General features: G+C 37.0%; 11 protein-coding genes and 1 pseudogene across 17 annotated transcripts; 5 read left to right on the top strand and 7 right to left on the bottom strand.

Moving 5' to 3' along the window:
• The first annotated feature begins 19510 nt into the window (after positions 1–19510).
• On the top strand, positions 19511–36465 carry LOC132098067 (uncharacterized). Its single transcript, XM_059504182.1, has 3 exons — positions 19511–19667; positions 32921–33429; positions 34549–36465. The coding sequence occupies exons 1-3, from the start codon at positions 19590–19592 to the stop codon at positions 34940–34942; spliced, it is 981 nt and encodes a 326-aa protein (XP_059360165.1). The 5' UTR covers positions 19511–19589; the 3' UTR covers positions 34943–36465.
• A 2429-nt stretch (positions 36466–38894) lies between these two features.
• On the bottom strand, positions 38895–51863 carry LOC132098072 (histone deacetylase 6-like). Its single transcript, XM_059504190.1, has 28 exons — positions 51852–51863; positions 51299–51394; positions 50026–50136; positions 49574–49659; positions 49165–49249; positions 49044–49084; positions 48860–48956; positions 48525–48622; positions 48336–48440; positions 47903–47971; positions 47676–47802; positions 47365–47430; positions 47218–47277; positions 47044–47133; positions 46849–46955; positions 46707–46774; positions 45200–45326; positions 44978–45106; positions 44148–44316; positions 43800–44002; positions 42876–43068; positions 42648–42797; positions 42039–42213; positions 41572–41927; positions 41334–41474; positions 40090–40236; positions 39685–39813; positions 38895–39570 (listed from the first exon to the last, which is right to left on the bottom strand). Exons 2-28 carry the CDS (start codon positions 51359–51361, stop codon positions 39502–39504), a joined length of 3261 nt encoding a protein of 1086 aa, XP_059360173.1. The 5' UTR covers positions 51362–51394; positions 51852–51863; the 3' UTR covers positions 38895–39501.
• Positions 51864–57597: 5734 nt separating this feature from the next.
• On the bottom strand, positions 57598–65380 carry LOC132097308 (transcription factor GATA-3-like). The gene is made up of 5 exons (XM_059502934.1): positions 65170–65380; positions 60961–61314; positions 58828–58973; positions 58247–58372; positions 57598–57895 (listed from the first exon to the last, which is right to left on the bottom strand). The coding sequence occupies exons 1-5, from the start codon at positions 65378–65380 to the stop codon at positions 57608–57610; spliced, it is 1125 nt and encodes a 374-aa protein (XP_059358917.1). The 3' UTR covers positions 57598–57607.
• Positions 65381–69501: 4121 nt separating this feature from the next.
• On the bottom strand, positions 69502–74951 carry LOC132097307 (cyclin-dependent kinase 20-like; annotated as a pseudogene).
• LOC132098066 (host cell factor 1-like) lies at positions 74655–100087 on the bottom strand. Its single transcript, XM_059504181.1, has 28 exons — positions 99935–100087; positions 98248–98432; positions 96469–96617; positions 96223–96383; positions 95931–96139; positions 95643–95730; positions 94860–94966; positions 94560–94739; positions 93791–94114; positions 93527–93678; positions 91838–92023; positions 91348–91572; positions 90929–91030; positions 86874–87087; positions 86542–86681; positions 86291–86429; positions 85988–86184; positions 83883–85347; positions 82744–82886; positions 82187–82438; positions 81146–81395; positions 80781–81065; positions 80085–80203; positions 79848–79985; positions 78410–78595; positions 78031–78328; positions 76395–76458; positions 74655–76313 (listed from the first exon to the last, which is right to left on the bottom strand). Exons 2-28 carry the CDS (start codon positions 98420–98422, stop codon positions 76274–76276), a joined length of 5988 nt encoding a protein of 1995 aa, XP_059360164.1. The 5' UTR covers positions 98423–98432; positions 99935–100087; the 3' UTR covers positions 74655–76273.
• A 3300-nt stretch (positions 100088–103387) lies between these two features.
• LOC132098065 (interleukin-1 receptor-associated kinase 1-like) lies at positions 103388–115056 on the bottom strand. Its single transcript, XM_059504180.1, has 14 exons — positions 114763–115056; positions 113889–114056; positions 112115–112228; positions 111922–111998; positions 111588–111773; positions 111398–111462; positions 110107–110221; positions 108592–108704; positions 108186–108393; positions 107381–107449; positions 107072–107296; positions 105425–105869; positions 105198–105317; positions 103388–103618 (listed from the first exon to the last, which is right to left on the bottom strand). Exons 1-14 carry the CDS (start codon positions 114872–114874, stop codon positions 103521–103523), a joined length of 2115 nt encoding a protein of 704 aa, XP_059360163.1. The 5' UTR covers positions 114875–115056; the 3' UTR covers positions 103388–103520.
• A 5465-nt stretch (positions 115057–120521) lies between these two features.
• LOC132098064 (methyl-CpG-binding protein 2-like) lies at positions 120522–127783 on the bottom strand. Its single transcript, XM_059504179.1, has 3 exons — positions 127680–127783; positions 123624–123992; positions 120522–122271 (listed from the first exon to the last, which is right to left on the bottom strand). Exons 1-3 carry the CDS (start codon positions 127709–127711, stop codon positions 121044–121046), a joined length of 1629 nt encoding a protein of 542 aa, XP_059360162.1. The 5' UTR covers positions 127712–127783; the 3' UTR covers positions 120522–121043.
• An 8121-nt stretch (positions 127784–135904) lies between these two features.
• LOC132098063 (uncharacterized) lies at positions 135905–142631 on the top strand. The gene is made up of 9 exons (XM_059504178.1): positions 135905–136321; positions 136780–136953; positions 137044–137201; positions 138413–138611; positions 139324–139420; positions 139526–139697; positions 139790–139939; positions 140124–140245; positions 142311–142631. Exons 1-9 carry the CDS (start codon positions 136086–136088, stop codon positions 142374–142376), a joined length of 1374 nt encoding a protein of 457 aa, XP_059360161.1. The 5' UTR covers positions 135905–136085; the 3' UTR covers positions 142377–142631.
• An 881-nt stretch (positions 142632–143512) lies between these two features.
• On the top strand, positions 143513–190553 carry LOC132098061 (FYVE, RhoGEF and PH domain-containing protein 1-like). 5 transcript variants are annotated; one of them, XM_059504172.1, is made up of 17 exons: positions 143513–144764; positions 177032–177190; positions 178174–178360; positions 179264–179918; positions 181071–181309; positions 182114–182270; positions 184803–184941; positions 185146–185204; positions 186228–186374; positions 186486–186578; positions 186669–186748; positions 186942–186972; positions 187064–187165; positions 188332–188460; positions 188536–188694; positions 188787–188933; positions 189109–190553. In XM_059504172.1, the coding sequence occupies exons 1-17, from the start codon at positions 144617–144619 to the stop codon at positions 189376–189378; spliced, it is 2901 nt and encodes a 966-aa protein (XP_059360155.1). In that variant the 5' UTR covers positions 143513–144616; the 3' UTR covers positions 189379–190553. The 5 variants fall into 5 exon arrangements, with proteins under 5 accessions (XP_059360155.1, XP_059360154.1, XP_059360157.1 ...); XM_059504171.1 differs by having other exon boundaries at positions 176978–177190; XM_059504174.1 differs by lacking the exon at positions 143513–144764 and adding an exon at positions 164586–164950.
• Positions 162135–238571, top strand: cxxc1a (CXXC finger protein 1a). Of its 2 annotated transcripts, none has more exons than XM_059504176.1 (15): positions 162135–162145; positions 232407–232482; positions 232927–233039; positions 233159–233259; positions 233929–234062; positions 234186–234341; positions 234910–235053; positions 235401–235511; positions 235758–235945; positions 236034–236241; positions 236467–236574; positions 236684–236733; positions 237555–237651; positions 237738–237890; positions 238081–238571. In XM_059504176.1, exons 2-15 carry the CDS (start codon positions 232480–232482, stop codon positions 238225–238227), a joined length of 1713 nt encoding a protein of 570 aa, XP_059360159.1. In that variant the 5' UTR covers positions 162135–162145; positions 232407–232479; the 3' UTR covers positions 238228–238571. The 2 variants fall into 2 exon arrangements, with proteins under 2 accessions (XP_059360159.1, XP_059360160.1); XM_059504177.1 differs by lacking the exon at positions 162135–162145 and having other exon boundaries at positions 232321–232482; positions 238081–238228; positions 238326–238571.
• On the top strand, positions 196105–213270 carry LOC132098060 (transcription factor E3-like). 2 transcript variants are annotated; one of them, XM_059504169.1, is made up of 10 exons: positions 196105–196630; positions 199657–199770; positions 201687–201915; positions 201994–202218; positions 204533–204628; positions 206246–206363; positions 208945–209001; positions 209202–209277; positions 209592–209739; positions 210912–213270. In XM_059504169.1, exons 1-10 carry the CDS (start codon positions 196494–196496, stop codon positions 211338–211340), a joined length of 1629 nt encoding a protein of 542 aa, XP_059360152.1. In that variant the 5' UTR covers positions 196105–196493; the 3' UTR covers positions 211341–213270. The 2 variants fall into 2 exon arrangements, with proteins under 2 accessions (XP_059360152.1, XP_059360153.1); XM_059504170.1 differs by lacking the exon at positions 196105–196630 and adding an exon at positions 198531–198804.
• LOC132097246 (myoD family inhibitor-like) lies at positions 224545–230246 on the bottom strand. The gene is made up of 5 exons (XM_059502875.1): positions 230091–230246; positions 228877–229027; positions 227945–228076; positions 227645–227866; positions 224545–225881 (listed from the first exon to the last, which is right to left on the bottom strand). The coding sequence occupies exons 2-5, from the start codon at positions 229004–229006 to the stop codon at positions 225622–225624; spliced, it is 744 nt and encodes a 247-aa protein (XP_059358858.1). The 5' UTR covers positions 229007–229027; positions 230091–230246; the 3' UTR covers positions 224545–225621.
• Positions 238572–241133: the final 2562 nt, after the last annotated feature.

Genomic DNA, 241133 nt, shown 5'->3' with positions numbered 1-241133 from the left:
CTTCTGCTCCTCAGGGCGTTCAGATGACTCCACAGGTCAGCCATACAGTGCCTTCTGCTGCTCAGGGCGTTCAGATGACTCCACAGGTCAGCCATACAGTGCCTTCTGCTGCTCAGGGCGTTCAGATGTCTAAAAACAGCTTGAAAAGTGTTCGTAGAAAGCAAGAACAAAGGATAAATTGTCCCCACTGTCATCAGTGTGTTTTAAAAAAACATCTGAAAGAACATATACGAAGAGCACATACAGATATTGAGCATGACATCACTGCACAGTCCCACCTTCAAAGTCAATGCATTGACCCAAAGAATGGAGTTTTTGCTGTTGCAAAGTCTTCTAAAGGCCCTTGTATTCCCATTCATGTTATCAAAAAAACATGGGGCAGTTCACATAACTTGACTTGTGAACTAGATGTCTGTAGTGCTATTGTGAGTTTTAAAAGAAGAAGCGGCATGAGATCTTGTCAGTGTGCACACTTAAAATCTGTAGATTATAGCAGATTGGATGCAGAAAATGTTGTCCTGGATGAAGAAGTTTTAAAGGAAATGGTACAGCACAAATGGTTTTCAGAGGAACGCAAAAGACAGAGTTCAAATTTTCAGAAGAAAGCTGAAGAACAAGATGTGTGTTTTGCATCCTATGTGAGTCTTGGAGGTCCATCCTATATGCACTATGTGTCAGTTTTTTGAGCCAAATGTTTCATTTTATAACCGATTGGGTAGGATCATGGTGGTTTATAATGCCAAACACAACACATGGCATTGCCCTTGTACGCCTGGTAAGCGTTCCTGCATACACAAGGCAGTATGCAAATGGTTCCTATTTCAAACAAACAGAAATCTATCCCAAAGACTGAAGAGCACTGAGGAGGATTTTACCTGCAAGACTTCATTGCCAGTGGACACTGGTCTTTCTTTAGAAAAAGATGATGCTGAGAACACTGTGTACCCTCCAATAAATGAGGATCTGAAGAAAATGGTGAAATATATCTTTATGAATAAAACATTACCATCTTCCCTACTGCTCTCAACAACTGATTTAAATGAAAGGGAACTCCCAAAAGTTCTTGTTCCAAATGAGATGCATTGCTCGTCATGCTTGGAACATGCACCCCTTAGTGATCCTCTCCTCATCTCTAATAAAGCTAAAATTGCCACAACAGTTGGAATAATTGAAGGTTTGTATTTGTTTGTTAGTACTAAATTCTTATTTTAGAGTATTTACTTTAGAGTACAGATTAGAGTACTTTTGAACTATTTGGTCCCACTTTACATTAGGTGGCATATGTACTTGCATTTAAATTAATCATTTGGTACAATATACTTTTTGTGTGCATTTTTACATTGTACTTGTATATATTTTTAAAATCTATATGTATTTACATTTTTTAATTTAATTTCTGTAATTACCACTATTGACCCATCCTTTACACCCTAACCCACACTTAAACCTACCCATACTGCCAAACCTGTCCCTAAACTTACCAATCTCCCACCTTTGAAAAGAAGCAAAAGAGTTGGCAATTCAATATGACCACATTAAGTAAATTGTACTTTGTCTTATGTAAGTACATAATAAAGGCCACCTAATAGTGTGACCAAAGTATTTAATTTAGTATTTACTTGGAGGATTAACTGCCTATTTTGTTGTTTGTTTTAAGGTGTTGAAACCTATTGCAAGACATGTCCAGTGTGTGGACTTGCATACCGCTATCAAGAATGATATGCGATATAAGAAACTATGATGATCATGTTATACTCAGTTTGAAATTTTGTCTTCTGCTTCGAAGTTTTCTGCAGGTACTGTGGATTGCATTCTTCATTTTACTGACATCCAAACTTGGTCTGGGAGGGCCATTGTCCTGTAGACTTTTGCTCCAATCTGCCTCAACACAATTATCTAGAAGTTTCTACTATTATGCCCAGTAACACATTGATTATTTGGTTCAGATGTGTTTAATTCTGTTTGGAACTAAGCTCTGCAGGACAACTGCCCTCCAGGAGTGGGATTGAACAGCCTTGCTTTATCATGTTTAGTGAGATTGTCTCAATCTCTAATACCTCATTTTGTCTCTTTAGTCGCATACTGCTGTTTAAAGAGTCTGTAAAGCTCTTTCAGTATCCACTGGAATGGTTTACCCAAGCAGTAAAACGGTGCTTTCTGCTTATCTGCACTTTGAAGCATTAACTGATCACGATTATCAGTTTTCCTGCTTAAAGTGTGGATTCCATCCATCTGTTGTTGTCTTGGATGCTCATCGAAAGGGAGTTTTTAATATACAGATCTAATTACTTTGAAAATCCTTGACCTGCATATATTTTATTAGAATTCAAGATCAATTGAAGTTTTGAATGTATTTAAAACTAAGGTGCCGCAGCAAATTAGTCAAATTAATCTGTTAAGTGTATATATTTGTAACTTTATTGTTTAGTAAGTGAAATTGAAGAACCCCCAGAAAACTTTGATGGACAGGTGGATGTAGAGGCTTTTTGGAATTCCCTGAGATTGGAAATCATTGCTAGAGGTCTTGTACAGAGTAAGTTTGTATTCATTCACTCACCTCACTCATTCATTCACCTTATTTACCCGCCTCATGCAAATTTTTCCAAGAGTGACACAGACAAAAGAAAATAAAAAATACATATCCCCAGAAACACCTGCCGTGACTGTCTCTTTTCTTCTCACCTTACGACATCGTCTATTATTGCTTTTTAATTAAATTGAGTCCTCTGTCGTTATTATTGCTGTTGGGTTTTTGTTGTTGTTTTTTTGTAGCTGGAAACCACAATCCTTTTGCTGTCAAACCAAGTTACCATCTTTGGGCACCCTGGATTGGACAAAATACTAGGAAATCTGGCTCTGTCCTAAACACAGAATGGGAAAAAGTACATTCATCAAATCAAAATTCTGCATCTGAAATTCCAGTAACCGAGGTAAGGCTTATTGATGAGCTGATGACACTGAATGTGTAGAGTTGTCTTGTTTACTTTCTTCTCACAGTTTTTTTATTGTCTTTTTTTTTGTATGCATTCTAAGTGATTTCTTTTTCCTTTTTTTAATGTAGATGTCTGCTGTCCGTCAGTTATGTGGATCTTGCGGATTAAATACCAAGGGATCAAAGATGGACCACATAATGAGACTGAGGAGTGAGATGATAAACAGGTCATCATATGACAAAATTTTTCGGAAGGTTTGGGGTGCATCAGGTTTGTGTGGGCTGATATATATAATTTATGATTCACAACATGTGCAGTAGATTTCCCATTTAATATAAAAAAACTGAAATCATTAATGTTAAACATTTTGTTATTTGGCTTACTAGGTGGCTGGGCAGTTGTTATGTGTCCCTGCGGTGTTGTCTATAGCATAAAAGTCCTGGTGAGAGCGGAAAGTCCAAGAGACTTCACAGACCTATTGCTGTCCTGGAAACACCTACCAAATATAACCGTTTACGACTTTGCGAGAGGACTGGCGTCTCATGCCAATCTCCGTTTTCCAGAAGTAATTCCCTTCAGCCCACATGAGGGTCGGCTTTTAGAGCCAAATGAAGACAATATTGCAGCAGCAGTGGAGGTAAGACTTGCAGTTTCCTTGGAATGGCTTAAAGAGAAAAAAATGCCTGCTGATGTGAATGGGCATCCATTAACTGGCTCATCTGAACACTATGTACTTTACGATAGATTTCATGAAAATAACACAAAAGATCCCCGTGATAAACTGCGCAAAATAAAGCTTGTGCCTGAGTTGGCTGGAAGAGTTCATTCTCAATGTGCTGAGCAGTTGTTTTCTCAAATGAGAAAAAACAACTACTTTCTAAATGTTATGACGCCAACAAACCATGTGTTCCTCATGCGAAACCTGTTGCATCACTACAATGTTGCAAAAAACAATAGGTTTGCTGAACAACTTGCTAAGCATGTTGCTTGCACTCAAGTTGTCCTGGACAAGCATGGCCAAGCACTTTCAGGTAAATGTGTTTTGGCATAATGTTTGCATTCTTTTGCACAATTGAATGTTTATGGACTCTCCAAAACTTTTATTTGATAGTGGTATGGGATGCTGACATGCTTTATTTCTAGGGATTTCGTGTAAAAGCACTGTTAAAGTGGATGATGAGCCAAGTACACACAAGAAGGCTGTGAAAAGTCGTAAAGATGTAATGCCAAACAAGACCTGCTGGGAACAACCATTCAGTGAAGCCATGGAAGCAAAGGTGATTGCTCTTTGAAGGTAGAAGTGTTATAAGCTGTGAAAAATGAATAGCTCAAAATTTTGTAATGAATATTGATGTTTTTTTTGTTTTATTGTTTGTTTTATTACAGCTGACCCATGTGTTAGACACAATGTGGCACGTGTTTATTCAACCACCCTGATGTGAGAAGATTTTCAAACATTGGGATTGCAACGCAGTGTTGAGGCAACAATGAGGATCATCTTGACTTCTTTGGTCAAAATTAATTTAATTTATATTCCTGTTTTTAATTGAAGTTGTGGTATGTTAACAGATTCTGAATTGCTGTTTCAAGAAAATCGAAGACATCAGCAAATTGCAGGTTGAGTGAGCACTTGAGTGAATGGTTAAGGGAGTGTGAGGGAAGGGGTGTGTGTGTGTGTGTGTGTGTGTGTGTGTGTGTGTGTGTGTGTGTGTGTGTGTGTGTGTGTGTGTGTGTGTGTGTGTGTGTGTGTGTGTGTGTGTGTGTGTGTGTGTGTGTGTGTGCCCCCGTGTTTAACAAGCAAAAATGTCTTCTCTATTTTTATGTTAAAACTTCTGTACGTTTCTGTTATTAGGGTATCCAAGTGTGGACATCTAATAGCTATGTGAATAAGACTTTTATTCCCCCACTTTGTGCAGATCCCACCCTACATATCCCTGTAAGTATTTCTAATTAGTTTTAATGCTGTAATATTTTAGCTATTAGTTAGTCTGATTTATCATGCATGCTTCACAATTCATTGACTGATTTGATTTAGTATTGTTATATGTTATATAAAATTTGATACATAGCCGTAGGAAGCATTCTTTCAATGTTGCTAAGAAGATTTCATAGAGCAAAATATACCTTGTACACCATTTTACTGTAGTTTGTATTCTAATTATTTGTGACAGGTTGATGCTTCTGTAAAAGACTGCATTCTGTTTCCGTCATTCAGCAGGTCACACTGGATGTTTTGTGTAAGTCATCATTAAGACATTTTGATACGATTTGTCAAATGGATGTCAGTATTTTGTTTTTAACAACCTTTTTCAGATTTTGTGTCCAAAGCTGAGGCAGGTTTTTTTTCTTGATTCGCTCTGCAAGAGTGGTCTGAGTGATGGCAGATACATTCAAGTGTACAGGTCTTATACATAGTTCAGAAGTTCATGTTCAGAAGTTCCAACTTAACAGTTGTTTATCAAATGTTTTATGCTTTATGGTGGTTCTTTTTTAAACCATTAAGCTTTTTTTGTTTTTTTTTGTTTTTTTTGTCTCCGTATAGCTTTTTATGGGAGTGATATATGAAGTGTTTTAAAGGATATGCAGTCATTTCTTAAGTTGATTAAAGGTGTAGCAAGCAATTTTTGAGAAGTGGTGTTGAAAGTGATTTGTTCCATGCACTAAAACACTTGTAGCCAATCAGTAAGGAGCATATATACTGCATGAGGGAGGAGGTGGCTGGGTCACATAGTAAATTTGAGAGCAAAGATATCAAGATGTGATATTTTGAAGTGGGATACTTTTGGGATGGGGCGTGTTTTGTTTTGCTGATTTGAAATATAAACAGTTTCTCAGAATTTGCTTACTGCACATTTACATGTGCAATTACAGTATGTAAATGGCTATGTAAAATGTGTTAAGCATATTAATTATTTTTCATATTTAATGTTGCATATTTGGGTACATTAAATAGGAGAGTTGCTCAGGTCATTGTTGCTGGTCACTGGACTGAGATAACCTGTAAGGATCTTCCAGTAAGTTTTTTAATCCTCACTTATTTTCTACCATATAATTAAATTACTTTCTTGATTGCTTTCTTACTTACCTTTTCCTTGCGTTGTTCATTGCTTGCTTGCAAACATTAACCAGGGGATTCCAGTGCAGGGTTCTTCTAATAATTGTGGAGTCTTTGTGCTCATGGTGAGTTTAAATGACTAATCACAAAGGCATTTACATCATGTTCATTAACCAATTAAAAGGTTTAAACCATTAGTCTTTGGCTTTCAGTATTCCCTGTACATTGCACTGGGGGTGGATTTTGACTTCTCCGAGGTGAGTCTTAAGATCTTAAGTATAAAAACAATTTTATTTTTGATATTTAGTTCTTTTTTTGAAACAGGCTAATATGCCAAGCATAAGGAGATGGTGGTGTGCTCTCCTACTTGAAGACTCAGCGTAAGTTTAAATTCCTATATACATGATGACATTTATCATCTTGTAAATTTCTTGTTGTTTTTGTTTGTAAAGGACTCCTTCAGAACGGAAAAGGTGCCGCAAAGATGTAGGCTCAGTTCAGTTCAAGGCATGTCAAGGCATTGTTGAATGCTCGGGGTAGGTTTGGATTCTTTATTGCATTTAAAGTGGTGACGTTTAAAACTAGATCTTTTTATTTACTAATTTTTTTTTTTTTTAAGGTCTCCTTCAGAAAGGAAAAAGTGCCGAAAAGATGTAGGCTCAGCCCAGTTGTAGGCACATCAATATAACGTTGAAGACTCATTTAATGGCAAGTACAGTAGGTTAACACAATGTAACAAAAAGTGTGTGTGTATTTTTATATATATATATATATATATATATATATATATATATATATATATATATATATATATAATTACTAATTGTTATTTTAAATGTTATAAAGATAAATGTATGTTTTTCTTTTTCAACCATGGACCCAACAGGAGGCCTCGCTGATGTGAGAATTGAATATTATAAAGTTTAAGTTTTTCATTAACCTATTTGCTGTAATTTATTTAAATTATATATATATTTTATTTTTTGATTCAGCTACCAACAGAGCTGCTCAGACACATTCTCCTAGATGTTGTCTATGAAGAAGGAGATAGAGCCTTTCTCACTCTGTCACTAGTTTGCAAAAAGTTCCATGAGATGGTCAACCAACAGAGTTTTCTTAGAAAAGCCCACTTTGCCTGGCTGGACAGTATGTATATCTAACTATTTTATTAACTAAACAAGGTTTTAAAAATAAAGTTTATTGCATTGATTCAGAGGTTTTTATTTCTTTATTTAATTTTTTTTTTTTTACTTGTGTAGGTATCGTTGACTGGAAATCTGTCAGTCCAGAAGTGAGGAAAGAATACAGAGTGGAGTTTGAGCTCACCAGGTGCGCTTGCTGTGAATACATCTACAAAAACACCTTTGGATACAGTGGCAATGGAAAGAAGGGGGTCTTCACAGCATTCTATTCAGAGAAAGAGTTTGCTGGGTTCTGTTCAATGGACTGCTACTACAAAATGTGTGAATGAATGTTTTTGTTTATTTGAATTGGAAACAAAGCTGAATTTTTTTCGTGAATAAAGCTGTGTCTGTTTCCTAAATTGGTTGTCATTTAGCAGAAAGTTACTAGACACTTGACTAATTTTTCAATTCTGTGGTGTTTTTATTAACTAGTTTACTCTATGAAGCAAAACATTGTTTTCAGGGTAAGGTATGACAATAGGTTTTGTTTGTTAAAATTAATGTATTAACTAACGTTAACTATGAGCAATGCATTTGTTACAGTATTTGTTTTAAGCTTTGTTAGTAATAGTTAATAAAAATAAAGCTGTTCATTGTTTGTTCACTTCAAAGTGCTTGAATGTTAACGAATACAACTTTTAAATTACTTTTTTCTAAAAACAGTGCGACTGTTAAGAGGCTTTTGTACCCTAAAAATAGTTGTAATTATTTTTTGATTGCTATATTTACTATTTATTTATTACGTTTTGTAAACTTAGTTTTTAATCACAAAAGACTACAATATGTAAAAATTAGAATATACAAAGAAATGTTGAAACAAAATAATAGTAATGAAAGAGAGAAAAAAAAGAGAAAGGGAAATATATAATTTATATTTACCGTTTACAGGTTTTGCAAACTTTAACCTAAACTTGTCGTGGTGATGACGTCAGTGACCCGCGCCATGCTGGTAATTTTCGCAAAACCTTTTGGCACGCCCATACTTATCGGCGAGACCAATGAGAAACCTTTTGTCACGCCCATACCTTACGTCACACCCTCACCTTTTGGCACGCCCATACTTATCGGCGAGACCAATGAGAAACCTTTTGACACGCCCCATACCTTATGCCACACCTTCACCTTTTGGCACGCCCATTTCTCCAGGCTGCAGTTATCCCTACTTGGATGTGAGAGAGCAGAGCCGGGGGCGGGGCTTTGGTGCGAATGAAGACATTTTATTGGTCGATGGCCGACCAATGAACAACACCAATTGTTTTAACTGAATATCCTTAGCTTTGACAGGATGATGCATTATTTGTCTACTAGATAATACCTGAATGGCAAAATGAATGCAGTGTCTTAAAATCCTGTCAAAGCTAAGGATATTCAGTGGAAACAATTGGCGTTGTTCATTGGTCGGGCATCGACCAATAAAATGTCTTCATTCGCACCAAAGCCCCGCCCCCAGCTCTGCTCTCTCACATCTGCATATACAAGTGCACAAGTGAGTTTTGCATTTGCAACAGAATACCGCAAAAAGACAAGTCAGAGCGCTAGGATTTGAACTTGTACTTCCAGATCTGAGAGGTTGTAAGTGCCGACTTGACGTTGTGCAGCGAAACTGAAGTAAAGTGCAAAAGTAAATATGTCGTAAAAATGTATGTCATTTTCTTTGTGTGAATGTCATTCTACACATTTGTGACTATTAATCTACAACTTCCAATTCAAAACACGAGTGTTTTGATCATTGTCTGTGTGTGCAAATTGAAAGATTCAACTTTTCACATCAGAGCTGTGAGTGTAAATTTTAACTTACAAATACAAATATTAATATGACAAGTTCTCACAATCAGATCTTCAACCTCTCGAGTTTTGCTACTGATTTACCTTTATACTTTTGGAGTATATTTAAAGATCAGTACTATTACTCTTAAGTACATTTTGGGGGAAAAATCTGTACTTTTACTTCGTTATTCATTATTTGGGTCAATATCACTATAAAGTGCCTTTGGTGTCCTCATCAGAATCGCTCAGTCATCATGAACATAATGCAAAATAATGAAATTCTGAGCTTTTATAATAAATGACCAAACACTTACACACATACAAGTACAATGATACGTCTCTTGAAATGAGTTTTTCTGATTTTATACCACTTTCTTTGATTGGATGTATGTGATTTTGGCATGTCCCACACGCTGCTCAGCTAACTTCAGTGAGGATAAAAAGTGGTTAAATGACATAAAATTAAAATACTTTTTTAATGTACTTATTGTCCTCAGCAAGTAATTTAATAAAAGAAGTCATTTTGATTATTTATATTTTATTTTCATAATAATATTAAGCAGTTTGCACGTGTCCCTGAAATTGCTGTCCACCCTGTCATTATGGGGTAAACGCCCTTTTAAGAAACCAACTGATGTACTCAGTGACATCCCCTCCCCCATTTGGTCTTTCTTCAGTTGGAGGTTAAAACATCTGCAACACACACAGTAAGTGTCTACACTTATATTTCCTAATTTTCATCATATTGTGTTTGTAGTTGCGTGTTGTCAAGCTTAACATGTCCACCCTGTCATTGTGAAATATTAATTAATATAAAAACTTTTCAAAAATTCAAAATATGTATTTTAAACAGTGCACAGTCAGCTTCAACAGTGAATCACTTTGCTAGCTGCTGTACACCATGTGCTCATTAAATGATAACTTTAGCCAAAAATGTCCACCCTGTCACTGTCCACCCTGTCACCAAGCCTTCCATGACAGGGTGGACATGGTTCATCATGACAGGGAGGACATTTGCAGTTTTTTTCACATATTATAACAGTTATAATACAGTTATAACACATATATTATAACATTAGATTCTATACATGAGTGGACGTGAACTTTGTTGGCAATATCACTATCAGCAGGTGTTTTGATGATGATAATTTGATGATAGTTCACAAACCTTTTTTCCTATGTAATCAAAGATCAACATGGATTTCATCTGATAAGGCCAAAGCATGTGGAAAGGCACAAGATACCCAAATGAGACCAGAAACAATTGAGTCAAAGCACATCGGAGAGTGGTGTGTTGTCAATTATGACAATGAAGGCTACCCAGGTGTCATCGTGGATGTGGAAGGGCACAGTGTGAAAATTAAGTGTATGCACCGTAATGGCACCAACAAGTTCTTTTGGCCAGGTCCCAGGGAGGACATCAGTTGATACCATGTTTGGCAGATACTTTGCCTAATGGCAGAACCACAAGCTCTGAACAAGCGTTCTCTACAGATTGATCCGTCTGTTTGGAAGTATGTGGAAGATCAATTAGAGTAATGCAGAAAATTAATTCCTGAAATCCTTCTTTATATTGCTTAAGGGTTTCTTGTTGTTCCTGTTGTTTCTCTAACGTTCATGTTCTCTTCTAGTTCACCCATTAATGCATTTGTCCACCCTGTCATGCCAAGTTCCACCCTGTCACTTTGTTGTCCACCCTGTCATGTTCAACTTTTATGAAAATAAACAAATTATTTTAACAAGTTAACAAAACCTTGTGTGTGATTTCTTAATAAACAAAAAGGGGCCAGTTAGTATTGTTTTAAATTTTGACAAAATATCTTAATTGATAGATTTTATTTAGAATAGAATGTGCAACTATCGCACATTTTATTGGGCAATAGATATTTAAGCAGTAACTTCATTATTATAAAAATACTTTTACCATTAACTAAAATGTTTTGTAGGGAAAGGGACACATTATCTTTCCTCAGATCTACATTTTATAATCACTATGCAATGAAAATGTATTTATTCTACTATGAATTTGTCCATGACAGGGTGGACATATTTTATCGTTTGCTCATATATTGTCAGCTTGCAGTTAATTTATAAAAAGTGCTGGAGCTTGACCAATATGTATTTCTAACAGCCTAATGTCTCCTTAATACAACACATATAAAGTTAAATGGAAAATCTCAGATTTTTTTTAGGGAAATTGTGAAGTCTCAAAAGCACTTTATGGTGATTTTGACCCATTTATTTTTTTGAGTCAATTCTGTTCAAAGGCTTGATCAAACCAGTTGGCAAACCATTGTATTGGTTCGGGAATCAGTTTGAATGATTTTTCGGTTCCCTGCCGCGTGCACTGAGTCGTCTGAAGCGGTTCTCACTAGGGCTGCACGATTAATCACATGCGATTGTCATGCGTGTCTCTTTAGTAAAGCTGGTTCTGTTATTAGTACTAAATATCCATCACCTGCTTTCAAATGGAGCAGCACTTAATATACAGAGCCATAGTTCGCTGACAAGCTACGCAATATCGCGTTCATAATCGAATGCGATTCATCTGTGATTATGATCGCAATATTGCGTAGCTTGTCAGCGAACTACGGCTCTGTATATTAAGTGCTGCTCCATTTGAAAGCATGGATATTTAGTACTAATCACAAAACCAGCTTTACTATGACAATCGTATGCGATTTATCGTGCAGAAAATTTAAGAACTCAATTGAAAGAAAATCTGCAAATGCTATTGTTTGCTAGGAATGAAGATCTTAATTAGATTAACACAGTGTGTGCTGTCTACGGTTCAACAGGTATAGATAGGCTACATTCGATTACAGTACACAATACCCCTATGACATTACCAGTTTGTTGTTAATTAAATACAATGTATAGTTGTTACATTTACAATTTACAAGCTGTCACAGAGTATGAAATTAAAACCCTCCAAAACTGTGTTAGCTCTGTTCCAGGAGGAATGCCTTTGCCTAGACACAATTAATATTGATATTTCCACAATATTTACACTTGAATTTGTTTACATTTTGCAGAACAGACAGAAGAAGATCCGTCAGTGCATTTGGTTTGTTATGTTCAGATGTTCGGTAACTTAGCCGTCATGTGAGGAGTTTTTACTCTTCTCCATGTCAGGTTATTTATACATATATAATACATGATTAATATTCTTTAAAATATTATTTATTTCATTGATGCAAATCAGAATTTTCATCAGCTGTAACTCCAGTTTTCAGAGTCATAAGATCCTTCGGAAATCATACTAATATATTGATTTATTAGCAGTTGCTTAATATTTTTTGGAACCTGTGACATTAATGTATGTGTATTCCATTAATCCATTAAGGATTCCTTGATGAATAGAAAGTTATATATTGGAATGATTTCTGAAGGATTATGTGACACTGCAAGACCAGAGTAAAGGCTGAAAAAAAACAGATAAAATGTATGTAGGCTATATATATTTTTTTTTTCTTTTTTTTTTTTTAATCCAAATGATTAATCCAAATTTTGGGTTTTCATGAGCTGTATCCCAAAATCATCAGTATTAAAACAATAAAAGACCTGAAATATTTCAGTTGGTGTGCAATGAATCTAAAATATATGAAAGTTTAATTTTTATCATTACATTATGGAAAATAATGAACTTTATCACAATATGCTAATTTTTTGAGAAGGACCTGTATATTCATAAAGGATCAAATAAGTTAGCATTAACTTACATGAATTTATTGTTTTAACATTTAATTGTCATGCTTTAATAAATTAAATGAACGAATACTCAATTGTGTTATTTCATTGCCAAATTTTCATTAAGTTAAACTTAACATGAACCTAAAGTAAAAGTTAAACACAATGATAGGATATTCAGAGATTTAAGTTATTTAATAAGTTTTAATACATCAAGTTAACGGATACAAAACTTTGTGAATAAACAATTTAAAGTTAAGGTTAACAACTATGTTACATGACTAAGTAATATTATATTTCAAAAGGAAAGTCAGTAAAGCAAAAGAAAGAAAGATGTCAGGCAAGAACAAACAGTATTCAAAGGAGAAGTTAAACGAGGCAGTTGAGGAAGTAAAGGCAGGAGCAAGCTTAAGAGAAACAGCAAAAAAATTTGCCATTCCCCACACCACCCTACAGGACTATAAAAAAAACAAATATGTCCACAACCCTCATCCTAATTCGGCCCTGACACCTGGAGAGGAAGAGGCTCTCCTGTCCTTTATATTTTGGATGGCAGACCATGGCTTCCCAGTGACAAGATCCCTGGTCAAAGTTCTGGCTGTTGGGATTATTAAAGAGAGTGGCAGCAGCGAGACCACCACCGTAAACCTGGAGAAGGGGCCAAGTGATGTGTGGTGGTCCAGGTTTAAGGCCCGCCATCCAGAATTGGCCTCAAGGACGGCAGATTCCCTGGACAGAGCCAGAGTCCATGGTGCTACACCGGAGGCCATTGAGGCATTCTTCAGGCTGTACGAGGCCCTTTATGAAAAGCATAACCTTGAGAACAAGCCTCATCTCATTTATAATTGCGATGAGACTGGCTTTGGAGACAAGCCTCGGTCCAAGGAGAAGGTCCTGTGCCAGACTGGAAGGAAACATGTTTACCAACAGCAGCAGACAACCAGGGAGCACATCACTGTCCACTGCTGTGTGAATGCAGCCGGAGACAGCATCCCACCCTTCATAATTTACCCCGGCTGCCTCCCAAGTAATGCCTATAGGCTGGATGGGCCCCCCAACGCCCTCTATGGCATCCAGGAGAAGGGTTACATGGACTCCGAGCTCTTCCTGAAATGGCTCCACCATTTCCTTAGATATGCGCCTGAGGAGAGACCACTAATTTTAATCATGGACCAACTTGAGACACGTATCTAAAGAAGTAATCATGTTCTGCAGAGAAAAGAATATTGAAATTCTCTGCCTTCCTGCCCACACCACGCACATACTACAGCCCCTTGATATTGCGGTCTTCAACCCACTGAAGACTGCTTTCTCCACCATGGCTTCCAGGATGGATCTGATGCGAGGGGACATTGTTGTGGGGAAGAATCAGTTTCAGCTCTCCTCAAACATGTCTATCCCACTGCTGTCACAGCCCAAAACATTAAGGCCGGGTTTCGCAATGCTGGCATTTTTCCTCTGTCCAGGGCTGCTGTGGACACAACCCAGGTAATTTTGACATTAATACAATGATAATTCATCCTCTGAGCTACTTCCATTTCTTTTCAAGTGTGTTAATGAGTTTTACATACGTTTTATTTTCTTAGGAGTGCTCCCATCTGTAGATGGAAGTGATGCCACACAATCCAGCCCTGCCGCCACTCCCTCAATCACACCATCCATCGCTCCCAGTCCCACCACACCATCCATCACGTCACCTACTGACATATCAGTCATAACTCAAACACCTTGCCCCACCTGTAATATTAATAAAGTGGGTCACAAAAATTACCTGGTGGCAGCAGGTGTAATACCAGAGAGTCTGGCTAACGTCCTCATGAGCCCAGCCCTGGAGAGGAAGGAGAAGGTGAGGCGTCACATTCCACTGCCAGCCCGAGTCATCACCAGCAATGAGTATTTTGACCTGCTGGTAGAGAAAGAAACCGAGGAGAAAGACAAGGAAGAAAAGAAGCGAAAGCGTAAGGAAGAGATGGCAAAGAAGAAGGAGGAAAAAAGACAAGCCCAGGAGGCCAAAAGGCAAAAAAATCAGGAACCTCCTCCTACTGAAAATGGAGAACACTGCGCTCTCTGCCATAGAGTGGTCCCTCCTGGCTCAGGAGATGCGGCCATTGATGAATGGGTCCGGTGTGACCTATGCCATTTGTGGTTCCACCTGGAGTGTGCAGAAGTGGAGGAAGTGCCAGACACTGGCTTTGCCATAAATGTTGTCTGTCCACATAAAAACACACGTTACACACACACACAATGTAAATGGTGCACACAAAAAAAAATTAACATTCATTTCTAGTTATGGTATTTTTTTATCAGTTTAGTGTTAAATGTAAATAGTTGTAAACACACACACATAATGTAAATAGTGCACACAGAAACTGAACATGTTAATTTCCAGTTATGGTATTTTTTTAATCAGTTTAGTGTTAAATGTAAATAGTGGTAAACAAACACACATACACACACACACACACACACACACACACACACGTATCCTGATAATTTGTTTTGAAGTTTTCACATTGATTAATCATTAAATATTTTTAATCGGTTCAAATTGTTTGCCCTTCTTTGTCTTCAGAAAGATATGGTAACGTTATTCACTTGCTTAACTCACATGCCATAATCAATATCATGACACAATCAGGCCTAGCTCGCATGCTCCTCTAGCTTTTTAAAGCAGCAAATAACTTAAATTTTAAAAAATTTTAAAAAAGTTACTCACCTTTCTTATTCATTAAAATGATGTTTCTCCAGTTAAAATAAATAAATAGCTCAAAGTTGATCCGTTAAATGTCCATTTTCCTCGTGAAAATAAAAGAAGGCGCTCTGTACGGAACATCATAATAGCCTGTACGGAACACCGTTAACGATTATCATCTTCCGTACTTAAAGAAACCTGGTACTGTGACATTTTCATTGTTTTAGTAACAACTTGGTACCAAAGTACCGGGTCTTTTGACAACACTTTACTGAATCTAGTAGTAGTAATCAGTGGCGCCCCCAGAAAATGTTAACAGGGGTGGCCAAATGAGGCCACAGTAAATTTTGGGGTGGCACATTAAAATAAAGAAAAACAAAAATTAAGGGATTGCAATATAGACAAAAAGTTATATCTGTGAGTTCTAGGATTTTATCGATAACGATAATTACACTATTTTGCTGAGTGTTATTGTGCTGATATCTTATTTTTAATTGTGCTGACACCTGATTTTTTTTTTTTACCTTTACAACATTGTTTCTAAAAGTGTGCACCATATTTTAGGTCAAATACTTGCATTTGGGCTGTTACCTCACAAATGCAATCAGTATCAACAAAATTGATCTTTGCAATGCAGATAAAACAGAAGCTGCATCTGAAGTGTTATTCAGATGTTTTTACACACTGTTTAATGCAGCTCCGTGGAACATGGAATACTTTAACCTGCAGTTGAATAAATAATGTTTTGATATTTTAAAGATAAAACATTGAAAACTGATGTTTGAAATTATAAAAAAAATGAAAAGGTTCCATAAAATGTGAAATTAAAACGGCCAATAGGTGACAGCGAGTCACTGTTAATAAGTGAGTCATTGCGATTGAACCGAATCATTTAAACGGTTGATTCATTCAGGAACGAAACACTTTAATGTTGCTCAGAGACGCAAAACTGTGGCTGCAGCAGCTGCTGCACTTTTTTTCACTTCTTAAACTATTGTGAATTTACATTCTGCATTTAAATTAATAGTACCCACTGCAAATAATCCTAGGGGTGGCCACAGGGGTGGCCAGAGTTTATACAGGGGTGGCCGTGGCCACCCCTTGGGGGCGCCCCTGGTAGTAATAATAATAAAAGTAATAATAATAGTAATAGCTGAAATTACCAAAAAATCCTTTTTTATTTGTTTTTCCTAAATTCAGCAGTTGGGGGTTCAGTGCCTTGCTCAAGGGCACCTAAGTCGTGGTTTTGCTGGCCCGAGACTCAAACCCACAACCTTGGTGTTAAAAGTCATACTCTAACCACTAGGCCATGACTTCCGATTATGACATTCCTAGAGATGCACCGATCGATCGGCCGGGGATCAGAATCAGCCGATTTTACTCATGATCTGTCTGGATCAGTGACCGGCTGATCAGTCTCACTTCTTTCTGATTTCGAGCCGATACGTTTTGTTACCAGCGGCACAGGCAATGACGTCACGTCAGCCACTTCTCTCTCTCACACACGTCTTATCCGCTCCGGTTAAATGGTGCTTGTATTGAACATTATTAAAGTAATTCCAGAAAAACAAAAATTCACCAAAAAAACTGAGGCGCAACAGCGATCTGTCACTCCAGATTAAACAACGCCAAAACGGCATTTATTGTTTGAATACTGCAATACAATGGACATAAATTAAAACCTGAGACTTTGTTTCATATTAAAAGCACCAAAGCACAATGCTTATTGCAATTTATTGGATGAGAATTGCCCTTCAATGTTCCGTACATTAACTGAAAAAAGGCTAGACTAGGGCTGGGAGATATATCTAACGATATGATCATGCGCATCTAATCAGTAAATTCAGCCGTAGATCACTGACAAGCTACATAATATCGCATTCATTATCCCAGATGAATCGCCTTCGATAATGAACGCGATCTTGTGTAGCTTGTCAGTGACCTACGGCTCTGTCTATTAAATGCTGCTCCACTTAAAAGCAGGTGATGGTGATTTAGCGGTAATCACGGAACCAGATTTACTGATTAGATGCGCATGATCATATCATTAGATATATCGCCCAGCCCTAGGCTAGACTAATCGATTCTTGCGACATTCCATAAAAAAAGAGAATCGATTAATATTGAGATATTTTTTACCCAGCCCTAGTTTACATGTGGCGAGTGCGAGCGCGGCTGTGACGTCAATGTCGCGGCCGCGCTCGCGCTCACAGCCGCACGTACAGATTTGAATCATCAAAAATACATTTTGGTCCAAAAATAGCTAAAACTACGACTTTATTCAGCATGGTCTTCTCAAGTTCCGTGTCTGTTGTAAGACAGTTCAAAACAAAGCAGTTTGTCATATCCGGTTCGCGAACGAATCATTCGATGTAACCGGATCTTTTTGAAACAGTTCACCAAATCGAACTGAATCGTTTTAAACGGTTAGCGTCTCCAATATGCATTAATCCACAAATTACTTAAACTGTTAACTTTTTTTAATGTGGCTGACACTCCCTCTGAGTTAAAACAAACCAGAGCCGAGCCAGATAACCAGCCGAGCCAGATAATGACTCGCAGTCTGCAAGCTCTAGCCTGTTAACATGGGAGCCGAATTAAAAACGGACACGCCACGCAGCTGAGACGCTTGCGCCACGCATCCCGTTTGTCGCCGGCCTTATATTGTCATCGCATCTCGTGTGCCACTGATAAAGGCCAAAGTATAATTTTACCATCCGCATCCACGCACTGTCCGCATTATGTAATTTTCGTCATGAAGAGGGCTCTCGGACAGCAGCGCATCCATCCACGCGGTCTCAAAAAAGTGCCTGCACGTGGACACAGTGCGCGGCTGTCAACGCATGCACCCAAGTAGGGCGATTGTTTTTCATATCCGCGGTTTGAAGCAACCCCACTACCAATAACTGATATTAGCCCCTAAAATGCGAATTTTACCAAGGCAACCCTTCCAAAAAAAATTATTTTAACCCCTGGAAGCAATTTTTATCGGGGAACCTCCTGGAAACGCGATTGGGCTAGTTTTGGACTAGTTTTGAGAAGCAACTGGGAAGGATTTGTTGTGAAAACCTGGCAACCCTGATCTGAACGCACGTGCTTGAGATATATTTCTAATTACAGGAGCGTCTTTACTGATGAGATGTGCATGAAAATCGCATTCGATTTTTTTGCACAGCCCTAATTTATAGCATCATTGATATATCACAATATTTTCAAGTAGGCTATATTATCATTATCGCAATAAGTAAAACAGTTTAGATCCAATTTGCCCATCCCTAGTGTTTGTTTCACCCAAACAAATTTACATAGCTATATATAATTTACTGCTGTTTTTCACACAAGCTGTGTTTTGTCACTTTCAAGCTGTTATACTCCGTTAGCACTCTTAAATCGCTGCATCAAATGAGAGGAAAACTCAGCAGAATGCATTTGTTTCAACAGGTTAAAGGATTACTTCTACAGATAATGATTATTCTGACCTAAAAGAGGACGTCAGATTCTGAAGAGGAAAGAACAGCAATCAATTCAGACCGATCAATACATTTCCGCATGTTGAACTGTAATACTCTTTCAACTTCCAAGTAAAATTCCAATTATATAAATTTTATCTACATCGTATTTTATTCACAATGTACCTTATCTGCAATTATAATCCATAACCATGAACTGAGTGTCTATTCTCTACTGTTCTGCAATTATAATTTTTCACTAGCTCTTTACTATGCTGGTTTACTCTTGAATCTCTGTATTGCAAATATTTGTGGCTTATGCATTTTGATTTTTCTCATTTTTACACAATTAAGAAGTATGAATAAACATTTTCACTATAAATTTGATATGTATTTTATGTTCTTGTATGTGTATATATAGATAGATTAACTTTTTACTAGGTCTGTTATAATAGGTTTCATTACTACTACAAAACTCTGAAAAACCTATTGAAATTGTGAATTGTTATTAATATTTTGTACAGTCAGACATTATGTTGGCTACCCATTTCCATACATGTGCATTACTAAACTCTGATCAGATTTTTTTTATATTGCAGTGGAAATATTTCCATCAGCTTTACTAAAATCACAAGCACACTCTCTTTCGCTCTCTCTCTCTTTCTCTCTGTAATGCCTCTCTGTTCAAAGAAGCACTGAAGCGCCTCCTCCTCTGCTCTGCACTCTCTCTCTCTCTGCCTTGATCTGCCCGTCTCTGTGCTGGTGTACAGTGGCAGCATTTCTCTTCACTGCAGAGGCAGCTTCAATCTCTACTCCAGGATGTCGGGCCTTCTGACCAGCTCTCTTCTGCTCTTCCTCTCCCTGACGCTGTTCCAGACTTCCACACCAGAAGCAAAGGTAAAGCAAACACCACACCAGACCCTCATCATGTGTGTGTTTGTTCAGACTAAGTGCTTATTTCACTCTGATGATCTAATTTTTTTATCTGAATGTTTATCTTCCTTTTTATCTCTATGTTCCTACTTGCTAGGGTGCTAAATGGCAATTTCATTGCATTTAGGACGAGGAACTTATTTAATTTTAAGTGTTTGTATACAAATCATTGCACATGGCTTATATTGAATATGTGAAAGTACACAATGTACTATTTAGGTGCTTTTAATATGTAATGCTTGGCTGCGTGTTAATTTCTGCTACACTTATATGTAACAGAGAGCAATGAGATCAGTCAAGCCAGATGGGGTGAAACAGGGCGTACAAATCATTATTGCCTGGCAACAACAGACCACATATCAACAGGGCTTTACTGTCGAATACTATCCTGATTAAATTCTGGAAATTTCTCAGAAAGACAGTGCACAGAAATGGATGCAGAACAAGAGCTCTTGCAAACAAGCCAAGATCACATTAAACATTACATGCATTTTTCAACTGGAGAACTCCATTTTATAACAGATGATGAGTCTTGTGTCCTTGTTGACTCTGGTTTTTTAACTCAAAAATATTTAATAGAATTTTAGGGCTGTAGCTATCGAATATTTTAGTAATCGAGTATTCTACCAAAAATCAATTAATCGAGTAATCGGATAAAATGTGTTTTTGCTTAATTAAATTGCAATATTATGGAAGAGAAAATAAGACTCCTGGATCTCTTAAAATGAACAACTAAGTTTCCTTTTTTAGAATTTCTTTTTTTAAATGCATAGAATGCAATGCATACATCAAAAATAAAAATTTAATTATTACCCATTGTTTCTCTGTCTGTACTTGTACTGTGAACAATGACAATAAAGTTGACAGATAAATTAAGTGCATTTAAGTGCCATTCAGTTGGGGTTTTAAATAAAGCATTTTCTGAGATTAAACACATTAAACACATAAAACATTAATTTAATTTATCTTTTAATTATTGAAAATTTACTTAACTTTTTGGTAAACAAAGGGGATTTACTATAAAAAAAAATAAAACATGGAAGAAATGTAGTGTGATTAAAACATAAAAAAAAGTAGTAGTTTAGTAGTAGGCTATGTAGGCTACATTCTGCTGAACAACAGTCTTTAACCGAACTTTTATTTTGACGGGTTGGCGTAACTTTACAGTTCTGTGTATGTGATGTGACGCTAGTTTTACTCAAATCAAAGTCAGAGTCAGAGCAGTTCTGGAGATGTTGTTCATGTGTTTACGTCCTTATTTAGAGAGACAGCAGACGCTGAATTCACCGCGAGCTTCATGCGCGCTTCCGTGTGTTTAATGAATGAAGACGAGCTTCTGCTCCATTCATTAACAGAGACACGCAGAACATGCAGGATTCATATTTAAACGGACTATTCCTGCTTAATATTTACAGATATTAATCCATATCGTGATTTTATCTAAGTGCAATGACATATTTTTTATGAATTTATTCAAAATTTGGCAAATTCCTTGCCGTTCCGCCATAAAAATCGGTAAATTCCGTTTTTATGACTGGATTCCGCGATTCCCTCCGCGTTTTCTGCATCGCGCAAATCATAGGGCCCTAGTTGTGGTATGACAGCTATATCTTGCAATGGAAACACACCATGACGTTCTCTTTACGTTTGCCCGCGCCCTCAAATCAAAACACTGCTGACTCCTTGCAGTATGCGAAGCAGCGCTTGTGTCTCCTTCCGCTTTGTGGTTGACGTAAACGCGTTGTCACGTTAAAAAAATAATTGCCAAAGAACCTGACGTGAGATTTAAAATAAATTAAAAGAGGCTTCGATGCAGAGGAATTTTCCTCGATTATTTTTTGTAATCGAGTTACTCAAGGAATCGTTTCAGCCCTATAGAATTTAAAAAAAAATCTTATTTGCAACAAGCATTCAATAAAGGTTATTAATGTTTAGAATGTTTAGAATCAGTAATGATTCCAGGGCCTTGCTTTGATATTTGTAAAGCTTAGAGCATTGCTATCAATTTGCCAAGTCAACAGGGCCTGTGATATACTCGTCTCTAGATCCTTTTATCATGAAAATTCAGCAGTACTGATGCATTGGAGAGATCTGTGGACAGCTGATATAAAGAGCTGTGAATTCAAGTAACTAGTCTGTAAGACATGAAAGAGCATCTGTAGCAGTCATTAGTGTGCGCTAATGTTTTCAGCACCACGGACAGCAGCTGTCACTGAAACAATCATGTTGAGCTGAAGAAAAAACACTTCAGTGCTTTTGGGAAAGTGTGAAGAATTAAGGGCCGTATCTGAAGGACAACATGGGATAAAATCAATAGGAGAGGTAGAACAATCTCATTAGCAGAGCAAACAGCCGCTCTATAACTCCAAGCGGAGGAGGAACGCTGCCAAGGCAACAGCTTTCAGGGAGCACTCTCGGTTTTATTCCATCCACCCATTTATACAGTAAAAAAAAATGGTCAGTTAATCTAAAATGTGTTTCATGTGCTACCATCTAAATTAACAAATTATTCAAATTAAAGATTTTAAATGACTCTATATGTGAACATATTATTGGGTTCAGTGTAATTTTTGTATTATAATGACGTTATTTGTATTATATAATATTCTATATTTTTTAATTAGCTATTAATTACATATTTTCAGTTTGCATTTTAAATTTAGTTTAAATTGTAGCCATCTTGTTACAATGTTTTGTAATTCTATTAGTTATTTATAGGTTTTTTTTATCTATTTAGCTTTTTTTCAGCTTTAGTTTTAGTAATTATTATTCATATATTAGTATTATGGCAGTTAGCTTCCATGGCAACATCTCTAATTATGTTTTTTTTCTGATATTTATAATTTATTTTATTTGAGCCTGATTTAAATTACAAAAACGTTTTTAACAGTTTTAGTTAATCTTATCATTTAGATTGGATTTTTAAAAATGTTTTTAGGTTTAAGTTTTTCATCTAATATTTATATTATATTAATTTTATATCAATTACTAAATTATTTTTAACCAAAAAACAACAACAACAACACTGATTGGATTGAGTTTGTTTTAATTAGTGTTGGTTTTTAATGTTTTTATTTTTTTTTATTTCAGCTTTTTAAATTACCAAAAACGTTTAAAATAGTTTTAGTTATAACAACACTGATTGGATTACACTTAATCTATACACTGAAACTGTAAAAACGTTTTATTGTAAACTGTTTTTTACACTTGCCATGGATTTTTTTTTATATAGAAGTGGGTGCATGAAGCATCTTTTTCAGTATCTTTATTAATTAAGTCCAAACCCATTAAGTATATTGATAATCACTAATAAATTGTATAAAGACACACACAACTAGATACAACCTGATGACAGAGAAAGCACTTTGCCTGGAGTCTGCAGGAGTTTTCAAATGACTTTGCAGATAGTTGTTCACATTAAAAACATCTCCACTGACACAGTAATGCAGAGTGGAGCAGATGGTAAGGAACCAGAGGACATCGACACCACTTGAACTCATGATACGAACAGCAAGATCTCCCACACACGCAATGTGTACGTCTGAAGCGCTACAGACGGCATAATGCACCAGAGTGAGTCACTGATTCAACTAGCACTCAGAGGAATCCTGTCATTATATCTGCCTCATTTATTATTATTATCATGACAGCCCTAAAATACCACATAGAGCTTGAACTGAGAAACTGACTCCGCAAAAAAAGTTTTATTTAGACACAGAATATGCTTTACAAGAACACAAAACTTGTGCATGGTAGTTTTTGAGTACTGCTGCTAGTTGTCTCTCAGTGCTCGCTTTGCAATTTAGAATAATTATGTTGCACACAGAGGGTGAAGACAATGCCATGACTCAGCACTCCGTTTATAACCTCAGGCTTGAGCTCAAGCACTTTTCAGTGGCTAACATAAGTAGAGAAACTGATTCAAGGCTCAGACCATAAATCACTGCTTAAACGAGTCTCCTATTAGTAATGGTGGACGTAGATCATCAGTGCCAGTGACAGAACTAATATAAGCAGAAGAGGAGCTGGTTACTCATACTGTCAGAATGTGCTTGCTATGCACCCTACAGTGATTTCAGGCTCTAGAAAGCATCTTTCTTTTATTCTCAAAAGTGTGTGAGTGTAATTGAATGTCTGACTCAGTGGGGATGGAGAGTAGGCGTGAGGATGGGAGTGCAGATGAGAGGAGAGGAAAACATGCTTACTAATACTTCCTCTCGAATGCTTGAATGATTAGTATGTAAAGTGTCACTGAAGTGGGCGGTGTGTGTTTCTGTTCTCTCAAAGGCAAATGTACGTCAAATCATGAAATCTTCTGCCCTTACTGCTATTCATCAGAGTTGGTCCACTGTAAGCATTCATTAATTGCTAAGCAAGATTACATTATTAAATTGCATTAAATTATTAAACAATACATAACAATAACAAAACTTTAGTTGAAAATACCAAAAAAAAAAAAAATCTGTAATCAACTGCTGCATCTATAACAATTTTGAATTAATGTAATCTACCGATGTCTACACCAAAGCCCCGCCCACCACAAACACGTCACCTGTCAATATTATAAATCAACGGAACAAATCTTTCAGCACCGTGGTTTTTTAACAACAAAAAATCCATTCAAGTATATATAACAATTTTAAATAATTTCACAAAGACATGGCTTAACAAAACCAAAAAAACGCTCAAAGACACGTCACTTGTCAATGTCAACTGAACTAATTTTGCACTGTTTTAAATTAACAACAAATGTTTAGCTGAAGTAACCAAAATAACTGAACTCCATTAAAGCATCTACAACCATTTTTAATTAACTTAATTTCACAACTATACCGAGTCTGACGACAAAACGTTAACGTTACCTGTCAACATAGCAAGTGAACGGAACAAATCTATAAGCGCCATAAGTTATTTTGTACAAGAATGGAGGGCCCCAGGAGCGCAACTATCCAGTGTTAGAGGGGTATGCAGCAAAAATTTTGGCGCCCCCACCCCCACTTCTAAATAAATAATTGCGCCGGACATCATCATGTATGTTGATGTTCGGTATGTGCTATGTTAATAGAGAAACTATAACTAAAAAAAAAATCTAACTACGAGCAACCATAGACTGTATAAAAACATGGACGTAGTGTCCTTGACGTCACCAGTAGACTCCTGAAGTGTGTTTTTGAAGCCTAAAGTGTGTAGAGCGGGCCGTCGCCATCTTGGCAGCGGGTCACCGCGCGACTCTCCCGGACAATCAAAAATGGTCAAAAAGGCGGGAGCTAGTTGCTGAAGCCACGCCCACCTAGCGCGACGGCAGTGTCAACAGCTGCAATAGATACAGACGCCCCCTGGGAACGCTCCGGCACGTGATGTGAATTTAGCCCGTGAGGGAAAACATTGCCTTGGCGCCAATTGAAATACATGGGACAATCATGCCGAAGAGTTGCTGTGTCGTTTTCTGTACCTCCAATAAACTAACAAATTATTAATTAAAGTTCTACATCCTTCCTAATAAACATACAGAACCGGAAAGGAGGACAAAATGGCTACAAGCAATAAATTGTGAGGATGATCAAGGGAAGTTGTGGAATCCCAAGACTAAGCACGTGTGTGTGTGCAGTCTGCCTTTCATCACAGGCAGGCTACGTTAACATTGTGTTCATTATAACGTTATCAAAACTGTGTAAGGTTGTTTCAGAAAGTGGCATGGTTTAGCCTTATTATTCTACCTGAAGCAAAACTATGTAACGTTAGCCTAGTGTCGAACCTAACCTCGCATGAAAACACGTCTAATAAGAGGTGTAGTCTACGTGATACCACTAGAAAAGACCAAGGGTTTCCGTATACCCACTTAAAAAAAGCTGAGGATATGTAACAACTTGGTTTTGTGTCTGAACTTTTACACTTTCATTCATAAATTGACCCCGTCTGTTTTTGCGAAGCGATTGAATCGCGGAATCCAGTCACAAATGGAACTGGCTATATAAAACAGAACGTCATGGAATATGGCTATATTTGAATGAATACATCTACAGTATGGCTGTAAAATGAATCAAATATCGATATGGACTAGTGTATATGAATATTAAAGTTAAAAGAGACTAGAATTGTTCTACGCGTCTCTGGGAATGAGCGCTCAATATGTGCATTTTTGTCATTCAAATACACACGATGTTCGCTGTGTTTTCACCCACGCCGACTCCGCCCCCAACTATGACTAGATGCCGACTGTATGTATCCCCGTCACTCAAGTGGCTACGCCCTTAATTATGCAGAACTTTAAGTCTTAATATAATTTAAATGGATGAGTTATAAAAAAAATTCAACCCCCTCACAGTTGTCATGAAGGGCAAAATTAGCTATTTAGACCAAAATCATTTTTTGCACCAGGCTGTAAACATGTTTTTTCCTGCTGTAAAGTTGGGCATTTTAAAATGGGGAGTCTATGGGACTGACTCCCTTTTGCAGCCAGCCTCAAGCGGCCAGTCGATGAATTGCAGTTTTAGTCACTTCCTTATTGGTCTCACGAGAGAGAGCGGGAGGTTGGCGCTCGCGAGCAACAGCAAAAATAAATACAATAGAGTAAAGAGGTCTAGTATTAGTTTTTAGGTACAGAAATTTAATAAAGTAATCGAATGTAAAACAGCATCACATATTTGACTATAAATTAAAGATTGTTCTTTATTAAAGTTACAAAAGCTTTTTTTAATTTTTTTTAGATATTCTTTTTATTAAACATTTAAATTATTACAAACAAAAACATATTAAAACACAGCACAGGAAATGATTAACATATTCATGAACATGTGGACAATTTACATACAGCATTTCATCATATGATTGTACCTAAATTTTATCCAGTTTTTGTTTATGACCGTTTAATCTTTAGACACTTTAAACAGGAGCGATTTACCATTGCGACAATACCTCAATCTTTCTAGTTACAACTTCAGATATCATAGATTTCCACATCTGAGTAGAGGGAGCATCACTACCAACCCATTTGACCATTATAGCCTTTCAAACCAACATAAGGAGAAACTAAACAATCTGTTACAAAAGCTTTTTAATCAGGAGCAGTGAGTGATTTCTTTGTTGTTGCTGTTCGATTAATATAAAGACTGTCACTTTAAGAGAATGCACTGATACAGTGGCCTACGTTCAGCTGGCTATGTCTGCTATAGGATACTCATCAAGACCGGCATTTTGACATAATTTTTGTCAGAATTTGTCCATTTAAATAAAATACTTCAGAGAGAGCTTATATTTGCTCGCGTTCTGAGGCGCGGGTTTGTGCGCTTCGAATGAGCACATGCACAATTATTCTCACTGCGTGCGCGAGCTCGCGTCCTCTGTTTGAACTGACCGAGCGGCCACCTCGCGCTCTCTCTCGTGAAGCCAATAAGGAAGTGACTAAAACTGCAATTCATCGACTGGCCGCTTGAGGCTGGCTGCAGAAGAGAGTCAGTCCCATAGACTCCACATGTTAAAATGCCCAACTTTACAGCAGAAAAAAACATGTTTACAGCCTGGTTCAAAAAATTATTTTGGTCTATATTGCTAATTTTGCCCTTCATGATAACTGTGAGGGGGGTGAATTTTTTTATAACTCATCCGTTTAAATTATACTAAGCCTTAAAGTTCTGCATAAATAAGGGCGTGGCCACTTGAGTGACAGGTGGATTGCGGCTGCTGACAATGCCGTCGCGCTAGGTGGGCGTGGCTTCAGTAATCAGCTCCCGCCCTTTTGCCCATTTTCGATTATCCGGGAGAGTCGCGCGGTGACGCGCTGCCAAGATGGCGACGGCCCGCTCTGCACACTTTAGGCTTATGGGTGACATCACGGACACTACGTCCATATTTTGTTACAGTCTATGGTTTAAACACAGATATCAACGTGTGCTGTTTAGGTCTCATCTGTGCGCGTGCGCTATCAGCACCCGGGTGATGACGGAATAAATTACAGCTCATATTCCAGTTTTACATATTCTCCGAGCATAGACGTCACATTTTAAATCCTACCTGTTGCCTTTCAACAATCACTTATTTAGCTGCTGTCGCATCCCTTGACATGCCATCTCCATTTCCCTCTTTCTTTTTCTATTTTTAGCCCCCGAGAGCTTTTTTTTATCCATCTTTTTCGACTTTTAATATACATTTTTATTTTTTATTATTAAAAAAAAATTAACCATCGCTTTGGCGCATATGGCGCATACCCACTTTTTGTGATAATTACGATAATTATCGTACGTCTGGCAACACTGTATACTACGGTGGCCCAGTAATGCACAACACAACGACATTAAAAAAGCAAACAAAAGCTCACAACACAACGACATTAAGCCACAACACAACAAAATTCTCACAACACAACGAAATAAAGCCACAACACAAATACATTAAGCCACAACACAACAAAATTCTCACAACACAACGAAATTAAGCCAGAACACAAATACATTAAGCCACAACACAACAAAATTCTCACAACACAATGAAATTAAGCCACAACACAAATACATTAAGCCACAACACAACGAAATTCTCACAACACAACGACATTAAGCCACAACACAAATACATTAAGCCACAACACAACGAAATTCTCACAACAAAACGAAATTAAGCCACAACACAACGGAAGTGCTCCCGACCACTAGGGGGCAGTGTTGAAAGTTAAACACCGATATTTCATCGAGACGTATGTGTAACTTAATATGTGTAATCGATTTTTAAATGAAAAACGTGGTTTTTTTAAATGTTTTGATATCCTGATAATCTTAATGTATCGATTCATGAATCGAGCAAAAAATAAATTGATAATATTTTCAATTTGGACCGTTTAGCTCTGCTCTTGTACACAATGTTTTTCCTCAGGGGGGCTTATTTAAATCCGGTGCTGTGCGGGGAAACCATTGCTCTTTCCGTAGAGCTTTCAAATTGACAAGAGGAGAAGATTTTTCATCTTACAAGAACTTCTCCTGATGACTGTAAATGAATTTCATCGCGCGGAGAAGGGCATTAAACGTTAACGTTACATCAACAACTTTAGGGTGAGTATTGTTCTATCGTCTTCTAGCAAATCTAGCTAATAAGGCTGGATAACGCTGCTGCACTGACTTGATCAGCTCAAAAATAGCAGGGCTAAGTTAGAGTTTAGCTTTAAACTCCGTCAACCTCATCTTTTTATAACTCGTAAGAGATAGTAGAACTCCCGGTAATCCACGTTGATTTGCATCGGTGGTTCTGATAGGTGTTTGCTGTGATATAAACTTCTTCACTTGATATAAAGTATTTTAAATACTGTTGCCATTTTTAGATTGCCATGTATCGTAATAAATCTTAAAGGACCGTTCACACCAAACTATAAAGAAAACGATAAAGATATTTAGTTTTAAAAATCGTTCTCACTATTTAAAAAAAGAGTCCACACCACAGCTATAATGATAAAGAAGAGAAACAATATCATTGGAATCACTTTAAGAACTATTTTTTTCCAGCTGATGAACGATTAAAAACATTGACAGCCAATCAGAATCCTGCTATAACGAGCTCGAGAATGTAAAGCAGCAGACGAGCGTGTGCGCGCTTAGAATAAACAGATTATATCGTTCGCTGCTGTGGACTCTATCGTTATCTTAATAGCTATCATTCATTGTGTGAACGGGGCTTTAGTCTGACAGTTATTGTTATATTTTCAAATTATATTATCTGTAACCTGAAGCTTGAATTAATTGTTCACATGTATATAACGGTTTTCCAGGGATCCCCAACACAAGCATGATAAAGCTATTCAGTAAAAAGCAAAAAAGATCAGAAATGGTTAAGAGAGATAGGGACATCCTTTGAAATATTACTGATCTCTTTACAGTCTATTGGCATGTTTGTAACTATATAAAATATTAATTATTTGTCATAATTTATTTTAAATATAGAGTCAGTTGCATTTTAAATTATTACATTGTAAATTAAAGTAATTCCAAATGTATCTGAAATCAATTAAATATGTAAACCAATGTTATTATCTTCACAGATTGTTTTAACGGACTCCCATCCATACTGTTGCAGCACTGTAGCAGACAGCACACTATTCAGAAGTGAGAATCAGTGCAGTTCCTCCTGTACAGAGCTGCACTGAAGGGAGCAGAGCTGGCACAAACCTAGAACAATGGTAAGTAAGAGAATTATCAACTTCTTTAATGTATGACATAATTAATAAACTTTGATTAATAATATTAACACGCCCCATTGGTATGCCTAGAGAGTCAAGCCAGGTCCTGTCAGTGGGATGGTGGTCCTGTTTTCAAGAGAGGAAACTCGCTGAGTGGTTAAGGTAGGAGGAAAGTGTCTAATATTGATACATCATCTTTTCATATCTTGCTTTTATTCATAATGTATAACATGCCTATTTGATTAGCCCTAACAGAAAAAAGACAAAAACACAATCATAATGATTATGGCTCTATTCATTATGCATGCAACTTGTAATGATGGTAGAAATCTTTTATTTTTCTTAATGGTCAATTTACACTATACCTTTGTTTTTCATCTCAGGAGAATGTTTACAGTGATGTCACCAGTGATCTGCCTGACCTAGCAGTCCTCCAAGTGGCAGAAGTGTTATAAATATAGTAGTGTTATAAAAATATAGTAACACACATTACACTGTCATAGTTATTAGTATTTGTATTTAACATAACTATTAAAACTGTATCAAAGTTTAAAAATTTTAATTGTGGATATTTACATGTTTACACTACACTGGTGAGCAAGAAAACATATTAAAGTTACATATATTTGCACTTACATAATATTTAATTTACATTTTATATTGTAGTCTGTACAAATAAAACCAAATGAATCCGACCCAAGTTTTTTGTGTAAGGCCAGATCTCTCTGTGGAAGATCGACTGAAAGGTGAACCATGAAGAGGGGGAACTCATCGAAGGGCTGCAGAGACTGACACTGTCAAAATAAATGTTAAATAATTATGATACATGCATGTAATGTGTGCATCAACATTTTCTTTCTCTGTCACAAACAATACAATATCAATATTTACCATTGCATTGCTTGTTATTCCAACTTCTCTCCTCGCTTTAGCTGTCCTTGCTCTGGTCACACGAACCATGTGGAATGCAGGTTCAATAATGCTCCAAAAGGCCATTAAATGGATCTTCTTCTCAAATCTAGATTGGATGAGACATGTTTTCAGAAAATACACACCAAACAATGTAAAAAGTTTGTTTGCCTAAACTGAACCTGAAGTATACTTAAAAATGTATAATCTATTGACATACAAGTGGAAAAAAGGTAGGTCTGTAAAAAGATTTTAGCTGGGGTTTTAGCTTATTCTCCCTCGTGTCATTCTAAACTGTTCTGAATTTATTCTGTGGGGTCTATCTAGATAGCTGACTGACAGTAACATTATTTACAACATTTATGTATGCCAATGAACAAAGCAAGCCACATGGGTTTACAGCAACATAATGTTGAGTATATGATGACAGCTTTATTTTTTTATTTTTGGGTTAATCATCTATTAACATGTATTGCCTTGATCCATGGAAGAGGTTTTTAAACAAACAGGCAACCACAGCGACAAAAAATAAATGACAATTAAAAAATTCACAATAGGCCTACATTGTGCTCGTTAATATAGTAATAAAGGTTTAGATCTTACCTAGTGTAGATTCGCATGCTGTTGTCATTCTTGAAGAGGCGCCTGCAGACTGAAGTATCAGAAGTGATGTTGAAATCCTTAAATCTTACATTACTAATTTGAATCCACTTATTTCGAGTTTCTACATCCAGGGGAGAAGTGTGAAAAACCTTTGAGGAGCCTCACAAAACGGGTCACAGCAATAGCTGTGTAAACCACCCTCACAGATGTTTATGGAACTCTTCATTAAATAATTATATTGCTGTGGTATACTTAATTTGTCGTATTATAGCAAAATGTATAAATATTATTTAATATTCATCGTTTATGGATAAAAGTTTGCAGCTGGCAATGCACTCTTTTATTCGCCCTGAGATTTCACAGGAAATATGTAGTCTATTGCCCGTTTCTGCAGACCAACTGCCCCCTAGTGGTCGGGAGCATTTCCGTTGTGTTGTGGCTTAATGTATTTGTGTTGTGAGAATTTCGTTGTGTTGTGAGAATTTTTTGTGTTGTGAGAATTTCGTTGTGTTGTGAAAATTTCGTTGTGTTGTGGGTTAATGTCTTTGTGTTGTGGCTTAATGCCGTTGTGTTGTGAGCTTATGTTTGCTTTTTTAATGTCGTTGTGTTGTGCATTACTGGGCCACCGTAGTATACGATTAATGTGAATGGTTTGAATCAGAGCCGTTTGAATTGAATGGTTTGAATTTCAGCGGCTATGATTCAAACCAATAAAATTAATCGGTTAGCTTTTAGCGTCTTTTCAACAGCTCTGGTTTGAACGAAAATGCTATTGACCCTGCATCATTTAAATATTCATTCTGATTTATCAGTTTAATAACGAAATGCACTTTCACGAACGCACCAATTACGCATTAAAGAAATATATGTTCTACTTTATATGCATCTGAGTTATACACATTGTTAGATAAATTAATTGAAACAAAAAGTAAATTAATATATCACTTTCGTTGATATGTTTATTTTTGAGAGATTTTTGACTTCCGCTGCCTCCTCTACTGGGGGAAGAAACGCTCCCCGTCATTGTTTTAGTAGAACTATCACAGAAACAGATGTGATTTTTCAGGAATCTTATTTCAGTGATATCTAACAGGTAGTAGTGTTATTTTAAGTGCTGCATTTAAAAGTGTTTACAGCAACTTCAAACAATGTTTTATGAATTAGAAAAAGCTTTGTTGTTCAATATGAGTAGTTGACAAAAGAGAACATAAATGTTATAGTCATATATGTAATCCACCTTTTTTTGGACCATTTTTAATAAATAATCATTTTAGTGTTGTATATGAGGTCATAAAAGCTGCATACACAACTCAATGCATCGCATGTATGTTTGTTCTGAATGTTCAGAAAAGATTATGAAACAGTTTGAACTGCTCTCTGCACAATAAGCAACTCTGTCTTTGCACACTGCCATGTTTTAGTGTACAAATGAGTATAAATAAAACTTGTCAGTAACAAACTGTGCACAAAGTTGTTTGTCATAGAAACAATACATTTTCACCAATCATCTGTTTGATTTCTTTGTCCTCCTCTCTGTATTTGTCAGCCTCTCTCTGCCATGCGTGGAGTCCGTCTGCGAAGAGACCTGCGGGATTCAGTGCCCTACGAGGCCCAGATGATGTCTTACCCTGCTGCTGACTTCAGGAGTCGGAGCAATGATCTGTACTACCAGCCAGAGGTCTTGAGAGCTCAAGGTCTTGGACAAGCCTTCCAGCGACTAGTGGAGAACGATCAGAGGCGGGAACAGGAAGCAGCTTATCTGGCGTCGATGCTGCGGCTCCTGAACGAAGCACAGAATAACGGACAGGGCAAACCTGAGGAAGATGAGGAGGAGGAGAGTGATCTCCAGAGCCAATACCCTCCAGACTACGATGAGACCGAGCAGGCCGTGAGCATGGCCAAGCCCCAGGCTTCACGACAGGGCCTTCTGGACCCTCAGATTACTCAGGCTCTACTCAACCGCTACAAGCAGGAGAGACTGATGCAGACTGGACTTGCTCCGAACACCAACAGGATACCAGAGAGAGAGCAGGACAAAGACCAAGAGATGCTCAGGTAAAGAAAACATGTCATTCGCAAAGAGAACAGTAACTCAGATTCAGGGTTATAATAACAAAAAATGTTACAAACATTTGAATTGATTTATTTTTTACAGTCTAGGATTGAAATAAAGCTAACTGAAATAAGCTAAAACACTAAAGCCGGTTTCACAGACAGGGCTTAGACTAAACCAGGATTAGGCCATAGTTCAGTTAGGACATTTAAGTAATTTTTTTTAACTTGCCTTAGAAAAATCATTAACTGTGTGCATCATGAGACAAAACAAAGGCACTGATATATTTTAAGATCAATCAGTGCAAATTTCTTTCAGTTAAAACAGCTCAGATTTACACTTTAGTCTGGGACTAGGCTTAAACCTGGTCTGTGAAACCGGGGGTAAAAGTAATAACTGTAAATAAATGAAAACTACAACTGAGCTCACCCTAACTGAAACCCAAGCACAAAAAAATAAAAAATAAATACAATTTAAATGAAAACTTAAAATCATGTACAAAAGCTAATAAAAAAATCTCAATAAAAAATGACAAATGCATAACAAAATTACAACAAATACGAAAATTGAAAATGAAGAAACCAAAGCTCATTCAAAATATTAATAATAGCCTAATATAAATATTAGATGAAAGTGTAAAGTAAAATTTTAACTAAATAGTAATACAGTTAAAACAAACACCAAAAAAATGAAATTTCTTCTTTTCACAAAACAAAATTTGTATAACATTAAAAGGGAGTCAAAAAATATAGTTCAAAAGTAAATTCAGAAAGTTTATAATAATGTAAATAAATGTATTAGATGGAAAACATAAACTATTAAAAAAACACGAATAAAAAAAAGCACATAAAATTACTAAAAAGTAATAAAACTAGAAAAAAAATACTACCACAATAACACTGTTCCAAAAATGCAGTTAATTTAAAAAACAAAACAAAAAATAACGACAACCTTTTTTGGGGTAATAGCATGCGTCATGCTATCTGTGCCATGTTGATACACATTGCTATGGTGAATTTTAATTTCAAGTTGTCTTTAAGCAAACATACTACAATTTGTATGTACTATTCTTTGGATAAAAGTGTCTGTTAAATTAATAAATGTAAATAAATGTATTAAAGGTACTTTGTTGAGAAGATCCTCTCCAGCTTGGCGTCAGGTGGCAATCAGGTAGGCCCTTCAAACCAGCGTGCTAAACGAGATCTGAGCACTGTGGCCAACATGGAGCAATCTAGAGGACCCACCCTAAAACGCTCCCGCCGGTCCCTGGACTCCGGCCCCGGACCCTCCCCCCAAGTCGAGGCATCACTATTGAGGGTGAAACGGCTCGATGGCGACATGGATGACGACGAGGTCCCAGGGCAGAGGAATAGAACACCTCACGTCGGCCTGCAGAGGATGAAGCGCATAGACACTGACCTTCCACCCCCCAAAAAACACAGCCGCAAGCGCAGAGCCCTGACCTATGATCCCGCTCTGATCGCACAGCACATCCTCCAGTACCTGCCAGCCTAAAGAGTACAAGAAAGGGGGAATAACAAGGAAATGTTTGGGGGAAAATAGAGGGAAAACTAGACAGAGAGCGGGACTGCAACATTTCACTTGCTTACAGATACGCCAGTGTTCATTGTCATCTGCCTAAATCCAATCAAGGTCTGCTTCCTGAGGTACTCTGATATGATATTACTCTGTTTCAGTGTTATACTATAAAAAAATCCCACACACATTACAGCTTATGGAATATGCTTTTAGTTTTTCTTCTTTCTGGCTACATTATACAGTGTGGAAGGCCTTTTCTGCCAAAAAAAAATTGAGATCATATCTCACAATTATGACTTTTTTCTTCTTCTAAGATTTATGAGTTTATATAAAAAATTTGGCTTTTCTTCTCCGATTTCTGAGTTTACATTTTGCAGTTCTGACTTTTTTCTCTCGGAATTGGTATAAAGTCATAACTGTGAGTCTCAGTCTCAGTCACCTTTTTAATTTTTATTAATTTTTTTTACTCCATGGTGGAAACAGGCTTCCATAGTACAGGCATTAAATGACCTTACCGACATGGAAATTATCATCAGTTACTGGCTTTCACAAGCAGCTCATCGCTGTTTTTGTCAGAATCAACAGGATCAAGGTCACACTAATCTTTATTACAGACTGAGATGGTTTTAAAAGATGCTTCACTCTAAATAAGATCTGTTGAATTACTCAAAACCACAAACAAAACCACAGCTTGAACAGCATTTAGGTGATGTTTTGTCATGTGCATTCTCCCTAATGCACGTGACAAAATTACCCAGAATCCCTGAGTCTCTCAATAGCTACAAGCAGCATGACTGTGGTTCTACAGAGATCCAAATATATCAGAGCTTTGCTACAGCTGTCAGTGTGTTTGGAGACACGGTGTTTCATATTGTGTTATATTTACAGACTTATGAATCAGATCAGTTAAATATTTGACATTGCTATATCTACTCCTATACCTATTGTATATTGTTTCAGAAATTAAGCTAAATTTTTTCTTTTCTTTTCTGGAAACAAATGATTGAAAAACAAAAATGATTAAAATCTATTTATTGCATAAGATGTCTGGTACAGGTTTAAACAGCAGCACAACATCAGATCAGCTGCTTTATATAGCAGTAGGCAGCACTACAAGAGTTCAGTCTCAAAATGAGCCTATCTAAATGTCAAACCTGTTTCCTGTCCTCTCTTTCTCTGATTGGCTGTCTGAAGTGATGTACTATCTTATTAGTGTCATATGCATCCTATGCAAGCTTGATGAAGTGTATTTTGTCCCTTGACTTGGCTTCGAAACATTCTGTCTGATACTAATCACTGTCTCAACTTCTTGCCCTCTGGGTTTGTAATCTGACTATTATGAATTTGTGAGAGAAATCGTGGATCTTAGTATATTTAAATGCTTTTCGGTATATTTGTGCAGTCATAAAATCTTGTACAAAAATACGTATCTCTGCACTGCGAGTTTTGTCAAACAACAAAAATCACTGTAAGAGCTAATAAAGTGTATGTGAACAATATCTTGTTTAGAATTGTGCATTGCTTTTACAGTTTCAGTGTGTTAGAAATGACCACACATTTATCATTCAAAGCAACAGCTTGATAAGATCCTAGCCTATTAGCATTGCATCTAAACAGCAGCTCACTCAATGAAGACAATTACAAATACAAAAGTGGCTTGCAGATTTAATGTTGGCATCAACTTTATTACCATATTGTAAAGAATATCCAAAAAGGAAAAGAGGCAGATGCTAAATTTGTGGACAATGTGTTCATCCTCAAGATATCCAAGATGTAAATGATTTTGTTTCTTCAACAGAACAGATTTGGAGAAATGTAGCTTGACATCAGTTGCTCTGCAGTGAATGGGTGCCATCAGATTGAGTCCAAACAGCTGATAAAAACATCACAATAATCCACATGAATCCAGTCCATCAATTAACATTTTGTAAAGCAAAAAGCTGAATGTCTGTAGAAAACATTAAGGCATTTTCATTTCAAAATGTTGCTTTCGGACAAAAATAAAAAAACATAATCCATAATCCATCCATTCATAATCCATACTTATGCTTCCTTGTGTCAAAAAGTCCATCTCTAAAATCAAAATCCAACAAAATATTTGTTTAGAACTGTTTTCGCTTGTAAATGCTGCTTGATCTGTGCATATTTCTCTCCTGATTCAGATGAGATTACTTTTTTATTTTACTTAAATTTTAGCCATGGTTAAAAAAATGGATTTGTTTCTTGCAAACACTAAGCTTTTCACTTCACAAGATGTTAACTGATGGATTGGAGATGTCTGGGTTACTTGTGGATTATTGTGGACTCTCATTCTGACAGCACCCATTCACGGCAAAGGATCCATTTGTGAGCAAGTGATGTTGAAGAAACAAACTCATTCAGATCTTGGATAAGATAACAAAAAGGCAAATTTTGATTTTTATGCAACTATAAATTGTTTAAAAACAAGTATTTGCTACTTTTAGCCTAAAGATGACCAAATCATTAAATCCATGTTTAAGACAGAGAAAACAACAGATTCACAGTATTATAATGCTGAATATCTAACTACATTTCACTCCAGTCCTCATTTTAAATGCACAAAATCATCCAAAACAAGGAATCAAACATCACAGTTGCTCGTTTAAACATAATTTAACTGAAAACCACATAAATGTGATCTGTTTGTGCATCGCAGAAGGTCACAGAGACCTCGACTGAACCTCCACTTGGAAATGCACTACAGAAAATGGCCTTTCCGCCATTATAAGATCAAAGCAATTTTCCTCCGCCAGGGGAGAAAGGACTCGGATACTGTTGCCAAGTGACTGTTTCTATGCAGACAGGTTATGTAAGCAGAATTCACAGGATGATGACATCATGCTGAGGGGGAAGAGATACACGTCTCTTCACATGTTTTATGTCATCATTATTTGTCGAAAGAGCACAAACGACGTGATGAAACAGCTACTTGAGAGGGAGAGAAAGAACAGAGAGGTTTGTTACAGAAGAGAGCTACTGCCAGAAAAACAACCCCCCGGGATAAACCAGATGACTGTCTTACCACCAGCTCAGGCCTGTCTTACGCTGCCAGTAACAAGTCAGCCACTGAGAAGACAACATTACAGGATTCAAACATCTGTGTGTACAGAATAACATGAAAATGAGTGTAATTAATATTATACTAAATTAAGAAACATAATCAAGCAAGCAGTACAGCTTCACTCAGTACCACAATATCACAATCACAAGGAAAGTTGATTAATAAATTATATAAATATATATATAACTTATATATATATATATATAATAAAAGGCTATTAATTTGCCAACATGTTTTGTTGACAAAATATGGAATGTAAATCTCATTAAAAATAAATGTCTTGAGAGCAACATCACGTAAAAATTTAGGAGTGAGTAAAAGAGAGAAATTGACCTGAATGGAGGGATTCTTCTCCTCCTCCTCCTCTTCCTCTCTGTGGGAACAAGACAGCATGTGTGACATTAAAAACAGGCCCACGCCGCTTGCAACCATCTTCCTTACACATATGGAGGGAGAGGAGAGTGGGAGACGGGAGGGGGAGCGCAAGGCCATTCTGATTGGGAGGAGGGTCTCTGCACACACACACACACACACTGCAATGCAATCCAATGAATCACAATGAGAAAATGAAATTATCTGTCAATCACTTTTGAGGGGAAAGAGTTACAGCTCATCAATCCTAAAAGCGTTATTTCCATACAGAGTAAAGAGGACGTGAGAGACATCTCGATCTATATATTTATTAAATGTCTAAAATATGTAATATTATATTAATAAATATAATTTGGCACTAACTAGTATTGCAACCTTTATGCTTAAGTAAGGTACACCTTTTGAAAGGGTACCGTCCCAGTGACAGCTTATGTACCTTTTTTCTGAGAGTGTAATTATAGAACAGAAGAAGCATGAAACAGAAGAGTTTTTATTTAGAATGCAACATGCATCAAGAGTTACAAAGTGAGAATTTTCAAAGATTTGAGTCACTGTTTGTGCAAAATAAAAATAAACATAAAAAAAGAGAAAAGAAACACAAAGTAACTCATTACAGCCTGTCCTCAAATGCTGTTTAAGTAAATATTGCACTATTTATTGCTTTCAGTTTAAGGTGGTTTTGTCATTTCCACATTTGATCGTCTTGGCCCGGAGTCTTACAATGAAAACAGGAATGCTTCAACAGTGCGGAGCAAACGCTGTTGGTTGTGCACTGAGAACGTAATACATTTGAAACACTACATACTACAGATTTGGCTGGTGTGTTACCGTGTTACCATTCTTCTGAAAGAACTCTTCATAAAATCTAAGTATTGTTTGGAAAAAAACTACAATGAAAAATTGTAGAGAGAACACCTTTTAAAAACAATTCCATTAATAAAATCTATATTTTGGCAAACAACCTCACAATTGGCACAAGGAGTGAGCACACAAGTGAGGAAGGAAGACCGATAAATTGAAGAAGTTTGGTCTCTTCACTGCATCTACATGCATGCAAACACACCCTTCCTTCTCTGCTGGTTTAGTTGAAAGGAAGAATCTCCTCTCCAAACTTCATGAGGTGAGCGGCATTTTTGACTTCATGGAGCACCTGTGTGTGCGGAGACAGACAGTGACACAGTTGTTGTACATATGCACTGAAAATCTTGACAGTTACAACTGAATTCATTTCATAAAGTACACATTATAACTGGGCGGCACACACCTTGTTGTGGACGTATGACTCACAAGCGTAGCACCAGACAGAGAGGTCAGCGAAGCTCAGCACCATAGAGTGACCCAACTCCTGCCCGTGGGTCACCATGTGCTGGTTCACATAACGCCCACAGAGCACCTGAGGAACAAATTATTTTTTGTAATGATTGCTTTTACAAATAAATTATCTATTGCAAATGAAACATGAATTGAATCATTCACTATTTTCTGTCCTTTCTTAAAAACTAACAACTCGTATAGGGATAGAAGTGATGTACATTTCCTTACATCATACATTTCAAGCTGTGACTCTAAACCTCATTCAGTACTCTGTAAATCTGCTAAATGTATGAGTTTTGGCTCATGTATTCTATGTGCTATTTTTGCTGTGACTTTGAGCGTCATTAGCTGTCACCTTGTAGCAGAAGAGGCAGATCCAGTTTTCTGTATCACCTCCACACTCTTCACACGGCAGGAAGACATCGATGCCACCTGCAGGCACTGGTCGCACTGACTCCAAGTGTGGGCACCATGGCAATGGGTCCACCACATACATGGTGTCCTAGCAACAGAAGCCACATGACTGGATCACCACTCAAATTCAGTGAAGGCAACATTCTTAAATTCACCCACACACACATACACACACACACACATATATACAGTACAGACCAAAAGTTTGGACACACCTTCTCATTCAAAGAGTTTTCTTTATTTTCATGACTATGAAAATTGTAGAGTCACACTGAAGGCATCAAGGGCTATTTGACCAAGAAGGAGAGTGATGGGGTGCTGCGCCAGATGACCTAGACTCCACAGTTACCGGACCTGAACCCAATCGAGATGGTTTAGGGGTGAGCTGGACCGCAGACAGAAGGCAAAAGGGCCAACAAGTGCTAAGCATCTCTCGGGGAACTCCTTCAAGACTGTTGGAAGACCATTTCAGGTGACTACCTCTTGAAGCTCATCAAGAGAATGCCAAGAGTGTGCAAAGCAGGAATCAAAGCAAAAGGTGGCTACTTTGAAGAACCTACAATATGACATATTTTCAGTTGTTTCACACTTTTTTGTTATGTATATAATTCCATATTTAATTCCACATGTGTTAATTCATAGTTTTGATGCCTTCAGTGTGAATCTACAATTTTCATATTCATGAAAATAAAGAAAACTCTTTGAATGAGAAGGTGTGTCCAAACTTTTGGTCTGTACTGTATATACACATACATACAGAGCTGGATAGTAACTGATTGCTAAAACTGCATTTCATTGCCTTGTACCTTACACGTGTAATAAAAATAAAGTTCAATCTAACCTTGAATCATATTACATGTAATCTGGATTATGTAATCAGATTTAAAAAATTAAGTACTTGTAATTAGATTATGTCAGAATCAGACTAAAGACTACTTTTTTATTGATTGCATGATAACATATTATTCGCACAACAGCAATAAATAGCAGTAAACAAATAAAATATAAAACATTTTAGTATGTGTTTTATTTTGATACAATTTTAAAATGCCTTATTTTAATTTTACATTTTTATGACCCTGATAAGGTAATGTTTAATGCACTTCATTTTAGTAATAATACTAAATGTAAATAGGCCACATTTAACCACAATTTTATTATGCTAACATAACTTTATTACGTTACCAGATCTGTGGTTTGTGCTCCAAAGACTTCAAAGACTGACATCCTGGTGGCTTGACCGCCAGCAGCCTCCAGCACCGAGTTCTCCTGGTCATCCACGGCAGCTGGACTTCCAGTGACCACAGACTCTGGGATCGTCCGGTCCTGTTCAACAGACCATTTTTGATGATGAATACATCACTAGTCACCAAAACCATACTGCTAATGACATTAGAGAATGCTGCCAGATGTCTGTTTTTACCGTCGTAATCTCTGCATGTGTGCCATCTCCAGCGCTGGCTTTCTCTGACTTGAGTTTTAGGGGTGAATCTGACTCCCGGCCGGCTGAATCCCTCTGTGGGGTGGGTTTCACCTTCCGTCTGGCTCCTCCAATGGGGACTGAAGCTGGGCTGGGGTTAGATGAGGTACTCAAGTTGAGATTTAGGGAGAGCAGGTCCTTACTGAGCTCATCAAGGCCGGACTGCTCAAGATGCTGCGCTGTCTGTCCAGGACTTTGGGCAGGGGCGGACTGGCGAGGAGATTTCTTGCCCCTGCCTGCTGATGCCCGCTTGCCTTTCACTTTAGGAGATGGCAAAGCCAAACGAAGTGACTCTGGAACTGATACAAACACAAAAACAAAAGCAGGTTGCATTTAAATAATTATCCTGTTCTTACAATTTAATTTCTTTAGACTTAACAGGAAGCATACTTTTGGATAAACAAACTCACTCTGTATTCTCAGGGAGCTCCAGAAGGGGGCGAGAGCACGCAGGACATTGTTAATGGTGACAGTGGCATTGGTCTTAGGAGGTGGCAGATGGTTTAGAGGTGGAGGAGAGTCTCCCAGCAACATGCTGGTGCACATGGACATTGACTCAGAGATGGAGGTGAGGTTATATCCTCCCTATGGAGAAAAGGGTAAGATGACATCATAAATACTTTTAATAGAAGTCTCTTATGCTCACCAAGGCTTCATTATTTAATCAAAAAAAAAAAACAGTACTATTGTGAATAATTATTACGGTTTAAAATTAAATTTTCATATATGAATATATTATAACACGTAGCCTAATTTATTTCTGTGATGCAATGCTGAATTTCAGCATCATTACTCCAGTCTTTAGTGTCAGTCAAGTGAACCTTCAGTAATCATTCTAAGATTTTCCCAGCCAAAGTCAGTCGCAATGAGCACATTTCTGAAAATGAGTTACTCTAACATTGGAAACCATGATACATCTCATTTGACATCTTTAAATTTGTCTAGAGACATTCTCTAGGTGTTGATTTCAGCATGAGCCACTGAAACTCAACAGTACAAACATTGTGAATGCAACCCACCTCCAGTATGACAAGCACTCTTCCTGCAGCCAGGCTCATTAACTGATGGGTGAGGTGGGCGTAGCCCTCAGGGGTCACCTGATACTCTCCTAACGGATCGCCTCGTGCTGCATCAAACCCAGCAGACACGAGCACCAGTTCTGGGGCAAACTACAACACAGACGATACTCATTTAGTATTTAACTCCATAGCACATCAGTTAAATATGGTCATATGATGTGCTTTTACCTCTCTGGCTATCGGCATCACTATGTGATTGAAAGCCGCCAAGTATTCGGAGTCTCCCATCTTTCCTCCACCCCAGGGGATATTGACATTGTATCCTCTGCCTTTCCCTTTCCCCACCTTATCATAGTTAGCATCCTCCGAATAGGGGAAGAATGTCCCATCCTCGTAGCGATGCAGAGAGATGTACAGAACACTGGGAGAACAGAAAGACGTTTGATAGGTCAGCACTGCGACTGATCTCAAAAAACTATATTTATGCATTTGACAACATAAAGAGGACACATTAATAATACAAACCCTGCTTGTCTATCCACCCAGACAAAAAAGCAAAACTGCAAAAATTAGTCATTTAGATTCATGGTTATGATGCATCACATTTTAGCACTTACTGTTTTATGAATGCTACTTTGTAAACAAGCTGTTGCTGAATTATGGAAGTGAAATACTAGATTTTATCTGACCACAAATCCATACGGTAAGTCATTTAAACTGCAAATAGGTTAAGCAATCAAACAAAAAAGATAACTTGCATTCAGAAGTCTCAAATAGCAAAACAGCTGGTTTAATTTTAGCCAAACTAAAATATGGCTTTTTCAAATAGTAAATGAGGGACTTTTTAAGAATACCTGAATCCAGAATCCAGTTTTAATTATAAACTATTATATAATTTTTCTTTTATTTTTATGCTTTTTCTATTCTAGTTTTAGTTTTCATTTTTTCTTTAATTTGAGTTTTAGTAATTTTGTCATGTGCTTTTGTCATTTTTTACCAGTTTTATTACTTTATTTTATTAGTTTTAGTATTAAATTATTTATTTATTTTTATTATCTTTAATGTATCAATTTAGCTTTACAGTTAACAATAACAGCGCTGATCCAGGCCACTACTGTATTTGATTATGGTTGACTGTTGGACTGGACAAACCTGTCATCCTCCTCAAAGATGTGCTGTGTGCCGTTTCCATGATGAACATCCCAATCGAGGATGAGGACGCGCAGGGACTTGTGAGTGGTGCACTGGGCATAGCGTGCGGTCAAAGCAGCCGTATTAAAGAAACAGAAACCACAAGCTGTGTCTTTCTCTGCATGATGTCCAGGAGGACGGACTATGGCCACACCGTTTCTCACCTACAAGACCAAACAAACAACTGAGGAGATCTGGGAACAAAATCAAGCAGTACTTCTGTGGCATACACTATACTGAATACATTATACAGTATACTGAAACATGATCAAAAAGTGTAGTACTTATGAAGATCACAATATGACACACCTGGCCTGTGAGTATGGCCTGTACAGAGTTAAAACACGACCCAGCGGCCATCAGGGCGCAGGTGTAGCTCTCATTACAGATGTAGATTGAGCAGTAACTGTTTCCCAGTCGGTGCAGATCTCTGGGTTTCATGTGCTCTGTACTCTTCATAGTACTTATGTGTTCAGAACTAAAAAGATAAACGCGAATTGGAACAAATGCAATTTACAACAATCAGTTTTAGTAAGAAATCATCACTAAACAGGATTATTTTAGATTTAGTCTGAGAGCTCTCAGTCCCTCCATTAAAGCTGTGTGTACGGTCTACTGTCCATGTCCAGAAAGGTAAGAAAAACATCATCAGAGTAGTCCATGTGACATCAGAGGGTCGTTTGAATTTGTTGAAGCATCGAAAATACATTTTGGTCCAAAAATAACAAAATGACGACTTTATACAGCATTGTCTTCTCTTCCGGGTCTGTTGTGAGTGCGACGTGTTTTCTGGTGTGCTCAATAACAAAGATAACACGTCAACAGCATCAGAGTTGAGAACACACTCACAACAGACAAATTCTAACTGACTCTCTGATGTCACATGGACTACTCTGATGATGTTTTTCTTACCTTTCTGGACATGGACAGTGAGACCGTACACACAGTTTCAATGGAGGGACTAAGAGCTCTCGGACTAAATCTAAAATATCTTAAACTGTGTTCCAAAGATAAACGGAGGTCTCACGGGTTTGGAACAATTAATGACATAATTAGATTTTTTGGGTGAACTACCCCTTCAATTACGCAAATTAAATAGAGATTTGTGGTCGATGTTGATTTACTCATTTGAATGTCACCTGTGACAGAGTCCCAGCTCTTCTTCTGTTGCTAGGCGAGCTGGTATCCGAAGGCAACGGGACAGCAGACCCAACTCCTCATGTCGGCAAAAGATGCGTGATATTCTCTGAGGGAGCTCAGGATGATGACTGTGGGGATCAATACGTAATCAAACCACTCAAAAAAAGACAACTGTCACTTTTCACAGAGATACTGTGGTGTTCTGTAATTAAAGCTCTCACCCGTCCCACATGTTGTGATGAAGCATCATTCTCTGGTCATAAACTAGTCCAGTGATCAGAGAGGAGGCCTTCACTTCTGCACACACTGGAGAGGGCAGAGGAGGGACATCGGACAGAGGACCACCCTCTGAAGATCAAACACACATTCAAGAGCCGCAGAAAACAGAAATATTTGTGCCTGCTAGTCTTGCAATGGTACCAGATGTACCAAACATTTTCTGAACAAAAATGGTGGGTGATCCATGCTTTCTTTATATTATCTGAAGATGACAATATTGTAATGTCCCTTTAAAACAAAAATCCTTTTCACAAATCACTGGAAAAAACACCATGGAAATGAATTGGTCATTTATAAGGATCATTTTGTAGAGATTTTTATACAGGGCAATTTCTAGCCAATTAAATATTAGGAGATATTAAAATACATACTTTATTTTGTAAAGATAGAAATATAAATATATGAATTAATTAATAAATGTATTTAATAACTACATTTTCCATCATATCGAACTGCACTTTTTATTGAGTCTTAAAGGCAGTGTTGCAGGGTAAAATTTTCAACAAATTTGTGCAATTTGCTTGTTGGTAATAAACATTTAACCTGTTAACCATTGTATTTTATGTTGTTGGGTATCACAAAACGGAATATAATATGAAAAAGTAGGTACTATCTTACAGCGGTTTGCAACGATTCTCCTTTCCCCCACAATACATTGCATTACGTCACATTGGGGAGAGAATTTACCAAAGCCCGCCTTGAGAGCATTGAGAATGACTAGAGACGAGTATTAGATGAGAGTATTCAGATAGCGCAGATTATAGATAAATACATAGGTATAGATAGATAGATAGATAGATAGATTGATAGACAGACAGACAGACAGACAGATAGATAGATAGATAGATAGATAGATAGATAGATAGATAGATAGATAGATAGATAGATAGATAGATAGATAGATAGATAGATAGATAGATAGATAGATAGATAGATAGATAGATAGATAGATAGATAGATAGATAGATAGATAGATAGATTAGACTAGCTCCGGTGCTCATTGCTGCGTTGCTAAATGATAACAACTCAGCAGGACACTTCACCAACTCTCCACTCATTCTCCTCGGACCATGCATTTAATTTTCTTTGATGGCCTTTAGTTATGCGGGTCATCATACATGTTGGCTCTTGCCATCTCTTCCTCATTCCAGTCAGTCGCCATAGTTCTAATAAGGCTACCTTTCCTCCACTTCTCCCCAACGTGATGTCATCACCGAATTGCGTAAAAAAAACATTAATACCAAAAACGTAAAAAACTGGTCTTTAAGACCATTTTTGAGACATTTTAAAAATGATATACATATCTTGAGTGATTTATGTACCCATTAATCGACAGTGGTGGTTAACCTGCAACATGGCCTTTAATGTTTCTTATCTGCACCAATATAATGATGGTGATTTAATCAGTTTATTTGTAAATTATAATTCTTGCTTTTTGGCAATTCTTACCAAACGTCTGAAGGCTCTTCCAAAATGGATACAAGGCTGAGATGGTCTTTGAGATGGACTTCAGGGCACTGCAACAAAACCTCAAAAAAATCAAACAGAGCAAACAGGGAATAACCCTAAGAGAGTGTGTTCCTCAGTTGACCTTTCGCTTGGAGCACCAGGAGAGATCAGATGAGGGCAAGGGTCACCCAGCAGTGACCTCACACTAGCACAAACACCCTCTGCTGTGGACTGGAGGTTATATCCACCCTAACAGATGAAACACTAGTGAGTCTGAGATGTTAACCCCAAAGTAGAAGATTTTATTCTCTCATGGCATAATACGATCGCATCGCACCTCAAGAGCCAGCACAAGTCGTCCCTGAGCTACACCTTTCAGCATGTGGGTCAGGATGGAGAAGCACTGTGGACTCACTCGCATCTCACCCTAGACATAAAGAATGTTTTAAAGAATTCAAATGCAAGGAGTTTGTTAAAACTCTATTAAAGAGACTGAAGCTGAGCATCTCACCTTTGGGTCACCGATCACAGAGTCAAATCCGGCCGCCACTAACACCAGCTGAGGCTGGAACTGTGCAGCACATACACAAGAGATCAGTCAGTGATAAACAATAAAGCATTCGTTCAGATGTGCAGGTGACTGATCTGACAGCTGTACCTCATAGGCCACAGGCAGGAGCAGCTGCTGGAAAGCTGTGACGTAATCTCCATCCTCCATCCCTATCTGCAGTTCAATAAAGAGATCAGACCACATTCAGCACCAACTCACCACACCACCACAGCATTTCATTTTTTCACCTATAATCCAGTATAATATTAGTGAAACTTTAGTGATACTTTAGCATGACCATTTTTAACTTCAACTGTCATTTTTTTTATTTAAACAGATGTCTTATAGAAATGTATTTATTTCCTGAAATGAGTCACGTAAACACTGACAGGCAGTGTTAATTATCGTGGTGGGTGTACCTTGTTCCAGGGCAGGTTGATATTATAGCCCTGTCCTGCTCCTGAACCAACCGAACTGCAGTCAGAGTCCTTGAGGTGCGGCCAGAACGAGCCGTCTTCATATCTGTGCACTGAGAAATACAGCACACTGCCACACGGGAAGACAGAGAGAGAATATTTACAAATGACAGACATTCATACAGAATAAACGCAATATGACATAATATACAACATACAGAGAAATTTACCTGGGATCCTTCTCAAAAATATACTGGATTCCCTGTCCGTGATGCACATCCCAATCCACAATCAGAACTCTGGAGGAAAAAAAACTCATGCTATACATTTCCTTAAAAACTGTGTTTCCAACACATTCAGTTTCTCTAATGTTACATATTTTCGAACAATTCAGAGGAAATAAACGTAGGACCAGACTTTGAATTGGATTAGTTCTGCATATTAATTCATATCTTTTATTAATATTTTCTGTCACCTGTGCAGCCTTGGGCACATCAGTAAAAAAATACTTTTCTGAGATGAAGTCGCTATGTTTGTTGAAAAAAATAAAAAAACAAACATTTTTATATCTATAGTAGATGAACATCTATGAATCAAGAATTTAAGGTCAATTTCGAAATAAATAAAAAAAATGTGACAATACAGCAAAATGCAGACTCTCACCGCTTAACTCCATGCTGTTTCTGAGCGTAGCGCGCTGCTATGGCCAGATGATTAAACATACAGTAGCCATTCATCTTATCTGCATGAGCGTGGTGACCAGGAGGTCTGTAGGAACGGGAAAAAAAACAGTAACTCAAACAGATCAATGAGCTATATTAGAACTGCTAAGAATAACAGACACAACGAGACCTGTTTATGGAGAAGCCGTTACGCATCTGAGATGTCATCACCTTATCCACCAGCTGGAGAACTGATCCCACCGCCAGACACGCAGAGGTGAAAAATTCCTGGCGGAATTCCAGAAATTAACTAAAAACTACATTCTAATTATTGTGTTTAATAATTATGTATCATTTCTTTTTTAAAAAGGCCAAAAGAGACTTTGATTCATGTTCCATACAGAATGGTTAATACAGTCAATATTATCATGTTGACTTTAAGAAACATCAGGGAATGTACTGGATTAAGATGAACACTGAAACATTGGGGATGGAATAATAAGCACAGGACTGGTGAAGACTTACAGGATGCAGGAAGACGGAGTCATATTTATCAGCTAGAGTCTTCAGCTCATCCTCTGTCATTTTCTGAGTGGATTTCATCAGCTCTACATACTCCTTCCTATTGTACACAACACATTCCCCCATGTTGCGTAAGATAATCATAAACCAACTTGATTAATGGTGTCAATCTTGGATATAAACTTACGTATGAACGAGTAACAGCTCATCTTCCGACGCAGCTCTGGCCTTAAACACAAAACTGAAGCAATTAAAACTCAGGTACAAACCTGTTAAAAACAGCATCATCACTACAAGAGTATCTCTACCTCTACTCGTACGCAGCGTCCCAGGAGACCTTCCGTCTCCAGCATCTCCATCACTGTGCTCACTCTCGCTGGACACTCTGGGTGACTGAAAACAAAGACATCCAACCCACAGAATTACAGTGAATTACATGAATGCTCAATTCAAGTTGATACAAACTTAATGCATATGACTAAAATGTTTTATTTTTGAATGCTACATAGCTTCTACTGGAGAGTCTTAAAGGGACAGTTCACCCAAAAATGAATTTGTGTTCCGAAGACGAATGAACGTCGTCTTGAGGGTGAGTAATTAATGACAGAATTTTCATTTTTGGTGAACTTCCCTTTTAATTAAAAGAAAGAAATATAAAAGAGAGACAGAATACTTTTAGGCAAACTATTATTATTTTTAACCATCCTGAAGCATCACCTGGCATCCCAGAGGCAGTGAAAGCGAGTAAAGGCATCTACGTAGACAAGACCTGTTCCAGTTGCTTTAGTCTTACCACGAACATCCTAAAAAACATCCCAAAAGCATTCCATCACTTGCATTTTCACACTGATGAAAGAAAATACTGCATGTGCGTAACTGATCATGTGCAAAATAGTTTTGCCATGCTACAAGCTACTTGCAATCTAAAAAAAAGTAGTTAAGTACAGTAATGCCAGCTTTATGAAATAGTATGTAGGCTACTGGACGAGGCAAGAATTGAGAAAACTAGGGAGGAAAAGCAGCATAAATTGTAGGAAAAATAATGTTGAAAAAAACAGGCTGTTATTGTTTATGCAAAATGAATTTTGCTTTTAATTTTCTTCCAAATATAAAACAGGCGAATCTTGACAATATTCTTGAGAAAACAATGACTGTGATTAAGTGTTTACCAAGTTTTGGAGCTCATTGCTCATCTCCTCCTCGTCTTTGCGCCGATCCATTCTTCCCTTCCTCCGTGCCTCCTGTAGATTCTTCTTATGGTTTGGATTGTTGTTTTCTCTCTGGAGAGCACAAAGGTCTTTTAGGGAGATTTGCATGCAGCCTAAAACAGGAATCCAAATAAAGCACTGGCTCTCACATCTGACCCCGATCAAGTGGGCAAACTTCAAGAATATCTGTGGATTATTAACCCTTGAATGAAGTTACTCATGTACACACTGATCAAAACAGCAAATGATCAACATACAGTTGCTGAACACTGTCTAATAGGAATACTTCATCCAAAAGTGAAAATAATAACACATCTGGCTACAGGCTGTCCTACATGTAGATGAGTTTTTCTTTTTTTAGCGCTGTCAAATGATTAATTGCGATTAATCGCACCCAAAAATAAAAGTTTTTGTTTACATAATAGATGTGCATATACTGTGCATATTTATTATGCATATATAAATACAAACACATGCATGTATGTTTTAAAGAAAAATATGTTGTTTATATATATATATATATATATATAATATAAATATATAAATGTATATACATGTAAATATTTTCAAAATATATACTGTATGTGTGTATTTATATATACATAATAAATATATGCAGTACACATTATGTAAACAAAAACTTTTATTTTGGATAAGATTAATCGCGATTAATCGTTTGACATCACTATTTTTCTAAACATATTTGGAGAAATGTAGCATTAAATCACTTACATCACAATGGATGCTCTGCAGTGAATGGGTGCCGTCAGAATGAGAGAAACAGCTGATAAAAACATCACAATAATCCACACCACTCCAGTCCATCAATTTACATCTTGTGAAAAGATGCACGGTTTTAAGAAACAAAACCATCAATAAGGTGTTTTATCTTTAAACCTTCACTTTTGGAAAAAATATAAGGACATAATACTTGAATTTCCTTCCTCCTCCTTCCTGGTTCAGATGAGACCACCTTTTTTTCAGGGTGCATATTATGGATAGAGAGAAAAATATCTTGATAAAAAATGTCTCGATTTATTTGTTTATTACAAACATCCAAATATCCAACCATCACTCAGCTGTTTGGACACTCATTCTTACGGCACCCATTGACCGCAAAGGATCCAATGGTGAGCAATTGATGCAATGCTAAATTTCTCCAAATCTATTCAGATAAAAAATGTGAATGTCCTAAGGGAGAGTAATTTTTTATTTTATATAAACATTCTCTCACTTTGGTTTCTGGTGTTCCTCTTGGTGATCGAGTAGAACCTTTGGAATCTGGAACAGTATCCATCACTTAAGGATTTTACAGTTCCCCACCAAAAACCTTGAGAAAGTCAAACGTGCCACATTGCATGTATAAGAAAGATAATTTATATGGAATACTAATAATTAAATAACAAAACAGAGGTTACTGCAGATGCTACACTTAGTTTTATTGCATATTTAGAAAAAATAACTCAAGAATTTGCTGTTGTCGCTATGAAACAAATACATTGCAGTTGATAACATGATAGGAGTTTATATCATATTATTTATTTTTATGTAAAAAAAATTAAAAAACAATTAAAAGTTTCTAATTAATTAATAGATAATAACTGAGCGCATCTATTCAGTCATTGTTCTTTTCAACAATTTCGACATCAACAGCAAGATATTTGCATATTTAATGAGACGTACAAACCAGACCAATTCTTCTTTTTTCTTAAAAAAGAAAAAAAAAATGTCTGGGACAAATGAAAGTGACAGATGTCTGAAGAATGTACAGAACATGTTATACTTACTGCTTTCAGAAACGTTTGTGTATGAAAATATTTGAACAGATTTTCTCTCGGAATCTTATGCCGTTGGCAAAAACACACTTTGAAATTCAGATATTATATTAAAATACCAATCTGCCAGTCATTTCAGCCAAGCTGTCTGCTTTCCTAGGTTTCCGTGCTTGTTGTTATTCTCTGGACGGGACATAAAAGTGGAAAATGAACGTAACAAAATGAGGACAGCATTGCAAATACAACTGTAAAATCAACATTCACTAGAAAGGGTACGAATAAGCACAATAATGTTTTGTTTGGAAATGCTAACGGCTAACACGACCAGCTGTGCAGAGAAGTAGAAGTGAATATGTATGTTTCCTATTTCTTAAGAGACATAACGCAGTTTATCCTCTAGGGGGCGCGTGGAGGCTCAAGCGTATTTAAAAAAGTAAATTTTTATTTGACATCATGTGGTTTCTGACACAACCGACCGCGTTGATATGTTCACCGGATTAACTCAACTTCAAGTAAATGGTTAAAAAGTCGTACACAGCGTAAAAAAACAAACTAAACGGCGCTTTTTCGTCACTGCACCCCGCCCCCTTTACCACCCCGCTCTTTACGTTAACTACTATTCTTCACGTTTATTTTTCTACTAGGCGCGAGAGCAGGCGCACTGAAATTACGTCATTTACGCACAGCGCGCGCTCGCTGCTGTCTGCTGTAAACTGTAAACTGTCTATGGTAAAAACGCTGGAGGTCAGTGTTGCGTATTTACCTGTTTTTTTTTCAGTCTGGTATTTACCAAGCTTTGAGACTTCACTTGTATCGAAATTCTCAAAAACAGATTGAAAGATATAAATGTACACACAAGTACACCCTGGTTCTTTTATTTATTTATTTTAATAATTTAATTCTCCTTTTTTGTTCTTCTTAATTCATGTGAGGGACTGTCTGTGGCCCCAAGTGCGTCAAACTGAGGTATGCTAAAAATAAAAATAAGATTGCATAAAATACATTATTATTAAAATAATAAACAAAGACACAAACAAATACTAGACATAGCAGTGTATTACTATACGGAGTACAAAAAAAACATAATAATGTAATGTAACAAAAACTAAATATTTTCCAAATAATATTTATTGCATATTTATACAATTATAATTGTAATAATATACACATTTTTCACAGTATATATTATAAATGAAAATATATAGCTTTATTTTACGTTAAGGTGATGGTTCCTTGCTCAAGGAGTATCATATTTGGGGGTCTGGAAAAAAACTGGAATTTTTTATATATATTAAATGAAGTAACCATGATTTTTTTTTTTTAGCATTTTAATTTGCATAAGGATAAGATTATTTAAATGTATTAATAATAACTGATTAATTTGCTGTCATCCTCTGTCATCCTATTTAGCTCTATTAAAAAAGAAAACAGGCAACTACAATCAAATATTTCATCAGAATACATAACTACATTTGAATGGCTGTCAGTGGAGAAATGTGGGGTCAATGAGGTCAACCAGCAAAATTTTGAGCCTTGGTGGAGGCCATCAAATAAATCACCATTTTTGCTTACAGAAGCAGTTTATTCAGAATACTGACACATCACCTCTATAGATTTTAAACAGAAAAGCCTTCACAAGGAGGGCTCTGGCCCTGAAACCTGTGCAGATTAGAAGGAAAGATGTGATAATTTGACAAAAAAAATCACGCTTCTTGCGTTTGTCAGTCAGTTATGTGAATGGAAAAGAGGTCGTGAGCGCAAACGCTAACGTTCGGGCCTAAACGTGTCAGCTGGACCAGTCCTGTGGTTGCTAATCTCTCCCAGTCATTCAGTAGCATTTCCCCCTCACTATGGTGCCGACTCCACCAGATAACACGGCTTCACCCTGAATGGAGGAAGCCCATGACAGAAAAAAGCGAAAGATGTGCCTCGTGCACCAGGCTTTAAAAAAAAAACGCCCATGCCATTGCTTGCAGCCTCTCTCTGTGCATCTCCCTTTCCCTTTTGCACATTTTTTTTATAGATTCCGGAAAACCAGAAGCCGCCTGCGTTGCACAATGAGGCTCCACTAGAAGCCAGGGGAGCAGAGCTATGTGGTCAACCATGAGAGATGGAAACAGATGGAGGTGAGAGGAGGGGCGCTATCTGAGATATCATCGCCAACCAGAGCTTAGCTCACACAAAAACCCCTATTCCGCAGCGCTGAGGTCTTTTCCCAGATCGGCATGGAACAATGCACACAATAATGCCAATTTGTTGGCTCAGAGATGCTGGGATTGTAGTGCGCGTGTCTGTTTGGATAACCTTTCTGGACGCTAAATGTGATGTCTACCATAACAGGTTGGAGCAACCACTTAGCCACATCACAGCATCTTAATAACACTCAGCACATCTTAGAAACTGCATAGCAACACCCTGGCAACCGCACACAACAGTGAAACATTCCCATATAGCAAAAATCTAAATATAGCATGGAAATATAGCATGCATATATACATACACACACACACACACACACACACGCACACACACATATGTGACCCTGGACCACAAAACCAGTCTTAAGTGTCCATTTGTCGAAATTGAGATTTATACATCATCTGAAGTGTACACCATTGCTGTATTATTAGCTAGAATAGGAAAATACTGGTAATGGCTGAGATACAACTTTTCTGGAATTTGGGGAGCAAAAAAAAAATTTAAATGTTGAGAAAATCGCCTTTAAAGCTGTTCAAATGAAGTCCTTAGCAATGCATGTTACTAATCAAAAATTGAAGTTTTTATATATTTACATTAGGAAATTTACAAAATATCTTCATGGAACATGATCTTTACTAAATATTCTAATGATTTTTGGCATAAAATAAAAATCTATAATGATGATGATAGTTTTCTCAAAATAAGTAAAATGCACATTAAGTGACACAAAGCAGTTCTAGAAATTATGTTTATGTGCTCGTGTACTCCTATATTGAGATGGCAGAGGTTGAAAACACTGCGAGCTTCAGTAGGCCTAAATGAAACCATGTCTTTGCCATTCATTTACAGGAAGGGCAGACTGGGAAAAAATTCAGACTGGAAAATTCATACAAACAAATTCATGGACAAATATATTTTTTTGTATGGACCTGACATAAAAAAGGTTTAAATCTTTAATTTGGGGATATGCAAAATAATTAAAAGTTGTCTCCTGAACTGCACCTTCACTTCCATTTTTCTCTTCAGTTTCTTTATTTTGCCCTGTTATCCATCTCTCGTGACTTTAATACTCAAGATTGAACAAAACTATACTTTACAATACAATACTCTACAATACTACAATATCTTTATAGAAAAATCCTAATACTGTACACGAGTCATGTGTTTCCCTTACAAAAATTAACCTTGCTTTTATTAGCCTATATAAAAGTAAAATAACCTTGTTTTTTTTTGCAAATAGATTTGTATTTATTTTTAAATAAATACATTTGTAAAATACTTTTACATTTTTGGTTATCACATTTAAACAATAGTAACCATTTTCTCTGGATTTATAGTTAAATATTAAAATGTAAATTTAAATCGGAATTTTTTTCAGATAAATTCCTACTGTAACATTACAACAGATAATAATGATGTCCTTTAGTATTTTGAGTGATGGCTGGTGAGCAACGTGCTGCTGCTTGATTAAAAAAAAAAAAAAGACAAAAAAGCATCTTTACAGATGAATGATTATTCTCTCTCTCTCTCTCTCTCTCTCTCTCTCTCTCTCTCTCTCTCTCTCTCTCTCTCTCTCTCTCTCTCTCTCTCTCTCTCTCTCTCTCATTGATTACTCTGAGTCTGATCCAAACCGTTTGGCGGAGGCGCGGAGAGCGCGCGAATCATGACTAACACTTGACTTATTACAGATTTAATTATCAAATGGCGGATTCGCAAATGATCGCTTTAGTACATTCGGCAGGCAATTATACAATAATGATATTAAATAGTGGGGTAAAATCGGCTGCCAGGCCACCGGGAATTGTCCCGGTTCTCCCGGTGTCCAGTCCGCACCTGATTTCCACAGACAGGCAGATTTTTGCATTTTTGCATTTTTGGGGCTTAATATTCACAGACACTAGTCGATGTCATTCTACGAACCAGACTGTTTCCGCATCCCGGAAATTATCAGGGCGGTATGTCTCAGAATAGTCAGTGCAATTTGGGAAAGAAATCAGTTAAATCTGTATGTGGATGTGTGTAAATATTCAAATGTAATCCCCTTTGTAATTGTTAAAAATTTCATAAGTAACTGTAATTTAATTACTCATTTTTTCGTAGTAACTGTAACTAATTACAGTTACAATAATTTTGTAATTAAATTACGTAACGCCGTTACATGTAACTAGTTTACACCCCAACACTGCCTGTAAACAACCACTTGGAACCCCTTAGCAACCACAAAGCAATATCTTTGCAACACAAACCACAACTGTACTTTTAATGGAATTCAAGATACTACCCTGGTAACATATGACATAAAACAACAAAGTGGAACATCTATAAATTTGCAAAACTAAACTACAATGTGTTTCAGACTGTTGAAGATGATCGATCATAGACGATGTTTATCTCATGATAAGCAAATACTGTTGAAGAAAAGTTTTTCTTGTAACTAATTGGCAGTGAAACTTGAAATTAAATTTGACATCACTAATCCACTATGATTTTGTAGAAGTACTGGTCCGCTGTGCTATGGAAAGTGCTGGATTTGCATATTTGCTGTCATGGCACATCGTAACTGTCGAACTCCCACTTACAAGCTTATTCATGCAGGCTACAGAGCTCACAATGGAGTCATAGCAAAACCACAACCACAATAATAAACGTCTGTTATGATTCAGTGACGGTAAAGAGCCTTGATAATTTGATATGGAAACCGTTTCGAATTCAAACAGCATTCAAGCAAGTCTTCACTGCTCCTCTTGTATCTAAGATTTACAGCAAATGCAAAAAGAAAAAGATGCTTCCCGTAAATGTTTATTTGTAAACTGCATTCATTTTCTAGATAACACTTTAAAAACAGCTTACAAATCCCACAAAGAAAAGTGTTAAAGAATGTTAAAGAAAAGTGATTACAAACACACACAAAAGTAAAGACAGTCTATATATATACACTACCATTTAGAAGTTTGGGGTTCGTTTTTGAAATAAGTCTCTCATGCTCACCAAGGCTGCATTTATTTGATCAAAAATACAGTAAGACAGTAATAATGTGATATATTGTTACTATTTAAAATAACAGTTTTCCATTTGAATATACTGCAATTTATTTCTGTAATGCAAAGCTGAAGACTCCAGTCTTTCAGAAATCATTCTAATCCGCTGATTTGATTCAGGATTTCAGGATTCTTTGATAAATATTTAAAAAGATTAACATTACAACATTATAAACGTCTTTACTGTTGCTTTTGATCAATTCATTGCATCCTCGCTAGTTTTCATTTCTTTAAAAATACAAATCTTACTGACCTCAAACTATGGACATGCTACACTAATGCCTCAAAAAAAAAAGGGTTGTAATATTTGTCATCTTTCAAGCTTTTCAAATCAAACAAACTTGAAAAGTGTGTTTGTTCTTTCTTTAAAATAAATGCACGATTTGATGTTTTGTATACAATGCATTGATAGTCAGCTATTATGTGTGCCATGTTTTTTTTCATGCATCTGCGTTAGTTAAGCTTGTATGTATGTTTATATAGAGTATGTGAACACATGGCTGGGCAGTAGTGAGTTCTGTCCTGTTTCCGTCACACCATGCTGGGTAAGATGGCAGCTGGTGGGTGGTATGGGTAAGGCAGGCTGGCGTGGCTGTGGAAGGCAGCGGTGGGCGGCAGTGATTGGGAAGAGGGGCTGTAGATGCCCAGAGCTCCTGGACTCTGAGAATACAAGTCGAAATGCTGATCTGACACAGGATTCTTAGAAAAATACAGATTCTCCACTGTGGCGCTAAAACTTTTCGCTTTCCTGTTCTTGATGGACACTTTACGGTTCCGTGTCTGAATGCCTTCCTTCTTCATAGTCAGCGGTCTATTCACCTGATCAGAGGGACTGAAGTATTAGACAGAGAACACAGAAATTTTTGCCAAATGGAATTGCATGACTAATAAAAAACTGTTTGAAAACCGTCAGAAGCTGACATGTTGGGATATGTTGAAATGTTTTGAAAGAGTTTTCAAGATGGAATTTGTGTTTTTTTTTTGGCACGCAATTCAATCAACGAATCATGCAAATCAGGTAACAGCACAAATGCGGGTTAAAATGTAGTGTTGGACGAAGTTTGCGAGCTGCAAGTTTGTGAGTCTTGAGTGACACAACTTTTTATATTAAAATGACACTCGTTTTACGTTTTAGTAAAAAAGTCATGTGAAATGAGTGAAGTTGCTCACATTGTGAAGCTTGAAATAGAGTCCGCAAGCGTTACACACAGGCTCTCTGCTGGCGTTTCGTCTCCACAGCGTGGTGGTGCTGGTCTGACAGTTCGCACAGTTCGTTCCTGTTCGCTTACTGGTGACCTACAGAAAGAGAAATATCATATAGCAGAAAGTCTATAGATCAGATTTAGACTAGTGTTCAAAACATTCTGACAGTTTGCTGTCAGAATGATACTTTTATTCAGCAAGGACAGCAGTTATAATGCTACAAATCATTCATATATTTGAAATATATGCTGTTATTTTGAACTTTTTATTCATCAAATAATCCAAATGTATCACGTTTTCCACAAAAACATTAAGCAGCACAACAGTTTTCAAACTATAAATAGCAGCAAATCAGCATATTAGAATGATTTCTGCAGGATCATGTGACCGTAATGCTGAAAATTCAGCTTTGCCTCCCAGGAATAAATTACAATTTAAAATTATTTTCAGACAAATCAGAGTTGTATTCAATTGTAATTGTTTTATAGTATTTTTAAATGCCTTCTTTTAAAAGTTTGTTCTCTTTATCACTATAGTGAGTGGTGTACCAGTCTCTTTTTGGGTCGGATGAGGGGTCTGTTCTCTCCGTTCATCTTGTGGTACAGTCCGCAAGCATTGCAGAGGTAGTGTCCCGTTCCATCACGCCGCCACAGAGGGCTTGCAGTGGCCCCACAGTTCACACACTCATGCGGCTCTGCCACCACAAAAGATCAAAAATAATGTTTACACATCACTGTCCAGCTTGATCAGAAACACACTCATAAATATCTTTAAGATTCCAGTTTGAATGTATAATGAGAATGTATAATTATGTGCTGGTGATTTTTATACATTTCAGAAACCAAAGTGCTGATCTGAAGAATCTTCAGAGTGACATCAAAGAACCAAATAGCAGTTGTACCAAAAGAAACCTGAAGAATATTCAACTTTTGAATTTTGATTGTACTCTGTAATTTTGGCAGTAAGAATACTAGGGTAAAAACCTGTTAGTTGGTTAGCAGTAAGCTATACTGTGAAACCGTGCATACATCTTATGTTAATTAATATTTATTGCATTATTGTAGTGTTAGTATTTATCTATTTATTTAGCCTGTAGAAAATCTAGTTGTGATGAACTCTGATTTTGTAGCTTTCTAATTACCAACTGTATTGTTATGGTGGTTGACAGTATATTCTAAAGCTATAAAACTTGGGTCATTTTAAATTAACATGACTTCACATTTTTTAGTTTATTATTAATATTATTATATTATTAATATATATATATATATATATATTCATCAGCCTTTAGTCCAGTCTTCAGTATCACATAATCCTCAGAAATCATTCCAATATGTAGATTTACTATCAATGATGTTCTTTTTAGCTTTCTTTTCTTTAAATAATCCTAAACACAATGTCACAGGATCCAAAAATTATTAAGCAGCAAAACAGTTTCCAGCTCTTTTTTTTGAAGGATCATGACTCTGAAAACTGGAGTAACAGCTGAAGAAAATTCTGATCTGCATCACTGAAATAAGTTATATATTAATGTATATATTCTATATATAAATAAACTCTGACACGGAGAAGAGTGAAAACTCCTCATATTGAGGGGTCGTCATGTGACACACAGCAGCCACAAAAGCATATTGGCAAATTAAGCATTAATTATTTATTTTAATTTTTTTCATTTTTATTAGAAACATTCCCAGACACAGGAACTTTATCATGAAATATCTAGATTCTCACCTTTATAGATTATGTTAATATGCGATGGTCAAAGTAGCCTAACAATGTAATCTATTAACTATGGATAAAAACCTGTCTGTTTACTTAAATAACATATATGGGTGTCATGCCATAACATAATTTTAATAGGACTGACTTTATATTAAATGTAAATTTAACATTGAAAGTTAATGTGATATAAAAACTGCAACTAATCTTCCATTGTACATAAAGAGAGCAAATAACATTTACATTATCAAAGAATATTTTCACTCACAGTCTAGAGTTCAATCACTCTCAAAAACTGCAATTAAAATCACTGAATCCATTAACACTGTGAAATCAATATCTTATTTACAGATTTGAACACACATCTGCACTTTGTTGTTTCTGATGATAGAATTAGCCAGAAGGAGGTATTTAATGAGCGAGCGAGTGAAGTAAGCACCGGCATTTTAGCGATGACTCATCTGAACACCTCTGATTGGCCTTGCATTCATAAGCTCAACAGAATCTTGTGTGATTGGTTATAAAGCGCAGTGCTGTAAAAACGCTTCTGTCTCTGGATCAGCGCATGCGGCAGGGAACTGAATGAATCATTCAAACTGATTCATGAACCAATTCACTGGTTTGCCAACTGGTTTGATCAAGCCTTTGAACAGAATTGACTCAGAAGAAAGAATCATTCGCGAATGGGCATCACTCATTGCCCAGAGAAAAGTAGACGACGCTTTTGGAATAAACTGAAGCATTTAAAACTTTGATTGCATTAAGATAAAGTAACAAGAGGAGCGTCGCCCACAGTAACGAAGTAAAAAATACAGATTTTTCCCCAAAAATTTCTTAAGTAAGAGTAAAAGTACCCATTTTTAAATATACAGTAGTCCAAAAGTATTAGTTACCCAAAAAATGGTCTCAAGTAAATGTAACGAAGTAAATTTACTTGAGAACATTTACCCGTTACTACCCACCTCTGGTTTTTAAAGAGTCTGTCTGCGCATACACGTCACTCACTGTGGGGGGAAACACACCTCCAAAGAACGCCTCCCCATCTCCAGAAGGACTCAGCCTATCTCCTTTCACGCTCTCCTGCACACCGATGGTCACCTTTTGATGCTGGATAGGGAAGTGGAGGGCAGAACAAGGCGGTCTGGCAGAGGAGAGGCCCGTGGTGCTGTGGAAGGATGACGAGGACGTCCTACAAAATGCACTGCTGTGCCAGGATGATGAGGATGATGGGAAGAGGTTGGTTAGAGGTTGGAGGCTTTTAGAACTTTCCAGCCAGGACAGGTTTCCGAGGAATGGAGAGGAGTAAACGGGATATACTGAGGGAGAGAGGAAGGAAAGCTCAAGGAAAGGAACTGAAATCAAGTTTCTGGAGACAAATGAATCCCTAAACAGCCAACAACATTTTTTGGTGTAACTTGACACATTGAAAAGACAAAACACAGCCTTTAGCCATGCATTTGAAATATAACAATTGCTGAAGATGTCAAACAACTTTAAAACCAAGTTTTAAGATAATGATTTTTAGTTCTAGCTGCATAAATTTCCTTTTAAATACTGAAGTTAAATTAAATGTGTAATCATTGAGTTTCACTCACTGTCACGCTATATGTAGTGAGGAGTGAGGAAACCAGAGATACACAAGACAATAATACTTTAATCCAACCTTCAAGGGAATACACCGGGGCAACAGGCCACAATGAGTCAAGGGGCATGACATTGCTCCCCACACCCGGAAGGTGCGACATTGTACTGTTTAACAACAGAGGGGGGTGGACACCCGGGAGGTGGGCGTCATACAGAGACAACAGAGGAGACAACAGAGGGAGAAATCAGGAGGAGCTTGGAGCAGGAGGAGCCCAGCAGGACCCAGGAGCCATAACACAGCCATAACAGTGGCCCATTTTGGAGCCAACGGAGGGAGAAGCCATGGAGGAGGAGGGGCCGCAAAGCCATGGTGGAGCTGACGGGTCAACGGGCCGAGGCGGAGGCCAGGACTCAGAGGCTGGAGGCGGAGGTGAGGGAGACTCTGACCACGGCGACACTGGAGGATGGCAGTCCCGCAGGGCTCGCACCGCAATGATGATGTGCTGAGGGCGAGCAGAGGGGTTGCCAGATGACAGCGGTAGAGAGGGGTGGAGCAGGTGGGAGGGCAAGCAGCAGGCACTGGAGGACACTTTCTAGGAGCAGGCACTGAAGGACACTTTCTAGGAGCAGGCACTGGAGGACACTTTCTAGGAGCAGGCACTGGAGGACACTTTCTAGGAGCAGGCACTGGAGGACACTTTCTAGGAGCAGGCACTGAAGGACACTTTCTAGGAGCAGGCACTGGAGGACATTTTCTAGGAGCAGGCACTAGAGGACACTTTCTAGGAGCAGGCACTGAAGGACACTTTCTAGGAGCAGGCACTGGAGGACATTTTCTAGGAGCAGGCACTGAAGGACACTTTCTAGGAGCAGGCACTGGAGGACATTTTCTAGGAGCAGGCACTGGAGGACACTTTCTAGGAGCAGGCACTGAGGACACTTTCTAGGAGCAGGCACTGGAGGACACTTTCTAGGAGCAGGCACTGAAGGACACTTTCTAGGAGCAGGCACTGAAGGACACTTTCTAGGAGCAGGCACTGGAGGACACTTTCTAGGAGCAGGCACTGAAGGACACTTTCTAGGAGCAGGCACTGGAGGACATTTTCTAGGAGCAGGCACTAGAGGACACTTTCTAGGAGCAGGCACTGAAGGACACTTTCTAGGAGCAGGCACTGGAGGACATTTTCTAGGAGCAGGCACTGAAGGACACTTTCTAGGAGCAGGCACTGGAGGACATTTTCTAGGAGCAGGCACTGGAGGACACTTTCTAGGAGCAGGCACTGAGGACACTTTCTAGGAGCAGGCACTGGAGGACACTTTCTAGGAGCAGGCACTGGAGGACACTTTTTAGGAGCAGGCACTGAAGGACACTTTTTAGGAGCAGGCACTGAAGGACACTTTCTAGGAGCAGGCACTGGAGGACACTTTCTAGGAGCAGGCACTGAGGACACTTTCTAGGAGCAGGCACTGGAGGACACTTTTTAGGAGCAGGCACTGAAGGACACTTTCTAGGAGCAGGCACTGGATGACATTTTCTAGGAGCAGGCACTGGAGGACACTTTTTAGGAGCAGGCACTGAGGACACTTTCTAGGAGCAGGCACTGAGGACATTTTCTAGGAGCAGGCACTGGATGACATTTTCTAGGAGCAGGCACTGAGGACATTTTCTAGGAGCAGGCACTGAGGACACTTTCTAGGAGCAGGCACTGGAGAACACTTTCTAGGAGCAGGCACTGGATGACATTTTCTAGGAGCAGGCACTGAGGACACTTTCTAGGAGCAGGCTTTGGAGAACACTTTCTAGGAGCAGGCACTGGATGACATTTTCTAGGAGCAGGCGCTGAAGAATCGGAAGCCTCCTCAGGGCTGGACGAGGGAAGCATGGACGAAGGAGGGCTGAACGGGACCAACGGAGACAAGGAGAGAGGAGAGGGGGCAGTTCAACTGCCAGATCAGATTCCCAGTCAATGAGATCCTCCTCCTCGTTTTGGCCCTTTTGCCACACCATATTCAGCTCACCCTCAGCAGCTGTGCATGGAGCAGAGCCCCTCTCTGCACTCATACGATCCGTGGTTTTCTCCCTTGTGGCAGGCAGTGTTGCCGGCTCACACACCTGGACTGACGTCACGACCTCTGGCTCCGCGGCAATCCTCAGCTCTGTCACTTTCTCTAGTGTTGGCTCGTCGGTTGCGGCAGGTTCTGGCTCTCTGTCAGCGGTGGGCTCGGGCATGTTCTCCGCACATAGAGAAGAAGGTGGGCTGGGCTCTGGGTCGGGATTTGGATCCGGCGAGATCATCCATGGGGCAGATGGTAAATGGAGACCCGTTTTTAGACAGAGTTCACTCCATGAAGGCGACGAATTCCTTCCGAGGACTATCTTCGGACGACAGCGCTCTGCACACAGTGTTTAGGCTTGCATCATAGAAAGCGCAGAGCGCGTCGTCCGGGTAGCTGATGATGTGCGCTAACAACAGAAACTGTCTGATATGGTTCATAAGAGATCGGCCTCTCTGCTCCAGCAGGAGGAGAAGGAATTTGGGGCGAAGGAGTGGATCCACGGAACACAACAGAAACAAAACACTGAGAAAAATGGAGGGTAGACAAATGGAAGTAACTGTTTTGGTCGGAGATTCTGTCACGCTATGTGTAGCAAGAAGTGAGGAACTATGAAACCAGGGATACACGAGCCAATAATACTTTAATCCGACCTTCAAGGGAATACACAGGGCCACAGGACACACATGGGTAGATGTATAATCTCCAACAAACATGAACTGAATGGACTAGGGATTATAAATACAGGATGATTGGGAAAACACAGGTGCTAGGAATGACTCATTAAAAGGGTACACGGCACACATGGGGAGGAAAAACACAACACAGGGGCATGACACTCACCTTATGGCTTGAAACTTTGGCTTACATATATTTTATCTGTACTAGAGGGTCCTTACTATATTATTTATTGGCTTTTTACTTCATAGGACAGCACAGTACATTATGGACATGTTAATACTATGGCATTGTTCTTAAGGTATCATGTAAATGCATTTAGAGAAATTAATAATTATATCAATGAAGAATGCATTAAATTCATCAAGCATTACAGTAAAGACATTTATAATGTTACAACAGATTTCTATTTTAAATAAATGCTGGATTTTGTAACTTTCTATGTATCAAACAATCCTGAAAATCGTAAAATTCCACAAAAATATACAAGTACAACTGATTTCAACACTGATAATGATTAAAAAATTATTCTAAAACAGCAAATCAGCATATCAGTATGATTTCTGAAGGATCATGTGACACTGAAGACTGGAGTAATGATGCTGAAAATTCAGCTTGTCATCACAGGAATAAATTGCATTTTAAAATATATTAAAACAGAAAATTGTGATTTTTAAATTGAAATTATATTTCACAATATTACTGTTTTTACTGTATTTTTGATCAAATGTGGTGACAATATGAGGCGTCTTTTTTAAAAACATTTAAATATCTCACAGCGATTGGATGAATGGTAGGTAGTGTATATCAAAGTACCATGTGATACTGCCATAATAGTGTGCTGTGTCCTGTACCTGGGCTGTTTTGAAAAGCTCCAGATGAACAGCCATGGACCGGGCTGTTGAACAAAGAGGGCAGGCTGCTGTAATCGGCATCAGTGCAGGGGAACATCGAACCCTCTTCAGTGTGGACCATATAGCTGGAGTCAGTTGGGTAATAGGGCATCACCTCTGATGATACCATGAAGGAGGAAACCCAGCGAGCCTGTTCAATGGAGGTCTCCATGTCTGTCTGGAACCTTTTACACACACACACGTATATATATTTTCCACAGTAGCAATGTAAAGTATAGTGCAAAGAGGATTTAAAAAAAAATATTACTTATTTCGATAACTGCAATAGAATATCTTCAGTTAAAAGTTGTAATTCATATCAGGAAAACATCCTATATGTCTTTGCAAATCAATCGCAATAACATTTATTATATGTGCACAAGACCATATTTACATTTCAAATCATATTTTCCCAAAACCCATACTTTCACTTAGCAAGTTGCATGACAAATCACAACACCAATGACAGTCTCGCCTACCCATTTAACAAAAATGACATTTAGAATGAAATTACATGATAAGCATCACTGGCATTGTTTGCTTTGCAAATGCAACTGTAGATAATGTAATGTAGATCTGATTGCAAAGTGGCATACCTGAGTTTATCTCTTCAGTATTCAGGACAGGTGTCTGCGATGAAGATGAGTGCCACTGATGGGTCAGAACTTTATGAGTGAAGGTTTCTGTGCTCTGGCATTGTGGGTGAGACATGTGGGGACAGTGGGCGGAGCCAAAGACAGGTCAGCTTCAGCAAACGTGGTGCCTCATGAGTACAAATGCACAAAAAAGTCTGGAAATATCCCACATCAGTCTGCATTGCAAATGAGAATTACAAATATGCAAAGCGACAGAGGGTAAAATGACCAAAATCAAATACTCAAGAGTAAATTCTCAAATATTTACTTTATTATATACAACCCGAATTCCGGAAAAGTTGGGATGTTTTTTTAAATTTTAATAAAATGAAAACTAAAAGACTTTCAAATCACATGAGCCAATATTTTATTCACAATAGAACATAGATAACATAGCAAATTTTTAAACTGAGAAAGTTTACAATTTTATGCACAAAATGAGCTCATTTCAATTTTGATTTCTGCTACAGGTCTCAAAATAGTTGGGACGGGGCATGTTTACCATGGTGTAGCATCTCCTCTTCTTTTCAAAACAGTTTGAAGACGTCTGGGCATTGAGGCTATGAGTTGCTGGAGTTTTGCTGTTGGAATTTGGTCCCATTCTTGCCTTATATAGATTTCCAGCTGCTGAAGAGTTCGTGGTCGTCTTTGACGTATTTTTCGTTTAATGATGCGCCAAATGTTCTCTATAGGTGAAAGATCTGGACTGCAGGCAGGCCAGGTTAGCACCCGGACTCTTCTACGACGAAGCCATGCTGTGTTATAGCTGCAGTATGTGGTTTTGCATTGTCCTGCTGAAATAAACAAGGCCTTCCCTGAAATAGACGTTGTTTGGAGGGAAGCATATGTTGCTCTAAAACCTTTATATACCTTTCAGCATTCACAGAGCCTTCCAAAACATGCAAGCTGCCCATACCGTATGCACTTATGCACCCCCATACCATCAGAGATGCTGGCTTTTGAACTGAACTCTGATAACATGCTGGAAGGTCTCCCTCCTCTTTAGCCAGGAGGACACGGCGTCCGTGATTTCCAACAAGAATGTCAAATTTGGACTCGTCTGACCATAAAACACTATTCCACTTTGAAATAGTCCATTTTAAATGAGCCTTGGCCCACAGGACACGACGGCGCTTCTGGACCATGTTCACATATGGCTTCCTTTTTGCATGATAGAGCTTTAGTTGGCATCTGCTGATGGCACGGCGGATTGTGTTTACCGACAGTGGTTTCTGAAAGTATTCCTGGGCCCATTTAGTAATGTCATAGACACAATCATGCCGATGAGTGATGCAGTGTCATCTCAGAGCCCGAAGACCACGGGCATCCAATAAAGGTCTCCGGCCTTGTCCCTTACGCACAGAGATTTCTCCAGTTTCTCTGAATCTTTTGATGATGTTATGCACTGTAGATGATGAGATTTGCAAAGCCTTTGCAATTTGACGTTGAGGAACATTGTTTTTAAAGTTTTCCACAATTTTTTTACGCAGTCTTTCACAGATTGGAGAGCCTCTGCCCATCTTTACTTCTGAGAGACTCTGCTTCTCTAAGACAAATGAGACTGAGACTTTTTTGAGACCTGTAGCAGGCATTAAATTTTAAATGAGCTAATTAAGTGGAAAAAAGTGTAAAATTTCTCAGTTTAAACATTTGCTACGTTATCTATGTTCTATTGTGAATAAAATATTGGCTCATGTGATTTGAAATTCCTTTAGTTTTCATTTTATTAAAATGTAAAAAACGTCCCAACTTTTCCGGAATTCGGGTTGTATATATAGTTAGGGTAAAAAAATCATTATACAAGCAAAAGGGAAAGTGGAGCCAATAACAGATGCAAAGCGTAGCTTAATATGTAACACAAGAGGACAGTTGAGCGGATCGCACTAATGCAAATAGAGACAAATGCTGCAATCATTCTAAAGATGTCCAGCCTGACCACATGCACACAGAGAAGGGCTGTGGAAGTCATTTGTTAATCAAAGCGTACCGTTTTCTTTCCCATTGTTTGCTCAGTCAGAAGGGAAATTAGAGCGGTGTGTTAGAGAGTGTCTGTCATTCAGCTAAAAATGTAAAGTATGACATTTTTTAACAGACTACAACAGAACAAAAATCCGCCTCCACCTTTGAAATTAAGTGAAATGATTCACCACTATGACCGAAGTTAGTGGTTCAATTAATTAAGTGAAATAAAAAACGTAATTCAGTATTTAAGTAAATAATCTAAGCTATAAAACAAGGACGGAACTGCTTTACGCACTATTAATAGAAACTAGTTATTTGCATGTTCGGTGATAAGACTAATTTCCTTCACAGCTTTTCAACAACATAACGATCATTTAAAGGTAGAATGTTTTCCTATTATAATGAACTATATAACAGGGGATGGAAACTAATGCACAGAAGTTTTAAGCTGGTCAAATGTTTTGAAAGGAGTCTTTCTAACACTTTATTTTAAGTTGTCCTTGTTACACGTTACATGTACTTACTATTTTAATAACAATACATGCATGTAACCCTAAGCCAAACCCTAAATACATGTAGTTAATATTACTCAGCACTAAAATGTATAATTACACCGTAACAAGGGCACCTTAAAATAAAGCGACCTAAGTGTCTTCTGCTCACCAAAGCTGCATTTATTTGCTCATAAATACAGTAAAAGCAGAAAAACTGTTAAATGTTGTTACTATTTAAAACAGTTGTTTTCTATTTGAATAGATTTGTGTAATGTAATGTAATGTAAATGTAATTTTTTTTAGTTTTCAGCATCATAACTACTCCAGTCTTCAGTGTCACACGATTCTTCACAAATCCTTCTAATATGCTGATCAAGAAACGTTTAACTGAATAAAACCAAAACCAGTTCATTTACACCGGCTGGAGTGAAATGATAAGGTTAATGGTTGTTGAGGAAAAAGGAAGAATCATTTTAGTTTTTTTCATTCTCATTTTACAATTCCTCTGAAGTGGATTAAGTAAAACAGCTTGAGATGATATCAAGTCAAATAGGCTACTTATCTAGAATGTGTACTGTAAGCATGTAATACAGTTAGACATGCAGTTTAAAAGTTCACTAAAACTGAAACATTACATAACCTATTCCTGTATAACAAAGCATTATAAAAAACTATCGGAATATTTTATTTATTTTTCATCAACAAATGACAAATCATGCATTAGTAAATCATTATAAATCAAAATTATGACATAAAAGACTTTCATCTTTCATCTCACAAATATGACAATGTCTTAGTATGTCATAATTTAGAATTTTCATCCCATAATTGATTATTTCTTTATTAGAAATGTAAACACCTATCAGAAAAAGTCAATCTAGGCCATTTGAAAGTTTACTGAAAGTATACTCAGCAAAACTGAAGCATTATATAACCTCTAACCTGTATAACAAAGCATTTGCACATTTAATTATTATTTTCATCCTCAAGAAAAGACAAATCATGCTTCGGTAAATCATAATTACAAAAAGTCATAATAGTGGCAAATGTTTTGACTTTTTGTCTTAATTATTACTTTTTATGTATTGATTAATAATAATAGATAAATTCTTGAAAATATTAGATGAAATTTAAACACATACCATAGAAAGAATTAAGTTAGACATGTTCACTAAAAGTATATTCAGAAAAACTTTTTTTCACTGTCCTTTAAAAAGGAAATAAATGTTTATAGCTTAATGGGCCACTTCCCGGTGTGAAACAAAGTACAAAGTCCTACATTTCTGCTCATATCGCTGTCATGAACAGCTCCACGCATGTTTCTGGATCAGACTGGGGTCCACCAAGCTAACGTGTAAAGGTCGATCCACAGTGAATTCATAAGGGGGTTGCATGCGCTGTCTGGAGTGCTTTCCTTCACGCTGAGGGATGGCCAGCTCTGAGTGATGAGCCGGGAGAGGGTCTGTGAGGAAATACTGATGGAGCAAAGTCTGAGGAGAGAGAGACGGGGCATTATGAGTCTTATTCCACGGACACAACTGAATGAACCTGCACAGAACTTCAAATGTGCACCTGTCTCGCACTGATCCTCTGTTTGGATGGATAGACGAGGAACTTCTTCAGCAGGTCCACAGCTTGTGGTGACGTGTCTGGCACGATCTCCTCCAAAGGAATGGGGGTTTTTCTTTAAACGTGATCTTATTGTAGTCTGATAGTTCTGTTATTTCTTAGACTGAATCATCATAACAAAACATTAGGTGAAAACATTCAGACATGGTTCACGTATTGCGTGTCAAGGTGTTCTAATCTAAACTGTAATCAGGGCCGGTGTTCTGATAAATAATGGTACCTATCAGGTACAATCTGCCTAGAACCATCTAAAACCGGCGCTGACTGTAATGAGGAACAGGCATAGCGAATGTAAATGAGAGCTCACTAGCCAAACTTTCTGGTTGGGAGTTCCCAGCACTCGTAACATACAGCACAGCTGCTCAATGCCATTCTCTCCGGGGGAAAGTGGAGAGTTGTTCAACAGCTCCCCAAAAATACAGCCCACTGCCCTGAAACAAGCCAGAAAAGACACACACAGACACCTGCTGAGTGTAGAAAAGGCGCCATCTGGTGGACACAGAATGAACTACTTTTCTAGGAAGTATCTAGTGAAGTGACATTCAGCCAAGTATGGTGACCCATACTCAGAATTTGTGCTCTGCATTTAACCCATCCGAAGTGCACACACACAGAGCAGTGAACACACACACACACTGTGAACACACACCCGGAGCAGTGGGCAGCCATTTATGCTGCGGCGCCCGGGGAGCAGTTGGGGGTTCGATGCCTTGCTCAAGGGCACCTAAGTCGTGGTATTGAGGGTGGAGAGAGAACTGTACATGCACTCCCCCAACCCACAATTCCTGCCGGCCCGGGACTCGAACTTACAACCTTTCAATTGCAAGTCCGACTCTCTAACCATTAGGCCACGACTTCCCTATCTAAATAATTGCCTTAATGCTCATTTGAATACGTTATTATTTTGGTACAACTCATCTGAATTAATTTCCAAAAAATCGAAAACAGACAAAAATGTAAACTATACATTTCACATAAAGACTTCTTTCATACATTGGATTATTATTTGAGAAGTTATCATAAATTGTAAAATGGATAGAAAGAGATCAAGCTGACAGCTATGATAGTTCATAGTTAGTTTATAATAAACACTAAAATATTCCATTAAAAAAGTTGGTGACTGGAAAAAATAATTCCACAATTTCTTACCAGAGATCAACTCCTTCGTCATATTTCCGGGCACCATACAAAAGTTCTGGCGCTCGGTACCATCTGAAAAACAGCACAACAGATATTCTAGTCATATGTGACCCTGGACCACAAAACAAGTTATAAGTGTCTATTTTATTATATATTTTTTAGATACATCATCTGAAAGCTGACTACATTATCTATACATGAATGTATGGTTTGTTAGGATAGGAGCATATTTGGGAGAGATACAACTAATTGAAAATCTGGAATCTGAGGGTGCAAAAAAAATCTAAATATTGAGAAAAAGTTGTCCAAATGAAGTCCTTAGCAATGCATAATACTAATCAAAAATTAAGTTTTGATATATTTACAGTAGGACATTTACAAAATATCTTCATGGAACATGTTCTTTACTTAAGATCCTAATAATTCTTGGCATAAAAGAAAAATCGATAATTTTGACCCATACCATGTATTTTTGGCTATAGTCACATATGATCTATGCTGTAGCTGAAACTCACTGTTAGGACCAATGTAGCTCAATGCTAGCATGACAGAAGCTCTGGTAAATGATCACCTGGTGGCCACCTGGTGACTGTTCAAAAGATCTCCTTCATTGGAAAAGAGCCTGGCCAGACCGAAGTCAGCGATCTTTAGGTTTGCAGGCTTCAGATCCTGTGAAGCACATATGTAGGACAGATCACAGTGAAGGACAAAGGTAATGTCGTCAGGAACACAGTCTCACCCGGTGCATAATTGAGTTCTCGCGGCAGAAATCCACTCCTTTCAGCAGCAGCATCATCATGTAACCTTTGACCTGGGATGCGGTGAGAGGATGCTAGGGAATTTCCGAATGACTTCTGACAGATCTGACATGTACTCAAACACCAGCACAAAGCCTGTGACGTGGGGGAAGACGTCCTTCAGCTTCACCACCTATGGAGATGATCACAATATGACTAAAATAATGAGATCAAATGATGAAACTATAATGTCTGTGTGGATTCCCAGTTCTTCAAATAACACAATTCAGCCACAGAAAAATCATGCTTTGGTAAATCAAAATGGCATTGAAAATTTATTAAGTCTAAAAGATTTAGACTTTTTATAATTTCAGCCTTCTGTTATAGTTAGGTCATCTTATAAATATGATTTTTTTTTTCATTAAGACAGTGTCATAATTTCTACTATTCATCTCATAATTATGACTTAGTATGTCACAATATCAACTTTTTATCAGACTTATGTAATGTTTGATCATTTCATCTTAGTAAGTTGTATTTTTCATCTCATAAATCATAACTTTTTTTCTCATTATTTATTGTCATGATGACTTAGTATGTCATTATTTTGACTTTTCATCTCATACATATTACATACATATGTCATAATTATGCCATAGTTCGTCATAGACTGATAATTCTTGTTATAATATTGACTTTCATTCATAAAATATAATATAATAAATAATAAAATTGAATCTCATAAATATCTCATAAATAAACCCCTTCACCTCATAAATGTCAACAAGGGTCTGGGTCCAAATACAGGTCTTTATTCATAAGTCACAAAAGTAAACAAAAAACACAACTGAAAACACTCTAAAAGGGGAAAAAACCAGAGCGATATAAATCCTGAAAACGGAACAGAAACAGGGATACGACACACATATCGCCACTTAGTGCTTGTGTTAGTTAACATTCAACAACTAATAATCCAGCCCAGAGAGGCATGGGGAAGGAGTGTAAATATCCATCAGGATGAGCAACAGCTGTGTGCGTGTGATTAGGTGACCAGGTGTGTGGAGTTAAAGGGTAAGTTCATCCAAAAATGAAAATTAAGCCATAAGTTCCTCACCCTGAAGTCATCCTAAGTGTATATGACTTTCTTCATTCTATGGCTCTGGGGAGTGAACAAAGGCCTCCTGTAGCGAATCAATGCATTTTTGTAAAAAAAAAAAAAAAAAAAAAAAAAAAAAAAATCCATATTCAAAACAATTATCCCAGAGCGTTGGGTTTTTTTTTTATGGTTTAGCATTTTATTAAACTTCTCAAGGACTGATGCAGTACAAAACCAGCTGAGTGGCATCAAAAAGCTTGAAAGATGAAAGACAATTTTTTAAATAACTCATAACTGGATTTGTATGAAAGAAGAGTCATACACACCTAGGATGACTTCAGGATGAGTAATTTATGGCTTAATTTTCATTTTTGGGTGAACTAACCCTTTAAGGTAAAGAAGTCCAAGAGGATGGGAAATGGCCATCTTTGGTGGTGAGAGGGAGAATAAAAAACAGGACCGGACACATGACAATAAATGACTGACATGACTCAGTATCTCAGAAACAGATTTTTTTTTCTGCCTTAATTTTAATTTTTTAAATCATAACGTTCAACATTTCATCTTATAATTATGACTTCATATAACACAATTGACTGTCATAATTTAGGCTTTTTATGAAATAATTTTGACTTTGATCTTATAATCATACTGACATAGTATGTCATAATCTTGACTTTTCATCTCTAAGTTCTAAACCTTTTATCATCATTTTGACTTCCATTCCGCATAAGTTTCATTCCATCTCCAAAGTATGACCTAGTATGTAAGAATTAAAGAACACTTTTATTATGTGATGCAGATGTGCTTCCCTATTCATAGAACGTGAGCTGCATAGAGTCACTTCAAGTTCTAAGCAAAATAAATTATTTTGACTTTACTAAAAATAAAACTTTGTAAATCTTCAGGGGTCAGTATATCTCACATATTGTTGTCCTCGATCTCTTGCAGGGCTTTGATTTCTCGTAGGGCCTGGTTTGGAATTCCATCTTCAAGTCTTCACAGAGCTACTTTTTTCAAAGCCACCATCTCTCCTGTCTGAAAATAAACCATTAACGCAGTGTTCAGCTTTTATAACTAAGCTATTATCATCTACACATTATTAATATACATAAACTGAAAACAGTTTGGTCGTACCTCGATGCATTTGGCTTTGAAAATTCTGTGAGCTAAAAATAAAAACGGAAAAACAATGTTTCTAATTTATGTTTTATTAGTATGATTTTAGTTTTTTTTAAGGCTTTGGTGTAAACAGGGATATATCAGTTGGCATCTGTTACTTTTCTCAGCGATGGTCTTGAGGACCATAATAATCGATTGCTCTTACTGTATTTTATATATATTGATTTAGTATCATAATTCTGAAGCGTAGAAATGCCCTTAGGTTTATGGGCAGTATTTTTTTCCCCCATATGCATACGTGTAGCAATTTCACACATATAGAGTTAACCATTTTGTAAATCCATGCTGTACACTTACGAACCAAATCACCTTAAGCAATCCTTTGTTAATGAGAGTGTAATTTTACAGAGATTTGAGGGCAAATATAGTACATTTTCACTTACTATACTGAAAGAGAATATTAGTGAAGGTTAAATCCCAAAGCCATTTCTCTTCTTTTTCCTGATACAAATAATCTTTAATCTCTTGCTGGTCATCTATATTTCTTGTACATCACATTGCTCAGAAGACAAGACCATCAGCAACACAAATGACAAAAATGCAGGCAAAATAGGACAAATTAACACCGAGACAGAATTCTGTTACTTTTATGTCAAGACACAAAAGCAATCAATAGATGACAACATGTAAAAACATTTTGTTACAGATAATTATATAAAAAAGGCAAAGAGTTTTGTTTTACGTCTTGCTACGTGAAAGAACTAATTTACAACGGAGGTCAAACTCTGGCTAAGCCAACAATCCATCTGCAACATTTCCCAACCACAAGAAACAGGAACAAACCGTTTCCAACTTCCATTCAAAAAAGACATACAAATCAAAACCTCTCCTTACTTTGCACCAATTTAGCATTTACACAAACCTTCATCCCTAAACAAGTCCAAACAGTCCGAGGCAGAGAATGAAAATGGTTCAAACTTTTGCCGCACAGCTGGAGAAGAATCCCAACTCGTATCGATCAACTCACAAAACCAAGCGTAAAAAATAAATGTGAGAATCAGAAAAGTAAATGTACAGGAACTATAGACTAATGACAAGAGGGAAATAAAAATAAAAGCATCTTTTTCTGCAGTAGGGTTCTATAAATTCAAAAAAGTAACAAGTTGGGTGGAAAAAGGGTGGAGAAAACCTCGAAAGTGGGTCATCGTTTAGAACAAATACATTTTACACTACAATTCCCAAAGTAAAGGTGAAATCATTCATGAACACGGGAGACACTGTGGCCCGCATGTCAAATCCACAAGCATGGAGACTACAGGGATGAGCAGTTAACATGCTGAAGAGAGGTGTGAGGTTTAAAACTGCGCTCTGAAGCACAAATACATTAGAAGAAAAATAATAATTACAAAAATAAACCACACACAAAGAACTCCTGTATCACCGTTTACTATTTTTGGGATTTTCTCTCTCTTTATACAAGATCTAGCTGATGCAATGCAAAAGTAGTATGCTTTTCATCTAGATGAATCGAAGTCCTTTTAGTCTTCAGCGTTGCGGTCCTCAATTGTCCCTCACAGCAAAATGTATGAACACACAGTGATGCAAAACAGGCTAATGAACTCGAAGTGAATGAATAATTACAGAGTCTTTTCCCTCACAAGCATAACCAAGTGCTGTCCGTTTTCATTTGATTTCGATGCATTTCCCTTGCTTCGTTTCGCCGTCCGCACTCCTTCCTCTGTTTCCTTTCAGCACGTGGTTGAAATATACAGACTTGCCCAAATAATGAAAACAACAACAAACTGACAAGAGCAAAGTTATCTTTCTGTTATCTATTGCTTGTATAGGAATAAGCTTTAAAAAAAAAAAAAAAAAATAAAAAAAAAACAGAATGAGTATTTGATAATAGTTATAACTAGACCGAACGCTGCTGTCAGAATCGCATTACACAAACTTGTCAGGAAAAGCAAATGTATGTGCTTCTGAGGAGGAACATTAATGTTTAAAAAAAAAAGAAATACAGTTGGAAACTAGGCGTCCATAGCACCAACATGTCCAGTGATAGGAGCGGATTTCTCAAAAATGGAAATGGAAAGGTTTTCCTTTTTTTGAACGTTTTCCTATTTTTGGCTGCAGTTTCCTTCTGGTTCATTGCAGAGGATGGAATGGGGTGAGAAGTGGAAGCAGGAGGTGGAGTTCAGTCATGGTTCAGCTCATACACAGGGCGGGGTCAAGGGTCACGGTGAGCTCTCACTGGTCAGATCTGGCCTTCTTTGGGCCGGCGCCTTTCCTAAACGGGTAAAGCAACATATTAGGTTGGGTACGCAGATCGGTAAGTTCATTTTGAAAGGTATAATGGCCACAAACTCACATATCAGGTGACGAGACTGGCCTCTTTGCTGCAGGTTTGGCTGCAGAGCCATCTTTATTGGTTTCTGCAAACATGTTTGAATAAAATTAATAAAACAAAACCCATTCCATAGCTTAAGGATCTTTAAATCCACCCTTTTCACATTTCCAGGGTTCTCAGAAGTCATTGTCATAGTTGGGTAAACTTGGTGAACAGAAGCAACAAATATATTTTTTTGCTTCACATTTGCTTCAATGGCAAAAATCCACAATAGCCACAATTATATATATATATAAAAACTCTTTATAAAAATATAACTACACTTTTTATACACAACACTTTTCTAAAATATTTTTAAATATACCTGTAATTAAATGTTTCCATCTAGTCCTTCAAAGTTTGCCCTGATAAAAATCATTCTCTCGCAAAATTTAAATTGCCCAAAACAAAAAAAAAAGTTTTATATTATATATATATATATATATATATATATATATATTAGGGGTGTAACGGTACGCAAAAATCACGGTTCGGTACGTACCTCGGTTTTAAAGTCACGGTTCGGTTCATTTTCGGTACAGTAAGGGAAAGAAATGCAAACATTAAACTGCAGGTTGTTTATTACTGTACACTTTTTTTAAAAATATTTTTTAATAAAATATATAAAATAAAAATAGAATAAGAAATAAAATACTGCTGCAAAGCTCTCCACTAAATAAAATACTCTCAATCTCAAACCAATATCATATAATAAAAAATAATGAAAAATATAAATAACCATGATTACAGTGCAGCATTACCAATCCCAGCATGCTGCTGCTGTAGGTGACAGAGGGAGGCCGTCGACAGACCAGAATCTTGTCTTCATGACAACAATATCTATACTTCATGTTGAGCATAAATATAAAGCCTACTGATAAAGGACACCGTCAACAGTATTGACGGCAAAATAAACTATGTTTGACAGGTGCAATATTTGAAAATCGATAATTATTAATTTATTTTTTAAATTACATTTATATCTGGATTTGTCAACCTACAGACTTTCAAACATCAAAGTGTCATGAATTAATATGTATTTGTGTACAAAATGACAAACATATTTTCCTATTCTATTTTGCCTGGAAACGCTTCCAACACGCTTGCGTGTCGCGTGAAAAATAGGCGTCGATTCTATTTCTAGCATGCATGAGTTTTCCGCGAGGCTTGAGCCGCGCCTGAGATGCGCGTCTCACGCAAGCAGTCTGCAAGCTCTAACCTGTTAACATGGGAGCAGAATTAAAAACGGACACGCCACGCAGCTGAGACGCTTGCGCCATGCATCCAGTGTGTCGCCGGCCTTAGAATCAGCTGCAGGGCGGGATTTGCGCTGAACGCGGAGACATCCGCCACTTAATATGTTCGTTTCGAAACACGAAAATGTATATGTTCCGCAAACAAAATATTGCATTCGGTCATTCGGTTCACACGTGCACCGTACCGAAAGCCCTGTACCGAAACGGTCCGGTACGAATACACGTACCGTTACACCCCTAATATATATATATATATATACACACACACACACACACACAATGTTAATAACTGTGGAAATGCATTACCATAGTCAGTTAAAAATATTCAGCCAAAAAAAAAAAAAAATCAAAAGTATCCTCACCTTGTAACCACCTTACTTGCGTTGCAGGGCCATAGCCCTTCTCATTGCGAGCGGCGATGCGGAAGATGATGGCGGGTTTGGTGGTGTAGTCGATGTGGGCGTTGGAGAGACTAGATGACTGCACTAGGCAGGACGGGTTGGGCCCACAGTACACCCGCATAAAGGCAAGCTGAGCCGGAGTGGATGCCTTAGCCTCGACTGTTTGTGAGCTCTGGATGGCCAGATAGACCGAATACTCAATGATCTTCCCTGACGTCACTGAAGGAGGCTCCCAGGTCAGGTGGGCACCATCGGGGCTCTAATGGGAAATGAAAAACTATTTTAGACACCAAGATTAACCCACATGTAGACCAAACGCAAGCCATTTGCAGTGACCAACCTTGCTGATTTTGATGGCACACGGGGCTCCAGGGAAGCCAGGTAAGCAGGTCTTAAATGCAGAGACCTCAGAGAATGTCCCGCGGCCGCACGCATTTATACCAGCCACTCGAAACTTGTATGCAGTGCCTGGAGAAAGCTCAATCTTTTTCATTCGGCTGTAATCTGGGATTGCGCCAGAATCATCCTGCAACATCACAGTAAAAAAAGATGATTAGTGGTCAACTAATATGGATTCTCCCGCTCTCTCTTTTTTTTTTTTTTTTTAAATGCAGATGCAGACAGAATCTTTTTCTCAAGAAAGACCAGATAATACAAATTTTACATACAGTACACAGTGATTATGACATGAGTAACATTTAAAAGATACTCCATCCCAAAATGAAAATTTTGTCATTAATCACTTACCCCCGACTACGTTCCAAAACCGTAAAAGCTTCATTCATCTTAGGAACACAATTTAAGATATTTTGGATGAAAACTGGGAGTTTGTTACTGTCCCATAGATTGCCAAGTAAGTTACACTGTTAAGGTCCAGAAAAGTATGAAAGGCATTGTCAGAATAGTCCATCTGCCATCAGTGGTTCAACAGTAACATTATGAAGCGACGATAATTCTTTTTGTAAGCTAAGAAAACAACAATAATGACTTTATTCAACAATTCCTTTGTCATCAGTCTCTTCTGTGTCTCTCCATATCACCGTATGCTGCGTATGCTCTTCTGTGTCAGCCGCGCCACAAGGACGCGATGTTTTTTCAAATCAAAGCTAAATACACGTAGAAACAGTGCATCCTTGTGACGCAGCTGACACAAAAGAGCACAGCAGCACACAGTGATATGGAGAGACACAGAGGAGACTGTTGACAAAGGAATTGTTGAATAAAGTTGTTTTGTTTTCTTTCACTTACAGAAAGTATTCTCTTCGCTTCATAACATTACGGTTGAACCACTGATGGCAGATGTACTATTCTGACAATGCTTTTCTGGACCTTGACAGTGTAACTTACTTGGCACTCTATGGGACAGTCTCAAGCCTCCCGGTTTTCATCCAAAATATCTTCAATTGTTTTCCGAAGACAAACAAAGCTTTTATTGGTTTGGAACGACATGGGGTAAGTGATTAATGACAAAATTTTAATTTTGGGGAGGAGTATCCCTTTAATTAGACAGAAAGCTGTATTTGTTAAAAGCTGACATTCTATGAAAATATTGTAGTTTGTCTTTCTATTACTAAATAGGACTGTTAAACAGAGAACAAACTAATGACGTTCTCAGAACTGTTAAAATGAAATCCTGCTTCCAAATCAAATCAGCCAAAGTGCTATTTCTCTACCACCCAAGTTGATTTAAATTAGTCCTAAATAACACTTCCTTTTCCAAAAGACATTTTACTTGAATTGCAGCAAAATACATAAACGGCAATTTAATCATTACTTACATCAGTAACCACTGAATCATCTGCTGGCACATAATAGTGTGTGACAACCATGTTTGTGACCTTAACGATTCCAACGTCAAACCACTGATTCTCTTTTTTCACTGGTGGCCTTACAACGGCTGGAGGAGCTTCTTGCTTCTACGATAAGTAGAGATGGTTTAAAAATAGTCTCAAAGTTTAATGTCTGAAATGGATATTGATGCATCAGTTCAAATCATGTGCCACCAGTAAACTTACCCCAGCTGCTGATTCAATCCCATTGGCCACCTCAGCTAAAGCAGTGGCCGCTTGCATCTTGGCTGGGCTGGCTACCACCATCGGCTGAGATGGTGCAAAATTACTTGATGGGGCTAGAGCTGCAGCAAAAGAAAAGGCATTTAAGCATGCACTAAAAGCCAGCAGATTTTATCAGAAAATAAATTATTAGGCGGTGGGGGGGGGCTTCCATTCCACTTGTTAGTTAACTACATTTAAAGAAATAACTCACCCCAAAATTAAAAGTTGCTTAAAAATATATATATACTCCGAGATGAGACCAAAAAGTGTTTGTTTCTTCATCAGAACAGATTTGGAGAAATTTAGCACCAAAGGATCCTCTGCAGTGAATGGGTGCCGTCAGAACGAGAGTTCAAACAGCTGATAAAATTCATCTTTTTACTTCACAAGACATTAACAGATGGACTGGAGTCGTGTGGGTTATTGTGATGTTTTTATCAGCTGTATGAACTCTCATTCTGACGGCACCCATTCATTGCTGAGCAAGTGATGCAATGCCACATTTCTCCAAATCTTTTAGAATTAAGAAATAAATTCATCTACAGCATGAAAGTCATGTTTTTGTGTGAAATTGGACTATATTGTAAAGTGTCACCAAGCATTTTTGTTTGCACCATTAAAAATGAACATTTAAAAACAAAAACAAACATCTCTCACTCTCTGCAGAGGTACGTGGAAGGAGACGGGCCACAGCTCCCGCAACAGCAGTTGTCATCATGTGGCCGTTGCTCTCAGATGCTGGGTCGTTGAGACTGTCTGCTGGTGCCAAGCCTTCGGTGGGCAGTGCAGCTGCAGCTGCTGCAGCGCTTAACTGCTGGGCTGCGGCCGCCTGTGCCTCCTGGAGCTGCTGCTGTTGCTGAACCAGAGCAGCGAGCTCCTGCGGAGTCAGAACTATAGGTATGGTGGTGGACTGCTGCCCTTCGTGACCTGCGTCTCCCTCACCTGAGAAAGACAAGCCAAGCTGAGAATTCAAACCCTTCAGTATACATCGTAACGCATACGGCAGTCTCTCGTACACTTACTGAGCACAGCCTGCTGAGCTGCCTGTAGGACAGCCTGGATGGCAAGGGCCTGCGCTTCTTCTGTAGCCGCAGCCTGTGCTGCAGCCTCAGCCGCTGCCGTCACTGCCAGCTCCTCTGGAGTCAGTCCGGTCACCATGAGGGTGGTTTGCTGTCCTTCTGCAGACATCAGCTCCTGGGGCAGAGCGAGGGCTTCTGAGTCTTGAGCGGCGAGACTCATCGCTTCTGCGCCCTCCACACCGACCTCCATCTGCTGTATGGAGAGTACAGGGAATTGTTTTTTATTTGCACAAGAGAAATAAACGCTTTTATTCTGCAAAAAAGCAATAAACTGATTAAAGGTGACAGGAGACTTACAAAGTGACAAGTGACTAACACTTTCAATGTAACAAAAGGTTTCCTTTTCAAATAAATGCAATTCTTTTGAACTCTCTAATCATCAAATAATTCTGAAAAAAATAAAATACTAAGCAGCACAACTTGTTTCAACATTGACGATAATTAGAAATGTTCTTGAGTAGCAAATTAGCATATTAGAATGATTTCTGATAGATCATGTGGCACAGAAATAACTGAATTCATGTTGTTTTGGAAAAGAGTAACTAACGGAAGCATAAATGTGTAGGATACGACTCTTAATATATGAAAGCAATACCTATCAATTTGCAAAAAATGTATATGTACTTATCTCTAAATCACTAGATTTAAACAAATGCTGCATTACAATTTGCTTCATCATGGATGGATCATGCAACATTGACCCTTATTGAACAACTGAATCAACACTGAACCGACTTGAGCTGAATAACGACACTTGCCTTTTGTAGAGCTGCTTTTGTAGAACTGAATCAACACTGAACTGACAACTGAACTTGACACTATTATCTGTAAAACTGCTTTACAGAAGAATTACAATGTTTCATTTTTAAAGTTTCAATCGTTGATCCTGTGATTTAACGGTTTATTACTGTGAGGCAGTAATAATGAATCTATACAGTATAATACACTAAACAAGTAAAGGTGACTTGCCAAAAAGTTCCTCACCTCAGCCTGATCTCCTTGACCTTGCTGTGCTTCCATGGCGACATGAACCTGTAGCACGGTGCCCTCTTCACCGGCTGCAGTTTCATCTATGGCAACAACCCTAACGGCTCCCTCTTCACCCAGCTCTCCCTGACACTCGGTCTGCATGGGCCCTTCTCCAGCCGCCACAGCCTCAGCGCTGGTCTGCTCCATGGCCTCGGCCTCTCCTGGGACCTCAGCCACTACCGCAGATCCAGCCATGGATGAAATCTCCTGCATTGTGGAGAAAACACAATCAGAACATGAGAATGACAACAAAACATCTTAATGTAGAGCAGTAATTTGCATGCATAAGAACAGAATTCATGCATTTGTAAAATCTCAACATGACTATCAGCATACATGCTTTGCACTACAGCTTATTCCGGTAAAGACTTTCCCAATTTGACATGAAAGGATTGTGTGCACATGTAAAATGACTTTCCTAGTAACTTTGAGAGCAAAGTGGAATATACAGGGATGTTGGCCACAGGAAATCCACATAAAGCTAGCCGATCAGATTAGAGGTGTGTTTGTACCGGTACTGATGGTCCTGGAGTGGGCGTGGCCTGTGTTACTGTGGTGATGGCTCTGCTTTGTGTTGTGGGATTGGCTGGTTCTGTAGATGATGAGGGTTCTGAGCTGGTGCCGCTGTCACTCTGTCCATCACCGGCCTGCTGGTCTAAAAGGTCAAACACAGACGAGCTTAACTACTAGGGATGCACTGACACTGATGGACAATTTATGTTGATTACTGACGTTGATAATAATTGTATAATGCAGTTTATATAAGTCTGTACAGTTGTTCACACTACAGTGCCAATTTGAGTAAAATATGCATCAGTAAATTTTTTTAATTAACATCAGAAAAGACGGATAATTTAGTACTTCTGAGATGGTGCGCATATGGGTAAGTTAGTTATTATTAGCTTTAAATGTTTGGGGGGGGGGGCACAAACAAAAAAAAAAAAGAAAAATTTAACATACAAATGTACCTTTGAATACATTTTCATATTTAAAAAAGTAAAGAAATCTGCCCATGGAACTTATCAATCTCATCAATATCAATATGTTCCCTTTTAAAAGCAAATAAATAAATGTATTACTACAATCATTATTGCTATTATTAACACTAATACTACATAATTATAATAAATACATAACACCTCTTTTAAAAAATAAAATAAAAAAAATAATACAATCATCACTATTCAATTAATAATACAAATACTAACAACCAATAATAATAATAATAATAATAATAATAATAATAATAATAATTTAATACTTAATAACAGAATCATTATATTATTTCTTTGTAGCCCCTTTTTGTTTTGTTTTTATTTTCACTTGATTTGCTGCCCTTTTATTAACCGATTTTAATGTCCGGCTAGCAAGATCGACGGCTCAAGAGATCAGTGACAAGCTGGGACAAAAATAAATAAATAACCCTTTGGTTACATATACTACAGTCTCTCTTCTACAAACTATAACACATGAAAACATGAGTGGATTAAATGCATTTACCAACTGAGCTGAAAAATGCATTAGCTTTTAAAAGCGAATACAAAATTTAGTATTATTAAGGATAAACGTATATACTTAATACATTATAATGTCCACGTGTGCACACACACACAAAAAAAAATCATCTTCAGGTGTTGTACAGATAAAATACCTGCTACTTCTCCAGTTTCTAAGCTGCTTGTTGCCGTCGTGGCTGTGTTGGTGGTGCCAGTTTCATGGGTTTCACAGGGCGGATTGGAGCACACCCTCTGCACAGTGTTGTTCTGTCCAGCACCGACAGAAGACGAGGCTTGGGTCGGCGTGTTTGTTGTGCCCGTTTCATGGGTTTCACAGGGCGGATTGGAGCACACCCTCTGCACAGTGTTGTTCTGTCCAGCACCAATAGAAGACGAGGCTTGGGTCGGCGTGTTTGTTGTGCCCGTTTCATGGGTTTCACAGGGCGGATTGGAACACACCCTCTGCACAGTGTTGTTCTGTCCAGCACCAATAGAAGACGAGGCTTGGGTCGGTGTGTTTGTTGTGCCCGTTTCATGGGTTTCACAGGGCGGATTGGAACACACCCTCTGCACAGTGTTGTTCTGTCCAGCACCAATAGAAGACGAGGCTTGGGTCGGTGTGCTGGTCGTGCCAGTTTCATGAGTTTCACAGGGCGGATTGGAACACACCCTCTCCACAACATCGGTTTGCCCACTGCCCATACTAGAGCTCGACTGTGTAGCTGTATTGGTCGTGCCCGTCTCATGTGTCTCACAGGAAGGATTTGAGCAGACCTGCTGGACGTCACCAGACACAGGAGAAGAGTTTGTGATATCGTCCTCATTCGTTTCACTGGGAGAGTTGGAGCAAACAGGCATTAATGTAGAAGAAATGCCGGCCTGGCTCTTGTTGGAGCTCTGCACTGTTCCGGTCTGGTCGGAGCCCATGTTGGAGCGGGCGGTAGTGGAGGTGTTGGTGGTCCCCGTGCGGGGATTCTCCGGCCGCATGGCGCCCGATCCAGCACTGCTCTCTGAGCTGGGTGTTTCTGGTTCTGAACCAGAAGCTGAAGACTTAGCTGGAGAAGACGATGTCGTCTTGCTGTTAACGGTTCCCATCTCTTTAGATCCCATGTTGCAGCTGGCAGTGGTGGCTGTGTTGGTGGTGCCCGTGTCGTGAGTTTCTGAGGGTGTGTTAGCACACATCTGCTGTGCTGCGCCCATGTTTGCAGAGGCCGTGGTTGCTGTGTTGGTGGTGCCTGTCACGTGCATCTCACAGGGAGGGTTGGAACAAATCTGTTCGTTGCCCATTTTGGCAGAAGCTGTTGTAGCTGTATTGGTCGTTCCAGTCTCATGGGTCTCACATGGAGGGTTGGAACAAATCTGTTTGTTGCCCATTTTGGCAGAAGCCGTTGTAGCCGTGTTAGTCGTTCCAGTCTCATGTGTCTCACAGGGAGGGTTGGAGCAGACCAGTGTCACGGTGGTAGCACCATCTCCAGCGCCGTCACCAGCATCAGCACCAGTGGTGGTGGACTGCTCTGAGGTGGGAGAGGCCAGGATGGAGACAGGAAGATCCTGTGCAGGCTGGGCCTCAGCACCACTTGGAGTCGTGATCAGGGTTACTTGAGTAGGCTGGGCTGCCGGCTAAGAGGAAAAAATAAAAAACCCAAAGAAATTCAAGAAAGCTCCAGTCCTCATTAATTTTGCACATCAAAAGGAATGGATAAGTTAATTATTGTAAATAACCATATTATTACTACTTGTATTTGTTTATATAAATACAAAATAAACCAGCACCACTTTTTTAAACAGTGTAAAATAAGTAATTATAATTTTTTACCTATATTGTATGTTTATTTTTATGTTTAAATGTTATTTAAAAGAAGTCTCTTACGTTCATCAAGGCTGCAATTATTTAATGATAAACAACAAAAACAGTGAAATAATATTACAATTTAAAACATTAAACTTATTTGACATTTTTTATTGAATATTTAAAATGTCATTTATTTCTGTGATGCAAAGCAGCTGAAGAAACATGTCTCATTATTTTCAATATTGAAAACAGTTTATTAAAATATTTTTGTGGAATCATATACATTCTTTCTGGATTCTTTGAGAAACAAAATCCAAAAAAACAGCATTCGTCTGAATTCATCAAAATCTATTGTAACACTATAAATGTCTTTACTCTTACTTTAGATAAATTGAATGCATCCCAGCTGAATAATAGTATTAATTACTTTAAAAACTTAATACAATAATAATAATAAGTGTAACTCACATGTATTGTAGCGGTGGCGAGCTTGGTCTGGGCAGCAGACACAGTGATGGCCGTGGGAGTGATCACCTGACTGGACAATGTTGCGATGGAGCCAAGTGTGGTGACTGGAGTCACCAGGCTGGCGTTAGCGCTTGCCACATTGGCCCCTGCCACACTAGTTGATACAGTACCGCTTACTGTACCCAGAGTTGTGACTCCTAAATTCAGAGAGGGAATTGAGGCACAGATATCAAGAACAACAACTTCTCTGTCATTTGTATAAAAGCACACTGCAGAGAAAGCTTACAGACTAAATATTCATACCCGTGGTGCCCTTGACAACCAGTGTGGTAACAGTTGGTTTGCCAGCGGACACAGTGCCTGGTGAAACCAGACGCATGCCACCCATAGGCACAGTGCGCAGGATAGTGCCAGGCTGCCCTGGCGCCCCCTTCAGGACCACCTGAGAGCAAATCAAATAGTCATGGACCACACAAAATACCAAGTCAAAAATAGATGAGCTTAAAATGATGCATGGATATTCTTTGTGTTCACGGAGTTCAAATGGGCCTCACCTGTGTGACCCCCTGTTGTCCTGCACCTGTCAGTTTTGGCACAGCTGTTATGATTTTCCCTGGAGTACCCGTGCCAGGAGTAACAACCTTAGTGGTGATAATTGTGATGGGGGACTTGACGCCAGGGCTGCTAGTCAGACCTAGTAAGGAGACAGGAAATAACATCAGGAAATCATGTGAGCTTGCAACGATGTGTAAAATAACTGATGTGTTAGTTAGATATAATAAGTTGTGGCTTAACTCGGAGAGCAAGAGTGAGAGATAGTTTAACTAAAAGCTCTTTAAACGTTGCACAGTTACAAATGAGATGAACAGTCAGATGTGAAACGGACCCGTAGCTCCTTGTTGGATAGCAGACATGGGAATGGTTTTAATAATGGTGGTTCCTGGTTTGTTGGCGGTAGTTGGAGAGACTGTGCTGTATCCCAGGATAGTGGGTTTGGTGCCAGCCCCTCCTGCCTGTGACGTTGTAATGATTGTGGTGGGCTTGCCATCAGCAGATGTGACCAGTTTCAGGATGGTACCAGCAGGCAGAGGAGTCTTCGTCTAAGAAAAACAAGCATAAATACTTATTCTAGGAAATTCACAAGAGAAGTTTTTGAGTAGCATATCAGAATGATTTCTGAAGAACTGTGACACTGAAGACTGGAGTAATGATGCTGAAAAATCAGCTTTGCCGTCACAGGAATTAAAACACGTACAAGTACAAAATCGCAAAAAGCCACTTATTATAGGAAATAAGCATTGCACATTTTAAGTTCACAATTTATATTAACAGGATAAGTTAGGGCTGCATGATTAATCGATGCTATAGTCATGCACATCTTGTCAGTGAAGCCGGTTCTATGATTAGTAGTAAATTAATAGTAAGTAACATGCTTTCAGATGGAGCAGCATTTATTATACAGAGCCATAGTTCACTGAAAAGCTACACAAAATCACGTTTATAAATTGCAGACGATATACTCGTGCACTAATGAAATCGTAGAAATCATTCTGTGATTATGAAAGCTGTTTGCATAGCTTCTCTTTGCGTAGTGAACTATGACTATGTGTAGTAAATGCTGCTCTATCTAAAAGCACATGAAAATACCATGTTAATAACATGTTTTTACTCCAAACTCACTTCATTATGTCAGTCGAGTGTTGAAATAAATCCTTAAGTGAGATAATGATTATTATATACTTCATTATAATGAAAATTATAATATGATGAATAAACCTTATATTGTCATAGTCATGTGTTTATTTAGTCACGCTGAATCAATGAAAGCAGTTAAATCTTCTGTTTATTCAGCAACAGTTATAGGGATTTCCTGGAGTTCTTTTGTGGGGTGTATTTTGAGTATCCTCTGACCTTTGAAAAGAGATTTACTACAGATCACAGAACCTTGCTTCACTGAATGATACGCATGACAATCGCAGCTTCTGCCTCATTGCAATTTATCACCATTGTGATTTCACTTAATCATGCATCACATAATCATAAGTTCACCCAAAAACGAAAATCCTGTTGCTCCAAACCTGTATAAAAGATCACTTGCAGGGTGCTGTAACCTAACAGTTGACAGCAGCTATCGACTTCTATTGCCCCCCGCCCCCATACTATGGAAGTCTATGGCTACCATCAACTGTTTGGTTACCAACACTGTTCAGTAGGGTTGGGAATTGTTAGAAATTTTCCGGTTCCACCTAACGGTTCCGGTTCTGATTCCGGTTCCATTAAAATCATTAAACAATTATTAAGAAATAGTGGTAAAGAAAAATGCACAATACTCAACTATTCAATGCTCAATACTGTTTATTACTTACTGTCAACTTAATTTAAAGGTTGGCAATGTAAAAATGCAACATATATTACAGTATACAGATCTTCATAAGTAGGGTGGGGTATTTTTTGAAATTTTCTGGTTCAGCTTCTGGTTTCATTTAAATGAACTATGTTTTTTACTATTTTACCTTCACTGAATGTAGCATTGCTGGAAGGTAGTAAGTAATGCTGAGTAATGCTAGTCCATCAATCAGCATGTGTTTCAAAGTTGATGTTTTTTACACTATCAATAACGTTTTGCTTTTCAAGCAGGAATAAGCTTGGTCAAATAGTCCCTTGAGGGCTGAGACACTTGTTAATTTCCCTTAATTAATGAAATATAAACGGTTAAACTTAAACATGTATACACACTCTCCATAAAGTCCCTATTTTACAAATAATAATGCAGTCAGGAGATGGTGTGATGCAATGAGTGGTTTCCACATTTTTAAACATTTAAAATGCATTAAAATAAATATGTTCTATCACTTTGTTTATCACTCTTGAAATGACCTGGGGCCCGTTCTTCGTACGTCGCTTATTACATCCAAGATCAAATGACACATCCAAGATGATATCATCGTGCTAATCATGATCCGGCTAATTGGGTTCTTCGAACACACCTGTTGTGTATGATTAGTATCGCTGGATTGAGTTATCTGAGATAATTGCGCGTTCATGTGTTGGCTTAAAAGGGGATATGTATCGATACTCGAAACCATGATCAGCAGTGCAGCGATTGGCTGGTGGCAAGAAGGCAATGTAATGACGTCATATAATTTAAAACGACACCTGACGAAAAACTTGACAAATTTCTGGACTTTTATAAGGAAACAGCCAAGCAAACAAAACGACATAAATGTTATAATAGATACATGAAACAGATAATAGATACATGTTTTTAATTTTTTAGAATTTTTTTCATGATTCCCAATTATTTAGATTCGCAATTTATAATAGTTGTGCAGTCTTTACATTTTTATTTCAGTGTAGAAATTATCTATTCATTTCATTTTATATTTGGACATATTTGTTACGTGACAGCATTAATGAAAGTTTCTTAAGGGTCAATATCATGTTATCTGCATCTCCTGCGCTCCATCAAGCCACTCTTATAGCAGGCCTCACTAAAAAATAATGCACAACTATATTATCTGTATAGCATGTGTGTAAAACTTAATACAATTTTGAAGTAATACTTTTATGACAAATAAATATTTCAGTGAGTAAAACTGGCTGTCTATAGTAGGCTGTTATGGACTACACAGCATTTTTATATTATTTTTAAATATTTTTTTTTAAATAATTATTATTTTAAATTATTGTCCCTGGATCAGTACGATACACTTGTAATAAAGTAGCGGTGGTAGCAGACATATTTTGAGTATCAGTTCTGGTTGAAAAGAAGCGATCTAATCCTGTTTACATGAAATAAGCCTGCTCCCGAGCAGGTTTAAGCTTACGGACCTGTTGCTATGACAGCAGCTCCGGGATGAGCTTTCGAAGAACCAAGTGATCCAAGATCACGCCAAATCATCAACAATCAAATCCAGCTAACTGAGTTAGCGACGTACAAAGAACGGGCCCCTGTACACTAAATAATCTAACCCACATACTAGCATAACAATAGCAGTCTATTTATTTAGTGGTCCAAGTTGAAGCTAGTATATATATTAATGACAATTTGGGACAAATATAATGCAATTTAGTGGCAGCAGATGTACAGTCAGACAAAACGATGTGCAGTTATCAAAGGCGCGAGTGCACATACAGTCGTGGGAAACAATGTGTTCGGCAATTAAAGACGGGACAGCGCAACGAGTTTGTGGATGCGCGTCATTGGATTCAATGTGCTCAGTAATCAAAGAGGCAGGGAGGAGTGTCTGTTATTCGGTTCGAGACATCCTTTACGGCAGCGGTTCTCAATTCCAGTCCTCGCGCCCCACTGCTCTGCATATTTTGCACGTTTCTCTTTGTTAACAAACCTGATTCAGATAATCAGCTCGTTAGAAATGAACTCCGTGCATGAACTGTGTTCCAATTGTTCATTGCTCCCTACTCCCTGAGAAGGTGAAATCTGTTGAAGTTTACCTCACATCGAAACATTCATTCACTGATTTGTGCTGTGCAGCGTTTTTAACGTGGACATGGACAACTGTGACATTCAAGAGAAACATTCAAATTGTCCAGAGCAGTGGGGCGCGAGGACTGCAATTGAGAACCGCTGCTTTATGGGAAATGCCGAATATTCAGAACACCGGCGCAAGGCTGCTCACAGCGCTTGGTCACGTGTTGCACCAGAACCGTTTTCAGAACCGAAACTTAGAAACTGCTCACAGTTCCGGTTCTTTTCAAAGAACAAAACCGGTTCTGAATAAGAACCGGTTTTCGGTTCCCATCCCTACTGTTCAGAATATATTCTTTTGTTTTCAACAAAAGAAAGAAACCTGTACAGGTTTGAAACAACTTGAGGGTGAGCAAATGATAAAAAAATTTCATTTTGGGTGAACTATCCCTCTAAGAATTCATAAGTTTAGGTAAGAAATGTATGCACATTAAATGAGCAGGAACACTGACTTGTATTAGAGTAACAGGACTGCTTCCAGCCTGCCCGGTGATTGCAGAGGATTGTACTGGTTTGGTCTGGACAACAGACATCATCTTCCCAAGGCTGGAGATCTGAAAACAAAAGGTTATTACTCGAGGATCAAGTCAACTGCTACAAAACCAAAGTTGGACCATTAAAAAAAAAAAAAAACACTTTGCATACGATGATTCATTATATGAATTCCTTATGGAAAGGTTAGAAAATAATCTCATAGTGGTACTTAATATCACGGGGGTTGAGCAGAACAAAAAAGAAAAAGGAAGGAAGATTTTTGTGTTTTGAATTGCCCTTAATTATTAACTACCTTGAATTGACACTGTCACTGCTGGTAACTAATTTCTAGTCCAGACAAACGGTTATTGTTGCCCCCCCCCTCCTTTTTTCTTACCAGAGACCCGCTGCCACCCATTGTAATGGGGCTCTTAACAAGGGTTATAGTTTTGGTGACTCCTCCGACCATGGTGGTGACGACCTGAGCCTGCTGGGCTACGGTTACGGTGCCTGATTTGTGCACAGTGATGATCGGCCGAGTCGGAGTGTTAGGAGTAGAGATGGCGGAAGTGCCGACCTGAGCAGCAGCCGTTTTCAGCATTCGGGTCGCGGGATTAGCAACCTGGAATGGAAGTTGGAACAAAGACACAATTTGTTTCAAAGTCCGGAAGGATGTGACAAAGGGACAAAGTTGATTTTTTTTTTTTTATTATTATTCTAAGAACACATAAGACAGACAGTTAACCCCAAAACACCTACAGTACATCGTTGCAATTTATTAATAATAATCAATTTTAGGCATGTAAAAGAAGCCTAATGTCTGGATGGTTATCGGACAGAATAAGCTACAGATCTTATGTTGTTTAGTCAAAGGTCAATATACGTACCATTACAGGTGAAGCTACTTTGACAGTAGCTGGCAGAGCTGTGGATCCAGGAGTCACAGCCACGGTTTTCACGATGGCTCCGGCTGGAACATTTAGCACAGTGGAAGAGGGCGGGATCTTCTGAGTAGCAGCTGCAGCTGCAGCCAGAGCAGCCATGCCACTCATCTGAGGACTGCTGCCAATTGGCTAGAGACCAAAACAGTGTTAAAAAGGGTTTCAGTGCAAATTAAACGTAGGACATTAACATTTGAGACAGGACTGAATAATTAGGGTGGAAAAAATTTAATTGATACATTTCTGATAAATATTGTCCCAATAAATGTTGTGATTTAATATCAATAAAATAAAAAAACAACTACACCGATAATAGTAATAGCTGTCATTTATTAATAAATTATTTTTAAATAATAAAATCTAATATAAATTCAAATTAATACATTAAATACAATTTTATAATTATATTACTTTTTTAACAACAACAATTATAACAATATTTCTTAACAACAATTGGTAAACAAACTATTTTAATAAATATTTAAAAAAAAAAATTAATTATTACTTGAAATAAAATACAGGGGTTAAAGCAAAAGCAAATTAAATAAAAATCCTGAGCCTGAACATTTTCCAGGCGGGGCAGCACATGCAATGACTGTGACAACTTTAACATTTGAAAGGATACTATGGCAAAGTTAGTGCTTTCTTTATTCAAACTGATTTTCGTTTCCATGAATATGATTGACCTGAAGAATGAAAGCTGTATCATACACTTGGAAAATTATGAGCCAATCACCACTTATCGAATGCGATTTTCATGCGCATCTCATTAGTAAAGACGCTCCTGTAATTAGAAGTATATCCCCAGCACATGCGTTCAGAATGCCAGGTTTTCACAACAAATCCTGCCCAGTTGCTTCTGAAAACTAGTCCAAAACTAGCCCAAGCCCGTTTCCAGGAGGTTCCCCGATAAAATTCGCATTTTAGGGGCTAAATATCACATTATTGGTATTGGGGTTGCTTCAAACCGCGGACATGAAAAACAACCGCAGACTTGGCAACACTGGTTCAGGTGGAGCGGCAGTTACTACACAGAGAGCCATAGTCTACCGACAACTAACACAAAATCGCTTTCAAAATCGACAAAGAATCGCCTGCGATTTTAAAATCGATTTTGTGTAGATTGTCAGTGAATTACGGATCTGTGTAGTAAATGCCAACCAGTGTTGCCAAGTCTGTGGTTGTTTTTCATATCCTCGGGTCGAAACGACAATACCAATAATGTGATATTTAGCCCCTAAAATGCTAATTTTACCAAGGCAACCCTGCTGAAAAAACGTATATTTTAACCCTGGGAAGCAATTTTTATCGGGGAACCTCCTGGAAACGCGACTGGACTAGTTTTGAGAAGCAACTAGGCAGGATTTGTTGTGAAAACCTGACAACCCTGATCTGAACACATGTGCTGGAAATATACTTCTAATTACAGGAGCGTCTTTACTGATGAGATGCGCATGAAAATCGCATTCTATTTTTTGCACAGCCCTACAAAATACAGATACTTGGTTTACTAGAACCAAGCAATGCATATGCATATGTTATTTAATAAAAATTGCAGCCTTTGGGGTTTGTGAAATGTTTCACTTTTATGCAGCCCTTATGTAAGATTTAAACTGATACTGATTATTTACATACCGTCCCCTGGGTGCTCTGTGCAGGGACAACCATGCGGACACCTGCAGGAAGTGATGTAACCGTGACTGGGGATTTTCCTCCTGGAGTGACCTGACGCACAGTAACGACTGACGTCCCGGGGGTGGAATGAGGCGCTGCCACTTTAAGAATAGCTGGGAACGGAAAGCATAAATGATCTTAGGTAATGTCACAATTATTAAGATCATTCGTCACAGAAAGTTGCACAGCAGTCTGTCAGTTGCAAAACCAGAAAGTCATTTGTACCTGGTCCACGAGGTGAGGCTGCAAGCGGGCTGCTTGGCATGGCGGTGGTGGGGGAAGGAACTTGTGGCACCATTGTGACCCCAGAGAGGGGCAGACTCTGAGCCGCAGGAGCAGCAGCGGCGGGTACCGGACTCTTAGGCGAGTTGATGGGTAAAGACGGGTTTGGGTTGACCGTTGGCGATGTGGCAGCTGTTGCAGCAGGGATGTCATATTTCTGCAGCTGCAGCAGGTAAGTGTCAGCAGTAGGCACCGCCCCCCAGCTCACCTCCAGAGAGTTGGTGTTGGCACGGACCAGCTGCACACGTGACGGAGGCTGAGGACGATCTGTTAGCGAAAGATTAGATTTTAAATATCGTCTGAAATAATAATAATACTATGAGTGGAAAGTGGAATTATTTGTTTAGAATTTAGCATCATGCTACAGCTATATTCATGTCGGAAAACTAGTGAAAAATTGAAAAATGTACTAAACTGTATATTAACAAGAAATTTAAAAAAAAAAAACATGCGTGTAAATACTATAGTTCTACTGTGCAGACCAGCTTTTTCTACCAATCTTCCAAAATTTGTGCTACACTGATACCACTGAGCTCGCCATTTAATCAAGACACCTTTATTTATATAGCGCTTTTAACAACACCGATTGTAAGAAAGCAACTTTACTGTATTAAATAGGAAAAATAATCAGTAGCTATTTACGGAGGATGTAAGTATTTGTAATGGATTAGGTATATTAAAGCTTCTACACTGAGGTATCAGATCAACTCACTGGTTTCCAAATACCACAGATCTTTGCAGCAAACTTGGTTGTTCCAGGCTTTGCGGTAGCCATCTCTTCCACTCCAGACGTACAGCCTATTGTTTATAGCCACAGTGCAGTGTCCGGCTCTGGCCCTTGGGATATTATCCTCGAGCGTGTCCATCAAGATGGTTTCCCAGGACATTGAGTCTAAAGGAAATAAAGGTCAAGAGCGGTGATGAGAAAGTATTTAAGCTGTGTTCTGAAACCTAACGAGCTATGAACAGAGGCAGCATTTTTAAAGACCTTTGGCTTCTTTGTTTAACGTACCTAGATTTAAGCAAGCCAGTGTGTTAGTGCACTTCCATTCCTTCTCGTGTGTCGCTACTTTGACATCATCCATGACCAGAGGTACCCATCCGCCAAATACAAACATCCTAGGAAAACATGAGACCAAAGTTAGTTTTATCCACACTACCTAGACAACTAATTAGGTCAACATGGTTCAACACATTTTAATTTTGTGATGTGAAATTATGAAAACTATAGGGTTACACTTAATTGTATCCCCTTAAAAAAAAAAGATTTTACCATTTTATTGGTAAAAAAAAATTTTTTAATGGCCAAAGCAAATACCTTTATTCAAGACAAAGTCGATAATATATATATATACACACACACACACATATATATTTAACTAGCAAAATTGAGTTTTTAACATTTGCATTAAGGGAAACAGCACATCTCAAACACATTAGCGTCTCTGTCAGCCTTAAACTCAGCCTTTCTGTCAGAGCTTCTAACGGGGCAAGCGCGAGGCGCTTTGAACCGAAACTAGAAACTATAGGATACTAGGAAAGAAATAAAACGCAGAAAATATTTAAATGCAAAACCACACAGAAAAAAAACGCCCCTGATTGGTTGAACTCTTCATCCTTTTTTTGTTGCTTGTTTTGACAGCAACAGAGGCGTCACAACAGTTTAGCATAGTTTAGAGTGACAAATCATACCAGCGTACTTTGATGTCAAAATGCGTAGCTGCTACGCAACATGCGTACAGGTTGGCAGGTCTGCATCTAATGTTTAAACAGGTTTGAGAAAGTTTGAACTTACTTGTTGGTTATAGTGGTGGCAGAGTGGAGACTGCGGGGCAAAGGTGCCGGCGCCCCACTAATGGCAGGTTTGTTCCAGGTTAAAGTATCTATAAAACAAAACAGTTCATGCACGTTAGTTAATTAATTAATAATTATTAATTAATTAATTAGTTAGGGAACACATGATAGGTAAAAATTGATTTGGATAAAAGCGTCTGCTAAATGCATAAATGTAATTTTTTTTAATTTTAATGTTATAGGTTTGGCATTTTTTGAACAAACAGTTTAAGCCAATACTTTCTCTCACCTATGTCTAAAGTCCAGAGGTCCCCAAGACGACAACCACTCATGCCGCCATAGATGATGAGACGAGACTTTTTGGACGTTTTCTCCGTGTAGACAACAGCAGTGTGGCTCTCCCGAGGAGGGGGAAGCACACCGTATGTAATGGGGATGTCCCAGCCTGCTACGTTAGACCCCGGGCGTAGCTCGAGCGTGTAGAGGTCATTCAGGTATCTGGAGTAGAAACGGACAAACTATTTATTTGCAGATCTACATTTATCAATTATTTTGAGCATAAACTAAACAAAGCCTTCTACCTGGGAATATTGTTTTTGGGATCGTCACTGTCATTAGCCAGTCCACCAAACAAATAACATTTATTTCCAACCAGGGAAAAGCTGTGGCCCAGACGAGGACATGGTGGTGGGCCATTCTTGGGGGCTTTGGGCTTCAAACGCTTCCACTCCCATCTACTGGCCTGTTTGAAGTATTTGACAGAATTAATGAATTATGACTGATACCATAAAAAAAAAATACAACAGTCTATTGAGCTCAACCTTTACCTGTAGTTCATAAAGATCGTTGCTATACTTTCCGTACTCAACCATGCCCCCAAACACAAGGAGTCTGGTGCCGTCACACACAAATCCATACGCAGCACAGCCGGGAGGAATGTCTCCCCGGACAGCAGGAATAAACCACTGATTGGTGGCTGTTGAGAAACATATAGTTGCGTCATTGTGGGTTTGGGTGAATAAAGTTCTTTCAGTGCTGTGTTGCAATGCACCAAGTTCTTTTATTCTGTGCCGAACAGGGTTATCATAGTTAACTGCCTGAAACCATAAAAATTTAAAAAAAAAAATGTACTCAGAATTACTGAAATAGACTTATTTTATTTTAGGTAATTGCAAAAGCAACCTCTCTCATTTCCATTTAGTTTAACTTTGTTTATAATCAGTTTTAATTCTTTAATACATGTAGTCTAAAATATTACGCTATTTCAAGTTTTTATGTTTTGTACATATTTATTAATTGGATAGATAACAATAGAAAAGATAACTTAAAGAATTTTTTTTTTACTTTTAATAGAAGCTTTTTGGTTCTGTAATCATACAGTATTTTTCACAAATAAAGAAATTGTTTAAGGACCTAAAATTTGCTAAGAGTTTGTCTGTGGAATTAAATCTTTATTTAGAATATAAATAAGAAATGCCAGTTTTGGCCATTAGTTGAAATAACTTTAAAAAAAAAACTAACAAAAATATTCATAAAACATCAGACAATATATAAATAAAAAAGACACCAAATGTCAATAAAAGCTACAATACTATCTAGAGCAGATGCTTTAATAGCATCTCAATGGAACTAAAATTGTCCTGATTCTAAATTGCTGTTAACAGTTTCCAAAACAAATGACAAATGAGCAAAATGCAAATGTAGTGCATCTTTACATCACGCTCTTAAAAATCATCTCAGCAGCATATACTGCAATACATATCCATGTAAAACAATGCTTTCTGGAGTGCATCGACTTCTTACGATTTCAAAACACTCCTCGGGCCTTCCCACAACTTTGCAACATTACTTAAGCCTCAAAGTTATCCACGCAACCGAAATACCGCGGATTACAATCTGTTCCATTCATCCTATTAATATTTACATTGCAATGCGGGAGTTATTGTGGGCGGGGCCTGTGTGTTGTGATGAGAGACTTAGGTCTCTGCAGAGCAAAAGTGGGCGTTTATCACCTTGTGGGTGTTCTCAAACTGCTGGGTGTTTCTAGATCATGCAATCTGAATGATCCCTCTTACCCAACCCACCCCTAAACCTAACGTCACTATGACGTCAACCAATCAGCTATCATGGTGTAAAAACACCCTCATCTGGTAACTCCCATTACTTTCCTGTGCAGAGACCTATACTTGGTGATGACGCAAGCGGCGTTTTTTTCACCCGCCATTTCTCTTTGCATTTTCCTCGCGTGCCAGTTCTAGTGCTATAGCAATTAGCTGGTTAGCTGAGACTTTAACTCATAAACATCTTAACATAACACATCAGCTCAAAGTGCACCTGAACGCAACGCCACATTCAGCAGAAGATGCACTGAAATTAAGTGCGCTTATGTTAACGTTCGTCATGATTACGTGAGCTGAATTACACAGCCAAGTGTTATTTTTGTGCACAATCTTAGCTTATGTAGCTGATCACTTATGCAGATTTTCTATAGCTGCTAACTGCGCTAATGCACCTGGCTAACCATGTAAACAATAAGCCGAGAAATTGCTTAAGAAATAAAATACAAAAATACCATCGCCTTTATGACTATATAATATCATTCTGACCTGTGTTATAGACGTGCAGCTCGTCCACGATGCCTTCGTTGCCTCCGCCGAACACCACCATCAGCTCTTTAATGGCCACAGCTCGGTGTCCGTGTCTCGGGCGAGGAACCGGGCCAGACCAACCCAAAACCCGCTTCCAGCGCGGCTGCAGAACCGATGTCCCTGAAGAAGCCATGTCCACTTCTCTAGCGAGACACAAACCCCAGGCACAGCGCTGATTTTAATTGGGCTTCCTACAGCATTCGTATGTCAAAACCTCTGTGCTAACTGGATTAGCCCGCTAGCGCTCTGTAGCTTCGCGCAAGCTAACTAGGTCACCGAAATGGGTTCGACTTCCGAGCGTTTTTTATTTATTTATTTTGCCAAATGTTCTCCAAAAAATATACAAAAAATATACAGCGTTTAGGTAAATCAAACGTATATGATTATGAAAAAAACGTCGGCCGGTTAGCATGTTAGCCGCTCAAATCTGCGCGAGCGCCATTTTAGCGGGAAAAACCCGCTTTTCATCACGAGAGGGAAATAAATAGAGACGCCGGCGGCGGAGGAAACGCCAATTACCGGCTAAGCGAAGGAGTGTAACTCAAAATACAACGCGTCACATGCAGATGGGCTCCTGTGCATTTTTCTTAAATCTGTTTTTGGGGTTAAATGTGTTTAGGAGAAAAAGAAAAGCGCGATGAAGATGTGTACGCCGCCATCTTGCAGAGGCTAGCTAAGCGCTACATGCGAGCGCCTCATTAGCTGCTAAGCGGCTAAGCTAACACGCGCAAGCTAATGAATAGAAATGGGCGGCGGAAAAAAAGAGAAAGAAATGGGCGGCGTGAAAAAAATAATGATCATGATGATAAATTATAATAGTAAACAGAAATGAGAGGTGAAAATTATACATACATACATATATATATATATATATATATATATAATTATCTAACACATACAAGGCAGTGAACCGATGAGGTGAGCGAAAAATAAATACAAAAAAGAGTCCGCGAACAAAACAAAATATCAGCTTTTATTGAAATGAAAATGACTGAAATCGTATTAGAATACTAAATACGTCTATTAAACCCCGCAGCTAAAAGACTATAAAATTGACGCGTTTAAAGTCCGTATTAAAAGGAATACAGATAGAGATTATTATTATTAGAGTAGCTTTGTGTGATTTTTCACGCCTCTTTTGACAAACAAACCAAACAATCCACCCTCTGGAAAAAGCGTAGTGCTTTTTTTAGTGATCCATATGTATTTATAAAAAAAACATAAAATAAAACTGTTCAAATACAGATTTTTTTCTTATAAAACAGCGCTGATTAGACTAAAAAGAAACTTACATTGGCTGCCGCTGCTGCTGTTGTTAGCTATTAGCCGCGTTAGCACACTAACGTTAGCTGTTCAATGAGATCCTTTGGGCAGCCAGTTAGCTTCAATGCTAAATAGCTCATTACAACACTGCAAATTCTACATAACGTTACTCATTTGGCACAACAGAGAAAATGTTACAGGCAGGCAATACATCTTTATTTACTGTAAAAACTGCAAGTGTGATTTTATTCGAGATGCACATTTGAGTTATTGTTTCGTCGCTTAGCTGCCCTCAAAAAAAATGGCGAATGTACCGTTAGCCGTCACCGAGAAAACTGCAACAAAATGCGGATTCTGTCATTGCCTGGCACCAAATACTTACTCGTTCCGATTCGTTAACTTAATTTCAAAAACCAAGAGGGAGGACTCAGAGAACGAATTCGACCCTGGGTGCGCTTTTCACTGGAGATCTTACTAAGTATACATTGTTTCATGCCGCCCAGGAAGCCGCCATCTTCTTGACAAGCCTCTAGAGCGCGCGTCGCAGTATTAATGAATGCGCTCCAATATTTTCTGGGCAGATATGACTTTTTGGTTTTGAAACAATGGTCCAATCACTGCCCGCTTTTTTTTTCTGTAAACTATATAGTGTTTGGAATGTTGTTGGATGACAAAAGGCATTTTTATTTACGTAATGTTGATTCTTTATACATAAAATGAAATATTATACGCAGACATAATTCAGTATTTTAAATAAATGTTTTATGTAACTATAATTAAATTATACCCAAATTTAACAGAATTGTCATGTAGTGTAGCTATGCTCTGTTGTATTTGCAATATGAAAAATTTACTAATATGTATTATTATAGAAAGTGCAGAGGCATTATTAATTTCACTTTTGGTGTGAAAAGGCCTTTATAATGATTATTATTATTTTATTTTTATTGGCTGTTAAAAACAAATAAGCAAGCCTTGCCCATGTGACAGAGTAATGCAAAAGTAACAATTTATTATTTACCATAAAGTGTAACAAAGTATTTAACTACAAAAATTACATTTTTATGGAGTAACACAATATTGTGTGTTTATAGATGGATTTTTGTTTTTCAGAAAAGGTTTTGTAAAATCCAATTTGATTATCATAGTTTTTAAACAATTTATATTTTTATGTTGGATTTTCAGATTGAAAATTTGTGCTCTTTCTGAAAAGTATCAAAAATAAATTCTTAAGGCCTAGTAAAAAGTTTTTGTTAATGTAATCTTCATTTAATAAAAATATAAAAAAGGTGGAAATATTTTAGCATTGATATCTAAACATTAAAGAATATACACAGAATTCATGTAAAATATATTTTTATTATGTATCAGAATCTATGGTTAACATGGTAATTTCTCCTGTAACTCTACCATATCCAATACTCATGATCTCTGCAGTAAAATAACTAATCATAATTCATGTAAATATAATGTGCTGAAAAAAATAGTTGCATTTCATAAAAACAACATTTTCTTTCAATAGAGCAGATTAAATTGGTGCATCTAAGAACAATTTTTTAAAAAAGTTTTTTTAAATTACATTTTACAAATCATTGGATACAGTTATAAAGCAAAGGGCTGAATGTAGAAATGTGTAACATAGCTGTTAGGGCCCTGGTTAAAACACACAAACAAACAATCTGTGTTTCATATAAAACTGTTTTGGCATTGCATTAATCTAACTGGGGGGGGGGGGGGGGGGTCTAATGTGCACAATTTAGCACAGGCTAAATGTTTAATTTAATGTATATAACAATCACCAGTTAGTATCACAGAAATAGAGTAGTCATTAATGTTAAACAGCACTAACATGATTTAAATAGTTAATCATACATGAAGGTGTTTTGGCCATAATCAATAAACTTGACATTATATAATAACAATATGCTGCTGAGAACAAAGCCAAAAACAACAAGCTACAGACATTCGATCGCCAAACTAACAGGCGTATAACAATAAATTATGCACTTTTATATTTCTTTGGCTTGTCAGTCAAGATTCACAGGTTCATAACTACAGAGCTTTCTTCATCCATACCTCATTTCACTTGCCATTACCATAAAAAAAAGAAGATCATTAATCTGCAGCTTTGGCGAGGTATTTATGAAAGTATTTTCTCTACCATAACAGTAAAAAAAAAAGTACCGTTAATAGGGGTGACCCCGAATAGACTCGATGCTTTGATTCGAGGAGCCTGATTCGATACTAATCTCTCTGTCGAATATTCACAGGGTGTTATGATCATGCCATTTTGGCTATATGTGGGGAGCTCAAATGTCTGATTTCACACAGAACCACTGGTTTTCTCCCAATAAGTTAATATACAGCCTATTAAAATACTGTGATAAATAAGAATCTGAAAAGAAAGAAGCTTTAAATAAATATTTTTACCACCCTTATAGATTTAAGTTACACTCTCCATAATCTTAAACTGACAGGCAGAGTAAAAGATTGTGTATATATTATTTATCATGATGCATTTAGTTGAGTTCAGCTTCATTGTAGTAGGCTACTACATTAAGGATCTCTGCAGCGTGAGCGAGCAGGACAAAAAACAACAATGCAGAATATAAATCGGGCTGGCCGTGGCATAGGTAACACAGAAACTTCCCTAGGGCAAAAAATGACTGGGGGGAACTGCACAAATTTTTTTTTTGTGATTGGTTTTTTTTTGCGCCCTCTTGTGCCCATCGTGTGCTTTTAATTTCTAAAAGTTAACAATTTTAGTACTGATCGATCATCAAACTGCTTAAAATAAATTTTAGAATAAAATAAAATTTGCATCAACGAAAAATACGATTTGACAACATCTAATTTAAACACTTTCTGTGTCATGACAGTGTAATATGTATACAGTACATCATCATAACGTATTAATTATGCATGGCGCATGCAGTTAAAATAGTTTTGTAATTTATGTGATCTTAAAGTATCATTTCTAAAAAAAATGTGTAAAAAAAGAAAATTATCAGGGGCACAAGGCAGGAAGCGACTCAAACAAGAAGAGCCAAAAAATATAAATATAGAGGTAAAAATCACAAGTTAACATAATTATATGTCAGTATTAGCTAGTGATCTTTATGTAGTATTTTGATATAGTCTTTTTAGAACATCTTAACTGTTAACTGCTTATTTAATTTTACTTTAAAGTCGGAAAAATCTAGAAATCTATCATCTCACCTATAGGGCACCAACAGACCATGGGCCGGCGGCCCTGATATTAATAACTATGACTGGGACTGTCATATACATAAATATAATAACACCATTATAATAAAACGCTGTGAATTTTTAGAGTTTAGTTGCTGTGTTTCTGCGGATTGTTGCGTGAAGAACGTGTTCACAAAAGGAGTTCATTCAGAGCCGCACAGACATGTTCATGCATTCGGGGTATTTTGTGCAGAAAGCCTATAAGTTGTAATATTAACGTTATGATGTATAAATAAAGCGTATTCTATATGAGATAAATGATGAGTTAAATCCCACCGATTAAAAACCTTTTGCTTCATTCTACTGGTCATCTTCAGCGCGCGCAGCTTAATTTCAGAATATTAATAACTACTGTCATATACATGACATTATAATGAGAGAGCACTGTTGTAAAAAATGTTTAATCTTTAAATCAAAACTTAAAACATTATTTTCCCCGTTTGTATCTGTGAGGCGTCCATTACACATCTTCCCTGTGTGTTAACGTAATTATGACCGTCGAATGTCAGAATTGACTCTTTGTAATGTATTTTGCCCCCAAAACATACGATTTGACTATCAGTCGAATATCGGCAAGATTCGAAAATTCCGATTAGACTGAAAATCCTTAGTCGGGGACACCCCTAGTAGGCTACCTTAAAGATATTTGTGAATATTTCATGTGATATTTTCATCAAATATATGTAGCTGGGTTCCTTCCTCCAGACGTTAATCCAGTGTTAAACTGCAGCAGGCGACTGCATGTGGACTCCAGACGTCTCACTTGCAAACTCATCACTCTCTTCTGGCTCCCTCGTTTCAGCATTTATCTCCCGGTCTACAGAATTATGAAAAAGCATTAATATACTATATCATTGATTCAAACAAACAAGCACAGCAATTTTGTGTGGACACATTTTGTAAAGATCCTCTTGCATGTTTTTAACTCAGTATGGAGTAATTCACACTGCACTGACAGAAGCAGACAACGGACACATTTGTGGGGTTTTGTCTAATCTGTGTGTTAAATCTGTTGCTGCGTGTTTTCGCTGATTGACCATGTTGACTCTGCATTTGTCAGAGAAGTGATGTAAATTGTAATCTGGTGTCCTGCATCTGTCAGTGCGAATTGGTTTTTAAAATGATAACTGAGCAGCTCAGCAGATCTAATTAGCTGTTATGCACTGTATCATGTTCGTTAATGCTTAAGAAAGTTATGATAAAGTGGTTTATTGTAATAAAATGTGTAAATTCTTTATTGTTTCAACTTTATTCCATTGAAACAAGGGTCAACTTTATTGAGATTTTTGGATTTCTATTAGGCGGAGTTATTTTAGCATAATTCAGATTAGAGCTGTAATCGGGCCTTAAAATGTTAGGCCCGACAGGACCCGAGCCCGACAAGTACATTTTGATTAACAGCTTTTTAAAAGCCCGAACCCGTTTACAGCCCGATATTATTTAAATGTGCGCACGCACACAACTCTTTTGCCTTTTGTCAATAATGAGTCATCTATTCATGTTTTAACATAATTTATTCATAACTAACGTAGACTAGACCACTTGGAAGTTGGAATAAAGAAATAAAATAAATCCTCTGTGACATCGTAACATCTCAGCATTCTAGACATAGGCTCATTTAGCCTCTAAATAGACCAATGCACCAATAAAAACGAGTCATTTTTAACAAATTAAATTAAGATAAATTTTAAATTAAGATGGGTATTTGGCAATAACGAAATTAAATAAAGGCTCCGCCGGATTTGCTTCGCACTAGCAGATGATATTTAATAAAAGAATAATGCCAACATTATCGTAAATACTCCTCATTATGCATTTAAGACTTAATTAATATTTAGTTATCATTTGAAAAACCATTACTCACAGAGATTAGGCTAAGGCTACATGTTTTTCATCTTTCTCGCGCTAATCGAAACACATCACATGACCGCTCTTTACCTCACAAAACAGAGCGCAAGCCCGAGCCCGCGTAATATGATATAAATTAAGCCTATATTTCATTTCAAATACCAAACACAGTTTTGTGTCAACTATAATAACCTTGGTATCATAGTGATGAAAAATATGACATTTAAAAAAAATATTTAAATAAAATAAAAATATACAGACAATACATATTACAAATGCCAGTTAAGACATACAACATGTGTGTTTATCGCTTGTTTGGTCCTGTTAGAATATGAGGGTCTTGTATTTGTCACCCAAGTTGCGTTTTAAATGTGAAAACTGAGTATTTTGCCTCGAAAGCAAATCTCCAGACATTAGCCAAAGGGCAATAAGATGGAGCAGATGCAGGAGCTATGACTCTTCTATATGTGTCATTTTCAGCTCAGTTTGAATGAAGCATTTGTCGTATACAGTAATGTCGTCCAGTTATGGTTGATTTGGACACTTACATAATGAGACTCCTGGTGACAGCAGATCAGAAGTTAAAATCCTTCCCTCTTCATAAAGCTCAATTTTTTGGACCAGCCGCTGCCTCACAGAATTCACAAACACTTTATTGTCAGAAAAATCTGTAAATTGAGACAGGGCCAACAAGAAAGTTATATCATCATCCATTCAGAAACATGCTCTTAACCATTTATGATCTACCCATTTTCATAACAAATAATCTCATTACCTTCATTGGAACTGGACTGTGGTGAGTTTTCCACTAAAGAACCACTTGTTTTAGTGCTCTGAGTATCACAGGCCCCACATGACATCTCCTGAGCTCTGCTACAGTGACTCGTCAAGTACTGAGAAAAGCCTTGACTCTCATCCGATTCACACGGCATACCAGAGGACTGTGAAGCCCACGATTCAGCATTCAACTCTGACCCCGAGCGGCTAGACTGAGTCCCGGCAGAGGTCAAGGTGGGGCAGCCAGTCTGGTGAAGGCAGGGGTATGTGTCCTCTTGAGGGCGGAGTTTAGAGAACTGATGAGTGAGAGAGTCCAGGGAGCTGCAGCCGGAGCGCAGAGGCTCAGGAGTGGATGGATGAGACGATACGGGAGACAATCTGACTGTGGTCGATCTGCCAGAAGTCTTCAACCCTAAATGCACATCTTGAAGTGCTTTGAACACCTATAAAACACCAAAATAAAACGCTAGAATACACATTATATTAAAAAGTGAAAAAAAAGTGACGTGACATTCAGCCCAGTATGGTGACCCATACTCAGAATTTGTGCTCTGCATTTAACCCATCCGAAATGCACACACACAGAGCAGTGAACACGCACACACACACACACTGTGAGCACACACCCGGAGCAGTGGGCAGCCATTTATGCTGCGGCGCCCGGGGAGCAGTTGGGGGTTCGATGCCTTGCTCAAGGGCACCTAAGTCGTGGTATTGAAGGTGGAGAGAGAACTGTACATGCACTCCCCCCACCCACAATTCCTGCTAGCCCGGGACTCGAACTCACAAACTTTCGATTGGGAGTCCGACTCTCTAACCATTAGGCCACGACTTCCCCAAAGAAGGGGTATTATTGCTTTAAATAATCTTATTTAAATAATAACTTTTTGTTTTTTGACACTGAGCCTGTGTCTTTAAGAAACACCCTTCACATGTTTGTTTTGAGGTGCAACTGTTTTTAAATCACTCCATCCTTTAATATTTAATAACATGAAGAAATGCTCTTTTAAGTTCTGAAAATAATACTAAATTACACGGCCGTTTAAAAGTTTAGGATCAGTAAGACTTATGTTATTTATTTTTTAAATGTCTCACCAAGTCTGCATTTATCTAAGTAATATTGTGAAATATTACAATTTAAAATAACTTTCTATTTTAGAATATATTTTAAAAGTGTAATTTATTTCTGTGATGCACAGCTGAATTTTCAGCAACATTCCTCCAGTCTTCAGTGTCACATGATCCTTCAGAAATCATTCTAATATGCCGATTTGTTGCTCAAGAAAAGTCTTATCATCATCATCAACATTAAAAACAGTTGTGCTGCTTCATATTTCTGTGGAATCTGTCATACTTTTTTGTCAGAATTCTTTGATGAATACAAAGTTATTATTTGAAATAGAAATCTTTTTCGACATTATAAATGACTTTAGTGTCATGATCAATTGATCCTTGCTGCATAATTGTATTCATATTCTTAAAATAAATAATGACTGACCCCAACATTTTGAACAGTAGTACATTTAGAATTTAAAATTTTTACTGCACAAATTTTTTGATTTGTCATGACATGATCATTTTAACAGAAACACACTACTAAAACCACAATATAATAAACAAACAAGCATTTGAATAGTTCGCCTACTTCTGTCATCCGGGGTCTCTTCTTCCGCCGTCGGTCTAAACATTGACATGCCAGCTGAGAGATTTCCATCGATCCATGAGGGAAAGGAGTGTCTTTAGTCATCAGTCGAGGATCCAGATGTTTCCTGCAGATGTTCTCGGCTGCGTAAGCATTGGACAGCTCCCGCGAGTGTTTCCCTTTAGTCAAACTCCTTCCATCATCTTCCTCCTCTTTTACTAGATCTTTCTGTGAGAAATAACAGGTTAAACCACCCACCAGACATCTCTACTTTAACATATGTGACTAAAATAAGATTTTAGCTCTTCTTACCAAGTAAACAGTTCTGGATTGGCCATTGACCTCCAGAGCCCGGCGTCCAGTAAGTACCTCTAGCATGACCTGCAGTATGAGAGATACTGGAGGGTTACTTTATCAGATATGGAAAGCTGAAAGACCTTTGCAGTAAGAATGGGTGATAAAACAAATATTATAGTGAGATCTCTGCTGAAGGTATACAATTAGGAAATATTGTGAACATGCTTTGCTTATACAGACAGTGAACCAATTTCACACTGCTTTTTTGTCTCACAACCATGCTGAATTAAATCATTCCTGCTTTCAAATGCTCCCGCGTGTGTTATTCTTTTGTATTTTGGTACCTTTAAGTACATTTGACTTTTAAATGTTCATTTTGTGATCATTTAGTAAAAATGTAGTGATCAGTGTCTTCATACGGAGGAAAAAACAGCTTTTTACTTTTTTTTTTCCAAGAGCAAATACAAAAATAAGAATCGTTTTCAAAATATAGAAAAATAGTGAGATTCAATTTTTAGCTACATTGCCAAGCCATAGTCTATAGCATCTGTATACTAACAGGAAACATCACAAAAACAAAAAAAAACTGGAGCATTATATTTATAAATTATAAATATAATTAAGTCTGAGTCTTCCATAAAAACCCAACTCAGTCCTCTGTGAGTGATTCAATAAGTCTTTACATTGGCTATTAACTATTCTCACACACTGTCTTAATCTAATCTAATCTAAAATAATATTTCTGGTGAGATGATGAACATGCGATCAGTGCTGTCCAAGTTGGTGTTAATGAGATTTTGCGTTTTGAGATGCAGCTCACCACTCCAAAGCTGTAGATGTCGATCTCCAATCCTAGCTGTCCATCCTTCAGGTATTCTTCTGGGAGGTATGCGAGAGTTCCCCTGACCGTAGCTGTTTGAGCCACGCTGGACGTCTTGCCTGGGGTTTTGTTGGGGTTCTGACAAAAACGTGCCAATCCAAAGTCCCCCAGCTTGGGCTCCAGGTGGTCCTCTAAAAGGATGTTAGAGCTGTAACAGAAGGAGCATGACTGGTTGGTACCTTGATAATTAACATGCATGTCCAAGTAAAACAATATATTCAGCAAATAATATATGCATTTTTTTTGTAACACTGTAAACGTCTTTGCTAAATAGAAGTATTAATTCTTACAGACCCCAGACCTCTGAATGGCAGTGTACATGTGCTTTACATGTTCTTGCACTCACCTCTTGATATCTCCATGAATAAGTGCAGGTGGACAAGAATGCAGGTACTGAATAGCTTTGGCAGTGCCAAGCAACACATTTACACGCTGTGACCAAGAGAGGGCATTACTGTCCTGAAAGAAACAAGTGTTGTGAATGACAGACTTATGCGGTCACAGGGTTCGATCATAGAAGACCTAAAATCACTTACTCACGCGGTTATAAACCCAAGTGACTGTTTTGAGGGCTTATTTACTTACAATGATAGTGCATAAAAACAAGGCAACAATAATAAAAGGCACCACTATAGTCCCACAGAAGTGGTTTATATTTTGACTTGTGAGACCAGTGACTCAAGCTGTTATCTTCTCACTGATATAGCTGACAGCGTCATTGATGCTGTCCTCACAGTGATGACAACAATGACGTCAAACTCTACACAACAAGTTATGTACATGCAGGCCCTCAAAAAAGATTTGAAAGCCAGGTTGGACAAAACTACCTTTTAGCGTAAAAAAATAATTTCAGAACACTTGAATAATGGAGTCATACAAACTATTTTTGAGGTGATTTTTTTTTTCAACAGCTCTGCCCCCATTCATTTTCAATGTATATAAAAAGAGCACACAGGGCCTTTCCTCGAAATATCTCCGTAGGCCTCTTAAGACCCTGCGGACTCATATGAGGACATTATATTTTACTGAATTTCTCTGAGAATGTACATGCCACAGTTTTAAGTCTGGATGTCCTGTACAGGACACATTCAGGGCTTTTCAGAGATACCAAATGATTGGATGTTTCACGATGACGACTCCCTCTCCTTGGTCATCAAAAATGTCCGAAATTAATTTAGTTACACTTTTGTGGAAATATGATAATATTGTTATTATCATTAAAATCTAATTTTTAAATTGTGTGTCATAAATTAACATCTCAGGAAAATGTTATGGGGTTTCAAATCATAATATGACTTTCTTTTATGAAACAGGACGTTGATGTCATACATGTCCTCATATACACATAAGTGTGTATATATATACATATATATATATATACACACACACACATATATACATACATACACACACACACACACACACACACATATACATATACATATATATATATATATATATATATACCTAAAAATGTATTGGTGATTTTAAAAAAAATATCAATTGTTTGTACCTATGCATGTTCAGTCATGTCCTTCTATTCTTTTTTTTTTTTTATATATATAAATTGAGTCCCGATGTCCTCTACCAAGGACATGGCATAACTTATGAATGAAATAGCTTTAAAAAAAAGATGTGTACATTATTTTTAAAGCTGTGAACAATGTAAAGACATGGAAAAAAAAAATTCCCAAAACTTTTTTCTAGGGTCTTAAAAGGTTAGAATAAATTCATGCACATTTGGAATAACATGTGGGTGAGTAAATGATGACATAAGTTTCATTCTGACGGAACTATTCTATGAATAGCATAGTAAACACTGAAGCAGAGCCTGTACTGTCATTTAAGAGTGGGAACTCACCTCACATTGAAGCCGGTCCTCTAAAGAGCCCTTCTGCATATAAAAATATATTAAACAATACGTTTGTCCTTCTATACTGTAGCCAACAAAGTCCATTATGTTGGGATGTCTGAATCTGTGTAAGAAAAAGCCTAATGAAAAACCGTCTTGCTTTAGATTATATTGCATAACATTTAACAAGAGCATTACAGTAGCTGAAGGAAGCAAAGCTTGAAAGGTCAAAGTGTCAGTAAAAAAAGGGCCTAATTAAAAGGACAAAAGGGTGACAACTAACCACAAAAAAGTTTTGGAGGGTGTGCTGTAGACTTTCATTTTTGGGTCATGAAGAGGTGTGGTGCATAAAGAGCAAATCGAAACATCAAGCGGGTAAGTCCCATTCTGCGCTTCTGTTAAACAAACAAATGAACCACAGCCAGACTGAAAAAAAAGCTAATTAAAAGGAATAGTTCACCCAAAAACATCCAAGATGTAGATGAGTTTCCTCATGAGAAAAGATATGGAGAAATTTAGCATGACATCACTTGCTCACCAATGGATCCTCTGCAGTGAATGGGTGCCGTCAGAATGAGTGTGCAAACAGCTGATAAAAACATCACAATAATCCACACCACTACAGTCCATCAGCTGCTTGTTTGTAAGAAACAAATCCATCATTAAGGTGTTTTAACTTTAAATAGTCACTTCTGGCCATAATCTATATTAACGCTTCCTCCAGTGAAAGAGTCCATCCCTTTCTGTCCTCTCAATTTAAAATCCACTGACATGTTTGTTTAGAATTTATTTTGGACTGTTTTGACTTGTAAACAGAGCTTGATCTGTGCATATTGCTCTATTGATTCGGACAAGACAACTTCTTCACTGGAGTAAGTTATATTATGGATAGTGGGCTCATATTTTTAGCAAAGGTTTGAAGTTAAAAACATCTTAAATAATAGATTTGTTTCTTACAAACACTCAGCTTTTCACTTTTACAAGACTTTAATTTATGGACTGGAGTGTTGTGGATTACTTGTAGATTTTGGGATGTTTTCATCAGCTGTTTGGGCTGTTAATTCTGACGGCACCCATTCACTGCAGAGGAGTGCTGTCATTCTCAATTTCCCCAAATCTGTTCTGATGAGCGAACAAAATCATCTACATTTCGGATGACCTGGGGGTCAGTACATTTTCAGCAAATTTGTATTTTTGGGTGAACTATTCTTTTAAGGCAAAATAGGGAAGACAGATTTAATGCCCGAGAACAGGAAGCATAAAAGCAACAGGAGCAGAGGATAGACAGACAGTTTCTTACTGTGATAGTTTTTCTACTTCAGTCCTGAAACTTTCCTTGACGACATTCCAGTCCAAGTGGGAGTCCTGTTCCAATGACACACATGAAAGAGAAATAGAAAAAAAATGGATGCTTAGGAAACAAACTGAATGTCTCGATAACAGAACGGCCAAAATCCTAATGAATTGCTTTGTTAGTTCCCATCTAATACCTCTTTCAGCTTCTTCACAGCAAAATCAGTGTTTCTCATCACAGCTTTATACACGTGCCCAAAACCTCCTTCTCCAATCAGCTTGGATGGGGAAAAGTTGCACGTGCCACTCTGGATTTCCTCAAAAGGCCAGCTCATTGCAGTAGAGGAGAGTGGCAGGGGATCCACGCGGTTCGCACATGGGCACTATGAACAGACACAAATGTCAGTGGATTAAGAGACTGTAAGGAAGAGTCATGCTGACTAATGCCTCACCAGCACAACATAAACAGCCATTCTATTAGCCATTTTAATGGCTAAAGTTCTGTTTTGTTTTTTTAATCAAATGAAGCACCTCTGTATTTGAAATTCTTGAATCCACAGAGTCCAGATCAGGCGGTGGGGGGCTAGGCTTGGGTAGAGGCCTGACTTCTGGATGAGCAAAAATAGCATTTTTACCACAGATATTCTGAAGCAGTCAACTTGCATTTTTTAAAAGAATATCATGTTCGACAGATACAATTACTGAACTTAGAATAAAACATTACCGGGGACAGGGAGAGACTCCTTGACAAAGATGGCTGTACTGTTTTGACACGTAGGGACTGGTGGCACTGTTAAAGGTGTCTGCTGCTTTGAACGAAACTGCTGTATATGTCTGCCTGTGGAAATGCATGCAGAAGTACATTAATGGATTTTTTTTTTTTTACTTTTTATTTATATTTTTTCCACAGAACAAAACAAAAGGAACATTATCTGAGACAAGTGATAAAATAACAGGTATAATACAGAGAAAAATAATAATAAATACAAATATTCTGTATATATACATATATATATATATATATATATATTGCTGCACCTAATATGCATATTCACATCTCAACAAACATGATACAATAATATACAGTCCTATAATGAAATAAAGATAAATAAATAAATAAGTAAATGACATAAAAAAATAAATAAAAAAAAAACATTAATTAATTTATAGATTTAAATATTCTTTAACCATGTGCCATCTCTGATTAAAAAGGTCAGTTTTCAATTGTAACGATGCAGTCATTTTTTCCATCATATACATCTGTTTTAGTCGCTGTTTCCATTCAGTTACAGTTGGTGATTTCACAGATTTCCAATTAGCCGTAATGGTTTTTTTGGCAATTAGTAGCAATACACGTAAAATATATCTTTGGTCAGCTTTGAAAACTTCAACCGATATAACACCCAATAAGAAAAAACTTACATTTGAGGGAACTTCTCTTTTTACAATTTTCTCTATTTCTTTTTTAATATTTTTCCAATACGCAAGGATTACTGGGCAGTCCCAAAATATATGTGTATGGTCACCTGTTTTACCGCATTGTCTCCAACACAAAGCTGCAAAGCTTATCTAAAATATAATGACATGCAGTGTCTGCAAAAAAAAAAAATCATAAAACTGTAATATCAGTTTTTCTACATTATAATTTTTCCATTTTGTTTACTTTTATTTTAGTTTTAGCTTTTCAACATGGGAACATTTCGATTTTCATTTAACGTTTTTATCAAAAATATATTTTACTTCAGATTTAATTAAAAAAAAAACTAATTTTATTTGAACGCTTATTAGTTTTAGTTAACAATAACAATATTACTCAAATATTATTACTGATGAAAAATATGATATATAATACCAAGTCATTTATTGGCAGATATTTGGCTATTTTGAGTTTGCTTGCCATTTCCCAATAACAAGTTTATAGATCAAAAAAGTATTATGTCAGTTCCAATATATCATGTTAGCCATGTAAATAAATAATACCCAACTTGAAATTAGTGAATCTGAAGAAAATAGTGTGTTAAACATTGTAATTTTAGTTGATTTAACTAGATGAATCTATATAACAATTTTCTGCATTATGTTTGCATTTTGATGAAATAATTTTCTTGATGAATCATGCAAAATAAAATATAAACTTATATAACAAGGTAAATTAGGTCAATGTGGACTGTTTAAGATCAAATAACAATCCTAATCAGTTGTTCCTGTTGTTTTTTATTTAGTTGCTATAACTCTGACAACCTCTCTAGAGATCAGAGAACAGAAACGGAAACAAATAAGCACGTGTGATCACAGCAGAAAACTGCCAAATATGAAAGCATTGTGTTTCTGCACAACTTAAATGTGTTACTTACTTGCAAACAAAGTGCCTGAATCAAAACTATAATGTGCAACAACCCCAAAATCCACCTGACAACCTGACTGGTTAGGGCATGAGATGTGGTAGACAACTGAAACAAGCAATCGACAAGACACAATGATACAGAAAGCATACATACATTGAAGGATGATATCACGGGCCCTAAACCACTGCAAGCCCTCAAGAATCTTCAGCAGGTCTCCAACCGTCCCGTTGCGACTGCCCCATGTGTGGATCAGGTTATCTGTCCGTCTGGGGCTTTGCTCCAAAAGACGTAGTTCAGTCTGGTCTGATATTACATATGAAGCTGCAATGGACATTCAAGCACTTAAGTTTTAGTTTAGTTATTAGTTTACACCAAAATACTTCAGTTGCTACAGTAAAAACATCATAATTTAATATTATATTTAGCTCCAATGGAGTAAGAGAATCACTCATTCCAAAACTTCATGAAGAATCATTATGACTGTGTAGAAACTTCTAGCTGACAGTTACCTGGATAAAATGACTTAAATAGCATCATATTTAAACTAATTTCCAATCTCATGATTCCCAATTGAAAATGAGCTGTGATTTAACAATATTATGGAAAAAATCTCAGCATCTCACCTGAGTCAATGGACACAAAATAAACCCAACAACCCCAGTGATCCACGTGCACTGCTGAACTTTTAAATCAGATTATTAATTATTAACCCCTTTTACTCTAGTGTCATCGGTCATCAGGCCAGGGCAACAATCCTGACATTTAGCGAAACATTTGTACATTCAGAACCACGCAAATATCATTACAAACTTTATTCACAATTAAACTAAGCAAATAAACCATAGCTGTAAGAAATAAACATTTCACAAATTAAACACGAACTTGACTTTTGACGTCACATCTCAGATGGCTAAGCGAGTTAGCGAGCGTGCTAATCAACACATCCTCCGTTGTTCGAGTTAAGGTGTAGAAAATACACTACTATATCAACTTAATAAAAACCCAAACATCAATACACAATTCTTACCGAATAATGTCCAGTCTGAGAGTGAAAGTGAGTCCATAACCCGTGTAAAGTGAGTCATAACAGACGCGGGTAAGTTGTAAAGAAACTCCCTTTCAAACTCCGCTCCAGACATTTTTCACAAACCATCCGCGTTTTCCCTGACTTTATCTTTTTCTGCTTCGCTCTGAAAATATTTTTGATCAGCTCTGATATTATTTTACGTGGTCTTTACGCGGGAGTTTCCTGCTTGTGGCTGTCACTAGTGATAGTGGTTTCTTTTCTTTTTAGTTTGAGCCCCACCACAGCCGTGCTACTGGTTCGTGAATATTCATTACGTCATCGTATTAATATTCATGAGCAGCCGATTACGCCATCGATCCAGATCACCGCCCTCTTCCTCACGTTAGAAGTTGACATCTACATTACGTTTATAAATATTCATACACGTCACCTTCTCCATAGTAGTTGAGTTCGTGATTTCCTTCTCCATCACGTCTTACTCAAATCTTCCATTTTCTTTTTCCACATTTAGTAATAGAGTAAATTTCACTGTCCTGATATTAAGTGCAGTTTTTGCATTTTGAGGCATTTGCTCAAAATTTTTAAGTTATGCGATATGATAGAAAAATGTATGTATTATAAATTATTTTATTTTTTTTGTCTGAGAAAGACATGAGTTGGATAACTGTCAAAACACAAAAATTACTATATGAACTTAATGTAAAATATTGGCAAGAGGCATTGTTTTAATTCAAGTCCAACTGCAAAACCTCAGAGAAAAACTCCAAGAGAAACTGATACGTTGATTTTGCTTCCCAGTCCTTATATTAGGTGCAGTTTTTGCATTTTGAGGCATTTGCTCAAATATTTTAAGTGATGCAATATGCCAGACACATTTATGTATTACAAACTATTTATTTTATTTTTATTTTTTGTTTGAGAAAGACATGAGTTGAATTTGTGTCAAAACATTTGAGATTACTATATGAACTTAATGTTAAATATTGGCAAGAGGCATTGTTTTAATTCAAGTCCCGACTGCAAAACCTCAGAGAAAAACTCCAGGAGAAACTGAAACGTTGATTTTGCTTTCCAGATTACAGCCATCAGTACTTTTCCTTGTTTTATGTTTTTTCTAACATTATTAAATTATAGATAAAACCCTCATGATGAATAAAAACCGATTAATTTCGCAATAAGGAAACATCACTAACATGGTTTTGTTTGTGATGCGGGTCAAATAAATGTTTTAGACAAGAGAGCAGGTAAATGTTGTTTACTATTGTGTATCTGTTACATACAGCAAACAAATGATACAGTAACACAGTACTATAAAAGTAGACACAAACTATACTTTTCACTTTCAGGAAGGCAAGGACTTAGCTTGGCAGATGGTGAATAACCACTGACACATAGTCTGTAGGATTGTTTGGTTAAAATAACATTTTTTTTTTTAGATGCATACTACCCATCCCTTTTATTTAAAACTAAATTAAAAAATAACATGAAAACAAAACAGCTTTGACAAAGGTAAAAAATACATACAAAGAATGAATGGGTGTCCTGCCGGGAAACATACTTTATAAAGTGCAGATCTTAGACTCTTAGTCCTTCCGGTCAAGGCTGAAGTTTTGTGTCTTAAAATGTAATGTGATTGGAAGATTTGAGGCCAAGTTTTTTTTTTTTTTTTTTTTTTTTAATGGTCATGTTAAAATGGAGAATATTTCCTAACAAACACGTTACTTAATAATTTGTGAAACATTCAACATATCAGGGATGAAAAAAAAAAAAACCATAAAAATCCGATAGCTTTTTACATCGTCAATATTGCCCAAGTACATTTCCCTATTGTTATGCTTTTTTTTTTCTCAATTAAGAAAATAAAGCAAGGCAAACATATTCTTGATCTCTATAAATCCTTAATACATCCAAAGCACTGAATACCAACAAGAGGCAAACACAGGACTCGGAATAAAAACAGTATACTACAGTATAAAGATAAATTCTATTACTGAAACTTCAAGGCACAAGACTATGTTAAATAGACCATGAACTTTCTACCACGGTGGAAGTGGAATCTATTTCTTATAGTTTAACTTCTGTTTCATTTGACTTGAAATGATCCTCCTTGCACGATTCAAAGTGCTGCATTTTATTCGTAAGGGTAAATTTCGTTTACTTCAGTCCTACCGTTACACAAATCAGAAACATACTAAAGGAGAAAACTCATATCCGATCTGCTGGGTATACTATCGTACTATTGCTATGAAGATAAAACGCTCTATTTCCAAAGATGGATTTATAATTGAAAAATAATAATAATAATAAAAAATGAGTACTAATAAAAATAAATCTAAGACAGAAATCTACAAATTACTTTAGCCACTACAAGGAATGGCATTTGAAGCCCAAACTCGGCTACCATTAGTTAATGAAACAAATCTGTTCATATTAAACAGACCGAAGTGCACAACCTTCATTAAACAGAACACATTCAGTATTTTATACCTCGTGAAACCCTTCGGATTCGGTTGGTGTGGTCGGGCTCAGCTCATCATTATATATAATAGTAAAGGGCAAGCAATGTCCTATCTTCTAATGGCAATCATGCATACTGATACATGTTCACGTACATAGCATGTATTTTTGGCTACAGGGACACAAGGACATTCCAAAGCATATTTCACTGCCAGAGGCACAAATAACCCTAACAAAGAAGGAAATAAAACAAACCAACATATATAAATAATAAAAGTAATCTTCTTATTCTGTCTTTACCCATTTGTAGGGCTCCATTTTTGTCAGTGGGCTACAAAAAGGCAAAAAGTTCTTTACAATACATCATTTCTAGGTGGACGCAATCGGCCAGCTGATGGGAAAAAAGACAAATGAACAACAATGAAACCCTAGTTACAACACACACACCAGTGCACATTCTACCTATTTAAAAATACCAAATAAAATCTAAGCATTTGAGTAAATTCACCTTCCACTTTGCTTCATTGGGATAAAGGGGTTTCTTTAGAATCAAAGGTCACTTCTACCACCTTAATAAGTCTCCCAAAATAAAGGCACTACCCTTTCTGTTTCAGCCAGACTGTTGCAGCTTGTGAGTCGTAACTTCAATTCATGTCTGGAGGTTTTGCTACTGTTCAGAACCTGTAACCGAGAAATGTGCTCGCCGAGGAATCCATTTGTCTACCTCCGATCTCCCGCCTGAGTTTAGTCCGACCAGGGAGACGTTCACCGCAGATAGGTCACAACGTCAGCCGCCGGTTGAGTGAGCGCTCAGACTCTGCTGAGGACAGAGGGTGAGCTGGTGGTGTTTGACTTTAACACTTAAAGTCTCCAGTTTGACCTCAAGCAATTAACTGGGTTTGTCTTTGCAGCGAGGACCAGACCATGCGTTCCTCTGACTTAAAAATCCAATTCCTTCATCTGCTTTTGACTACTTGAAATGATTACATAGCCCTTGTTCGGAGCGGAAACGCTCTTTTATTCTCTGTGCCTCTTCCCCGTGAGGGTCGAGGGAGCGGGAGGCTGGAGGAAGAGAATGGAGACGCTTTCAATCTTAACAAGACTTGAGGGGGAAAATAAATATGCAATGTTCCTCGTGATTGTCGATCGTAATTTAATCTACACATTTAGTGACAAAAAAATTTATATTTAAGATTACAGATAACGAGTCTATTTTAAAACACACTTGGGAGAAAAAAAAGCACTGGTAAGTTCTCTTTCCAATCTGAACCCCTAGATGAGAGCATCAAAAACAACACCGTACTCTAGATGAACTACCAGACGAAAAGATTTAACAAGTGCTGAGTGTTATGACTGATTAAGGTTTAGTCGTACATATTTTTTTCAGCATTTATGTCAGTGACAATGCATATCTATCAATAACCGTAAATGTATAAGATTTCATACACAAACAAAACAGAACACAATACTTTGAGGGGGAAAAAAAGAGCAGCAGCTCTCAATCAAAACAGCAATTGCAATATCTAGAATACAAAATTAAAACCTGTGATAACATCAGTCCCAGAGGTCTGTAACTATTGGTTTTATACGTAATAACTGAAATTGTGTGGTTTGGATTTAATGTTATATCTACATATGTCTAATGTTTATATATATTTTCTATTTGATTAGACAAGCACAAAGAGTCGCATAACTCCCTTTGTCATCTCATTACTGGCCACAAATAAAGATGTGGTACTTCCACTCACACTTAGCTCAGTTGGACACAGATTATGACATTTCAGTTTTTTTTTACCAAGTACAGTCAAACTCACGTCATGTATAACATGTTAGATAAAAATAAGTAACCACATAAAATTAAGATGACAAGACATTAAAAACGGTTTCCCACTCAAATTCAATTGACTAAGGACTTTGACTTGACTCGGACCTGACCCAACACTCTTATTAGTGAAATGTAGCCTTTATGCATGACAATTTGGTAAATATGGGGTATTTTTTAAAGAAAAAGCCAATCTAAACAAAAGAATGGCTCTTTATAACGACACTGATCATGCATTCTATTCTAGCACACATCTGAAGAAAGTTACAACCTCCGGACATGAAACAGAAGTCTGTGCAAAGCTAACAAGAAAAATATATAATGCAAATAAATGGGTAGGTTTCTCACTATTCCAATATTTGATTCTGTGAAGGTGCTTTAAATGTAAGGTGCAATTCATCTAGAAGAAGAAACAAAAATGAAACTGAAAAAGTGCTGTAAAGTTTTTGTAAAATCCTAATCAATATTACATAATCAACAAAGAAGAACTTCCTCAGTTTTGGTTCAGAATAACATTTCATCTCAAAAGGTACAATCAAATTAGACATCTTTAGCATGTCCAATCTCTAACAACTTCATGATTAGGTGTTCTTCTTTCTGATTGCAAATGTTCTCTGTCATTTAGAAAAAGTAGGCATTAGAAAACTAATAGAACTATTCTTGATTGCATGGCCTTTTACAATGAATGCAAGATTTTCTTTCATTTGTTGCAAAGTAATGTTTCATAATACTCATAATTCGAAATGTTTAATCTTTAACCCTCATCTTTAGTGCTAAACCTGGCTTTATGTACAAGAAAGACAACGTCGGAGTACTGTAATAAATAGCACGCAAACATCAGCAACCCATGCATTTGACACAGCTAAAGCCTGACAAGACATTATATAAATATAGCCATCTATTAACTCTCCCGTCCAAATCATTTTTAGAACAGCAGCTCTATGGCATAAGTCTATAACCACACACACAATAAAACCAAAAGCTACATCATTTGAAATGGTTTGCTTTTTTTTTTTTTAGGGATTTGTCACAAGAACACAAGGCCACTCTTTAAATTGTACTTCATGGAAAAAAGCAGGTAAACATAACAAACTCCTTTACTTATATTCTTTTACGCGAGTTGACATCTACTCAAGATGCTACACTGGACTGTGCTTTCAATATTCCCTAACAAATACATTTGTGCTTTATCTTCCCCATCAGAGAAAATAAATAATAGAGCTTTCTACTCTAGTCAGATTTTCTCAGTCACCTCCGAAACTGTTGATTAGGTTAACTGAACTTCTTATAATTAATAGACGTGCGCTTAAAATACCAACAACTCACAGGAAACACTACTTCCAAATTCAATTGATCTTCACAGGTCAGCTTGGCACGAACCCACAACTAGGAAGTTCTTTTCTGTCAGAGTTAAGCTAGTGTCTTACTTCAAAGGTGAGGATGCTGCAACAGCTGCGTCCGACTCAAATGGATAAGGTGGAAATCAGATTAGCCCATTCGTTTTAGACATAAAAGGAAAAACACACTGATTGGACACCTTTTTGCTAGGGTTGAGATGACATGACTATGAGGCATTTTAGTACTTTGGAGAGCATTTTTGATCGGAAAGTTTCACTTTACGACAACTATGGCGTGTGACTTGTGCATCCATTACCACTTGAGTGTGTTTCTACTTCCTACAAGCTCCGACAAAGGAATAACTGGTTTAGGTGAGTGCTAAGATATACTAATACAAAGATATAGTGGGAAATCAAAGGAAACCATAAAGAAAAAAGTTTAGCGGAGAATTCATTCGGAAGCAAGAGAATTATCGCCCCCGCATCCAACCCACAGAGAGAACGAGACACAACAGCTGCCTTTTGTTTAAGTACGTTTACATTTTTGTATACTTTTTCTTTTTTTCCTCAGTAAAAAAAGAACAAAAAAAATCACTCGTCTTGCCATGACCGCCTCTGCCTCCGCCTCACGCACAAAAGCCGCTGCCAATCAGTCACTTAGTCAGTCAGCTCACTGGCTCGCTCACTGGTGTCCGGGACTCGACCGTTTCCTCTCGGCTCGGCCTCGGAACAGCGGAGGGAGGAACAATGTCTCTCAGCTCCTTGCCATCCCCCGTCACAGTCGTCTGCTGCCCTCTCAGGTCAGAGGAGGCCATCTTGCTTGCGTTCTGAGCGTCCCTGCTCGAGGAGCTATCAGTTCTCGCTTCCTCCCTGCAGGCCACATGCTCCGCTCTGGGCTTGGAGGTGCTCAAGTCCTGGGGTTCATTTTCGATGGTCGCAGGTGGCCCCCCTTGCGTGGAGTGACCCAGGGAAAGCTGGTGAGCCTGCGGAGTGTAGGTGGAGGGCGGCATGGCCTGCAGATGGTGGTGTTGGTGGTGGTAATGATGGTGGTGGTGTTTAAAGTGCTGCCCTCGATGATCTCTCTTCTTGTGACTCTTCGATCCGCTGCCACTGGTTGCCGTCCCGCTGCTGCTGCTGCTGCTGCCGTTCCCCGGATCTGTAGATGCCTCTTTGTGCTTCCGGCCAGGATGCTTGTGAGACTTCTGTCCCGTTTCTACCTCCTCCCCTGTAGGGGTCACAGTTGATGCAGTCAGTCGTTTTGCTATCCCTGGTGCGAACGTCTCCGTTGTGGAAGCGGTGGATCCTTCCAACTCCTCTAAAGTCTCTCGAGTTTTGCGTTTCTTGATGGGAAGTGCCCTCTCCTGAACAGGCTTTACGGAAGACTCCTTCTGAGCTTTTTTCTTGGCCTCCGCGGTGAGAATGGCTGCGGTGGCGTATGCAGTGGCTGAGCCCGTCCCCACCGTTGATTGCGTAGCAGCTGCTGGCTTGCAGCCACGTTTTTTGGGCATGCTTGCCGGTTCCTGTTCCGATTTCCGCTTGCGGCCTCTGCGCACTTTGGCAACTGGTGCTTGCCCCACTGGAGCCCCTGGTTCAGTTTTGGGGGCCGCAAAGGGCATCTTTACGAGGAGTTTTCCTTGACTCTTTTCTATGACACGCTTTACAGCCACCCCTTCCGTGGCCTGCCGTACCTTGCCACTGCCCTTTGGCCGACCCCTCCCACGACCGGAGGGTTTAACCACTTTAGGCTTCTTTGGCGGTCTCTTTTCTCTGCGAGAGGGGCTCCCGCGGCCCGTGACTGTGAAGTCAAAGTCATTAGGATCCGTGGTGGTATCACCCACCTTTTGGAAGTATGCCATGAGCTCCACTTTGGAACGGAAGGCTTTCCCTTCTGGGCTGAAAAAAACAAAAACAATATATTTTGTATTATAAAAATTGATGACTGTAGAGTTTGAGAAAGTTAATGTGCACTAAATAGGATTTTTAATTCAAATAGGAGTATTTTCTTCCACTTCCACGTTATCCACTTCTCATGAAACACCCTTTAATAAAATGAAATAAAGGGAAAAATCCATTATGGGAAGTAAGAAACACAAACCCGTACTCCAAATACAAATATTTTCTTTGATTTCACATTTATTTTTATTAAGCACCTTTTAATAAGAATAAACTTAAATCAAAGAAAAAAAAAAACACTGTTGAACAGCATGCATCCCTATTTATTATGTCAAATTGTTTGGCAGAACAATACACTTCATAACACAGAATTATTTAGCCATACAACAAATCATATGAATCAATCCACCTTCGGCTCTAAAACACAAATCTCTGTGACCCCGACCAGTGTAATGCACAACTCTCTCTCTATACTTGTAATTTATATTTATTGAACAACCACTGACTTATATCATGCTTCAAATGCTGCTGGGACCTGTTACACAAGCTCATCTTACACAGGAAGTGACATGCCACCTTAGACAAATCAGCCATGAATCTGTGATTAAAAGGCTGTTCATATCATGAATGATAGCTATATTAGCTTCCACACCAGCACACAATGCTCTGCTCGTCTGCTACTTTAAATGCTCGAGCTCTACAAAGCAGAATGGATTCTGATTGGCTGTCTTTGTTTTTATCATTCATTAGCTAGGAAGAAAAATCATTTTGGAAATTATTCCAACTATATTGATCCCCTGTGCTGTTATCATAAAAGTTGTAGCTCTGATGTGAACTCTGCCATTCTTTAGAAATTTAGAATGATTATTAAACATTATCGGTGTTAACAGACCTTCAAGACTTTAGTGATAATAAAATGGGAAAGCTTCTAACTCAAATCATCACTATAAAACTGACTTTGTATGGGCCGAAACAATTTTACATGTTAGAAAACTGCATATAAGTATGGTGAGGAATAAAATATTATTTAAATTGGTAGGCAAGCAACCAAAAACATCACCATTTGACGTAATGGACAGAAGTATATAACATATAAGTTTCAAATAAATCATCCATGATATATGTCAATGATGACTATAGCATATTAAATGAGGGCCAGAGTTAACAGGTTAAGTTTTGTTGCGCAGCAGCATGCCGTCCCTTTTAATTAGAAGTCAAAGACTCTCCAAACACAGTAACTTAACTTTCATAATGACTGATTTGTTGCATGTGTCATTTAGACGTAGCATTGCGAAACGACTATCATCTCAGTCGCTCTCAAAAAACACTCACTTCCTACTACTTGTACTAACTTGATCAGGTAGACATCAAATTTTCCAGCAGATCTCCCCGACTTGCGCTGTTTCAGCTTGCGTGTCCACCCTTGAGGCAGTGAAGGGTCGTCATACAGTGGGCCTCTGTCCCGAATGATGGAACGCCGCTGCTTGGCCGCTGCAGAAGATTCTGGAGCGCTGAGAGCAGCTCCAACTTCAGGGTCAGTGGGTTCAGACTTCCCTGCCTCCGTCTGTTGTCCAACATCCCCCTGCGTAAGGAGGGGCGGGGGTGGAGGAACAGACACTGTGGCCTCGAGTTTTTCCACATCTTGCCGTTCCCTTTTGTTTTTCTTCTGCTTCTGCGTCTTGTCTTTTGAGCGCTCTTGGTCTTCATTCTTGTCCTCACCTCTGCTGACAACACAAGAAATAAGTGGCACACTGAGACAGGATGACAGTCTTACTGGTCCGTATTCAAGTCAACCGCTTGTCTAAATGTCTATGAAGTATTTTTTTAACTGAACAGAAGTGCTGCGCTTGCACATTTGCCATCATGAATGCAATATTTTGGCATCAAATCATGCTCACTTTCAGATCACACAAGCTCTATTAAATAACACCAACGAGCAGGCGAGACGTTGCCTGAATTTGAAGTGTTAGCATAAAACTGTTAACCGAATAAACTGACGCAATTTGCATCTTAACATCTTTAGGTGTCATGTGAAACCTAATTCTAGGATGTGTCTGTTTCGTAACCTCAGGAGAAACACGTTCAATTTGATTTCTACTCTGCTTACAGACACATGGAAACCACCTTGGTGTTGTCAAGAAGCCTGTGTCAAGCAGAACCTTGACGTAGAGGTTGAATCATTGTTTCTTCAGAGGACGGAGGAATTTCCCGCTTGTCTGTTGCTTGTCCCTCAAGGCGACAGCAAACTCTTTGTCATTTTTACACAATGATCAACTTAATCTGCCATAAACTTAAATGGCAGATTACTCTAAAAACATGTGTTTGTCATCGTAACCACATGGTGGTCACAATATTTTGTCCATAAAAACATCAGATCCCAATGAAACAAATATAGTATATATCTACAGCAAAGAAAAACTGAGAGATTTGCTGTCTACTTATTTTGAACTTTTTCTCCAGTTGTCTTTTACAATACTACTTGCCTACTTTCAGTTTACAAAACATTAAACAGCCAGACTGAATTAAATGACACATTTTTTTGATTTTCTTAGCATTTACAGTTACTCTACCAGGGTGGAGACGGTAACAGATCCCACATGTTTTAAGCTCAAATGCTGTCACTTTTGATGACAGTACAGTGTTGAAATTCAGAAGGCAAACCCAAGCGATGAACACATCAACAAAGTTAACAAGGTACACAAAGCTGAAACAAATAGTTACTTTGTTCTTTTATGTTACACTCACTTTAACAATGATTAACAGTTTGCAAAAATAGTTTGGCGACATGTTTCAGTACATCAACAAGAGTAACCACACAAGCTAAAAACAAACATTCACTGGACGGTATTCAATTTGAGCACATTATCCTGCTATATTGCAAATAAGGGTACTAATTTATGATTACACATGCTGCACTTAGTATGCATGTGAAGTATAGCCAGAAGCAGCCAGATTTGTGAAGTATAGACAGAAGCAGAAATCCCATTTTCACCAGAGGACTTGATTTATTTTAAACAATACCATAAAAACCTTTCAAGACCTCAAAGACTGTTAAGCGATCAATTTGTATATGCTTCTGTAGAAGTCAGCAAAAACTTCCTTTTTAAAAGTTGCTTAATACAAATTATTTAATTTAAAATGGTTTCTTTCCAGTGAAAAACTATGCTATTCATTATCCTAGAATGAGAAGCACACCAAAACATTTAAATAGAAATTGAAATCGCGACAAAATAGTTTGAGAAATAAACCGCTCACTCTTTTAAAAAGCATTGCAAATAACATCAAGTCTCAAACCACTTAAATCCATATAAATATTCTGCAATGAACATCATTTAGAATTGAAGGCGGTTTTGCTTAAAATCAACCAGTTTTAGTGTTCACGTTTTTTTTAAACAATTGCATTGAAACGTTACATGGGATGAGTAGTTATCCTGAGGTTCTGGCGACTCTGAATAAGATTTAAATGCTTGTTGACATAAAAGAGGACTGACAGCATGACATAAAGAATACTTCAAGCAGTCAAGATCAAAATGACAGTAAAACTAAAAAACCAAAGTGGTTTCCACTTGACTTTTAAATAAAACACTCTTAAAATAAGTTTAAAAGGATCAACTTCTATTGCTTTTAACTAATAAATCCACACAAACATCTGCAGACTGCGCTATCTTTTCAGTGATATTCACTTGAATTTTTGATTCATATCTTTTAAAGAGCAAGTGTCGTGAATATGCATTTCAACAATTACTTCGTTAACAAGTGTAATTTTAGGCAAAAGCTGCATCAGTTAATCACTTTAGCAGAACAGATATGCCAGTTCTGACATAAAACATTTTTGGGAAGTTCACATCCTGCAATGTGACTTTGTTTTATTTATTTTGCATATTTGTTATGCATGCAACATTTATGACCGCAAATTAAATGAGAAACTACATGGAATATTTGGATTTCATCAATATTTGTAAAAAGATCCACACTGCAGTACCACCGAAAATTAGTTGAAGACAATTATGTTATTAAAAGTCCAGTCTCACATGACCTATTATATACAATTTCCCTTATTTACATACATTAATCTTATGCATTCAAATGTATTAATTTACAACTGTATCATGTGTGGCATGCTCCATGAAATTATTGCTAGGGCAGATACTGGATCATTTGGCGTAGATGAGATATTCTGTTTGTAAGTCGTGGAATAATTTATAGATCTGACCTTAAGCATGAACTACCCATTTATGAGATGAACACAAATGAACACCAGAACGTCATACATTTTCTATAAAAATAATAACCATCAAAATAATAACCTGTTTAAGTTAAAACAATAAAATATTCCATAGCTGGCAAACAAAATGTTTCATCTAGCCAGTACCTGCCCTTATAATTAATTCATGGAGCATGCAACACAGGAACAAGTTGCACAGGATGCAAGTTGAGCCTCTGAGACCTGTCTTGTCACAAGTGTGCGCAGAAGACATGAAGCAGTGTGTCTTGCTTGTCACTCAGTTCGTGCAAATCCCCCTGCGGTCGACCACACACACATACAGACAAATATGATGCTGCTAGATCTGTTAGCTGGCTACCGGAAGTCAGCTCAACAATATCACCAGGCTGCTCTCACATGGGAGTGCCTTGTGCGTTGCTAAAGCAAACTGAACATCTATATTTCAATGATGCGAGAAGCACAACGCTGTGTTTTGCATCCGGAGTTACATGGCTTGCATGCTGCAGGGGCAAAACGAGCAGCGATAACAACAGAGACGCACGAACAGTGACATCAGACAGAGAAATGGCACACTGGCCAACTTGCTTGCATATGCAAACTTGGTACCTGATTATGCACAGCTAGCTACCTACACAGCATTGCACTGGACTAAAACGCACCGTAACCTCATTTCTAAGCACTCAGGCAAGCCTTTCCACAACAGGACAGGCATATCTATCTGGAGCGAATTTCATTTCGGTCCCCTTCCTTGTCCTGCAGCGCCACAAGCGAGCTAACTTACTTCAGTATACTGTTTTTGACAGCTAGCGCGCGTTTCGGAATTAAACAACACAGGAGCGCCGTTAATGTTCGCGCTATCAGCAAAACAAAACATGTGTGCGTCCAAACCCCCAGGCAGCCCTTTGCTCCAGATTTCAGAAGAGTTTTTGAAGTCACGTCAGAAAACGACACCGGATTAAAGCGTGCCGCACAAAGTGTCCGCTGATCGTGGAAAAAAGAGCGGGAGAAATGCGAGTGACGTATTCTCAACGCCTTTCGCGGGCTAGCGCGGCTAACATTCCCCCCGTCAGCCTGCGCCTGTCTGACAAAATATCACAGCGACGATCAAAACCGACGCCATCGTCGCTCGCGACGCCTGACATTGGAATCCGTGACAACGGGAATGGATGCGATGCACACTTACAGTCTCTCCTCTCCGCTCTCTGCGGCGGCCATTTTTATTTAAATAAATAAATTTCCAAAAAATCACGCAACATCTTTGTGAGTACCCCTCACCCTCCTCTCCCACTCCCTCTACACAACACCATCCTTCGGACGCGAGATCTCGCGAGAGGTGGGGTGGAAGGGAAAGGGGGTAGCGCGTCCGTTCTCGCGAGAGCTGAGAAGTGGATAACCAGAGAGGGAAACAACATCCAGGGCGAGGAAAGCTGCATTGCACACCAGCATAATAGTGCCTAACTGTTTTATTTTGATCTGCAAAAAAGTCCTGTTTCTTTGGGATAAATCCATGGCAAGTTTTTAAATTACTAAAAAAAAATGTTGCCTTGTGATAAAACCCTTTTCAAACAGATCTGCACATTAAATATAAGAGACTAGGAGTGCCATAAAAAATATTTTTTATTAACAAACATGTAAATGAACAAAAGACTTTTCAAATTGACTGTTTGCAGTTTTATTTAATTCACATTGCCTATGTGACCCTGGATTTTACTTGTTTGCCAAAAATCATTAGGATATTAAGTAAAGATCATGTTCCATTAAGATATTTTGTACATTTCCTACCGTAAATAAATTAAAACTTTATCTTTTATTAGTGAAATGCATTGTTAAGAACTTCATTTGGACAGCTTTAAAGGCAATTTTCTTAATATTTAGATTTTTTTGCACCCTTGGATTCCAAATTTTCAAATAGGCCTAGTTAATATTGTCATATCCTGGAAAACCATACATTAATGTATGATGTATAAATTTCAATTTCCAAAAACTGACCCTTATGACTGGGTTTGTGGTCCGGAGGTCACATATATTTTTAAGTAAAAAAAAAAAAACATTTTTTAACCAAGTTTTAAAAATACAAATTATTAAAAGCAAAAAGTACACAAATAAAGCAATTATACATTGTTTGAATATAAAAAAAAGCCTTTTAAACTTTTTGGCACTTTGGTTTTTAAATCCGTTTTTTATGGTGATTTGCTTTTCTTTTTTTTCTCTTTTTTTTATCTAAATCACAATGCTAAGCAAGCAACAATAAGGCTCTTTTTATGCCAGTGAAATTCATATGTTGAGCAATTTGAACTTTCTTCAATTACAAATTATGCCATTGGCATTTTCTTTGGTCCAACTGTGAGCAATCAACAAGTGTTGTGTGGTGATGTTTGCAAGGTTGATGTTTGTAAAAAAAATTTTTTCCAACTTCCTCCTTTGACACATGAATGTGATAATGAGGTATCAAACGAAAGAAAAAGAGGAAATGCTAGTACTATTAGGGGACATGTTTACTTACAGGCCTACAGCTGAAAAAGTGGTATATTTACAGACTTAGCAGAAAGCAAGACACTTAAAGAAATGCAGATGTATGTGACCATTACCTTTAAAACTGAATCAACATCAAATGCAAATCAATTTGGAAATCTCTTAAAGGGACTTTGATGCAAATTATATCATGAAAAACTCTGCCAAATTAATTTTAAATAATTGTCCCATTGTTCATATTAGATTTTGTATGTGGTTTGTATGTGGATGTGTATGTATGTGGTTTCCTGAGTATGGAGTTCCTGAGAATGTTTCCTTACATTCAGCTGAGCTTATGTTAGTCTCCCGTCCTGCAATCAAAAAAATCACTTGCTTGGGTATTCGACAACACTTGCATCTGAAACAGCGAAAACAGAATAAATCTGACAGCTACAATTTCTTGAGAGGCACTTAATCGATGTTGTCATAACATTCACCTTGGAGATTGAAAATATAATATTCCCAAATTCAAACCCAGGAAAATAAGATCCGACCACCTCAGAGAAAACCAGTGTTCAGAGCGTGAATCATTTTAATCAGTACGGGAGTTTGGAGCAGGTTCGCGAATCATTTGAGTCTTTTCGGGAGCTCGGAGCAGGATTGCGAATCATTTGAGTCAGTTCTGGAGTTCGGAGCATGAATCATTTGAGTCAGTTTGGGAGTATGGAGCGTGAATCATTTGAACCAGTTCGGGAGCTCGGAGCAGGATCGCGAATCATTTGAGTCAGTTCATTTGAGTCAGTTCGGGAGTTCAAAGCAGGTTCGCGAATCATTTGAGTCAGTTCGGGAGTTCAAAGCGGGTTCGCGAACCATTTGAATCAGTTCGAGAGTTCGGAGCGGGTTCGCGAATCATTTGAGTCAGTTCAGGAGTTCGGAGCTGGTTCGCGAATCATTTGAGTCAGTTTGGGGATCGCGAATCATTTGAGTCAGTTTCGGAGCGGGATCGAATCATTTGATTCAGTTCGGAAGATGGGAGCGTGAATCATTTGAATCAGTTCGGGAGGTCAAAGCGGGTTCGCGAATCATTTTAGTCAGTTTCGGAGTTCGGAGCGGGTTCGCGAATCATTTGAGTCAATTTGGGAGATTCGGAGCGGGATCGCGAATCATTTGAGTTAGTTCGGGAGTTCGGAGCGGGTTCGTGAATCATTTGAATCAGTTCGAGAGCTCGGAGCGGGTTTTTGAATCATATGAGTTAGTTCGGGAGTTCGGAGAGGGTTCGTGAATCATTTGAGTCAGTTCGGGAGTTCGGAGCGGATTCTTGAATCATTTGAGTCAGTTTGGGGATCGCGAATCAGTTCGGGAGTTGGGAGCGTGAATCATTTGAATCAGTTCGGGAGTTCAAAGCGGGTTCGCGAATCATTTGAGTCAGTTTCAGAGTTCGGAGCGGTTTCGCGAATCAATTGAGTCAGTTCGGGAGCTCAAAGCGGGTTCGCAAATCATTTGAGTCAGTCTGGGAGTTCGGAACGGGATCGCGAATCATTTGAGTCAGTCTTGGAGATCGGAGCGGGATCGCGAATCATTTGAGTCAGTTCGGGAGCTCGGAGCGGGATCGCGAATCATTTGAGTCAGTTCATTTGAGTCAGTTCGGGAGTTCAAAGCAGGTTCGCGAATCATTTGAGTCAGTTCGGGAGTTCAAAGCGGGTTCGCGAATCATTTGAATCAGTTCGAGAGTTCGGAGCGGGTTCGCGAATCATTTGAGTCAGTTCAGGAGTTCGGAGCTGTTTCGCGAATCATTTGAGTCAGTTTGGGGATCGCGAATCATTTGAGTCAGTTTGGGAGTTCGGAGCGGGATCGAATCATTTGAGTCAGTTTGGATACAAATACAAAATGTTGCAGAATAATGCAGACATCCCAACCTGCAAAAAGTCATTTCAGGGAGGTACCCCCCCCCCAAAAAGGAAGGAAATACATCTCAGCTGTATAGTCACCTTCTTAGTGAGACTTTGCCTATATGAATGGGAGAACTGAGATATATTGGAGCAGCCTTTCCTGCGCTTAGCCTCCCTAACATGTTGTGGTCCCTAACAGATATAAAAGCATAAAATATTATTTCTATAAGCTATAGGCCTATGTAATTATTCGTTAATTATGTTTAAATATGTAGATTACTTTTACTATTTATATAATCTGCTTATACAATTTATGTAAACTGCTTTTATTTATTTTCCATTGCAACTTTAAACAGGTCTAAGGAGTTGGTTGTCTTCATGTAGCCTTGGCAACTAGCCTGAATATTATGCAGATGAAATTAAACTTGTCAACTCATCTCAACATGCCTTTTGGAACCATATAACCCTCCATGGGCAATGCATTAGCAAGACTGTCATTATGTTTGACACCTATAAGACAGTAGTACACTTTCGTGTAGTCTGCCGTAAAATGTGTCTTCTGCTTTTTTTGTTTTGTGGCACTCTTTCTCTGCAATGGTGCTCCTGTTTCTAGATAGACATAACTGATTAATTTTGTTCGGGACAAGAGATAAAAGCCCGCCCACACTGACAATTGATTGGTTGATTTGCAGAAACAGGCCAATCAGGATGCTATCTGTCTTACACGCACATTAGCACACACACGCAAGGACTCTCGCTCCCTCTCCCTCTCTGCCGTGCGTGCGCTACACGGTTTGAAACACAGTATCTGTTTCGCATGCGCGCTTTTGCTCGCTCGGTCTAGATTCCGGGAGATTTTAACTAATTTGCGGGTCTCAGGGAGCCGCTTTCAATATGCGGGAGACTCCCGGAACTTCCGGGAGACTTGGGATGTCTGAATAATGTAATATATGAATGAATAATAGCCTAAAGAACCTTTGTGCCAAAAGGGTTCTTTCTTGTCATTATAGAACCTGTTTAGCATAAAAGGTTCTTTGGAGTTGACTAAAGAACCCTATATAGAACCCCAATGAACCCTTTTTTCTAAGAGTGTAAACCCATTACTAGATAGACTTAGAATAGAATGAAATATGTATAATGTTAGATATGAGATCAAAATAAACAGATAAAGGCTCTACAGGGACATTTCACAGCCCTTAATTTTAAATCTGAGGCATTTTAGTCATTTTCAATAGCATTTTTGCACCAAGCACTGCTTAATTTCAGACCCTGTCTGCAAGAGACAAAATTGTAGTGACAGAGTGATATATATTGACACGGCCTATTAAACAGCATATATTTGGCCATTTTAAGATGATCAGCACAGGTTGATAACTGTGCATGCAGTGCTAGATGACATTTCCTTCTCAGTACCAGGAAACAACCAACAGTTGTCAACACATTTGAGCAAGCATTTTCTGGAGTAATGATGCTGAAATTGTAAAATACGTCACAATTGTACTGTTTTTATTATATATATATAATATATTATTATTATATATATATATATATATATATATATATATATATATATATATATATATATATATATATATATATATTATAAAAACAGTACTATTGTGAAGTATGTTACAATATTCCATTTGTGTTACCAAGCAATTGAACAGGTGAGACGACTTGCTGAAGTTCAAACCAAGCATCAGAATGGGGACGAAAGGGGATTTAAGTGACTTTGAACGTGGAATAGTTGTTGGTGCCAGTGTTTCAAAAACTACTAATATACTAGGATTTTCACGCACAACCATCTCTAGGGTTTACAGAGAATGGTCTGAAAAAGAGAAAATATCCAGTAGTGAGCAGCAGTTGTGTGGACGAAAATGCCTTGTTGATGTCAGAGAAGAATGGGCAGACTGGTTATCTCAAATAACCACTTGTTACAACCAAGGCACACAGAATACAGTCTCTGAATGCACAACACGTCGAACCCTGAAGCAGATGGGCTACAGCAGGAGAAGTCCACACCGGGTGTCAGTCCTGTCAGCTAAGAACAGGAAACTAAGGCTACATATCGCACAGGCACACCAAAATTGGACAACAGAAGTATAAAAAAACGTTGCCTGTTCTGATGAGTCTCGATTTCTGCTGCGACATTCAGAAGGTAGGGTCAGAATTTGGCGTAAAGAACACTAAAGCATTGATCCATCCTGCCTCATCTCAGCGGTTTAGGCTGGTGGTGGTGGTGTAATGGTGTGGGGGATATTTTCATGCCACACTTTGGGCCCCTTAGTACCCCTTAGTACTAATAGAGCATTGTTTAAACACCACATCCTACCTAAGTATTGTTGCTGACTATGTCCATCCCTTTATGATTACAGTGTATCCATCTTCTGATGACTACTTCTAGCAGGATAATGCAATGTCACAAAGCTCAAATCATCTCAGACTGGTTTCTTGAACATAACAATGAGTTCACTTAACTCAAATGGCCTCCACAGTAACCAGATTTCAATCCAGTAGAGCAGCTTTGGGATGTGGTGGAATGGGAGAATCATATCATGGATGTGCAGCCAACAAATCTGCAGCAACTGCGTGATGCTATCATGTCAATATAGACTAAAATCTCTGAGGAATGTTTTCAACACCTTGCTGAATCTATGCCACGAAGAATTAAGGCAGTTCTGAAGGCAAAAGGGAGTCCAAGCCGGTACTAGCAAGGTGTACCTAATAAAGTGGCCAGTGAGTGTACATACAGGTGCTGGTCATATAATTAGAATATCATCAAAAAGTTCACTAATTCCATTCAAAAAGTGAAACTTGTATAGTATATTAATTTATTACACACAGGCTGATATATTTTAAATGTTTATTTATTTTAATTTTGATGTTTATAACTGAAAACTAAGGAAATTGCCAAATTCAGTATCTCAGAAAATTAGAATATTGTGAAAAGATTCAATATTGAAGACACTTGAGGCCCTTTCACACTGCACGTCGGACCCGGCATATTGCCGGAACATTGCCGGGTCGCCTTCTGTGTGAAAGCAACCACGTCCCAGGATTGATTCCGGCATTGAACCCGGGTCGGGGACCTAGTAACATTGCCGGGTTCGACCCGGGACGAGTGCTGTGTGAACAAAAGCCAGATCTAATGCCGTGTCGAAGTGATGACGCGCGTTATGGCGCGACTCTTTTACCAGCTGTTTTGAAGGAAGGTCAACGTTCACGACGAAAAAATATGTGCAAACTGTAATAAAGCAGAGATCAGTTAGTTCCTCTAACTAACTGCTGACGCTGACGCTGAGATCGTTCGCTTGGTTTAGTGAAAGTATAACGTGCCTAACGTTTTCGACTCGTACATTACACGTCACGCCCTGATGTCACGTGTCGTTACGGGATCTTTACAGGTTGTGTGTGAAAGCACGCACATATCCCGGGTAATCACTGGCAGTGTAAAAGTGCAAAATCTAGCGACCCGGGAACAATTGCTGGAACACTTTACCCGTGTATTTGCCAGAATGACAGTGTGAAAGGGGCTCTGGAGTCACACTCTAATTAGCTAATTAATTCAAAACACCTGCAAAGCCTTTAAATGGTCTCTCAGTCTAGCTCTGTAGGCTACACAATCATGGGGAAGACTGCTGAATTGACAGTTGTCCAAAAGACGACCATTGACACCTTGCACAAGGAGGGCAAGACACAAAAGGTCATTGCAAAAGAGGCTGGCTGTCACAGAGCTCTGTGTCCAAGCACATTAATAGAGAGAAGAAGGGAAGGAAAAGATGTGGTAGAATAAAATTGTACAAGCAATAGGGATAACCGCACCCTGGAGAGGATTGTGAAACAAAACCCATTCAAAAATGTGGGGGAGATTCACAAAGAGTGGACTGCAGCTGGAGTCAGTGCTTCAAGAACCACTATGCACAGACGTATGTAAGACATGGGTTTCCGCATTCCTTGTATCAAGCCACTCTTGAACGACAGACAGCGTCAGAAGCGTCTCACTTCAAAAAGGACTGGTCTGCTGCTGAATGGTCCAAAGTTATGTTCTCTGATGAAAGTAAATTTTGCATTTCCTTTGGATATAAGGGTCCCAGAGTCTGGAGGAAGAGAGGAGAGGCACACAATCCACGTTGCTTGAGGTCCAGTGTAAAGTTTCCACAGTCAGTGATGGTTTGCAGTGCCATGTCATCTGCTGGTGTTGGTCCACTGTGTTTTCTGAGGTCCAGGGTCAACGCAGCCGTATACCAGCTTCCTGCAGCTGACCAGCTTTATAGAGATGCAGATTTAATTTTAGAAACAGGACTTGGCACCTGTACACAGTGCAAAAGCTTCCAGTACCTGGTTTAAGGACCATGGAATCCCTGTTCTTAATCGGCCAGCAAGTGCTGTACATGCTCATACTTTTAATTTTTCTAAAAAGATTTCTAAAAATCCTTTCTTTGTATTGGTCTTAAGTTATATTCGAATTTTCTGAGATACTGAATTTGGGATTTTCCTTAGTTGTCAGTTACAATCATCAAAATTAAAAGAAATAAACGTAAAATATACCAGTCTGTGGGTAATGAATGAATATAATATACAAGTTTCACCTTTTGAATGGAATTAGTGAAATAAATAAACTAGATGATATTCTAATTATATGACCAGCACCTGTATATATATATATAGAGAGAGAGAGAGAGAGAGAGAGAGATTTAAATGATAGGCCTATTTTTATTTAGCAATGATGCATTAATTAAAATGTAATACATTAAAACAAAAGTATCAAAAATATGAAATGTTTTCAAATAACAAAAAACTGCTTCTTGAGCGGTTTCTGACTAGTACTCATTCACACTTTCACATGTGCTGCTGATATGATTCGTCAGTTAATGTTAGCTCGTCATTTTGTGTCAGGAAAAAAAATAGTAATTTTTTTGGTGGGTTTTTTTTTTTGTGTAAAAGCCCGATGAAGCTTTTATTAATTATTTAAAATTCATCTGATCTGACTCTACACAATAATCTAGAATCAATGTGAATGAACACCACCACTTTTCAAACATCGCGTGCAGTAGTGGCCACATTCACCTATTCTCCAACCTGTAGGCGGAACCACTGCCGTTAATGGCGATTAATGACGCAACTTGAACTGAAAGCTGTGCGTGGTGTGAAGCCTTTGGGTTTACGCATTAGTCATAAAATATTGATAGAAGGTTTGTGTGTTTTTAAACCACTTCAGTTGAGTGTCCAACAACTCCTCGCGGTCTACAATGTGGGCCACAGCATTTTTGGCCATCGCTGTTGTTGTGTGTGCCGTGAGTAGCGACAGAAGTTTGGAGGACAAGGGCCGCGTGGAATTGCAGCGAGTGCGTGAACTGTCGCAACAGCCGCGTTACGGCGAGTGCTGGTCTCGAGCGCTGGAGAAAATACAATCGAGCTGCAAAGAGTTCAGTGATGATGTACAGAGCAAAATCGCCTTGTCCTTCACACACTGCCACCTGCAAAGGTCAACAGCTCATTTTACTAGAACCATCTTAAGGTTCTCTGGTCTTCAGTGGTTTATGTTGACCCCTGGCAGACCAGGGCTGCGTTTCCCGAAAGCATCGTAAGCCTAAATTGATCGTAGAACTATTATCATCTTAGTTTTGCGATGTTTTTTGAAAAAGCAGCCGGGTCTGGTAGACCAGCCAATCTATTTATCTATCTTTCTATCATGTTTTTATTTTATTTTAATCCACAGCAAGTATCTATATTAACAAATCAATAATTAATATGGCCTAATTTTATTTAGTATATTGCAAATGCATTATTTTCATTTTATTTTCATTAACATTATTTTTTTTAACCATTGCATTTCAAATAGATTTTTCTCTGCTGTCATTATTATGACCTGATGAGAAGCACTAGTTTGGACTTAAATCAACATTAAATAGTCTTCTGTCTCTGTCTAATAATTTTTTGCAGGTCAGGTCGTAGTTTCCCAGATTGTCCTGAAGATAGTGATGTCAAAACCTGCACTCAAGACATGGATCCTGTGGCCTTCAACACCTACACTGAGTTTTTTACCCATGCACACAGTATATGTCATTACTTACAGAGTGAGCGCTGGCAACAAAAAGCTGAGAGCACCATTCACCGGTACAAAGCTCCCTAGATGTATATTTTAAATAAGAAAGGTGTTTATGTGCATAAAATATTAATGTGAGCCAGTGTTCATCTGTGTTTCAGGTTGACTGAGAGTTCAGCGGGGGTCGCAGAGCAGCTGGCCTCCACCCAGCGGATGGCAGAAGATCTGGTCGTGGCCCAAAGTGCCGCGCTGAAATCCCAGGAAAGCATCCTTCGCAATGGAGAGGAACTCAAGAGCACCCTGCAAGACTCCACTCAAGGTGATGGCAAATGCATAAAAATAGAAGGAAATATGCTTATTGAAGTATGACATCTGGTTTAGAATCACTGATAGTGAAAGTTTTAGCAGTAAAATGTTAAAATACACATTTATTTAAAATAAGAAAAGGTCATGGTAAAAAAATAATAATAAAATTAAATTATATAAAATGAGATTACTTGCTAATTTAGGCATTGAATTATAATGTACAGTACAAAAAATGGATATTCATATTGAGCTTTAATAAATTCTGTTTTACAGTGTTTTCTTATATGTATTACATTTTTTTATAGGCATTTAATATTTGGGGAAATGAGCATGCACACTAGGGATGGGACGGTATGAAAATTTAATATCACGATTATAGTGACTAAAATTATCACGATTATCAATATTATCACGGTTTTGTTGAAACGAGATGAAAGTGTTCAAAAATAGTTGATGTTCACACTGAAAACATTTCAGCAAGTTTTATATTTAATAATCAACAAACAACTAATAAAACAAGCAACTCTATGCACTTAATTTAAAGAAAGATTAAATTCTGTGGCATTTCCTTCCTTACAATGAAAAGTGTAGAAGCATAGAAAAGCATAGAAAAGTCACTGACTTTCGCCATTCCTTCTCGAAAAAAAACAAAAAAAACATTGTGCGCTGCGCTTGCGTCAGACTGTTGCTGGCTGGACATAATTTAATAGTGAGTTATTAAAACCGCGATAATCAAACACGGTTTTAATGATAATTCATTTTTAAACGATATTACTAACCTTCAGCACATTTTATCACGGTTATCAATAAAACCGGTTATCGTCCCATCCCTAATGCACACCGATGTATTATACATTATTTGTAATTACTTACAGCTCCAAGGTGTAAAGGTCATAGGTCAGATTGAGATGTCACAATCCTCCTCTCTCTTATCATTTAGATACTTAGTTCATCGCTGACTCTTTTATACTCATTTTATGTCAGTTCTTGCAAGTATCTGCAGTTAAATTTATTCCAGAATTAATTCACTCTTAACCACTTAACATGCAGACTCCATTCAGACTGTTTTGTAGATAATTTCAGCCTGACAGAAATGTCTTATTTTCTGCATGTTGTAGAGATGAGGCAATCAAAGTGAAGTATGTGCTTGACCTCAAAATGTCTTGTCTTTTACCTCATTCTTTGCTTGTGTGCTGTGATCCTCACTGAGCTGAAATGTTTCAGGCTTGAGAGATGTGTTTGTGGAGATGAGGCATTCTGCACAGGAGCAGCAGGTGGCATTTGCGGAAATCTTTAACCGTGTAGCTTTCCTCCAGAGCTTCATCATGTCTGAAACGCACACGTTTAGTTCCCTCTTCTACAACGCCCTGGGCTTTGGTGCCTCTTTCCTTCTGACTTCTGTCCGGCGCACAGCTGGAGCAAGGTGAGAATAATCCTGATCAGTCCTTCTAGAATAGATGATGCTGTAGATATAAGTAAAAGGGTCTTTTTTTATTTACTTATTTATTTTTACCTAAATATTTAACTGGCCCTTTTCTAAAGAATTAAAAAAATATATTTTATTTTTGCTGCAGTTTTTTTTTTTTTTTTGGTAATGTTTACATGGATACTTTCTATCTTTGTATGTGAAATGCGACCTGGCGTTTCTCTTTTGCTAGCATTTCTTACAATATGCAGAGCAGTAGGTGCTACACACAGACAGGAACCGCACTGGTTGGACAAATATCCTCACTTCAGAGCAGACATTATTGTGAATATGTTCAAATGTATGCATACATCTTGCATCAGACGTGTGCACAAATTCGTAAAAAGCCATTTCAAATGCTTTATTTTTAGTTTAATGTTTTAATTTAATTCTCATTTCTTAAGTTTAGGCATCATGTGTCCATTTATTGAAACTTATTCATCTGTCTGACGTCAGAAACTTGCACAAATTTGAAAAAAAAAAATGTTTTTATAATTTATTTAGAAGTTTTGAAGTTTGAGTGTTTCCTTAGTAGGCATCATGTGTGCACATGTTAAATTTTTGAAGCTTCTAATGTTTTACTTTAATTATTTTAATTCAATTACATTGTACGTCACATTTACCTTTTTAATAAAATCACTCAGACTTTGACATTGATGTTTCATTTTAGATTTTTCCTTTTTGGACTTGTGGCTTTGAATATATACCTCGAAAGGATGATCTGTAAGACTGTGTTGGAAAGCGAGGACCACGGTTTCCAACAGATGGTAAGACTAGTCCATAATACTGATGTGGTCATTGTTGTCTAGGTTTAAAGTGTGGGTTTTAAGCAAAATCAGGGTTTTAATGCAAATTTTTCCTCATTTGCATAGGAGAAAATCGCCTTTTTAGTTGGTCTTCTAAGAAAATCCATGGTTCTAATTGGCTGCCTTGTTCTGCTGTACTTCGCTCTGCGCTACCGCAATATCAGCCGAGAGAGTCTTGAAATCCTGAAGGAGCTGAAAGAGACTCGCTCTGATCTTCAGCAGGCCTTGCAAAAAGCAGGTACTTTATCTCCAAGAGAGCAGGTACCTAGACTTGATTTAAAGGGTTTAGTTCCGGAATTTGTTCTTGATCTTTCTTATCATACCTTCTAGAATGTCTCTCGGCATCTGTGGATGAATGGAAGAGGTCCAGACCAAAACATTGGCAGAGCAAGTGGGAAGAGCGAGATGACAGTTTAGTTGTTCTGCATCCCTCTAGCGTCGTGAATGCGGCCCTGTCCACATTCTCTGCATCGCCGGACAGTAAGAGCTGACATTTTAATCGATTCGCATGTTTCAGAAGGGGTCCTGAGCTCAAATGATGATTTAAATAAGATGCGTAGTTGGTGGTAATATAATGCGGTTAAGTTCATGGTAATATTTAAATTAGTGTTCTAATTTGTTGAACTGACATCCTATTTCCAATGTAAATTGATATTGTCATCAGCCAGACATTATGAGACACGGAGCACGTCAGAAGCCCAGAAGAGACGTCAGCGGCACACGTCAGGGTCTCGTACACGGACGTCTTCTGTCACGGTGTACAGTGTGCTGGTGGATGACAATGAGGTGATGTACATACATTAATATGTATTAATTTTATAGGAATGTTTTTATATTGCGGTTCCGTTACAGTAAGATTGCTAACTTTAAAGTAAATCACTTTAGAAGCTTATTTAATAATTAGGGACGAAGATTTGACACAGTACAGTGAAGTTGATATTGACCCTGGATATTTACATTGATGTTTGTTTCATTTTATTTTTTTTTTATTTTTTGACATGTGGTTTTGAATTTACATTTAAAAGAATGATCTAATGATGAGCTAACATGGTTACATTCCTGGAAGATTATTAGAGAATAACTTTAATTAAAATTTGAAGAGTTTGGTTCTAAAACGTGATAAATGCCATAAAAAAAAAATATATATATATATATATGTGTGTGTATATATATATATATATATATATATATATATATATATATATATATATATATATGTGTGTGTATATATATATATGTGTGTATATATATATATGTGTATAACTTAGTTTTCCTCATTTACTTCGTACTTTGTGATCAACAAACAAGTGCTGCACGATAAATCGCATTTGATTGCCATGTGCAACTTGTCAGTAAAGCTGGTTCTGTGAATAATAGTACCAGGAAATCTCCATCACGTGCTTTCAGATGGAAATTTTTCAGATGCATTTAATTCACAAAGCCGTAGATCACAGACAAGCTACGCTATATCGCGTTCATTAGATGAATCACATTCGATTATGAATGTTTTTATTAATGCCATTTATGTTTTTGTTAATACAACACACAGCACTAGTCAACTAAATAAATGTAACATGGCAAAGATGAATGCTGACGCTTTTCAAAGCGACTTACAATTGCTATACATGTCAGAGGTCACACGTCTCTGCAGCAACTAGGGGTTAAGTGTCTTGTTCAGGGACACATTGGTGTCTCACAGTGGATTCGAATTTGGGTCTCTCACACCAAAGGCATGTGTCTTATCCACTGTGTCAACACCACCGCACGCCATGCACTTTTGGAAGTTGAATGTAAGGTAAATGTCATTTTGGAATTTCTGTAGTCTAATGTGATATTGTTCATGATTATATTTTCTTTCATTGCTGTAATTTATAGCATAAACAAGATGACCCGCTGAATTAATTTTAGAAGCGATGACTGTTGGATATATTTTTAGTCCAGTGCCTGTATGTATTGATTGATATAATATAATTAGTATTGACCAAGTTCAGAGGCTGTCATATGTTGATCAACTTACAATGTTGTGTATTTTCATCAGTTTCATTATGAAAAATTACATTTTAAGAAAAAAAAAATTATCATGGATTTATTGCATTTTGGGGAAAAAATTATATAATTTTATAATCTTTGAAAATCATTTCTGTTTGAAACAGAAAATAGTGGTTTTCATTTTGCCATTTTCTTTGTAAAGAAAACACATTTTTACTCAAATTGATCAAAATGGATTTATAACGTTTTGAAACCAACTCTTAATTTGTCCCTGACTCAAATTACCGCACTGCATCATATTTACTGAAGGAGATCCTATAGTTTCTTATTGATTTTGGGTCTTGATTGTTGAAGGCCTAATCCTGATTTCAAGTTGAGAATTATGGCCAGTGATAAAAGAAAACGAGCTAGTTGTTTTCTGCGACTTCTCTGGGTGTTTTACTATATATATATATATATATATATGACTTAACATTTACTACATTTAGTATTATTTTGTGAAAAAAAAAATGTACATGATGGAAGGTTTTTGAACACTGTATCATCAAATTAGGTAATATTAGGCCTTTCCTCACCATAAATCAGCAGACCTTTTTTTTTTTTCCAAATGCAGGGCTTTGAAATATTATATTGAAAACTTTCACTCATTCAACAAAAACATAATTTGTCAGTCATTTTTGAAGTTTCTTAATTCTCAGCTATGCACAGACATTTCTAGCACTTTTCTCAATAATATTTATCCAATTTTAGCAAAGTAATTATAGATGTTTATTGCAAAAAACGGCTTTGGCATGTGTTTTCCAGCTGTATTTTGATTGAAAATGTCTGTTATGCTAATATATTCTCATCGTTTCCCCACCAGCCGAGGTATAGCCTGAGAAGTCGGAAATCTTTGAATGGTCCAGACGTTAGAGGAGTGAAGGACTGATGCAGAATACCAGAAAAAGGTTTGATTGCCATCTAAAGATCTGATCCAGTGAATAACAAAGGTTCCGGATCATTGGAGAGATCTAAAACCTCTGAAAGATGAAAGATCACAGATGTTTTATCCATTTTGAATATATGATTCCTTTTTAATCTTTAAACATTATATATTTTGGTGTTGTTTTTTTTAATTTTTTTTTTAGATGTGTTGTTTTTACATAACCAATAAATAAATTCCAGTGTAACAACTGAAGGTAAACTTATTTCCCTTTATTACAAGCGCAGCAGCACATTGTGTATCTGACTTTATAAGCAAGACTGACATCTAATGGTCAAACTCTGTAATTGACTCCAATAATTATAGAAAAGGCTCATCAAACCACCTTCCTCAGTCAAATACTGTCATCACAGCAGTAAGTGGTGGGCAGGTCCTTTCTGCTCTTTTTAACTTAAAAGTGGATTGTTTCTGTACTATATATGACATATGCAGGAATAGATCTGTATGTCACTAAACCTCTGATGATTAAGCAGTTATGATAAACAAGCAAAAGATGTATTGCATGGAGAGAGGTGTGAAGAGTTTCAGTCCTGCAGTTGGACAGAATCTACAGACTCAGCCTGTACGATCTCAGCTTAAATAAACATTGCACCCTTTCCACCCATAACATGGTAATTTATAGGAAAGCATACTAAGAAAGCCGGGTTAATCTCACAAAACCGGTCTTGGGCATGTCAGATTTTTTTTTATTCCAAGATAATGAATTTAAAAAAATATCAATTATTTATTGCTTACAGGAATTGATTAGGGCCAGCATTTATTTATTTTTGCAGCATGACATCATTTTCATAACAAAATTAAGCATATTTTCTCTACAAATGAACATAAACCAAAATTATATTGTGATACGGACATGCGGTTTTGATTTTTGAGATCTGAAATGGAGTTTATCATTCAAAACTATGCATTCATCTTTGGCTGTTAAGGGCTTTATGGACTTTAATGGAGTGGTATTAACCTAATGACAACCAATTAGATCCACCCAAATTCAAAACTGGTTAAAAGTTGAGTTTTTTTTCTCTCCTCCCTCTGAAGCCTTCTCAACTTGAGCTACTGGTGCAATGTAGGTCAAATGGGACCACGACTCCATGTTTACAACCACTTAAACTCTCTTTTTATGGAGTGTAAATGTTTAATGTATGAAATATAAACAATCTCCCCGATTAGGACACACAGGGGTTTCTTTTCAGGAAGGGGGGACTTTCAAATCCTTTGAAAGTTTTTCCTTTGCATCACAAACCCTTAGGAAAAGAAAGAGGAGGAGAAAAAAAAAAGAAAAACAGTCTTTAGGGAAAGAGGAGAGAGAGATGGAGGGGGTTGAAGCTCGGTTTCATATGTCCTGAAGGAGGAGGAGGAAGGAGGTTTCAGTTTAACACACTTTAGCGTTGTCGAGTCCCACAAAAGAACAGACACGCAACCGGTGGAGAGCGACACGAATGGAACACTGCAACATTCTAACAATGGAACGCTGCGACACTGTAACGTTTGTTTTGTTTGAGGACGCCGCTTAAAATACACGCCGACAGCCGGAGGAGTTCCAAACGGAGAATGTGGATTGGGTTCGAAGCAGCTGAGTGTGCATATTTTTGGATACGGTTATACCGAGAGGAAACGGGGGGAAACCGTCGGAATAATAACGACAATATGCGGCGCCGTTTACATTCCGCAAAAACAAGTTTAGGAAAGATGATATGGAAAAGTTCGATTTAAAACGCGAGTGTCACTAACAGAGCCAATGTGGGGTTCTTCGAAGCGTTGTGTTATAATGTTCTCATCTTCTGTTATGGATTTCTGACGTTATTCGTTGCTTCTGTGTGACCGCAACACTACTGCAAATGCCACGAGAAGATGATTGGATTTCATAAAGGTCATTACGCGTTGGGAGTTCTTTCAATCACACTTGCTTGGACTTGTATGTGGTTCTGGTTAAACTGATCGTTGATGGCTGTTTCTGGTCGGATTTACTCTCCACCGGCTGATCTGGGGGGATCGATCCGCCTGATTCACCCTTTCCAGCATCTACAGGAGGAGGACGAGCTCGGGACGAGAGAGAGGCTGGTGGTTTTGGACCTGGACTGTTTTGAAGATTCGGCTTTTATATCTGGACCTGGATTATAAAGCCAGTTCCCTGGAAATCGTCCGCGTCTTGTGTGCTGTTTGCCTGCGTGAGGGTTTCGCAGGCAGGGATGCAGTTGAATCGACCCAAGAGCGCGCATCTCATCAGCTCCAGTCCGCACAGTTCATCATCTTATTCCAGTCAGTTCAAAAGCATGCGCTTCTCATACCACATCAGCAGCGGTTTACCAAGTCCACAACCTGCCCTGCGCAGATCAGGTGAGTCTGGAGCTTATTTAAGCCTAGATCATACTCCGACGTGTGTGCGTCATTTCCAATTCTTTTCAGTTTAAGCGTTTCGCCTGCAGTTCTGCCAAAGCATCATTACAAATAACAGAGGTGACATTGATGCAAATGCAGATGTGTCCGTGACAATAAGGATGATAGGAAGGAGAATTTTTGTAACTTCTTGGAAAAGTAGTATTTAGAAAAGTTTGTTGTTTTCTACATGTGAATTAATAATGATCCGTTTTCAAATATATTTTAAGTTTGAATCATAAGTCTTAAATTTTTTTCAAGATTACTCCATTTGACCTGAACATGACTTTTCATTAAAAGGTCAGATATTATATTTTTAATAACACAGTCATGAGGTCCTGTCTGTTTTGATGGTTTTCTTGTCACATGACAACAAAATGGCTTCCTGTGTGTTGGTTATGCCTCACTGATTTGGATGAGGTTTTTATTATAGTATTAATATAAGAAATCAGATTTGCTCAAATGGTAGTAAGAATTTTTATTATTTTTTTTCAAGGTTTTGAGAATAAAAAAGTCTTATGCTCACCAAGGCTGCTTTTATTGGATTGAAAATACTGTAAAATATTAAAGTAATATTGTGAAATATTACATTTTAATTTCAATTTTAACACCTAATTTCTTAGGTTTTAAAAAAAACTTTTTTTAAGAAATTACAATATTTAAAAATAGGAATTTTTATATTGTCATTTAACAATTTTACTATTTTTGTATGCTGATTTACATACCTTTTTTTTTTACAAAAAATAATTTACAAAATTGAATATTATGGAACTACTTGAATCAACATTTCTTTCAACATGAATTTTATTATTTTAATTACATTTTATTCTTATTTATAATCTCTGAATGGTTTCATTCTAATGAAATTTTTTACTTTAAAGCTGCTGAAAAATATCAAAAGGACCTTTTAATGCGGAAATGGAAAACATCTATCATAGAAAAGATACATTAGAGTCATTTTTCATATTAATTTGTTTAGTAATTCAATAGAATTGGACTACAAAAACAAGCATCATTGACCCATACAGTATATGTAGCTGAGGATCTGTTGTGCTAAACCAAAGCTTGCAGGTTCAAACCCCAAAAGGGTAGATCCATTAACTGTGACCGTTGTGTCCTTGAGTAAGACACCTAACCTCTTGTGACTCCAATTGTTTTTTGCTACAATTGTTACCCCAACACTTCAGACCAATAAGTCACAACCCAGTCACATGACAGCTGTAGTAATGTGTACATGGAGTAAATGTGCATGCATTGTGACCCTGTAAACTGCTTTGGATAAAACCTGAAATTAACACACACGTGTTGATGTAAACGTAGACATAGATGTTGAATACTTGGAATGCTTGATTTTTTTCTCTCTGAGAGCGAGCTTTGACTCCAGATGTCTAGAAAAATGCCACCACTCCAGTCCTTGTGTAACATATTGTGTAGGTGCTTGTACAACGGAGTCCCAGAAAAAAATCACCCTTAAACTATATTAAGGGCAGGCCAATCTCTTTTGAATGATTACCAAAAGAAATCAGCATTCGTCTTAGTTATCCTCCACAGCACAAAAGCAACTGTGCTCTGAATGGATGTGTCTGAAGACCAGGTCATCAGTCAAAGTGGCATAATGTATTATCCTGCCACCACACGTTTGTCTCAGAGGACGGCGTGCCACTAAATCAATGCCCTACGTTCAGAGTGACATTTTCATGTGATTCCCATTTAAATTCCTGTATAAAGAGCATGCAGTGTGTATCTTGATAATACAGTGCAATATTTTCCAGTTTGCAGCAGCCACAGTAATGTATGTAGATAATCGTGTGTTGGCGATGCAGTTCGTCAGATGTTTGTTGTGCATGTAATGATATTCACATGCTCTATTGCACATTTGCTGATAAGGCTATACAGTGGAGACCTTGAAGCCTGTCAAGGGTTTTTTTGTTGGTGCTACGCTGCCTTGTTTGTACTCGAGTGTGTGTTTACTTGAGGGTCTGTCGGTTTTTGAGATATTTACTCAAGCTCTGCACTCTGAAATACAATTAAATGCGTCTGGAGTTCAGTTCAGTTCATTGGGTCGCATCTGTGCTGACCATCAACTCGCTAGCAGCTTTTTTAGAAACGTGTCAGTGGTGTTTGATGCACTGGAGGGCCAAACACATGAAGAGTCAGACTCGGTGAAGGTCTTCTTTAATAACTCATGGCATTTGCTCAATCTATTACCCTGAAAGATCTCCTGTGATGAAAATGAAGTTGTTCACATGTGCGTATGGTGGTTTTAAAGGGCTAGTTCACCCCCAAAATTAAAGTTCTGTCAATTTCTCACACTCGGGTTGTTCAAGATCTTATTTTCTTTCTGTGTTGAACACAAAACGAAGATAGTTGGCAAGCAAACATTTGCTAGTAGCCATTGAGTTGACAAAAATCATATGCAAGTCAATGGCTACCAAATGTTATGTTATTATTCAGGTTAACCTCAAATTTTAATATTTGTTTGAATTTAAATCATACAAATTTTGCAAACCGTATCAATGTATTTACCCAACATAATTGAGGGGAAATTAATATACTCATTGTTCTCAAAATGTCCACAGTTGAAATAATAATGTTTTCAGGGGATGTTTACAGTATTTCTGTGGGCTTTAATTAAATAAAATATTTTCTGATTTGAAAGAATAAAATTAAACATTTTCTAATTTGAAAGATTAACAAGACTCACTCAAATAAACAAGCAGACATTGCAAAATAATTTAATTGCAATTTCAAGCAAACCGAATAACAGCATGCACAAAATATATGTGAGCTTATTGTATTCTCTTAATTTATAAAAATATGATATATCTGAAGAAAATTGTTAGTAAAAACAATTATCATCAATGGACATGAAATGTACCCTCAATTATAAAAAGGCCCATTCATTTAAGTCAGCAATAGGCTAAACACAAGTTGCATTTGTCTTTTCTTCTCTGTTGTCAATTTTGATTTCATGGTGACTTTAAACTGTGGTGCTGTAATATTTGAATATGAATTGTGTGGCTTAAATAGCTGTTCTTCTGCAATGTATGATGATATCAGTCTGTGTAATTCAGTCAAATGATTGTACCCCAGCACATCATAAATAACATGATGTTGAGGTTAAAGAAGAAAGAAGTTGGAGTAGAAATAGCACTGGCTGTGGCTGATTTAACACGAGAGCAGCATAAGGATCTCACTTAAGACTTGTGAATGGGATCAGTTTCCATTTTCACCCATAAAAATAGCATGTGGGCGTTTTAATCCGCTGTTATTTTGAAACATTTTTAACCTCATTGCATATGACTGTCACAGATGGGGTCATCGAGTTTTTGTCCATTCATTGCCTAAACTCACTTGGATCTGGTATAATCAATATATCAGCTGTATCAAATGTGTTTGAATGCTCTTCAAGCATCTGTTAATAGATTTGCAATTTAAAAGAGAATTTAGTTTCATGTGCATTTTTTGCATTGATTTTATTAATCAAATGTTTTGTGTCAGGAATTTTTGTTTTTAAAAAGTCTCGTGTTCACCAAGACTGCAACTATTTAATAATTATTAAAAAAAGAGTTTTCAGGATTCTTTAATGAATAGAACGTTTAAAACTAAAGAACCACATTTATTTGAAATGCAAATCTTTTGTAACATAATAAATGTAATGCATCCTTGCTGAACAAAAGTATTATTTTAAGTATTAATTAAAAAAACTACTTACTGACCCCAAATGTGCCCCCATGAATATGACGATAATTCAGTATTATGGTGGAATTATCATTTCATACCATTACTGCACCATGATTTTACCACAGTACAGGACGACCTCAGTGGAAACTTGAGCTTTTCTTCATTTTAAGAACACATGATCCTGTTGTAGAAATAATGGCAGAAGCCATATTTCACACAATGTTTTCTGTCTCTTTGCTGTTTCTCTTTGATGAAGGAGTTTCAATGGAAAATGTTGGAATGTGAGGGAAGAACGTGTTGCAAAAACTTGGATCTGTCTATTCTTAAAAGGGTGTGTATCTGCGTAACGCAGCCCGAGTACGATCAGCCCCACAACTCCCATGATCATTGTCACATAGTTTTGGAAGACAATCGTATCTCCTCCCAGACAGTTATCACGAGTAGCTGTGAGTGAGAAAACTCCAGCTCGTTCACTTCTGATGGTTCAGAGTGGCTGAAGTGCTGTTATTACGACAGCGTGAAAGCGCAGCAGTTCTCATTGGTCAACGGCCAACTCGGTAGATGAGTAGGAAGTCTGTCTGGCTGTTTGGCCTGGCGCTCTGTGGAGAATTACACTTGTGTGAATGAGCCAAACTCCTTGTAAATCTCCAGAGGGCCGTTAAAGAAACAGTCCTCGAGAGATATCCATATATAGGTTGGGAATTAAGGAAACCGACTCTGTAATGGCTCTCTAAACCTTAAAGAAGCCCTGTATGCAAAACAGAGCCTTACCCATGAGCCTCTTGGTTTATTTTATAAACACTGAGTATGGATAATACATTATGTTTACTTTAACTCATCCTAGTTTGATTGCTGTGCGATAGAGCACAACAGCCGGCCTCCGGAAGTAAAGATTCCACTCGTTTGCTTCTCCGAGAAAATGATTTTAAACCGTAACACAAACCTTTTCAGACAGACCTACCACTCAATCCCAGCTTGTTAGATGATGTTTTATGTTTATGTGCAAACCACAAGTAAGTGTGATGAATTACGCAAAAAAAGCGACCGCCTATTCCCATGATGCACTGCTGATAATTGAGTTAACTCCTAAAGTTTGGAATAATTAGGACCTTTTAAGGTTTTGGTAGAAGGGTTTATCTGACTGAAGATACAGCAAAAATTCTGAAATATATTATTGCAATTAAAAATAAGTTTTCTGTTTGAACATATTTTAAAATGTTATTTATTTCGGTGATGCAAAGCTGAATTTTCAGCATCATTACTCCAGTCTTCAGTGTCACATGATCCTTCAGAAATCACTCTAATATGCTGATTTGCTGCTCAATAAAAAAAGATTATTCATAACATGTATTCATAGGCTAAAATATATATTTTGAAATGTATTCAAATAAAAAAAATAACAGTATTACTGTTATTATTAACTATTTTTGATCAAACAAATGCAGCTCTGATGAACAAAAGAAACGGACAGAATTTTTTAAAATTATTCCAAACGTTTGATCGTGTATGTATTTAAGCAGATCTAAATGCAATAAAGTGTTAAATTATGCTTGCAGTATATGTAGTTAACAAAATTGCACATTATATATTTTATTTGCTTCTTATGTCACTGGACAGTACTTCCTGGTTTTGTGCCTTAGTTTTTCAGATTATTTATTATTTATTTAAAATTTGTAATGTTGTGATTCATCTCGGTTTGTTTAAAGGGGTCATGAACTGTCTTTATTTTTTATTTTGTACTGTTCTCCGAGGTCCACTTAGAATGCTATCAAGATTTTTAGATCAAAAAACATAATTAAGAAGTAATAGGCTATTTTCTGTCCTGAATAGGCGTGGCAGAAGTAAATGAGCACTTCATTAAAAATAAAGTTCAGTTCATCAAATAAAGTTTATTGTTTGGTTTCTACATAGACCTGCATTATCATTTACTACTGTATGTGTGAATCGGTGGTCGGGGCTAAACAGGCAGTGATGTTCAACCCGAATTCCGGAAAAGTTGGGACGTTTTTTAAATTTGAATAAAATAAAAAAAAAAAGACTTTCAAATCAAATGAGCCAATATTTTATTCACAATAGAACATAGATAACATAGCAAATGTTTAAACTGAGAAAGTTTACAATTTTATGCACAAAATGAGCTCATTTCAATTTTGATTTCTGCTACAGGTCTCAAAATAGTTGGGACGGGGCATGTTTACCATGGTGTAGCATCTCCTTTTCTTTTCAAAACAGTTTGAAGACGTCTGGGCATTGAGGCTATGAGTTGCTGGAGTTTTGCTGTTGGAATTTGGTCCCATTCTTGCCTTATATAGATTTCCAGCTGCTGAAGAGTTCGTGGTCATCTTTGACGTATTTTTCGTTTAATGATGCGCCAAATGTTCTCTATAGGTGAAAGATCTGGACTGCAGGCAGGCCAGGTTAGCACCCGGACTCTTCTACGACGAAGCCATGCTGTGTTATAGCTGCAGTATGTGGTTTTGCATTGTCCTGCTGAAATAAACAAGGCCTTCCCTGAAATAGACGTTGTTTGGAGGGAAGCATATGTTGCTTTAAAACCTTTATATACCTTTCAGCATTCACAGAGCCTTCCAAAACATGCAAGCTGCCCATACCGTATGCACTTATGCACCCCCATACCATCAGAGATGCTGGCTTTTGAACTGAACGCTGATAACATGCTGGAAGGTCTCCCTCCTCTTTAGCCCGGAGGACACGGCGTCCGTGATTTCCAACAAGAATGTCAAATTTGGACTCGTCTGACCATAAATCACTATTCCACTTTGAAATAGTCCATTTTAAATGAGCCTTGGCCCACAGGACACGACGGCGCTTCTGGACCATGTTCACATATGGCTTCCTTTTTGCATGATAGAGCTTTAGTTGGCATCTGCTGATGGCACGGCGGATTGTGTTTACCGACAGTGGTTTCTGAAAGTATTCCTGGGCCCATTTAGTAATGTCATTGACACAATCATGCCGATGAGTGATGCAGTGTCATCTCAGAGCCCGAAGACCACGGGCATCCAATAAAGGTCTCCGGCCTTGTCCCTTACGCACAGAGATTTCTCCAGTTTCTCTGAATCTTTTGATGATGTTATGCACTGTAGATGATGAGATTTGCAAAGCCTTTGCAATTTGAAGTTGAGGAACATTGTTTTTAAAGTTTTCCACAATTTTTTTACGCAGTCTTTCACAGATTGGAGAGCCTCTGCCCATCTTTACTTCTGAGAGACTCTGCTTCTCTAAGACAAAGCTTTTATAGCTAATCATGTTACAGACCTGATATCAATTAACTTAATTAATCACTAGATGTTCTCCCAGCTGAATCTTTTCAAAACTGCTTGCTTTTTTAGCCATTTGTTGCCCCCGTGCCAACTTTTTTGAGACCTGTAGCAGGCATTAAATTTTAAATGAGCTAATTAAGTGGATAAAAGTGTAAAATTTCTCAGTTTAAACATTTGCTATGTTATCTATGTTCTATTGTGAAGAAAATATTGGCTCATGTGATTTGAAATTCCTTTAGTTTTCATTTTATTAAAATTTAAAAAACGTCCCAACTTTTCCGGAATTCGGGTTGTAGAAGCAGGCGCTGATGACCTGAGGAGGCGGGGCTTATCCACACTATTACATCACAGAGTGATGTTGGCAGATTGGCTTCAATATATGCTGTTTTTAGACTAATGAGAAAGGTTTGAGTTTTGAAACCTACAGATTGTTTTTATAGCACGGTGACCTCTTATAGATCATGACCAAGGGGAATTTATATTTATTTATAAACATTTTTAGATGTAGATTTATCAGTTCATGACCCCTTTAATATTTTAGAGCTGAAAAAAAGGCCCAGTGGAGAAAATGAATGGGAAAAATACTGCAGGGTTCAAGGTCATTGAAAAAGCAGACAGTTTCTATTGTCCTCCTCTGATAATATCATCTTCACTGCTGAGTAACACATTCTGTGCTCACTCAAGTCAGACTTTCTGTAACATTGCTATTTGCAACCTACGCAATGCAGAACTTCAAGGATAAATCTTATATAAACTCTTATATTGCTTTTCAAGCTTCTCTATAAAAGTTCTGATTCGTTTTGGCAGGATCAGTGATAGAGAGAAATTTGATCAGATAGAAATGTGAAAACCTAAATCCTGGCCTTCATAAATACTTTGCGGACCTCAGCCTCTGGAACAATGGAAGCACAGCTATGCCTTCAATTCGGCAGACGTACGCTTTAAGACGTTTCTAAACGCCCACATGCTCATATAAAAGCCATCTGGTGGAGAGATTAGATTACTCTGAGGTGGTTGTTTCCATTCTGAATGTGTGTCTTCATTTCCAATATTATGAATTGTGAAAATTGTATGTTTGCACACTTTGATGCATAAATGTGTGGGTCTGAAGGTCATCTGTCTGTTAGTGCTACACAGTAATTAGTATTCCGTGTTAGAGAACTGAACAAACCCATAAACTTTGGTGTATTTGAATGTATTTAGTGTCACATGATCCTTCAGAAATCATTCTAATTGGCTGATTTGCTGCTATTGGAAACAGAACAATTCCTTCAAGTAGTTAATTTTTATTAAATGGTCTGAAATTGCAAATGCAAAAGGAAAGCTAGTGCCAGCAGAGAGTTCATCTGATTACAATTTCACTTTAGCATGTTGATTTATCAGCCCTGTGTAATATTTCGACACGGTCTACACTTGCTTTATTGTTGTAGGGTAATGCGATTTGGAACCTTTGGGGAAATAAACAGTGGAGTCAATGGAGCAACTGGGAGCTGTGTTGATGAAGCTTTACTGTTCTGATTCTTATTAGGATCCCATAAAAGTCTTTTTCTATTGGTTTTTGCATATTTCCATTTTTGACTCATAATTACGACCATATTTCGTGCTGTGGAGGTTATGAAATAAACACAAACGGAGTAGGAAAATTCCTTTTTTAGCATTGATTGTTGCTTTAGGATTGAACTATTTCAGGTGTTTCAGAGAAATCATTTCCACAAAGAAAAATACATGCAACAAAGTTTAATACTTGATGATAAATGATGTACATAACTTATCCAAAAATTAAAACTATCTTTAAAAGTACTTGCTCTCAGGCCTTCTAAGATGTAGATGAGTTTGAAATGTAGCATTACATCACTTTCTCACCAGTGGATGCTTTGCAGTGAATGGGTGCCGTCAGAGCGAGAGTCCAAGCAGCTGATAAAAACATCACAATAATCCACAAGTTATCCACATGACTCCAGTACATCTATTAATTTCTTGAGAAGTGAAAAGATATGTGCTTGTAAGAAACAAATCATCATTAAGATGTTTTAACTTTCAACTATGCATTGCTTCTGGAGAGTCCATAATCCATAATATCACAAGTTCCGCCATTGAAAAAGTCCATCCCTCGTTGTCCTCTCATTTCAAAATCCACAAATGTATTTGTTTAGAACCATTTTGGACTGTAAACAGTGCTTGATCTGTGCATATTTCTATCCTGATTCAGACAAGACCACTTCTCACTAATATGTAATACTATGATATTATGGATAGAGGACTTGTATTTTAGCAACTGTTTGAAGTTAAAAACATCTTGATGAATTTGTTTCTTTCAAACATGGAGATTTTCTCTTCGTAAGACATAAACTGATGGACTGAGTAGTTTGTCTATTATGAAGATGTTTTTATCAGCTGTTTGGATTCTCATTCTGATGGCACCCATTCACTGTAGAGGATGTACACATTTTCTCTAAATATGAAGAAATATACTCATCCATATCTTGGATTGCTTTTTAGCAAACACTGCTACTAATAATGTTGATATTATTTGTTCATGAGAGCCGTCGGCTTCACCAAATCCTGCACAAGATCAAGCTTGTTTAGTTAGACCACCCCCAACACCATGAGAACCAGGTTTTACCCTTGAGCAAGACACTTGACCTTTGACCCCTATGTTTCTCCTAAACCACATGTCCTCTACACTCAGACCCCTAAGGGCATGCTTTTTATATTTTCGCAGTGAAGTCGAGGTTATCATCAGAACTGTATATTACTGCATGTAAAGCCTGGGTTAGTAAAGCGTCTGCAAGCCTGAAGCGGATGTGATGAATCGCAGTGTCGTCTTTAGCAGGTACTGTGTGAGTGTTAGCTAGCTGTGAACAAAGTGACATGGTGATAGACAGTGCGAGGTGCTATTACTGTTCTCTCACCTTCTCTTTCTCTTTGCTTCCTTCCTTAATTCAGTGAAAAACACTAGCACCGTGTGGCTGCTTTTTACATTTATTAAATTTTTTTAAATCCTAAAGCAAATTTAATCAACCAGGACCTTTGCTAACAGGGAAACAGTAAGTACTGCTATGCTAAGGCAAACAAGCACTTTATCGTGAAGGGTGACTAGTTGCATTTTTATATCCTGGGGATTTTTTAAAAATAAACACCTTAATAAAATCGAATCAAATAATATATTTTTTTTTTATTATTACAAAAAAAACCTCTGCTTTTTCATTTTTTTTATTGCATAATTTTAATACTTTTTAAAAAGTAAAAATAGATTTTATTTACTTTTTAATTTATGTATTTATTTTAATATTACAATATATTATTTATCATCCATGGATTGTTGTATTGCTTTTAAAATATAAAAATATTTTATATATAATTTATTTCCATTGTTTATTAAAAAAAAAATTAATGTATTTTATGACTTCTTTGTAGTTTTATAAAGATAACATCAAACATATTCCTTATTCTCTAAAGACAAATTCTTCTATTAAAACAAGCCTTGCCCCATATTGCATATCTTTAAACGTCCAATTTTGTTTAGTTTTTTTAAATAATTTTATTTATATATTTTCCGTTTTTCAAGTGCCATTTGTGTACCAAGCATTCTGTTTTTATATTTACTTTAATATTTCTATGATAACATGTAATAAATTGTGTGAAAATATTTTTTTCCACTGAATAGCTTTAGCTAATAGACAGGTTATTGCAAAAAAAATTGAAATTTGCATCATAGAATGTTATTAAGCAAAAACATCATTAAAGATTTTATGAAAATTAAATTTTCTTGGTTAAAAATAATATTTATTAATTTTATTTCATTTTATTTTTTTAGTTTTTATAAAAAGATAGTCTTCTACTGATGCACAGTATGTCTGCTGTTAGTTTACAAATTAAATAAACAAGTTTTTGGTCCACTTTTTTGGCCACTAGTGCCCATAGTTGAAGAAACACCCTTGAACAAAAAAGGCTGCAGATCGTGTGTGTTTGTAAAAATGGAAATAGCAGTGTTTGTGGCCAAGTCTTTGAGCAAAGATGTGAGCTAAAATGCTGTCTGTTGCTGTGGCTGTGGACTGAGGACGGGACGAGGGAAAAGGAAGGGAAAGCAGAGACATTGTGTCAGTGTGTCAGCGTGTGGGAATGCCGTGCTGCTGTTTGAAACCACGGACAACGTGGCAAGAGAAAGAGAGAGCGGAAGCTCTAATCGCTCGAGAGGGAGCTTTAACCCACTCGCTTAAATCCTGGACGCTTTAATCTGCTCAAGTGAACCGGGAGGGCTTGATAAGTAGAGGGATGACTCTCAAAATCACGAGCTGATTAGACTGCTCACGAGAGAGACGAATGTGTGTCTGGAGAGAGGGGGGCTGGGGGGGGGGTATCTTCAGTCACTGCTTTTCCACAGCAGAAAATGTAATGAGAGACGCAGACAAAATAAAACATGTGACCTCTTAACCAAGTTTTTTCTTTTTCAGCAGTGAAGGGAATGAGAGAAACGCATGCAGTGCTTCATGGATTTTCCTATACGTGTAGCATTTTATGAATTTTTTCAGCAACGGTCAGCGACCAAGTCCACGTGCACACTGATGTCAATGTGAAAATGACAAATCCATATGATATAGTCGATAGATGAATCATATTCATGATGCTCACTGATCCATAGCTTTTATTCATGATAAGAACAAAATTAATTTCTATTCAGGTTTGATTCAGTGCTAAGTTTTATGTAAAAAATTATGTATTTACATTCATGCATTTGGCAGAATGCTTTTATCCAATGCATTGCATTCAAGATCTTCATTTGATCAGTTCATGCATTCACTGGGATTTGAATCCATAACCGTGGTGTTGCATTTAAACTGAAAGTTATTGTGATTATTTTACAAATTGTAATTAAAATTAAACTTTGCTGCTTGTACAGTTTCCTTTATTAAAATGAGCTAATGCTACACAATTCTTTAACATTTAGTCCCAGTTAAATATGTAAAACTATATTAAAATCAAGTGCGGTTTTATGGGTTTTTGAGAAGAATGAGGGAAAAGGAAGTCTTGTTCATGTTTAGTGTTCTAATATCTGAAGATTTAGAAGAGTATCCATTATATTTTTGGGAGGTTTGGAGGTTTGATTTGAGGTCAGGTGCAGTTTTGCTCATAAACCAGAACATTGAATTTATAATGTGGGCTGTTACTAGTTAGTACCAAATAAGTTTTATTTGAGCTGCTCAATTGAGTTACATTTCTATTAGTTAATTATGATGAGTCAACATGGTAATTTAATGTTAAGAAAACTAATTTTCAACATGTGGAACAGTTTTTATTTTTAGAAATTAAAACTTTTATTCAGTAAGATGAATTGAATTGATCAAAATTGGCAGTAAAGACATTTAAAGAGTTCCAGAGAAATTATCATTTTAAAATAAATGCTGCTCTTTCAAACTTATATATACTATATATATATATATATAAAGCATCTCAGTGTCTATAAAAATATTAAGCAGCAGAGCTGTTTTCTACATTGTAATAATCAGAAATGTTTCTTGAGCAGCAAATCAGCATATTAGAATGATTTCTGAAGAGCATGTGACTCTGAAGACTGGAGGAATGAAGCTGAAAATTCTGCTTTGGTTAGCATACGAGACTTCTTTTCATAAACATTTAAATATGTTAAAAATGTTCGTATACTACTTTCAGCCTCTTGGCTCCATGACTTTAAGACTTCAATTATGAGTCTCAGACTCAAATACCAAAGTCAAAGAACACTGAACCCACATTCCAGCAACGTCTGAGCTGAACAAAGCATTGCATTCCTGACCGCTCGGAGAAGCTCATCTATACATACAATAGTATCAGAACTGAAACAGAAGTCTGGAATGCTGTAACCCGAAGCAAGATGGATTCTCCTTCTTTGGAAGAGATAAGAGAAGCTACTCACAGTAAAAATCAATGGCATCATCAATCTTTTACACCTCTTGCACCAGTTCTGAAGGTCTTCCTGCTTCAATCCCAGAGTGAGACACATTGGGATTGGGATGAGCTATGTATAAATTCCCAGTGTTAAATTATTAAAATGATCTCCAGAGGTGCAATCATCGCCATGTGTTTACCTCAAGGACATAAAACCCTAACAGCTCCTCTGGATGAATGTAAGAGAGTTAGTAGAAGAGTTCACTGGTCTTTTGTTAGCAACAGGAGGGATGAACTAAGGGTTAATAGGGTTGACCTTCACTCTCTGCGTTCAGTGCACTTTTATTGGTCTCCAGATAAATACACAAAGCACCTTAGTTTAATTAACAACACAAACTCAACACATGAGGCTCATGTAGAATGAATTTCAAGTACTGCATCATTACATAAAAAAACTTATTTGCATTGTTTTCTTTGTTGTTACCGACAATTGGTGAAAGTTTCATGTCAAAAGCACCTTTAGAAACATATTTACTGTGAAAATAGCTTTGGTACACGGGGAAGTCGTGGCCTGGTGGTTAGAGAATCGGACTCCCAATCGAAGGGTTGTGGGTTCGAGTCCCGGGCCGGCAGGAATTGTGGGTGGGGGGAGTGCATGTACAGTTCTCTCACCACCCTCAATACCACGACTGAGGTGCCCTTGAGCAAGGCACCGAACCCCCAACTGCTCCCCGGGCGCCGCAGCATAAATGGCTGCCCACTGCTCCGGGTGTGTGTTCACAGTGTGTGTGTGTGTTCACTGCTCTGTGTGTGTGCACTTCGGATGGGTTAAATGCAGAGCACAAATTCTGAGTATGGGTCACCATACTTGGCCGAATGTCACTTCACTCACTCACTCACTCATTCTGCAGGTTTGGTTTAGGGAAGACTGTAGTTCACAGGTATAGCCTCATCTCTTAAAATCTGTTCTTAAACAGAAACTGCTTTTGGGGGGAACTGATGAAAACCTTTGGTTTGGATTGCAGTATCTATTTGATGAATCTACAGTACTTATTTAAAGGGATAGTTCACCCCAAAATTAAAATACTGTCATCATTTAGTTATCTTCCACACCTGAGTTTCTTCCTTCTGTTGAGCACAAAAGAACATTTGAAGAATGTTGCCGAATGAACAGTTGCTGGTAGCCATTGACTTCCATAGTGTGAGAAATAAATATTATGAAAGTCACTGGCTACCAGTAACTATATCTGTATCTTCTTTTGGGTTCAACAGAAAAAAGAAACCCATACAGGTTTGTAACAGCATGAATTTACAGAATTTAGGTGAACTTTAACTGCAGTTCACATTAGTAGGATGCTCAAAACGAAGTTGCATTTTAAATGCTGGTTGCTGATTATATTCACAGTCACTTGAAAGTCAGCTGAGACTTGTCTTTTTAAATGGACCGGATATTATTAATCATGTTTTTAAAATCATGTGTTCTCGCAAGTGAGCAAGACGACCAGCCCCCTCTATCTGAGAGTGTTGTTTGACATCTGGTAAAGGGGGCGTAACAAATCCAGCCCTCTGGGAGTGAGTTCAACATGTCAGCAAGCAAACAGCTGAGACTCTCAAGGCCTCATTCGGCCCTACAGTACAGCACTCACACCAGCTCCAGTACAGTACAACAACAGCCGGCCATAATCCACACATACACTTCCACTTCCTGTACTTCACTGTGGCTGTGTTCACAAATAGCTTTTTAAATACTACTCTTACCGCATTTTTTTGATGTGCATGCATGGAATATCTAAATGACCTTCTGTGCTGTATTTGCCAAAATTAGGAATATTGTATTTCATAATGCAAAGCACAATTGATCTTCCATTTGTGTATATATATATAAATATATATATATATATATATATATATATATATATATATATATATATATATATATATGAAAATATGTATGTACAGCGGGTGAAATAAGTACTGAGCATGTCACCATTTTTCACAGTAAATATGTTTCTAAAGGTGCTTTTGACATGAAACTTTCACCAATTGTCGGTAACAACAAAGAAAACAATGCAAATAAGTTTTTTTATGTAATGATGCAGTACTTGAAATTCATTCTACATGAGCCTCATGTGTTGAGTTTGTGTTGTTAATTAAACTAAGGTGCTTTGTGTATTTATCTGGAGACCAATAAAAGTGCACTGAACGCAGAGAGTGAAGGTCAACCCTATTAACCCTTAGTTCATCCCTCCTGTTGCTAACAAAAGACCAGTGAACTCTTCTACTAACTCTCTTACATTCATCCAGAGGAGCTGTTAGGGTTTTATGTCCTTGAGGTAAACACATGGCGATGATTGCACCTCTGGAGATCATTTTAATAATTTAACACTGGGAATTTATACATAGCTCATCCAGTTCCCAGAGCTACTGTGCTATTATTAGTGTCATTTTCTAATATAAGTGTGTGTGTGTGTGTGTGTATATATTTACATATTTGTAATTTATTTGTTTTTTTTTGCAAGGGCCACTCATATTTATTTAGTTTGTTTGTTTATTTATTTTATGTATTCATATGTTTGTTATTTATTATTTACTTACTTATTTTCTGTGGTTTTTATTTTATTATTTGCTTTTTTCCCCCCCAAGGGCCTCTATCTATCTATCTATCTATCTATCTATCTATCTATCTATCTATCCTTCTTTCTTAATCTTTTTGCAAGATCATATTATTTATTTTTAAATTAATTCATTTAGATTTTGTTTTAAGAAAATGTGTTTACTTGTTTTTTCCCCAAGGACCTCTCACAAATACAATAATTACATACTGTAATGATAAAAGTTTCGTAATCTTCGGGAAGAAGGAGGCGGGAACCGGCGGACAATCAAACAACATTTTAATAATTTAAAATAAACACAAAACAGCGCACCAGCCCCTCACGGACGATTGGTGCGCACAAATAAAATGAAACCAAAACACAACTAAAAGCCCAGGCCTGGTCCTCTCTCGTCCTTCACTGTGGTCGCTCCAGTTTTATATCCTTCCATCTCCTCCGTGGGCCTCGAGACCGGCGGGTCGAACAGGTGTAGCTCATCTCCAATCACTCCACCGGCCTCGCTCCCATGTCCCTCGGCCCCGCCCCACTCGTCACATACCCCCATCGCGCCTCGCAGGCCGGGGGGTACTCCCGAGACTGCGCTCTACTCCCCCCCCCTCCCTCCGGGGAGGACCGCTCACGGGGACCTGCGGGAACTTGGGGGTAGGACAGGTGTAGCTCATCTCCAATCACTCCACCGGCCTCGCTCCCATGTCCCTCGGCCCCGCCCCACTCGTCACACATACGTACATGCATACATAAATAAATGTTTTTTTGCTTATTTCAGGGGCCGCTTATATTTACATTTACATTTATGCATTTAGCAGACGCTTTTATCCAAAGCAACTTACAGTATTTTCAGACTATACATTATTTTACCATTATGTACATCTATTTTTATATACGTACATCTATTTATATATATATATATATATATATTTATTATTATTCGTTTTTTCTTTTCAATGTTTGTTTGTATTAAGGTTTTGTTTACTTTATATTTCCTAGGGCCACTCACATTTATTTATTTATTTATTTATTATTAATCTATTTAGAAAATATGAATGCTGTTTGCCGGTGTGTGTCTAAGCTCACATGTGAGTCACTGGCCTGTGGCATTTAGCCTTGGGATGCTGTCAGTGAGCATGCGCTCTGTGTTGAACTCACAATAATGGGCCGTGTGACAGTAGGCAGATGGCCTTCTCTCTAGGGAAATCAGGGGGGTAAATCTCTCCATTTAAAGCCTAATACCTGTGCCAGGGTCTGAGAGAACAACAGCACTGCCGACCCAGCAGGGTTGAGGAAAATTAAAGAAAAACGGAGGGAGAGATGGGGCAAACCCGTGCCACGTAAACTAGTCATTCTCTGTGCGAGAGGATTATTCAGACCTTTGACAGCAGCACAGACTTACACCATCACAAATGATCCTAGATGCACGCTATAGCATGATGTGTCTGGAGGGAAGCAGCTGGGTGTAAATTGTGTGACCTCAGAGATCATTCAGGCACGATTCTTTACTTGATGTCACTGCTGCAGAGAAATTTGTGTGACACACTTTTGTATTTCTGTGTCAGACTTCATTATTGTGTTCTCAGGCTCATCTCGATGTCCTAAACACTACATTAATCCGGCTTGAAACCCATCTGGATGATTTGCAGTGGTTTGTCAACACCAGAAGCATTTGCTGAATCATTGCGCTTATTTACTTTACTGGATGTACGGCAGCCAAAATTTCACAAACCCTCAAGCTCCCTGAAGACTTTGGGCATTATACATTTTTAATATAGCAAAATATAAATATTATTTGAAATAAATATACTGCAAGCACACTTTTTAAGCAAACCATTTAACAGAAAGTTATAAAACATTTCTATAGTTAAAGTGAAATCGCCTTATTAGAATTTTAAAAGACTTTGTCTAATGCAATGAAATCCAGACATTGATTTACTATTTTTTTTAAAATATTTATTCTTTCATATTTTGTATTTTGAGGGAATTTCGTGGTACTAGACAATGTTTATCTGTAAAATATAAATATTAGGAAATATATGGCTGATTTGTCATTTTTACCCCCCAAAATTACTGTGTATTTTTGTATTTCCCATTCATTCTTTACCATTTTGATAGTCAAAATGTAAAATGTTTGGTCTAAAATGACTGCAGATCACTTGATCTTTACATTTATAAAATATGTGCTTATATCATTTGTTGAAGCAACATCTCTTTTAAGGACGGAGGCCACCTTTACAGAGCCCCGCACATGACATGCAAGAAAAAATAGATCATTTGTGCACACGATTTACTAATTCGTTCCCTCAATGTACTAAAACGTGCACACGATTACTATTGCATTCCCTCGATTTGTTAAATCGTGCACATGATTTAGCAAATTGAGCGAACGAATTAGGAAATCGTGCGCCCAATTTATAAATCGAGTGAACGAAATAGTTAATCAAGGGAACGCAATAGTAATCATGTGCATGATTTAGCCTAATATTTTTTTTCCTGCATGTCATGTGCGGGGCTCTGTACACCTTGGAAATATGCCAGCCAGTTATTTTTTATGCATAAATTACAGCTCCTATCTAAAGACTAAAATCTCCAGTAATGCAATAATATCTGACAACAATGGTATCATAAATTCATAAATTTAAAAATCATAAAAATGTCAGGCTGGCTCAGCTAATGCATATTCATGTTTCAGAGTTAAAATAGGTGATTGGCTCTTTTGACTAAAAGCTGAGACTTCCTATCCTTTACCTCCCATGTTTTATCATTATGGTTTCATTCATTCAATTTCCTACAAATGGCTTGTCTGTCTCCTCATAGTTGAAGTCAGTACATGTCGAAGATCACAGATAGGGTAACGTGTTTGATCATTTGTGATGCCTGTTTTTAAAAAGAGCCCAATTACACGGCACCACGCCTGCGGTTTAACTATAAGATGGTTATTCCATGAGTCACAGGCCCTCGATCTGTTGTAACCTTTTTAATTGTGTGCTTTTCTATAATGCATCAGTTCCATTATGCCATTTTAATAAGAATCACATCAACCTATTATTTTAGAGCAGAGAGATGATGTAGAGTAGAAATGTAGAAATATATATATAGTGTGTATTTTATATTTTTTGTTATTATATTATTTTGTTATATTTTTGTTTTTTTAAATAAATATTTTATTTATATATTTTTGTTTAAAAAACATTGTCCAAAAAACATGCTAGTAGCATTGTAATTTATTATTATTATTTTCTATATATTTCTTTTGGTTTGGTTTGTTTATTCATTTAATTTAATTTTAATTATTTATTTTTGTAAGTGTGCTGTTGAGTTGCATTCTTGAATACATGCATATACAGAAAGATCTTATATATTTTATATGACAGCTTTTTTTATATTATTTTATTTTGAAATAAACATTTTATTTAGATTTATTTAGATTTTAGTGATTTAAATGGTCCAAAATATAATTGTATTTCTTTCTTTCTTTCTTTCTTTCTTGTTTTTGTGCAGATAAACTGGCAGAGCATGTATTTGCATAAAAGTACCATACTAAATAAATAAATAAATAAATGTATGCATTTAGCTGACGCTTTTATCCAAAGCGACTTACAGTGCATTCAGGCTATCAATTTTTACCTATCATGTGTTCCTGGGGAATCAAACCCCCAACCTGGTAGCGCAATGCTCTACCAATTGACAGGAATGATACTATATGGTACTGGATGAGTTTTTTTTTCTTAGTGCTATACTGTAGTGTTTTTGTTGGAAAATACCTGGAGTACATGAATTTGAATACTGTGGTAAATATCAAATGAACATAATAATAGGCCTTCCATGTGATATCATTACTGTATTGCCATAATGCTTTTTGCAAGGCTGACACTAGCAATGTCAAGGCCATGAGTTTCGTTAGGAAACACATATATTAATGCATGTCTTAAATACATGAATCATCTTATTAAACTACATTCCTTAAACTGTAAGTGGCATTGGGTAGATAAAAATAAATACAACTTAATTAATAAATGTAACGTTAATGTCATAATAGCCTGCTGTGGAATATGTCAAAATACCATAGTGTTGCCAAGACACTTTTTGTAATAGAAAGCCTAATATGTAGAATATATATACAGCAGACACTGACACACACAAAAATCGTAGCATTTTGTTTTGAATGATAATATTAGCTGTATTATAAAATACACACAGTCCAAAGTAAACTGTTGTCAAGGAAACAGCCGAGGATGGTGAGGGTGATGGTGAGGGGAGGAGGGACCGTGTGTGTGTGTGTGTGTGTGTCAGGGCAGTCGGAGAGGGGTGGGGGGCGCAAGGGTGTGCGTAAGGGTGTATTTTTATTTCCTTATCATATCCGCATTTTCGGTGTCATCATGGCCACCGCTGCACAAACTTCTAATACATCGGTTTTAGTGTCGTTTTGGTGTCATTAGCGTGTTTTTGCGGCGGGTTTGTGTTGGAAACGCGTGGTCTCGAGGCGCTGGAGATGATTCTCCTCGCGTCTTAGATTCTCCGGTGGACTGGAAGAGCAACCGGGTTTGCGTTTATTTAGCGTTAATTGTATCCGTTAGATTTTTATTTCGTCCTTGAGCAACTGGGGGGGATTGTGTCTCCCCGTTCTGTATTTTAATGACTGGTTTTGTATTTTGCTGCGCGATGTACATGGATAAAACCAGTGTGCTTCGGGGTAAGAAGGTTTTTTTTTTGCGTTTCATATTTTATTTCGACATATTAAAGCATAATGTGTGCTTTCAAAACGAAATTGTGTCAATAACTGTAGTTTTAAGCACATGCAATGTAATGTATGCTCATCTGCAGCACCATATACACCATACACCATCATGGTCGGGATATTATACATGCATGTTCAATAGTTCAGTGTGTCAGTATGTAAAGTGGGTGTATTAACCATCTGCTGTCTATACATGAATAATTTGCATTGACATTTGATTATTTTCAGCATGCATTGTCATAAATTTTATATTTTGGCTTTGGGTAAAATGTAATGCTCTGATCCTGATTTTTTTTGGAGGGTGGGGGGTGAAGGGGGGGGGGGGGGGTTTACATGCAATGGAGTAAAATTAATGAACATGCACCTTTCCTATGCAAATCACACCAACATGCACATTTTGAATTGTCTGTGGAATACCGCTGGTGCTTCACCTACATTTTGCAGGCTGGTGCATCATGCCTGCTGCACACGGATGCATGGAGACATGCAGTGCAGCCTGACATGTAGACATGTGTGTGTGTGTGTGTGTGTGTGTGCAGGGCACTACTACTGCTGTCGCCGACCCCTGCGTTTGCAGTATGCGTGCCTTTTGAAGGTTATTTGACGATGCAGAGACGGCATGCACCTGCCATCATTAGGGAATGTGTGCTGTCGGTGTATTTGTTTGTGTTTCCATGTTGTTGTCAGGGTCTTGCTATGTGAATGCAATGTTGGTTTCAACATTCCATGTCTGATGAGCTGACAAGCTGTTATTTTAAAAATCAAAAAACATTGTATGATACATCAAAACAATGCCTGTTAGCTGTCAACTCACCACAGAGTGTGTGTGTGTCTGACTACAGTATCCATTTCAGCGATGCGTTCTTTCGGACGGCTGCATTTCGGAAATTAATGAACTACATTCAAGTTCATCTACTGGAAATTTATGCATCGGAAGTTTTCCCTGAAAACACTATTAAGTTTTATGCACTGGTGTTGTAATGTCCTTTTTGAAGCAATGCGTTGATTGATGTGTGGATTTGTGTAGATTTGTAGGAGATTGGGTGGCAGATGTGTGCAGTGGTGTTTTGCTGGTGTCTGACCCATTAACGCAGCCTTCAGAGGCACAGATGTCTACGCCGGGTTTAATCTGCATTATTGACCACCTTCAGTAGGTCACCTAATAGAGTCTTTAAGCTTATGTTGTTCTGACTGCAGTAGTTTTCTTAAAGGAATAGTTCACCAAAATTTTAAACTTGCCCACTTGCTCACAAGTGGATCCTCTGCAGTGAATGGGTTCCGTCTGAATGAGAGTCCAAACAGCTGATTAAAACATCACAATAATCCACAAGTAATCCACACCACTCCAGACCAGTCCATCAATTAACATCTTGTGAAGGAGAAAAAAATATAAAAACTATTGCAGATCAAGCACCATTTACATGTGGATTATGGACTCTTAATTGGACCAAAAGCAACTGTTGAAATTTAAAATGCCTTGATTTATTTGTTTGTTACAAAGAAGCAATATTCACTATGTCAATTGATGTGTGTGGATTACTTGTGGAATACAGTGATGTTTTTTTCAGATGTTTGGACTCTCATTCTGACGGCACCCATTCACTGCACAGCATCCATTGGTCAGCAAGTGATGTAATGCTAAATTTCTCAAAATCTGTTTCAATAAATAAATAATTGAAGCTGGACCATGTTGGATGTCTTGTCGGTGAGAAAATTTTAAGCAAATCTTCAGTTTTAGATTAACTATACCTTTAAAGGCACGGCACTAAAGGCAAGATTAGTTTTTTCATTCATTGGTCAAAGAGATCTTGGGCTATTTGGCATTTCATAATGTGTTTTTGAGACTACTGGAAAGAAAACAAATACACTTATAAGTGTTTATTTTATTGCACTTTATAATATTTCAGTTACAATCTCTTTAAAGGCTTAGAGTTTTCTGCTGCACTGAATCAGAAATCTCTTCATTTCAGTAGCACTGACATACACTCAACTTTACAGTTTATTCATATCTATATTCTGAATTCCTTATTATATTCTAAAACTAGTATTTTGAACCTGTCTTCAACCAGTCTTCAGATTTCTGTTCTTCAGATATATTCAGATTAGTGCAAGAACACTTAAAAAGTCTTTGCAAGTCTTAATTAATTAACTGGGGAAAATGGTGATATCTATTAGCACAGTTTTTACCCTCTTCCCTTGAGACAGCTTTGCCTTAAACCTTCCAAAGACTCCAGTAATGTTTCCCTGCAGATTTTCAGACAGCTTTTCTGCTGCTGTGATAAAGACTTGTTTTTCTGCTTCACAGGCTGTGCATTGTTATGCAGTGTCATCTTCGTTTGCGTCTTGGCTGGGTTTAGATGAGAGCAAATCTTTTTGTGTATTGTGTAGTTGTCTGTAGCATCTGCGTGTTGACTGTCCTGTCAGTGCATACGCTCCTGATCAGGATAAAAATAGTCCTTCTGTTTCAACACGAGAGAAACTTTGCTCTCACCAGCGTGTCTTTCTGTAGCCGCAGTGGCTTGATGTTTGCTGTTATGCTTTATATTCTCTGCATGTTGAGATGAGCAGAAAAAAAACTGACGTCTGGCATTTCTGTGGAGCCTGTTTCCATTCCATATCGGTGAGCTCATGAAATATTTATGGGAAGTCACATAAGATTGATGAATCAGCAAAGTGGTGTGCTTCTAAATCTCTTATTGATCCTGAATTGACTGAAAGGCGCAGGGATTCTGACTGGTCATGTTATTGGAGCATGAGGAAGCCCTAATCACAGACTGACACATCTCTAACCACAACTGTCCCTATTTGCTCTTATTTCCAAAACACATGCATTGACCAAGATATCAGAAAGACTGAAATGGTGTAGCTTCTTTGTAAGAGAATAAAAAAACAAAAACAAGATGAGGAATAAAGTGAGAAACGTGATTATAAATAATGAATAAAAATATAATTCAGTAAATACTGAAAAATATAGATTAATTTGACAATTTCACCCAATATTATTCTGATGTCATTAGAATTTAAACTCTACACTGTTCTGGGATTCGGAGGATTATTAAATGTTTAAAATATCTTGTATGTAAAGCATGCTTATTTATCATCATGCTAAATGCAGCAAAAACAGTAATTTTGGGAAATATGAAAAAAATGTAAAACACTTTTGTAATATATTTTAAAATATCATTTATTTCTGTGATGCACAGATGCATTTATATATATATATATATATATATATATATATATATATATATATATATATATATATATATATATATATATATATATATATATATATATATATATATATATATATATATATAAATGTTTTTTTTCTCCCCAGGATCCTTTGATGAATAGAAAGTTTAAAAAACATTTATTTAAAAATAGACATATTTTGTAACATTATACATATCTGTCACTAAATAAAAGCAACAATGACTTCCAAAATAATAAAAAAAAATCTTGCAGACCCCAAACAGTACTGAATAACTGAGAAGGAAACCGCATGGTTTGAATTTTGAGTGTATACAGTATGCAGTAAATATTTCTTTTTCAATGTTGACAAAACAAAGCAAATATTATTATAATACATTTTACTGAAATAGTATAAGTAAATATTCTTTTTGTTTCAAAAATGTCACTTTTAATTCAATGTTACTTGCAAGCAATTATGTTTTTTTATAATTCATTCTGAAATTTAAGTTCAGATTGTTTTCAGTCTCCTTCTCTTGCAGTGTGAAAAGCCAATATGTATCTGACAAGCCTTGAAGTGCATCATCATTCAAAGAGAGTTCCTGTGTGGTTTAATACTGTAGACATCAATCTGAATTGTGAAGATATAACCAATATCCTGACATCAGACCCATGGGGTGGAGATTTCTGCAGAGGTTGTCAAACGTGAGTCTGCTGTGCCTCAGTGTCTAGCCAGCAATACCTCCACCTGCCTCCACCAGACCACAGCTCATTTTTTACAGGCCTCTTGGCACCATTTAGGAGAAAAATTTGACCTGTGTCCTAATGTGTGAATGTCTTTAATAGTCACTTCCTTGCAGTGCAGGTGCAGTACATCCTGTTTGCTCATGTACAAGGTGTGCGCCGATGTCCTGATTTTACACTCAGAGTTTGACCTTGAAATCTTTTAGTCAGGCTGGCAGTTTCTTTTAGGTTCAGTTGTGACTGAAGAACTGCTCATTAACATATTGCTAAATAGTTCACTGTGGACAATGCAAACGTTTACAGTCAATAGGATCTAGCTCTGAATGTCTTCAAAGTGGTTTTGTTAGAGAAGCTGGTGAGGCAGATGTTTTATTGAATCATGGGTAATTCAGATTATGCTTACAGACGTCCGTCAGCTTCCCATTGGAAGTTAATTTCTAATTCAACTAAAAAAAAAAAGAAATTCTGTCATCGTTTACAAGTTGTTTCAAAAGCTGTACGATGGGGTGTGCGATATTAAAATAAAATGGATATTTGAGATTTTGACTATAACAATAATTAGACAATATTTGTGTTTGCACTGACAAAAATGGTAATGAAACCATTTCCACTCAGAAGTTGCTTGTAAATTTCACAAAACCAAACATTTTTAAGTATAAAGTCTAAAGTGTTTTCTTTTAAAATCTTTTAATAGTTTATTAAAAACTTTGGAAAATAATTTTTTGCAGTGTACCTGGAATGGTCTGTTATGGACAGCTGTCTATACTGAAGTTTTTCATATTTTTTCATATTATGTGTGGAGTTAGTTTATAACAGTGACAGAAATAAACTACGAGTCTAATACGTATTCATTATGAGGGAATATTTTCCCCGTAAACTGATTTCCAAAGGATTTTTTACCTTTATAATGGCATTTTATATAACCTTGGAAGTATGCCTTTGCACAATTTGTCAATAAATTCAATAAATTCAGTCTTTGCACTGCAGAAGTTGCATCTGAAGTGGTATTTAGGTATATTTAAACAGACTGTTTAATGCAGCTGTGGACAAATGTTAAAAAAGACAATATTTTGTCTAAAATCTAACTCACAAAGTGTGAACTTGTTAATGTATTTAACTGTTTTATTGTTTATTTAACTGTTTTATAAGTCAGTATGACAATTGCAATTGTGCTCTTGTTTATATGATATTGGCTCGTTTATGGATCACGTGAAGTTACAAATTTTATCTCATAAAACTAATCTTCTGATCAAACTTGTAATCAAAATTACATTAGGCTTTTTTTTGGTGTGTGGGAAAAGCATATTAAATACACCAGATATGTAAACAATGCAAAAAAATGTTTAACTATACAACTGGATATGAATATGAGACACAGCCAGTGTTGGGAAGGTTACTTTGGAAATGTAATAGGTTACAGATTACAAGTTACCCTGTTTAAAATGTAATAGTAGTGTAACTTTTTCAATTACTTTATTAAAGTAATGTAACTAATTACTTTTAAGTACTTTTTGATTACTTTTCTAAATTTGTGAAAATTAAAGAATAATAAATAAAAGCATATACATGAACTTAAATACAGTTATCTAATAAGCATGTGACATATTCTGTGTAATAAACTCCTGAAACATTGGTGTCTCTTTGTATATGATGATAGTTTTCTCAAAATAAGTAAAATGCACATGAAGTGACAGAGCAGTTCTAGAAATTATGTTTATGTGCTCGTGTACTCCTACAGTATATTGAGATGGCAGAGGTTGAAAACGCTGCGAGCTTCAGTAGGCCAATGTGTAGTAAATGAAACCATGTCTTTGCCATTAATTTACAGGAGGGGCGGACTGGGAAAAAAATTCAGACTGGAAAATTCAAACTCATACAAACAAATTCATGGACAAAACTATTTTTTTGTATGGACCTGACATAAAAAAAGGTTTAAATCTTTAATTTGGGGACATGCAAAATAATTTAAAGTTCTCTCCTGAACTGCACCTTCACTTCTATTTTTCTCTTCAGTCTCTTTATTTTGCCCTGTTATCCATCTCTGTCATGACTTTAATACTCAAGATTGAACAAAACTATACTTAACAATACAATACTCTACAATACTACAATATCTTTATAGAAAAATCCTAATACTGTACACGAGTCATGTTTTTCCCTTACAAAAAATTACCATGCTTTTATTAGCCTATATAAAATAACCTTGTTTTGTTTTTTTGCAAATGGATTTGTATTTATTTTTAAATAAATACATTTGTAAAATAATTTTACATTTTTGGTAACCACAGTTAAACAATAGTAACCATTTTCTCTGGATTTATAGTTAAATATTAAAATGTTAATTTTCGTAAGGGTTGTGTTGTTGTCTGTCGTAGCTCCCCCTAAACCTATAAAAAAAATCTGAATTTTTTTTCAGCTAAATTCCTACTATAACATTACAACAGATAATAATGATGTCCTTTATATAGTATTTTGAGTGATGACTGATGAGCAACGTGCTGCTGCTTGATTAATTAAATAAAAAAACAAAGACAAAAAAGCATCTTTACAGATGAAACTGACCTGAAACCCTGAACAGTAGTTCTGCTTCTCTGCTCCAGCTGTGCGCTTCCACAGTCCTCTCTCTCTCTCGCATTGATTACTCTGAGTCTGATCCAAACTGTTTGGCGGAGGCACGGAGAGCGCGCGAGTCATGACTAACACTTCATGACTTATTAGAGATTTAATTATCAAATGGCGGATTCGCAAATGATCGCTTTAGTATACAATAATGATATTAAATAGTGGGGTAAAATCGGCTGCCAGGCCACCGGGAATTGTCCCGGTTCTCCCGGTGTCCAGTCCGCGCCTGATTTCCACAGACACGCAGAATGTGCAAATCATATATTGCATTTTTGGGGCTTAATATTCACAGACTAGTCGATGTCATGTTTTGATTCAAGTGTACTGACCTACTTTTGATTTAGTCATCCAAAATGTGGCATATTCCGTCCGCGTTAGGCATTCCGTTTTTATGACTGGATTCTACGAACCAGACTGTGTTTCCGCATCCCGGAAATTATTAGGGCGGTATGTCTCAGAATAGTCAGTGCAATTTGGGAAAGAAATCAGTTAAATCTGTATGTGGATGTGTGTAAATATTCAAATGTAATCCCCTTTGTAATCGTTAAAAATTTCATAAGTAACTGTAATTTAATTACTCATTTTTTCGTAGTAACTGTAACTAATTACAGTTACAATAATTTTGTAATTAAATTACGTAACGCCGTTACATGTAACTAGTTACTCCCCAACACTGGACACAGCTTATAGGAAAAAATGGCCCCATATATCTTGAATTTTTGTAGATGATGCATATTTTGTAAATCTTTCATGCAACACAAAATAAAAAAACTAAAATCCAGACTGCAGTAGTGACAGGGCATTGTTAGCAGAGGCTGTGAAGATGCTCCAAAAAAGACTTAAAAGTGCCAGAACTTCTCTTTTTCATATGGATTAGGAATGACTAGAGGGTGAATTATTCCTTTAATAAACTGCTGCCAAAGCATGTCAAGGATTAATCTTTAGTCTCTGAATTGAAGAGCAGTACAGCATATTTTTACTCCAGTAGTATGTCAGTCTCTGCTTTATCTTTATGGCCCTAAAAGCCCCCGTCTGCACTTTATGCCTTCAGGAGAAATGGAGCATGACAATATCAGTCAGTCAGAAGTAAACTTCTCAAAAGGAAGACGCCTGTGTGAAGCGTATTTCTGCAGTGCTTTATTTTGATGACATTGAATTTGCAGCATGAACATGCAATGCTAGTCTTCATTAAAATGCATGCATGCCCATCTGTTTAGATGTCTTGATGAATTTGTGCCTGAATTGACTTGGAAAGATTTTTTTTTTCTCTGTCTGCTGTGGAAAAAGAAGTCTGTCTCAGAGACCATGTGAGAAACTAGAATATAAATTTAACAGTTGGTTTCTGGGTTGATCTCTGTTAAAATTCCAGTTTTGAAATGTTATTTTGAGGAGTAAGCTTGTATAATTAGCTTTAAGCAAAACTCTTTATCGTGGCATTATTGCTCATATGTAGGGTAATATATCTGAACAAACCCATTTGAATAAGTATTACATTTCAGCATGTGAATATGAATGATTTCTCAAAACAAGAACAGTGTGCTGTTGCTTTTCTAAGCATTTATTTTTTACAATTTTCAACTGGCAGCTGATAAAATTAGAAAAAACTTTAGACTTACACTGAAGAGGTGTATCTAGAAACAAGAACATCGAGACTTCAAAGCAGACTGACATGTGTCAAAGTAATTCACGTAACACCCTAAAAATCATTCATCAGGGTTACTATAAATCAAATCTAAAAGTCAAGTTCATTTTATTTTGGATAGCACTTTTAACAATACACATTGCTTTATAGAAAACTATTGTTTATATTGATAATATCCTTATATTTTTATTCTTTATAGTTGCATTCAGCAGAGTCAGGTGATAATATATTTTACAATGATGCAATGAAAAAAAAATATTTAGAAATTGTTATTGTAAATTTCACAAATAATTACAAAAAACTCACCACTAACACATTTATTTAAACATGAAATTTTGAAATAGACAACACTAAAATAGTATTTTCTTGTAAAATGTACACCAGTTATTGCGTTTCTATACACTGTAGTGTATATATAATTTTACGAATACATATAAAAATTGCTACATTAAAATATATTAAACTAACTGAATTAAAAGTTCAGTTATAGTTGTCAAGGCAGCATTTCTTATTTTCATTTAACTTTACTTGATGTACTGAAATATTTAAAAGTGAAAAATGAGTGTAAACTAGCCTATATAGACATATTAAAATCAAATCAAAATGACAAAAACACAAAAAATTACTAAAACTTTAACTATGTTTTAGACTTGTGCCGGTATTCGGTAATGCATATATCACTGTAATGAATATGCACAATATTGTTATTGTGGGCACTTCTAAATACCATGAATAATTATATATCACAAGTTATTCAGAATTTGGAATGCATTTTAAGAATACTATTCCCATCAACTGGTCAAAATGCACAACACCGCTGTCTGCTGCTTGAAAGACTGCGCTCTGATGTAAACAAGCACGTAAGAGAAGCACATGGAGGAACACGTGGCTGAATGAAAGCACATTCACTCTCTGACAGCAGATGGCGCTAAACCGCAGAAAACGCAGTCCTTACCTTTGAAACACCACAAATAAACCAGCTGGCCTACTTTCTAAAACATATTTAATAATTTAAAATAGCCAATCAGATTTGTGTGTTTGCTATGATGTTCATCACAATGCCAAATACTTAAGTATTAAGTCTTAATAGGCTATTTTAATGTGGACTACAACATGACATAGAAATTGTTTGAAAGTTTTTTTATTTTTTTATTGTTAATTTACATTTTACATTAGGGCTTTATTTTAACATTAGTTAATTCATTAGGTAACATAAACTGCCAATGAAAATTTTTTCTGAACATTCATTCATCTTAGGTATTCCAATATTTAATAACACGTTGATAAAATCTAAAGTTGCAACTGTATTATTTAATGAGCTAACATGAACTAAAACTTTTATTTTTTAACAAAGATTAATATTTCTGTAGCAAATGTAGCTATTGCTCATTGTGAATGTTAATGGTGAACTATAGAGATCTTATTGTAAAGTGATACCTATGTTCTTTTGCACTTTAATCGGTGCAAAACTTTTAACTTTATATATTTTTCTGTATTGCTTTATTGTATTTAATGTTCAGTTTTATGTTCAGTTATTTTTGTTATAAGAAAAACAGTTTTTTAACCTGTTATAGTGTATTATGAACACTTTTTTTAAAAATAAATTTCAATACCGTGATAATACCGTTTACCGTGATATAAGCATGAGCAATTAATTGCAACAGGAAAATTTTATACCGGCATATCTCTATTATGTTTTAATATAAAGAACTAAATCTAAAATCTAAAATCTAAATATAAACAAAAAGTAGCTAAACTATATAAAAAACACTTCCACCCAGGATACAATACCAACCATAAAGCGTAGTATATTCCTGCTATTTGCAATAACAATACAAAGACGATCACTAAAAAAAAATATTTTAAAACATTTGATTTTCTTTATATGCCCTAAAAACACCACATAAGACAGGATAGTGTAGTCCCGCTATTTGAAATATGAATAAAAAGACGATTACTAAAAATGAATTTGAACAGTTTATATTATCTTTATATGCCTTTCAAGTGGATGTGTTTTGGACACGCCTGTTCTTTTGATACATATTTAATCTGTCCCAGCTCCAGCGGGCTTGTAGGTCACAGCACACATCCCTTTCCCATACAGGAACTCCAGATCAAATCTGCGGCTAGAATAAGTCTGGTTTTCTCCCTCGCTAGCCTTTCTTCACCTTTAAGTCATTTTGGTGGAGCATGTGGAAGTCATTTCAGCCCCCTGCCTTCACTAGCTGGTATGAGTGTCGACATATGGAACCAATTAGCTCTTTGTAGGGGGACAGACAAGCTTTTTTTTAAATGGCAACGTCATTAAGACGGCGGGTCTGCCCACCATCTGACCCGTCCGTGCCACCTTAAGAAATTTCAACAAGATTTTTCCTGTACATGATCATTTTGATCAAAGCCCTTCAAGTCATATTTACATGTGCATAGTTTTTAGCTGTGAATTTCGTTATGTCACTAGATCCAAACTCACGATGTTTTGGGCTGATTGAGCTGAACAGGCAAATATACACAGTAGTGACTGGCACTTTAACACACTGACCTACTTAACACACGACGGCGCTCTACTGCTCTCCTAGTTTACCCAGAAGTCTTTTTACACAGTTTGATGTCATGTTCACATTGTGTCAGCACAAACCAGTGTGTAATTGAAGCCTAAGATTGATGTGGAGTATATACACAGACGTATCACTGGATCTGGACTCGCAGTTTATTGAGCCAGAGGTGATTTGTGTGATAACGTGTTGTACATGCTTTCTGCCATTCAGACACATCACTCAGCCGAACTGTAATCCATTACGCCCAGCCAGCTCCATTAAATTAGACTGAATTGAATTTGCCCATCTTGTTTTCCTCTCTCATGTTGATTCTTAAAGTGTTTCCTGTCTGAGATGATCATGCTAGCAACAGTTTTTACCTTTCGAATGGCGGTGGATTGAATTTTTGCATTATTGAAAAATTAAATTTTGCAACATCTTTTAAAGATAAGCATTTCTGTTCTCATTAACATGAGGTTATTTTCATTTCTGTTCAAAAGTTCGCTTATTGCTTTTATTCAGCAAGAATGCATTAAATAAATCAAAAGTGATCATAAAGACATTTCTAATAAAGATTTTCATTTCTAATAAATTTCTACATCTAGCTAACATTATATTAGACTGATTTCTAAAGGATCATGTGACACTGAAGACTGGAGTAATGATGTTGAAAATTCAGCTTTGATCACAGGAATAAATTACGTTTTTAAATATATTCAAAATAAAAAATTTCAATTGTAATAATATTTCACATTATTACTGTTTTTACTGTATTTTTGATCAGATAAATGCAGTCTCGGTGAGCAATAAGAGACCTCTTTTAAAACCATTCAATCTTACTGACCCCAAACTTTTGAACAACACATCAGTCCATCTCTCTGTAAAAATAAACACAAACGCATCATGTTTCTGTTTCTCAATTTTTTTTCTCATTGTTGTGGTGGCTTCATTCACATGTTCTTAAGAAAAACATTCAGCATCTTACATAGCCAATTTTATTCACATTAACGGCCCTAATGGGAACTCGGTGTATTGTGTACATGCTGCTGTTATATCACAAAGCTCTGGCTATGAAAGAGAGAGTAGTGCATTTCAACTCAAACAAGTCTCATTTCGGCCAAAAACCTACTCAAATGAAACCAGTAACAAGTTATTGGTTTTTAACTGATAAAGAACACCAGGCATGGTTTGCTCCCTTCATTCAGATTCTCCAATTCAAAGCGAGTCTGCACTCTCTCTTTCTGTCAGGCCCATCCTCCACCAGTCCACGGCTTCTAACCAAGAGTCTGTCTCTTGAGCCAGGCCCCTGCCTCGGAGCCCACGAGACCCCACAGCGCCTCTGCTCTGACCCTGGACCCCAGGAAGCACAGGACTGCAATGGCACAAGTGAGGATGGACCTCAGGACGTCCCGGCTCCACCCCCTAAAACACGCCCACCTTTACCTGGGCCAAAGCCTCAAGGTACGTTCTGTACATTTAAAGGGATAGTTCAGCCAAAAATTTTACTTCTGTCATCATTTACTCACCATTATGACACAAAATAATATATTTTGAAGAATGACCAAGCTCTTTGTTTCTATACAATTCACAAATACAGTGAACACAGGACGTCAAGTTTAAAAAATGACAGAAAGGCAACTTTTATGCCATATTGCAAGTCTTGTGAAGCCATAAAATAGCTTTGAGGAAATGGCGGTGAATTTGTTGTTATTTATTTAAATATGCACATATGCAAATGAGATCCGAGAGCTAGTACCATTCAAAAGTTTGTGGTCGGCTAGATTTTTTTTATGTTTTGGAAAGATGTTTTTTATGTTCAACAAAGATGCATTTATTTGGTCAGAAATACAGTAGAAAAATGTGAAATATTATTACAATTTAAAGTGAATGTTTTCTATTTGAATGTATTTCAAAATGTCATTTATTCCCGTGATTAAAGCTGAATTTTCAGCATCATTACTCCAGTCTTCAGTGCCACATGATCCTTCAGAAATCATTCTAATATGAATATCTGCTGCTGATGAAACATTTCTTCTTATTAATAATTTTGGAGGAAAAACATGCTGCTTTTTTAACATTATTATTTAACATTTTTAACATTTTTGTGGAAACTGTGATACCTTTTTTCAGAATTCATAAAGTTGTAAAGTTTAAGTCTAAAATTAAAAATCTTTTGAACAATAGTATATGTTTTATGCATATTTAAATATATGCAGAACTTATAACTAAATAGAGGTCACCATTATTTGAATGTTTACTGTATTCTCTTTTACCTCATGTTTAATTTATGATATAATATGCAATATTATGCAGTAATCTAATAAAAGTACTTGTTATTCTGCCCTGCTGCTCCAATTTAATATCTGTGTCTGTCTGTGGTGCAGTCATGTGATCGTGCACCAGTCTCAGTCTATTGATTTGCGTATTGATTTTGTCTCGTTCAGTGCCCCCGAAACCCCCTCATCTCCAGCAACAGAGCGCTCAACGGCCACGCCCCCCGGACAAGCCCCTCCCACCACCACCCTCCCGCCCACTCCCCGCCGACCCCCGCCAATCACGCGCCACCTTACCGAGAGCAGAGGGAAGCTCCTCCCCCACTTGTGTCCTCTCGCTCATCGAGAAGTTTGAGAGGTGAGAGATCACAATCATTCGAGCGCTTGTCACTGGAGCCGCTTTTTGATTATGGTAGATTATATTATTCATATCTACAGTTCTGATTTGGTGCTCTCGAGTAATGATATCTCCGTTTGTTGATCGCAGGTAAACAAGAAGTTATATTTTTAATCTCACTGCCAGAAATGATTTATGAATCAGTATTTTTGTCTTGTTTTTCAGTAAAAAATATTTAAGCATCCTGAAAACAAAATGTACTTGAGAAGCAGAATTGCATAATATATTAAGAATTTTTTTTTTAAACATACATCTTACTAAAATGATCGTTTTATTTACTTTGGCTTAAAAATTAAGGTAAAGCAATATGTACTTTAGAAGAATTTCATAAGATATTAAGACTTTTTAGAGAATATAGCTATAGGTTCTTAATTTTTTAAGCATAAATCTAAGCATTAAAATATTGTATTGTTCATACATGTATTTTTTTTTTCATTTACTTTAGTTTAAAATGTAACTAGGAAGAACAATTGCTTAAGATATTAAGATTTTACTTTTACGTTTAATTTGCCAACGGTGTAAGAAATAATTAATCCAATACATGTTGTCTGAAGTGTGTTAATTTATTTTTAAAGATACTGAGATAGACAAAAAACAAGACAAAAATACTAAAAGGAAATTGTATTATTATTACTATTAATATTTTATTTTATTTTATAAAATATTATTATAAATTATTTAATATTTGTATTATAGGCAAGGCAATTATATTATATTTTTAATGTAATATTTTTTTTTTATTCATTTAATTTATTATATTATTTTAATACAGTGCTCACAATGTGGTGTTTTAAATATTTATATACATACATTTAGAAATATATTTTTGTCGTATGTTACTTTTTTTCCTTTTTTTTTTTTTAGAGAGCAGATCATTGTGGTCCCAGATATCACTGGGGGAGTGATGTGTACCCCACGGGTCCCCGAACAGCAGGCCGCTTCTGGGTCTGAGTTCATCCTGCCCTGCACGTTCCTTCAGGATCCACTAGAGGCGCCGCTGGCCGAGGAGGAGGTCGAGAAGGAAGATGAGGTGGATGAAACCGAGGAGGATGACCGTGAACTCGGGGCGACCTGCTCAGAAAAGCGTCTCTCTATGGAATCAGGCTATGGTGCCTCTGATAAACTGCTGGACACCATGGAAATGAGGGACCTCACAGCCAACCAATCAGAAATCCCCTCGGAACGCTTGTCCCTCCCTCCGTCACAGATGGATGGCAAGCTTGCCAATAGAGACAGTGGTATCGACAGCATCAGCTCGCCCTCACACAGCGAGGAGCTCTGCTTCGTCGGGGACGAGGATCGGGTTGGTCACGAGAGGGAGATTTGCCCCTGCAGTCCAGGGCCCGGGCTTCCTTGCAGCTATGCCGAGGGGCCTGAAGGAGAGGGGGCCAGCGGTGTGGAGGGGGGCAGAGACTCAGAGGGAGACAGTGATATGGAGGAGGGCAGTGGGGATGAGAGTGAGATGAACCCCATGGCTCTTCAACCTCTGCCTAAAGCTGAACGACAGAACTCCGTTGAGGTGAGGATTCATATATGCATCTATTTGATTAAATAATTTAGTCATGGATTAATCTCACTCTTGGTAACAGGGTATTACCAAAGACTCAAGACTGACTTCCATATTGTGAATACACATAAAGACATACGTATACATGAACAGCTTAATTCATTCTAAGAGATAAATGAAAAATTTAGTGCAAGAAACCCTGACTAAAGTGTATAGTTTTAATATATGTATTTATAAATACAATATATTATTGAATATAAACAGAATCTGTATTTTATCATTTGTTTTGAATAATAAATTTTTAATCTTGTATAATTGTATATTATTTATATATTATATAATTATAATTATATATTGTAAAATTATATATATTTAAAATGTTGTTTGGTATGTAATGTATTTAAAAAATATATTAATTAACCATAACCCTATGTATGAAAACAAGCATTTTGATATTAAGTATGGTTTATATGAAGTAAATATTCAAATATAAACATTTATGAAAAACTTATATTATAATATTATATAATGTATAATAATATATTATTTATGATCCATAAAATTAATCATATAAACATTTACTTTAACCATATAAATACTTATGTAATGTATATAAAATGTATATATACATATAAGAAATAAATATAATAATTATAAAAATGCATGATATTCAAATTATATTTCGTTTTTTAATATTTATTTAATCAAATGTTTAAATGTTTAAATTTATATTTTATTATTTATTTGTTTTCATAGCACTACCATTCAAAATTGTAGAGTCAGTAAAATTTAATTTTAATTTAAATTAATACTTTTATGCAGCAATGATGAAGTAAATTGATCAGTGGTAAAGAGATCTATAATTTTAACTAAAGATTTCAATTTAACTTAAATGCTTCCTTAAAATGTTCTATTCATTGAAGAATCCTGAAAAAAGTATCTTTTAACAAAATGATTTGTATTTGTTATTTTTAATTATTTGTATTTTGGTCAAATAAATGCATGCTTGGTGAGCATAAGAACCTTTTTCAAAATCACAAAATTCTTAATTTATACATTTTTGAAAGTTCTTAATGTTGATGAGACTTATTCTGTGCACTTCCATCCAACTTGTTGTAACAAGTTTGTTCAAACTCATTATTGCACCATTTTCTGGTTTTGCAGCTGTCAGTCCAGCAGCGGGTGTTTAATATTGCTAATGAGCTGCTGCATACAGAGAAGGCTTACGTGTCCAGACTGCACCTCCTGGACCAGGTGTTCTGCGCCCAGCTGATGGAGGAGGCCCGAGCTCGCAGCTCCTTCCCCTGTGAGGTGGTCATGGGTATCTTCTCCAACATCTGCTCCATCTACTGTTTCCACCAGCAGTTCCTGCTGCCCGCGCTAGAGAAACGCATGGAGGAATGGTGAGAGAGAAAGACTGTGAGATTGATTTTATGATTGATTTATATATATATATATATATATATATATATATATATATATATATATATATATATATATATATATATATATATATATATATATATATATATTAAAATGCTAATGTTACTAATGTTTTATCTTGCTGTCAAATCAAACTTATTAATATAGCACTTTTCACAATGCACAAAAAATTTAAGATTTTTCTCTTATGCCAAAAGTCATTAGGATATTATGTAAAGATCATGTTCCATGAAGATATTTTGTAAATTTCGTACTGTAAATATATCTAAAACGTAATTTTTTGTTAGTAATATGCATTGTTAAGAATTCATTTGGACAACTTTAAACGTTATTTTTTTGCACTCTTAGATTTTCCATATTGTCAAATAGTTGTATTTCAGCCAAATATTGTCTGATCCTACTAAAAAAAATGTACACTTAAGACTGGTTTTGTGGTCCACGGTCACATATTATGATATTCTAGACAGTAGACTTGGCACATGAACAGAGTATTTGAAGTTTTGTTAGACTTGAAGACGATTTTAGACTAATAGCTTTCACCTTGGCTTGTGGAATCAGATCTTAGAGCAGAAACAATCTTTTTTCTTTTGGACATAACTAGACATTTTGAATGGATTTTGAATTTTGAAAGGACAAACGGATGTTTCCAAGTATCCTAGTGACGTTTGTGTTTCCACAAACTAAACTTTGTTTAGAAATAGTCTCATTTTGGATGGAGAAGGGTGACATTTCACAAACCTTGACTTCCACCCCTCTGCCCTCAGGGATCTGAACCCCCGCATCGGGGACATCCTGCAGAAACTGGCACCTTTCCTGAAGATGTATGGCGAGTACGTGAAAAATTTTGACCGGGCCATGGAGCTGGTGAACACCTGGATGCAGCGCTCCTCTCAGTTCAAAGCCATCATTCACAACATCCAGGTACCAGACTGCGGTCCAAACTAACCATGCTCTGTAATAAGAACAAGTCTTTGTAGCATGCATAAATATTGGATGAAATGCAATACTATCACTCAAAGGTGTTGGTTCAGAATGATTTTTTAAAGGAAATTAATACTTGACATCATAATTTCATATTGTATCATAAAAATTGTTATCCTCAATTTAGTTATGTCTTGCATATATTTATGCATGCACAAAAGTATATTTTTTTTCAATTGAATGAAATTTCAATTTCATTTAGAAATTAATACTTTTATTCAGCAAGGATGCATTACATTAATCAAAAGTAGCAGTATTTGAGACATTTATTGCTATGTTACAAAGATTCTTCGAATGAATGCTGTTCTTTCGAACAGTTTGAACTTTCTGTTCCTCAAAGAATCCTGGAAAAAATTCAACATTGTTAATATTATTAAGAAGTGTTCCTTGAGCAGCAAATCAGTATATTCAAATGATTTCTGAAGGATCATGTGACACTGAAGACTGGAGGAATGATGCTGACAATTCAGCTGCGCATCACAGGAATAAATTACATTTTAAAAATATATTCAAACAGAAAACAGTGATTCTAATTTGTAATAGTATTGCACAATATTACTGATTTTACTGTATTTTGATCAAATAAATGCAGCCTTGGTGAGCAAAGCTTTCAGCAAAATAAACTTTTTAATTATAGTGCATATTTAAAAAAACTATTTTAAATGAAAAAATGACTCATTACAGTGCATTCTGGTCTTTTCTTTCCAGGAAGTATAAAAAAAATATGCTGTGTTTGTTTTAAACTAAAATTACATCTAAACAATCTTAACAGGTGCTTTTTGTAATGGACTTTGAGTAAGAAGCATATCTAGACAGAACAGAACGCTGAATAGATTTCAAGTGTAGAAGTGTGAAACAACAATAGGAGTTACACTTTTTAAAAAAAAAAAAAAATTTTATTCAAGCTGTGATAATGTTAAGGCATAAATTGTTTTCTATTAACAAAAAGTGGAAGTCAGATGTGTTGAGTGCTGTTGAGCATCACACTCTCAGCTGAACTGTGTGAAAATAAGATAGTCTTCCCAACCCCCTCACTGTTATAATGAGTGTTAATTGCGTGTAACCCTGCATAATTCACAGCCGTGGACTGAACACAGTGTGTGTTAGTCATACAGTAATCTCATCCACCAGGTGCACTCCACCAAATTCACCTTCACAGTCTGAGACAAGAGCGTTCATGTTTAAAATAACGAGAGCGCTCCCATGGTTCAGCCATGATTGAGTGCGTCAGATGAAAGAGGGAGTCGCTGTGGGTGCGCGAGTGTTTTCGGGGAGTTGTAGGTTATGGTGAATACTAATGGCGCCCCAATCAGGCCTGGTGTGGCACTTCAAACGTCTCTGGGAGCCACTGTGTGGAGAATATTAAGAGAACGCGGGGCCCAGCGCCTGAGATCACAGCACTGCTGTCACGGGCTCCAGTGAATCATCTCGATTGTGCGTGGCTGTTATTTGGGAGTCTGCCTTTTTGTTAAAGACAACATAAAAAACAGCATTCGTTCAACACATTTCACTTTTGCAACGTGATGTATTTCAATTTGAAACTAAATATTCGGCGGGAAATAAAGTAGGCAGGGACTTGATTTCTTCCAGCAGGATTTGACTGCATTATGAAAAGTAAAATATTTAGCATTAAACTTTAAGAAGGTCCATATTAAAGAAAGCTGAGCATACAGACTTAATGATGAAATATATAGTGTTGTCAAATAATTAAACGCATGTTATGTTTATAGATTAAATATATTTATACCAATTTGCACTAATTTTAATATTTTAATAATATTTTAATGAAAGCTTATAAAAACAAGTAAGTATATATATATATATATATATATATATATATATATATATATATATATATATATATATATATATATATATATATATATATATATATATATATATATATATAAATGTTATTACATTTATATATAACATTTTTGTTTTAATATATACTTCAGTAATATAAAACATTATATTAACATTATATAAACAGTAATATAAAACATATATATTATATATATATATATATATATATATAATGATTATATATATATATATATATATATATATATATATATATTTTTTTTTTTTTTTTTTTATATATTATTAATTAAAAAAATAATATCTATCTATCTATCTGCAGACACACACACACACACACACTTTAATAATACTCATGTAATGTGTGTAATATATCATGACTTATAAATTTTAATAAAAACAAAAATAAAAAGCAAAATTTCACAGACAAACATAGATAATATTATACTTCATTAATAATGTTTACATATATAATACATATAATTATGTGCACAGATGAGTTGTGCACAATAAATGTAGTAAATGCAGTCAGTCTTGTTTTTCTTTCAATCTTTAAAGTATCTGCTTTTGCAAATATTCAGAATTTGTGTGTGGGAATGAACCGGTCCATGGTTTGTTTTTGCTCATGGGATGATTTTGTGTGTTTTGCAGAAAGAGGAGATGTGTGGGAATCTTACCCTACAGCACCACATGTTGGAGCCTGTGCAGAGGATCCCTCGCTACGAGCTCCTGCTCAAAGACTATCTGCACCGCCTGCCAGAGGACGCAGACGACTTCAAAGATGCTAAGAGTAAGTGCAGAGCGGCGGAGCGCTCAAATGGGTCTTATCTCCTCCACTGACCGCAACGGCACACTTTCTGTTTCATTTCAGCTGTTTGTGCATGGTGCATGGAAATATTGCAGTGTAAAGTTTCATGCAAGGTTAACAGGCCAAGATAAAAGGCAAAATGGAAAAAAGGCACTTTGTGAATATCAAGTCCTTTATCCTTTACAGAATCTCTGGAGCTGATCGCCACAGCGGCGGAACATTCAAATGCTGCCATCAGGAAAATGGTGAGTGCAGTTTCAGACGAACCACACACACTCCGTCTGGGGTGAAAACCAACACCGCCACTTATAACATCCCTTTGTAATTAAGCATGGTTGCCTTTTTTAATGTGAGGTCTGTTGTGAAAGTCTCTCATTTGAATCTGTTAAATGCTTATGTTTTTATTTTCTACATTTTGAGGCATGAGACACCTCCCTCCAAGTAGACCTGACCTAAAACAGACATAGTCAAAAAATAATTTTCATTGCTGAAAATGAGGTCATAACCGTGTCATAACAAAGTCTAATTCTAGTTGTGAAGTAATCAATTTGAATTATTTGCAAGTAATATTATAAAATCAATATATATGTAAACATTCACTCTTCTTTTTAATCTTAATATTTCAAAAGCACAAAACATTTCTTGGTTTGTCACATTGAGTTATGAATTACATGAATCGTGCTATAAATGATAGCATAATTTAAATTCAAAATGACAAAATTTCAGAAAGCAAGTTGAGTTGTTTTGCATAACTGGATATATATAATATTAAACAATAAAATTATTTATTATATTATTATAAAACTTATATTATAAGACATAGCCCACTGTAGCGATATGTATAATATAACGTGTTTGTATATATATTTTAGGGTTATTTTTGTTATTTTAAATGTTTTTATAGTACTTCAATATATTAAAATATTACTAAAGTATATATTAAAATTATATAAAAATAACAATTTAAATATTTATGTATTTTTAATGAAGTTTACATATATGTATATTTGAATAAAAATAATAATTTTCATATTACAAAGGTATATATTAAATATTTTTAAAAAACTACCCTTACTAATACAAATAAATTTTAAAAATGATATCTTATATTTATATATAGTTTTTTAATAAACGCAGCATGCACAGGGCTGTCCTTTTTCATTTTTAAATTACAGAATTATACATATATATATGTATAAATAACAAATATTGTTATTTTAATAAAATGAAAAATGTTTCTACAAATGTGTGAATGTTTTGTCCCTCAGGAGCGCATGAGAAAGCTGTTGAAAGTGTACGAGTTGCTCGGTGGAGAAGAGGACATTGTTAACCCGACTAATGAGCTCATCAAAGAGGGACACATCCTGAAACTGTCAGCGAAAAACGGGACATCACAGGATCGATACCTCATTCTGGTGAGTCAAAGGCAAACGTAAATGACATAAATCATACCCTAAAATCTTTTTTTCTTAAGAAAAATTGTTGCTAAATCATGCACGTGTAACTTTGCCCGTCTCTCTCTGAAGTTCAATGACAGATTGTTGTACTGCGTTCCCAAACTGAGGCTGATAGGACAGAAGTTTGGAGTGCGAGCACGGATTGATGTAGACGGGATGGAGGTTCAGCGTGTTTTTATCTTGTTTAAAGCATAAAACTCAAAATAAATCTGCTGTTATCAAATGGGTGATTCACTCTGCGTTGCTTCACAGCTGAAGGAGACCAGCAGCATGAACGTACCGCGAACATTTCTGGTGTCGGGAAAACAACGTTCCCTAGAACTGCAAGCGAGGTACGGCTGAGGGAATGTGCTTCATCTGCTTTAAAAATAAAATCTGAGGTTGATTGAAAACCACAGAAATGTTGTCCGAGCTTTTGGGCATTAGGAGAAAATACCTGAGATAAGCATATCAGCCACTAAAAACAAGAGAAATATGTGCAGCTTTTGGGGTTTTTAAATTGTTTGCCGTTTCCATTTTCACCAGGACGGAAGAGGAGAAGAGAGACTGGATTCAGGTGAGCTTTTCTTCTACATCACAGCTTCTCAAATCTCTCGACTATAACACTCCTGCTTACATTAATTTAGTTTTTGTTCACTTTCTCACAGGCGATCCAGGCCACTATACAGAGACACGAACAGACGCTGGAGACCTTCCGGATGCACAACTGCTCGTTTCGGGAGGAGGACTTCACTCCTCCAAACTCTCCGGTTAGTTTTATCTGATCACTCGCAGTGTTGTTACCTAAAGCTATTTAAAATATTTTTTGTTAATTAAAATAGTAAAATGCTAAAATAAAAGCTAAAAAGAAATATTACAATAATGACAAAATTACTGCAGATAAAATTAAAATCAAACCTGAAAAATAAAAGGCAATACAAAATAATACTAAAATACATCATATCCAGACCTCATTCAAAAAATGGGAATGGGAAAAATAAAATGTGGTTTTTATCAGGGATTTTCAAACTTTGGTTCAGAGACCCCTATTAAATTCAGATATGTTTATAAAATAATATAGTTTTAAAATATAATTAATTAAAAGTTATCATTTGTATATCTATGATTCTCTTCAGGGATATGTTTACATATATGTTCACAACATTGAAAAAAAATTATATTACTAACATATTGAAATAATACAAAAGCATATATTTGAAATAACATTATTTATAATCAAAATAACAATTATATATATATATATATATATATATATATATACTGTATTATAACATATAAAAATTATATATATATATATATATAATCTATAATATAATATAATATAATATCTGCTAATTGCATAAATTTAATTTAAATTTGATTACATTTTAAATTTATATAAAAATTTTATGTAATATGTTATAATACAATTTTAAAATGTAATATTTTTTAATTAATTAATTAACAATTAGTTAATAATAACACTAGTTGTAAATCATCATATTAATCAAATAAAAAAAAGATGTCAACTTAATAGCAAGTACATTATATATACTAAACAATATAAATATTTTCCAGATTATATTATACAAATAATTATAGTGTTTCCACCGTTTAAATGGGTCTTCATACATGAAAATATATAGCATTTATATTTCATGAAGAGATCGACATATTTAATCATCTGTGGCAACAAAATGTTTAAAAACCCCTGACCTATATGAATAACTACAAAAAATAGTGGCTCCAAAAAGTCTTTTGATGCTCAAGCCACACTTAAAAATGTATGAATGTCACTGAATTAGTTAAGAATATATCCAACCAAGTAGCATTTAATCACCTTTTATGATAACTAGCTCTAATACAGTGACATGTTAACCCACGTTTTTAGGTTTTGTGGCCACTGCAATATTCTCTGACCTCTCTTTAATTTCAGAACTGCACAGAGCTTGGAAAACGAGCGCCCACTCCAATCCGGGAGAAAGAGGTCACGCTGTGCATGAAGTGTCAGGAGCCTTTCAACTCGATTACCAAAAGACGGCATCACTGCAAAGCCTGTGGACATGTATGTTACAGCATACCTGTGTTTTCTGACATGCTCTGTGACACGGTGGGCTGACGTTGGGCTTCTTGACTTCAGGTGGTGTGTGGGAAGTGTTCGGAGTTCCGTGCCCGTCTGTTATATGATAACAACCGAGCCAACCGTGTGTGTATAGACTGCTACACCATGCTAGTGGGAGTGCCGCCCTCTCCGGCCAGTCTGAGCAACAGCACACAGAGACGCCGCTCCATTCTAGAGGTTCGATGGCAGATTTAAACCCATAACATCTGGCAACCCAACGTGTGAATGCTAGTGGTGGTCTGCATTTTTACACCTATTTTTTCCTGCAGAAACAAGCCTCAGTGGCAGCTGAGAACAGCGTGTTGTGTAGTTTCCTTCATCATGTGGAGAAAGGAAGTGGACGTGGGTGGCAGAAGGCCTGGTTTGTCATCCCTGACTCTGAGCCTCTGGTGCTGTACATCTATGGTGCTCCGCAGGTGATTTGACATGCATGTTACCACCAGGAGTCATGTGATCAAACAGATGTGAAAACCAGGTGTAAACAAGGCTTTAGTATTCATTCCATGACTAATGCGGTTCATAGTAGCCAGTTAATGGTTGACCAGCGATGTATTGATCTTTTCTTCTCTCTTTCTCTCTCCATATGCACAGGATGTCAAAGCCCAGCGCAGTATTCCCCTCATTGGGTTCGAGGTGTCTTTACCCGAATCAAGTGACCGTCTAGAACGACGCAACGCCTTTAAAATGAGCCAGAGTCATTTGACCGTTTACTTCAGTGCCGACTGTGAGGAACTGCAGCGACGTTGGATGGAGGTCTTATCGAGAGCCGGCAGGGGTGAGGAGCTGCAGTCAAACGGTCCAATATCCGAGGCCCTCGAGGAAGAAGGGGAGGAGCCAGTACCTACGGGAGAAAGCACATGATTGGCTGAAAATATGATGTCATTTTGCACACACAAACTGTACAAATGTGACCACACCGACAGGATATAATAGACAAACACACACACACACACACATATACCTTCTCTCTTACACACATCTGTATTAATTGTCAGTTGTAAATTGCATGAATTATCTACAGGTACGTTTCTCTGTGTATTGCTCATCTTGTGTGAGTGACCAGTGTTTGGAACAATCTGACAAAAGCGCGCACACTTTAAAGACGACTTGATAACGTGCATCAACTCTTTCGGCCGCTAGCAGTTTCTATGTTAGATCGACTGTTTCTGCCAAATCTCGAGGTGTTGTGGTGGTTTCTCGACTGAGGCTATGGTTTTGCGAAGTGAGATGGTTCTGCTGTTTGGTGGCTGTGTGTGAATGTTTGGCCTGGCTTCATGAAAAGTTTAGGTGACCTAGAGAGTCTACAGTGAAGTACCCTAGTTTACATGACCAGAAGCTGGAGGGAATGATTGATTTAGCTGGGTTTAAATCAGTAAAAGTCAGTGGACTTTGAATCCTGCCATATTAATGGCAATAATCTGCTTGGTAAGAGGATCAAATTCTGGATTTCACATTTCGATTACTTGTAAAACATCGGCTATTGCATTTAGTAGTGGACTGTGACAGGATTGGACATATGAACTGTTGTTCAGCTATGCAAGCCTGTGTTTACCTCAGAAACATAGTATACATGTGTGGTAATCAGGAACTGCTGGAACATAGCAGGAATATTTATTAAGAGGGTTTTAACCACTCACAACCACAGAAATATGTGCTTCCTGTTGACTTCAAGGTCCTTCAGCACAGACAACACTAACAAATTTAGTCTGCCACCTAGAGGACGCTTATCATAGCTCGCACACATTCTAGGAGTGAATGTCAAGAACATGTCAACCTAAATTTAATACCAATTAGGATACTTTATCTTGCTTGTGAGTAAACTAAATGAAGCTTGTTTTAATGACCATTAAGTTTTTTGTTGCACTGTGACATGGTTTATTAGTACAAACCTCATAACTGTAAGGTGAAATAAATTAATTTATGCTGATTTAAAGTAAGGAGAATCGGATAAGAACTATTGAGAATAATAGGTATTACAAAACATCTTAATTGTAATTCAAATAATATGTCATGATGTAAAAATAAAACTTAATGGAGTTAAAATAAGCATTTTTTATTTTAAACTAAATAATTTTTTGTTTTTTTGGGGGGGGGGGGTGAAATGTATGGAACCTTGTTTCTGCCATGGGATAAACAAAAGTGACTTTTTAATTCCTATACAGACTTTTCCCCTGTAAATCCTAATTTATATCTCAACATTCCAATTTTAAATAAACTCAAGGTTCTGAGAAACAATTCTGAGAAAAAAGGCAGAATTGTGAGATATAAACTCACAATTGCAAAAAAAGTCAAAATGGTAAGATGAAATTCATAATTCTGTAAAAAGAATTTTTTTTTTTTTACAAATCTTGCAATTGTGACAATTATTTTTTTCTCTTCGTGTTGTGAGATATAAACTCGAAATTGTGATTCTGAAATTATGAAAACTCGAAATTATGATGAAATAAATTAGCAATTACCTTTTTATTTATTTTCACTCCGTGGTGGAAACAGGCTTCCATAGAAATGTGACCTGGGCGTGTTTTGTGAGATTCACATCTTAGACTGTCCCTTCTGCTCCAACTGTAGGGAAAAACAATTCTGTGGAACAAAAAAATGTGTGTAATGGGAACTTTTCAATCAAAGGAATTGACAGGGCTCTCCCTACAGGATAACAGAGACTTTATCCTGTTTTTTGAGTGTGCATGTGTGATTTCATGAGTGCAGCAGGGGCATTTGAGAAGACTGCAGATAATATGAGGATTTTAGGTCATGAGGGTGTGTATGAATCGGGCTAGTTTTTATCATTGTAAACTCAATGATATCCCTGCCTTATTTAGAGGGTTTTTTGATAAATATAGATTATATATAAATAAAAAATAAAAAAATTAAAAGTTTTGATGAGGATATCAAACGTTTTCAACCGTGTGGTATTTGTGTATGAAAAGTGCAAAAGATGAAAGGACGAATTCATTTGTAAATATAACTTATTCCTCTGAGCCCAGTTTTGTGGGTTAGGTACTGTGGATGAACTTTGGTGTTTGATCTTTGTTATGTGAAGTTTTAAATGGACTTCTGAGCATTGTGGTAAACCCCAGGTCAAGAAACGCTTAGGATAAGTTCTCTCATTTCATCACTTTTTCCAGAGGTAGATATTCTGTGTTTTAGAAAGAGCTTCATTTTCATTTCCTCTTTTGAATCTAGTTATTTGCCAGTGTGAACGCCTGATGACTCACTGAGAACTGCTTTACCTTTTTTGTGTTTGATATTGCTTTAATCTTGCTCTTTGTCTTTAAAGACATCGCTCGAGTAAGTGAAGGTGAACCAGTCATTGTGTTTTCCCAGTCCACTAGCCTCCAGCCTGCCTGTGGTTTCCTTCCTCAGAGGTTTTTGGACTGTTGATGGCAGCGCATGGCTTTGGGACAGGGCTGTGTGTGTTCACTTCCATATGTTTACGACTTGTACTGGTCATTCCCAGATCCTCAGTTGAGCCTGCCCATCACTCACGCTTACACACGCATTCATCTTCCTGCTTCTCTCAGTATTATTGTTCTTGATATCCTGCCTTACTGATATTTCGCAACCTTGTGCTTCTCTTCACGTTGTTTTTCACAATTGCTTTTTGCCAAAGTATACTGCAGAAAATTTGTATCAGAAATTGAAATGTTTTCTGTCACAGTTTTTGTTTCTTTACCTTTGTTTTTTTGTTTAATACCGATATTTATTGTCTTTTTTACACCTTGAGGTAATTGTAGTGAAGTTAGTAAACTCTGCAATGCACCAAATGATGAACACTACCAAAAATACAGAGACGAAATGCTATATGTTAACATTTGGGAGAATATAAATTATTGTTTCTGTGTGCTCCAAGTCCAACAGTAATTGGATTTTAATGCATTAAATATTTCAGTTTTCATCCCTTAGTCAACAAAATCTCTTTGTTAACTTTTTTTTAAAGGATTTATTTCTCTGAGATCTCACATAAACTACATTATTCAAAGACAGATGAAATACACTGTAGTTCATTTAGCAAGGATATCTGAACAATTGTGTATTTTTAAGCAAACAATCTGACATTAAGTGTCATATACAGAAACAGAGGTGCTATTTTATTGTTTGATCAAGGGAACAGCTTTGTCTTTATAAATATATGAAGGTACATTCAGTGTGTCTGAATGAACAGGTTATAAAAACAGAGTTTCTAGTCTTTAATATGGAGTTATAACACAGTGGATTATTCTGTGGCAAGAATCATTTTGGAGAAACTGTTACATCTCTGTGGTGCAGAAAAGAGAATTAAATGTTACATTGTATATATTATATATGCTCAGATCTGCATACCAAAAGATTCCATAATTAGCACAGTCTGATGATGACGATGATGATGTAATCTGTTGCTACACCTGGATTATTGACTTGAGGGTTCTAATCTTGTTCATGTTTATAACCTAGTTCTATTGCTCTAAATTCATTTTTGCAATAATGGCGATTACTTCGTTACATGCCAAACTTTTAAACTCTATTTATTGTAAGCCAGCGTTTGGTCATGTAGGTTTCTTTTATATGGAAGCTACACTCTCAGAAAAAAAGGTAAAAAACTGTCGCTGGGGCAGTACCTTTTAGGTACTAATATGTATCTTTAAGGTACCAATATGGACTCTTTAGGTACAAAGGTGTGCCTTTTGAAAAGGTACTGCCCCAGTGACAGCTTTTGTACCTTTTTTTTCTAAAACTGTAAAGAGGGCAATGTTGATGGCATGAACAGCTGTTTTGCTCATAGATGTTAATGATTACCTGCCTAGAGATGATCTACTATTCCTTCTCCTCTACTCTCTGGCATCATCAGAGCATGCCAAACCCGAAGTAGTGGAATGAACGCCCCCTGACCCGTTTCTGTCATTTTTTGCTGACTCTTCATGTGATGTATGTCTGCAGCAAATCAGCAGAGAGAGATTTGTAAAACATTGCCAGATAGCCCTATAGTTGGTCTTCTCAAGGATAGTTCACGCCGTGTTATTTTGCTCAGAAACCCTCTTTCAGAAAACCAAGAAAGAGCTGCATTACGAGCTTTGATGCGTTCAGGGTTTTTTTTTTTTCAATCCTATTAGCCAAACCATGACACTATATGGCATAAGTATACATGCTATTGTTTCCCCTCATGAAACCTGGTTTATTGTACACATAATGGGTATTACTGTTATTTCAAGTAATATTATAATTATTATTGTTGATTAAATTAGTGGCAGGCCACTGGGTACCATTGTATGTTAATATCCCAATGAAATCTGTGCAAGATCATGAAAATGTTTATGAAATAAAATAATAAAAGAACCAAAAGTGCGTTTCATTCATTTATTTTATCTAAATAATGTGTGAAATAGTAGTTTGTACGATTTTATATTTTACAAGTGTGTGTGTAAAGAGGATATGTATATATTTATATTTGTGTAGGCTATATATATATATATATATATATATATATATATATATATATATATATATATGAGGAGATTCATACATTTGTGATTTAAACTAGCTAGGCCATATAATAGTTTATCAAACTTATCTCACAAATACATGCAATTTATGACTCTAAAGCTTTTTTTTTTTTAAATACCCTGTTGTGTCGAAAACGCCTACCTATGCATAGGCTATAATAAATTAAGCTTAAAATATTTTTTTTCTATTTTATAAACGTTAATAAGATGCCATACTATATGCTCAATTAAATGTCTTATTAATTTTTTTTTTTTTGTTTCAAATATTACAGCCTGACACTGAGGTTCGTCGTCTAAAACTAAAGGATGACGAAATAGTTTGTAACCTTATATCAGAGGCTGGCCAAAGAGTAAAAGCCCAAGAGGCGAAACTCAATAGAACGCTCCATAGCAACAGTTGCCCCCATGACGTGACGGCGCGGCCGCCATTATGGACTGAAAACTGAAAGAAAACGCCGAGAAATAATGGGAGTCAGTGGCACTGAAAAACTTAACATAACAACCACTTAACATAACTTTTTTTTTTCCTGGCCGTCATATCTAAATATGAAAACAATTTAAAATACATTAATGAGGATGACCGACGTTAAATGACAGAAAATATACGTCTATGTGTTGGTTATGCATGGCCTAATTACCCTTAGGAAAATAGTATTTTGGGACAAAATATTACTATGGAAGTACTATAAGACTACTATAGAAATACTATAGCGGCTCTAGGATATTATAGAGGTATTACAGAACATAACATACTTCTGTGATGTTCTGTAATACCTCTATAATATTTTAAAGCTGCTATAGTATTTCTATAGTAGTCTTATCGTACTTCTGTAGTATGTCCCAGATTACTATAGGCCTAGTATTCCTATAAGATTACTATAATATTTTGATTCCTATATAATATAAGATTCCTATAGCACTTTTTTGTAAGGGTATGTCCCCCACCGAATCGGCTTCATTAGCCTACCACTTATGGTTTGCAAAGATACAATTATAAAATTATTGCAAACCTTTAATCTATCAATATTTATGTTCTATTATGGATTTTCCTTGTTATATGAATAACAGAAATTCATGAAATAATATACATAGGCAGACACACAGTAATAAGATTTATTCAAATGTTGATTTTGACATTAGTGAACATCACCATCACCATATATATGATCTGTAAAAATAAATAAATAAATAAAATGATAAATGAGCATTTCTAAAGACAGTTCACCTTTAACAAGAATATCACAAAAATATTAACAACTTGTTTTTCAACATCTTCAGTGAAAGTGCACACAGTGAACGTTTCGATGGCAAGAACAAAAACAATCTGTGAATGTCCTATTACAGGCGGAAAGGTACAAAAAAAGATGTGCAATCTAGCAAGTGCACACATGAACTATAAACAGTACTAAAATGGAAATGGTGCCATAAGATCTCAGTAATTAATCAAACACCACCATCTATTGTGTGTGCATTTGTGTATGAGAAGTTTGTATTTTTTTTTTCTTTTTGTGAGAGAAGAGGCATTGACAGAATGGAAGCATTAGTCAAAAAGGTGTATAATCTAGCAAATGCACACATGAACAAAAAGAACTCTGACCATCTTTCGGAAACTAGTGTACTACTAGACAGCTACTTGCTAGCCAGCTACTTGCCAGCCAGCTGCTAGTCAGCTACTTGCCAGCCAGCTGCTAGTCAGCTACTAGCCAGTTCAAATTTTGTATAGATTTCTAAAAACGAACAGCAAAACCTCTACACTCAAACTGGCGCTAACGATTTCAGCAGCTTTCAGTCCATAATGGCGGCCGCGCCTCCGCAGCGCCATCTACAGACTGTTACCCATAACACAACAGAGTTTCGCCTCTTGGGTTTCTACCTTATACAGTCTATGGTTTCTACGTATACTCTTTGGGCTGACCTAACGTTTGAAGTTAGTTCCACTGTCCTCATCTGTAAGTCGCTTTGGATAAAAGCGTCTGCTAAATGAATAAATGTAAATGTAAATGTAAGTAAACACATTTTATATCGGTCGTCTATTGGCTGATCGCAGAGAAGCCCCGCCCACGCTACTCAGCCATTGGACCGCTCGTCTGTCTGTCCACACTCGGCTGATCATGGAGCGTCACCCTGGTGTTTTCCTGTCAGATTACGCCCCTCGGTGTGCGGAGAAGAGAGCGAGATAACTGTTTGCACAGCAGCAGCCAGACTTTGATAGAGTAACTTAGGACTTTGGACTTCTAAGACGCATTTATTTTTCATCAAGCTGTAGTGCAGACTGATAAAGAAAGCCTCGACACGGGAGTCTGAGGAAACGCATTGACCAGTTGTGCAGTAAACGTCTCGCTAGCGGTCTGGAAGAGCGGCGATCCTATATTTCAACCAACTCTGTTTGAAACAACTGGTTTTATTTTGCGTGTGAACTTTAGCTCAGATTAGTATCATTCTAGGTTATTCTAGTTCGTTTATTTTGCTCTTTTTAAGTACCATTTTACACCTGGAGAAATGTCCAGCCTGCTTCTCGTCAAACCCGAGAAAGGAAGACCGGAAGCGGCGTTACCTGGGCAACAGGCGCCGCACGAGCGTCCTCAGACCGTCTACGTCATGTTAGACTCCTCAGCCGAATCTGTCAATCTCATCAGGTGAGTGAACGAGCATCATATAAACTCTCTAGTTTTAATGACTATTTCAAACCACAAAGTGATTTTGTGTTGTTGTGCCGCTACATGCATTGATCTTAGTTCACTAGATCATAGGCTAAATTCTAGGGGTACTTCATATTAGGGCTGTTAAGTATTGACAACTCCTGGAAGATAAACTCAATACTTTATAAACACACCAGTGCACCTGGATGCTTGGGATTAGAGGACGTTCAACTCTGTTGCATCAACATTTTGCATTCATTGCAATGCTGATAGTTTAGTTTTAGTGTGTAGATTCAGAATCGGACTGTTCCCTTTGATTTAGCTTTTTTTTTGGGGGGGGGGGGTATGCATTTTAGTTTTGTGTAAAACTTGACTGTACTCAAAGCAATGTATGCAGTTATTCAAAGGTTATTTCTCGTTCAAATTATTCAAGTATTACAATTATTATACACAGTAACCAAAAGCAGATGTTGGACATTGCAAATATTGTATTAGTGCAAAATGCAAGTCTCTAAATATAGTGTGCAAGTCTTTTTATGCATGAGAATTCAAATGCACTCTTGACTCAACTTTATTTCTGTAGCACTTTCAAATCATAATGGGTAACACAAAGTCCTGTACATAAAAGTTGAAAAAGTAATCACGTACATGAAGCCATATTGAAAACTGGAAGAAAATAAATGAGTTGTGTAGGCTCCCTAATGTGACCCTTGTGTGAGAATTCTCAGAATATTTGAAATTTTCAGAATATCAAAAGAACCGTCTCCTAAAATTCCTCAAAACAAACCTCAAAGCCATTTAACCGGCCTCAACCTTTAAAACTAATCTCCCTCCCTTCCACCCTGCCAAAAAAAATTCCTCTGGAATGCCTGTCTGTGTTACTCCGAGCCACAAGAGCCGTTTTACCGGAGGCTTTATTTTGTTGTTTTGGTCCTGAGCCTCAGATTTCACGGGATATGACTCAGCAAATCTACCCACACATTTTCCCTTCCTCTTTTTTTTCTTTATCCCTGTTTTTGCTTTCCTTCCTCTCAAGTTCTTGCTTGCATTGACTGAATGCTTGCTGAGCACATGCTATTTTGCTCCTTTTGTACCCTAAAAGCATGTGTTTTTCATTTGCTATCCTCAGAAAAAAGACATGACGTCTGATTTTTCTCCCTATAGCCCAGTTACCATAAAAGTTGACCTTTTTATGTTTTAAATAGCCATTGTTGCATAATGTGCTTTCAAAATTCAAGATTCTTTATTGTCACATTATCACACTGAGGGTAGTTGTGTTTAGTACAGTAAGAGAAAAATAAAGTATTATAAAAAGCTTATATTGTATTGTAAGGGTAAGAAAAATAAATAAATATATTAAATGAATTAAAATAAGAGTAAAATAAAAAGGAAATACATTTATATTGATGGAGTGACTCCCCTCTGGCGGTGACTACTGATATTGGGCTTTTCCATTTGTCTATTTTTAGTAAAGCTGTAGTTTTATTATGGGCAGTCCGCAGCTGATACTCTTGGAAAACACCGATTATTTAAATATATGGAAGATTTTAGTATTTAAATCATCTTCGTTGAAATTGGGGTATTTAGCGAAAGTTACGCAGACCGAAAAGCTCGAGTCTCTAAAGGCCGGGTAGCGAATACATGTTGTACTACGCTAAAGGCTTGGTTCATGAATATTAATTAACTCTCCCCAGACCGCCAAGCTGATTGTCTTTAAAGGCAGGCGTGAGCGAGTGGGCGCTAGTCACCTGGCCAATAAGCGAATAGCGTTGGCGTGGTTAATGAATATTAATATGGTATTCTGACTGTAAGCTTTAGGAAGGTTACCGAGCAACCTCTAAATTAAGCTTTTTAAAATACATGAGCTAAACCTTCATCGTAGTAGGTTTCGTAATTTCACCGGAGAAAAGAGGAGCTTCGCGTGCGCGGAGTGGCACAAACATGGCCACCTAGTGAAACCAAAACACTAGCGAAACGGCGATGCTCTGCGCGTAAAATCTCGCCTTCAGACCGTGCAAATCAGCGTGACAGCGTCGTATCATTTCGGGATTCAAATGCAGATCATGAGTTGATGGGGTTTACAAACCGGAATTTACCGGGATACTTCCGTTTGATAACGTTTGATCTGATTACATCATTTGGATTATTCCACTATCCAGTAGAGGCTTGAGGTATGTTATCTAGAATTGCATTTAGAGCTCTCTGTGTATGCTATTTCATATTTTATGCCCAGAGTTGACGTTATAGATGTGTTCGTCATCTTTCTGTTACAGTAGCATACTAGTGAGAAAGTGGATGTGTCCAGAGACAATTTATAAAAGGACTTTGATGTGTCTCAAACCCTTGTGATCTGCCTACATAGACATTGCTTTTGGGGGTTCATTGCCAAAAGTGTTGCATAGATGAGAAGCTGACTTGTTTTGGGGCATTTATGCTCTCTAAAGTTTGGATGGCCAAGAATGCTGTCCATGTTTGCACACTAGATTCTGATTGTTGATGCTCAAAGCTCAAAATATGCAAGTGTTCTTCATACACTAGTCTTTTAGGGCGTGCATATATATATATATATATATATATATATATATATATATATATATATATGTGTGTGTGTGTGTAAAATAAAGATCATTCAGGTCTAAAAAAGCATGCTTAAATTAATAATAAATTAATGCCTTTGAATAAAATTAATGCTTTTTAAAACTGGTTTTAAGTATGTGTGTCTGTATATATGTATGCATGCAATTAGAATTTTGCATATTTAAAGTGTTTGATAATATATTAAATGATAGATTGTACTGTATTCTGTGTCACTTGTATGTTCATGGGTTTTCCCGCCATCAGAGCCTGTGATGTATTAAACAGTATTGGGAATGTGGAACTGTGGTTAGTGACTGGGAGTCTATATTAATTCCAGGATTTTACTTTACACCCCTTCCTGTTCACGCTCTCTGCATCAACATGTCAGATTCTAAAAGATCTTTGTGGACTGAGTAATTGACGTCGCTGTGTTCTTCCTTTCTCAGTGTTGAACCCCTTCTTCCTGAGTCTGGGATTGTGGCAGATATTGAGGTAGAAGGCGTGTTCTCCACTGATTCGGACACTTTCTATGAGCTGAAGAGTCAACCCATCATCCCAAGGTGAATCCGGTTACCACAATTATAAAAGCACACCTCCTGTTTGTTTCTGTACTCTCACCTACACATTTAGACTGTGACCGCATGCCAGATATGCTTACAAAAGAAACCACAATCGTATCTGATTTACTTCCTGCATGCTCTGTGTTAGATGCCTAGAAGTTTTTGATCATGTTTTGCTGCATACCTGTGACATTGCTTTGGTGTACGTTATAATCATCTTAACCCCGTGGGATTTTATCCGACAGTTACTGTACTTCTAAACTGATGAGAACTTTTACATTCTTCTACTTTTTTTTGCATTGATTACACTGTTTTGTGCCCATTTGTGTGAGTGCAACATGTTTTTTTTTATGCGGTGAGGCAGGTCAGTGCATGCCGTCCTGAAGGTGTTTAGACGGGGCATTGGGTTTCTGTTGACAGAACTTCCCTGTGTCTGTTTCAAGGGACTTCCCGGTGATTCAGCACAATTTTAAACACCCTGATCAATCATAATACCTCTTTCTACAGCTCTTCTTACAAAAAAAATCATATTGATTATGGAGTAATAGGTTTAGGATAGTGGTTTGTGTTTGAAGAATTACATAGCCGATTGTTTTTTTAAGATAAATCAATTATACGAGTGTTTCAAAGTTCACACATGCTGCTGTATCCCACAGTCTCTCAGGTTTATCTGACCGGATGATCAGCCTGACAGTATTCTTTGGATTTGCTTCTTGCAAACGGTGTGTTTGAGACAGCGTGGTCTTGGCTGCTTGTTTTCTGTTCGCTCTGGTACTTCCCAGAATGACTCATCAGAAAAAAAAATATGTCTGTGTGAAGGGAATGTGAAGGCCGTATTGTTAGAAATGTGATTTATTTTGCTCTGTTGTTATTATGTAAGCAGTGCTCATTGATAGCACAGCTTGATAATGTTACAAAGGACAGTACTCTGTTTGTATTATTCACATTCTTAAATCTTTTAGGATAAAAGTGTCTGCTTAACGTTGATGGTTGTATATATTAGAAACACTATTGTTGCATAAGTCAACGTGAACAGCCTTGCAATCAATTTTTTCCCATAATAGGAAATGTTTCTAAGTGAAAGTGAAAGGGAGTTCGAAAAATATGCAGGACCACTTTATTTTCCCCGTCAATTGATTGGATTATGAGAAGTGGTCATTTTACATGATTGGACGAGAGGAGCTGAAAAAAATTTAAGTAGTAGAAATGGTAGTTTCAGAGTTGTCGTTTATATTTGATTAAATATTTGTAAAAACTGTATTTACGGTTTTTCAAACGTTGTATTCATATATTTATTCATATATTTTATTGTATTATTTTTACATGTAATTTATTTTTATTTTGATGAAATATTATGAAAACAAACATTTTGTTTCTTTGGAATAACATGCACTGATGAAAAATGTACCATATGAATTAATATGTATGTATGTATGAAAGTAAATGCATCAACAATGACATGTTGACAACATAAAATAGAATTTGCACTGCATTTAACTTCCACAATTTGATGTATTTCTAAGTGAAACACAATATGCTGATGGAATAATGAAGAGCAGTCATATTATTGGTTAACTGTATAGGTTTCTTGCCTCAGGCAGAAAAAGTCATAAAATTTTTATGTATGCAAAACAAGACCTTATAAATAATAAATTTACAGTAGTTTTTTGTTTTATGAGAAATGCTGTTTTGGAGTTTGACATATGACAAGTAAAATTTCATGCTATGGCAAATAAGAGATCATTATTTTTATCCATTTTAAGTTGCTGTTCTCACGCTGTCTGACTTGAATTGATCGGTCTCGGCGGTGAACTCAGCCCTGTGTTTCAGAAATAGCTTGTGGTAATATGATTACAGCACGGGGGTGTAGCGTGGTACTATAAGCCGATTTACATTCTCATCGTCTGCCCCCATAGTGGCTCTGTGACCTCTGCTGACCCCGTGACCCCAGCCGGCTCCGTCATGACGTCACGTGTGTTGATGAGGCAGGAGCTGATGCGACAGCAGGCTCAGGACCAGGAGAGACGGGAGGCCCAAAAACAGGCCTCCAGCTCTCAGCAGCGGCCCGCTGGTGCCACACCTGCTATCCCTGTCGCATCCACCCTGTCGGCCTCCCCGACCCAGGTGCCCGTAGAAGTGCTCAAGGTATGCCCATCTATGAAAATTAACATGAAATATGAAAATTTGGATGTTGAAATACTGTTTACTCCATTTGAATCTCAGGTTCAAACGCACTTGGAAAACCCGACTAAGTACCACATCCAGCAAGCTCAGAGGCAGCAAGTGAAGCAATACCTCTCTCACACCCTTGGCAGTAAAATAGCCAATCAGACTCTGGCAACATCGCCCCCGCCCCAGCCTGCCTCCGCCCCTGAGTTGGCTCCTGCCGCCAGCAGCACTCCCAGCAGCCCGCTGGCGGTGCTCAGCCTGGGAACAAACAAAGAAGAGGTATGAACTGAACCCAGATCAGATGTTTCTGTTTTAGCATTTATAGTGCCAAGAAAGTGCATGGTTGGCATAGAGGATGGTTTTGAAGCAAAGCCCTTGTCAGCATCAGAAATTTACTCAGAAATGTTTTTTTTTTTATTAATAAATTTTTTTGTAAAACTTGTATTCATCAAAGATATATTAAATTGACCAAAAAGGAAAGTAAAGTCCTTTTCAGTGTTACAAAAGACTTCTATTTCAAATAAATGCTGTTCCTCAGAACTTCCTATTCATCAAAGAATCCTGAAACTATGCATCGGGGTTTCCACAATAATCATAAATGTTTATTGAGCAGCAAATTAGCATATTAGAATGATTTTCTTAAAGATTATGTGAGTAATGATGATGAAAATTCAGCTGTTTGTCACAGGAATAAATTACATTTGAAAATATATTCACATAGAAAACAGTTATTTTAATTTGTAATACTATTTCACAATATAACTGTCTTTACAATATGTTATAATATATATTTTCTAAAAACATACCAATCTCTTAAACTTTTGAACAGTAGTGAATATGAACAAAATCATTTACGTTCTATATGAATGTCCTCTGCTCTGTATTTTTGATTAAATAAATGCAGCGTTTGTGAGCATAAGACACTTCTTTGAAAAACATTTCCCCCAAACATTTGAACAGTATTATCTTATTTATTATTATCTTATTTCATTCTCCAAATTATGTAATTTTAATAGTACTACATCATGGCAATAAAATTATAAAAATTGTGTAGATAAGAGTCAATGAGCCAATGCCATAACAAAAGATGACCCATTTACACAAACAGTGACAGCATAGCAAAATCCTGTGTGCTCTGACCTACTTTCACATGCACAAGCACAATACAACCTTTACCATCTCTGCTCAGTAACTAGATTTCAGTGTTACTCGATGCCATTAATCTAGGCTCCAGTCCCTTCTTCAGTGTAATGCTAGCAGTATTTGTGTCCGTTTTATTTTACAATTTGATTGGCTAGAAAAATCCCCTCAGACGTTTATATTTCTGCATTTGGCAGAAGCTTTTATTTAATTTGACCTATATTGAATTTGAGGTATATGATTTTTTAAGTCATGCATTTGCACATTGAATTAAACCCATGGCCCTGGCGTGGTAATCTTATTGTTAGTGGTTAAAATCCAGCAAATAGGGTTCTTGTTTTTTAAATTAATATTGTAACATAATTTGTGAGAATTTGCTGCAGGAAATAATCTAGATGGACTTGATTATCTGCTGGGATTTTATTGGATCATAAAAAGTTTGGCTCAAATAATAAAAAATAACTATTGGTAAATTTTATTTAGTGTCTGTGTGTGTGTGTGTGTGTGTGTGTGTGTGTGTATATATATATATATATATATATATGCGCTTTTGCCTACTTTCACATGAAAAATGACAAGATATCCTGTACAATTCCTGCTCCTAATTACAAGAGAGATATTCCTAGGTTTCTTCCACATACAGTATCTCAAATCTGCCCCAGTAAGATAACAGCACATCCGCCATTCACTTTCATTCTGTTTATGATGTATACAACTTGTGTGAGAAGTCAAAGTTTAGCAGTGTGTTATCAAACAGTGCTGTATTGACAGGAAAAGGGTTTACTCTCCAGCCAGCTTGTACTTTAGGCCACTTATGTTGCTAGACATAGTCTGTGAATTTCACATGCTTACAAAACTGTACTAACCAGTAATTATTGTCCTAATAATCTCAAGTCTTAAGCCATTTAGAGTATGCTAGACAACTAATTTAGTGTTTGGCTCTGAGACTCTGAAAGATCCTTTTGAAGAATGCGCCTCGCGTTTGCTAAATACAATAGCGCGCTTTGCCAAGTCTGCGTGAAGTCGGCTAGACTCTCTTGGGCACTTGGCTTTTAGTACCACATTGTGCTGGTAAATATCACACTCACGGCTTAATGACCCCAGCACACTTTGCACTTTGTGTGGGCGTGGCTATTAAAGTCTTTCAGTCCTGTATTTCTCCTGTGTATGTACTGAAGGACCCTTCCCAGTCAAAACCACTGACTGGAAAATTTTATGATGAAATACAAGCTGGCTAAGGTTCGAGACTTTTATCGGGCTTGAATCGGATGTCTGTATTTCTCATCTCAATGTGGCCGGTGTGTCACTCTGGAAACTGCTGTGTAGTGTGTTATTTAACATCCATCTGCCTCATGACTCATGGCGGAAATCCACTCTAAAGCAGATTTTTGTGTCACAAGGAATCTCAAACTTTATCTGCAAGCTCTTTGTTTTCTCTGTTTTAAATGCACAGATCGAAGACGTCATCGATGGAATCATCAGCCTGGAATCGAGTTTAAACGATGAATTTATGACACTGATCGACTCGGGTTTGCAGCTTCCCAACACGGTATGTAACAACATCCCCAACTTTGTTAAGGATCAGTTGAGCAACTCAAGTACTTTAGTCACGTATTTCATAAGAACTGATTAAGCAAAGTTTGTTGAACTTGTTTTGCAAGACTTTTTGGAACAGCATTGAGTTTTTTAAAAATTCATTGATGATGATGATGCCAGAATAGCTATTTAATCATGATTTCCAGTCATTAATTGAAGCCCACATTTCTACTTAAGTCTTATGCAAGCAAATTTGTCTCTAAGTGAATCCTGCTCTGACATGCCTTTGCTTTGGAAACACAATTTTGGTTTTCAAATCAGTAATTTTCAGAGTCTGGGAGGAGTTCAGGTATATAGAGGTGCTTGTGTAACCAGCTACAATTAAAGATGAACTTAGACTCAAATGCTTGCATATTGTCAGTGTAGTGTTTGCATTCAGGACGTTTGGGTTGAATGTGGGCTTGAAACACTGGAAGCAAATATGAAGTCCTAACACATGGCTCACAATGGGTGGGGTCAGCACGCCACGGAGGAGTGACGAAGAGCTGCTGCTCGCACACACACATGCAGAAACACTGGCCACTGAACGTGTGTGTGCATGAGTTGATTTCTGTGGCAAGCTTGCCCTTTTTTTTAAGACTCCAAAAGATATTTCCCCATTTCTAAACATCCCTTTTTACGGAGAGACGCACAGAAAAAGAGGAAGCACTTTGCGGGTCTGTAAGAGAACATGAGGATTCTGGTTTTACTGCCGGAGAATGAAAAGAAAAAAGGCCAGATTGAGGTAAATTTGAGTGGATTTTAACTCTGGGATTGCTTTTCCTGTGGTAATGCCGTGGGAAGATGGTAGGCTTGGGTTTTAGTTTTGTTTTAAAGACAGATTGATGTGTTTTATGACATTTTAAATAATCTTAGCATGTTGTGAATGATCTTTTGGGTTTATTTGAGCATCTCTATGCCTCAGGACAGCAGATTCAGCGTAAGATGGATTTTAAATGATTGATTTCTGCATGCTTAATCAGTTTTACAAACTAAAAAGTTGCCTTTCAGGCTGGCTCTGTTTGTCACGATGAATGAAATGTGAATTTCTGCTGAACCTGCGTGTTTGAAACTTCAAGCATGTTTATGAATCTTCTGTAACTGGTTTAATTATTTCAAAAATGTCTGACGTCAAGGTTGCAGCTTGTAGTTTTGTTTTCAGTGAGCAGGATGACTTGGTTATTGTGTGGAGATTTACATGAGTGTTTTTATTAAGAAATTAAACAAATTTGTGGTTAGATGTGCTCTGTTTATGTTCTCAATTTTTCAATAAGCACTAACAGAGGACCCATTTATGTATTTGTATTTTTTCCCTCCGAATTGCTTTTTATTTACACCTATTTGCAGATGTTCTCCATATGATAGTCCTCGCCTTGACTAGGTTGTATCACTTTACAAATAAGCGTGCACACAGAGCCGTTTGGCCATTGTTAAAGATGTCGCCCTTCAGATATGAAGGTTCATGTTTGTGGTTATCTGAACTGAATGAAGGTTATCCATACGGTGCACCATGTGGCAGTGAGGGGGGCCTCTGACCAGATAATGCAGTGGGCGGGTCCTGGTTTAATTTGTCGCGATTGGTTTTCAACAGCTGCCGATCTCAGGAAACCTCCTGGATGTGTACAGCAGTCAAGGCATGGCGGCACCCACCATCACCGTCAGCAGCTCCTGCCCTGCAGACCTGCAAAACGTCAAGAGAGAGTTGACTGGTGTGTATCTCCGTCTGTGGTTTTCCATCTCTTTAGTTCGCTGCTTCCTCTTCTTCATTTCTCTGCCATCCATCCTTCACCGGCCAGTCCAGTCAAGTCTGACTGTATCAGCAGAGTTACACACCACATTTGCCAGTTCCTAATTTCACAGCAGTTCCCAGTTCAGATATGCAACAGTCATCATTGCATATGATTAATTATTGTATCAGTGGATATTTATGCTTTTGCAGAACTTGTTGTGACTAAGTCATTAGTGTTAATACCCATCATTCATCAGTCGCTGCACAGCATGCACTAAAATGAAAGAACTATAGAAGTAAAACTGATGTTTTAGTTGCAGTTGCAATAAATAAGCAGTGACATTTGGAATAATAGAAGTGTGGACAGTGCCGGTTTCTCCATTAGGGCGATTGGGCGACGCACCACCAAAGTGCGAAAGGGAGGGATTTTTTTTCTTTCACATTCAACCACAGTGTCATGCTAGCTTTCACTATTCTAGACTGTTTGTTCTGCCTCTAAATAGTCCAATCAGTGTTGAGTCGCATTTTGTGTAGTACTGCCCCTTTTTGGGCGATTTCTGTCAAACTGAGAATCGCCCCGAGTGCTCTCATAGGCTTCCATTCAAAGATCATTTTTTTCAAACTGCAGGCACTGCAATGCAATCTCAATGTGTTCCGGGAGGGCTAGCCCTAACGTGCTTTCGTCATCGTGCGTAACCTTATGCCGCATTCCAGGCAACCCGTAACCCGTGTTTTTACAACCTTCTACCCGTGAAACTGCACTGGAACAGCAGTCAAACCCGTGACTTCCCACCCGTGAACTCGTACTAGATAGATGTACTCCGAGTTACGAACTCTGACGTCACATAGCCTGCGAAACAACAATGGCAGCCTCTACGGATAACATTGCCTATGGATGCAGTGTTTACGCAAGTGGTGCACGTTAAAAAAACGATTTTAGGACAATATAACATTGCAATAAAATTAATAATCTAGCTACAATTGCTTGCGCTCAGGAAGTTTGGCGTGACTTGCCTGGAACGCTATATAGTCGTGAGTCGTGGTTTGAAATCGTGACTTACGGGCTCAAAAACCCACCTGGAACGCAGCATTAACTTATGCAACAACTGGTGGGAACAGTGACATCCAATAATATTTAAAAAACTATTTTTAATCTTATCAACAAGAAAAAATTAAAAACTTCTTTAATATCTTTATAGCTGAACTTGATCAATATCACGGCAAACGTTACCTCAGCGCAGATTAATTCTATCGTGTCATTGAAAGAAAGACCATTCATTGATCGTAGCAATAAGGATAATTTGGCAATTAAAGAATTAGGACCACCAAAACCAAATTTAAACATCAACCAAGAATCTACAAAGGGAGGGAAGAGGATTTTCGAGGATTTGGTATGAGCGGAGAAAAAGGCTAGCCAGCTGCGAAGTAGCTGACGCATTATTTAGCTCATTTACCGCTGCATTTTGTTCCATCGCGAGAGCGTAACGGACATCGCATGGACAACTACAGGCGTCACCGAAATGCATCATCTCTCGGAGAAGGTGAAAAAACACGAAAGAGCAAAGATGCATATGGATAGTAGGGAGCAGTGTAATGTAAGGGAGAAATGTAATATAAGTGAGTAATGTAAGTAAGCAGTGTAATGTAAGTGAGTAATGTGATATAAGTGAGCAGTGTAATACAATCGAGCAGTGTTCTATAAGTGAGTTGCGTAAACAGTGATTTATGTGACTTCAATTATTTCTCATTAAACTGAAATCGAAGTAAAAAGATTTTTGGGATAAACCACATCCTGGCGTCAGTCTTCATTTGCTGCTGAATTGTTAACACGCATATAGAAACATAAGGAGAGCAAGAGATTGATTCTCAATGTCAGTTTCTTTTTAATTAATACTATAGTAGTTCAGTTCCCTTTACATCTTGAAGTAGCCGTTAATTTATCAATTGAATGGGTGACTTATCCTCATTAATCATGCAAACATTTGCCCCCCCTGAGAGAATTGGCAGGAGCCGCCACTGAGTGTGGATATTATTTGTGAATGTTATTTAGCTAACATAATACCACTATAATAACCACAGGAACCAGAAGAGTCCTCTGCACAATCTGACTTAGTGTGCCATTCTCAGTTTAATTCAAGGTTGCAACAATTTCAACACATTTTTTCCCTTTTTTGGCTTTGACACAATCTGCATTGTTAAAAGCTCTATATAAATAACGGTGAACTAAAAAGTTAAAGGTGAAGTGATATACTGTACTTCCTTTATCTGATTTTACTATCAGAAACCACAATAAATAAGGTATTCATTGGTGGATTCTCACAAAAAGTCCCAAATCTCATTCAGATGATGCTATTGCTTTAACTCAACAAGTGGTGTGAGTTTGAGACACAACCATCTGTTCAACCAATGGCAGACAGAGAGACTGTTTGGGATACCTGTTTGGAAACAGTCATTGTTTTGGCATTTTTATCTGGTGGTGGAAGTGACAAAGAAATTGTGCACTTCTCGTGTAAGATTAAATATAAATTGCTATGTTGTGTGTGTGTTTTCTTTTTTTATAGATGCCGAGGCAAAAGCTATTATGAAGGAGAGACAGAAAAAAGACAATCATAACTTGAGTGAGTTTGATTTCTTGCCAATTTTACCTGCAATTTCTGTTTTATCTCTGAGAACTATCATCAATATGTGCACATGAAAACCTGAAGGTAACCATCCTTGGTAGAGTATAAGGAAGTGAATTATATTGCAATTCATCTGAAACAAACATCTTGCCTGTCTAGACATTCCCATCGATTTAAAGTATGTGTGTGTTTTGCAGTTGAGAGGAGAAGAAGGTTCAACATTAACGACCGCATTAAGGAACTTGGAGCTCTCATTCCAAAGTCCTCTGACCCGTCAGTATCAGTGCTCTCGTTCTCACTTCTGTCTGGTTTTCAACAGTGACTGTTTCCAGTGGTGAATGAATTCAATTTAAAAGATCATTTAAGTTATGACAGTACAAAAAGTCTTAACGAATATTATTTTGTTGTATCCGAATAAAACAAAAAATACATATTTTAATGGATTTTTTAATTGAAGTGGCAATTAAAAAATAAAGAAAATCAGTGGTTTTAGACTATTTCCCCACTTTAGTTGTCTTATTAACAATTTTGAATATCTTCGATCAGTGCATGTGTCTATAAGAGTACTGCATGTGTTTTCTCAACAGCGAGATGCGCTTGAACAAGGGCACCATCCTAAAGGCGTCAGTCGATTACATCCGTAAGCTACAGAAGGAGCAGCAGAGAGCCAAAGAGATGGAGACGAGACAGAGGAAACTTGAAAATGCCAACCGCAGCCTGCTGCTGCGCATTCAGGTATGTTTCCGTGTAGATTTCCAAAGAAAATCATTTACCATTTTTAAATCCATTCCACCAGAGAGTTATTATTAGTAATAGTTCTATTATTGTATTATTTCTAAATATTTTGAATTAGCTATTAGTCAATTATTTTCAGTTGTCATTTTAGTTTTAGTCATTTTTATTTTTATTTAGCTTTTATTTTTTTTTTATCAGTTTTAGTTTTGGTAATTTTAGTACTTAATATTTAACTTAATGATTCACTCAACTCACAAATCGATTCACGATTTGATTTTCTCAAGATTTTATTTTTACAAAATAAGATTATACAGTAAACTAAAAGGTGTCCTTTTATTAGGCTGTAGCTGCACATTTCTTTGTAAAATTTAAATATAACAAAACTAAATTGAAATTTTAAAACAAACTTTAAATCAAACGAGTAGCTAAGTTAAAATAATAAAAAATTATCTTCATATAAACAAACTAAGGCTTTGAGGCAGCCACTGCATTTTAATCATCATCCAAACAAAGATGCAGTTTACATGCAGCATGAGCAGTTTTTAATCTAAATTTGAAGCAAAAACAGAATGGTCTGACTTTAGTTTTGTGAAACTATACTACATAAAACACATCTGAACGAAACAGAAGATGAGCTGAATGAGACGCAAATCCACTCTCTGCCAGCAGATGGCGCTTATGAACAGCAGTGATATAGTGTTTCCTGGGATACCACTGAAAACAAAGCAGAGCTGAGGCAAGGTTAAATGAAAATACCATGTAATCTTTTCTAAAGACAGTTCCCCTCAGAGATACATTCATAAAAACTGCTACTTCAGTTGTATCTCGATTTGTTCGGCATCTCAACTGATTTGAAACTGAAAAACTCTAAATAAACTCTAATTTGATTCTAATTTTGATTCCAATTATGTGTCCTGATCCCATTCCTACTTTCTTTCACATCATTTCTTTGTTCAAAACTACTTTATCCATGTTGTGTCAGGCAGCAGATAAATGTCTACAATCCCATCGGTAGTTGCCTCATCACACCACCACTCATTTGCATAAAGCTGACCTTTGTGCATCTCTTATTGTGCCTAATTATTATATCCTTAAGTTATGATTTGACATGGGTGTTGTGCATTTGTAAATACCACTCTGCAGTTTAATGATTACGCCTGTGTGATCGACAGGAACTGGAAATGCAAGCTCGTCTCCATGGCCTCTCCTCATCTCAGATCTCTGACTCCACACTGACCCAGACACAGACTTTAACTCTAGATCACAACCCCAACAACGACCTCTCTAAGACCCTTCTGTCCCTCAACCAGACCACGCCCTCTTCGTTCTTATCTCCGCCTTCTTCCACCTCCTCAGTGGGCGGGACGGTCACGAGCCCTCTGGACCTCGGGACACTCAGCTTCGCCGAGTTGGATGACCCTGCAGCCTCCATGTTTAATTCAGCCCTGATGGCGGATATGGGGTTAGGGGATATTTTGATGGATGACAGCGGTGCTCTATCGCCTGTAGATGGCGCCGATCCCCTGCTTTCCTCGGTTTCCCCGGGAGCGTCCAAATCTAGCAGTCGTAGAAGTAGCTTCAGCATGGAAGAAGACTTGTGACATCTTTAAATCCGACGATAGTTTTCATTTACGTTGCAAATCCTGCTCGCGTGCTCCATTGTCGGCCAGTAGAGGGCAGTGTAATACTAAAGTCTTCAGTAATCGCAGTACTGTAAAAGTCTGAGATCCTCAAGACGTTTTTTTTTTCTTTTTTCTAGAGGTGACACAAATATAGAAAGACTTCAGGAGCAGACGCTGACCTTTAGAGCCTCATTTGTTATCAGGACCTCTGACAAATATATAGAAGAATATGTACATAGAGAAGATTTAGTGCTAAACATCTATTTTGTTTTTAATATGCAGTTGTATGAAAAGTAGCACTATGATATTCATTCGTGGACACTCTCCACATGAATTTATTAGACATGTTAAAAAAAATCATGCCTGAATAGCAAAACTTATTATAATTTTTTTAGTTTTAGACCTCACTCATGTAGAGGGCTCCAAAAGTAAGAGACTTCAAACCTGGAAATATGCAGGATTTAAATGAATAAATGAATCATAAAAAAAAATATTTTAGATTCTGCACTTAAAAAGATACAAACCAAATCCTAAGAACTTTAAAATTATGCTAATGATATACACTATCGTTCAAAGGTTTGCAGTCAGTAGGATGTTTTGAAAGAAATTAATACTTTTATTTAGAAATGATGCATTTAAATTGAAGTGACATTTGTATTGTTAAAAAAGATTTCAGTTTTAAATAAATCTTTCATTTCATCAAAGAATAATAAACGTAATGTATCACAGTTTCCTCAAAATATTAACTTTTTAAAAATATGTAATTCAAAATATAATTTTAATATAAAGATATATTGATAACAATGAAAAAATATATTTCTTGAGCATCAAATCAGCAGATAAAATGATTTCTGAAGGATCATGTGACACTGACATCTGGAGTAATGATGCTGAAAATTCAACTTTGATCACAGGCATAAATTCTATATTCAAATAAAAAAATTTTTTTATTTCAAATTGTAATAATATTTTACAATATTTACTATATTTTGGATCAAATAAATGCAACAAATGACTTATTTCACAAACTTAAAAAAAACCTCACCAGACCCAAACTTTTGAACAATAGTGTAATTCCTAATGAAAATGTTATATTAAATGATAAATGTCTCAGACGTTTGGAGCTGACAGTATGCCAGTGTTTACAGTAGTACCTCATCAGATGCAAAAGGGACAGTTGTGGTTTTTTTTCACTTTTTTTGAATGTCTGAGTGTGTTATCTGCACATCGTACATTGTGCTTTTGATAAAGGTGGCAGTAGACATGTTTCTGAAATGTCCTCAGGAAAGAAAAGAGAACATCCTGTTCAGCTTGGCTTTCATTTCCTGCTGGGATTTTTGTGTTCTTCTTTGATTCTGGTGTATGATTATGGAGCTAATTAAACCCAGCTTCCCGTCGAGCTTCTGAAAGATGCATGTTTGATTTACAGGTATCTCAGATGGCATGAAGAAACACTTCAAGAGTCAAAATATGCTTTACATCATAGAAATGTTATGATCAATAAGTCATAGCAACATAAATGTTTAATGTTATGAGATTCCACTCGATTTTTTAAGTCATGCTGAATTACAGCCAATTTGATACTTAAAATATACTTCAAAATTTAAGGCAGTAACTGACCATGTTAAAAACATTTTTTTAAAGGTTTTGGCGTTTATTTTTTTAATATATATATATATACAGACATGAAGAGAAGGAGTAGTTTTTTGTGTACATTAGCTATAGTAGCTTTAATGCAACATTACAGCTCATCTATCTGTTGATGTGTTTTTCTGAACTGTATCTAAATGTATATTATAAGCTGATTAGCACAATAGCTAACGTGCATTCAGAAAAGAGTTTTTAGTCTTTATCACATATATCAAGTTATATTGTGTATTAAACAATCTATTTTCACTGCTGTTTACTACTGTTTACTACTTTCTGAACAATGTAAAACAAATACCTTCTAGAGAGATCACAAAACAGATCAGTTGAATTATGATCAAGCTGTCAAACCTTGATGCAGAAATCTTTTACCTAATTTAGTGTTTTGGTCAAAAATGACCGGGCTTTTAAAAATTGCTTGTAAATCTCTCGGTTTGCTATATTATCACCAAATAATTATTTTTTTTTCAATTACCGCAGGTTTTATATTTGGAATTGATTGGTCAGGCCTCATTCATTTGAGTACATTTTGAGTGAAAAAGCAATATTTGTGGATCATTTGGGCAATGTTTTCTAAAAAACTGAGGTGGATAAGTTCAGATCAGTGAGGCCTACAATCAACCAGTTTAAAAAAAGAAATGCAAAACGTGCTACGGAAAAGAAAATAAAATAAAATCCAATAATATACCATAAGAAGAAATTTCTAAGCAAATTTCATGTGTGTTTTGGAGGTTGTCGTGCAGTTTCTGCCTAAAATAAAATGTCCTCAAACTTGCATTAGTTCTGTGTCCGGTGCTGTTAAGAGCTAAAACTGTCTACGAATTCATTAAAAACCTTACAATTGACTGTATAACTGTACTGCAGGAGACTAGAGCGTTTACATTCGTCTGATGAGTATGTACAGTACTTGACAACATCCTGTAGATGTCCACTGTCCGGTCAGACTTGAGCAAAGGGAACGTGTTTGTCGTTTATTCTGTATTTCAGTATGTCCACGGTGCTTGTGTATGTTTATTCCTGTATTTTCTTTACAACATTGAAACAAGCAACAGTAATGCAGATTTCTTTTTGTACTCATCAATATTTTGATTTATTTTTTAAGAAAGATCTATAAATAAAGTTGTAAAACAGCTTTGCATTTGTATGAGTGTAGTAATTTTTTTAAAGCAAATTTATATTTTTGCAAACATCTGAAGCATGGAGTGCTAAATATAGTGTCGACTTTTCAGGATCATTCAGGTCTCAGTTCAGCCCCCAAAACATGACAAGGTCAACAACCCCCAGTCAGTTTGTTTGTTTGTTTATTTTTGTGTATTTATTTCATTTTTTCTTTCTTTCTTTATTTTTCAAACTAATGAATGATTCTCATCAGATTCTCATTGCTGCAATACATTAATGAATATCATCATGTCAGGACACAATTAGCAGTGTTTTTTAAATTAAACTAAATAAATTTAAAGCCATATAACAAATGCTTTAAATTTGTAATTAATCTATCTATCTCTATCTATCTATCGATCTATGTGTCTATCTATCTATCTATCTATCTATCTATCTATCTATCTATCTATCTATCTTATTAGCGTGTATTCTTGAGGAGGCATATAATTAATATCATCTGTACACTTTTATTTAACCCTGTTTATTGATGGGTTTTTTTTATTTTATTTTTTATTAACGTTGTAATTGCAGTTGTTTGTCCAGAAGAGGGCGGTAACATCTCAGGTCTTTGTCACTAAAATCTCTCGTCTTCATAAACTGAACCACATAGATGATTAGTTTGTTCCTGCTAATTAAGCTACAGGGAATATTGTTTAATTGTCAAACGCAATGCTCTTTTCTGTTGTGTGTCAGCTCTGTGTGCCACTGTTTGCACTGTTCATGTTGGTTTAGCCTGACCACAGTATAACAGCATATTATTGTTTTTCCAGCTCTCCTCCTCCCTGCTATAAAATGTGTTTCTGTTTCTTCTGAAGCCTAGTCACTTCCCCATATTAACTGTGTTAGTTTTGGACGAGGCCTGGTGCCCACTACTGCAAACCTGCCTGGGCTGCACTGCATTCTGGGATTGATCTTCTCGATTGTGTGTTTTATTTTTTACAGTCTATGGTTTTAATAGTTCACTTGAGCCTTCATCAGGGAGTGTCTTTTATCAGGGAGAGAATATAAAACACTGTCAGGAAGTGTCCGCTTTGTTCTGAGAGTAGATGCCAACTGGGCTGGTTTTATTAGCACTTTGTGGCAGGCCAAAATTATTTTCCAAGTGTGAAAATAATCAGAGTACCAGAGTAATTGAAACATAAATCATAAAGAAGTTGCCTGTAATAAAATGCAGGCCACGTGCCTCATTCGCACAGGTGGGTGTACTTTTTAAAATTAATAATTAAATTAATATTTTTATTTGTTCAATATTACGGAGCCCCGCATATGACATGCAAGGAAAAAATAAATAAATTGTGCGCACGATTTACTAATTCGTTCCCTCAATGTACTAAAACGTGCACACGATTACTATTGCGTTCCCCTTTAGTACATTGAGGGAACGAATTATTAAATCGTGCACACGATTTAGCCTAATATATTTTTCCTGCATGTCATGTGCGGGGCTCCGTACAATGTATTTATTGATGTTTGTAAATATTTTTCTTAATATTTACTTTTTGTTTTCATTTATGTTGTATAATATTTATGTTTAATTAGGTTTATATATATAATTATTATTCAATTATTTTAATATGTTATTGTATAATTTAGAATTTTTGAAACTATCATTACAATTAATTGCGTTTAATAAATTATTTATATATATATATATATATATATATATATATATATATATATATATGCCATTAAAATAATACTTACATTAAATTAACTTTTAATTAAAGGTTGTTCCTTATTTGGTTTATCTAGGAAATAGCATTAATGTAAAGGACAGAAGTTGTAGACGTCTTGTAAGTGTGGTTTTCAACCTTGAAGTGCCAAATGAAGGAAGTAATCCCACATGGAAAAAACCTATATAAACATATATGTTTCAATATAGGTTTTGATATAAGTTTTTAATATATGTGACATATATATGTACATATATGCACACATATATTTACACATATATGTACACATACATATGTGCATACATATACAGTCGTGGCCAAAAGTTTTGAGAATTACATAAATATAGGAAATTGGAAAAGTGGCTGCTTAAGTTTTTATAATAGCAATTTGCATATACTCCAGAATGTTATGAAGAGTGATCAGATGAATTGCATAGTCCTTCTTTGCCATGAAAATTAACTTAATCCCAAAAAAACCTTTCCACTGCATTTCATTGCTGTCATTAAAGGACCTGCTGAGATCATTTCAGTAATCGTCTTGTTAACTCAGGTGAGAATGTTGACGAGCACAAGGCTGGAGATCATTATGTCAGGCTGATTGGGTTAGAATGGCAGACTTGACATGTTAAAAGGAGGGTGATGCTTGAAATCATTGTTCTTCCATTGTTAACCATGGTGAACTGCAAAGAAACGCGTGCAGCCATCAATGCATTGCATAAAAATGGCTTCACAGGCAAGGATATTGTGGCTACTAAGATTGCACCTAAATCAACAATTTATAGGATCATCAAGAACTTCAAGGAAAGAGGTTCAATTCTTGTAAAGAAGGCTTCAGGGCGTCCAAGAAAGTCCAGCAAGCGCCAGGATCGTCTCCTAAAGAGGATTCAGCTGCGGGATCGGAGTGCCACCAGTGCAGAGCTTGCTCAGGAATGGCAGCAGGCAGGTGTGAGCGCATCTGCACGCACAGTGAGGCCAAGACTTTTGTAAGATGGCCTGGTGTCAAAAAGGGCAGCAAAGAAGCCACTTCTCTCCAAAAAAAACATCAGGGACAGATTGATCTTCTGCAGAAAGTATAGTGAATGGACTGCTGAGGACTGGGGCAAAGTCATATTCTCCGATGAAGCCCCTTTCCAATTGTTTGGGGCATCTGGAAAAAGGCTTGTCTGGAGAAGAAAAGGTAAGTCAGTCCTGTGTCATGCCAACAGTAAAGCATCCTGACACCATTCATGTGTGGGGTTGCTTCTCATCCAAGGGAGTGGGCTCACTCACAATTCTGCCCAAAAACACAGCCATGAATAAAGAATGGTACCAAAACACCCTCCAACAGCAACTTCTTCCAACAATCCAACAACAGTTTGGTGAAGAACAATGCATTTTCCAGCACGATTGAGCACCGTGCCATAAGGCAAAAGTGATAACTAAGTGGCTCGGGGACCAGAATGTTGTAAATTTTGGGTCCATGGCCTGGAAACTCCCCAGATCTTAATCCCATTGAGAACTTTTGGTCAATCCTCAAGAAGCGGGTGGACAAACAAAAACCCACTAATTCTGACAAACTCCAAGAAGTGATTATGAAAGAATGGGTTGCTATCAGTCAGGATTTGGCCCAGAAGTTGATTGAGAGCATGCCCAGTCGAATTGCAGAGGTCCTGAAAAAGAAGGGCCAACACTGCAAATACTGACTCTTTGCATAAATGTCATGTAATTGTCGATAAAAGCCTTTGAAACGTATGAAGTGCTTGTAATTATATTTCAGTACATCACAGAAACAACTGAAACAAAGATCTAAAAGCAGTTTAGCAGCAAACTTTTTGAAAAAGAATATTTATGTAATTCTCAAAACTTTTGGCCACGACTGTACCTATATAGGTACATATATGCACGTATATATGCACCTATATGTTCACCTATAATAGTAAAATTAAAATCCATAGCTGCTAGGCAACATAAATAAAAGTCCAAAATGTAGAAATGTACATTATTTATTTACTCAAGATCAATCAAATAGTACAAAACAAAAAATATAGTACAAAAATAAGACAAAAAACCTGCTAGGCAACATAAATAAAAGTCCAAAATATAGAAATGTACATTACATTTACATTTACATTTAATAATTTAGCAGACGCTTTTATCCAAAGCGACTTACAAATGAGAACAATAGAAGCAGTCAGGTCAATAAGGGAACAACAACAGTATACAAGTGCCATGACAAGTCTCAGTTAGTCTAGTATAGAACGCATAGGTAGGTATTTTTTTTTTTTTTTTTTTTAATTAAAAGACAAGAAAAGAAAAAGTGCTAGTGTTAGTTGGTTAAGTGCAGGCGAAAAAGATGAGTCTTTAGCCGTATTTGAAAATGAGTAAAGACTCAGCTGTACGAATTGAGATTGGGAGGTCATTCCACCAGCTGGGCACAGTCCAGGAAAAGGTCCTTGAGAGTGATTTTGAACTTCTTTGGGATGGTACCACAAGGCGTCGATCACTTGCAGAGCGCAAACTTCTGGAGGGCACATAAGATTTAACCAATGAGTTTAGGTAAGTTGGTGCCGTGCCAGTGGTCGTCTTGTAGGCTAGCATCAGTACCTTGAATTTGATGCGAGCAGCTACTGGTAGCCAGTGTAACCTGATGAGGAGAGGAGTAACGTGAGCTTTTTTTGGCTCATTGAAGACAACCCTCGCTGCTGCATTCTGGATCAATTGCAGAGGCTTGACGGTACATGCAGCAAGGCCCGCCAGGAGAGCATTACAATAGTCCAGTCTGGAGAGAACAAGAGCTTGGACAAGAAGTTGGGTTGCTTTCTCTGACAGGACAGGTCTAATCTTCCTAATGTTGTATAAGGCAAACCTGCAGGACCGGGTAGTTGTAGCAATGTGGTCTGTGAAGCTTAACTGATGATCCATCACAACTCCTAGGTTTCTAGCTGTCCTCGAAGGAGTAATGGTTGATGAGCCCAGCTGTATAGAGAAGTTGTGATGAAGCAATGGGTTAGCTGGAATCACCAGGAGTTCTGTCTTCGTAAGGTTAAGCTGAAGGTGATGGTCATTCATCCAGCTAGAGATGTCACTCAGACAGGCTGAAATGCGAGCAGCTACCGTCGGGTCATCTGGTTGGAATGAGAGGTAGAGTTGGGTGTCATCAGCGTAGCAGTGATAAGAAAAGCCATGCTTCTGAATGACATATCCTAATGATGTCATGTAGATTGAGAAGAGAAGTGGTCCAAGTACTGAGCCATTATGTATTTACAAGAACAATCAAATAGTACAAGAACAAAAATAAGACAAAAAACTGAACAGAAAAAAAAATTATCTTTATTATTCTTTGAAGGTCTGTCATGACGCGCCTCATCATCCTCCTCCTCCTCCGCTGCCTCCTCCTCCTCTTCCTTCCTGCACTATCCAATGACGTTTGATAGGGTGTCCGAGATTTTTATTTTTTCCTCTTTTTTTTATCGGCATTTTCGTCCACATGGATCTGGCGTTTTGGAAGAGTGAAACCGATGTTTTGAAACCGGGTCCCAGAGTGGATATATTTGAAAACGCCGCCTTTGCATTTCGTCTGCACGGCGAATCCGTACATTTTCTGAAAATATGGCGTCATCAGCCCACATCTCACCCCTAGTCAAACACCACTACATCACGTGACAGCAACAAAAACATGAACAAACACTGAACGCTAACATTAACACTAGGGGTGTACACGGATAGTCAAACATTCGAATATTCGTTCTGCTCTAATTATTCTATATATAAAAATGATATTCGAATTTTGCAAAAAAAAAAGTTCTCAATAAAACCTAATTTGGTCACTTTCTGTGATTTTCCATGGCATATTTGAAGATGTATGCAAGCAAAAAAATAATTAATGAATGAATAAGGGGCCGTTCACATATCGCGCCTAAAAACGCGTGGAAAACGCTAGGCGCACCGCTTTCTCCTTCTTTCCAAAGTGCTTGGGCAGAAGCGCACCTGAGGCGTCTGCCGTTGCTAAGCAACAATGCATGAAGCAACAATGCATGAAACGCTCTCTCCATGAAGATGCAGAAATTTCAGCAAAGGATAAATGGATTTGCAGCACAAAAAAATCGCTTTCAGTAGCTCTGCTACTAAATTTATTTCAAAATGGCAATCCATATACAGCTATGATCAGCTGTTCCTTCATCTTGGCTGAGCTTTCAACGTTGTTACGGGAAAGGATTAAGCTGAATGTTCAAGCTTATTGTGTATAAGCTTAATTTATATTAAACTTAATTTAGATAAATGAATATTTGAATATTCGATTTTTGTGAGCTCAAATATTCAAATGTGATATTTGCGGGAAACGCCCATCTCTAATTAACACGGATTAATAAATGTATTGTTCCATGTTCGTTTGTGTACTACCATAGACAGTAAAAGAAATGGACACAGCGACCCCATTGGAACTCAACTGAGACAAGTGAAGCCCATTTTTAGCACTTCCGTTTCTGACGTGCAGACTCAAACTAAGCTTGATGACGTCAGCAACCTGTCTGACAGATGTAAATCTTCTAGTAGCTGTGCGTGAAAACTGCCATTGTTAATCTTGCCGAGACGGCGAGTTCTTTGGCGTGAGTGAGCAGGAGTAAGTATTCTGATTAATTATTTTGTATAGTATTTTAGTATTTTAAAATGTAACGCCAGGGCTTGTATCTATGGGCTTCTCTCTTGACGTCTCCCCGAATGCCTGCGAGCTTCTCCTCCTGTCTGTATGGTAATTTCTCTACTGTGCGACAGAGAGTCGAGTGGTTATGACGCAATCGTTAGCATATTTTTACAAAAACTGTTTCTACGGGGCCATAATGTAACATGGAAGGTAATGGAGCCCTTTATACATTGTCGTGTATCTTTAGAAATAAATAGTAGACAAATGGAGTCTTTAAACGCCTCAGATGTAAAGTTATTCGCTGTCAAAGTGACGCCAAAATGAATGGGAGTCAATGGGATGCTAACGCAAGTGAAGTTCTGCTACAAGATGGCGGCACGCGGCCGACTTCAACTTCCAGTCGACTTCCTTACCGCCTGTGTACCACGCGCAGCTAATCCATGTCTTCTTCTCCGTTTTAAGTTTATCTCTGTGGCAGAATCACAGCGCCACATGCTGGTCTGTCATGTATACTACATCGGTTTCGTGTGGACGTGGATATTTCTTGAGAAGAAGTAACTGGTACTTACGGTTATGGATAGAAATGTAGCGGAGTAAAGAGTACAAGATTTGCCTCTCAAATGTACTTGAGTAAAGTCATGAGTACTCCCCAAAAATGATACTCGAGTAAAGTACAGATCCCTCAAAATTGTACTTAAGTACTGTACTCAAGTAAACGTACTCCGTCCGGCTCTGTATATCATGTTAATATATTGCCATAGTTAAATTCCATAACATGCCAATTACATGTGATACCAATTTCACATGTTCGCACATACATAAGTTCTTGCATAATTTTTTTCGTTAATTCTTAGTTTTTGCCTTGATAATAGAAAATATGAGTTAGGCATCATGTATGACAGTCAAAAATGGGATATGAGCTACAAAATGACCAGATCCTGCCATTAGCTATATAGAAGACATATCTTGTATGTATAGGGCTTATATGTGGATATGAAGAAGCAATACAGGAGACCTATATTTCCTGTATATGCACATATATGCACCTCAATTTTGCCTATATGTGGCATATATACGCATATATGCAGCATATATGTTCATATACACTGCATATAGGTTTCATATATGCGCATATATCCACATATAGGTTCTTTCCATGTGGGATGATTATTTCTTCTCTCCATTTGAATGTTGCGGTGCTCCTGGGACATGAAGAATCTGCAGAGTTTGTTGTTTTTCACGGGTGCGAGTCTTCACGACGTCAGCACTCTTTCTTCTCCAAAACCTTGACTGAATAAAAGGAGTATTGTGGTCAGTCGTCTAGCGAACACTTTCATGCAGCTCCTGAGAAAAAGACGTCAGAGATTACTGGAGACTCAGTAGATGCTCAGTTACATTGTGTTTGCAGTTCGTCATGTATAAGCCACTGAAACACAAGCATAAATGTGAAATAAGAAGTTCACTTCAATTAGATGTTTTCTGTTAGTATAGCAGTAATGTAATGATCTAAGCAGAGCAGACCCACTGTCCTACTGACTTGTTCAGCTCTGGCGTGACATTTGGGCATTTTTGGTGGTGATGCTGAAAGCTGCTTCCTGTCCCTGCAGACACAGAGTGCCGGCGGCTCTTTGAAACAGCGGGCAGGAGCGTTGGGTCAGAACCGGGCCTGGATTAGGGCCGTGTGGGCTATCCTGTCGCCCCAGCACTGTCATTTCAGTCACTTCCTCCACTTCCTGTTGACGCCACTTGGCACATCTGTACAATAAACACTGCCTTCCTGCTTCCCTGCAGCCCACGGTCCAGGAGGTAAGACTCATCTCCACATGCAGTCAACCTGATTGCTGTACAGCGCACACACACACAAACACACACACACACACACACACACACACTTTATTTTTTATTTAGTACTCTCCTGAATAAGCTATTTCGTATAACAGATGTTTATATATTCTCCACAAGACAAAATAATAACTGAATTTATAAAAATGACCCCGTTCAAAAGTTTACATACCCTTGAATCTTAATAATCTTTGTTGCTTCCTGGATGATCCACAACTGTTTTTATATTTTGTGATAGATGTTTACGAGTCCTTCATTGGTCCCGAGTAGTTCAACTGCCTCCTGCTCTTCAGAAAAATCCTCCAGCTCCTTCACATTCTTTGGTTTTCCAGCATCTTCTGCATATTTGAACTCTTTCCAACAGTCACTGTGTGATTTATGAGATCCATATTTTCACACTGAGGGCAATTGAGGGACTCAAACACAGCAACAGTATCACAAAAGGTGGAAACATTTCCTGATGCTCAAGATGGCAACACAATGAATTAAGAGCTTAAGAGGGGGTGTAAACTTTTGAACAGGATGATGATGATGATGTGTAAATTCTTCTCATTTTGTTTAATGATCATATTTTTTCAGAGGCTACATAAATACTTGTTTCCCAGAAGACAAAATAAGCACAATTTACCCTGATCACCCAATTCAAAAAGTGTACACCGCCCAGCTCTTAATGTATTGTGTTGTCTTCTTGAGCAGCAGGAAATGTTTTCACCTTATATTATTATTATGTATGATTTCCTTAATTGTCCTCAATGTGAACAGATGGCTCTCAAAATCATAGTCACTGTTGGAAAGGGTTCAAATATGCAGAAGATCCTGGAAAACCAAAGAATGTGAAGGAGCTGGAAGATTTTTCTGAAGAACAGCAGTTGAACTGCTCAGGACCAATGAGCGACTCGTGAACAACTATCACAAAACCAAGAGACAGTCACACAGAAACACATAGTATTAAGATTAATACTGTGAACAGGTTCATTTTTACAAATTCACTTATTATTTTGTCTTTTGAAGAATATATAAACATCTGTTTTGTGAAATAGCTTATTCAGGAAAGTATTAAATAAACAATAACATGCAATTTTCATGATCCCTCTTATTTTATTCAAATGAACATTTAGCATAAATTTATTTTTAAGGTAGTATGGTTATAAAAACATAACAAAGAAAAAAGAAAGAAAGAAAGTATACACTAATTCAAATTCTCTTAAGAACATTTTTCCGTGGTTTTACTATAGTAGGAGTAGTAACCAGTTTTTTCTTTTCTATAACCACAGGTTTACTACAAATACCATGGTTAAACTATGTTTAGTGTAGCATGTTTTTTTTTTTTTACATAAAAAGGCACATATGTTAAATATAGAGATGCAGTTTTCACATGCTTTCTGTGTGGGTACTTTGCTAAAACAAATGCATGACGTCTTCCTCAGAAAAGTGACAAATACAACAAGTCACTTCAATATCTGACTCAATATATTTAGAAAAATATGTCCATAAGCTTTGTTTGAATTTTGGATTAACTCGTTAATTTGTTGCTTGCCCTCTTCATATTTAAGGAGAGAACTATAATTTCCAAAGTCAGACATCATTTGTTATTATTTTGAAGGGCGTAGAATTTGTACGCTATGACATGTGCCTACCAATATCTAGTGACTACTAAATTGTCCATAGCAGTGATTTTGATTAAACAAATAAATGTCTTTTGTTATGTCCCTACCAATGCCAAAATCAAACCTACCTTGCTAAACATATTTTCAATTATTATAGATCATCGTTTGCTGACTTATATAATCAATAAATCAGTGATGGAAGGTGTTTTTAGCTGATGTTTATAATGTGTAACCCTCAGCGGGATGAAGGGAGTGCTGGTGTCAGTAGAGCTTGTGTGGCTTTTGTTGGACTCCCAGATCTCTGTCCCTCTGCCAGATTCAACATCAGCTCTCTCTAGAGCAGTGCCCGCTGTCTAAACACTGGGCAGAGTCATCTGGAGAAAGCCTGTGAAATTCAACATGCCCGGAGGAATATGCAAGCGCTTTATAGTTATCCTGACTGGTTATTTTTGCATCGCCCAGCCTTCCTGCCACACACACTTTAGATAAAAACGCTGAGAACAAACAGAGAACAAAGATCTCAATCTCGGCTCTCATGCTACACTCTTCAAAACACAGAGAATGTGTTATTAAACAAAATGTTTCTTCAGAACAAATGACATTTGAGATTTTTTTCTAAGCAGTATAAAATATCACAGTTGATGAAAATGTTTAATGCAGGCATTTCAAGCATGCACAAATTTGCTTCATTATTAATGAAGAAGAGAATGTGGAAGAGTCTGACACATCTTTAAGCTTTCAGGAGGATAACTTTAAAACTTGATCTCTCACAAGTGCAAAAAGAATTATTCCACTTAAATTCTACTTTTGAGCAGCAAATTTACGTATTAGAATGATTTCTGAAGGATCATCATTTGACACTGAAGACTGGAGTAATGATGCTGAAAATTCACAGGAATAAATCCATTTTTAAAATGTATTAAAATAGAAAACAGTTAATTTAAACTGTAATGACATTTCACAATATTACAGTTTTTATTTTTTTAACCAAATAAACACAGCCTTATTGTCAAAAACGTGAAACACTTTTCAGGTAAATGATTTTCTTACTAATAATTATGTTGTTTTTAATTACAATAATTAGAAATTCTGACAATTCTTGTATCATAATATTTTACTTGAGAAGCAACCTAAGATATCAAGTCTTGTTGTCTGAAATAAATCAGCAAAATTAAATGAGTTTATGCCTAAAACAAATAAATGTAATTTAAAGGGAAAATAAGATTATTTTTCTTACCCTACTAAAATATATTTTTTCTTGTTTTATGCATAAACTCACTCAATTTAGATTTTTGTCCCTAGAAAACAAGACCTAATATCTTAAGTACCTCAAGCACCTTGATTTACCAAGGTTTAGATATTTGTACTGAAAAATTAGACAAAAATCATCTTTTGCAGCACAGTCTTACCAACTCCAAACTTTTGAATAGTAATGTTAATGCAAGTGCAGAGAACTAAAGATGAAGTGTGTCATTTCTGTGTCACCTAACAGAATTTCAATAGTGATAAACAGTTACTGAATGAATATCAAATAACACACTTCAGGTTTAAGGCCTCAGAGAGTAGCCTCATACAGAATAGTCCAACTTTGATCGATGTAGCACATTCATTCTTCATACTGAATAAATACAAATGGCGGGATAACAGTACAGTATATCCAACGCTTACAGTCCTTTGAGCACTTGATATCATTCTGTAGAGAATCCCGTTTAGGTCGGGAAACAGATGGAGCAGCATTCCAAACAGATCTCCAGACAGTCTGAAGACTGGCAACAGTCCTCCAGTATCCCACAATCCAGCAGGGCAGAGCAGGTGTCCTCAGCACAGCAGGCCAGACCACCGGTGGCTGCTTCCCCACAGCAGCAGAGAGCGTCACACTCCAGACCGCAGGCCAAACACTGAGCCACGGCCGAGCACCACGACAGCACCTCGCAGAACAGACACGCTAGGATGCAGTGTGCACAGCAGTCTGAAAACAGCCACAAACATACAGTGTTTATGACAGTATTCCAAACAATTTGTGCCCTTTTTATGACTTTATGACATGCAATGATATAATTAGGACTTTGTCATATTATTTGAAAGATATAAAACTTGCATGCAATGCAAAGGATTCTCTGTATCCCAAGGTTGTATTTATTTATTCGAAAATGCAGTAAAACAACAATATTGCGAAATATAGTTGCAACTTAAAATACCGTATTTTTCGGACTATAAGTCGCACCCAAGTATAAGTCGCATCAGTCCAAAAATACGTCATGACGAGGAAAAAAACATATATAAGTCGCACTGGACTATAAGTCGCATTTATTTAGAACCAAGAACCGAGAGAAAACATTACCGTCTACAGCCGCGAGAGGGCGCTCTATGCTGCTCAGTGTAGGCTACAGGAGCACGGAGCAGCATAGAGCGCACTCTCGCGGCTGTAGACGGTAATGCTTTCTCTTAGTTCATTTCTCTCGGTTCATGTCAAATTAATTTTGATAAATAAGTCGCACCTGACTATAAGTCGCAGGACCAGCCAAACTATGAAAAAAAGTGCGACTTATAGTCCGGAAAGTACGGTAACTGTTTTCTATTTGAATATATTTTCAAATATAATTTATTTCTATTATACAAAGCTGATTTTTCTGTATCATTCCTCCAGTCTTCAGTGTCACATGAGCCTTCAGAAATCATTCTAATATGCTGATTTGCTGCTCAAGAAACATGTCTTACTAGGCTATTACTTTTTTAAAACAGTTTTGCTGCTTAATATTTTTGTGGAAACAGTGATACCTTTTTCAGTACTCTTGAAATGGAAAAAAAAGCATTTACTTGAAATACACATTTTTTTATATTATAAATGTCTTTACTGTCACTTTTGATCTATTTAATGTGAAAAATAACTATAAACACATGATGTATTAGCTTTAGTTTAAAATACATCCTGCCACTGAGTAATTTGTTTTTCTAAAATGTTTAGAAAACATTTTTTTTGTTTTTCTCTAATGCATTTTCTGACTTTTATGCACTTTTCCCCCCAACCTTGTTATGCTGTGATATTTTTATTATCTTTTTTTGTGCGTGATGGTTTTAACTTTTTAATGTTAATATAATCAAGAGAGTGACATAATAATTTTTTTTATCACAGTAAGAAAAGTCTTTACTGTTCTTTATTAGCATTTAGTCATGCTTACACTTATATTACCCTCTAAAAACTTTGATCTTTTATTCTACGATCAGAAATATCGACTATAAATAATGTAGACAATAAGGTAATTTGTATTAGTCATTTCTATTTCAAGCACACAAAAACAGTGACACCTCCATAATGTTCTTTTTTTATCCATTTAAATCATGTGAATTTCTTTCAACATTTAAAAAAAAATCTCACAAACTCAAGCCCTCTGACTGTTTAAAGACACTGATATCTAATTTAGAAGAATATATTTATCTACTAATGTGAGTTAGTTGTCAAACAGAGACGTCTGACCTAATGGAAAGAATTATCAAGCGCTGACGTGAAGGGACCATTAAACACATGAAGATAAAACCACAGGCCTGTCCTAGTGTTGCTGAAAGATAAGACCAGGCCCTATATTTACGAATAGCTCTGTGGGTGGAGGCCTCTTTTCAAACATGCCCCACATGCTCTAAAAATACATAAAAATATTGACACTAAATGGTTGACGGTTTGATTATGGGTTGAACCAACAGATATATTTTTGAAAGAGCTAATGATGTTCTTACCGTCTCCAGCTACTCTCTGTATCTGTGAAGCATCACCTTTGAAGCTGTGCTGGCTCTTGGAGGTGGAGGGCGTGTGTTTTCTGTGAGGGTGTTTGTGTCCGTTGCACTTTGCGTGTCCGTTGCATTTCTGTTGTGTTGTCGGGCGAGGCGTCGATCCTCCTGATGAAGAAGCCGGCGGTGTATGAATGACAGTAGAGGAGCCATTGGGAAGACTGGGCTTCACTGAAATTTGTTCAAATCACATTTTAATATAGGCCTATTCAAATTCAGATAATAAAACATTTTAATAAATGTAGATACCATTGCCTTTCTCTATTTTGCGTGAAATCGTAGGTATGTGGTCAGGAAGCAGTAAAGCGTCGTCATTGGTTGTGACACCATCAGTCAGCGACTCGTTGCTTCCGCTGTCAACAATCTCAACTGTGACAGGACCTGTTAGTCACAGACAATTATTGAAAGGAATAGCTCATCATAAAATGATAATGTACTTACTCTCAGGCCATCCAAGATGCAGATGAGCTAGTTTCTTCTTCAGAACAGATTTTTGGAGAAATATTCCATCACTTGCTTGTGATAGATCCTTTGCAGTGAATGGGTGCCGTCAGAATGAGAGTCCAAACAGCTGATAAAAACATCACAATAATCCACAAGTAATCCACACCACTCACGTCCATCAATGAATGTCTCGTGAAGTGAAAAGCTGTGTGTTTGTAAGAAACAAATGCATTCTAACGAGGTTTTAATTTAAACCATAACATCTGGTCAAAAAATAATTCATAATAATGCTACTTCCAATGAAAAAGTCTATATTCTGTTTGTTTACTGTTTTAAACTTTGCTTGTAGATAGCATTTAAGATGTGCATTAATATTATGGATAGACAGTAATTGATGGATTATAGTGGTGTGGATTATTGTGATGTTTTTATCAGCTGTTTGGACTCTCATTCTGACGGCACCCATTTACTGCAGAGGATCCACTGTAATGCTTCATTCCTGCAAATCTGTTCCCATGAAGAAACAAACTCAACTAAATCCTAGATGGCCTGAGGATGAGTAAATGTTCAGCAAACATAAATTTTTGGGTGAAGTTTAAGTCTGTCTAAATATCATTATGCTTTCAAAAATGTTCCATGTAAATGTTACAATTTGAAATACATTTTCTCCAATGCAAACTATACTTATATACAAGCTACACAAGCTCTTAAATTTGCTTCATAAACATCCTTCTCACCTGTGACGTCAGGTTTGCGGGTGGCCTGTGGTTGTGTCGTGTGGACATGACTCTCCTGGGGCACAACCCTGTCCTGAACGCTGCCCTGTCCTCCGTCCTGCTGTTGGACATCCATGGCTTCTGTCTCCATTTGAGACGCTTGACTCTAACTCTGAGAAAACATCCAGAAGGAGACACATTTAGCATAAATGGACTGTGTGGAGTCAGTCTGGGTGTTTGTGGGTTAAGGGAATGCTAATGGAAACCTCTAATATGATGTCTTTTATCCCCTAAGACAATACAAGAAACATTTCAAAAACTGTCTTGAGTGCACGAAGACAAGTGCGCCGTTGCTCTGAAATGACCTGAAGTGATTTGGGAAAGTGACTAATCTGAACATCATGCTGAGTCAGAAAGATCTACAGCAGGATACATAATAAACATATTTTTGCAGTTTTGATAAACTGCCTACTCTACCTACAGAGGATTCATTGAAGCGAATCTCTCTAATTAAATGCTTGTCCTTTTCTGTTCCTGAATCAATGTTCCAACTTCAAAATTGCTAATATTTTTAAATCGTACTTAATACTTTATAGTATATATCTATAAAAATAATTAGAACAAGGTATATCTGATGCTGATGAGATTTATTGTGCATGTACATATTTGTCTTAAAGATAATAAAATGACATGTCTGCTGTCCTGCTAACCACTTTTAAGACTTTTATGCCTTTTTCAACTTAAAATGAAACCTTGAACATTAACAAACATTATAGAATTCATAACATATGTATATTTTATATGTAAGGGTTATATGACATTATATATATAAGTTTATTTATACCTAGTAAAGTATTGAACAGGAGCAATGACTAATAGAAATTTGTTGTAGGCTGTCAATGCTTAGCACAACAAACAATATCGTAAATGATAAAATATTGCTTGGACCATATATATTTTGTATGTGTGTGTATATATATAGATATATATAGATATATAGATATATATAGATATATAAAGATTAAAGTTTGAATTTAATCACGCAAAATATTGTTTGTCTAAATTAACCACGCGTTATTTTGAAAATTAAGGTTTGTAACTTTGTAACTACATACATTCACTTGAAAAGAAGTAAACAGACGTAAACTTTCAAATGACGTGCCTCAATTTCTACTGACCCTGAATGAAACGAAATTACCAAAGCATAAAGACACAAGGCTGAATTGGAGATTTACCTTAACTCGAATAACTCCAGTCTTGTACCGAGGACGTTTTAATTCACTTTAATTCAGAATTTGCGCGATGTTCCTCCGCGGGCGCGAGCTGCATCTGCTCTGACCTGCGCGTGCCGTGGAGATCTCTAGCGTGTGCGCGTGCACGACATCCTTCCTGCACCGCAGGGAATCGACAATTTTAGCAACTATTTATTTTATTTCGTTGTGGTTTATCACATGATTTTCCAGCAGTACTCCTAAAAAAATAATTGAAATTAACATATGAAATTCTGGTTTACCTGCCGCATTTCTCAAACCTTCTGACGAATGACTGACGCTATTATACGGGATTAATTGCTATTCATAATTTAATAATTATTTGTTTATATTGATGACTATATTTACTTTTTTCTGGCTATCTTTCAGAATTCTCTCTGAATTGGTTGGTATTATCAGCATTAATTACATAATGATATTAATCATTAAAAATTATATAAATTGTATATAAATTGGCATCATTAGGTTCTGTCATTCAGAAACATGGCTTTTCATACCACTGCTATGCTGATGACTCTACCTCTTATTCCATCCTGATGATCCGACGGTAGCTATTCGCATCTCAGCTTGTCTAACAGACATTTCTTCCTGGATGATGGACCATCACCTTCAACTCAACCTTGCCAAGACAGAACTGCTTGTGATTCCAGCAAACCCATCGTTTCATCACAATTTCACCATCAAGTTAGGCACATCAAACATAACTCCTTCAAAAACAGCCAGAAGCCATGGAGTTATGATTGATGATCAGCTGACTTTCTCAAACCACATTGCTAAAACTGTCCGGTCCTGCAGATTTGCTTTATTCAACATCAAGAAGATCAAGCTTTTTGGAACATGCTGCACAACTCCTTGTTCAAGCTCTTGTTCTGTCCAGGCTGGACTATTGCAATGCTCTCTTGGCAGGTCTTCCAGCCAATTATATCAAACCTTTACAATTAATCCAGAACGCGGCAGCAAGATTAATTTTTAATGAGCCAAAAAGAATACACGTCACACCTCTGTTTATCAATTTGCACTGGTTTCCAATAGCTGCTCGCATAAAATTCAAGACATTGATGTTTGCCTACAAAACTACCACTGGCTCTTCACCCATTTACCTAAATTTGTTACTTCAGACTTATGTGCCCTCTAGAAGCTTGCGTTCTGCAAGTGAACGTCGCTTGATTGTGCCATCCCAAAGAAACACAAAGTCACTTTTATGGACTTATAAATTAAACGTTCCCTCCTGGTAGAATGACCTCCCCGACTCAATCCGAGCAGCTGAGTCCTTATCTTCAAGAATCGGCTTAAAACCCATCTCTTCCATCTTTATTTGACCCTCTAACTTTAACACTCACTATTCTAATTCTATTCTTTAAAAAAATCTAACCTTTCTAATCTTTTTGTATTCTATTTTCTTTCCATTTATTATGCAAGTGTGTGTGTGTGTGTGTGTGTAAAGACCTCTAACACTGCTCTATTCTTTTTTTATTCTATCTGATTTCTTTTTATTTATTCTATTATTCAAAAGCCCATGCTTCGTGTACTGTGTCAACCTAACTGAGACTTGTTATAGCACTTATATATCATTTTCTTCTTTCTGTTGTTTTTGATTGCTTCCACTGTCTTCATTTGTAAGCCGCTTTGGATAAAAGCGTCTGCTAAATGAATACATGTAATGTAATGTGAATGATATAATACTCTCATTGGATTATAATAGTGCAAATCTGAATAAACTTTCCAGCAATCAAATCACTTAAAACATTAACTCAATACAAAATACACGCATTTTATTAGTGTTAAACTATTAATTTGTTTGTTTGTTTGTTTTACTGCATAACTTTAAAATGAAATGTTTATTTTATATCATTAAGATACTATTATAGATTTAATATTTTTGTATTAATATTTTCCTTTTTTATTTTAGGTTTAGATATAATTTTAGTAATTTTGCTGTGTGTTTTTGTCATTTTTACAGTTCTATATCTATGAAAAATGACTTGGGATATATTATACCGTTATCATTTATTTGATTTCAAGTAGCGAAAATGTATTTTATGGGTTTAGATGTAGTTAACTTCAGTTGTCCTCCCGTCTGTCGGCGCGCGTCACTTACACACAAGTCCAGCAGGTGGCAGCGGATCATTTCTCATCTAAACCGTAGAAGAAGAATCCAGCAGTGGAAGCGGAAGTAGATGTTGTTGTGCAGTGGTCCGCTTTGTAAACAAAAGGAGTGAAATATTTAATCAGTTCACTGCACACCGGTTTAGTTCACCGTGGTTATGGCAGCCTTTTAGTTTTTGTGCTTCAGATGTTCTAAATGACTTTAGTAGCATTCCTTTCTTTTGGACATTAACCGGAGAAATCTGTCATGGTAAGTTACGTGAATTAATTTTGTAATTCTGGTCGCTTTGTCATTATAATATTATACAGGGGTGACAATACAGGTGTATCACTGTTCTGATTGAATGTTTGTGAACATTTTTGCTACTCTTTTGTAATAAGAAAAAAGGTGTGTATATATATTTATATAGAGAGAGAGAGAATATAATACAATACAAATGGCCATGACAGCTCAGAATAGCTGTTGTACAAATGTGCCATCGTTCAAATGGAGGTTTGGCATCACAAAGTATCAGAGAATACATTAAATGTAGCATATAGCAGCATAATAAACTGTTTATACAGTATATATGATATTCTGCAAAATATAAAGTGCACAGGTAGACTGTATAACAGGAAAGTTGTTGATATGTAAATGTCACATAAAGAAAATAGAAAATGAAATACACATTCAGTTTCTTCTGTTATGTTATAGGACAGTGAAGTGTCAGATTTGGAGCAGCCTCCTGGACCGGAGATGAATCTGAATCCTAGCAATGCACGGGTTTATTGTGTTTGTCGCAAACCAGACACCAACTGCTTTATGATGTAAGATGTGTTTCTCTTCAAATGTTTGCATGCAGTTTTTTTTTTTATTAAGGATGCTTTTTCCATTGTAAAACTAAATATTTTCAGTCGCATGTTTCAAATTATTTTCATGTACACAGTGGTTGTGACAACTGCAGCGAGTGGTTTCATGGAGACTGCATTAAAATATCAGAGAAGATGGCCAAAACCATCCGTGTTTGGTACTGTGAAAAGTGTCGGAGTAAGTAAATTTGATTAATTCATTTTATTTTATGTGGAATGCGAAAATTTGGGAAACCCTTGCAGAAAATGTGAATAATTTTAACAAAATTAGAGAGATCATACTAAATGCATGTTATTTTTTATTTAGTATTGTCCTGAGTAAGATATTTTAAATAAAATATGTTTACATTTAGTCCACAACACAAAAAAAATGGCTGGAAAATGCTGGAAAGGAATCAAATATGCAAAGATGCTGGAAAACTGAAGAATCTGCAGGACCTAAAGAACAGTTTTTCTGAAGAACAGTTCTCAGTTTAACTGTTCAGAACAAACAAGAGACTCATGCACAACCCTCACAAAACAGAAAGACAGTCGTGGATCATCCAGGTAACAGCACACAGTATTAAGAACCAAGGGTTCCCAAACTTTTGAATGAGGTTATTTTAATAATTTCAGCATTTTTTTTGTCTTGTGGACTATATGCAAACATCTTTTATGTAAAATATCTTACTCAGGACAGTACTAAATAAAAAAAAAATAACATGCATTTAGAATGATCTCTCTTATTTTTTTGAAAATTATTGACATTTTCACAGATTCTGCAAGGGTTTCCTAAACTTCCGCATGCCACTGTATATATATATATATCCATAAAAAGAGCCCTGAGTATGTACATCCTGCAATCTAGGTAAAAACGAATCGTTAGAGATTAAATTCCGCCCCAAGAAAAGCAGAGAGAAAGAAGCAGAGGCAGATGGGACCGATAACCAGCAAGACACACCGGATTTCGGATGGAAGTCCGATGGACGCCGTGGGTCACGGGTGAGAAATTCTGATTGATAAAGCTGCTCTCGTACAATGACCTTTGTGAAGAAAGTGACTGAAAAAGGTTCTGTTTGTTTACATTTGGACTGGCTGTGGGGAATATTTGGGATTTGTCCTCAGATTAAGCGCTCAGCTCGCATGTGTGGAGAATGTGAACCCTGCATGCGCACAGAGGACTGTGGACTGTGTGACTTCTGTAAAGACATGAAGAAGTTCGGCGGACCAAATAGGATCAGGCAGAAGTGTCGGCTGAGACAGTGTGAAGTGCGCGCTAGGGTGAGTTTCCCTTTTGTAGAAGAGACAATCCCAGTGATATTAACAGTGGCTTTGTCTTTTTTATCGTATGCTTTTATGGTGTGTTTTAAGGTATGATCAGGTTTATTGATTCTGAGTAACATATGATGCATCTCAACAATTATTGCCAAATGGTTCTGTACGTTTTAATGTGTTTTTGTTGATTGTTGTTAGTAATTGTTGGTAGTAAATCCACAGCAACTTCTGTACACTTATTACAGAGAATATTAGTATGGAGTGAGTCTAGCTTACTAAAACCATAACCATAAAAGCATTTTTGCTACTTGAAATTAAATATTAACTGAAATTAAATATTTAAACTTGGTTTATTCCAGCTAGTTGCCAAGTAAAACACTTCTCATTTTCATTTAGTTAAACTTGATGTACTCAAATTGAAATAAAAATGTATAAATAACTATGTAGATGTATATTTAAAAAATTACAAAGACACACAATAAACTGACTAAAACTTTAACCATTATGGAACATACAAACTTTAAGTTTCCAGTACTACTGTAATCTCTATGAATCCTTTTCTTTCTTTTTTCAGAAAATGTTGCGAGTGAAGGGTGAGGAGTGCTCCATGTCTAAGGGCAGAGATTATCAAGACGGACCGCTGTCTGAAGACTACAGTGAGAATGAGCTGGAGCTGTATCAGCAGTACTGTGCCGGAAAGTATGGAGAACACAGCACGGTACCTGCTTCTCCTCACTCTTACAGCACACTTAAGAGCAACTGAAAATACCCTTTTACCTAGTTAGCCCACTTGGATATCTTAGTAGAACTTCTGGAAACATGTTTACAGCAATGCAAGAACAGCTCCTATGTTCTTGAATGGCAAACAATAAAAATCTACTGTTTACACAAATGATCAAATCACCAATAAAACTTCTAAATGTAGCTTCCTTGGATCAGGTCATGCAAAATGTTTTTTTAGGTTGATGCATGTGCAGTAAGTAAATTATTCCATTGATTAAAGATAATTATTCTGGCAGAAATGGTTGTGTCTAGACTTTTTGTTTGTTTTTATTTTTTAATCAGGGTTGGAACAGTGATGATGATGATGATGGTTCATACGCCGATTCATCTATGAGAAAGAGGGCTGTTAAAGTCAAGCACGTGAAAAGAAGAGAAAAGCGATCTGAAAAAAAGGTAAATACTTAAAAATACGTACAAACAATCTTCCCTAAAAGCCGGATGGTTCCTATTTGATACTCGCATATAAAAAAAAAAAAATTTAGGGATGATCAAGTTTCTTCAGTCCAGAAAGTGTTTAATATTTCTAAATATATAAATGTAATTCTTAACCTGAAAAAGGACTTTAAAACAGAAAGCATGTGTTTCGGCTTAAAGTGCTTATAATGGAAACTCAATTAGAACTTTGTTTTCATTCATAAGAAAGAGGAGAATAAGCCTCGGAAGCACAAACCCAAACAGAAGCACCGTGACCGGGTGAGACACAGCGAGCGGGCAGAGGTTCGGGACAGCGGAGGAGCCAGACAGTGTCTCGGACCCGGATGTGTTGAAGCTGCACGTGCCAACTCCAAATACTGCTCTGATGACTGTGGCATGAAGCTCGCTGCCAAGTAAACCTGGAAATGCTTTACAGTTGTAAAGAGTTGTATGTAGAAGAATAGACAGACCCTGAAAATTTCTGTCTTCTTGTGTTGCCAGTCGAATCTATGAGATCCTGCCACAGCGTATCCAGCAGTGGCAGCAGAGCCCATGCATCGCTGAAGAACAGGGCAAGAAGCTTCTGGAGCGAATCCGCCGTGAGCAACAGTCAGCTCGCATGCGACTCACCGAAATGGAGAAACGGTTTCATGAGCTGGAAGGCATCATTGCTAAAGCCAAACAGCAGGTCGTGCAGCACGATGAAGAGGTAAAGCCCTTATAAACATAGTGTGCTGGTTTCAAACAATGAAACTGAAAACAATGCAAATATACTACAATAGAATTGACTATTCTTATATTTTAAATGAATACAACATAATTAAATAAAAGTCTTTTACCCCTGTAAAGCTCCAGTAGACTCCAGTATTTAGTGTCGCATGATCCTTCAGATCACATAACAGTGCCTGAACATTGCATTTCTTTTCCCCCGAAGGTCAATGAGGGCGACGACGACACAGATTTGCAAATCTTCTGTGTGTCCTGCAGTCACCCAGTTAACCCCAAGGTGGCGTTGCGTCACATGGAAAGGTGCTATGCAAAGGTGTGTTTTTACTAATCGTGATGCATAGACCTTTAAACATTGTTCACGTTTTAGTGTTGTGCTTTTAAAATAATGTGATGTTCATCTTTCGTCATTTCCTTTTAACCAGTATGAGAGTCAGACATCATTTGGCTCCATGTACCCCACTCGCATAGAGGGGTAAGTATATATAAATAAATAAATTATAAACTTAAAATAGCTGCTTTCTATTGTAATATATTTTAAAACATAATTTTATTCTGTGATTTTATGCAGAATTTTCAGCATCATTTCTCCAGTCTTTAGTGTCGCATGATCCTTCAGAAATCATTGTAAAGAGCTGATTTGCTGAGACATTTCTTATTATCATCAATGTTGAAAACTACTATATAACACAATTTTCCGAACTCTTTGATCAGTAGAAAGTTTGAAAGGATAGCAATAGTTTGAAATAGAAATCTTTTGACATTATAAATATCTGTACCGTCATTTTTGATCAATTTGATGTATAAAACGATTGATTCAGAATATTTATTAACTATATGCCTGGAGTTCTCATCTAATGTTAGCATACTTGTTAATTTCTCAAGAGTCCTATTAATAGGGTGGCCATATGTGCCATTTATACGGGACATGTCTTGGTCAGGATTTGCCTGAATAATTGCCTAAAATATCCAAAGTAGTTTGACCAATTACATGCAGGTATTGTTCATAATTGACCAATCATGGCGCACCTCGCATGAGAAGGTGAGAACGATCAAATCGATGCAAATACATGCATGTGTTTTTTCGTTCGTTCGACTTGAAGCTGCGTACCGATTGATGTGCACAGTGCATACAGCCAAAACCTGGATATTTTAGGCAATATAGAAATCCTGGCGAGGGTGCATCCCAAAAAATGGCCCGTATGATTACCCTATTAATTTCTTTACATGTCAAATGAAGGAAATCAGTTTTGCACAAAATCTTTAAGTCTTAATAATATTTCTCCTGGTATGTAGTGCTACACGGCTCTTCTGTGATGTGTACAATCCACAAAGCAAAACCTACTGTAAGAGACTGCAGGTGCTCTGTCCAGAACACTCCAGAGACCCAAAGGTACTTTACCACATGCATTTGATACATAAACATCCAATCTGCATAGATATTGAGGACATTATTCTGATTGTGATGCATGCATACAGATCCCTGCGGATGAGGTCTGTGGCTGTCCATTGGTTCGTGATGTATTTGAACCCACTGGAGAATACTGCAGGGTGTCCAAACGCAAGTGCAACAAACACTACTGCTGGGAGAAACTCCGCAGGGCTGAAGTGGACCTGGAACGAGTCAGAGTGGTCAGTGCATGTGCTAAGGAATCATTTATTTGAAGGAAATTATTTATTTAAGTGAACAACAAAAAAAAATAGTTGTGTAATAATAAACTCAAAGCCATTCCAAGACAAGATGGCATCATCCTTCATCAGTCTTACAGTTAATATTTAATTTATTCACTCATTCCCATGATCTCTTTTCTCTTCCTCTTAGTGGTACAAGTTGGATGAATTGTTCGAGCAGGAGCGCAACTTAAGAACAGCCATGACAAATCGTGCAGGTCTCATGGCTCTCATGCTGCACCAGACAATCCAACATGACCCAATTACTACAGACCTGAGAACTAACAAGGACAGATAAGGTCACGGTCATTCCCTTTTATCCAATCCGTTTGCACATGATGTTCAACCATGAAGCAACTCTCCTGGCAGTCTGAGGTTTTGTCTTTGATCTTGCAGAGAAAAGGAACCATTGCTGCTGAAGTCGCCTCACGTTTGTGAAGAGTCAGTGTCTTAGTAGTTCTTTGTTGAAAGTATATGACACTCATTATGTTTCTGTATTGTACATGTATTCATGTAACCCTTGGCTTCACTCTCTGAATGGTGCTGTAACAACACTGAATTGTTGTGCTTCCATTTTTTTTTTAGATTTTTAAATAATCTCATAACCATGTATTGAGCATTAAAAAGGTAAACTGGAAAATTCTTTATGCTGGTGAAATGTGTTATTTGTCTTTAGATGGCATTTCTTGTGCCTCTACACAAAGGTATCTTCATTAAGGCTTTGTTGGGGTTTTCTATCATTCAAATTTAGGCAAATTATTTTAACATTTTCTAAAGTCTGACCAAATTTTAGATTGATACATTTAACAATACATTTACTTTTCTGAAGGTGACATGATTAAAAACGGTCCATTCTAAAATATGTATTAAATATTAGATTTCTTAAAATTTTTGTTTTAATTAATTATAACTCATTTCACGGTCATATTTAGGTTCAATTATGAACCTAATTAAATGTTTAATAATATAAGACATATCTCACTTAACACAGCCTATTTGTGTGTGGGGGGGGGGGGGATCAAAGGCCCTTTAGTTGTAATGTGGCAAAGGTATTTGTTTATTTGACCCTGATCATTTCTGGCGTTTAAATTCCAGAAGTAAACGTTAAGTCACACGTAATTCTTTTAAAGTAAGCGCAAACATAGCATTTTGTACAGCACATTATTTTTAAGAGCAAAATATTAAATTATTTCCGAAAACTAATAACTCAGATATGCTCAGGACAAAATCTGATGTTATGAATCTTTGATAAAGCGCGATGGTACGTCATATCGAGAAAACGAGAATCGATGCGTGAGTCGGCGATTTTCGTATTAACGTTGCATTATTTATATTCGTACACGCTTATCAAAAAGACCAAATGAACTAAGAGGACATGCAGTTATGTTATTCTAGCGTTCTTGTTTTACATTAAAGGACTATTACTGCAAGGACTGTTCTAATGCTAAATTTTTAAATGTTCGAAACCAGTCGGGATCGACTTCCTACGATGCTTGTGTCGGCGCGTGCGCAGTAGATCTCCGAAAGTATCGCTGATCGGAGAGAACGAGGCGCAGATGAACGGCTCGATCGACTGCGCGAGACCCGATGAGGTAAGAATGTCTAAATACTGCAGGTCTTCGGCGCACTATTTGGTTTTGTGCATGTCAAAAACGCGTACGTGTAGAACGCAGATAGCGTCATAATTTCGAGATTTCGCTGTAGTAAAAGAATCGAAAGATCGGCGTGGTTCCGTGCAGCAGAAAGCGCTCGGAAAGTCATTTGCGAGGCTGCATCGCTGAAAGCAATGGTGAGTGTGGAAGGGGAGGGTCAACAGTGAAGGAGGGGGGGCTGCTCGAGCTCATTCAGCACAGCGAAATGGACGTTGTAGATTCGTGCAAAATAAACTTATCGTGTGTTTAAAATCTGTCACAATTAATTAGGGACGTTGCCAGTGGAATACGCTTGCGAAACGCGCGAGCGTTGATAGTACCGTCGATAAATGTCACGTTCTGTCGGACGTGTTTTTGATCGCGTGTCGGGACAGTCTTCCTCTCTCCAGCAGTCTGTAATGGAGGCTGGCGAAACTCGTGTCGATTTTTTACGATCTGTTTGTTTTGCTCACCGTTTATTTTTGTCACGTCATCGCACGACAGAAATGTTAGGAATTGCACCAAATATTTAATAACATTAAGTTTTATGGTTATTTGCACTAAAAGAGTGCATAGCGCTATTTTAGTTCCTTTTCAGAAAATAGGTCTAAGACGACTCCAAACAAATCACCTTGCAATTATTATTGTCGCGTAATATTAATAAAAAGTAACATAAATCAATGCTTCACCGACGTCGATTATATTGCAGACATAAATGCATAATAATAATAATAATAACACAGCATCGGTAACTTTTAACACATTCCACCTCTAAATATTAATGCACAATATGTTTACTTCTTATGTGTATGAATCGTAATTGTTCTTGGGGCATACTAAAATGTTAATTGTAAAAGGTGGTTAAAACTTAAACAACGACTATTTTATCTTACAATGCAGTTTTCAAAAAACAACAGAAGACAATACTCCCAAATTGATTATAAGCACTGATCTGATGATCGCATATTCAAAATGCAAACGAGAAAGTGTTTGCTTCTGTTGCATCACATCAAAAGGAAAACGGTTTTTAGGAATATATATATATATATATATATATATATATATATATATATATATATATATAATAATAATAATAATAATAATAATAATAATAATAATATTATTATTATTATTATTATTACTATTATTATTATATATATAAGTGTTAAGGATGTCCTCTTGATTTTAATTAAAACAAGTTTCTACGGATTTTTGGAATAGATTGATTAAATAAATGTGCTTGCTTTGTAGGTTTATTGTGGTACACATTTCGGTTTATATAGCAGCAAAGTCAAACCTATATTTTGCAAATTATCTGTAGAAGTATGTGCTGTTTGCAGGTGTTTACAGATATTAATTTGAGCTAATCTATAAGAGTTTACAGTTTGATCATTACTAATGAAACATATTTGGAAACTGTTCCACCACAGTTGCATATTTTCTTTAGAAAATTGTCATTTTATACTTAGTAGCTAGAAAAGATGAGGAATTTAAAGTTGTGTTGATAACGAGCGACTGTATTTGTTACCTTTTTGCTATGAGAGATGACAGAAAATGACTAGTTTAGTGTATT

The sequence above is a fragment of the Carassius carassius genome, chromosome 21, assembly GCF_963082965.1.
Source record: "Carassius carassius chromosome 21, fCarCar2.1, whole genome shotgun sequence".
Lineage (NCBI taxonomy): Eukaryota > Metazoa > Chordata > Actinopteri > Cypriniformes > Cyprinidae > Carassius > Carassius carassius.
This window is presented reverse-complemented; position numbering and strand designations above follow the sequence as displayed.

What these genes read in the sequence shown, in the direction of transcription:
- LOC132097308 (XM_059502934.1), bottom strand. Translation starts at nt 65,380, where the DNA reads ATGGAGACCTCCATTGAACAGGCTCGCTGGGTTTCCTCCTTCATGGTA. An exon ending in AGCTTTTCAAAACAGCCCAG is followed by an intron (nt 61,315 to 65,169) that starts GTACAGGACACA and finishes TCTCTCCCTCAG; the next exon opens with TATATCCCGTTTACTCCTCT. An exon ending in AGACTCTTTAAAAACCAGAG is followed by an intron (nt 58,974 to 60,960) that starts GTGGGTAGTAAC and finishes TTGTGGTGGCAG; the next exon opens with AGCCGCATGAGTGTGTGAAC.
- LOC132098067 (XM_059504182.1), top strand. Translation starts at nt 19,590, where the DNA reads ATGTCGGGCCTTCTGACCAGCTCTCTTCTGCTCTTCCTCTCCCTGACG. An exon ending in CTTCCACACCAGAAGCAAAG is followed by an intron (nt 19,668 to 32,920) that starts GTAAAGCAAACA and finishes TGTATTTGTCAG; the next exon opens with CCTCTCTCTGCCATGCGTGG. An exon ending in AAAGACCAAGAGATGCTCAG is followed by an intron (nt 33,430 to 34,548) that starts GTAAAGAAAACA and finishes AATGTATTAAAG; the next exon opens with GTACTTTGTTGAGAAGATCC.
- LOC132098065 (XM_059504180.1), bottom strand. Translation starts at nt 114,874, where the DNA reads ATGTCTGGAGCGGAGTTTGAAAGGGAGTTTCTTTACAACTTACCCGCG. An exon ending in GAAGTAGAAAAACTATCACA is followed by an intron (nt 110,222 to 111,397) that starts GTAAGAAACTGT and finishes TTTCTTACACAG; the next exon opens with ATTCAGACATCCCAACATAA. An exon ending in AATCCAGAACTGTTTACTTG is followed by an intron (nt 107,297 to 107,380) that starts GTAAGAAGAGCT and finishes TATTTCTCACAG; the next exon opens with AAAGATCTAGTAAAAGAGGA.
- LOC132098072 (XM_059504190.1), bottom strand. Translation starts at nt 51,361, where the DNA reads ATGGATACTGTTCCAGATTCCAAAGGTTCTACTCGATCACCAAGAGGA. An exon ending in TGATGCCGATAGCCAGAGAG is followed by an intron (nt 42,798 to 42,875) that starts GTAAAAGCACAT and finishes TCTGTGTTGTAG; the next exon opens with TTTGCCCCAGAACTGGTGCT. An exon ending in GAGTGCTTGTCATACTGGAG is followed by an intron (nt 42,214 to 42,647) that starts GTGGGTTGCATT and finishes TTTTCTCCATAG; the next exon opens with GGAGGATATAACCTCACCTC.
- LOC132098061 (XM_059504171.1), top strand. Translation starts at nt 144,617, where the DNA reads ATGCAGTTGAATCGACCCAAGAGCGCGCATCTCATCAGCTCCAGTCCG. An exon ending in TCCCTAGAACTGCAAGCGAG is followed by an intron (nt 186,749 to 186,941) that starts GTACGGCTGAGG and finishes CATTTTCACCAG; the next exon opens with GACGGAAGAGGAGAAGAGAG. An exon ending in GACGCCGCTCCATTCTAGAG is followed by an intron (nt 188,695 to 188,786) that starts GTTCGATGGCAG and finishes TTTTTCCTGCAG; the next exon opens with AAACAAGCCTCAGTGGCAGC.
- LOC132098060 (XM_059504169.1), top strand. Translation starts at nt 196,494, where the DNA reads ATGTCCAGCCTGCTTCTCGTCAAACCCGAGAAAGGAAGACCGGAAGCG. An exon ending in AGTCAACCCATCATCCCAAG is followed by an intron (nt 199,771 to 201,686) that starts GTGAATCCGGTT and finishes CTGCCCCCATAG; the next exon opens with TGGCTCTGTGACCTCTGCTG. An exon ending in AAAAGACAATCATAACTTGA is followed by an intron (nt 209,002 to 209,201) that starts GTGAGTTTGATT and finishes TGTGTTTTGCAG; the next exon opens with TTGAGAGGAGAAGAAGGTTC.
- LOC132098066 (XM_059504181.1), bottom strand. Translation starts at nt 98,422, where the DNA reads ATGGCTTCTTCAGGGACATCGGTTCTGCAGCCGCGCTGGAAGCGGGTT. An exon ending in AAGTAGCTTCACCTGTAATG is followed by an intron (nt 91,573 to 91,837) that starts GTACGTATATTG and finishes CTTCCATTCCAG; the next exon opens with GTTGCTAATCCCGCGACCCG. An exon ending in TCGCCACCGCTACAATACAT is followed by an intron (nt 85,348 to 85,987) that starts GTGAGTTACACT and finishes TTTTCCTCTTAG; the next exon opens with CCGGCAGCCCAGCCTACTCA.
- cxxc1a (XM_059504176.1), top strand. An exon ending in AGTATGGAGAACACAGCACG is followed by an intron (nt 235,054 to 235,400) that starts GTACCTGCTTCT and finishes TTTTTTAATCAG; the next exon opens with GGTTGGAACAGTGATGATGA. An exon ending in GGCATGAAGCTCGCTGCCAA is followed by an intron (nt 235,946 to 236,033) that starts GTAAACCTGGAA and finishes TTGTGTTGCCAG; the next exon opens with TCGAATCTATGAGATCCTGC.
- LOC132097246 (XM_059502875.1), bottom strand. Translation starts at nt 229,006, where the DNA reads ATGGAGACAGAAGCCATGGATGTCCAACAGCAGGACGGAGGACAGGGC. An exon ending in CCGCAAACCTGACGTCACAG is followed by an intron (nt 228,077 to 228,876) that starts GTGAGAAGGATG and finishes TGTGACTAACAG; the next exon opens with GTCCTGTCACAGTTGAGATT. An exon ending in ACAGAGAGTAGCTGGAGACG is followed by an intron (nt 225,882 to 227,644) that starts GTAAGAACATCA and finishes GGCTGTTTTCAG; the next exon opens with ACTGCTGTGCACACTGCATC.
- LOC132098064 (XM_059504179.1), bottom strand. Translation starts at nt 127,711, where the DNA reads ATGGCCGCCGCAGAGAGCGGAGAGGAGAGACT. An exon ending in GAGAGCGGAGAGGAGAGACT is followed by an intron (nt 123,993 to 127,679) that starts GTAAGTGTGCAT and finishes TGTTGTCAGCAG; the next exon opens with AGGTGAGGACAAGAATGAAG. An exon ending in TTTGATGTCTACCTGATCAA is followed by an intron (nt 122,272 to 123,623) that starts GTTAGTACAAGT and finishes TGTTTTTTTCAG; the next exon opens with CCCAGAAGGGAAAGCCTTCC.
- LOC132098063 (XM_059504178.1), top strand. Translation starts at nt 136,086, where the DNA reads ATGTGGGCCACAGCATTTTTGGCCATCGCTGTTGTTGTGTGTGCCGTG. An exon ending in GCTGAGAGCACCATTCACCG is followed by an intron (nt 136,954 to 137,043) that starts GTACAAAGCTCC and finishes TCTGTGTTTCAG; the next exon opens with GTTGACTGAGAGTTCAGCGG. An exon ending in ACCACGGTTTCCAACAGATG is followed by an intron (nt 139,421 to 139,525) that starts GTAAGACTAGTC and finishes TCATTTGCATAG; the next exon opens with GAGAAAATCGCCTTTTTAGT.